This window comes from Cricetulus griseus (genome assembly GCF_003668045.3).
Source record: "Cricetulus griseus strain 17A/GY chromosome 1 unlocalized genomic scaffold, alternate assembly CriGri-PICRH-1.0 chr1_0, whole genome shotgun sequence".
Taxonomy (NCBI): domain Eukaryota; kingdom Metazoa; phylum Chordata; class Mammalia; order Rodentia; family Cricetidae; genus Cricetulus; species Cricetulus griseus.
Genome location: NW_023276806.1, coordinates 139,852,721 through 140,141,078, shown reverse-complemented (window position 1 = coordinate 140,141,078; position 288,358 = coordinate 139,852,721). Strand labels below are relative to the sequence as shown.

Sequence of the window (288,358 nt, the reverse complement as noted above, 5' to 3'; positions counted from 1 at the left end):
AAGACTAAGCACTTCCCTTTGTATTAAGGCTGGGCAAGCAATCCAGTATAAAGAAAGGGTTCCAAAAGTCAGCAAAAGATTCAGAGACAGCCTCTGCTCCTACTGTTAGGGGTCCCACAAGAAGACCAAGTTACACAACTATAACCTATATTCAGAGAGCCTAGGTCAGTTCCATGCACACTTCCTGGTTGTTGGTTCAGTCTCTGTGAGCCCCTATGAGACCAGGTTAGTTGATTCTGTGGATTTTCTTCTTTGTCCTTGACCCCTCTGGCTCCTATAATCCTTCCTTCCTCTCTTCAGCAGGATTTCCAGAGCTTTGCCCAATGTGTGACTGTGGGTCTCTGCATCTGTTTCCATCAGTTGCTGGATGAAGCCTCCTGGATGACTATTGGGCTAGGTACCAATCTATGAATATAGCAGAATATCATTAGACATCATTACATCGACTTCTTTTTCCCTCCGGTCATGTTTGGCACCATCCCAGGTCTCTGGACCATTCAGCCTCTGGGTCCTAGTGCTCTAGGCAGTGCCAGTGATAGTCTCACTCTTGTGGCATGGATCTCAGACTAGACCAGTTGTTGGTTGGCCATTCCCACAATCTGTGCCACCTTTACCCAAGCACATTCCATAGGCAGGTAAGACCGAAAGTCAAAGGTTATGTGGCTGTGTTGGTGTCCCAATCCCTCCACTGGTAATCTTGCCTAGTCACAGGAGATGGCCACTTTTCTAGCTTATGAGAAAGCCATTTGCTTTTGCAGCATGCCCTTTTTATACGAGTCTAGAGTGCACATTGCTACACTGAAGGGACCAGAGTTTCTGAACCTTGTTCTAAGAGAACAAACGTGACTTTGTCTCCTTTTTACTATGAATATAAAGAGTGAATTAGGTCTGGAGAATTATCTAAGCACCCCAAATTTGTTCAAGGGCCAGGAAGACTCTAGTTTCTAGTAATATAAAGATGACATGGAGGATGACACCAATGGACATGCTAAAGTAGACAGGGAAAAGCCCACAAGGCCTCAACTCTACACAGATTACGATAGGCAACTGAAGAAATCTAGAAGCCAGAGACGTGGTCCTCCCCAGGAAAGAGTACATCAACTGATTGCACTTTGACAAATGGTCATCCCTGAAAACATGCATACAAGTGGCGTTATATAGAGTCAGCATGTTGTATTTAGTAATGTGTATGTATATACTTATACACACACAATGACAAAAGAAGCCATGAATTTGAAGGGCAGTGGGGATGAGTATATGGGAGGGTTTTGAGGGAGCAAAGAATAGGGATGTTATAATTATAATCTCAACAATAAAAATAAGACATGGACTCTTCAAAGGCGGGACTGGGAGCAGCGACAGCAGTTGGTTGCACAGAAACTCATAAAAATAAACTTCAGTTTTCACATTGAGGGTGAGTTTGCTGCTGTTGGGTTTCTTACCATTCATCCAAGGAGTTATATACTCACTTTTGGAGCTGAAGTTGGGTGTGGATGATCATGGGGGTCTGTTTACACTCAAAGCACAGCCTTGAAGCATACTGCAGGCCTTACCACTAGCAGTTCACTGAGGTCTTGTCTGGATCCTGAAATCATTAACGGTCATGTCAGTTTGAGATTCCAGATTTGACTTAACATCTGTATCCCGAATCTTGGTTGCATTTTTGACTCATTCCAAGATACATTTATGTCCACTGTTGTTTTGGTGTTTGTTTGTTGTTTTAATGATGAATTATCTGAATCCATGCCGCTTTAGAGTTTCTTGCCACCATGAATAGCCCTGTAAAAATGTTAACTGCTGGTCTTTGCACAACAGCCCCTCACCGTCCCCCAGGGCTACCGTATGCTACAGGCACACAGTTGAAAACCTTCTTTAACAAACATTCTCAACAGTGGACATGTGGGTTGTCAGGATGCCTTCAAGATACCAGGGATTTCTAGCAACTGCTCCTCTGTCTGACATTCAGGCAACAGAAGGCTGTACTATAAGCCTAGCATTGCAACAGCAGCAGCAGCTGCTGCACAGCTCTCTTGCTGTCTTTGAGGAAATAGAGCGTGGGGTTGAGGCTTGAAGATTTTTTTTCGCTTGTTCCCATTGGGCTGCTAATTTGTAAATCTTTGTAGGGAATGATCTTGTGATAACTATGGATCTATAAAGTAAAGGGGAACAATAGAGGAATAAGAAAAACAATTTTATTTATTGAGTCCCTGCTGTGTATCAGTCACTAATATGAAAGTTTTAATCCCTTATCTTCAAGTTCTACCTGATACTATTACACTCTTCCCTTCTTTTCTGCTAAGGATACATTTCAAGAACTGTAATAGACACCCCAAAACTCAGGTGATACTGGCTCTTAAGTACACTTATATACATCTACCTATGAAAAACTAAATTAAGAACAGTGAGGGATTGGTAATAAAGCAAAAGAATTGAAACAATGTACTTTATTAAAATTATGTTGTGTTCTCTCTCTCTCAGACACACACAATTTTATTGTATTGTGATAATACAATGCCTACACAAAAGATGTGATGATACAATGCCTACACAATAAGATGAAATAAGCATCACGACACAGCACCAGAGTACCTAATATGAATTACTTAAACACAGGCACTATGATTCTGTGGTAGTCAGTGTAATGACACTGAAAAGCAGCTGATAGGGAAATAGCATGCAGAACACAGACATGGTTGAAAATGGATGAGTCAGGTCTCAGAATGGGAAAGGATGGCACGGCATTTTGTCATACTGCTAAGAACAGCGCACCGTTTAAAATCTTTGAATTGTTTATTTCTGAAATTTTCCATTTAACATTTTAAATAATTTTTATTATTTCCTGGAGAATGTCATGCAATGAATTTTGAACATATCTAGGCTGCCTACATAGTCTTGGGCTTAGAGCTTGCTCTGGTACATGGTCAGCCTACCAGGGGTCACCTATTAAAAGAGAAAAACCTGAATCTCCATCTCCCAGCAGCCATCAAATGCTAATATTACCTCAGTTGGTGGTGGGATTAAATACACACCCTCCCACCCTGTATGCTAGGGTTTTTGTCTGGCTGGAGTCCTTGCAGATTTTGTGCATTGTTGCAATTGCTTTGAGTTCATCTGCTCTATTGTGTCTGGGAAACACAGTTTCCTTGAAGTCATCCACCACCTGTGGCTTTTACCAGCTTTATGCTCCATCTTCCACAAACATCCCTGAGACTTGGGATGAGATTAGCCACAGGAAAGAGAAGTTGGAAAGCAAAACCACATATAAAAGCACAACTCTGTAGCTGGTGATACCAAACCTCGGGTAACTTGTCATGAGGAAGCATTTTCACTTTATTTTGAAGTTGCTGTCCTTTTCACAATTTCGCGCAGCATCTCGTATCCTATAGAGGTATAAGAATATATCTGATCAAGGATAGAGGTGATTGGGAGCTACTTTCCTGAGCTTCTAGTGGGAGATTTTTTTTTTCCCTTGGAGAAGGTCAAAGACCTTCTAATGCATGGTAGTTTCCCTTGGTGACAAGGAGTTCTCTAACGCATGACCTGAGCCTGACGGTAAAGTCCCTTCACTGACTCCTCTGCAGCCTTCTCCCTGGATCAAATGAGGATGCCTAAGTCTTACCATATTGGCTTTCTATTGATGGTTGTAAGATAAGCAAAAACCAGAGATTTATTAGCTTAAAAATACATAATTTTATCCTTTTGGAGGGCAGTTGTACAGAAGTCACAGACCAAAGTTAGGATTTCTATGGAGCTTTATCTTTCTGGATGTTGTAGGGAGGAAACTGTTTCCTTTCCCAACTTGTAAAAGCCATGTTTGTACCTTCACTAATAGTCATCTTCTAGAAATGAGATCCTCCCAGCCTCTCCATTGGCTACCAAATCTTCTGCGTCTAATGTTGACCCACCTGTTCTGTGATTTCACTGAACCCACACAGGATAACGCCCCCTTTCAAGATACTTCACTTATTTTCATCGACTAAGTATATTTGCCATATGTAGTGAAATTTAAAGGTTCCAAGATTGAAGACGCAGACATCTTTGGTTGAGTTTCTTTCTCAATCTACACAACTGCTAACACTGACTATTGATAATGATTCACTTCTTTGGACAGCTTACTACTGCCTCTTCAATCCTCAGATCAAAGGAACTGGAGTTCTCATGTGAGTCACTTCCAAGCCAGGGTGTGCTAAAACCATGCTATACTTTTCACCATCAAAGACAGTTTGCAACCTGGTGAATTTCAACCTGAATAGATGCAGCCCAGGGATATTTTGAGGAAACTTATGTTTACATGTGTTGAAATTTTCTTTTTCATTTTTTTTCATTTCAAGTATATGATTTTGATTGTGAGAGCTGCCATCCTTGTGCCCAGTACTCATGGGGCTGCACAACTGCATCTCCTGAACATGTGCGTTCTCCCATTCACTCACATTAGTTGTTGCTGCTCTCAGCAAATGAGAGGATGCCTGACCTCGTCTACTTTGTTGTTCTTTAAATGGTTGAGATTACAATAAGGACCCAAAGATACATCATTAACATGTATAGCATATAATTTCATCAGGAAGAATAATTTTTGGATGTCAGAAAACTTTGTGTTAGTCCTCAGATATCCTTCCGAACCTGAAGATGCAGTATGTCACTGAGCAGCATTCTGATGCTTATAGATTAGCTCCCTTATGGGTATTTTCCTTCCAACCCAACTCCCAGCCTTTGATCCACCAATATGTAGGTCAGGCACCCTTAATCATCATTTTTCTTCCTTCTATTTTCCTTCAGGCAATACTTTCACCCTTTTCAGAACTGTCTGACATCAGTCACTTGACGTTCAGGATTGTTTTATTCCAGATAAAGACCTTTCTTAGCCCTTATGACTGCAGCCAGACAGCAGCTGTCACAGCTGGAGATTGATAAATATTCCATGGATGAATAAATCATGGCAACGATGGTTGAATTTATAATGACATTCAACCTTTATGAGAACTTAGCTGTAAATGAACCTTGCATCTTTGATATACTTAGTAAGAGTAATCTTAATAAAAACAATTTCAGCATGGATGTACATCTTCCCCTATACTCAAGAGAAACAACCATGTTGACTATATGGTTGGTTGTGATTGTGATCCTCTGCTCTTGGCCATAACCGGTGGGTCCAGAAAAAATAATCCTGAGCCAGACACCTTAGTCTTTGCTGAATAGGACTGTATAGTATGGCCTGTGGCAAAGAGAATTCCCAGGGAACAAGCTTAGTCCCCTTGGGGCTCTTCCCTTTGACCTAAACCAAGAGACATGGTATATATCAAGATGGCAGTGGATGCTTGGACTGATTGGTTATGCCAGGCATTCTGGTCGCATACTAGAAGAAAAGTGAGGAATAATATAGCCCAGAGTTGGTGGAGAATTTCCATCTCCAAGATGCAACTTACATAAGGCATGGCCATTTTGATGCCAATGAAATGGCCTTTTCTGTATGCATGCAAAAATCTTTTCTCCTCTACCTTTGACTAGCTATTTGTTGGTGTGTGTGTGTGTGTGTGTGTGTGTGTGTGTGTGTGTGTGTGTGTGTGTGTGATATTTGCCTGGAACATGGCTTTAACTCAAGATTTAGTATGGCGGTAAAATTAAATGGAGGGAGGGTTGTGGGGCAGCAGTGCTGTGAGAGATCTTCAAAAGGGAACCAACCACGGGCTGAGCATTGGCATTGCACATTCCCAGCAAGTTATTCTGAACAGAACTTGACTCAAAAGTTTTCGCCATTGGACAATTTTCAAGATGTAAAGGTCCCTGAGCCTTAACTTCTGAACAGAAAAAAAATACTAATGAAAATATTTTAGCCAGTTATGAATTAAGGCAACATGATAGCTCTTGGTTCACTGAAATCCCTGGACTGCGATGGATGCCATTTAAACAAAAATAAAGTTTAATTGAGTATTTTAGGAATCAGCTTCCTAAATTTGAAGGAAGGAATGCTTAGTTTCAGAATGTGCTTCCCAGAATAGCTGCCCTCAAAGTGGTTATAATCTTTATAAAATAACCTCAGCATTAATTTTTCACAAATTAAAAAGCGTGCTAGAGAATTAAAGCGAAATAATAGATGGAACATTACATAAAAGTAGGACAGTCATGAATGATTTATGACTTCCTTGTTCATCAGGACTTGGCTTTTTGAATCTTAATTGAAAATTGGTATGGTTAGATTGTTGAAAAAAGTAAATTGATTATTCTGACAGCAGACAACTTTCATTAGGGAGCTAATTAATTTTAGGAGGCTGAGAGCCTCATACTAAACATACTCAGTCGTGGTTAGTCCTGGGACCTTATTTAATTATAGTCTTCTGGTCATACATACTGCTTATTTTTCATTTTTATCAACCTTATTTAGACACAGTATAGATGTTGTTGACTACTATAAAAAACAAGGGTTAAACCTCTAGTAGGGAAAAGGACAGTGGAAGTAACAAGGCATACTCTACCCCATATTCAACATCAGCTCAATTCCCTTTCTATCTGCCTTAAGCTTTGTTGTATATTTATTGATGCATCGGTGCTCTGAGAAGTTTGGACGTTTTATACATCAAACATGAGAGGTTTGTACAAAATACAAATTAATTATCTTTACCTTGTATTGATAAATCAAGCAATAGATAGAATGGCCAATACATTTTTGTTATTCCTTATTCCTTAAAATTTTACCCTTTGAGCTTACCAAATATCTTGGTTCTTTAACTTCAATAAAAATGAGCAAGCCTACAATCCTGCCTTTAATGTACAACCCTGTAAGAGAAGCAGCATCACTGTCAGTTTGCACAGTTAGAAGTTATATTGATTTAGGAAAGTGGTAGGATCTATGATCTCTTCAGCCATGGGTGATTGACTAGACTTATAGTACCAAGCATGAATTCTCTTCCATTGAGTGGACCTAAAATCCAATTAGACAGATGTTATTGTTACTCCAATAAAAGTGCCACTATTGCATTATTGGGGTAATTTTGCTGGTCTGCTCATTGTTGTAGTTCATAGGCTTTACAGATGGGTAGGACTATCAATTGTCCCTCTCCCTTGGTAGCTTGCATGGCACCTTTCTTGTGTGTATGTATGTATGTATGTATGTATGTATGTATGTATGTATGTATATAATCACAGAATGCGTACACATACATAAAAACAATAAAGAGACCATGAATTTGGGACAGAGGAACATGGGAGGAGTTTGTAATTTCTTTTTAGATGCTATGAGAGATTTAGAGAGATGACTGTCAGTAAAGTACTTGCCTCACAATCACAAAAGTCAAGTTCAGATCCCAAGCACCTATGTGAAAAGCCAGGCATAGAAACAAATGCCTATAATCTTAGCACTGGGGAGGTGGGTTCCTAGGCTTGATGACCAGGTAGCCTTGCTGGTCAGAGTTAGTAAGCTCCAAGTTCAGTGGAGACCTTACAAAAAGTAAGGTAGAAAGTCATTAAGAAAGGCTAATGTCAACCCTTAGCCTTTGTGTGCGTGCGCGTGTGCATGCACACGCGCGCACACACACACTCACACACACTAGTACATACATATGCATAAACTACACATGCACACACAAAGGCACATGAACACACACACTAGTTCACTAACATACACACACACATACACATACTCATACACACATGAGCACATACACATGTACAAGTACACACACACACACACACACACACACACACAGAAATTCTGGGAGAAATTGCCTAAACCTGTGCCTGTTTTGCATGTTGATTCACTTTTCTCTGGACCATGAACAGTTGTTTTACTTTCTCTGTCACTAATCATAGATTTTTGTCAAGCTGCATGTGGTTTTGTGTGGGAAAGAAAGGTCTGGTTATGAGCAACTCTGACATATTTGCCTTATTCCCCTCCCCTCTAGCCAGATGCCCTTCTGTTTAAAATTCCTTCCTAAGTGAGCATGACCATCTGAGGTTCACTCCACCCTGGAGTGGTCCGATTTTTGAAATCCAAATTTTGTTCCCTAAGAACTAGATTAGAGGAGCAATAGCCAATTATGGACACCTGTTTGGGTCCATGGTGCTATTGCTGGAAATTGCATAGAACAACAGCAAAAAGATTGATGGCCCTTTAACAAACTCATGACTCCTAGAGGCAGGTAGCTATAATTTGTATAGGAAGAAAAGATGCATTGCTTACCTAAGCACAGTACTATTCAAAGGTCTTTGTGTGTTCCTGTTGCCCTCGTGGCAACCAAGAATACAGCCATGACTGAGATCAACCCCAATCATTCCCAAGGCTTTAGGAAATTTGCACGGATGCCACTGGAATTAAATATCCATAAGGGTACTCGGAAACAAAAAGCTCAACCTTTTTAGGGATTTATAGATTTCACAACATGACTAGGGACCTCTGGACAGGCTTATCCTGTTTTTCTCATGTCAGGCAGTTTCTCAAGCACAGTTTCATGCCCACCATATCAAGAACACTTGGGAATGTGACCATTAAATACGTATCAATTCTAGGGATGGAAAGAGCCACATGTGAAATGAATTTTAAAAAAATAACCATAGCAAAGAAAAGGTTCATGCATAATATTAACAAATGCCTCCAGAGACTGTGAGTGAGAGCTCTCACTCTCTCCCTCACCAGCACTCGCTTGCCCTGTAGGTGACTCATGTCTCATCCTGTCAGACCAAAGGAAGTGACTTCTATACAAGTTCTTCACTACCACTGGTTTACACTAGCCTTGCCTTAATGGAAGTCTGATACACAAGTACCCTTCACTTATGCAGCAAGTATTTATTCAGCCTTTTGCTTGCCAATCACTGCCTTGATTCTAGAGACTCCAAACAAAGCATCCTTGGTCTCTCTTTTTCTAGTGGAGGAAGCTGGCCTGTAAACAAATACATAAAAGCTACTCTAAGTACATATTACTAGAAAACAATTAAAAAGACAAGAATAAAAATGTAACAAAGGAATCAAGGAATACGTATAGATTTGTCATACACAAACTGACAGGGGAGAGGCTTCTGTTGATCATGGTCACACAGCACACAGTAGGGATGCAACATCCACTCCACTAAGCAAGAATGATTAGCTGTTTTGTCCTATCTGTTCTATCTTTGTCGACTGGCCTACATTATATATTCCTTATCAAAAAACTGAATCTTACATTTATTTATGCATTTCTTTGAAACATTCCATTGAGCTTGTCTTACAGCATCTGGTCAATAGATTCAAACATGGCTTGCAAGTTCTTCCTATGTAATTGTGAGCATACATAGCTAAGGAAGCTACATACAGAGGGTAATACAGGTCATGGAGCATCAAATAAAAGTTTAGTTCATACTATCACTGTACCAGCCACATGGAAGTAAAGATCTATTCATTAAAATTGCCCTTTTGTGACATACTCACCTTTTGAAGTTCTTATCAGCCTTTCAGCTTATCCTCTCTTGACAGGGTCTCTGAAATCATAACTTGCTCTGTAACAAGTAATCAAGTTCTGCAGAATTTCACTTTAGAAGTATCTCTGAGTCAATGTATTCATGCAGGGTTGTCATTGTCATAAAATCATTAAAATATGCTCAGGGAGCATATTCACTACTTAGGAATTCATTTCCTAAATCTGATTGATATTTTTCTCTCAGTAATAAAACTTTGCTCCCATTACAACGTCAATAGTAAAACCTCTCCTTCAGGCTTATGTCAGTGATCATCAACCCTGAGTGTGTACTAACATCTCCCTAGGGTCTCTCTGAAAAGAATATCAATACTCAGGCAAAACTCAGGTGGAAAGAGGTGCTGGTGTTTTCTTAAAACCCCTCTGTTGATTACAACCTACAACTAGAGTTTGTGCAATCCTCTATCTCATTCTTACTATTTCCCATGCAGCCAGTTCCTTCTGTTAAATCTCAGAGACTTTGTAAATATCCAGTAAAGAGGTGAGACTTTTAGATGATAAAATGCCCCCCCCCGTAAAGATCAAATGCTAGCACACAGACTGGTGCCGCCACCAGACTATAGCATCTATTGACATAATGAGTACCACAAGGTGATACTAAATGCTACAAGGAAAAGATCCAAAGTGAAGTTTAGGTAGGCTCGTTTATATATAAAGTATATATCTAGAAAGATAGGTGGTTGGCAATACTCAGCTAGATGATGTCTCTCAGACATGACTAAATGTATTGGAGGAAACTTCAACTAAAGAAAAGGAAGAGAAGGGGCTGGAGTTTGTGGGAATAACCATTGGACCTTGGTGCTTATTGGACACTTATGATAGGGAAGAGGAAAAGAAGGAAAAGTCATAAGGCAGAGCCCACCCTGAAGAGCAGCCAGGTGGGTGGGGAAGCAAAGAGCAAAGACTGTCCATGTGTGGAGCCTACATTGGGCAGGATTCTCAGTGCTGTGCCCCCATGATGCTATTTATTGGCTACTTGACTTAGAGCACTAACCTGAAACCTGACATCCCTCTCAGCGTGATTTCTGGTCATTCATTCATTCATTGCTGTGCTATTCATTGGCTGGAACAGCAAGGAGCCACCACACATCTTGAGAAATGCCCCCACATCTTGAAAAATGGCCCCCACATCTTGAGAAATGCCCCCAGATTCGAGTTTTTACTTGCTTCTCTTCTTGCTTCCTTTCCATTTTGAAATCTATTGTCAAGAAACAGTATAACTGGGTTATGCCCTAGCCTTCTAAGTTACCTATACTTTCTTCTCCTCTTCTTGGAGTAAACCTTGCCATTTTAACTGAGCATATCACACTTTCCCAGACAATTTCACAAGTATCCTGTTGTATTCATCGAATAAAGCTTCAAAAGTTTCATTGACTTACCTATTTTACTATTAACCAACACTGACTATATCTGGCCATCAAATAGGCTAAGATTGCGCTGTTTATGATTCCTGGCTCATTTACAAGACTTTTTATAAATTCTGTCATAGACCTTCAAAGTCGGGTGTCTTGTTGAAATGGAAGTCTATGCTCTTATTACACTGTTATACCTTCTCAGTTACTGTTAACCCACTGCGAATGGATCCACTTCTTTCTTCCCAAATAAGAATTATGAAGGCCACAAAAACCTAAATGAAAATCCTGTAATTGCTCACCGTTTATGTGATCTTATGTGACTCTACTCCCTTCCCACCCACACACCCTTCTGTCTTTCTTCTTTCCTTTCCTTTGCCCTCCTTCCCTCTCTCTTCTTATTTTCCGAGTTAGATCAAGCACCACCTTAATCCTAATCAGTGTCCCCTTAGCCACACCAACTGCAAGTGCACCCATTAGGGACAATGATTTCCTGTTTTGCTTGAAGCAATAACCTTCAAAGTGACCTCTATATCTCTGTGTGATCTAGTTGCTGACCATGTGTGTGTGTGTGGGGGGGTTGACTCCAGAGTCTTATACATGTTAGGCAATCACTCTACTACTGAGCCATATCTCCAGCCATATTATTTTGTTACTGAAGTATTATTCTTGCAGGCAAACTATTCACATCATTGGCAACTCTTCCATAGTTCATCATCACATGCAGCTTACCATGCTACCCAGAAAATGTCTCACCTCTGAAAACATGTTCAACCTTACTCTAACCCAGTCTTGTTTTTGGTCCCTGTATTCTTTTTTATCTGAATTATTTCCTTGAGAAAAATATATTGTGCAAATATTCTCTTGCTCTCTACTGCTGCATTGATGACATGCCTGTTCATTCCTCATATTCCAGGTAGACCAGGTATCTCCCCACTCAGTTCTTGCAATGTTTCCATATGCTTTCATCACTCTCATTAGCCATTAGTGTTGTCCAGCAATTGTTGGCATCCTGGCTATTACCACCAATGGCACTAATTAGATGAGGGTAGATGATGTATCTTTTAATTAGTTTGTTTCCAGAGCCTGGTACAATAACCAACACTTAAAGGCTTGATAAATTTGAATACAAATAAACATGAGTGACTTCAAAGATCTGAGTGCTGAAGACTGAAAAAGAAGTGTATGCCATTCGATATTGCCATTATTTTGGTCTTGTTTATGTGGCCATTTCTAGCAAAGACTGCTTCATGGCAGATACCCTAGTATTCTGACTCTTACTTTCATCCCTTCCTTAGCAAAGTTCCCTGAGCCACAGGAGCTGTAGTGGAGATATAGCCATCGGGGCTGGCTCTATAATCTCCTGATCTCTGCACTGTGTTCAGTTGTGGTTTTCTGTGATGGTTTCCATTTCCTATAAGGAGAACTGGACCTGATGAGGGATGGTAGCTTATCTGTGAATAGAAGTATAGATTCAGAATGTAGTAAAGACTTATGCTAGTCTAACAAAGTGGTAGTAGTAAACTTTTTTTCTTAGGTCCATGACCTCAGTAGCCCCAAGAAAGCTGACTAAGTAACATGGAAGGGGAAATTTTTCATGGGGCCCTACCCCTAGACAAAGAACTGCAGGCAACTCATGACTGCTGGGAGAGGAGAGTTAGCCTCTCCCTGGGCGTGCCCCTATTGGTTGCCCAGTGCAGAGTGGTCAGCCCTGATTCCACATACCCACAAACAACAAAAGTGGACTGGGTGGGTTGTATTTGCATATTTTTGTGCATACACATGCATACACACACATGCATGTGCACACATACACACAGTAATAATAAAGAAAAAGAGGCTATCAACCTATAGGAGGGGTTTAAGGAAGACTAGTGGGAGGTGCCGAAGGGTAGAAAGGGAAGGGAAAGTGATAGAATTCTATTTCAATAAAACACATTTAAACATTTTTTTTATTTAAAAAAAAATATGTGTACTCTCTTAGAAAGTGTTGCTTGAAAAGAGAATAAAAGATCAGTCAGTAAAATACGCTGACGACTATGAGTGAAGTCTTTCCTGTTTACTAAACTACACAAATTTCACTCTATTACAAGCAGCTGCAGGAGTTTATCTACAACTACCTGTATTGATTTCAGCTGCATGAGAGAAAGGAAGCCAGCAGCTCCGACATAAGCAGAGTTTGGAAGAAGCACACATATGTTGTGCTGAGACGAAAACCATCGTGTGGGAGTGTTTGTCCCAAATTTTCAATAAGTTTTGTTTCTCCTTAAGTCAGATTTGGTCTGAAAACACTAAAATTAATACCTTTTTCCATATGGGACTTCAAAGTTTCTAAGTGTTTTCACATTGTTCTTTACTCAGGATTCAAATCATCAGAATGTGTTAGCCCAGACAAAAATGGATCTGTGTATACATAGAGCTTATTCTCTGAGGCTTGCCGGAGCCTGGCAGTTTCCACGTGGTAGAGAGAAAGCTGGGATGTAGGAAGATGTCTGCCAATTCACATTTGCTATCTCCTTGCTCTCTCCCCATTTTTACACACACGTGAGAGCTATGGGAGGCTTGTCGATCCCAAAGGCCAGTTTGCATGGTCACTTCTTGGGATTCCAAACTCTCCAGGGACTATGAAGCCCGTGGATGCTGAGGAGTCCCCCAATTTCCCAAGTGCTTATCTGCAGTAGCTCTCCTGAATCAGTTGGGGGCAACTGAGGTTAGAGCTGTTGGTTCTAGACCCTGGCACCAGAAAACCCTTTGAATTAAGTAATGATTATTATTGTTAGTATATGAGCTTCCATCCTGGAAGTTTAGTGATCTTATGGTAACTTTAGTAACCTTTCAATAGTTAAAAAAATCCCTAAACTTATTTTTTTTAATTTTTCAAAGGGAGCTAGAATATTTATTGTACAATTCTTAGAAGAATCCTCTTAGGCCTTAGGGTCAATTTGGGAGCAGCTGTGTGTTGCTTGTATTTCACAAAGCTCTTAAAAGGCAGTGGAAATTCAAGCTTTTCAGGCAGAAAATGTACTGTTCAGTTTGAGCAGAACCTCAACATGTCTTTTGTTTTCTGTTTCTAGTTTGGGGACGAATTCTAGTTTGCAATCACTGGGAACTCAAAGGAAGCACTGCCTATATAACAAACACTATGTTTAAAATGTTACAAATACAGACTCATCCAATCCTCATAAACAACTCTTATAGGCACCATCTCATCACCCTGATTTTATAATGAGGAAACTGAGGGGATAAATGTTAAGCAATGTGACCGGTTGGACAAGATTACTAAAGGAATAAACCAGGAACTCCAGGGTGCAGACACAATGGATCCAGAACCAAGCTCTATTCTTTGGTACCTAAATACAATGACAGCTTTTATGTGGCCCATACAAGGAAACAGAAAATAAATCATTGGTAAACAGGTTCCAGGGTAAGTCAAAGAATAAATCTAAATAAAAAGAGAGCTAGAGAGCCTTTGGATAGAATGCAATGTCTGCTTCTATGGCATGAACCTGCATGTCTATGACACTGACAATGGTGAGAATCTAATGTACATGTGTCTGATTCCAGATACAAAGGCAAAAAGGGACCATTGCATAGGGTGACTACCATATACATACTGAATGAGTAATATCTCTGTGATATTTTAACTTTGTCAAAACATGGACTAGTGATGTTGACATGTGATGTTGACACGTGATGTTGCTCTGCAACAGTCTTACTAGCAACACAGCTCCTTTGTGCTGTCCTTAACATCACTCAGTGTCACAAAGGAACTGAATGTAAACTCCTCCAAAGAACATTAAATGTCAGCCTGCATACAACCATGTGATCATGGGCTGGAAGGGAAGGAATGATTCTGTTCCTGGTGGCTTTGCAATTAAGTTCCTTTTAACATGTGCAACTGTAGAAAGAGAAAAGATTCAGATGGCCAAGCCAAAGCTTCACAGAGCACTGTTCTAACTCTGATAGTAACAATTGTCAAGTTTTAACTACTGAATTCCTAGAGGTTTACTGAGGTATGTTAATGCAGACCTTACCTGTAGTCATATAGATTACATATAATCATCCGTTTATACTCATGATTTCTGTATTCATGCTTTCAAACAACCATTCAATAAAAAAGACTCACAAAATTGAATTTATGTCTATATTGTACATGTACAGACTCTTTTTCTTATCATTATTCCCAAAGTAATACAACCTAGCAACTGTTAACAAGATGTTTCTATGTTATCAATTATTGTAAAATATCCATCATTTAAAGTAGATGGCAGGAGCTGTAATTGTCACATAACAGCATGACCCACTTTCGGTTTAACAGTTGGAGCACTTCAGATACTGATGCTCATAGGAGATTCTGGAACCAATCCCTATGGGTACCAAAGAACTAAATATCTAAAATTTGTAACTTTATAACATTGAGAGAGTAAAGGACAGAAATGTCCCCATCACTTGAAATTATGTCTTTTATTTTTCTCATATGCTAATATATAGAAAAAATTTTCATAAATTCATTTGAATAATTTTTCCATTTCTTATTGGTGTGTGGCTGACTAACATGGGTCTGCTAGCTAGCCTGGGTCTAAGGTGTCCATGAAAGTTTAGAAAGAGCAGGTTAGATATAAAGCTGTCAGGTAGTGGGGTGAGCAAAAGAACTTCAAAGTTCAGTGCAGTATCTCATGCCCATTATCCTGCACATGGGAAACAGAGGCAAGAGCACTGTCTTGAGTTTGAGGGCTACATAGTAGTTTTCAGAGCAGCCCAGGTTACAGTGTGAGACCTTGTCTCTAAAAGACAAAGTGAATCGGATTTAAATCCAGGATACTATTTTGTATCAAGCTGAGTAAAAGCAGTAAGACAGAGCTGCAGGCCATCCAGGGCATGTGGACAGGCAAGCAGCCAAGGCACTTCTGACCCATGCCTGAAAGTCAGTGCTTTGGAGTCAAGTGTAGATTCCTATTTTCAGTTTGTTTAGATGCATGGCCTTGTCTGTATGCTTAACCAGAATGTCCAGTGGCTAAGAGTTAGATTCTGTGGTTGCCTTGCTTATGTTTGAGCTTTGATTTTCCATTCTCACCATGTGACAACAGGAGCATTTAATCATCGAATGTCTCAGCTGTGAGTCTAGCAATTATAGCAGAACCTTTCACAGGGTGAGTGTGAGGGTCGAGGGAGTTAATGTATGAAAAACATTAGCATAGTAATTGTGGCAAGTGGCAGACACTTATTACTCTCATTGTTAATCATCTCTGCCGTGTTCCTTCTCTATAAAATGAAAGTCATAACAGTCACCTCAGAGGGTTGCAGAAAGGAATAACTAGAAAAAGCCCTTAGCACCTGAGTGGTCGCCATGGTATTATCAGGTACATACAGAGAAGAAAACTAAGATAATTTATCATGATGACAGACTTCTTTGGGATGCACCAAGATGCCGTCCATTTATCATAGAATATATATACAAAGGCCAGCATCCTATGGTAGCACTACCCTGAATCACTTATTTTGCACAAAATGCCAGGAAAAAAAAAAAAGGGCAGGCAGTAGGAAGAAGTGTAGAGTTCTAAATTCCATCTGGGCTTTGTGTGAAAACAGTCCAGTGGTCCAGACAGCCCAGGTGATTTGCATGTTGTTACAGACCCTGAATTCCATCCCTTGACTTCCCAGGCCTCTGTGTATTCCACAGTACTGTGCTAAAACTGCTGCTTCTGTATCCTCGCACACTCCTGCCTCCTCTGGGACTGATTTACACTTCAGAGAGGACCGTAAACCTTAACTTCAGCCTCTCTTGAGAGGTGGCCCTGCTGCCACTTGCTGAGTACCCAGTACATATAATGAAACCAGGCTAACAATGAAGACATTTGGTCATGGACACAAATAATGATGCCACTTTTGAACATACTTTTAATAGCACCAGGGATAGAGTCCAAGGCCTCGTGTATGCTAGGCAAGTGCTCTATCAGCAGAGCTACTCCTCCAGCCTTAATATAATACTTTTAATGTCCATATCTCCCATGTAGTTTTACTTTTGTAACCTTTCTTCATGATTTTCTCCTTATTTTTCTCGTTCTTCACTTATCATTTATAGAACATTGAATTCATATTGCTTCTTAGTTTAACTTGTGCTGAATGAGTCTGGATGATTGATTTTTGTCCTAAGCCTGGCAACTCATTTTGATGCCTGATTCATTTTCAAGCCCTTTCTTTACTGGGTCCTTCTCTTCCCATTTTCCAGTGACTTTGGACTTGGGCTTGAAGAATTTTAAGGCATCTAGTCAAATTAGGTGAATTCCACTCCCAGCCCACCCTTCGTCTCTCTTCCCCTCACCAGACCCCACACATACACTGCTTGTCCACCCTTGAATACACAACTTAGTTACAGGAAAGAGTTTTTAAGCCTTCTCAGTACAATAACACTGAAAGCTGACCATCACAAGCAAAATAATCGAAAAATGTTGCAGAGAAAGTGAAGAGTAAAATTGAAAAGTCAAAGCATTAATGCATTGATTCAATTAACTTTCTTGTCCTCTATTCTGCACATAATTATTAAATTGATTTTTATTAATCCCTTGATGTGCTTTCTAAAATGTTTTTTATTTATTCTTTGAGAAATTCAGACAAGTCTACAATATATACAAAATACATACGATCATTTCCATCCTCATTTCCCCCTCCAATGCCTCTCAGACATTCCTAACATTTTCCATGTTCTCCTGCCAACTCCATGTCTCTCTCTGTACACACTCTCTCTCTCTCTCTCTCTCTCTCTCTCTCTCTCTCTCTCTCTCTCTCTCTCTCCTCTGTATCTGATTGGCACTGTTATCCACATACACATTGGGCCATCTACCAGAACATGGTCATCTACCAATAGCCACAATTTCAACCCCAAATGAGTATCCCTCTCCCTGCCACCATCAAATGCCAATGGCTTCTTGCCTAGGGGGAAGGCTTCCTGAGCTCCCCCTGATTCATGCAAAAATTTTGACAGATTTAATTTCGTGCAGGTCATATGGGAATAACCACAGCTTCTGTGAGTTCATGAATGCACAGCCATTCAATGCCTAGAAGGCAGCATTCCAGGACACTCTTCCTGATCCTCCCGCTCTTACATTCTTTCTTCCCCATCTGCAGCTTCTTCCACAGGGCAGAATTCATGCCTGGCACTGTTAATTTCATTAAAAGCCCTTGGCTTAGGAGGCCATAGGTCATCTTGAGGAACCATTAAAATAGCTATTTTGCTCAACTGCCATGTTTTAAACCATAGATTATTTTTCCCCTCAAAATCACACCTCATGGGAAGATCATGATAATAATCCAAATGACTTATTTATAAATTATCTAGAATAATACTTTAATATAGGATCCCCCACCTGTGTTACTCAGGCTTCTCTAGAGGAATAGAGCCAATAGAATGAATATCTAATAAAAGGGGACTTATCAGATTGGTTTACATCACACGGTCTTCGGAGTCCTGCAATGGCTGCCTTCACAAGGGAGAGTCTGAGAAGGAGGTAGTTGCTCAGTCCATAAGGTTGGATGCCCCAGCAGTCCCAATCTGTCACTGGAGGCCTGGAGGGTTTCTGGAGATTCACTGGTCTTTCTGGAAGGTGAAGAAATCTGAGATCTGATGTCAACAAAGGATAACAGCAGCTGAGCAAAAGTAGTGGATACACTCACAAACAAGGAACAAAGGCAACAGCTTTTTCCATGGCTCTCCTCACATATGGGAAACCACTGGAAGGTACCATCCATCTGGGAGAGCCCTCCCCTCTCAGTTAATCTTCCCAAAGAACATGCTTACAGACCCATCCAGAGGTGATTTTAGAACCAGTCAAGGTAGTAAACAGGATTTATTATCCCACCAAGTGTCTATTATTTATGAAATTGTGAATTTCATAAATAATATGAAAATATAAAATGAGTTTTAAGAAAATATAAATTATATGAAGTCATGAACTTTATAAATCATATGAAATTTATGCTATACATTTCATAAATACATTATAAATTATAAATAAGATTCAAGTAAAAGGGATTGAAACAAAGTAAAACTATAAAAGAAAGTAATCAGAAAAGCTTATCAATTTTTAGCTTATTCATGCATCAATATGATTTCTGTTAAGGTCGTACTTTGTGAATAGGGCTATAGGAACAGCATCTGAATTGTTAATGTCTGGTGCAGAGAAGGAGAAGGTTGAGCTGTGTATGGCAGGGGCCTGGCACTGGGTCATCTCATGAGAGAGGGAGATAAATTAGCTTTAGAAGAGTGGAGGAGCACAGACACAAGTCTCAGTTAACAAAGGAGAGGGAGATTACTCCCAGCTAAGATGGGTTTGACGGGCTTCGTTTGCCAAGTCTTTAAATGCCCACAATATGCCATGTGGAGGAGACAAAGAATGAAATACTGGCTATGCTCTCAAGCTGCTGCTTCTAGCAGTTATCTGTGGTTTAGATATGGGTATTGATTCTGTGAAAGCATCGATCAATCACTTTTGAATTAGGTCATTATCTTAGTAAAGTTGAATTCAACTTATTTCAGGCACGTTGGATCTAAAATGGTTGCTACATTGTTCATTCTAGAATATGAAGTGACTTCTTTTACATGTTACTACTTTTAAATATGTGAGTGTGAATTAGATTCAAATGAGAACCAAAAAAATGCGTATTTTGGTAAAGACCCAAATAAAACCATTGTAGTTCAGGTGACTGATTGCTGTGCCCTCTGAAGCATGGTTTAACTAAAGAGAACACATACTAACTGGTAACAGAGAAAGACATATGCCTATGCTCTCCAAGAAAAAGCAGATTTATCTTCAGAGATTAAAGCACTCATTAATTATGTGAGAAGGAGCCAGATGGAACAATTATCCTATCAGATCCCATGATCATGAATAATATCTTCTCATTTTCAGCTACACAGCTTCATATATGGGTAGACCCCCCCCCCCAGAAAAACCATTGGGAATGTTACAATGTATTTAAAATTAGAATATGCAGTCAAAGCCCCATTTCCTTTTTCTTCTTTTGTCCACCAGATGTCCCTCTTCTCAAACTTGGTGATGTGTTAAATACACAAACAAGTGCCATGCTGTGTTACTGGGGGGGGGGGGAAACCTGGTAGATGAGCTGAAAAAATTCCAGACAATCCCAACTTTCATTTTGGCAATGGAAAGTGACAATGCCTCAACAGCTACATCTAAGTGCCCTCCAGATTTGGGTCTGGCTACCTTATTCACTGTGTGGCTGATTGGCTTGTAATAACTCTGGTCACTGGGTAAGAGTCTCCTCCAAGGCAATGAGTCTATTTCTGGTCAGCTTGAATACTGGAAAAGTGTCACTTTGTAGAAATGTGTTCCTTATCCTAGCCTCAGAACCGGGATCAGTGTCAGAGGGAGGCCCCAGGATAGAGGAGTGATCACCTCATAGAATTTCATACAATGTATTTTGATCATATTCATCCTGCCCCCTTTGCTCCCTAACTCTTCCCAGACCCTGATAGGCCAATTATTCTCCTTTTACATTTTTCTACTCATAAAATGTAGCCTATATATCTGATAATTTGCATTTCCCTGGTATTTCCATACCACATCTAGTTCGGTGCTAGCCCTTCACTACATTTGCCTACTGATAGCTCTTTCCTCAGCAATCAGTTAAAATATATTGCAATGTTTTTAAGTGAAGAAACAGAAAATCAACCAAAACTATCATAGAAATAAAATGCAAATAACAGTGTAAACTTCATGAGGATGTAATGAAAACTGATCATCAGTTGGACAGTGCAATTAAATTATCGTAAGGTAAGATAGAAAAGACACACTTCTGAGTTTTGCTTTAGTGTCAAACACATAACTGTAACTACTTTGTGCGTATAGATGCAACTGGCTAGAGTTCAATGGGGTTTTGGAGTGTGAGTGTATGTGTGTGTGTGTGTGTGTGTGTGTGTGTAAACCACAATCAAAATTCATCACTTTTAATCTCCACTTTTCATTGCTTTTAAGTGGAGTGAGAACAAAAACATCCAATGTGAGTGTAGAATACTTCTACAATTTTATATGTTTTCTAGTCTATTACAATAATTTGGCAAGATTTGGGAGGCAGAATTTAAGTCTCAAACACTTTAAAGTATGTAATTGGCTTAACATAGAAATAGAAATGATCTAGTTTTGAATGTTCCCATTAGTCATCCCACATAAACGTTCTTAAATTACATCAATTATAGTAATAAAGATATTTAGCATAAACAGGTTTGGAAATATATCCCACTGACTTTTAGTAAAGAGACAAGGCATCATTGCAGGATCACACAAAGTGAGATCTTCCTCCACTGAACAAGCTCTGAGTTTTCCTGCATATGTTCTACAGAACAACCATGGCGTTCAATAAAGAGAAGGTAATTATAGAGCTGTGTTCCTACTGTGTCCTTATTATCATAGTAGGTCTTCACATTCATCATGAGTAGATTTTAGTTTTCAAAATCAATTGAGCCATAACCACAGATCCCAGGATCCATATACTTAATTCAAATGTGACTGCCTGTGATAGGATGATGCACTCCAGAGATATTTATGTTTAATTCTTTGGAACCTGGGAAAGTGTCACCTGTAATTGAAAGGGAGGAATAAGGCTACAGATGAAGCACACATTCCTCATCAGCTGGCCCTAAGCTGCAGAGAGCTTTCTGGGTTTCTGGACTCAGTGTGTTTTTAGCAGACCTTAAAAGTGGGGAAAGGGAGAGTGGAGAGGAAGTCAAAATGATACAAGGGAAGAATGAGACCACAAAACAAGGAACACAGAAGCTTCTAGAAGCTCGAATATCTCAAGAAGCAGATTCTCCCTCAAAATCTATAGAAAGGAATGTAAAGTGGATGATACCATGATTTTAGATCAGTGAAACCCAAAATTCTGACACACAGAACTATGAGGCAATTTGTGTTTATTAAGCAGCTAAGCCATATAGTTTGTTAAAGCAATAATAGAAATAAAATACAGAAGTATTCGGGAAAGAGTATTATGGATTCATCATTCAGTGAACTTAGTGTTTAAGATGTCTGTACCATAGTCACATGTATGAGAAATAGTCAAGTAAACTAAATTATACTAATACTTTGACAAAGTATAGGCCATGGGTGTGGGAAAACATGCTGGCTATGGTTTAGGTTTAAATGGGTCCTCAAGGGGTCATGTGTTAGTATTTAATCTTTGTTGCTAAGTAGTATGGGGGTAGAAATTTAATCTGACAGTGATGTCTAGAAGTGTGGCTTAGGAGGCTCAGATTAGCACTCCCTAAAATCATCTGGGGTAGATTGATGATTGGCATGTACATATTTACAAAAAGAAACAGAAAGATTAGAGCAAACAGATGAACACATGGGCTCCTTGTCTTTGGCTGTGGTAACTCCTATAGTGTCTTGGGATAGATAAGGAGATGGATCCAGATGGGGATGTTTAGCCTTAGAACTCCAGAACTGTGATCCAGAGCAAATACTTTTCTTCATAAAATTAGCCAGATCTAGGCTTTTTATTATAGTAACACAAAACAGACTGATAAAACCTGCTTCTGGGAAAGGAATGTTAACCATACTGAAAGCATCACCCATTGTTCCGGTTAGGTTAGAAGCCATGCTCCGTATTTGTCTGTCATATATGATCAAAAGATGAGCACAGAACTGCAGTAGAGCCTGGGTCCATTGTGTTTGTCAGAAGATAATTACCTCACTGGGTGGCTACTTCTTTGTTTAGCTTCATTTTTAAAAAGCCAGGATAACTGAAACTGGCCACAAAATCATGATCCTCCTGCCTAAGCTTCCCAAGTGCTGAGCTCACAGGCATGCACTACTCTGTGCAGCTACTAACATTTCTTCCCTTGTGGAGCTAGTCTATACTGTTACTCTGATGCTGTTAAAAGGAAGAGTGACTTGAAACCTAGTGCTGATGTCTTGTGGGACGTTTTATCCTTCTACCTCATTTCCCCAAACCAAATCTGACACAACTATATGCAATAGTTTTTATATACTATAACTTTGCAAATAAAGCATGTGCTGCCATTATAGAAGAGCATGCAAGTGCCTGTTTCTTGGATTTTCCTTTGTATTTTTAGCAGTTTAACTCAACTGACTGCAGCAATACAGTCAGGAAATACAAACCTTTCCACACCTCAACATGACACTGCCAACTAAATATATGCGTGTGTTGGGTTGTGTAACTACCCTGGGACACATGCAGTCCAGCACACTTGGCTTAAATTATTGATGGTGTGTTGGAAACCTTTATGGCTTGTATGAATAAAGACATAGGGAATAAAGAGGACAAATGGTGACTAGGTTGGGATATTAGCTCATGGATTTACTTCCTTTTCCTACAAAAAGATGGCCTGATAGGCATACCATATGAGCAGGGTATTCACAAAAAATTAGAATTATTGTGGAAACGTTGTCTATTTGAGATTATTAGCTTTAGGGAAAGTGGTGAGGCTGGATGTAGGGAATAATTAGTGTCATATACATAAAGAACTAGAACAATTCCGCTAGCCAAGTAAGTTTATCCCAGGCCTTTGTATTTGTGTTATTTCTCAGTATTGCTATAATCTACCTGATTCTGTTCCATTTCTAGCTATTTCTTGCCTTTGTGTTCTCATGTGTATATCTATGCTGTGTCCCTGTAATGCCGTGCTTACTCCAGTTAGTTCCCAGCTGTCTGCCCCTGCTATATCCCACCTTTAAGTGACCATATTCCTACCCAGCACTGTGATCTGGACTTTAACATACTCTCCCAGGTTTTCATCTTCTACTCTCAAGTAGTATCAACCAATGATTTGTGACATGAATTATCTTCATGCTTACAGATGCCAGGAGCTTTTATTTCTTGAGAAAACACAGTATGGAAGACTGATGTCCATATGTTTTATATTTCTGGGTTACTCCATTGTAGAGTAGATAAAGCTTATGGTAAGTAGCTAGTGGCTGGACTTAAACAAATTAGATTATTCTGGGAGCAAATCCATGTTAGTTGATAGGCACCCTTGTGAAAACATCAATCTAATGTAGTGATGTGGGTTGGTCTTTCAGGATGCCAGCTTCATGAATTGCCATCCTTGATGATGTTAAAAAGGCGTTATCTTGGAAATTTTTATTTTTTTTATAACTGAGTACTGAAAACACAAGGTCCAGTCCTCAGGATCGAGACAAGAAGCAGTACAAGGTCGATAGCTTTCTCTGAAATGACCAAAAAAAAAAAAAAAAAAAGTTGATTTGTGACTGGAAAATCGTCATGCTATTCTGCCAACAAGAGGAGTGTTTATTTCCTGTCAAGCTAGCTGTTTAGTGCTTATGAAGGCAGCTAAGTGGATTTAGCAGCACAAACTATAAGAAATGGAGAAATGTTTAGAGATTATACAGCCTAGCATCTTCACTTTACATCCAGGAGAGTGGGAAACCAAATCTGGAACCAAACCTGAGTGTCCAATATGGGACTCTATCTATAGACATTTTCCCTTCATTCCCCACCTCCTTTTTGGGGGGCGGGGTTTGAGACAGGGTTTCTCTGTGTAACTTTGGAGCCTATCCTGGCACTTGCTCTGGAGACCAGGCTGGCCTCGAACTCACAGAGATCTGCCTGCCTCTGCCTCCCGAGTGCTGGGATTAAAGCATGTGCCTGCCCCCAATGCCCAGCCCCCCACCTCCTTTTTAAGTCTCTTCCTTATATTGTGTTCTAGCACCACCATCCCCATTGAACCTAGTGTTTAGAAACCTACGTTTTATTTGCTTTAGGGGTTTCAAATTAAATATTTTTAAAGTAGGTCTTTATTTCTTTAGAGAAGAGTCTATTGAGAATATATAACATGTATCATATATATATATATATATATATTCAGCTGGATGAATTTTTAAGTAAACATTCATTATTCATTCATTTTAAAACTTTTATATATATGCCATGGTTGAGATCAGAATTGTACATAAGCAGGCTCATTGAAATGCGTGTGTCCAGACTTTGATGATCCCCCATGGAAGGCCTTACCATCCTTGGGAAGTGGGTAGGGCTAGGTTGGTGGGTGGTAGGTGGCATGGAAGGATGGGAGGGAGAGGGAACTGGGAGATTGATATGTAAAATGATTGTTTCTAAATTTAAAAAGGGAAAAAATTCATGTGTCCTAAATGTACAACTGAGAAACAAACTGGCCTAAGAGATCAAGATAAATCCACCTGATGAAGTAATTGATGATTTAGAATCTGAAAAATGAATAGGAGTTAGCCAGGCAGATAGTGGAAATGGGCGAGGTTTCAAGTTGGGAAGACAGCATTATAACGACTGATCTTGGCTATCTAGGAAAACTGTGTTGTGATGGCTAATCTTGGCTATCAATCAACTTGACACATCCTGGAAGAGGAGTTCTCAGCTGAGGGATTGCCTCCACTATATTAGCATGTGGGCATGTCTATGGGGCATTGCTACAGGAGAGCCCAGCCTACAGTGATCAGTATATCATGAGCAGCTGGACCTGGGCTGTACTAACAAAGCAGGCTGAACAAGTCAGAGGAAGCAATCCGGCAAGCAGTATTCCTCCGTGATTTCTGCCTCAAGTCCTACCTTGTCTTCTTTCTGCAATGGACTGTAATATGTAAAATAAAATACACCCCTCCCCCAAGTTGGCTTTGATCATGCTGTGTATCACAGCAACAGAAAACAAATGAGAACAAGCATGTATTAAGGTCCTGTGGCATCAAAAGGCATGTACCTTCAGAGTGTGAGCTACATTCCTAGCTCCCTTTAGACTTTTAAATCTGGCCCCGAGAACCCACTGAGCTGCCAGATTGTCCTTTAATTCCAGAGCCCAGGCATACATTCAACTTGCCACCCTCCAACCTCAGCCTCGAAGATAGTTTTGGCCCCTGATCTATGACATTCCAACTCAACACAGTAACAAAGTTCTAGTCCATTGGTCTGCAGAATCTTTGAGACAGAGCTTTTTGGGGGAGCCTCAACTCGTACAACTCCTGGTCTCAGCAGCTCCAGGTCTGCATTTCCACACAGCGTGCTCAGCTCAGCTTCAGGGCAGCAAACCCCAGTAGACAGGATCCTGTCCCTCCGCTTCACACTAGCCACAAGCCCCTCCTGGTTCACTTGCCTACATCACTTGCATGTTACTGTTGCAGCTCCTGGAGTACAGAAGTGCAGCATAAGAAAAGCCCCATCAATGAATCAGAAAATTCCCAGCATGTATGAGAGAGCCTCAATTGGTGATACTGCAGTGAACACGAAATTCTGTCCCTTTCTTTCTGAACTATTCCAGGTATTAGGAGGAACAGATTCGGTAGGGTGCAATCATATTTATGTAGATCTTAGAGGATAAGTCGAAATTTCAGTAAGAGATTTTGTTCCAGAATGTGAACATTGAAACTGAACACAGTTTTAAGTGTAGTCAGCCCTGGGCTTTAACATAATTAGGGTGTTCCAAGAAGAAGCCTCCATTTAAGTGGCAAGCTCCTCACTGGCAGATTTCCTGACCTTAAGAAAGACTAAGACTTAAGCTACCCAGGAGCAATGAGGGTGAGTCAGTGGCTATAAATACGGCTGGAGATGAGGAAGGCATTCTTAGGAAATAAGAAAGTGTCGTGTGACAACATGCAGGTAAGCCAAAAGGCAGACCTAAAATGACAGCTTGCGTTCTGTCCTCCTGGGCTGGCTCTTCTAGAATACCAGCCAAAGGAAAAATGGTAACCCGTGTGTGCAGGCTGGTCTGCTTTGTAGCTTCTTTTGTAATAACAGAACACTTGACGCTGAATGAAGCCAGGCATTTCACAGCTGGTGAGAGACATTGGAGCCCTGATTGCCTCTGATTATGTCTTTTGCACCTGCAGGCTCAGCGAATCCCCTCACACTTTCCTTGGCTGCCCCGTCCTTGTTTATTGAAAGTGACAAAAATGGGTATCTAAAGAGCTTAATTAGGTCCCTGATGACTATGGCTATCAGTAAATTAAGAGTATTGAGTTCAAAAGAGCAAGACAATGTCTTCTGATGAATTGGCAATAAAGTGGTTTTGACCTTGCTCCTACCACCACGTTCACAAATGAAAATGAGCACTAGCAGTTACTAGTCATTGCTTAGATGAGGTTAAAAGTGTGGGTTTCTTGGTACAGGTCTCTACTCACTGAAGTCATCTGTGAACTCCACCAAGTTATGTAACCTCTCTAGTTCAGCTTTTTAATTAACAGTAACTTCTTTTTCCTTTTGGATTGCTATGATGATTTAAAGAGCTAATATATAATAAGACTTTAGAAGTGACTAGCAGTAGATCATTTACTCTCATTAGATAGGTCACTATGCCAAGCCTTGCTAGACATTCACCATCCAGCAGTGAACAACATGAATAAAGTCTCTACCTTCATGGATCCTGGACTGGTATATGGCTATAGGCAGTTCATAACTAATTTTGTTTTCACTGTTCCAGATATGTCATTTAAATGCACAAAGCAAACTAACATCACCTATGGGCAACCTCCATCCTATCCCCAGCAATGACTATATTCCTGCCTGAGGACATCCTCTAGCCGAATCATGAGTGCTGATAGCTTCATCAATTAAGGCACCAATGGTGGTCCTGAGGTTCGGGGGTATCCACAGCTTTATATCTTAGGAGATAATGAAAAGCTCTGGGATTCCTGGCACTGGTCACAAATATTCTTTATCCTCTGTAGTATACTGAGGACAAAACCTGAGGTTTTCTTTAGTCTCTAAAATATGGCTTTGGGGTGACATTGGTCATTCCTAGGCGGAAGCTTTGGGAGCCAGTATGAGCTAATTGTGCTATTTTCCCTGTCCTAAAATGGAAACCATCTCAGAAAGTCTTCCTCAGACTAGGTCTCTGATACTGCAGTGAGCAAAATCCCTTCAGACATGGAGTTCCTGAGTGAAAAAGTATTATTTATTTTTAAGCTATTCTAAGTTTAGAATCACTTGTTATGCAATATAAGTATGCTAACTGTACATCACACACAGGTACAACTGTACCTCCCACATCAACTTTTTTCGGATGAGATGCTGCCCCTTCCTTCCTTCCTTCCTTCCTGCCTGCCTGACTGCCTTCCTGCTTTTCTTTCCTCCTTTCTTTTTTTCTTGTTATAGTGTCCTCTGTGACCCTAGTGGTAAATCCAGAATGCTGTTCCCTAGGAAGAGAATCAGAATAAGAAAATAAACAATGAGCATAAGGCCAAACTCTGGGGTTAAGGTCCAGCTCACCAACTCCTTAGTTTTGTGACCTTAAATAAATCAATTAACATCTGAGCTTCAATTTACTTAAAGAAGAGAGATAATATTCAAGTGTGTACTAACATACCCCCAAACAGAAAACCACTGGAGTTCTTAAAACCTCATGGATAGGCTCAACTACCTGATCCCATGACATGTTGAGCCTGGACCCCCGCTGATTAACAGATAAACTTGAAAAGTATGGGCTCGTTGGATGCTTGACCTGTGAGTACAATGCCTGGTCTTCTGCTATGACTCAAAGTACATTATTCAGTCCAAAGGAGACGTGACAACTCTATTTCAAGGGAACCATTTGCTTCTGCCCAACTGTATAGAACAATGATCCTTGAAAAGAATGATCTTTGAAATGCCTGAGGGAAACAAGCTTAGATCTAAAACATACAGAATGCTGATTGCTAAAATCTATAAACAGATCTATTTAGCCCCAAGTTACACTCATGGATATTTCCATGTCATACATACACATGACTTGCAATAGCCTGAAGATTCCTCCAACTTTGAGAAACTCAGGGGTTAGGGTTAGGGGAAGGTAGTGTCAGGTCATTTGTCCTTCACTACCAAGTAGAATTCTTCACAATTTTTACTTCCAGGAAATCTTAACAGTGTGATCTAGTTTAGATTCATTCATTCAAACGTTTATTGATTGCCTAATGTGTGTGTGTGTGTGTGTGTGTGTGTGTGTGAGAGAGAGAGAGAGAGAGAGAGAGAGAGAGAGAGAGAGAGTCACTTTCTAGACATGCCTGAGGAAGCTGTGTTTGCACACCTATAGCTCCTTATATGTGTCTGTGTCTCTGTTAACAGTTTTGGATGACATACTTATTTGGTTCACACTACAAAGACCTTTAGTATATGAAAAGACAGTTTGTTAGATTTGTGTCTGTGGCATCATTCTTGGTATAGAGAACACAGGGGATTTTGATAAATTTCAAAGTGGAAAAAATATCAGGAAATAGAAAACTAGCTTCCATGTCCATTCAATTCCTTTCTCCCCCAAAAAATATTTAGTAACATCATGTTATCAAGAACCACTAATTGGTTCGTTTTGTTAAAAAAAAAAAAAAGACAAGTTTCCTTAGATGTACTTATGCATTGCATGAAGTGCTTTGCTCATAGGAGGTGTGAAAAATGATACACACTGAGAAACAAGCCTGGCTTGGGCAAAAGTCAGCCTTGGAAGGTGGCTGTAGACATGCTTCCTGCCATCACTTAGCCTAAATGCTGTGGAAACATATATCCATCCAGGGGTCAGTGTGTAATTCTTTCCATTTGAGAATATTGTCTTTGTGTGCTTATCCCATTCCAAGTAAGTGAAAAATAAATAAATGGAAAGAAAAGAGAAATGGCTACTTATATATTACCTTTGAATTATATGAGTTCATATAAAAACCATGTAAGAATAGAGAAGTGTTTTTCTGATAAAGTAATATCAAATCAGTTTGAAGATTGAAGGGCTAAAATTATAAATACAAAATGGAGGCTCTCAAAGGAGAAAGGGGCCAGTCATAGGGAGAAAAGAAAGTAAAAGAGGGCTTAGTGGTGGCATTCTCATGCTGAGCTGCAGTTGCCTCTTGACTGCACAGGCTTATTGTGTATCTATGCTGTGTGTGATTACCTCAGGAGATAAGGCTCACCTTTATTTAGTTAGCGTCATACCCACACCCATTCATAAGTTCAAACCCAATCCTCATTGTGATGGTATGTAGATGGGGGATTTCCATAGCTGATTAGGCCAAGAGAGCAGAGTCACTGTGCCTGGGATAAGTGGCCTTGTAAGAAAGGGTCTGCAGAGTTCCCTTGCACTTTCTGCTATGTCAGGGTTACAATTGGGAGCTAACTCTCTGTGACCCAGGAAGTCAGATGGTAATTTGCTGTATTCACCCCAGCAGCAAAGACAGATGCCTTCTCTTATTAGGGCCTTATGTGCCTTGCATCAAAGTATATTTTGGGAGCTGGATAGACATGGACCTTGCCCTTCTTTCTGTACCTTGCATTCTGGTGCAGAATATATACAACCTACAACTAAACACTTGAGTAAGATAATGACAGATTAAGTGTCTCAAAGATGGTAGTAGAGGGACTATATCTGGGATAATGCTAGTTTAGGAAGAAGAAAAGGACAAAGAAAGGTATCCTAAGGCGTTTGAATGGAAGAATTTGAATAGAAGTCAGAGTCATGAGAAGATTATCATGGAAAGCTGCATGCAGAGCATTTTATAGTCAGGGCTCAGGGAGTGGCAAAGGCCCTAAGGCAGGAATAAGTCTGGAAGATCCAGAAGAGAAGGGACGGTAATATCATTGGGAGGCAGGATTCCAGTGAAGAGGATGTAGGTTTCAGAGCCCACAGAGCCTTGCAGAAGATGGCAAGGTCTCGCGGTTTCCTCCTGGACCAGATGAGTCAGTGAAGTGCATTAGACAAGAGATTGATGTGATCTGTTACAAAGGGCCAATGGATTCAGTATTTTGCAGTCACTCCTATTCCTATTTCTGGCATCAATTTGCATTTTCCAACTGAAATCATGTGGCTGACAGGTCCAAGTGCACTTAGAAGGATGAGTGGAATAGATATTGAAAAGCAGAACTATTTCAAGGGAAACCTGGGGTGAATGTTCGCTCTGCTTCTCACTGCACCCAGCTTAGCTGGATATGGTTTGCAGAAAGCATCTCCTAAGAGTTATTAGACATCTAAAGGAGCTTCGAGCAGAGGAGTTGGAAGCAGCAGGGCTCATTAGCACAGGTCGGACTACACCAGCTCCTGTACTGGAGTGTGAGCTGAGTGTGAATGCCCTGCCTTCCCACCTCCTTCTCACCTTCCCCATTATCGCCATCCATTTGCACCTCACTCCTTCTCTCTCACCTCATTAGCACAGTTCCATTTCCAGATCAATTGAAGGAGACGTGTTACCAACAATCTCTTACTCTACTACAACTCCTTCTCTTTCCCCTCTCCCCTCCCCCAACCTCACTCCTTCTGACCTCAATTTCTAGCAAAGCTTCGCTCAGGATTTCATAAAGTTGCTGATAAAAATTTTTTAAATCCCTAATGATAGTTTCTATAAAAGAAGGATACTAATGTATTTAGATAAGGTAATATAGTCTTTTTCTTTCTTACTTACATTTTACAATTTTTTTCCAAAATGTCTTCCTATATAAATCAAACTATCCTTGAACTCAGAGAACTGCCTGCCTCTGCCTCCCTAGTGCTAGGATCAGAGGTATGCACCACCATACATCCAGGAGGTCCATGCCAGGCCAAGGGATACAGTCTTAAGAGAACTTTAAAACATTAAAATAAGAAATATCCAAATATTTCCCAATCCAAAAACAATGAGAATAATAAAACTCCATTGTGATGCCAGCAGCCAATGTCTTGCATGGTTATTTTATGTTCAGTTTCCTCCACTATTTGCTGAAGAACTTTTTCTGTGCTAGGCACGGTGCTAGATGTCAAGGGATGTGAAAACTGGTAAGGACACGGTCTGCCCTCTAGAAGAAAGCATCCTATGGGAGCACAGCACCAGAGATGCTGTGCATCAGGAGCCTTTTCATGGGGATGCTTTTCTTCAAGAGGACACATAAATGAATGGAAGGGTAGTATCAACACAGCTTTGGGAAGGCATAACAGGACTTAAGGACAGACTAGATAGCACGATCTCTAAAAGCTCTAAGGCCAACTTCTGCCTCTTTTCTCCCTTAGCACTAACCCCACATAGTAGTTTGTACTGTGTCGTTTCCTAGTGGGCACTTGGAATGGTGCGATTTGCATGTGTAGCAAGGCAGCTGTAGATCAAGGCCCTCAGGCTCCCACCTCCATCACTGTCTAGGAGAATTTGGACAATTACTTCACCTTTTTACCAAGTTTATTTACTTCACTATAAACTAGAATAAAAATACTGCCCAACTAGTGGAGCTATTAAGAGGGATAAATACAGAAAAGTGTGTTGAATAGTCCAGGAGAACCTCCCAACACCAAATGATGGCAGTGATCACTAATTCTACAAAGTCATGGTCAGAAGAGCAAATGACAATCATCTTTGGTCCTAATAAAATGTTTTTAATCTTTGGTGTTATACATATGCCTCTTGATCAAGTCACTGCCAAATATTTGTAAACAAGCCCATGCTCTCCAGCACTGGGTTAGGAAATCACCCCAGATTTCCAGATCACTGACACTTTGCTGTTCTGTCCTGCCTTGGGCAAAATGTACTCCATGTGCCCTACATCATTTCTTTCATTGTTACAGTTGCATATATAAAAATAAAATCATATGTAATAATAGATAATAACACTTTTCTGTCCCATTCTGTCTCAAGCATAACTAAAAGATGGTCTAAAATGTCTGAAGAGTCAGACATGATGGTTCACACCTGTAATCCCAGCACCCAGGAGACAGAAGCAGAGTCATCAGGAGTCTGAGGCCATCCTTTGCTATGTAGTGAGTTTGAGGCCACTGTGAGCTACATGAGACCTTGTTCTAAAATTAAAGTGGACATGAGGGACCTCTAAAGAATTACATAGTATTTTGTATGTTTTCACAAAGGAAAAAACATCTATCGGTGTGCACTCAGGTGTGCTTGTGCATCCTTATGCACGCTTTTTGTTGCTAGAGGAAGTACAAAGGGAAAGTTTTAAGAGAAAGAAATGTTAAAGTCCACAAATGGTTTTTGAATTGAGTTTTGGGGAAATATCCAAATGATTACACACACACACACACACACACACACACACACTTAATGCTGAAGTATCAAATTTACAGTCCTTATCAGCTTTCCCAGTGCTTAGATTCCAGACATATGCCACCATGCCAGGCAGGCTTCAGGGCATTAAGTGTATTGGCACAAAACTCCACAGGACTGATGTGTTATAAGATGACAGGTCACGTCAACCATAGGCATATAAAGCCTGTGACTTTTGAAAATGGTCAAAAGAGCATTTGAAAATGATTTCTTTGGGGGAACATTTATTGAAATTCCTTCCTTCCCAGCCACAGATGGATCCAATTAGTTTCCTTCCTCTATATTCATTCAGTTCCTGTCTGGAAGGTGGGAGGGGTTATTTATATATGTGTGAACTGGGAGAAAGGAGGCCTCCACAGCTTGCCATCTAACTGCACGCAGAATTCTGGCACCTTCTGCTTGGCCCTTGGCTGCTTCCCCACATGGTGTCTGGTACAAGAGACATAAAATTATGAATAAACCAATAATTGTCCCAGCTTCTACAGTGCAGGACACATGTTTTTCATGAACATTACAATTCCTTTTTTTTTTTTTTTTTTTTGAATTTGAGAGAGAATTAAGCCTGGGTTCTGACATTAATTTCCACTTGTCTTCCTCTTGGCAGAGTGGGTTGTTTATTCCTGTCACAGAGAAGCATTAACTCTTTTTGCATGTTTTACAAACCTAACTCCCTTTTTAGAAATAGAAACCCTTGCTGTCTTTACCATGCATTTGTATGGATTCCAACTGATAATTCCAGGCAGCTTATGTTTTCAATCATTTTCTGTGGTCTCTATTTTGGGGTTACACTAAAAAAAAATCAGCTGTTAAATGCAGCATTTCTTGTTTTCCTTGTAATTCTTGGACACCATGGCCTTGTATACATTGGTGCTCAATAATACTTATATTTAAAGTAACTTCCCTAAAACTCTAGGGTTGATTCCTTCTATTACAATTTGTTATCCAGTATCTGCTTGCCTCACCTCTTACTCCTTTCCCTCTTGCAATAGGCTCCACACATATTACCTTGTTGCTAGCTCTCAGTATGTCAAACTTAGTTTCATATCAAGTTATTACAAGTAATGACCATTTTCAAACGTATTTGGCAATTATCTGAGCAATATTGACAAATATCTCTCTTAAACATACTCCTTTCTTGAAGGACCCCATCCTGCATGGACAACTGCCTGGTAGTTTTCCCCATCCATTGACATTTACTTTGGAAAGTTAAGTAGAGAAAATTGTGACAATTGTAGGAACTGTGAGGACTTTATTTACAACAACCACATAGGTGTCAGGACTGCTGATAGATGAAGCTCATACCTAAGGACAAAAAAAAATGTATAGACAATAAGCAGAGTGGTTGGAAGAAAGTGACAAAAACAAGACATCAAGATTGATTGTCTTTAGTAGTATTGCTACATTGACTTGCCAGGATTCTTGTTGAAGGCTGACTGTGGTGGTTTGAATGACAATGGCAACCATTGGCTCATAAGGAGTGGCACTACTAGGAGGTGTGGCCTAGATAGAAGAAGTAGGTCCCTGGGGATGAGCTTTAGGTTTCAGGAGCTCAAGGCAGGCCCAGTAGTTCACTGGCTCTTGCTGCCTCCCAATCTAGAGAAGAAGAGAAGTCATCAGTCCTCCCTGTCTACTCTGTCCCTTCCTCCAAATAGAGCATGTAATCACATTTTCTCCACCTTACTACTTTCTCTCCTATCTGTTCTCAGTCTTCCAAAGCCTACATAGTTAATTTTGGTTGGCTGGTGGCTAACTCCTCCCTCTGACTCCAATCAAGCTTTAGAACACTATCAAGATATCATACAACATTTTCCCCTTTAGGTCTAAAAACAAAAAGAAAAAGAAGATCACTTGTTGGGCATGGCAAGATATGTCCAGGGGTAGAATAATGCCACAAATGTTATAGGGGTAACCAACAACTTTCTGATGGGATTTAAGACCTTTTCCACAAGGAAAACACCTAATACTGTGAATCTGGCCAAGATCCATGATTGCAGAGTTCACAGGCCCCAAAGTAAACCTATTACTACTACTACTATTTTGCTAAAGGGACACAGTACCAAACTACCCTCTAAATCATTATTTCTATTCCCATAAATTAGCACAGCTCTCAAACCTCATCAGAGAAGTTTCTCACAACTAGCCAATTCAGAGAATAAGTGTCTGTGGATTCCTCACCAAAAATCTTATCTATTGGCATCTATTACAACCTTTCTCCAAAAGGCTCAAGGACCATCACAAAAGAGGGTTGGAAAGAGTGTAAGAACCAGACATTGTGGGGATCAAAGTGAAACAAAGCATTCTGGGTATGACAGGACCACTGGCTCTCATGAATTCAGATGGTGTTGCCTGCATAAGACTTGTACAAGATCAGGCCATCAGCTTATAAGTGGGGGCTTATGAGCCCCTAACACTAGCTGAGGAGTCACTGACAATTGTTGCATTCTGGAGGAAGGAATGTCAGTGTTGTTTAAGGGTGTGGTTCCTGGCAGGTCACCTATGCTCCTGTAGAAGGCTCCACACCCATGAGTATGTGGACGTCACAAACTGGATTCGGTACTGCTGACAAATTTACTTCCTGAAATATACCCATTCCATTTCTTATAGGATATAGTACTGTATGAAACACTGCTGTTTATTGAAATAAGCATTTTGAACCAGCATTTTCTTTAGAGTCACTCTGTTTTCTCAGACCACTGAGCTTCACTATGTACAAAAACAATACAATAGTCTAGAGATTCTTTATTTCCATCCAAAAGAATTTATTTATTATTTTTGTTAAAGAATACAGACTAAGCTTTAAAATAACACTGCCAAGCAGCCCAGGATTGGTAGGGAAGTCTTCATAGGCATTACAGGCATCTGCCTTTTCCTAATCTTTTCTAGTAAAATTAGATAAAGAAATTTAAAATAAGGATAACACCTATGCCACAACTGGCAACATTAGTACAAAATCAGTTGCACAAAAAAAGAAAAGAAAAAAAACCTGAGCAGGAAAGTAGTCTTTACCTCAATAGAATCTACTGATTCTTTGTTTTGAGACAGGTCTATGTAAACCAGTAAGCTGCTAGGTAGCCCAGGCTGGCCTTGAATTTATCATTCTGCCTCAACTTCTCAAGTGCTGAGATTACAGGTGTGGGCCACCACACCTAGAAAATTTTTTCTATGCTGTAGCAAATACTTAAACAGTTTAAATATATGTGAACTAGCTGTAGGGCCATATAAGCTATACTGTCTCCCTTTGTTAAACACAGCTAAATGATCTGATAGAACATAAGAAGCAATACATGAGTTCTCAAATTAATGGAGAGAAGAAGCCAAGTCCCATAATCAGTTGGAACCCTTTGAGTTATCACGTTTTTATACTGCCCTTCTCTACATGACTGTGTGCTTAAAACACTACAATTAGCAAAATGTTCAAAGAAAAGAAATTAATGCAAGATCAGGTAACTAGGGAAAACACACAGTTTTACCAAGTCTTCAGTCTGGATGATGGAGTCAGGGTCTTCTTACTTCTTCAAAAAATATTGCAGTTGTTCCTGTAAGAAAATGATCTGCTCATACTTCTGCTTCTCCTGCAACTTGAGCTGTTCTAGCACAGCCTGGAAATGACTCTTGAGGGTCGCATTTTCCAATTTACTGAGGAGATCTTTCTGTCGTTGTGCTTTGGCCTGAATCTCTTGGAGCTTTTTCTCCTTGTGATTTATCAGCTTCTGAATTCCCAAGATAACTGAACTACAACCTTCCTTAGCTTCGCACAAGTTAAACTCAATAAATTTGGCTTGCAGCTCCCTTTCCAAATCTTCTTCAGAATCACCTTCCGTCTCCTCCTCGTCTTCATCATCCTCCTCATCCTCCTCATCCTCGTCTTCATCATCATCCTCCTCATCTTCATCCGCCACATCTTCATCCGCCACATCTTCATCCTCCACATCTTCATCCTCCACATCTTCATCCTCCACATCTTCATCCTCCACATCTTCATCCTCCACATCTTCATCCTCATCCTCATCCTCATCTTGATCGTCATCGGGATGGCTAGAATCACCGAACGTGCTCTGAGGCACAGCACATTCCAATGAGCTAGGACCACTCATTTCGGTGGGTACCGGAAGCCCTGGAGTATGGGTTTGACTCTGGACTGCCTTGGTCTCCTCATCTACAACGATTTCCCATCGGGTGCTGATGGCTTCGGCGTCTGACCTTAGCAGTCTCTTCACTTCCTTTTCCACCTCCTTAGAATCAATGTAGCCACTGCAGCTGTCTTCGCTCTGCTTCGCGTCGGGCAGCTTTCTTGCAGGCTTCCGAAACCGCTTCTTTCGGACATTCTTCAGTGGTGGTGTAATGCCATGCTTCCAGATATAGTTTTTCTCCATTTCCCCTTGCCTGCCTGTGGCGGTGGCACCGGCGGAAGTAGCCGGCTCTTCTGGGGAAGCGCAGCCACCGCCCTCGGCACTGCACACCAGCATCTGGGAAACATCGGCCGTTTTATAGAAGGTCTTCCGATCGTGAGTCTTCAGGCTCCCGATGACACAGGGCAAGTCAACGACCCTGGCCGACAGCGAAACGTTGTCGACCTGCACAACAGCATGCCGCGCATCGGGAGACAGGTCGATTTTCAGTTTATCCTTCATGGTGGGATCTCCAGAACGGATGATTTCCCGGACAGTCGAGGCGTGTTCCGGGGGCAGGCGCAGAATGAACTGGCTCTCGAGCTCGTGAGGGCGGTTGTCTCGCTTTTTGCTCATCTCGGCTCTCGGGCCTACTCGCGCCAGTGCTGATGAGGCTGTGGGGTCTGAGTTCGACCCTCAGCCCTGGGGACCCTGGAAAGGACAAGGGAGGGTTTGTGCTTGCTTGCTTGCTCAGGGCTGTTGGCTGCAGTGGGACACCAAGGGTCAGGAGGCCTGGGGTTCTGTCCTGACAGGGAGGGTCAGTCGGGGGTCTGTCCTGACGGGCAGGGTCCCCGGGGGTGGGGGGTCTGTCCTGACGGGCAGGGTCCCTCAGGGGGTCTGACCTGATGGGCAGGGTCAAGAGGCCTGGGGGATCTGTCCTGATGGCAGGGTCCGTCGGGGGGTCTGTCCTGATGGGCAGGGTCAGGAGGCCTGGGGGGTCTGTCCTGACAGGCAGGGTCAGGAGGCCTGGGGGGGGTCTGTCCTGACAGGCAGGGTCAGGAGGCCTGGGGGTCGGTCCTGATGGGCAGGGTCCCTCAGGGGGTCTGACCTGATGGGCAGGGTCAAGAGGCCTGGGGGTCTGTCCTGACGGGCAGGGTCCATGGGGGGAGTCTGTCCTGATGGGCAGGGTCCATGGGGGGGTCTGTCCTGACGGGCAGGGTCCCTGGGGGTCTGTCCTGACGGCAGGGTCAAGAGGCCTGGGGGTCTGTCCTGACGGGCAGGGTCCGTCGGGGGTCTGTCCTGACGGGCAGGGTCAGGAGGCCTGGGGGTCTGTCCTGACGGGCAGGGTCTGTAGGGGGTCTGTCCTGACGGCAGGGTCCGTCGGCACCGGCACCGGGCCCTGGCACCTCCGTGTGCCCACACCCACACTGCCTCCTCACAGGCCGTAGGCCCCCAACCGCTGCCTCACGCCTCCCTCCCTCCGCAGGCCCGGACGCCTCTGGGTGCCTGCATGCCTCGCGTCGCTTCTGCACGCCACCGCGGGCCTCGCGGCCTCCACGTACCACTCTGTGCCTCCGCAGTCCTCCACAGAGTCCTCCACGAGCCTCCCTGTCCTCCTCAGTCCTCCACACAGTCCTCCTCAATCGTCCCAAGCGGTCCCCACGCCTCCATCCACCTCCGACTGCTGCTCAACGGACGGACGGCAGCCAGCCTCGAGGCAGCACGCGCGTCCGCACGTGACCGGAACTTACTTCGAAAAGGGGTTTCCAGGCTGGCAGGTGGGCGCGCGCTAGAGAGGCACTTCCGGTCAGGAGCCCCCTGGAGGAAACCCCCCCAAGCTTCCCACTGGGGAGACATCCGGCCTGCGGGTTGCTTCCAGGGCTTTTCTTGTGTGTGTGTGTGTCTCTTGCTTTCTGTTTTTCCACCATCCACCACGAAAACTGCGGCCTGGTTGGTGGCTCTCTCTGGGCCGTTACCTTGGAGCCAGGACTGCGCATGCGCTACAGGACTCTTGGCCGGGTCAACCGAAATCAGCCCCCTCCTTAGCCGGTCCCAGTCCCAAAGCCACAAACATGGGATGGGGGGGCGGACCTTTCCTAAACAAATGTTTCCTCGTGGTATGAGTTATAGATGCCAACCTAAAAATTGTATTTAAAACTGGGAGCTCTTTGCTTGTAACTGTAGACATGCCACAATGACTTTTTACCCCCAAACAGCCTAGTGTTGGGTCACAAAAATACAGTACTCTCTTTTCATTGACAAAGAACAACCACTAAGATCTGGAACACCGCACTGGGGTAATACAAGTATCCAACCTGAAATCTCTGTATAGTTGTTTCTAGACAGGCCTTTAGAAAAAAAAAAACAAAAAAAAAACGAGAGGGTGAGCGTGAATCTATACAATCCAGCGAGGTTATTGTTGTTATTGAGGACAATCTACAAATACACAACTTTTCACTTTTCATATATCTCGAGCCTTTAAATAAAACTTAAATTTAAAGACAAATGCGTATTATAAATACTGACATGTCGCACAAATGCATTATGTGCTACTACTGAAGGAATTTTAAATAGCCTTAGTTTCCCCTTCTGCTATCTTGAAGTAAAAGAGCAGTACAGCAGGGCATTCATTTTGATCACTCACCTACATAACAGCAGAAATAATTTTGAAGGTCTACTACAGCCCTGTTCTTGGTGAGATAACGTATGAATAGACTTCAGCCATTGTTAGGTACTTATGTATGAGTATCATAAAGCACGAAAATAAATCAAGAAACTGAGGATAATAAAATTATCTGTAAATCCTTAATATAAAAGTCTGGATCAACTTTATTATTGAGTTTGTAAAACTCAAACTACAACTGAGGATATGAAAATTTTTTAAAGGGTGATGGGGAAGAGATGATCTCATGTAGCTCAGGCTAGCCTCAAAATAACCAAGCAGTAGCTAAGGATAACCTCCCAATGCTGAGATTACAAGTGTGCATTTCATTGGTTGCTAAGCATTATTGAAAATAAAAGTAACTCTTACACAAAATTTTTGTGGTAAGTTAGAGTTTTTTTAAATATCTATATGATGAGATACACACACACACACACACACACACACACACACACACACACACACATAATCAACAACAGAAAGATGAGACAAATATAATCAAAGAAAGGAGCCAAGGCCCAGCTCTATAAAGCAACAGAACTTGGCAATGTTAATCACTTTGAGTCAAAGATACAAGAAAGGGGTTGTGGAATCTCCCTCTATGACTAAGGAAAGCCTCTGAGGTCAGGCTTGTCCTGCATAGAGGTCTAGAGAGGTTCTTGAGTGAAGCTATGAAATAAAGCCTGGATTGTATCAGAGACCTCACGATTTTGGAGATGCCAGAGTCTTGTGATACCTAACAAGGAGAGCTGCACTCAGAATGTGGAACCAGCCCAAGAGAAAGAAGTGTGTTTCAGTCAATAGAGCTGGGAGGAGTTGGAGTTCTGAAGAGTGCTTTAACACCAAACATGGTGATGCAGAATTTGGAGTTTGCCCAACTAGTTTTCAACCTGGCTTTGGCAGGTTGGTCCCTTTCCCTCCTTTTTGGAATAGTAATGCATACCATCGTGTGTTGGAAGTATGTGATACGTGTTCTGATTCTGCTCCAATGCCGGCTCTCTTGCCATGATGCTTCCTGCCATGAAGATAATGGACTAAACTTCTGAAACAGTAAGCAAGCCTCCAGTTAAATGCTTTCTTTCATAAGAGTTTCCTTTGGTCATGGTGTCTTTTCACAACAATAGAGCAGTGACCAAGTATACAGTTTTATGTAACAAATAGCTTAATTAGTTTTTAAACAGATATAAAAGTTACCCAAAAAGAAAATTCTAAAAAGCCAAATGAAATAGTCATAAATAACATTTCTACTGATCTCTTTCTTCACTTTAATAGATCCTATTATATTCTCATAATACTGTTCTGCCATCAGGTCAGTACTTGCCTTCAAGACTGAACTGTTTCATGCTTAATCATTTATTCTATCCTACTGGGGTTTTTTGGTGGTGACTACTACTATAGTAACGAACTTATTTAAAGTTTGTTTTTCCCCAGGAATGTGTATTCATTTTCTTATTTGCATACACACCTCAGTAAAGGTCCTTTTCTTGGGTTGCATTATTCATTTCATATTTATTTGTAAATATTTGTCTGCCACTGCACTACGGTGAGTTTTATCATTTGTAATGAAATTCTAGATAAGAAGCTTCAGGAAACATTTGTGCTACAGATAAAGAATGGTGAGTTAAAGAAGTGACTAAGTGGAAAACTATTTTTACCACAGGCAATACCACCCACCCAGTCCTCTTTGAGAGGAGGATTTCACACACTAAAAAGATAGAGATAATTCAGGAAAGAGCATCCTTCTAAATGAGTCGTAATTTCATGTTCAATGCAATGTGATAAAGAAACAGGAAAGAACCAGCTAAAATCTATGTATGCATCTGTCATACAATTATAAAATTACTTCAGCAATAACACATAGAAGATAGCCACATTATTCACTGCTTGAAGGCAGAGCTTATGCACTTTTGCTGATATCTGGAACAAATGTTGGTAGATTAATGAAGAGGTGATATTTTTTTCTTTATGAGTGTGTGTGTGTATGTGTGTGTGTGTCTGTGTGTGTGTGTGTGTGTGTGTGTTGCATGCATGCTCAAGTGTATGCATGCAGATGCTAGAGGAGGAAATTGGGTGTCTTCCTCTGTCACTTCTGCCTTATTTTTCCTATTTTTTACATTTGTTTATCTAATGTGTCTGTGGATGTGCATCTGTCTGAGTGAACTATGCATGCATATAGAAGTCAGAGGACACCTTATGGAAGTTGGTTCTCTCCTTCCACTATGTGGGTCACAGAGATCTTATACTAGATCAGCAGACTTGGTTGTAAGTGCTTTCACCACCTGCCACCTTTTTAAAAAGTATACATACATACATACATACATACATACATACATACATACATACGTTTTTGTGATTACAATTCCATTATTTCCATTTCCCTTTCCTCCATCCAAACCCTTCCCATGTACCACCCTGCTTGATTCCTTTCAAATTCATGTTCTCTCTTTTTTTTAATTGGTGTGTGTGTGTGTGTGTGTTCCTAAACATATAAATACAACCTGTTCATATTGTTTGTATGCATGTTCTCAGGGCTGACCATTTACTATTGGATGACCAATCAATGTACCCTTCCCTGGGGAAGAAGACTGTCCCATGCTCAGCATTGCTTAATTGCTTGTATGTTTTTGTTCAGGCTTGAAGCCCCATGAACTTCCATCCTTCCACAGTAGCATACCAATGGGTGTTATCCTTGTTCAGGTCATGCTTAGGCAACTGTGTTGGTGAGACTTTATGGGTATAGTTTCTGACCTTTCTAGGAGACACAATCTCACACAATAACCCTTCAGGTGCAGAAGGGGCACACTTAACTTGATAGCAACCAAGAACTCACAGAGTGAGCTTCAGGCCTGCTCAACAAGAGGGAAACCATACCTGATACCAGAAACTTATGCAAGTACCCAGAGCTAGTGAAGTCAGAGCTGGAGGATAACCTACCACAGCCACTTTACTAAATCAGCACAATGCCAAACTACATTCTAAATGCTTATTCTTATTCCCACAGATAAGTATGGTTCTCACCCCCTCATCAAGGAAATTTTTTCTTTGCAACAAAAAGAGACCATTACAAAAAAACACAACCAATCAAATGCAGAATTGTGGAGTTCAGCCCCAACTGATACATCTGCAACAAAATCCTACACCTGAGACTCAGGGATCATTGTAGAAGAAGGGACAGGAAGGATACAAAAGCCAAAGGAAGAGATTTCTTTGAGATTGTGTTGCTGTATTTTTCAAACAGACTATTTCATGACTTGGAAGTTCCTGTTGAGATTGGGTGACCAGTAAGTTCCCAGGGTCTGCCTGTCTTTGCCCTCTCACTCAATGCTATGATTTACAGGCAGGTGCAGCCAGTGCCTGGCCTTTTACATAGATGCTGGGGATTTGAACTCAGGTCTTTGTGCTCACACAGCAATAGCTCTTCTCCACTGAGCCACCTCTCCAGTGGATACATTTTTAAGTGTGTTTAATATTTTATTCTTTGATAATGTCATACATGGAAACAATGTATTTTGATCATTTTTACCCCACCCCACCCCTAGTCTGCACCCCTACGATCCCATTCTAACTTCAATATATATTTATATGTGTGTATGTTTGTATATGTATGTGTATCTGTATAATTAACTCTTCCTACCCTAGCAGCCATCAATTGTCAATAGCTCCTCTTTGACAAGAACAGGCTTCTGTGCACCTGCCCCACCCCATCTATGCTCCAATGTTGACTAGCTGAATCTTCTGTAGACAACTACAGCTGCAGGGAGTTCTAAAGAGCCAAATACCCATTTTCTGGCTTCTATTAAGATAGTTTCAATCAGAACTAAACCTGAACATTGAACACATTTAAGCTACTAGAAATTCTAAATTCTCTTTAGAGTCTCAATTTTCATGATGCGTACTCTTCATGGTAATGGAGAAGTGGATTCTAAGTCTTGAGTCCTGGGAGCTAGCTAACTGCTCTCAGATTAGATGTGAGGCCCACTCTGCATGAGGTAACACATGTCTGGTTCTGTAAACCCAGTCAGAAGCCCATGCCTGGGGTGATCATGAGTCTCAGGGGAGAAGATAATGCTGATGTTTAGCTAAATAAACACATTGTCAAAACACCTTCTAAATACGTATGTCTATATAACTACACAACTCTAATCAGAGATGCTCCATTTTTCTATGAGTAGTGGCAAATGCAGAGACTGGTAGCAGCCCAAGATACTGAGAATAAGTGACAACTGAGGGTTTAGCCAGAGAGCATTTCAGAAGAGAGGGGAAAAGAATATGGTCTGGAAGATAGAGAAAACACATGAAATGCCCTCTACACACAATGTATTAGTTGTGATTGTGAAATTGCAGCAGCTTCAGTTACTTACACTGCGCCTCCACAAGGTAGACCTTGTCAACACTTAGTCGTGAATGATAGAGCAATTCAGGGTGCTCCATCCTTATTGCTGAAGTATTGATTACACATAGTCTCTGGGATACAGACAGCTGTAGTCTTCAGGTGTGTACCTATTGTTGATCCCACCCAGTTCCAATCCTGTGGTCACAAAGATGGCCCTGGTCAAAGACAGTGGGTCACAAACAAACAAAAATACAGAATTTGGGAAACATATTAATAGAAAAGAAGGAGTGGACAGGGGAGAGAAGATAATAGGAGGTGGGATGAGAATCATCAGAATCTATTATATACATATATACAATTGTGATTATGAATGTATGGGCTTTGAGAAAAATAAAAGGTTTATTCAATTTAAATTAATTTTATAACTAATTTTAAAAAGTAAATTTATAAATGTTTTAAAAGTTGATGCTGCATCTATTTTAAAAGTTAAAACGTATTATGTGGCAAAAGAGATCTAGGAGCCTGTCATGGGTTCCAACCTTGATTTTGACACATCCAAACTACAGCACATTGTATCAAAGAATGTCCTACCATTCTTTCCCTCAGATTCTAAAACTTACAATGAATTTTATACCTGTGTACTGATTTAGGGATGAAAATAATAGCTAAATTAAGAGGCTGGAGAGGTGGCTTAGCTCTTAAAGTGCTCACTGGCATAATCATAAGATCTTAAAGATACCCAACAGCCATGCAAAAGCCAGGCACTGCAGTGTGTATCTTTAATCTTAGCACTAGGGGGCAGATCCAGCCAGCCTAGCCAGATGGATGAGCCTCAGATTTGGTAAAAGACCTGTCTCAAAAACTAAGGTGGATACCCAAGGTCAACCTCTGCCATTCACATGCATGAGCACCTACATAGACAAATGTACACACCCCACAAACACAGGCAACCAACACACACACACACACACACACACACACACACACACACACACACACACACACAAGCACACTCATGCACACAATTCAAGCTAAATTACAAAGCTGTTAAACTTAGCCGGACGTTGGTGGCGCACGCCTTTAATCCCAGCACTCAGGAAGCAGAGACAGGCAGATCTCTGTGAGTTCGAGGCCAGCCTGGTCTCCAGAGTGAGTGCCAGGATAGGCTCCAAAGCTACCCAGAGAAACCCTGTCTCAAAAAGCCAAAAAAAAAAAAAAAAAAAAAAAAGCTATTAAACTTAAAGTTGATTTAACAGTTCCAGAAAGCATAAGGTCCCCCTTTCCCATTGTTGACTCTACTCCATAAAGATTTTAAGTTGCCTGTGACTGGTAAAACTGACATGAAAATATATCTGCAATCACAATGTAAAAATCGTAAACTAATTTATTCCATGACTAGAACACTTTTCTGAGAAACATGTTTTTCTTAAGCCTAAAATAATAGCCTCTTGACAGCTCCACGTATCGATCTCCTTTCCAAGCTACCAGCTGAGTTCAGTGTGAGAAAAGAAAGTGTGTTTGCTTCTTGTCATTAATAGTTAATTGTTATTGCAGACTCTCAGATGGGAGATGCGGCTAGGGAAGTGATAGCCATCCTTTGTAAAAAAGTACTGCAATATTATTAGAGGTGATCACATGGCAGAAAATAAATGTATTCCTTGGGGGAAGAAAGGGAGTAGGCTTGTAGATTTTTCCTTTTCCCCTCTCTCAAGCACTTTCCTAAGTGGTCCACATGGGATAGTAAATCAGTGTTAATGCTTCACGAAAGCTCCTGTGTGCCAGAACATTGTGCACTTGTATGTCTCAGAAGCAGGTCTTTCGGAGTGTAGCATGGATGCCCGTTACCATTTCACACATTATTGGATTGTGCCTTTCATCCCCTCCACTGCTGGTGTCTCTTGTGCCATTATACAGGGTTTTAGAACATTATTTTACATTACTGTGTACTGACTTCTAATCTAACACCTCTGAGACTTTGTGACTTCCCTAAGTGAGGAGAACAGAAGAAAATTGACCAATAAAGGTTAGCTGGTGGAGAGAAAATAAAAAATGTAACTGTCTTAGAACACAGTAGAGAGACATAGGTCACATTGACAACACCCATTGAACAAACAGTACAACTGCTAAAGGGTTTCTGACTGGAGTGGAGGATGCTGGAAACCTACACAGCATCTTAAGCAAATACAATCTTATAAGTATCAATCAATGTTAAATAAAACCATTGGAGTTTTGCATTATTTGGAGTCATGAGGTGTGTACCTGGCATCAGAGAATGTTCTGGCTGTAAGGATACTTCTGTGTTCACATTTGTGACCTTAAGCATGTCAACAAAGAGAGGACATAATAAGAGAATAATTCAAGTGACTTCGTACATGCAAAGAGCTTTGAAAATTCTAATACTGTTAGTAATAACCATAAATATCCACCCTGACCTAAATTTTCTTTGATTGCCTGGGAAAATGTGATGAGAGTGGTTTAGAAACAGAATTGCCCAAGATACCTGCTGTGTTATATATGGGAGTCAATCTGCACCTAAGATGGTATTCATTAAAATCATTTATTTAATTGCTGTAACGTTGACTTTTTGAGAACTCTGGAAAGCTCAACAAACAAAAATATATTATAAATACATACTTTAACTTATTCAATCAGAATACTATGAATATGACCCATCTTAGTTCTGATTTTTTAACCTGTCTGGGGAATTTCAGATTTGGGAACATGTTTATTGAACATCTCATATAAAATCAACACAAAGTAGAATTGAAAAGTGTCATATTTTGTAGGCATCTGTCAGTTGATGATAATGCCTCATGAAATTATTTTTATTATTTCTCCTTGTCAGTTGGTTGAGAAACTATAGTTGAGTCCATCAAATGTGAGCAGCTAACACTGATGCTGAAGAAGCTCTTTTGTCTTGTATTTTAATTGACAGGAGGTTTTATTATGGTGAATCTGTATCCCGCTGTCTTCCTTATCACTGAGAAACCACAATGACACCTGGATGCACATCGACTTTTTCAGATGCCTCCCTGCAAATCTGTTAATATGTGTTAACCTTTGGAATTATAATCAGTCAAATCAAATCCTGCTAAATGCTGACAAAATGTGCAGTTATGAGATTGCCACAATGCATTCAGTTAGGTTTGATTTTTCTTACCTATGATATCTTAGAAATAACTTGTTGAGATCCTTTGTCTTTCTGTGAAAGACAGACACATAATTATGCTATTTTCTTGAGAGAAAAGAAATATTCATGGCACTAAGATTCCCATTATCCTTTAGATGCTAGGTACACTTCTCATCATGATGTTCTCTTCTTTCAAAGCTATCTGTGTTCCAGTACATTTATCAGAGAAATGTTTTATCAGTGGGTGTTTCTAGGCAACCTAAGTTTTTGGTATAAATTTACTATTTATTATACATAAAACAGCATTGCTCATCAATTCAATGTTTGAGAAAATGGTGTTTTAGAATTGATTCTAAAGTTATTGTTTAAAAGTTAAATGGTCATTCTATAAAAACTTAATATCTGTTAATCTTTTACCATTCATTTTGGCATATACGTAAAAATTAAGGAAAAAGATTTCTCTAAAAGTAATAAAGTTTATTTTTTTAATTTTTAAAGAATTATTTATTTGTGTGTGTTTGTTGCCTGAATGTGTGTATGAGCACCATGTGGGCATGCCTAGTGCCCACTGAAGTCAGGAAGAGGCATCAGATCCCTGGATTTGTAGTGACAGATGATTATGAGCCACCATGTGGATGCTGGGAACACAACCTGGGTCTCTGCAGAACAAGTGCTGTTAACCTCTGAACCATCTCTCCATTCCCTAGTGTTTGCATTCTGAATGACTAAATGTTATTGATATTAGACTTAATGTTAGAAATTTATCAAGCAGTTCCACCAGAGTAGACATGGACTAAATGTCTCCTGCAGATCAAATTCTAAGGACTGAATGTAGTTTGAGTCATCTCACCCAATCACCAATTGCTAACTAATTTTCAAGGAGATTTTTATCGGGACACAGCTCCTCAAAAGTAACTTCAGTGTGGAGCTTCATGGTAGACAAGCATTACCTATATAAATTTATAGGGGAAAGTCAAGTTTACAAATGTAAGTAGTGAAATGCAATGACATCACTGGAAAAGTACAGCTGTGTTAATCAGACTGCCCATGGTTGTTTATCTTTTTTTATGTACTATCTTACAGAAACAGATCACAAATGTGTCTTTCATTCCCAAAATTCATCTGCATAAGGTGAAAATTAACCCAGTAACATTCAGAGTTCAGCGTGGTCCAAGATCAGGAAAATATCAACAACAAAAATATCTGTATTTGTGCTTCCCCTATACCGTTACAAAGTAACAACCACAGCTCTGACTATGTATCAGTGGTCAGGGAGAAAGGAAGAGACAATCTCCTTTGGTGCCTGTCCCTTTTATAAAAGGATATTAACTGTCCTGGCAAGTGTCAGGAGTGTGCCATGTGATCATACACAGCTACGCAGGCAGGTTGTAAAAGCAAGTTTTTAGTTTTCAATAAAACTTCTAATTCCATTAAGTTTGATTTTCTTAACAATAACATATTAAAACAAACTAAGAGAACTTTGTTTTTTTTCTTGAAAGACAGAGCCATAAGTAATTTGTTGTATTTCAGGGAAAATATGTTGACATACACTAAGTAGAAACAGGAAAAAGAGAAATTTTCTGATTTGTGGTAAGAATTTCAATGGAAGTAGCAATTAAGTTGGGGCTTTTAGGATAAATGAGATTTTTGTCAAGAAGTTGTAAGCTACCATTCATTCAAATAAGCAAATGGTATATCCATGAATATAAATAGACAGATGAAATTATGATATGTGTTGACAGCAAAGTTACATACTGAGAATTTACAAGAACATTTCTGGATTCATTTATGAAGGATTTTCATTGCTATGCCCAATAATTTAACTCTTATTGTTTCCCAGAACTTAAAAAAAGTAAAATGAAAGTTCATGACCTACTACTAATGAGATTTGATGACTTAGACCCAATCTTCACTGCCTGTTCCTTCTTTCCTATCACTGCATCCCACATCCATACTCATACAATTTCTTACCTCCATCACCATCCCCCAAACAGCACCTTCATTCTACATTCACACAGGGCTTCTTGCTATGAATTCTACTGATAGATCCCCTTTCTCTGTCTAAACTGAAGGACTGCCCTTATTCAAGGCCCATCCGAGATACTATGGAAGCCCATGTGATCACTGGGCACATCTAGTCACTCTGTATTGTACTGTTAATAGAGTTTAATGGACTTGCTATAGTTGTTTGTTGGAATGAGTGAGGTAGGACAGATCCAAACTCCTATGCTGGCTTCATATGTCAGCAATAATGACTCAGCCCCAGTTCAAAGGTCATTTCAGATGATCCCATCTAGGTGGATGGTCTGACCTACATTCAGAAGCAAATGACAGCATGCAGCTCCCCAGCTTCTTCCTGTGTCCCCTAAAATACTTCTGTAGTTGGTTATTTACCTCAAGTCGATGGGAATATGGCATCTACCAAGTCTAAGAAGGCCATAACTATAGCTCCAATGCCTGTTTCACCTCTTAACCATGGAAGGGACCACATTAGCACTTCATAATCTCTCCGTTACAATATAAGAACTTTTGCTTTGACACAGTTACATTCCACATATACCGACTTAATATTAATACTATCTGTGTATATTTTTAAATAGTAGCCTGGTGGTTAAGAGCATAGGCCCTAGAATCAACCTGTCACAGTTCAAATCTTAAACTACAAGGTATATAATTTCAAACAATGTTCCTCAATATCCTCATCTATGCAATGAAAAGCTTAACAGTAGTGGTGCGGAATTGTGAGACTTGAATGAGATAGTCCACGGATATGCCTTAAGCCAGTGCCTCATTAGTTGACCTTACTTCTCAAACTTGGACAGTTATCTTAGGGAAGAAAGTGTTACGATAAATCTTTCTGCCAAAGCCGCCGAGCCCCACTGCCACGTGTGCGCTTTACGCCAGCCGCCTGCCCGAGTTAGGCCCAAATGAATACACAGAAACTTGTGTTAGTCAAAGCTGCTTGGCTAATGACTAGGATTCCTCATCTGTTATCTCAGTCTTAATTGTCATAAATCTATATATTTTATAAGACTTATCTTATCGGACGTCTTATTGGCATCCCTCCTTGCCGGTGGATCACATTGTGCTGCTCGAGCAGGAGTGGAGGGGAAAAGAGGCACGCTTCCTGTTTCTCCTTTCAATATGAGTCTCCTTGCCATGTCACTTCCTGCCTGGATCACCACTTCTCTACTACATTTCCCAGAATCCTCTTTGACTCCTAGTCCCGTCTAACTTGCTGTCTCATTGGCCAAACATTATTTTATTCAATAATCAACAAGATAAACACATTAACACTTCATAATCTCTCCGTTACCATATAAGAACTTTTGCTTTGGCACAGTTACATTCCACGTATACCGACTTAATATTAATACTACTTGTGTATATTTTTAAATGTTAGCCTGGTGTTTAAGAGCATAGGCCCTAGAATCAACCTGTCACAGTTCAAATCCTAAACTACAAGGTATATAATTTCAAACAATGTTCCTCAATATCCTCATCTATGCAATGAAAAGCTTAACAGTAGTGATGTGGAATTGTGAGACTTGAATGTGATAGTCCATGGATATTCTTAAGCCAGTGCCTCATTAGTTGACCTTACTTCTCAAATTTGGACAGTTATCTTAGGGAAGAAAGCCTTCACTCACACTTATAATTTCCAACATTATCTGTTTGCTATTTGGAAATGAATGTATGTCAAAATTAATTGATTTTAGTAGTTCAGAAAGAAAAGCAACCACTGACCAAGGATGATAGTAGAACCAGGCTTATCTCAAGCACAGAAAGTCATTCACCTCCTTGAAATGCAGCCAGGGTCCATGAGTAGCACAGTGACAAAGTATGAACCAGGCCCCATGTTGACTCTGAAGAACCAAACAAGGATAGATACAGAAAAAAAGAAAGCAGGGTAGGAAGCACCGTACCAACAAACTGCTAGAGTGAATGCAAAATTAACAAAAGTTCTTCATAGAAGAAATTGTGATTTTTATAACTTAAGAAAATGAAGAGATGAACAAAGAATGCTGCATGATAAAATGGAAACAAGGTGCCTGTCAACAAGGATTAATTAAAAAAATTGGACTATTTACAGAATAAGATAAGCCCACAGTTTTAAATTTAGAAAATGTCAGTATCAATTAAGTGAAAGCAAAGAGATGATGTTATAAGGGCATACGGATATTTCTGTTAAAAAAAAATACTCTTATTTATATATGGTGGAATGAGCCCAGGGAGAGATACATAAAATATTAATTACCAACTTGCAGTGTAAATAAGTATAATTTTTACATATTTTTTTACAGTGAACAATCTGAAAAAATAGTGGTGTGTGTGTGTGTGTGTGTGTGTGTGTGTGTGTGTGTGTGTGTATGTGATGTTGACTATGAAACTTGGGTTCTTACAAATACTACTGCTACAACTCATGGACTGCAATCTATTTGCACATTGTCTCAGGCTTCTGGCAGACTGTCTTTGGATATGAAGACATTGGGTGGTGTGATGGATGCCAGAAAGCAGAAAGCAGTCTGATTCTAACCTCATTTATATCATTAACTTTTGTCAGGCCTTAAACTAAACTTTTTAAAATTTCACTGAGCCATATGAGTTCTTGTACAGTGTTGCTCTGGAGGGTTAGGTGAGTTTATTTCTTAATTACCTAGCATTGGGGATCTTCAGCCACCGAAACAACATAGCCAACTGAGCAGATTTATGTGAAGAGAGTGCACAACTTAACTAGATTTGTATTTCTCTGTCTCTGTCTCTCTGTCTCTCTGTCTCTCCCTCTCTCTGTCTCTCTCTGTCTCTCTCTCTCATACACACACACACACACACACCTTAGTAACTGTCAGGAAGATAGATGGCATGTGGTTCCTTAGAATGAAAGTTAATTCTGTTTCCTCATCAAATATGCAGAAGTGACCTAATCATACTCAGAATAAAGGAACTGCACTGACTTCTAATGGATGATAAAGTACAGTGTAGAGTTTCTTTCCTGAGTTTTACTTATCTTATTTCTGCATGACCTCAGTCTGTTTCATTGAACATTATTACTGTCTTTTGCTTCATGTCATCCTGTAATGGAGACAAAGATAGTGTATAGAAGCCTATACACACACCTATCCAGTGATAAATCTTTCACTCATTTTACTATAAGTCTGGAGGCTCCATGCTTCATATGGTTTATGTTAATTGCTCTTTGTTTAATTATTATCTAACATATAATTTAAAAAATATAGCAGGGATGGGGCAATGCCTCAGTGAGTTAAGATGTTGGCCAATTGTTTTAACACATTTTTTAAAATAGAACTGCATTTAGGATTACATGAGAAACTCATTGCCTTCTTATTGCCAGTAATATTCAAAACCACTTTAACTGCCTTATATATATAGCTAGTTTCCATATTTTGTGCAAAAATTTTACTTCTACACAATTCTTCTCGTTATACTCTTCACTGTATAGCAGAGTGAATTGGGTAGTGTTTTTGTGAATCATGAAAGGACACCTGTGAAAATAAAGCTGTTTTAACTTAAAATTTTATGTTTGCACAGCTACTTTAAGTTGGTGCTGCTGAGTTTTGTGTAATTAGATAATTCTTTTAGCACTATCATTTGTTTTATTTCAGTGTGAACTCTGTGCAATATAATCTTTCTTTGCTAGTAGGAGCTAAAGTCATGGGTGATGATACTTTAGGTTGCACAAACATTCTCTTCTTCAGCAATGTGGACTAAAGACAAACTTACACAGGTTCCCATTAAATACTCGCCTCAGTAGCCACAACCTCCTCTGCTAAACCTCTATACCATCTGCTTTCTCCTTTGAGCTTAAGGAATGGAAGCCAACATTTTCTACAAGTTGTTGGTATTATCAAATGGATAGGTTCACCTGGGCTCTTTAGAGAAACAGAACCAACAGTGGATGGGGATGGCCATTAATAATGAGATTGATTCTAAGAATTTTACTCATGGGTACAGGGTGAGAATCCTAAGGTCTTTGATCTTCAAGTTGGAGATGCAGGAGACTCAATGGAATGTTTCCAATATGAGTTCAAAGGTCTGAGAACCAAAAGAGGTTATGGCGTAAACTGTAGTAGCTTGAGTCCAATTCTGAAAGATTGACTCAAAGACTTTTCACTCTCCTGACCCTCTTCCTTTCATAGTTTGGAGAAGGCCCTCCTCCACTGAGAACAATAATTAATTGAAGCTCCTGCTCCAGTTCTCAATCTCATCCAGAAATACCACCCCCATAGATGTACTCTTAAGAACAACAACAATGCTTAATGAAATAAGAAAATGCTTAATGAAATATCTGAGTACCCTATGGTCCAGCCAGGTTGACATGTAACAGTGAGTTTCAGTATTGTAGAATCCATCTTCATACACTCAGACCTAAGAAAATTGATCCCAGAGATATGAAGTTACTACCCAACACTTGCCATTTATAGAAGATTTAGTATAAAAATATATTGACCTTATTATGTGCTTCTATTATTATATTTCCATATAACTCTAATTCTAATACTTCACAGATCTTTTAAAAATTATTATTATTATGAATTTAAGTATATCTTCAATGTATTAATAAATCTCATTTTGTGTGCCAAGGGAGAGAAAAATGTACCTGGGTTAGTAGACACGTGGCCATAGGGAACTTGTTAATACTCTTGAGACTGATAGCTCATTAGTAAATGATAACTATACCAACTTCACAGGTTTGTTTTTTTTGTTTGTTTTGTTTTGAAACAGGATCTCCCTAGGTAGCTTAGAAAAACCTCAAATGAAGCCAGGCAGTGGTGGCACATGCCTTTAATCCCAGCACTCGGAAGGCAGAGGCAGGTGGATCTCTGTGAGTTCAAGGCAAGCCTGGTCTACAAAGCTACACAGAGAAAGGGTTTCTTGAAAAACCAAAAAAAAAAAAAAAAGAAAAGAAAAGAAAAACCTCAAATGAGATCCTCCTGCCTCTGCCCCAAGTGCCATAGTTATATGTGTATACCATCACACCCAGCATGATGATTTTAAAGATTAGGCAACATTTTTAGGATTTTTTCTTTAAATTATGATGTATACAGTGTTCTACCATCATATATGCCTGCACACCAGAAAAGGGCAACAGATCTCATTACAGATGGTTGTGAGCTGTCATGTGGTTGTTGGGAATTGAACTCAGGACCTCAGCCAGTCCCTTAACCTCTGAGCCATCTCTCCAACCGCCAATAGCCAAGGTTTTAAGTGTAAGCACTTAGAGTGACCAGAACATAACAGATGCAATAAAAGTATATGCTCATCATTATTCATCATGTAAAGCCTTATGTGTCCACATTTCTCCTTAGTCCTTTTTTCTCCTGTTCTAATCTCTGATCCAATGTGGCTGCTGGCTCTGATCTCTCTCTGATACTGTTTTATTACTTTGTAAGCACTTGGGAAATTCCATATCAGGCCCTTAAACCTCAGCATAGAAAAGAGAACCATGTGTCTCTCCTCCAGAGGGGAAAGAGAAGATGGTTCAGACATGGGATACATATGATTGGCTCATAGCCCTTGTGTGTTTTATTGTTGCTCTTCCTTCTATTGGTATTGAAAATAATGTAAATGTTCATGTTTACTGTAGTCCTACAGCACACTCCACATGGGCATCCTGTTTCCAGACACTTGCTGCACCTCCAAGTAGATTGACAGCCTAGACATCAGAGAGAACAGAATACTGTAAGCCATTGTACATTTTAATTACATTTCTGTGACTGTCTATTGCTTTTGCATTACCTGTCATGATGTGTCTGCTGAGCTGCGATTAAAAGAGCTGGCTGAGCAATGAAATCACAGCACTGTTCCTTAAGGTTTTGCCCCAAGACCATCCCTGCTGTGTGACAAATCACTGTGACTTGGATTATTTAGGGTTCCACCCATTTACAAAGCAGAGTTGAGACTGGGCTTAAACAAAATCTACCTTCACTTTGAGATAAATGATACATTAAACACTTGGGATGTTCATTTTCTCATCATCAAGAATATTTTCTGATATTATTTCCCAGAAGAAGTGGAATAGGTTACTTAATGAAATTCTTATAATATAGCATTTACATGTCATCTGAACACATACAACTATGGGGTAAAAAAAAATCAGTGCTATTAACCCTTGAATGTAATAGGGAATGTTTGTAGGGGCACATATTAGCATCTCTTATAGTTACCAACTGCTTTGAGATAGTATCCTGATGAAGCGCAATCTCTGAAGACAAAACTGTATTTCAGAGGAAATAAATGTGTGATCCTTAGACCACATGCGAAATCTCCACTCTTGGGGAATTGATAACAATATGTGCACATAACCATAAAATAACACGTGGTTTACCATAAGGTAAGAATTAGGTGTGTCTAATTTAAAATAAGTATGTATAACATTCATATGACACATATATGCATGCTTGGAACATAGAGCTACATTTCCCATGTGGCTAAATGGTTTGTTTGATCTATTGAGTACATTGGACTTTACTTTGAAGATAAAGATTGATGTATATGGGTACAGGCAGGAAGGCAAGTGGACCTTAGACTTCCATCTCCTCTTATCAAGGGATTGATTGCTCATGGAACCCCTGTATTGCTCAGCTGGAACCCCGGGACTGCCCTTTCTTAACTTTCATTTTGCTTTTTTCCATTTATTTCCATTCTTTGATATTTTCTGTTTCCTTCTACCCATTTGTACACCAAAAGCATTTTGAACAGAGAGGGAGAGAGAGAGAGAGAGAGAGAGAGAGAGAGAGAGAGAGAGAGAGATTAAGAGATGGCTGAAGATACAGCACAGTGATATAGTTCTTGCTTATCAGTAAGAACTGTGTGTGAGAGGCCTGCCTTCTCAGAATAAAACCTTTTTAAAATTACAGTGACCATAAAAGCAAGTTTTAGTGCTGACAAAAATCAGGAATAAAGATTCTGTAATGGCTTTATCTGTGATGATTGAACTTCTCATGGGGATTGACAAATGACAACTTCTAAAACTTCTTGAGTGCCTTCAACAAGAGTTACAATAGGTACAGGAACAAGCAAGGGAAAGTGACTCCGATGTCATTCACCCATACACAAAGGGATTATTAGATGTTGAGGTAAAGTGTATAGCAGATGGGTATCAAATCCTAAGAAAGTGGGGTTAGAAAGGATCTGCTTTCGATTACATGATTAGAGTAACTTAACACGGGGATGTTGATGAAGAGCAGGATCATACAATGCCATGACAGCTCAGAGAACAAAGTTTCCAGGAGGAAAGAGAAATCCACTGTGTCAAACTGCTGCTCAGAAAGACAGGGATGGCTAGATGTCCAGTGCATGTGGCTCTGTGAAAGCCACTAGTAACAGGACTGGTTCCTTTTCATTCTTGGGACACTGTCAGATGGATGATGAATGGAATGCAGATAATGTTAAGGTTCAGGTTATGGCCAATCTGCTTGAGAATATCTGTGTGAATAGTTATCAGGAATAAATACTTATTTCTCAAGGAAAGGAGCAACAGCTAAAAGAAAGAAGCAGACTGTATGGTTTTATTTTCTAGAAAGCTTACGAATATTTATATACTGGCAGCAATAATTCATTAGTAATGGAGGAAACGATGCAGAAAACAAGCAAAAGAGGTTCTTGAGAATAAAGCATTAGATGGGAGCATAAGTAAGAGGATTTGTTTGTGATAAGAAAAATATGTCTCGCATGGGACCGAGAGGCCATCACAACTTCGTATCCCCAGATAATACAGTGCTTGGCATACATCAGAAACTCGTAAAATATTTGCTGAGTGAATCAAATAGGCATACATCCCAAACCAAGGAAACAGTATGAACCAAAGAAAGGAAAGCATGGATGGGAGCAGAGTGGGCAAGAAAAATTGGAGAGTGGTGTGGCTTACTCATGACCCTTGATTAGTTGTTGCTTGTTCTGTAATGTGTTCTTTATGGTCCTAATCATACATCTTGTTTGGTTTTTGTTTTTACTCCAACTGTAACTATTAATATGACAGCATAGCCTACATGGCATCTAGTTGTTTTGGTTTTAGGTTTATTTTATATCTATTGTGTTCCCTTAATAATGTAAGGCTCAAATGGAAAAAAAATGTTTCCAACATTACTAATTCATTTTCAGTTGTATGGAAGGCATCTAATTCATTTATCTATGCCTGTAATTTTCCTTAGTTTACGGAATTATTTTTAGCACTGATAAAATTACTGATGATAGTAAATCAAATGACATATTTACTGATCACATATATATTTCAACTTAAAGGCAAAGGTGCTAATTGGCACATAGTAAGATCTAATTCATGCTTATATAGCCAATGTTTGCTTACAAGGTTGCAAAATTATAACCCCAAAATATTGTCTACTCTGATGAGGTTTGTATACATGTACTTCTTCTATTATACTTGGTGGGGGGGGCAGGAGAATAGAAGACAGATTATCTGTTATTAAAAATCTACAAAATAGATTTGAACATATATAAATCACAAGAGTGATTTATGAAAATGTATTACTTAGTAGTTAACTGCATCAGAATCTCAGACACCAAGAAGTATAAAAAAATAAAATTCTGTACGGAATATACATCAAATAAGAGGTTTTTGAAAACCAAGCGTGTTTTAGAATGACGGTTTTCCTGGTAGTGATAAATTCCGTGACTTTGCCACTGCCTTTGAAATAAACAGAATAATAAATTTTCAAGTTCTCATTTATATCTCTAGTTCAAATGCAATGCAAACAGAAATGATGTTTATACACATTCTAATGGAGTGCATGAATAATGAATGATGAGGCTATATTTTATCAGACGGTAATAAAAGCTGAAAATAATGCACCCGGAGGAATTTTGATGAGTTAATAACAAACATATAAATTTACCCTCACACATTCACAGGATAAGAAATGATCTCATTTATTCTAGTGTTATTGTGAAGTTTTCATTCATGTCTTGTTAGAAAGTCATCTTTAGTTGATCTCATTTCTTCTTATGATCTGAAGCTATTCCAATATCCTAACGATTCACTTGAACTTTCTTTAGACTTCAAAAAATATTTGATCATAGTTCTAGTTTAAAAGATTTGTCTGTACTGGGGAGATGGCTCCATGAATAAAGCATTTATCATGCAAGCATGAGAACCAGAATTCAGATCTTTAGGAGGCAGAGCAGAGGACCACTGGGGCAAGGGGCTAGGTGAGCTAGCTGGAATAAGGTAGAGGGAGATTAAAAAGGATGTCCAGGTCAACTTTAGGACCTCTACTTACATAGGCACAAGCATGTACGTGCACCTGCAAAGACATGTACACACTCTACCTGCAGAAAGAAAGAGAAAGAGGAGGGAAGGAATGAGGAGGGATGGAGGCAGAGAGGGAGGGAGGGAGAGAGAGAGACTGGAGGGCAGGAAGGGAGGGAGGTAAGGAGGGAGTGATGGAGGGAGGAAGGAAGGAAAGAATGAAGGAAGGGAGGGTCTTTGGTTAGGGAACAGGAGATTTAAGAGCATAGCAAAGGGGGCTCTGAGTGAAAATAACTTAAACTGAAATCCTAATGAAGAGAAACAGCAAACCGGTTGAATAGTGACTAAGAGAATAGCATTCTAGAGTATCGTATCTCCAAAGTCAAAAGAAACTCTCATTGTCCTACCCATTACAGCATGGCCATAAGACTTGCCTCTCTGCTACCTGCCTCCACAGTGTACCTGGATGCCCACTCTTGCCAGACCCCTGGTCATCTTCAGTGTTCCACTCTCATATTTCTTGGGAATCCCTCAACAACACCACAGTTCCTTTAGTTTCATATGGCCTGTGCAGAGAAGAGATTTTCTGCTCCTTTTCCTCAGGACCACCCACTTAAGAGCCTCTGGTGCCCAGGAAATCACCAGAGTTGTTAAGAGTGGTGATGGCATCCTGTGGCTGTATAGCTTCCAGGGCTGGTTGTGGTGCTCCCGACATCTGCACCAATGATGCTGCTGAGGCCCCAGACCTATGGCACATCAGTGGCTAAAGCTACATCCTTGGGCACCAATGGGAGGTGATTATTCTTCTCCTGCTTCCCCTGTGACATCAGCGTGTATTGCTTTGTATATGCACAAAATAGCAAAATAGCATGGCAGTTTAAACTGTATAGGGCATGTGTGCACACACACACTTTAGTTTCATTTCATAGAGTTCTGCCACAAGTTTTGACCTGCTTCCTCATCTTTTCCTATTTCCTTCTAGGCGCTTATCCTTCATGTAAACACACACACACACACACACACACGCACACGCACACGCACACGCACACGCACACGCACACGCACACGCACACGCACACACGCACACACACACACACGTACACACACACGTACACACATGAATGCTCTCATACTACACAATATACGTACTGGAAATTCAGGGGAAATAGCAAAGATGGAGGCAAGGAGCTACTAAGACAGGGCCCAAATAAGGCCATGTTAGATTCTAATTTTGCTCTGAATAAGTTGGGATGCCCCCAGAGAGTTTTAAGATAGCGCTGACATGATCTAATTTGTGATTTAAAAAAAAAAGTCACTCTGGCTTTGTGCAGAGGCAAAAGGATGCTGGAAGCAGAGAGACCAATTAGAGATCCATAATGATGGAATTGGGGTAGTAGTGGTAAGGGTTGTTAGAAGTGATTTTGCTGTGACTGTTGTTCACAGGCAGGACAGACTTCAGCTACCAATAGTAGGACATAAGAAAAAGAAAGAATGATACTGTGTTTTCGTGTTATTTTGGGATTGTTTTTTTTACTTGAGCACTGGAAGACTCAAGGTGCCAGTTAAAATGAAGAAAAGTGGAAGGAGCCAATCTGCGTGAAAGTAGGTAGTGCAGGAGTCGAAGATTAAGCTTGACATCTAAATGGATATGTCGGTCCTCCACTGGGGTGGGTAAGCCTTGAGTTTTTAGGGAAGTTCTAGTTAGTTTGAGACTGTGGTTTGGAGAAAAAGAAAGGCTGAGGACTGAGCACAGGCCTCTTAAACATGTGAGAGCTGGGAAGGTGAAAAGAGGAAATAAAAAAAGACGTAAAAAGTGTCAAAAGAAAAGCAAAGTAGAAAGAGTGTCAGGTCTTGGAGCCTAGTAAGGAAAGATCATCAAGGGAATGAGAGAATCATCTGTGAGGTAGAATGCTGCTGCTGCTGCTGCTGCTGCTGCTGCTGCTGCTGCTGCTGCTGATGCTGATGCTGATGCTGATGCTGATGCTGGGTCAATAGGATGAGGATTGAGGACCAAACACTGGAGGTAGCAACTCACATTTGATTTCCTGGCAGTCAGAGTCATAACCAGTTCTCAGAAACTGCTCCAAGACAGAGTCCTCATTTGGGCCTCACCTTCAGGGACATGGTAAAAAGTTTAAAAACACATGATAAAAGTCTACCTCTCTCCCCTTAGTTTGTGCCTGTCACCTTTCCTGTGCAGTAGTAGCCTGCTCAGTTCTGGACATGGCATGCTAATCATTCAGAGAGAGAGAGCCATCCAGCAGATTATCTCATTTCACTTAATCCTAAAGGCACAAAGAGGTCTTAATCTCAGCTTTTAAGAGGTCATGTTCCTGACCTGGATAAGGGTGTCTGGAAGTCTGTAGTCATTGGCCTGAGCCTGCACTTTGGACTCCAGCAGAGCCTGACAGACAGGTCACCCCATGAAACTATCTCCCAGGCAGATGCAATCATATCAGTAAAACTGCACTGGCCCCCAAGGCTAGCTTGCAAAGCTGAAACGGAGAATAAGAACAACCAGGCCACAGCCTAACCAAGGCTGCTTATTATTATGAGATCCTTCCACCCCACTGCCCCAAGCTCCCTTCTGTTCAAACCTAAATCTTATGTCAGTACCTCACAGATAGACCAGGATACTTAATTTGTATTTTCACAAAGTGGCCATTTTGATTAAAATCCCTCCCTGCCATTTTCATATTACTTTTTCTGGCTTTCCTTGGGGTAAATGGCTGAACCTGACTTGTTGGAAACTCCAGAATCATGTCCCCAGCTTAGGAATCTGGCAGACAGGAAAAGAAATGAAAAACAATTAATGATGCAACGATTTATCTTATAAAGGGATAACATAAGGAAGGGTAGCTGGATGAGAAAACCTTTTGGTTTGTGTAGCTTTAGATGGGGTTTTTGTTTATGTTTTGCAATCAGTCTCCACACTGTAGCCCAGGCTGGCCTACAGCTCACTATGTGTTTTTGTCTTTCATTTCAATCACAGATCCTCCTGCCTCTGCATCCTGCGCACAGAGGTTATGGGTGTATGCCACTGAGACCAAAGGCTTTGTTTTAGTATGAAGACTATCAGGACATTTGATCCACTCCAGAAAGATCTAGTTTCTAGTGGCAGATTAATGATAGAAGAGAGAAAATTACCCAATAATTACCTTCCATTGGCATATCCAAATTTATTTATGCTTTGGCTATTGATGCTCCTTAAGATTTCCTCTGATTTTTTTAAATAAAATTTAGACAATAAAATCTTAGTACTTATTCACTGAACTCATTTCAATAAGATACATTTTCAGGTGGAGAATTATTGGGTCAAAGGTCATGAATATCTTAATACTATTGGGAGTGCTTTGGTGCTCTTAAAAAATTAATTTATCTTACTACCAGCAATGTGTAAACAAGTTTAATCAAAGTCTTACTAGAGTTATGGCATAGATAGTGGGATTCTCAAAGTGTTTAAATATTCTTTACCCTATGAGAATGACATTAGCACATATAGACAAAGAAAATGTTTTCCTTGCCTTTATAGTATCTTATTTTCAAACTAAATACTTTGTTAATAGTAATAATTATAACAATTATTTATTTTGAATCATGTATTAAACCTAAGTGGTATGGTAGGAAACAAATTAGTTTTTGAGTCAGACCAGAATATAGTTGAATATCCAACTCATTAATTGGGTTTGTTATCAGTCATTTTAATTTCCTCTTCAATACATAAGTGAATATCAATGTTTCCTAAGTCATAGAGAGTTAAAATTAGATGTCTGTGAGACCCCTGTTATCCAGTGGGAAAATTATTCATGAACATGGCATCACTTTTAAGAGAACTTATTTTTTTTCTGAAAAGATCTTGTAAACATACTATTTTCTTTTAAAGGAAAAAAAGGAAACGTTTTTCTCTTGCAACACAGTGTCCACAGTTCATAAAATTCTCATTTTACAGTTTCACTAACTACCATGGGGAAAGAAAAAAAAACATGAATTTCAATGCTAGTAAACTTAAACAGTGAGCACCTGGAGGGTCTCCAGGGAAAGCACAGGCTGATGCTGTAGACCAGGGATCGGCGGTGTCTCTAGAAATAGTAGCAGCGGGTTAGCTCCAGGTGACTAAACGAGGCTTCAGCTCAGCTCACAGCCTTTATTAGTGCAACTTGCGATGGTGAGGGAATAACAAGAAGAATACAAATGGAAGTCGGATGCCTCACAACATTCAGCCAGTTGCCATTCCGGTAAGAGAATCAAATCCATCGGGATCGGTGAGGGTGGTCGGGGTGATGCCGTGAGGTCGGGAGCATAACGTTGGGATTTCTGTTGGTGGCTGCTTAAGTGAGTCAGCAGAGAACCTTTTTCTTCTCAGAGAAACAGAGTTAGCCTCTAAGTCTGAAATGAAGAAACCCTATGCGGTTATCCAGTGTGTCTCAACAGTAATGACTCAGTATCCTCCGGAGTCTGGAGCAAATCTAACAACCACCTCCAAAGAATGGAATGGCAAATGCATCCACTTGAACAGAACCCGAAAGTTTCATACACGATAGAAAGCAGGGCAGATGTTTTAGTTTGTTTGTTTGTTTGTTGTTTTTCTATTTTGTTTAGTGTATTCCCCACACTAACACTGGGGAAAAGATGACCGCATTTATGAAAATCAGAAAATGAAAGAAGGTGTTACAGTGAGCTGAGCCAGGAAATCTAGACATTTGTACAATGGAGGCATCTGGGGCCCCTACCTTTACATACAGACTTCACTAAAATGACAGTCAGTATCTTCTGCTGTGATCTAGTAAAGAGACTGATGAATGAAAGTTTTGATATGAGATGTCCCTGGCCTAGTTCCCAGCTGGGAATGGCTGCTTCCCTGTTTTCCTTCCCTGAACCAAGAATCTTGCTTTTAATTTTCATAGCTCTCTCAATCACTCAAAAATTCAAAAATTATTTATGAATTCATTCCTTAATCTGCATAGAAAACAATATTCTCAGATAGAGAGAACCTCACACAATGTTTACACAGAGGTTTATTTCACAAAGTATTTATTGAATTCCCACTGGGTTCTTGGCACTGTGTGCAAGGTCTGGACATACATCAATGAAAAATTAGAATTTTTGTTTGAATGTTTAAAATGGTATTAGTGTTTCTGGTATTTGAACAAAGTTATGGACCGTTTTGATTTTATCTGTGGTCTTAAAGAATCCATAACAATGTCAAAAATAATGTAGTTGGTATTTCCATCCATTGTTTTAATAAAATTGGATTAACTTCCTGCCTAATCCAATATTGCAGAGAACAATCACCCAGTTTGAGAAATCAAATTCCATTTCCTATAAAATACAGTGATGCCAGATTTTTTTTCTCCTTTTAAGTGATCCCTAGTATGAAACATGAGCAGATAATAATGTCAAATGAGGGCCAAAATTTCAAGGTAGAAGTTGAGGTTTAGCAACCATATTTTAGACTAAGGAGAAAGAAGGGAGTTTTCAATGATTTTTCTTTTAGTGTCTAGAACACACACCCACATTATTTATATATATGCATACATATAATTATATTAGGAAGAGGGTTTCCTACATATTTAAAACTTTTACATACTAGATAGTAAAGCTTCAAAGAAGATGTGGCTTTTTCTTTCTGATACCAAAATACCTTCCCCTACAGCTTCCACAATCTTCAGTTTAACTTTTTAAATGATCACCATGAATCACTGAGTTAATAATTGATGCTGAATTGCATGTTATAAAATTAACCATTTCTATATTTAGCTGTAATAAGGAAGAATATGCCATATATAGCCTCTTGTTCTTCTGATCAATTCATTTACTTCTATGGGACAATTTAATAATTAAATCACAGATAGAGCAATCATAATAAACATCACAGCCCAATCTTACTAAAAGGGAGGAAAAGTCTCATTGTAAGAATCAAGACGTACTAAGATGAAACTGGCAGTCGTGCTGTGCATAAAAGCTTTGTTGCAGACAACAACACTCAGGATCTTGCTTTGCTAGAAATATGATGTCTCTGAAAGTGCTAATCAATAACACATTGTGGAAAATTATATGGTTATTATTCTGTTGCCATCTCCTTCTGCAGATAAAAGAACCAAGGGCACACTAAAACTTATTCTACACTCATCTTTGTTCTCTTTAAGTTATGCAGAAAATTGTTAATGCCCACTGTGACAAAAATAATCAAGATTACCAAGGGCATCCAACCATAGCATTTTTACTTGTATCTTAAAAACACATGCCAGTAAACCACATTTCATTTTTATCATGTTTCCTGAAGAATTGTGTAGCTCCCCAGAGGAGAGGAAGCAGAGTCCTATTACACTCACTGAAGTGAAATATAAACTCCTCCTTGGTGGAAATCAAAAGAAAGAAATGTGTGACATCCATCCATGCAGGGTTAGACTCCAAACCACTCAGAAAGTGTTTTAGAGCTTGTGTGGTCTCATGCCCTTTCATAGCTCAAGCTTTTATATGTGATCACTTGCAAGTCTGGAAGTAATATACCCCTGTTGTCTGAATACTGGAACGAACATTAAAGAGAAAAAAGGAGAGTAGCCATCTGACTCTTTTCCTCATATCGAATAAAACACCAATGGCCAGTATGGATTAATAATTTCTTCATTTTAATATGTTATCTATATATTTGGTGGCTTAAAACAACCTCAGTTTATGACTAGAAAGCAAGTTCTCTGGGGGATTTAAGACTTCTAATTTATCTCTTGGATGTCTATTTGTAAGAAGTTCTAGACACCATTTAGAGATGAGTCTTGCCTTTGCTCACATTGGGAAGTCTCATCTGTCCTTTCAGATGTTCTCTGTGAGTGAAACAGCCATAGCAGCAATAGTTAGGTATTTGTCATCTTTTGTTTGTTCAGCTGTTTGTTGTTTGTCCTTTTGTTATATCTGGGGCTTTGGTGCCTGGATGGCTGGCTGGCTTTTTGGTTGGTTGGTTGGTTGGTTGGTTGGTTGGTTGGTTGGTTGGTTGGCTGGTTGGTTGGTTGATATGTGGCCCTAGCTGGCCTGGAACTTGCTAGGTAGATCAGGTTAGCCTTGAACTCATGGAGGTCCTTCTTTGCTGGGATTAAAGCCATGCACCACCACACCTGTCAAGTTTTAGTGTCTTGATGGGGCTCATTGTAGAAACCTGAATGTATCTGACATTGTTTGTCCAACAATGTTTGTCAGCACACTTTTTCTGTCTGGACACAGTTGGGGCCACTTTCTGCTCACATTTTGGCTGGCATCTTCTTCCCCCAGAGTGAGAAATACTGAAGGAAGGAGAGGAGTAGGAATAACCCAAGGGAGACTGAAGAAGAACACAAAGAATAACAATAGGTGAAAATAAAAATACAGAAGAGGAAGCATAATTTGTGAAATGAAAGTAGAAACTTCTGTTGACTGGAACCTGTAAGAATGAGACTTAAAAGTCTGTTGAAGCGAGGAACTTACTAATCCATTCACTTACTGTACTCAGGATAAATTTAATCATGGTTAAGTCACAGCTTTTCTCCTATCTTAAGTTTCATATTAAGCTTCTATTTTCTTCAATTTTATTTATCTCTCTATATATGTATATATGTATTTATATATATATATATAAATATATATATATATATATAGTAACTTTAATATCCTACAAGTTTAAATAAATACAAAAGCACATGAATGGATATATCATAAGAGTATGTAGTATAAATTTTGTAGTTTATGTATGCTTTTTCTCCTCCCATGAATATGTACTCAGGTCAAGGTTGTCATCACTTCACTTCTTGATTTTTTAAAAATAATTTATTATTATGATGAAGCCTACTACAATTATATAAAATTTAAAGATTTCAAGAAAATGTATATGAAAGGTCTAACTAATAAGTTGAAGAAATCTTTGGAGTCCAAAGAGGGCTTATCAGAGGAAGAGATGAGTAAAAGAGGGCACTAATTAAGAGGTAAAATTGAAACAGAGGAGAGAGATTAATGAAATAAAGAGGAAACTAGGTTATAAAGGGCTTTCCAAGTGAATCAACTAAGGGATTCTAACCTAAGTTGCTAAATTTGGCTGCTTTATATTGGCATTTAATTTGCAGAAGTAGAAAAAAAAGCAAGATGAGTATAAATTTAAGTCAATGACTATAAACAATCTTCCATACCCTGGGGTTGATTAGGTGGAAAATAAAGGGAGGTGGTGAGTCAGAAGTCAGAAGTCACAGGACCTTCTTAAAGCCTGGTATTGTGACTCAAACATAAAATATGTCATTTTGTAAAAATGAAATAATTTGAGTATTGTGTTTTCTTCCTTTTGGATTGCCTGATTGACTTTTGGCTGAAATTCCATGATAGATGTAAAAATCAATCAACATAAATACTGACAACACAATCAGGCCACTTCTTGCCCTGATATTATCAATTGTTCTGATAAATAAACTTTGGGCTTCCATTTGATCAGCTTAGTCACTACTCCATTTCTCTTTGTTCTGAATAGCCAGAGAAGTAGCTCATTAAATGGTTTTCAATGTTAACATTCAATAAATTCATATTGGAAAAAGTTTACTGAGGACCTGCCATCTGCCAGTGCTAGCTGTTTTTCTACCTAGATTTTAGCATGTTTCTCATAGTTTCACAAGTTTTTCTCATGACAGAGAATGCACATATCACCCCCATTTGATAGATAAAGAAACTGAGGTTCCTGGAGCATTAGGATTCAGCAGAGATTACCCAATCCAGTTTGAACCCAAATCTTTCTCATCATCCTGTGTTCGTAACTATAATTTGTTGATGCAGATAACTTCTTATAAGGTGGTATTTGCTCACCTTCCTGTGGCTTCTAAACATGCAAACATAATTATTTGTTAAATTATGCTGTCGTTATAGCAATTTTAAAATCAGACTGGACAAAAGCTTCTGAATGTGTTAACATAAAAGTCAAGAGACTCCTGAATATTGTCCCTGACCCAAGTCTCACTTTTAATAAACAAGAAATTTACATACATCTTCTCACTACTAACCAATACCTCCATCACAAATTCTGTTAACTAAATAGCAAAGAATTACTCTGTTTTGCCTTTTTTAAATGTATGTATGTGGGGGGGGCTCTGGGGAGTAATGCACATGTGAATACAGATATTCACAGAGGCCAGAAGAGGATGCTGGATTTTCTGGAGCTGGCATCACAAGCAGTTGTGAGCTACCAGATGTGGATGCTGGTAACTAAGCTCCAGTCTTCAGCAAGAGCAGTATAAACTCATCAACACTGATCCACCTCCGGAGTCTCCAAATAAGTTAACTTTTGTGACCCATAACTACAATAAAAATTCTTATGGCCATAACAAAAACAACAGGAATACAGAAATCCTATTAAGTTTTCATGGAAATTGTTTTCAAACAATTGTGGATTGGGTTGAGAAGGAAGGTGGGGAAGATCTTAGAGGAGTTGAGAGAAGGAAAAATATAAACGGAATATGTTGTTTGGGAAAAAATCTATTTTCAGTTGAAAAATAGAAAAAAAAGATTACCTTTGGGTCATGTTCTGCTTCTCGTAAATATATAGTAGTCAGAGTATCAAAACTATGTTGTAAATATAATGTGAATTATTCTAAATCAATTCTATATATTTAAGTGCATATTTCTCAACTGAGCAGAACCCACCTAGAGCAGAGCCCTGTTTTCCATCACCCTTCCTAAGCCTACCATGTAATTACACTCTTCTACTTAGTAACTACACAGTGTTGATTATGATGGTTCCTATTCTTTGGTTGCACAAAGATTCATTCAATACCTACTATGTGCCTTGTCATGGGGGAGAGAGAAGATAATTAGACAGGCAGTTCCAAGAAAATAGGCCTCTATTGATAGAATAAAAATGAATAAATATGGCATGCCAGTTAATGATAAATGCCATCAGGAAATATAGTAATGTATCAGAGACTAGTTGTGCTGGAAAGGCTTCTCTGAAGATGTAAAATTCAAATAGAGAGCTGAAAGACCAAAAAGAGTCACCACACACTAATGTTAGAAAATTGTATAAGCAGCAGGAAAGTTAAGGTCAAGGCCATATGGTCAAAATGATCATGGCTTGTTGAGGACCTGTGAGGACAGAGGGACTTGAACAGGGAATATTAGAAAAGGATCAGAGTCAACAGGAGACAGATAAAGTAAGGACCTGAAGACCCACATAATGAATATAATTCTAAGTATGATAGAAAGTCACTGGAGGATTTAGAGAGAGACAGAGAGAGAAGACAGAGGCAGACTAAATTCTTTGGAGAAATAAAATATTTTAAGACATATGCAAAAGACAAAGAAATTTTAAAGATAAGTTTTACATGCATCATTCCCTGTTTAGACAATTGAGAGGATCCAGATCTCATGTAGAAGCTAAGGCCCTACTCTTGAAGTGGAGTTCATTGAGCAGTTAACCTACCTAACAAAATCCTAAAGACCAAGATGGTGATGAGTAGGAAATGACCTTCTTCATCTCTTTTGACTGATTTTAGTTTAAAGTCCAATTTGTTAGATATTAGGATTGCTACCCCTGCTTGTTTCTTGGGTCCATTTGATTGGAAGATCTTTCTCCAACCTTTAATTCTTAGGTACCGTCTGTCTTTGAGGTTGAGGTGAGTTTCTTGTAAGCAGCAGAAGGAAGGGTTCTGTCTTCTTATCCATTCTGCTAATCTGTGTCTTTTTATAGGGGAGTTAACACATTTAATGTTGATGGATATTAATGACCATTGATTATTGTTTATTCTTGTTTGTTTTTGATTTGGTGATGGTGGCAAGATTGTGTGTGGGATTCTATCCCTTTTTTTCTTTTGACTGTTGGAAAATTGGGATTATCTATTGCCTATGTTTCTCTGGATTTAGTTAACTTCCCTGGGTTGCAGTTTACCTTCCAGTAATTTCTGTAGGGCTGGATTGGTGGATATGTATTGTTTGAATCTGGTTTTATCATGGAATATCTTGTTTTCTCCATCTATAATGATTGAAAGCTTTGCTGGGTATAGTAGTCTGGGCTGGCATCCATGGTCTCTTAGTGTAGGTAGAATATCGATCCAGGACCTTCTGGCTTTCAGAGTTTCCAAGGAAAAGTCAGGGATGATTCTGATAGGTTTGCCTTTATAGCTTACTTGACCTTTTTCCTTTGCTGCTCTTAATATTTTCTCTTTGTTGTGTATGCTTGGTGTTTTGATTATTATGTGGCGAGGTGACCTTTTTTTGGTTCAGTCTATTTGGTGTTCTGTAGGCTTCTTGTATTTTCATTGGTATGTCTTTCTTTAAGTTGGGAAAGTTTTCTTCTATGATTTTGATGAATATGTTTTCTGCACCTTTGAGTTGGATTTCTTCACCTTCTTCTATACCTATTATTCTTAGGTTTGGTCTTTTCACAGTATCCCATATTTCCTGGATATTATGTGTTAGGGATTTGTTGGACTTAAGATTTTCTTTTGTTGATGAATCTATTTCCACTAGTGTGTCTTCAACTCCTGAGATTCTCTCTTCCATCTCTTGTATTCTGTTAGTTATGCTTACATCTGTAGTTCCTGATGGTTTACCCAGCTTTTCTATTTCCAGCATTGCCTCAGATTGTGCTTTCTTTATTGTCTCTATTTCGGTTTTTAGATCTTGAACTGTTTCTTGTATTTTTTGGTTTGTTTTATCTTCAATTTCTTTAAGGGATTTTCTCATGTCCTCTTTGAGGTCCTCTATCATTTTCCTGAAGATATTTTTAAGGTCATTCTCTTCTGGTTCATCTGCATCCTGATGTTGAGGTCTTACTGGTGTATGGTTCCTAGTCTCCGGTGGTGTCATATTGGGTTTTCTGTTGTTGGATGTGTTTTTACCTTGTCCTCTTCTCATCCTTTCTTCTGTTGGGTGTAGCAAGTGTTTCTTGTTCTCCTGGTGGGTGTGGGACCACGGTTCCCTTCTGGTAGATGCAAACAGATCCAATACTCTGATGTCGGTTCTCTTCTCGTGGATGGAGGTATCACTGTTACCCGGGTGTCGGCAATGTCTGGGCGTGCCAGATCCTGCTGGGCGGGCAGTTGGAGGCAGAGCTGTCACCGGGCCTCGGAGTGTCAGATCCCGCTGCCGAACTCCGTATGGTCACTTGTCTCAGATGACTCTGAGCAGCAACGATGAACCGGAACTGGAAACAGTTCCTGGCCTACCTGGGCCGGCAGATGGAGGCCGGGATGCCTCTGGGGGCTGCCTCTGGGTGTTCGGTGTTAGGAACCCGCCACCGAACTGGGCCAGCTTGTTTCTAATTTAAAGAAAAAAAGAATCTAATATTCAGCCGAGATGTCATTTGTTACTAAAAGCATCATTAACATAATTTCAAATATATAATGCCTCCAAAAGTATAGCACTCCTGAGCATCACTTGAAAGTAACAGATACTAAAATCCAGCTAAATAAGAGATATATCTAAATGAATAGTGCAGGAATGGTAGCATCCTTCTAAGAAGGAGAGGGACCATCCCCTTACTAGCTAGGGATATGTGAATTGACACCACAGGGTGGGGGTGGGGGCATTGAAAGTGGCAAGTTTACAAGCTTCAGGTGTGACTACAGTGCACAGAGTGTAATATATGTAGTAGGTAGGTGTATGAGGTTAAGACAAAAAGAGCACTTGAGTTTGGTTAACCAAAAAGCCCATTTAAAAACTGAGAGCTCTTTTAAGTATTTTGGCTATAATTAAAGTTGACTTGACCAGCATTTTGGTTATATCATTATGGTGTGTTTATAATGAAAAATTAATTAGATGGGTGGAATAAGAAGGTTCACTGGGTAAAGGCCCTTGCTACCAAGCCTGATGACTTGAGTTGAATTCCCTGGAACACACAAATGGTAGGAATAAAGATCCAACTGCTGCTAAGTTTTCTTCTGACCAATACACTCTTCCATAGCACAAGTGGGTGCACAGGCAGACAGAGATGATGATAATGATAGATGCTAAAAGGAAAAGAAAAGAAAAAGTTAATTAAAGCTCATGGAAGACCTGACAACCCACTGGTTCTCTACTCAAATAGTCTGGATACCCATAATGGGGATCTGAATTGAGATGATTAAAATATAGACCAAGGTAAAATGGGTCGGTCATTCAGGAGAGATTGAGAAAGAAGAACAGAAAGATCAGATATTATCTGCCAATAGATAGTAGAATAGACACTACCAATCTGCTGTCATAATGGTGAAGAATAAGAAAGAAGTCAAAATGACTACCAAATATGGGACTTCACCATATAGGCATGGAAAAAGAAGAAAGTTTAGTTGTGGGTAGAGAGAGGGAAAAGTGATTGAGCTTTGTAAATATGGGTTAGAAGCACAGGTAGGACATCCATGTAGAAAGACATACAACAGAGAAGAGTAGAAACATGGAATACAGAAATGAGTGTGTAACACTAGCAAATAACAAACCCAGAGTAATAATACAGGATTTCGTGTCACTACAAAATGCTTCGAATGAATTGAAGCTCTCTGCTCAGATCAAAGACATGACAGAAAAGCTGTTCTGGAAATCACTTGCCAATACAAATCCTAACCAAATATCAGGGTTCGGTGGGTGAGAATAGAGTCAGGAATAGAGACATCTTAACACTAAGAGGAGGGTGCTTAGCAAAGTCGAATTCTTTGTGGCAATGGGGAGAGAGCATTTCTCTCAGGGATTTTAGGGATTTGGTATCCAATTTTTCCTCACGTAGTATGTCAGTTTCTGTTACTATAACATATACTAAAGATAATCAGCTTCTGCAAGTTTCAGTCCATGGTTGCTTTAGGGTCTTTAGCAAGGCGGTATAGTATGGAAGGGGCATGTAACAGCAGAAATTACTTAAATCATGGAGACAGTAAGCAAAGAAGGAGAAGGGGCTAGAACTTGAGCACTTCCTCTAATGGCCCCCCAGCTGTGATCTAACTTCCTCCCACTAAGCTCCATTGTTAAGGCTCAGGACCAAGTCATTAAGTCATTAGCATGAGGCCTTTGGGGGACATTCTAGATCCAAACGCATGCACATAGTGACTGAGTGACTGCTTTAAAATGTCTTAACATTCCCATTTAGATTTTCTATTTCTCCTTGAAATGAAAATCTTTAATCATAGAAACGATCAAGTGGGCTTAGAATTCAGACTAAAATATATTGTAAGCTATTTTATGATAACTAATACTAAGTTATAATCTTATTGTTCCCTGGAAATTTCTGTTTTATCTCAATTGAGCCTGAGTGCAACAGTATGGAAGGAGCTATATGTTTACAACACCTATTCACAAAGACAAAGACGTAGATGGCATATATCCACTAACTGCAGGAAGTCTCACTCCTCTTCTGTTTGAAATAAAATTGTCACTTGGTTAAGAATCCTTTCTTGTTTTCCAAATTTGTTCTCACATTCTATTTGGCATATAGTGGGACCCCCAAATAGAGATCTATCTATTTAATCTATATTTTAGCATCACTAATTTTATGGAGTCATAGTCAAAGGTTCGTGTGTGCTCTGTGGAATCAATCCCAATCTTCCAAACAAGCAGAGATCAGAGGCAAATTATTCAAATGTTTGCTGCAGTAAACCCGAGTATTCCAATTTCATCTGATTACCTCTGTGCTTTTAGTTGGGTCATTCAAATTTCTGGTTCAAAGGCATAGCTCTTACCATCTTGCAAAGTTGTTTTGTTGAGTGATTTTAATCTTGAGTTCCTATTTCACTTCCCATTTGAGACTTTAATACTGTTTCCACAGTGACAAGCCTCTGTTAATCATGGCCCTGGGAATTGAGCTCTCAAGAGTTTACACAACCCCCTTGTCTCTCAGTTCCCAGGCTTGATTGCAGCTCCAAATCCTGCCCTTGGGGACCAGAGACAGTGCCTGCCTACTCAGCCTGCCTGACAAACACTGTGGGCAAGCCAGAACTCAGGAACTCCTCACCAGTGTTTCAGAAACGCTAACTGAGGTTTCTACCTTTAGTTATGCAGAGGACAGAAGTAAATAGCTGTGATATAGTCTCTGAGATCTAGCAACAGCTTCCATATGCTGGCAGTGTAGATGGAAGCTTCAGTGTAAAGGAAGTCTCTGTTATAGAGAGCTATCAGGTAGACTAGGTTTCAGTGGGTAGATAAAGGAATTGTGCTTAAAACTATAAACTAACTATAAACTGAAAACCATCCTGGTATCTAAATCTCACAGGTCCTTGAAGGCTTAGCTCAAGTTTTGCTTTCTATATTAAATTGTTACTGACATATGGGAAGCAACTTTAAGCTATTAAAACCACAGCAAATGATATACAAACACTTATAGATCATTAGATGAGCTTTGCATATTTAATTTTTTAAATTATGTATATATGTGTGGATTCGCGTCAGAGTATACAAACATGAGTGTGGTGCACAACGAGGCTAGAAGAGGGCATCCAGTTCCCTGAAGTCACAGGTGATTTGACTTGGATGCTAGGAACCAAACTTGGGTCTTTCACAAAAGCAGTACATGACTTTAACTGTTGTGCCATCTCTTCAGCTGCCATTAGATGATTTTTGTGCCATATAGGGTTACTTTCTGAAAGAAGAGGGTCACAGCTTATTAAAACAGAGGACATGAACCCGGAGTCCTGTAGAAACTGTAGTGACAAGGTGGGGAGAGAAGGCTCAAGGGAAAAATCCTTTTCAACTGTGTCTGTGCTCTTCAACCTCTCACTAAAGTTTACCAGGGCACTGACATTACCTTAACCTAGAATGAACCCAAGATTGCACACCACCTTGAAATAAAAGTATTTCATCAGTGTCCCTGTCTGACCGTCCAAACAGCTCTCCAAGAGCAGCTCTTCTCAGGGGTGAATATCCAGTACTCAACTGACGCTACGGTTTTCATAGACTTAAAGCCAGAGAAACATGTAAAAGCATTGAGATTCTTAGCTAATTCTCTGGCTAAAAGCTAGCAATTTCTTTTCTAAGAATTCTGACTTGGTCCCTATTTGTAGTTTAATTTTGTCTCCTCGAGATTCTTACGTTGGAATTCTAACTCCCTGATACCAAGGATATGACTTTATTTAGAAGCAGAGTCATGGCTGGTATAATTCACTGAAGTCATACAAGAGTAGGGAAGGTTCCTGATTCAATATGATCAGCCTTTATAGAAGGGGAAATTGGGACACAGAAGACAACCATGTGATGCTACAAGCAAAGACTTAAGCTGCAGGGCAAGCAATACCAAAAATTGCCCCAAACAATGGAAGCTAAAAGACATTTGTAAGATTCTCCCCTGGAGATAAGTGAGGGAATATGGCTCCACTGATACTTTGACACAAAATTTTATCTCTACAACCCTAAGACAATACATTTCTGTTGTTTTATAATAGGCAACAATAATGAATGAATATTTTGAAAGTGTTGCTGATGGTGTTTGATACAGCTTTTCAGCCAATTTCTGATGAAATTCCCCCTTTTGCCTTCCCCAGAAGCAAGTGAGTGCCTGTTGCCAGGCAGAATCTTTCGATGCCTCTACCTTGCTTTGAACTTGTGTTTGCTCACCTCCATAACAAGACAGAGCTTCCCCAACCCTGTGTAGGCATTAAAATACCCTTAGGTGGGGATGCAGTCTAGCCTACCATTTTGACCAGAAACCATTAAACCCGTTTTGTATTCCCAAATTGCTAATGTCCCCATTCCTGTCACACTGAGCATTTTGCCATTTCTAATAATTTACCTTCCGCAAAGTTTGTATATAAGTAATATATTATTTCCTAGCAGGTCTACAAATTCTCAAAGCAATATCATTCCATGGTTCACATTTTAAAGTAAGCTGAGAGTCCCAGTTTAGAGAGTCCTTATACTAGAGTAGATTATAGATGAAGAGCAATCTCTTCAAGAGGTGAATGAGAAGAACCATCCAACAGTTAGTTATCCATAACCTACTCTACTCAAAGCAGTGAACTCAACAATAATATAATACATGAAATACATACGATTCAGTTTCCCTTTCATAGAAGTATCTTCCTTGAATCACTGTGAGGCAGGTTATTTAAAGGTCTCTCTCTCTCTCTCTCTCTCTCTCTCTCTCATGTGGAGCTGGAGTTATAGGTAGTTGTGAGCTGCTGATACAGATGCTAGAAACCAAGTCAGGACCTCTGCAAATGCCCAAAGTGCTTTTACCGACTGAGCCAACTCTCCAACCTCATGATACAGTTTGGAAAATAGTAAATTCCTCCCTGCTTTAAGTACAGTGATAGCGCTGCTGGCTTAGGCTATATTACTACTATCACAATGTAATTTGTAATTGTGGAGCATTTTACTGTTTAGATTTGTCACAAGTGTTTTCCTAAACAATGAATGAGCACTGTCTACCTTATGGCTTCTCCACCAGAGTAAATAATACTACACCTCAATTTGTTTGCCTGGCACTGGCATCAGATCACTATATAGGGACTCTGCCTGCTCAAGCCTTATGGAATTCACATAGCATCCTTCTCCATGACTGTGTGTGAACATGAATTAAATATGACTTTTGACTTGGATAATTTAAAAAGGCTTAGCCACAGACATCATTCTGCCGTCTAAAAGGAGAACAAAATAGATTAAGCCATATTGCAATGGAATTCTTTTTTAAATGGCCATTTCACTTGTGTTTTTAAATACTAGATGAATTGCTTTATTACATAATTTGCCATATTTTAACTAATACCACTTAAAAATTTTCACATGGTCTATGTCTATGATTTTATTTGTATCAAAATTAGCACCCAGAATGTGAACTTACAAGAACCCCCAAACTGCTGTAGCCAGTTATTGGTGACGAACTGGCTGTTCAAAGTGCAATATTCACTTGAGTTTGTATTTCTTTTCTGTCTTTGCTTTCCAGACACTGCAAATGGATATAAACAAGCTGAACATAACCTTGCTTCGGATCTTCCGCCAAGGAGTGGCTGCAGCCTTGGGACTCTTACCCCAACAAGTGCACATCAACCATCTCATTGTAAGATGCTATCTTTCACATTCTCAGAATCCCACCTGACTTTCCATCATTAAAGGCTCCATGACTGACAAGCCAAATCTACCACATCACCTATTTTTGTAGATAAAGTTTTATTGAGGCATGCCATGTCCACTGGTCCACACGTCACGTGTGACTGTTTTCATGCTTACAATGGTGAGCTAAGTGATTATAGCAAACAGACTGACCCATAAAGCCTAAACAGTTGATTGTCTAGCCCTTTACAGAAAATAGTTATCAGCCTTGTTACAATTGAATCATAGCTCCCCTGACAGGTGTGAATAAAGGACCAGATTACCTGCTCCAGCAACCTAACCCAACTCCCAATGTATTGTCCAGGAGAGTGGAATCTTGTGTATCAGGATCCAGACCCTGTTTGCTAAAGCCCCTTCAATATTATCAATAGGATGGATGATGAATGCACAAAACAAAAAATTAGGTATGAATAAAAAAGAGGTGCTCCTCACAGCAGTAGCTCACATGGAATGCCAAGAAAAAGCTTAGATTGGCATCTGAGGTAGGGGTGAGGAAAACCTAAGGGACCAAGAGATCCACTGTGTAGGAATGACTCTAGACCTAGCAGTCACCCACATTCATTCTTAACCCCATTTTCTCTGTGTGTGAAAACATGGATGTCATGTGCTACTCGTTCTCACTTACATTTGAAGATTGGTTAAGCCATGTGGATCAAATGAGCAATTTAAAATCAGATGGTTTTTACTTTTCTTTGTAAAAAGCTAGCTAAGGCTCACATGACAGAGTCTTTGGTGGGTCCCTATAGAGATAGCTCCCCAGTTAAGAGCACTTACTGCTCTTGTATAAGATCTGGGCTTGGTTCCTAGCCCTCACATGGCAGCTCACAACTACTTAGAACTCCAGTTCTAGGATATTCAGTGTGGTCTTCTGACCTCCACAGGCTCCTACACACACATACACAAGACAGATATACACACATGCACATATATGCATACACATGTACACATATATGTACACACACACACACACACACACACACACACACACACACACACACATATATATATATATATATATATATAGAGAGAGAGAGAGAGAGAGAGAGAGAGAGAAGGATTTTTCATATTGCTTTAAAATCTTTCTTTATTCCTAGTTTATTGGGAACCCAAACAAGGACTAAACAAATGCTTTCATTGCGTTAAATTTTATGCCTTGTTCAAAGTCAGCTTTCTGCTCTATTTGGGTATCTACATCTGTATTCTCAGATTTGCACAGAATTTATGTTTATTTTTATTTTTCGTGGGTAAATGTTGAGTTGTTTCAGTTCCCACCAAAAAATTATTCTGAATTAACAATTTCCTGAGTTTTAATAAGTGTTTTAAAAGCTGTAGCACAGAAGAGAAAATACAACATTCTTAAATGTCCTTTAAGAATAAATATTGCCAATTGTGAGAGAGTGAGAGACATTGAAGGCCTCTGTGACACCCCTCAATCCATAAGAAATAGTCTAAACAGGAAGCCACTGAAAGGGGTCCTTAAAAATTGGGGTGCTGAAGTGTAGCTCCTGGATGTTGACACCTCTGGTGGTGAGGGTCAGGGAGACCTCAGTTATCTTTAAGAGGCTGGACACTGGGAGTTTGACCATGTTCAAATGAGTATATGAACAATGCAAATTGGACTTGGTTTCTTTTGTCGTTTTCTAGTTTTGGAGGGAGGGCACAATGGTGGGAGGGTGGACTTGGTAGGAATGGGAAGTGGGTGTGGTTGGAGTACATTGTGTGAAATTCCCAAATATTCAATAGAAATACTATGTTGGGAAAAAAAGAGTAAGCATTGTGCTGGGCATAATGGTGACCACCTATAAGTCTGGTAGTTAAAAGGTAGAGGCAGGAGGACTTTGAGTTTGATAACAGACTGGGATACACAAAGGAGTTCCAAACTAGGCTGAGATACCTAGAGAGACCTAGTCTCAAAAAAATTGAAAACTGAAGTCAGTTATTATGTTCAGGACATCTAGTTCATGTGCATGGGTGTTATAGACATCTTGGTTCTAGATCTAGATTTAATAAGTGTATCATAACCAAGAGTAGAATTTAAAAGTTTGTCAATTTTAAGGTCAAAAGAATGAGGAAAAAAATGTCGAGGCTCATCTGGTCCTCCTCCTTGACCAGTCCAGCCTACATTCATGCAGTCAGTTGATGAGGAAAGATGAAGCAAGGTTGCGCCTGATGGTTGATACTTACATCGGGTTTTATCTAATTCATTTGGCTTCAAAATGTGCCTTTAAGTGTAAGTATTTAGGAAGCATCTGAGAATTATATGCTAAGTCAACACACACCTATAATTCTAGTACTTAGGAGACTGAGACAGGAGGATGCAGAGATCAGGGTCAGCCTCTATTGCATTTGGGTAGACTCTGAAGTTAACAAAGGCAAACAATTAATTAAAATATGAAACCAAAAATGAAATATCATCAAGTGAAATATAAAATTTCACATTCTGGAGTGCTAACCATCTAAAGTAAGGCAATTTGACAATATTGTACTTCAGACTGGTGACAGTAATTCTGGGAGTGATTAATCGAGTCACAGCATTAACTAGCATGACTTCAAAGATTCTAGGAACCTGACTTTAATGTCTGTATTGTAATAACAGGTGAACATTTCGTTCATCTTTCCCAATTGTCTTTAACATACCCCAATGGCATGCTTCCACTAGGAGAAGAAGCACCATGTGGAGTTGTTTGTGTCCCCTGTAAACCGGAAACCAGGAGAGCCACAGGCCCTGCAGGCTGAGGAAGTGCTACGTTCGCTTAATGTCGATGTCTTGCATCAGAGTTTACCACAGTTTGGAATTACAGACATCTCCCCTGAGGTATGGCATTGCATGGATCAGTTCATTAAAATAATAATAATAATAATAATAATAATAATAATAATAATAATAATAATCTGCAGTTATCTTGATTTGCTAATCCAACCCACAAAGCTTTGAGATGAAAGCCCTTAGTTGTGTGTAGATTTTAAACCAGCAGTATCCCTAAAGGTCAAAATCTGGTGTGCTTCAGAGTTTGTGTGTTTTTGCTTAAGTAAATTCACCTTTCATGGTGAAGTTTCATTATTTGACACTTGATTCTTGAAATCTCTGTGACCTTGTAATTATTTATTTTATTTTTCATTTAACTGTCTACAAAAAAAGACCAGCTACATAGTTTTGTAAGTTGGTCATGTGAAACTGATTTGTGAAAAAACAAATAAGCAAACAAACAAAACAACCCCTCCCCCAAACTCCACTCTGGACTTTGTTCCTCAATAAATCAAACCTTCATCATCACTTTCATTGTCAAAATAGTCACAAATATTCATTTCCCCCATGGTTTGGAATTATGTGAAGTATGCTTTTTTCCTATATGTAAGAACTCTGCATATTTTCTTCATGGTATTTTCTAAATTTGACACTAAAAATGGTTCTCTACCATCCTTTCCATTTTCCCTACAGAGTGACTAATCCCTCCATCTCTCCTGTCAAAATCAAATTCATCAGAAAGACTAGCACTCTAAATAAATGCAAATCCAATTTACAAATCCATAGAATTTGGCTTTGAGGGAAAGCATATATACACAGAAGGTCTGGGTACAGAGAAATTAAGCAACTGCCTCAGAGTGATTCAAGAGTGAAGTGTAAACCAACACTCACATGTGCTAGGTCCTGGGTTCAAACTCCAGTACAGGAAGAAAAAGAAGAGGGAAGGAGGAGAAAAGAAGTGAGACAGGGAGGGAGAGACATGGAGACAGAGTCTAGACAAGACATGTTAATATACCCCCAAGGTACCAGATACCAGCATTCAGGGAGGCAGAAGTCAGAGAATTCTGAGTTCAAAGTCAGATCAGCCTACATAGAGTTCCTGGCCAACCTGAGCTACAGATTTTCAAACAAAAAATAAATCTGTATTCTATGCTTATTTTATTCCTCTTTCTGGTAAACCCCATCCATTGCCTTTCATTTCAGCTAATACCATAGGGAATATATATATATATATAATATATATATATATATATATATATATATATACTTTAGTTCACAACCGTTTGAATCTTGCTAGGACAATTTTGCTCTATGAGGATAGTGTCAAGCCTTTGCATAGTGTCAACCACCCGGAGCCTCAGTTTCTTCACATTCAAGTGAACATACAGTCCTTATCTAATGGACTTGACATAGGGATAAAAATTTTTAAATATGTGTGAAAATCCTCAGTTTTTGTGTGTACCAAACAAATGTGATTTGAATATAGATGACATAAAATTTAGACTATGCAGTCCTTTGGTGTACTCAGTAGATTGGGTCCTGGGCACCAATGTATACCAAAATCTTCAGACATTCAAATTTCCTATGTAAAGTTATAGCTGCATGTACCCTATGAACATGTTCCTATATGCATCAAACCTTCACTAACTACTTATAATACATAATGTAACTGAAACTCATAGGGTTGCTTTAGTGATTGGGTAATAGCAGCCAGAAACTGTACCGATGGACTGAAGATGAATTTTCATCACTAATATTTTCTATCAATAGTTGGCTGAATTTGTGGGTGCAAAAGCCATAGACAGGAGGACAAAACTATATATAACTACTGAACCAAAACAGTCACCCTTTTACTTACAGTCCTTCCCACTGACTTTGGTTTTGTTGCGTACCCTGCCCCTCTCCCTCCTGCCCAAACTTTGGTTTCAAAATACAACAGAATGAGGTCCACATTTCTTAGTATGGTATATGGTCCTCCACATGCTGGGCTTTGTAGCTGCTGGGTGGCTCCTCAGGTTATGTTAGAGCAATTCTAAATTTCTTAGCTACCATGACCCCCAATCCCATTCCTCCATGCTTGCACTCTGGTCTTTCTACACACCTTTCTGCTTCATCAGCCTGTTTGATGGCACAGCCTTCCATTGCTGCTTCAAGAACTCAGGAGCTTGTTGCATCCCCACGGAGTGTAGAGCAGAAACCCATTCTGCTCTGTGTGTCTTCAAGGCTGTCTCTGCACTGTAGGCTCCTCGATGGAACATGCCATTCATGTTGTCGCTGTCTTCATTTCATTCAGCAGTGAAATGGACAGAATATGAAAAGCTGAGTCAATGAGTAGCCAAATGCTGTGCTGAGCCCTGCCCAAATTTAGGAAAACAAATAAACAGACCAAGAAATATGGAACTGGAGTCTCACATTAATTGAACTATGCCCACAGATAGCAAATCGATACAAGCTGACCACTTTAGATTGTAAAGATCACAACAAGAATGCAAAGGCCGCTCTTCTAACACAACTAATAAAATTTGTATTTTAGTTCAGAAAATATAAAGTTCACAACATCTGTTTTCATATGGCAACAAGATAAACATTAAAATAAGCACAAGATAAGAGTGTGTTTTTTAAAATTCAAGTACTTGGGTGGGCAGGAGAATCTTCACTATAGTGAAGGAGTAGCCTACATCGACCACACATCAGAAAGCTATTGGGCCACAGTAGATGACAAAGCCTGTCCTGAACTTAACAAGTGTATTTAGTAACCAAAATATGATATGTTCTCATAAATTAGTTGGAATCTAAAAAAAAAATCTAAGAACTGTATAATCTGTGATATATTCAGTATAAGAGCTTATCAAGTGTTTGAATTGACTGTAAGGGGTCTATTTGAACCTTTTGTTCAGAGGCTCTAGAAGGCTCAGTCCTGAAACTCTAAATGTAATGAGGAGAAAGCCAAGGAAGACAGTGTCTACAGTGTGCAGGTACCCAGGGCTGTTTTACATTCAGCAGGAGGGACTCTGCAGACATGATGGAGAACAGTCGTGTAAAGCTACCCAGCTCTTCTCTAAGTTCTCCCATGTCTTTATTCTTCTCCCCGCAGTTAAGGTTTTATAACAGTTTGTGTCTCAACACTGTCTTACCTTGTAATCCTCAAAATATATCTTACTATGGTAGAGTAGCCATTAATGGATGGGGGAGGGGAGAAATACTACAACACATCTATTTGCAGGAGCATTTCACAATGATGCTTCAAAGCATCTATTCCTAAATCGATGTTAATTATTTTCATGGAACAATGAGTTTTTGCTGCTCTTTATGTTCCTGGATTGTTTGTTTGTTTGTTTGTTTGTTTTGATGAATGACTCAGAAACTAAAGAACAATTCCAGAGAATTAATTCTGTAAATCATGTGTTTCCAATCTGGGTTTCCTGAAGGAAAGAAATCTTTTCTTTCTTTTCTGGAGTGAAGGTCTTTAACACGGGGCATCACTCTGTAGCTAGCTGCCCTAGAATTTACAATAGCCTAGGGCTCTCGATAATCCTCCTGCCTCAGGCTTCCCTGCACTTCGACTACAGATGTGCACCATCACATTATTCCTGTTATGTATGTGGTATGTGGTACCTGGACAGTTATAAGCACATATTGTTTTATTATAAGATGCCCATAAAGAAGAAAAAAAAAAAAAACCTTCCTTTTGCCCCATAAGTTCCAGAGAAACAAAATTAAATTCACTCTTCTAGTTTTACTGGTAATTTCCACCACCCCCCAGAATTGTTACCTAATTATTGAAACATTATGTTCCACATTAATACTGAACAAGTTATTTAGGTTTTTATTTTCATTCATTTGCACGTTACTCCAGTTTCCTAACTACTGGATCTTCTTTAAGTAACAGGCTGATGAATTGGCTGGTACTTGATGGGATATTCACAAAGAGAAAATTCATACTGTATAAAATATGAAGCATAATTTGTGAGTTGGGTGACTGTTCCTTCAAACTCAGAATATTAGCCAGCCAGCAAGTGTAAAGAGTTCCACACTAGGCACACAGGCTGAGGGCATATAGCATCGGTGTTAAAACGCTACATCATGAGGATCAAGTGCTTGCATTGTGTATAATGCAATTGAAATCTGGTGCTTACACAACCAAGCCATACGGTTGTGAGGTGCATCTTATTAATCTGCCCTCAACAAATGAACCAGGCTATTTATAACATTTCCATTTCATTCTTTGGTTTTCATTGCCCCCAATAAGGTGTGCCTCCTGAAGTCTCTGCATCAGTACCATCTTCCATGATATTAGGAATTGGAAAGAAAATGGAAAAGAAGAAAGAATTAAAGAGTGAAAAGGGGGAGATGGTGGAGTGGAAGGCAGAAACTACTACAAGATATAAAGTTACAGAATGCCTAGGGAGGCCATCATCATACATAATGGAAACATCTCCGTTTTTCAATAACAAAAATACCAGCTTCTTTCACTGCACCTAAGTTAAAGGGTAGGGCAACACAGCTATGACATATGCCATAAAGATGTTATAGTAGCATTAACTTGACCTGACCTGGGAGTCTGTGAATTATTGAACCCTCAGTCCTTGACACAATCTAAAGGCCACTGGGTTCACCCTATGCAAAGGCTAAGATGGGAGATTATTGTGGATTGCAATCTTTGATGTGTGGGCTCTTGACTGCAAACTTTTCCTTTATTACCCGGCCCTTATTGAGCTGTTTAGATCTCAGAACAGATATAGCATTGCTCAGCAGGGGCAGTGTGACTCAGAAGGAAATCTATTTACCAAGAATGTGAAGTGACTAAGTTCCAGTTCAAAACAAGAGCCTTTAAAAAAAAAATCTGGGGGTGGGGTATGGGAGGGTGCAGGATAATTCTTCCATCGTCATTGTTCACTTAAAAAAAATCAAAACAGGTCTGTCTTCCAAAGAAAGGAGCATGTTTATACTCTTGAGAACTGTGGAGCTACAGAAGGAAAATGGACCCAACCAGATGGGAAACACAACACTTTCCACTTTCCTAACCACTCCTTTTTTTCAAGTTTTACATGACTTTAAGCTCAAATCCTTTTACTTAAATTTGACAAATTCATGCTGCCTGTGTGAAGCCTTAACTAGTTTGCTTTTATAGAAAACAATGGATGCCATTTAGTTGCCTGAAAAAAACTAATTCAATTCTGTTCGCGATTCCTACAATAGTTTTCTTTTCTATTAGCTTCTAGCTGTGTTTATAGAGAAACTAGAGCAAAAAAAGAAAGAAAGAAAGAAATGGCCTAGCTGTTTTCAAAGAAGTGAAAGAAAATTGTCACTGGAACCCAGAATTCCCAGCAGGGTCCTGACTCACTAATCACCTCACCGAATCAAGTACTAACAGATTCTCTATTAATCAAAATACATACCTAAATAATTTCCTTTATCCACCCACCTGTCTAGAAAAGTAAAAAGGTTGTATTGTGGTGATAAAGCTTGTCTGAAGATCAGAAAAGCAAAGCCAGCCACAAGCTATAGAGATCAGATGGTGGTGATGCACACCTTTAATCCCACTATATCAGTCTCTGGATTTTTTATTTATCGTGTTGCATTGTATCATGAGTACATAAATAAGTCTCTCCCCAAATGGTTTGTGTCATCATAAATGAACTCAAAAGTTTTCTTGCTCATCATTCTATTAAAACTTGATTGAGTGCAGAGATTAAAATTTCCATAAAGTCATTTTCAAGGTTAATATTTTTAGTTTAATTTGCAAAAGTTAGATATGCTTTCTTAACCTTAGAAATAACTAGAAATGATCTCAAAATTTAGGCACCTAGAATATAGGTTTAATTTGAGAATATAGGTTTAATTTGAGAATATAGGTTTAATTTGAGGCTTCCTTTGTCTTTGTAGTTAATAGTAAAAGATTGTAAGTCTTAAAAGTGAGTGGGAACATTTTGCTTGATACAGACTTAACATTTTTCCTACTCAGATACCACCTAGTTTTTTTTTTCAGGGTAAAATAAAATCTACAATATCATTAGCATATAAAATATTCTCATATTTAGGCATGGTAGTCCATGACTGTGACCTAGCACCTAGGGAATTGCCATGAGTTCAAGGACAGCCTTAGCTACAGAAGGAGAGAATCTGTCTAAGATAGAAAACAAAAGTTTAGAGCATCCATTGATGTACTGTCCTGTTTTGAAGAGTGAGTAACATAGAACCAAGAGCTACTTCTTCTCTACCTCCACTCCCAAAGCAAGGAGCAAAAGCAATAAAAATTAAAATAATCCTATTTATTTACCATTTATTACTAAGTAATTCTGACCTGGTGGGTGTTCCCTGTTCCTTTAAATAAAACATAATATCCTGGCAATTTCTATGTGGGATGGTTGCGTGAGTCAGGTTTTGACAAAGTAAGTTCCATTTAAAGGGGAAAATGATATGATAAAAGGAAGAAGAAAACAAAACAGAATGGTCCCAACGTCGTGGCTCGTTTGCTATCAGGAGCTTTCTGTTTGCACCTGTTTCACTTTTGTTTGAAAGTAAAGAGCGGTGTGGACGTGGGAGGGGACTCGGAGTACAGAGAGCTTCAGAAACAATTCCTCCTCGGCACAGAAAAGCACAGAGCTTGCCTACCTGTGAACCAGGTAGTTTCCAAGAGAGGCAGTGCAGGACGTGGAGGAAGGCAAGAACCCAGGAATCTGTCCCACATGTCTACCCCCTCCCTCACAGGATCTTCCGACATAGAGGATGGCTGTCCTGTGCCTGAACAGATAGAGAAACGGCTGTGGCAGTGGGGGGTAGAGGTGTGTTTTACTACACTGAATGAAATCAAGCTAAAATATGTTGATGGTCTGACAAGAACGCTGGTTTCCTCAAGCTCTCCTTTAACACCGGGCTTTCTGTTTTGCTTTTTAAAGAAAAATGTTTTACAAGGGCAGCACGAAGCGGACAAAATCTGGAGCAAAGAAGGATTTTACGCTGTTGTCATTTTTCTCAGCATCTTTGTTATTATAGTAACCTGTTTGATGGTAAGTTTGCTTCTTTGTGTGTCTAATCCTTTGGGGATCCCACTGCTTAATAATATTAGATATCTTGACACTTGAATGAATGTTGAAAAGACCGGGGACAGAAGCCAGCCTATAATCTTGTTAGCATGGGACTGTTCTGTGGCAGCAGATGACTGACGGATGGCTGAGACTGTGTGTGATGTGTGGATGCTGACCTCTATAGTGAGACTAGACTGCACTGAAGTGTTCAGGATCTAGACCAGCCCTATGTGAAGATTTAGAAGGTGATTTACTGAGGTCACTGTAGCCCTTAATGTAACTGAAGTCTCATGTGCACACTTAGGGCTGGCTCTAGTTCTTCTCTTATGTCCCCTTTAGGAAGCATAGAAAAAAAAATTTAAAGAAGTATGTCTTTGGCACAAAGCTTTCTCCCAAGGGAAGGGTTTATTTCCTTTTTCAAATGTCCTTGAAGGCATTCTAAGAAACATCAGGCATTAATGGAAGTGATTATAGCCTTGAAGGTAACCCACTCACTGCTACCTCATTTCCAGTTGAATGCATAATATATAAGAATGAAAGTATGCACTGCAATTGTTCTACAGGTCACAATATATAACCAATAAGGCATAGTCCTAATTCTTAAAAGCCAAACCCAAAATAAACCCAACCCACTAAATTAGACCAGGCTCTGGTATTGAATTTGGTATGGAATGTATTAATAGTTATCTTTCAAATAGAATGAGGTGGGGTTGTAGGTTTTTTTGTATTATTCTTTTGAAATTTTGTGATGGAGCATGGTATTCGGAGTTTACAAATGGGTTTAATATCTTTTCTTGTATGTTATATTCTTTTTATTTTGCATATTTCAGGAAATATTTCCTCTTTTGTTTTACACATCCCCCCAAAAAGATATAATGCTAATGATTTTATCTACAATCAAGTGTGTTGCCAAGCCTTCTGTTGTATTTTATTTATTTGTGTCCCTGCTTCCGGAAATGGATTTATCTCAGAAAGATTGAGAATCAGTCTAGAAATAAAGAGAGGCTCGGTGGACCTGAACTGGAGGGATATGAATAAGGTCATAAATGGAATAAAAAAAGGCACACTTCTGAGATCTCAAAATACAGGACATAGCAAGAACAACCTAAAACCCCTGTTATAATGGATTCAAAGATATGACCTTTTGGATCAGAAATTGAGCTTCAAGATAATTGTGACCCAGTAATCAAAACAATAATTAAGAACTAAGTTTAAAATGGATTTTATATCTTAAGTGATAAATATTAAGGAAAAGAATTTTGGTGGAAAAGATGGAAAGTTTTATAGAGACTTCCAACTACTGGCATGAAGGGTGTAGTTCCTTCTCATGGATAACTGCACTTTAACATATGTGATTCTTTTTTCCTTATCCCAGCAAATCTCAAGTTCTGTTCTCTGTCTTGTCAGTCATAATTGGAATTATTTCCATTTCACAGATTCAAGGGAATGGAGGAGCTGGAACTGTGGCTCAGTAGAACATTTGCTTAGAGCTGGAACTGTGGCTCAGCAGAACACTTGCTTAGAGCTTTCGAGTCCATGTGTTCAATCCCCATCACTGTAGTGAGAAAACAGAAGAATTAAAGGAGAGTGAGGAAAAGAGCAGAAATGATAAAAGCTGAGGATTTTCAGATTATTGATGAGTAAGATTCAGAAAAACAAAGAGTGAGAAGAGGATTCTGGGAAGTCAGAACACAGACAGACTTTGAGGAAAGAGAAGAAAAGGGGTGGAGTTTATGTTGACATGTAAAGCGTGTTTCAGGTTCAGTGACTGTAACTCGGTAATGTCCAGATATCCCACATGACTGGGTACAACCATGCACTGGTCTCATACTAAAGGGCCTGTGGTGGCCACACCCTCAACCTCCTGGGTGCAAAGCCAACTCTTCTTTCCCAATATTGACAAAACGTCAGTGTAAATGTCTTAAACCTGAATAAACCTGTTACAGTGTTACTAGGAGAAATCAAGAAAGGAATGCTTCAAACGTAAGTATGACTGCTGTGGGATTTGTTGCAGATTCATTCACTCATTCAAGCAATGTGTCCGTAGGCAACATATTCATTCATGCTGAGGGTCTACTGCAGGAAAGGGGAGGATAGGGCACATAAAGTCACTGTTCTCTGGAGCTTTAACGATGGGAAGAAACACAGACAAAGATCAACATCTTTTAAAATATCAAATAGTGAAATGCTATATGGCTTCATCTGTACAACATCCTGAGAAAAACAAAATTATAAAGATACTGAAAGGATCCCTGGATGTCAAGTCATGGTGGATGGGGGAGGTTGTTGCAGGGAGGCTATAGGTTTTATGACAATGAACTTGTGTATTCTGATGACCTAATGGCATTATGAGTTCATCAAAAGTGTAAAATATAGATCACTAACAGTGACTTCATTTACACTGTGGGGACGAGTCAATAGTAATAATATATCAATACTAGTTCATCCATTATAACAAATGTAAAAAAATTAAGTAAATAAATAAATAAAAATTAAAAAATGCTTTAGCCAGGCATGGTGGCACGCACCTTTAATCCCAGCACTCTGGGAGGCAGAGGCAGCTGGATCTCTATGAGTTCGAGGCTAGCCTGGTCTACCAAGGGAGTTCTAGAACATCCAGAGCTACACAGAGAAATCCTGTCTCAAAAAATTAAAAAATTAAAAATATATAACAAATGTACTATACCAACTAAAGATATTTATGAAACAGACATATATAAGAACTCGGTATTTTCTACTCAATTTTTCCATAAACATAAAAAGTCTTATCAATTCTTCGTTAAGTATTAAATTGTAATAAGGACCACAAAGAAGATAGCACGATAGTTAGTAATGAGGCAGAACAGTCAGACATTTGGAAGATACAAACATGGGTGTGACCATGTCCGGGAGAGAGCACAGCCGCAGAATGGTGACAGGGTGAAACAACTTTAGAATGTCAGGTTCAAGGGAAAAAATGGAAAAGCATCCATGCAAGTTATGTGAGTGTATTGAAAAGACTGGTTCCTGCTTAGTAAAGTGATTGGGGTAGAAGGGCGTGTGAAGGATGAGGACAGGTAGATGCTTCCACGGTTCTTACGACAAAGATGACGATGGTGAACTGGAATGGGGGAAGATGGAGATGAGGAGGTGTAAAAGATGGAGAGCTATGTGATGGTAGAAGGAGAAGGACTTACAGGGTCCTGGTGATCAGGAGGAGGGAAAATACTGAGAATGTCCCTGTGTCATCTGGCTGGTTTACTAGGTAGTGGTGTTCCCTCTCTAGGGAAGAAACATGTTAAAGGTTGGGGAACAAAGATGAAAAAACAGAACACTTGACTTGTATGCAGGTGATTATTATATAAATGGCAGAAATGATTGCTTGATTGACTTCAAACACTATCTTAAATTTTACTGTGAAAGGGTCAGTTAAAAAGGAATAAAGGAACCAGCAATGCTTACGAAAGGATTGATATTCATTGAAAAATAATACTCTCTAAAAGGATTAAGGCAAAGCAAATTTATCTGATACGATTTGCCACAGTTCACATTTAGAGACATGTCCAATATTCTCTAAAATCAACTCGTCTTCATGAGTCCAAAAGCTTCTGATTGTTTATCTTAAATTAATTTTTTTGCCAGGTTCTCTTAGTAATAGTTACACAGTATACATTTTGTGCTGAAGTTTACTGAGATGTACTTTCTGGTTCTCAAATGCACAGTTCAACCATTCCCAACACTTCAGATGACTCCATGCCAAAGAAAAAGCTATCATCAATATTATGTTTATGAAGCTTCAAGTGTCATTATTTGTGTTCAGCCTCCTTTCATAGCATTGAAATGAAAATCAGATAATTTTTATTATGACATTATATAGGTAAAATGTTGTAATAGAAGGTTATATTGCTATATACAACAATAACATAAAACTCCCCTAGTTTTTGAAATGTGGCATATTGTTTACTTCCCTTAAAATACAAAAAAGAAGTATATATTGCCAAACATAAATTATACAAGCATGACATTTTCAAATGTGTGACTTATTTAGCACATCTCAAATGTGAATTTGAGTGGGTGGCATGGTGGCAAATAGGCAAATAGAATTTTCCAAGAAAAAAAGAAATGCGTGGGCAACTTTGACTCCATTCAGTCTGTTTTTGATGGGGGAAATTTATTACTGAGAAAAATTGGTTCTTAAACTTAAGTACATGATAGAAAGAACACCATTTATCCTTTTAACTAGACCTTTAAATATACTTACAGGCTCATTCAAAAGAATAAATGTATTCATGAAATATACATAGAGATGTCTAGAGGCCAGATATTGGAATTCATGAGCAGCTGCATCAGTAAAAGCCTGGCAGGGTGGTCCCACAGAAGGGTCATCCAGATATGAAGTCAAAGGGTTTTCTAGTCAGGGTCTGGTAACTGAGGCAGGAAATAGTGTACTGAACCATCAAGCTCTGAACATCATTCCCTAATTTCATGTCAAAAGTGGACATAAACAGCTATGTTCTTCTAACCTGTTAAGTATAATCTTGAGGGCTGAGGGAGATACAGCCAGATACATAGCTGATACAACTGATGACGACCCCATCTCCAAAGTAGGCCCATAACTCTAACTGTTCTTATTATAAATTAAGCAGTGTACAATCTCCCCCTACTCACAGTAGTAAAAACCATAGTTATAATCACCAATAGTAATTCATTTCTTCCGTATATCGCATACCTCCTGGCACCAAATCTACTGCAGGACACAAAGTAGTATTTTAAGTCCCCAAGGTCACTGATGAGCAAGGCAGGATTCATAAAAGATAAAGTGACTTGATTCACAGCAAACAATGGATGGGTGTATGTGGGAGTAGTAGAAGGGTAGGAAGGATTGGAATTAAGAGTCAGGTCCATCTGGGTTCAATCTCTAAGTTCACTGTCACGACTCTGCTTGATTCTATAGAGGAGTCAACCATGGTTTCCTTTGTTCCTGTCGCTCGTGCTGTGAATTTCTATGTCTAGCCACATGTAGGTACTGGAGCACAGGAGTATGCCTGTGTTTATCAGATGGACTCCACCCAGGCAAGACTAAATAAGCGTTTGCTACTCCATACCTGTGTGCTAAGGGCACACCCATTTGCACTTAGTACCTTGGACTGGACTTGATTTTACACAAGTTCTCCTGGGAACCTCTGCATTCCTAGGAACATAGTCAGTCATGTGCCACGTCTGCATCTACACAGACTCATTCCAGGGTGGATTAGGAATGTTAATGCCATTGAAAGAATAAACACTTTCATAACTTACTATAAAATGCCATATAGAGCACTGTCTATTGGGGCCAACATTTTAAAATTAGAACACATCTTAATCCAAACACAATGTTTTTCTGTTACTTGTGAGATTTTAAAAATGAAAATTATAACTGCCAAATGTCTCAAAAGACTTTGTTTAGCTTCCTCTCTCTTCTGCATTCCTCGGGTCTCACGGCTGCTGTTTTATATTCCCCATACTATAATTCAGCTTTTATAGCTCCTCTTATTCAATACTCCTTTCTCTTTTCCTTCCTCCGATGATCAAATTAGCTTAATGCATCCCAAAGGCCCAACACAAGCTCTTAAAAAAAAAATGAAGGAAAAGTTTTAACTTGTCGTTGCTCTGCTAGGCTTTAAGAATGAGGTTTTTTAAAGCAAAGTGAATTCTTATAGAGAAAAATATGCAAATATTGTATTTGAGGATTCAGTCTGTACAGAGAAGTTTCTAAGACACTTCCAGAAGCTTTGGGAAAGGGGTCGGGAAGGAGAATGTGTGGATTTGAAAGAAACCATCGTTGAAGGCCATCATGCCTGGAATACAGGAGACCTGGATTCTAGACTTTATAGTCAGTGTTCTGTAAGTAATTTGGCTGCTTTCAGCTTCACTGTTAAACAAAGAGGTTACACCAGATGAGTCTTAAATTCCTTACTTCAGGGCACTCAACAGTATGACTACTAGGATCAAGGGATGACTGTTCTGTTGGGGGTGGTGAGGGTGGCCTTTGCTGTGTACTGCAGAGTATTTTGCCCGCAACTCAGCCTATGGCCACTTTATACTCTTGGCACTGCCCCTGTTATCCCCTCACCAAAATTTCTCTAACATTGCCAAATATCCTCTTTGGGTCAGAATCCCTACTAGGCAGTTGAAAACCAGTGCTTTAAAGCTAAAATCCACGATAATGGCCTTATTTCCAGGTAGCAGCCTCATCTTTTTTCCACACTCTTGTTTTTTTATCAATTAGTCCAGTATTTTGAATATTTTAAGTGCCATACTTACATTATTCACTTTACAGATTCTGATTTTTCCAAATTAGCATTTTTGAAATCTGTTTACACGAAAACCTCACAGAGAGAGGTTAAAAGCCAGAGGTGAAGCAGATCACTGATTATAAATATGTGGCAAAAGCTCCTCAATGAACTGTATGCAACAGAGAAGGGCTTTAGACCAGATCTTGTTTGCAATAATGTAATCGTAAAGTGACCTGTCAAGAACAATTGAGGGTAATTGCACCCCGGCTCTTGGTTTTACAGTAGAATGTTTCCAAAAGGAAAATATAAGCAAGTAACAGAAATGTGTATTGCATTCATATGTGAAAAGCTTAAACTCTAAATTATGTGCATCACTCCTTCTATTAAATGGAGCCCAACAATATAGGTGTATTTATTTCTTCAGTCAGAAAAATGCCTGTTTGCAACTTTAAAAATGTTATCCCTCTTTAAATTATAGTAACTCATATTTTAGTAGATTTAGCTTAACCTATGAGCTTCCCATATGTGTGCCATCTAGTTGGTGTTGCCTTACTGTGTGTTTGTTTCTGTAGAATCATGGTAAAAATCTATGGAACCTCAAATAAGCAGGAAGTTAACTATATTAGGGCACTACACACAAGATAAAGACACTCCCCTTCAGCGCCCTCTCTCCTGTAGCTCCAGGAAAGCACAGTACAGTTATCTGAAAGTAAACACTATACATGGAGGAAGCTCAAATCTAATAATTGACATGTGTTTTCCCATGTTCAGTAATATTTGTCATGGGAATATTCTAAACCCACTGGAGTGAGTGTGCTTGTTTGGTTGTTTGTTTGGATTTTGAGACAGGTTCCTGATGTGTAACCCACATTGGCCTTGAATGCTGCTACCTCAGCCTTCCAAGTGCTCAGATCACAAGCACACATCATTGTTTTGAAAAAAATCTAAGATTTCATTTTTTCTTTGAGGGAAATGATGGATTCCTCCACATTATAGATTTCAGGTTATAAAAAAAATGAGTATTAAAAAAATCAGAGAAGATTTGCTTTAAAATTTCCCAGTAGTAAAATGTATGATGTGCACATCTAGCTATGCCTGACAGGTATATTATTTTTTCTTAAGGAGATCATCTTTTAATCCATGAATGCATATCCTTCACAGTGATGGCTTTCAAACCTTCCACTTCTTTTCATTGTTGTCTAACTCTTCATTTAAATATCTATCTATCATTTTTATGTATATGTGTGCCTGCATTGAATTTGCATGCACCACATGCATGCAGGAGCCTGCTGGGGCCAGAAGGGGTTGACAGACGCCATGGAACTAGAGTTGTCAGCAGTTGCTAGCCACCATATTGGTGCTGGGAATCAAACCCAGGTCCTCTGCAGGAGCAGCACATACTCTTAACCACTGAGCCATCTCTCCTACCAGTTTTGTCTAACTCTTTTGTTCAACATGCCAAGGAGCATCTAATTTTGTCACATGTGCCCCCGGTGATGCTCTCTGAACTGTCGATTCTATTCTTAATTGCTTACAAAGAAGATCTACAGCTTACCAATAAGCACTCAGTTCCTTCAATGGGGAAGGCATTCTATCTCTCTTCTTAAATTTATTTTTTAATTTCATACGGGCAATGAATTATGACCATATTTGAAGAGATTGGTCTCACTCTGATAATTCATCTTAGATTGGTGTGTTTTATTTAATTCTGATCCATCTTAATAAACAGATTTTGTTAAACAGACTCATCCTTAATATCATTCTGGGAATATCTGGAAAATATTTTAAATGTTCTCAAGTAAATTTTCAAAAGGTATTTATTTTATAATTTTAGATGAATTCACATATAGGTGCACATACATGCACATGCAGAGAGAGAGTTTAAATTATCCAGAAGATGTAAAGTATAGAAATGACTAGAATTTGAAAGAGCTTTTAAAAGGCAGGGAAGACATTTCATGAGTAGCTAGAGGAAATCTGATTAGGAAGGGCTGAGAAATCAGCCTTCCTCCTGAACTCATGTCTACTCAGCTAATGGATCCTAGAAATTAAACCAGGGAGTTTGAAGTCCTGAGGCATTCTGCATGCAGACATCCTGGTGCTGTATACCTTCATAATTACAGATAACGACTTGTCACCTCTCCCTCCACACAAATTAGTTCACCAAGTCACACCCTGAGAACACACCTGACAAAACACTAGCCTTCTAGTTTTTGTAGGAATTGAGGAGCCAGCATCAAGTAAATGTGAGTAACAATAAGGAAACAAGAGAAGAGATACTCGAGATTCTGGAAGAGGGTGGCTTTAGAAATGAGGCGGGAAACGCAATGGAACAAAGTTGGAGGGAGAATCCTGGGGGTCCAAGGGTGCAGCAGGGAGAGATGGGAGAGACCGGCCGATAGGAAGATGCCGATATTCTGTAAGCTAATTGGGGGGTCCCACCATTCCATCTCATTCTTTTAAAAGCTTGAAAGTGAATGTCTTGTTAGAGAGATGACTCAGTAGTTGAAGGCTCTGGCTGCTCTTCCGGAAGACCTGGGTTTAATTCTCAGTCCCCATGTGTTGATTCACAACCATCTGTAACTACAGTTCCAAGGGATCTATCATATTTTCTGGCCTCTTCCAGCACCAGCCATTCATGTGCTGCGTGCCCACACGAGCATGCACGCACACACACACACACACACACACACACACACACACACACACACACACACACCAGGCAAAATACCCTACACATAAAACACAAATACTTTTATCTTTTTCTCCCTCTCTGTCTCTATCTCTGTCTCTGTCTCTGTCTCTGTCTCTCTCTCTCTCTCTCTCTCTCTCTCTCTCTCTCTCTCTCTGTCTCTCTCTCTCTGTGTCTGTCTACACACACACACAATATCAGGCAAACACCTTACACATAAAACACAAATACTTTTATCTTTTTCTCTCTGTCTCTGTCTCTGTCTCTGTCTCTGTCTCTGTCTGTCTCTCTCTCTCTCTGTCTACACACACACACACACACACACACACACACACACACACACCAGGCAAAACACCCTACACATAAAACACAAATACTTTTATCTTTCTCTCTCCCTCCCTGCTCACTCCCTCCCCCCCTCTCTCTCCACACACACACACACACACACAACAAACACACACACACACACACACACACACACACACACACACACACACACACACACTTGGAAAACAAGAAAATTCTAGCTATCCAAATTACACCTTGCTGGATGCCCTGCATGTAGTTTGGGCAAGTATTTGACAGATCTTCAAACTGTTGTGTGACTAATGACATCCTTACCAAGTTAAGAATGGATTGCTTATAGAATAACTACTCTTTTATTAATATTTTATGAGCATTGCTTCCCTGCTATAAACGGATACAGTTCTCTGTCTCTATAAAGATCGTTGGCCCATGTCTCCCATTTCATGAAACTGCTATGATCAAACTGTCATCCTGCATCTTTATAGACTTATTGTCAGGTTTACTTTTGAATATATCCTTGAGGAACATATTCGAGTACACAAACACTCAAGGTGCATGTACAGCCTAACTGGAAATTCCAGTCAGAGGCAGTAAGTCTCTGCACCTCCACCTCTCCACCCTATCCACACCCCACATCCCACATCCCTGCCCAGTTCCTGCACTGTATCCAGTTAGTGTTTCCTGCCATGATCAATCTTGTTGGCTTGACCATATACAGATATTATTTATATAACAAGCATATGCTTTAAAGGAAAAAAATCTCAATACCACAAAAAAAAACAAGAAATTGTATCAGAGGCAAGACATTTTATGGTTAATGTTTATTTTGATGTCTTCTAAGATTGCGTAGTCCTTCTAAGATTCATAGTCCTAAACACAAAAATCTCACAGAAGCCCTTATATCTTTTTTTGTAGATTATTTATAGGTTAAAAGAACGATTTCAGCTTTCCTTAAGACAAGATAAAGAGAAAAACCAGGAGATCCACCTATCACCCATTGCGTTACAGCCAGCACAGTCGGAGGCCAAGACAGCCCACAGCATGGTCCAGCCTGAGCAGGCGCCAAAGGTGCTGAACGTTGTCGTGGACCCTCAAGGCCAATGTGCTCCTGAGATTAGAACCACCACCTCCTCCTCTGTCTGCCCTTCTCCCTTCAAAATGAAACCCATAGGACTTCAGGAGAGGTAAGAGCTTCGAGAGTCCACCTACAGGCTGTCTTTGTTTTACTTTGTTCTGGAAAGTCTACTTCAGCTACAAAGGGTGAAACTGGAAATGACTGACCATGGGGTAGAATCATTCCCTACCAAATAGGCACCAGAAAGTAGGTTTCTCGTCATCCAGTGGAGTCTCTGTGCTTGGGAAAACCTTCTTCAGGCACATCTGAAGCTTGTGTAGCCCATCTTCAACAATGGGGTGGTTCCTACCACCATTTATTAAGTACTTATCAAGGGCCACTAACCAAAGAGAGTTATCTTATTTTATTATCAAACATGGTATAAAGGAGTTGGTAATAAACGTAAGAGTGTTTTCCTACAGACGACCATGTTTTTGAAGTCATGTAGAAGGAGGCTGTGCTGCAAATTAATTTGGCTATAGTTAACTTTCTGCTTCCTTTAACCACAAGAGTTATCTATTGAGATATATATCTTTGTTTCCTTTATCTGTCTTTGGGGTTTATTTATTCATACAAGTGCTTCCATTTCAAGCAAGTCCCGTGGAAGAAAACTAGAATATACAATGTACGTAATGAAGGGCTAAATTTTCTTTTCTCCCAAATATTAATTAAACTCTTTTCACAGTGTTCTTAAATAATTCTATTATTTTTCCAGTGATGTGTGTTAATGGACATAGAGGCTGAGGCAGGAGGATTACCATAAGTTTGAGGACACCCTGAGATATAGAGTGAGTTCCAGATCAGCTTGACCTATAGTATGAGAGTCTGCCTCAAGAGGAAGAGATCTGAGATTCTTTTAATGTATTGCCAGTAGATGATATGACAAGAGAGAAATTTGTTATGATTAGCTCTAAAGGCCCTGAACAAACAAACAGTTGATACCACTCTAGAGGGAAAGAGAGCAGTCAAATCATTCCTCCTATCTCCTTCCCCCAAAGGCTGCTGCCTTCCTGACCGTTCCACCTCAGGCCCCAAGTGACATTCTTGCACTTGGGTATAGCTAAGTGGCATTCTCAGATTTGGTCTGGAAATGAACATGAGACAACCCTTTCCCCTGGAGGGGAACTTGGAGTCTGGAGAACTGGGTGCAGACCCACAGATCCATCATTCTTTTGCCCTTCACTTCTACACTAGGAAAGGGTAGGCTAGGATTCTCAGCTTCTTCCCAGTCTCAGGCAGCTTCAAAGGGAAGCCTGGAGGCAGAGATCTGAACGCCAAGGGCAGAGTAGCAGGAAGGGTCTGCCTGGTCATAGACAATAAGGGGAAGGTACACTCAAAAAGATTTACAGACAGTAAAAACAGTTTTTTTTTAAAAATCAGGCTAATTTTAATTATGGCCATGCACTACTAATTCAAAGCAAGGTCAGTGTAACACTGTCAATGAGAAGAGTTATTGTGGTATCCTGTCCTTGTAGACCACCTCCTTAGCAGGTTTGAATTTCAAGGAGCATAAGGTTAAAGATTGGAGAATTCATTTAATTGAAGAAGGGCAGAAATTCAAGTGATATCTTATTCATCTTTGTGATCCACATGGAAATGCTATTTAAAAAAAAAAAAGCAAAACCTAGGGCCTAATCAGAATTAAATGCCTTCCATGTCCCCTGATGTGTAATTACAGCTTCCCCTGCATCCCTTACTCCTAATGCCTTCTCTTCTCCAAGCAAGGGAAATCTGTTTTCCCCAAGAGTCTCCAAGTCCTTCCTGACTTAGTAACTTCATCAATTTTTCTCCTCTCTTTTCAGCTAAACTTTCTTTCCTAATATTGACTATCCATTTACCTTTAAAGTTTCTTTTATATCAAAGATCTTCCCTTCCCTTAGGTCATTGCTTATCTGGCTCTTGTCTTTCCTTCCTTATCCTAAAGGAACAACGTATGTTCCCTGCCTCATCAGTTTTCAACCTTCCTCCTCTTTGTCTTTCATGGTCTTCTAATAAGTTGATGCTCAATGATCTAGCTACTCAATATAAAACACAAGCTTCATTTTTCTTCCTATATAGCACCGAGGACTGCCCATTTCTCAGCATCTCTCCTCTGGTCTACTAGACATCATTTGAACTGACTCTTAGTGACTACTTTTGCCTTGCATTCATGCCTTTATCCAAGCCCACATCAGAGTTTCATTATGAGTCTACATAACTACAACCATTTCTCATGCTGTCTTGACACATGTGCTTCTCCTGGTATGCTACTTAAACACAAAAGAAGATGCTCAGAGTTGGGCAGTGGTAGGACACTCCTTTAATCCCACTGCTTGGGAGCCAGAGGCAGACAGATCTATGTAAGTTGGAGGCCAGCCTGGTCTACAGATCGAATGCCAGGACAGTCTCAAAATCTACACAGGGAAACCTGTCCAGAAAGAAACAAACAAAAAAAAGATGCTCAGAAACAGAAGTCAAAATTTTCATCGAGTCATTTCTCTTTGTGTATTCTGAATCCTAGGAACCTATAATATCCCCAACCATCTCACTTCTTCCCCTCTCATTATGTACCCATGCATTGTGAAGATCTGTCACCTTCCTCCTAGGAGCTTCTTTCCAACCCCATTACCCCTGAGGACTCAGGATTTCCCATTTCTCTTAATCTGTGTCACGCTGACCCTCCCACCTCAGGTTCTCTTCTCCTCCAATCCATCCCCAGACATCTCAAGCAATAGTGTTTTAAAATACATGGGAATGTCTTTTATTTTAAAGTCTATACTTCTTTTTGGAAGAATAGGTCATTCCTCTGTATGGAATATGACACCCTCTCCAGCCTAACTTTTGCCAGCCTCTGTCAAACTTTATTTCCTGCTAAGCACACACGCACATCATCCATCCTGCTACTGTGATATTTCTCCAGGCACCATCCCAAAATATTTAAAGTCCATGAAATAGTACCTGCCTCTGCTCTGTCCTTCCTTTCTCTATTTGCTATTAGAAAGTACTACCACTGCAGTAAGAGTGAATCTGTGTCTACAAGTCAAGGGAATGAGAAACAGAGTTCTATTTCCTTATAACCCATACTAAACTTTTGTTGTAACTCTCATCCTTCCTAAATGGCAGAAACTTGATCTCAGCCCCTTTCTGGTTGACTCAACATCAAGCCCCCCTTGCTTAGAAATTTCATCTAGATGTTGAAGGGCCCTTCTCAATATAAAATGTGAAAGTCCCATCTGCCTTGATGCCTTCCATCCAAACTGCCTTTTGCTAAAATGGCCATTACATCCTGAATCCTCAGAAGTTTACTCATGATTGTTGCTACCAACTCGTTCCTTCTTTCTGTTCATACAAACCCCTCTATTTCTAATGGTGACTTCTTCTCATTCCCTCCCTCCCCCTTTCTAAACTTTATCCAATATACTCTGAGATACCACAATATATTCTCACTGCTAGCTTCTATATATCAAGTGGAAATGCAGGCAACTCTGTGCCAAGACGCCATCCCTACAGCACCGGCCACTTTTTCTCATGGTTCTACCTAGGGTCATGGTCCCCCTGCTGAAGATGTCAGGGCTTAGCCGTGAAAGACAGTGTCTTGCCAGTGCTTGTGCTTGCAAGTCATCACAACTAATGCTTCTCCCTCCCCTCAGTCCATGGGCCCTTTTTCTAGCTCTGTAAATAAAACTGTCTACTCATGTATCTTTCATATTTCACTCAACCTGGCATCCACACATTCAGATGTGTTCTACTAAGAACCTGACCTTTAGAACTCAAAAGATAGAATCCGTATTTATTTGCCTCCTGTTTTCATATTTCTTCCTCTAAGCAATAAAACACCAAACAGCTTGACAGCATAAAGACAGGGAAGGTCCAAAGGTGAGGGAAGGACTGGGAAAGGGGGAAGAGCTTCACCCATCACTTCCTCTTGAGTGACTCGGGTCATTCCTCACAATGACTGTATGCCTCACCCATGGAGCCCAACACTAACCCAGGAACTTCTCTTCTGCTACCTTCTGCATTAATCCTAAAACTTATGTGCCCAGATTGCTTATAGAACTCTTGTATGTATTGTCAAGTTTAGAGACCTGTCATAGCCATAGCCAATAGAGTCTGAATTTCTGGAGGACATATATATATATATATATATATATATATATATATATATCTAACGGGCTTCTAGAAACGAATGAGTTTCATGAGCAATTCTCAGGTCAACGCCCAGTTAACACTTTGTTTAACCTGTCAGGCCTTCCTTCCCTCCTTCTTCTATTTTCACTCCCATCTTCCTGCCATAAATCTCTTGCCAGCATAACATATAACTTTAAGAGTGATAAAATGCAAAGCCTATATATTGTGCATTATGCAGCAAAAAAAGTTTTCTGGAATTTCATCTTTAATCCTTAAAGTTTTATGCTCATGTGTTCTAATGGTGCCATTTAAAAATCCTCATGTTTTTATTTCCAGACCTTGATCCTGATGTAAAGTAATTATATTTTGTTTATTACATAAAAGCCTGGTTATAAAGCCATGAGATCATAAGGGCTGCCTTATTAATCAACTGTCATGCTATACAAATCTCTCATTCTTTGTATCAATAATATGAGTTAAAATGTAAGTAAAATAAGATAGAGACTAAATGTACATGCTTATATAAATATGAAAATGTATATTGAAAATTATAAAGATTAAAAATCCATACAATGTGGAGGTTATAGTAGTAGTTACTGTTTTCTTTATTCCAATTACCTACCCACAAATTCTATTGATCCTTGGTTCTCCAGCTTTCTCATTATTGAAACACTCCTCACCCTGGGCCTGGCTTGCATTACTTCATCTTTGAACTGAATCTTCTGATTATAAAAATGTCATTAAAATTAATACACTTTATGTATCATATATACACTATTTTATTTCACCCCTTCTGTCTATATCTCATACTTTCCCTTTTTAAATTCATATTGTATTCTCTTTATACCTACCATCCTAAAACAATATTTATTACTACTTACTATCTATCTTACTGTGACAAAATCCTCCAGTCACCGACAGGATCTAATTCAAATTTTTCTCTCCAAATCTATTCACTGCTGGCCCCAAATCACGCTATCCTATCCAGTCTCCTCCCATTCCCACCTTCTTCCATACCCTGTGTTTTTTGTTTGGTTTTTTTTTCTCTCCATCATCTCCAGTTTCCACAGAACAACATAAAACTTGCCTCCTACCATAGGCCATGTAGCCTATCCATACCATGGGGATTTGTAACCACGGACCACTACCTAGGAGTGATTTTTACTTAAGAAATCATTCAGAAAAAAGACTGGCCTTTGTTCTGGAGTGATAGACCTTGCCCCTTAACCAGACTGTAAGGATCTTAACCACTTGCTGTGGCTCTGAGTACTCTGTGCCCCCCATGCAGTCCCAGTACATAGTAGACACTCAGAGAAATCATAGAGTTAATAAGTCCCCCTTTGCATCTGGACAGCTCACATTTCTAAGGAAATTGCCCTAAGAACAGGTAGACTAATGATACAGCACATAGCCAAGCCTCTATCATTTGTGACATAACTAACTTAACAGATTAAGTCCTCTGTGGTATAGATTTCCCCATTTGCAAAACAATACCTGTCCCACCTTACTTCAAAGAGCATTGCAAAATTAACTTCATATATATACAAAGTGGCGTGGTGACTTTGAGAAGGAAAAGAAAACCTGAAATTGCTTTGGTTTTAGCCTATGAGGAAAGCGGAGAAGCAGAGTGGGAACCAAGACAAGCAAAGGAGGATTGGCTCATACCCTCACCCTGACCACACATGGAACCCTGGGTCACACATGGTCACTTCTCTCACCTTTAAGGAAATGAATGAGGCATCCATTCCCTCATACCAGCCCACCATCCACTTCAGGATGCCGGGAGACTTAATTTCCTAGTCACCCTCATAGGGTGATTCTCCAGAAAGTGGCAGCCAGTGTTGCTGCAGCATCAGAGAAGATGAGAATAGTAGTCCAGCAGACATGGTCTTCAGGGGACACCAGCAGCATCACCGTGTCTGCCAATGGTTGCCCCACTCTTTAGAGCACGGTTAAGTTCATACTCCACATTTCTTTGATCTTTCCAGGTCATTACATATGTTCTGCATGGTCTCCTTCGAATAAACACCATTTGTTCTATCGGGGCATATGGGCCACTGAACACAATCTGTCAACCTGACTCATTTGCCTCCACCTGACAGTATAAAGGATCCTAGCACAACACAGAGCTAGCACAACGCAGACCAAAACACACGGAGAACAAAAGACCACAGGCTCTTTATATATGGTATCTCATTCCATCCTCACAGAAGAAGAAACTAGTGCTTCGTGTGTTTAAGTTATTGGTGAAGTAATTTATAGTAAGTTTCTGGGCTGTGAGGGGGGCAGGGGTAATGTAATTGAAGAGCAAGAATCATGTCCCCAGATAAGCACTGGATTGGCATCCTTTGGGGAAAGGCAAACTTAACCTTATATTCGTGGAAAGTCAATTAGAAACACCACAGTGGGTAAACAGGTGTATTTTGTATTGCCACACTGTCGTTTCCCTCATCAAATTTTCCACTAAGTTTTCAGAGTCCTTTTTCAGATGTTTAAATCAGGAAAATGCAAGTTTGTGAAGCAGACTCAAACTGTTCTAGGTAGCTAGCCATTGTGTGCCTGGAAGCTTGCCAACTGTCCCAGCTTCCTGTCTTATCTGGTATTTCTCATTCTAGAGAACAAATGCTCATCTGATGGAAAGGACAGGTGGGGAGGACTATTAGTACAGTAGAGAATCTGCAGCAAGAGGAAACTCAAGTCTAAACTATGCTTAAAGCACATTGGGCGAGCAGGACAGGGCAGGGCTCTACTTTGTCCAGACTGTCTAGATTTGTGTGCTCTGAACAGAGGGGTTGAAAGGACACCAGGGAATGTATGTTTGTGCCCCTCCATGCAACAGCTGTCCTTGCTGTTGGAATAGGCAAATACTGGCAACTGACCTATGTGCAGGACATTGGCCTGCCCCAGGTCAACCACTCTTACTGTAGTTTCTCATAAGAGCTTCCCATCATCCCTTGAGGCATAGAATACGGCATCCCTTGTCCTTTCTTGCAAGTGAACTGAGACCTAGAGAGACTGGGTTGCATGCCTAGCATCACAAAGAAATAAAAATAGTCTATAAATTCGCATCTAGAGACTCTGACTACAGAGTTGGCACTTTCTGAACTTTTGGTAGCTTTACATATCATAATGTTATAAAAGTTATTATAAGATGATACCCAGAAATGTGGAAAGCATTGGGAACACATACAAACTCTCATTAATAAGCTGTTTTCCTCTTTATTTGTACGATAGACATAATGCATATTTTGTGAGGTAAGTGTGGACTCTGAAAGTTTAGGAAACAATTTTTAAAAGTGTTCCTGTGTCCCCTAGTAACATGTTTTAAAAACTATGGGGACTAACTAAGAAAATAGCGATAAAGATGCTGAGATTTTGTGTCAAGGAAAATCATGAACAAACTGTAATTGTGTTCAACACAAGAAACGGCCATGGCGGCAGATGCAAAGGCAGGAGAATGGACAAGGAGACAAGGTTATAGGTGCAGGTGGTTAGAGAAGTAAAGGTATATTTAGGGGAACAAACCCAGGGCCTCACACATGTCTTAGCTACATATCCAACCCAAACACATGTTTTACAAAAATTAACAAACAAGAAGTTTTTCTATAGTCATGTCCATCATGTGTTGACAAGCATGGTCTTCTCTTAAAGCAATGCCTGAAGTGCCTGAGCCTTTGTGGCTGCATGACCCACCAGTTTGGGACTTGACTCCATCAGACATCACTATGACTACTCCCTTTCTCATGTCCCTTCTCTTTCCTCACTGGTGACATCCTGAAGCCATGCCAGAGTAGGTCCTGGTGAGCAGTATTCCTGCTTGTGTTTGCTACCAGTCCACCCAGCACACAGGTTGCCTTGTGAGATTGATTAGAAAGGACTCCCCCCACCACCATCCCCACAACTGAACTCTGCAGCCTGATCCTGAATGCTGAATCCTGGGATGAGTCACATCATGGGATCCATTTCATGGGATGCATTCCCACACCCACAATGAAGGAGCCAAATCCCATCACCCCGGGAACCCTCTGGCCATTCAGAGTATTGACCATTTTTTATAGAGAGAGAATTACTGTACTTCCTACATGCTGCATAAGGCTGACATTTCTTCAAGAGTTTTAACTACGTATGCATACAGAAGGTGGCACATTTGGATGTATGTGTACATGTCCTAGGAGGCCAGAGGTACTGGGTCCCCTACAGCTGGAATTACAGGCAACAGAAGCCATCCAAGGTTGGGAACTGAACTCTGGTCCCCTGGAACAGTGCATGCTCTGAGCCACTGAACCACCACTCCAGCTCAAGGTGGGCATTCTAGAATGTTCTTGTCATCGTGACCGTGAAGAATAAACACCGAAAAGGTATCACTTTTGAGGCCCCTGCTGACTGGTCACTTTACTCATGATCCACTAAGAGCTTTGCTTTGGGGAGTGTTCTGGAAAAGGAGCCGCCTGTCTTCGCTAGGGACTGTACTCCAGATCTCCATGTCCAGGTTGACAGAACTAGGAGAAGCAGCCTGTTTTGTAAGGCTCGTTGTAATCAGGCCAGGCACAGGCAATTCCCAGGGAAAGCCTGCCTTCCTATTTTGAGAGACCAGCTCTGGGTCTTAGATACTGTGTCAGGTTTTGCCTTGCAGAATTGCTCTTGTCCAAGGTGGTGTTGGAAATATGTCACACAATTGTGTGCATCTCACAGCATGAATATTGTTCTTCTTTGGAAGGAGATACCGGCATGCTCTCATTAGATTTCCCAGGGTTTGGGTACGTGACCTTTGGTTTAACAGACCCTGAAAAATCGCAAATCACCCAAGGCAGGTGGCTTGATCAAAATTAAGTTAGTTTTAAAAGGATTTTTTTCCTGTGAGTCTATTACAAGTTAAAGTGCTGCTCCCATTTAGCAAGGCTTCATAATCCTGGGTAGAGGGGGGTGGGGTGTCCTAACTCTGTGTAGGGAGTGCTGGCTGTGTTCTAAGATCAGTTTCTGTTGTTGGCTAATGCCAAACTCATCTGACTGCAGAATAGGGAAACAGTGCCCTCTAGTGGAAAACAGCAAATGTGAAACCTGCTCATGAGTAAGAGAAAACTGAATTGTACTTTTTATTTATTTTTTTCTATTATTGAAAATAGATTTTTTCCCCACACAAGATATCATGATTACGGTTTCCATTCCCTCTGCTCCTCCTACCTTCTTCTGCCTCCCCTCCTATCCGGGTCCACTCCCTTTCTGCCTCTTCCAAAGAACCTGTAGGATAGTTAATTAATTAATTAATTAACTAAAAAAGAAAAAAGAAAGAAAGAACATGAACGATCCCTGACATGACATTATGAGAGAGGGAACCATCAAAGATGCCCTCGAGTTCATTTTGTGTTGACCATCTTTTGTTGGGCATGAGGCTTACCCTTAAGAGTGACTTGTTTCCCCAGTGAGACTTCCCGTGGAGAAAATTAATTTTTTTCATTTGAAGTGGTTATCAACTGGAAATAACTTCTGGGTTAGGGATGATGTGGGAGACATGTGTCCACTTCTCCTTTCAGCCCTAGGACTCCAATATGGTAAGCCCTGTAAGCCCTGTAAGCCCTGTGCACGCTGCCACAGCCTCTCTGAGTTTATATGTGTTTTGGTCCTGCTGTCTTTAGCAGACCTTGCTTCCTTGGTGTCCTCCATCCCCTCTGGCTCTTACATTCTTTCTGCCTCCTCTTCCACAGGGTTCCCTGAACCCACAGGGGAGGGACTGGATGGAGACATTCCACGTAGGTCTGAGTGCTCCAAGGTCTCTCACTCTCTGCATAGGGTCTGACTGTGTTCACCTAATTCTTAAGCAAGAGATCTTTATTGTCTTGGTCTGGTGATGGTGGCTTTTTCTACTACCAGGGTTCTGTGGAAGAGTCTAAATCACCTCCTTAAAACTGGCTTTTAGAGTACATCACTTCACCTCTAGATATATGCTGTTATCTGCTCCATCCTCAGCAAGGTACTGGAGGCATAGTGAGAGACCGAGTTGCTAGTCCAGCCAAATTGTAGAAAGGAGTTTTCTGTGCTATGCCATTTCTGGTAAAGTGAATTTGCTTTCTGGTAAATTAGTAAGAATTAAAAAGTGTGTGGACACTTTAAGGCACTGAGCATATACAAGGGGAGGGAGGCAGATCTGAGGGCTTTAGTTTGGGTTTTCTTGGGGGCAGGGTGTTAGGGTTTTGTTGTTTATTGGTTGTCTTGCTTGTTTTTTTTTTTGTTGTTGTTGTTAGTTGGTTTTTGTTTGTTTTCTGGTTTGGTCAAACTCAGCATAGGAGATTGGTTAATAGATATTTGGAAGCATGTACACAAAGATATGTTCAGAATCATGACTTCCCCTGTCAGGGATGTAAAACCTTTGAGAGCAGTGAAGGAGTGAAAGATGTCTTTGCTAAATATTATTTAAAAATTGGTGACCTCAAGTTTTCTAGTTTAAATGTGTTCTTCTGTGTGTGACCTGTAGGTGGCACACTGAAACAACTGTACTCCTAGAACTGAAAATAAAGGCCTTTTGCGACCAAGTTCCCAAGATTGGTTTCACATAGCATCTAGAACACTGGTTCCCCACCTTCCTAATGCTGTGACACTTTAATACAGTTCCTCGTGTTGTGGTGACTCCCAACCAAAAAATGATTTTTGTTGTCACTTCATAACTCTAATTTTGCTATTGTTATGAATCCTAAGGTAAATATGCTTTGGAGATAGAGGTTTGCCACAGAGGTCAGGACCCACAGGTTGAGAATCACTGATTCTAGAGTAATATCGGCAAAGTGTGGGGAGTGCTGCCCCAAGAAACCGTTCACACACCGTGCCAACACCACCCTCTCTGGAATGACTGTGTTTTATTTGTGGTGCCACCCGGTACTTTTATAGCCTCCAGGTGGCTGTTTGCACATAAAGTCAAATTGTATTGCCATGTAAAGAACTTCAAAATACCAATAATGAATCCAATAATGAAGACATGGCTTCAATGTGATTTTATTTTTCATACATTTTTCAAAATCATTACTCCTCATAAAACATTGACCTTTATAATGTATTAAACTAAATGGCAAGCTTCCTAGGGGAAGAGGCCCTTCTGTCCACTGTTTGGTCATGGCCATGCACTTTCCTAATCTGTACTGGACTTCCCTGAATGCATCACCTTTCCCCGTTCTCCCTCGACGCTGCTGTTGCTCGGTGTGTCAGGTGTAGAGGCAGTATGGAAGCAGGTGGCTTTATTGTAGCACTCAGAGCTTTGCCAGGCATCTCTCACATTTCTATAACCTCAGTAGGTAGAAGGTGGAGGCAGGAGGATCTGGCCAATCTTAGCCTCCACAGTGAGTTGCAGACCAGCTAGGCTATAGCAGACCTTGCCTCAAACAAAACAAAACAAAACAACAAAGGCCTGGTTGTTTCTTGAAAATGCAGCATTGGAGAGGAGAGATGGCCTGTAGAGAAGCCATTCCCAAGCCTATTCTAACAGAGCGGCTTGGGGAAACTTTGTAAACTTTCTGCATAGTCTAGACAGACTGTTAAAGCCCAAATGGAACTTATAAAAAATATTATAGGATCTGACCCAGACATTTAGCCTCAGTGGGTCTGGAGGGATATCTGGGAAGAGGGGGAATCTAACCCACGTAGACCTCTCTATGCAGTCCGCCCTCCGGGCTCAGGGCTTCCACATGTGTGGATTTAACCAGATGCAGATAGACATGTATGGAGGAAGAAATAATTGCATCTATGCCAAACATGCACGTTCATTTTTCCTGCCCCCTACCATGAAACACTGCAACAAGTTCCATGGCATTCACATCATACTAGGTGTCATAAATAAATGAACCATGACTTGAACCATACAGAAGGATGTGTGTGGCTGCGTGCCTTTTCACTAAAGGCACTTGGTCTTCTGACAGTTTGGGCATCTACTTGGATCCTGGAACCAATTTCTTGTGGAGACTAAGGGATGATGATACATACACACAGAGTGTTTAAGCATACATCAAAGCCTATATTTAAATGCACACTTGTTTAAATGCCTGTACGCATACATTTGGATCACTATACATTTATAGTTCTCTGTTTTTCTGTATTTAAACAATTCTCTTTGGGAACTGTGGTCTCAGTGATCCTGGTTCAAGTTGTTGAAAGTGACCTATATCTGTGCAGTGTTGACAAAGCCCTGGTGTGAAGGCAGCAGTGGAGACACAACCATAAGCACAGCTCTGAACTCAGACAACTCAGACATTGCCAATCTCATTGCAGATCCGACTGATCTATGTCCCACAATCCCTCAGGAGTCCTTATCTACACTGCTGCTCTAGGTTCCCATAACTGGCCTTATCATTAAAATTGTTAGGAGTTCAGGATGCTGACTGTTTACAGACAAGGAGCTAAGACAAAGATGTTAACCGGCTTGTTTACAAAGACAGGCTGTTGGCATGTGTTGTTCAATAGCAGATGAGACATTCACTGTGGAATACACCATGTTCTAATCCAATGGCCTGCAACTCTGCTTCCAGGGGCCATAGAGGAAAGTGGGCTGCTGAGTTCTAGGGTCCCACACCATTGCTGTGAGCTCACATGGGTTCTCCTGGTTAGCATATCAGATTTTCTTTCCTTTTTTAACTGAGAAGTCCCAGCTTTAAAAAGAGATCAGAAGCCAATGCATCCTCAGCTGGGTTAATCCACATGGAATCCAGAGAGAATGAACACTGTTTATGGTACAGTAGGGGCAGTTGATGGTACATACAAAGTCATTTGCCTTCACGGTATTCAGCCTCAGCCAGTAACTCAGCAATCTGACTTTTTCCAGTCTGAGATCTTAGTGCATTGGGAAAAGGTTAGATTTCCTGACTGAAATATCACCCCGTTGCTAGATTAGAAGGATAATTTTATTCCATTGTGTGTATTTATTCTTAGTACAACTTGTAGGGATTGTTTTCGGGATAATGTCAGGGTAATTGTTCAGAATTGAGCTACGGACCAACCCAAGAATGTTCTCCCGGGAATAGTTTGGCTCAAACATACAAAAAGAGCTCTTGTCTTATCAAAAGTATTTCTTCTTAAACATAAAGATAAATGGGCAGAGGTTTTACACAATATAAGAAATAACAATAAATAAGTCAGTGGCAACCTTGTGTGCTTTCAATGTCTAGTTAGATGGCAAATCGATCATGTCCTTTGACCCTGTCTCTCTGTGTTTAAATGGAATGACACAGAGTAGAAGATGTCCTACATAGCCAGGCGTTGGTGGCACATGCCTTTAATCTCAGCACCCTGGAGGCAGAGGCAGGTGGATCTCTGTGAGTTCGAGGCCAGCCTGGTCTCCAGGGAGAGTGCCAGGATAGGCTCCAAAGCTATACAGAGAAACCCTGTCTTTAAAGACCAAAGAAGAAAAAAAAAAAGATGTCCTACTTATACTGGGGCGGGGGTGGGGGGTACCTTCTATGCCCCTTCTTATCTTGGTCATGAGACAATATAAAATAATGGTAAGCAGGGCCATCAATGTTTTCACCAGCCTTTATTCACCTAAAAAATAATCAACTATCTAAGTAATATATTTTCACTGCAGGAAGTTTAAAAGCATATTTAAGCAAAACTCAAAAAAAAGCCAGGCCCAGACCCTCATGTGTGTAGTCTCAACTACTCTGGAGGCTGAGGAGCTTGTGACCCCAGAAGTTCACAGCCAGCCTGAACAAGATGGTGAGACCTGCTCTCCAATTTTGGAAAACAAACTATTTCATAGCTAGCCTCACCATGGGACTCACGCCCCTCCTGCCCCTGTTACCAGTTACAAGCACTCTCCAGACTTCTGCATAGATATCCACACATCATGTCCATAGTCATGGCTGACAGCTTTGGTGGTTGCCTTGGCAGCAGTAGGAGAAGAGTTAGGTACCAGTGGTAAATCAGAAGTACTGAGAAGAGAAACATTAACCACCACAGACAGAGTGCAAGGGCTGCACAGCCCTGGTGTCACACTGAAGGTGCCTGGGTAATAGAACAAGAAGGGATGTGAATGAGAAACCAGCCAAGAGTTGCCAAGCATCTGTTCTTTGCACTAGGGGCCCTTCTCAGTGCGCTGCATTAGTTCCGTCAATCAACCCTAGAACAATCTAAAGAACCACAGCTAACACTCCATGATATCTTCCATCTTCATCTTCCACTTCCATCTGCTTTCTCAGGTTCCAGCAACTGCAGATGAAAACTGTTCTAACAGCATCTTTACGGAGCACTTGCGGGTTGTTTTTGTTGTTCTTTAGTAGTACCACATAACAACTGTGTACAGAAAGCTTACACCATATTAGGTGTGATAAGCGTATGTAGAAAATGTCATGATGAAATGCTTGTCTCCTTCATTAACTAAAAGAAATAATTTTTAAAAAATCTTGTAATGCAAATGGTTATAGAAGATAAAGAGGTAAGAAAAATTACAAACAAAAAAGCAAATATTGATACTTTGGTTCTTTTATCTCATATAATCACATATATTCCAAAGTTTATTCTACTACTCATAGTAGCAATATTTACTGTGTATTTAATTTGTAGAGAAAATTCATTTTTTAGAGCACAGAACAAAAGCAAAAACTAAGGAATCACTGTAGGACGTCAGTAAAGTTTGTTTTGATTTTTTTTAACACAAGGAAATCATGACTTTTTCAAAATGAATGACCCTATCATAAATTAAATAAGTTTGTATCCTTTTATATGGACTTCAAACTGCCGCAAATAGGAAAAAGTAGAAGAAAACACATCTACATTACATGTAAAAGAGGTTTTGAAATATTGGTCTCAAAAATTATCTCCTGAGTTTTCTGCTCTGGCCTTCGAGCTGAAGTCTTGATGATGTGACTTGATTTCATTTCCATGTCTCTTATCTATAGTTTATTCTTGTTACCACAGTTGCTACTGGTTTTTAGCTTGTACACAGGAAGCCAGTGCCAATCAATTTTGTTCCCAAGGTGACAGGAAGCCTTAGTTGGTCAGATGTTGATCTGGTTTGCTGTTCCTGCCCCCACCCGTCATACCTTCTTCCCTTTTGGCTGAACTTAAGACAAATTAATCAGTGGTTGACATCTGGCAGACAGCTTTAGTGTCGTCTCGGTGGGTTGTTGACCTGCAGAGTTAAGGAGTGAAAAAAAAAAAAAAGGTGCATAAAATTTTCAGACACTGCTGCTAGGGACCCCTTCCCAGGTCCTGCACAAGAGGCTCCTCTTGTGGCTTTTTGATTGAAAGTACGGGTCTTCCTGAGCATTCCACCTTCTTTATGACAGTGAGTAGCTTACCTCACCCTACTGTAAATCCCAGATATGAAACATGAACCAGGGGTCAGGAAAGAACGCAAAGAATGCTAAGCTTTTAAACAGGTCTCTGGTGTTTCTGAACTTAGCCACCTACGGATGCTTTTCCTGTGAATTCCACTCCAGGGAATTCCACTGCTCACCACCAAACACTGGAGCAGAATATGTTTATATCCAGAACATTACAAATAAAACAACTCATAATTTTAAGTGTATGTAAAATCAAGTGAGCTGACCATCCCAACCCTAAAAGCTAAAGGTTCCTGGAGTTTCCTTTTTCACACTTGGAAGTTATGATCTACCAAATCTAAAACTGCAAACTTTCAACAGCCTTGCAACATGCATTCAGAAATTATTGGTTTTAAAGATAATGATGCTAAAAGACAGGGCTAATTTTACGATTGAGTTTATGAGAAATGTCTGTCTAAGATGAAGGAAGGTGAGATTAAGATAAACCTAAAAAGGGCAGGTATGTTGGACCGGATGAGCCTTTTCCTGTCCCTAAAATGCCTCGTGCTCTTACAAAGGAAACGTATTCTTATTCACCCGAGGCCAGTGTCAGGCCTCGGCACAAGACTGCAAAGTATCCTGGGTAGTGGCAGTGAGAAGACAGGAAAGTAGGCAGGGAGGGAAATGTCCTTGGTGGGTCCTACCAGGGCAAATTTTCCAAAGGCAAGGGAACAGACCCAGTTTGATCCCATTTCTCAGTACTCTCCACACAAGAATTTAGAGGCATTTAAATAAAGGTGGGGTTGTTTCAGACAATGGAGTCACTGGAGAATCGGTATTCTGGCTCTTCACCTAAGTGTGCTGTCTTGAGGACTCCCAGGTGCAGCAGTCATGTGACAATCCCCCACCGTCTCTTCCCAGATGGTTAATCCGGAGGACTCTGAGTTGTCCTATCCATTATCTCACTGTATGGGAGTACACTCCCCAGACAAGTGAAATGAACGTTAAAGTGCCTAGGAAAACTTTGCACTGTGTCGCGCTTTGAAGAGCCATAACCCCAGTTTTACCAACAGCCAAACAGAAGGTAGCCCGAGGCATGAAATAAGTACTTATAAACAATCAGACTACGTGCCATTTGATGGAAACCTGAAATGTTCTCCCATCACACTCAGGTTTGCATGAGAATCTATTTGAACAGGAGCAAGCTGCCTTGTACCTGACCTTCTTGCACCGGCTTTTCCACCCGCCATGGTGGGGAGCATGCCCAAGAGAGTGGTTTACCAGCTAGCAATTCACACCTGCAGTGCACCAAGAGAGATGCCATGCCCCACGGGCGTTATGTACTCTTGGCCAGCAATTTCATACCATACACTGTTGACCAATTGGCAGACCAAAGCTGTCCTATTGGTCCCCTTTGTGTCCTTTCTAACACCTAAAGGCAAGACTCTTAGGGGGCTTGACAGTGGTTACCAAACATAAGTAAAAGATAGTGTATGATAGCCAAGCTGTGGAGACAATAGATTGTGCAATAGATTTCTTTCAGGAAATGTGTATGGCTGGTGATTTTTTTTAAAAAAGAATGGTATAATTTATGTAAAATATGCTCTTTTAAAAAATTAAATTTTTCTGATGTGCTTAGGATAGAAAGTATTACTGTTAGGCAGCATCTCTATAGATGCTAATGCTGACCAGTGACTTCCCAAATCTGACCTTTGACCTTAAAGAGGTCAAGATGTGGGGGGGGGTCAAGAGAACAAGGAAGAACAATCGTTTATTGAGCATATTCAAATGTAGAAGAGCATCTCAAGGTCTAGCCTTAGCAAATGCAGAGACTGCCCCCAGAACTACAAAAGAATGGTAGCCACTGCTCTAGGTACAGAGGAAAAAACTAGAAAAGCCTTGCGTGCCCAGGTCTGTGTGCATTATGCGTATCTTTCCCTCCGTATATCCATCTCCAGCAGACAGATTTTATCTTCTCATCTTCACATCTTCACAGCGAAGAAACTGAGACACAAGTGTTTGAGTCCATGTCCACTGCTGTGGAGGTATCGGCTGCAAAGAACTCACACGTTTTTCCTGTTTTCCTCCTCCCCTGATGCCCAAAGTACCAAATAATCCAGATCTCCCCTTCTCCATATTCTTTCAGTGGCAAAACAGAAGCAATCTGAAATAAAATAATACTGCTTTTAGCCAAACACACTGGTGGAGCTTGACAGGAGAGGACGGCCTGTGCTGCCTTCTACCTACAGGTGGCGCAGGCGAGCCACATAGACAACTGGAGACCTGGGGTAACCGCTCCTCCCCCCCCCCCGCCCCCTGCCAGCCCCATCTCCTTTTGTTTTAAAGAACATTAACGCAGCTGTTTTTCTGACCTGAAAAATTCTACCTAAGACATTTGTAGCCCATCTAAGATTTAAAGCCAAATCAAATAAACAAGGATCAAGGGCCCGGTGAGGATCCCAAGGCTGGAAAAGAGCCACAGAAAGGCTCTCCTCCCAGATGTCCCTAATTGTCATCCAGAAGGACCTCTGCCCTGGTTTAGACCCAAATGCACAGAGCAGGATTACCTACTAAAGCCTGCAGCCCCGAAGACTCGCATTCCGCATCCTTGGTGAGAATTCTACTTTTCCTTAGCACTGGCCACAATGTGTGTTCAGTGGGTGTTTGCAAGCCTTTGGGCTTTTTGATCCAATAAAAGGGACCTCTGTCCTCTGCCCTTTGCCCTTTGCCCTCTGCCTTCTGCCCTCTGACCTCTATTCTCTTCCTCTCACGACAAAACTATGTGAAATTTAGTCGGGGGTGGCAGTTGTGGGTTCTATTAGAACTCAAACTGAAAAGAACTCTCTCCATGAAGCACAATTGCACTGGAGAAAAGAGCTCCAGAAAAAGATGCAGCCCTGCAGCCCAGGACTTCACATAGGGGAACCCTGGATTCCAGTAATGCAGGTCGCCTTATCGAGGACAGCCTGAGGCAAATTGGCAGTACATTAGAAAGCCTGATTAGGAGGGGGAAGGCTACGTGGGTTTCACATCAGCTGTTTGCCTGCACAGGATACTGGGTGATTCCTGTCCTAGCCAGATACTGAATACTAAAAGCTCAACCCAAGAGTTCTTGTCAAAAATGATTTCCGTAGCGTATTTTGACTTGCTTAGGTCTGAAGAACTTTTGGAATTTGTTAGGTGTGGGCCTGAACTCCAGGAACTGGCCTGTGGCATTCACTTAATGAGTTCTGTCCCTTTGAACAGATTGTCCTAAGCACCTTTTTTTTTTTTTTTTTTTTTTTTTAATCGAGTTCACACTTCTCTGGATGTCCTCATCTGACACAGGGAATTAGTGGTAGAAAATGTGTGTGTTGATAATTCAGACACATGGAGGCAAAAAAAAAAAAGTTCAGAAGTCACATCTTCCGCCATATTTCAAATATATATAAACTGATATGAATATGTCCTATCTGCAAATATATCCCTCATGTCATTATTACAAAACTCTTGGCATTTGTCAGCATTTCACCCCATTTACAATATAGAAAAACCCTAAGTATTTAAACCACCAAAGACTGTTGTTAAAGTATATACATAATTTTCTTCACATAAAACAATGGATTAATAACATCCAAATTCTACAAATATTCAACATATTAGTCAACACACAGTAATAAGGCTCCAAAGGTGCCTTTGTATATAAAGCAATGGAAAATAAAGAATTTTTTGTTTGATTTTTACTAGTGAGAGAGACAGAGAGATACAGAGACAGAAAATGCAGTTGTTAGATCCCCCTGGAACTAGACCTTCAACAGTTGTGAGTTCAGGCCCTGATGCCCATGCTGGGAACTGAACCAGGGTCCTTTGCAAGAACAGTATGTGCTTTTAACAACTGAGCCCTTTCTCCAGCCCCAGGGAGGCTTTAAAATCTTTCTTCAATGTGCCAACTTCATCACTAAGATTTTAAACTACTTTGTGTTTTGGGATGTCCAACGATTAAGAAGTAATTCTGCTCTTATTCACTGTGGGTGGGAGTGTAACCTAGTACAGCCATAGGGAAAGAATGTGGAGGCGTCTCGAAAAATTAAAAATAGAAGTTACCGTATGACCATTATACTATTCCTGGGCATATTGCCAATGTTCTCCATATCTTGACTACACAGGCTACCATGTAGATATTTACATATCATATTTATTGATGTGTTAAACATAATGACAAGGAAATGGACGAAGCCTAGAAGTCCATCAGCAGAGGACTGGATAATGAAAATATGACACACATACACACAATGGAGTTTTACTCAGCTGTAAAGAAAATGAAGTTCTCAGGCAAGTGGAAGGGTCTGGAAGGTGTTACCTTAGTGACTGAGAAAGTCAGAAGGAAGTTGGTGTGGTGACACACACCTCTAATCCCAGCACTCAAGAGGCAGAGGCGAGTGGATCTCTGTAGGTTTGAATCCAGCCTGTTCTACATGGTAAGAGTTCCAGGACAGCCAGAGCTACATAGTGAGAGCCTTTAAAAAGAAAAAAAAAAATGCTCAGAAAGACAAAAGTTAATGGTTGCCAGTTGCATAGCCAGAGGGCAGAATGAAATGTCTTTTGTATTAGACATAAATGTTATTTTAAATGATCTCTGTGGACTTGGGCTGTGGTCAGACTCTGTCTCGGCATTTCAGGGTCTTACTGTCATAAATATTCAAGGTAATTATAAGAAGTCTCCATTTTCTTACATGTCTAGATAATTGAGGCCATCTCCAAGTGGGACACTTGGATCCCTGGGGATATGCAGAGCAAATAGTTGGTAAAAAAAAATTATTTCTTTTTCTTGTCTTTTCTTATTTCAAATTTTGTAAAAGCTGTCTTGATTTTCATAATATTTAAGTACAATAATCCATGTTGTAATTTATAAAATGAAGTTTGGTGGAAACATACTTGATTTTTTCTCAACTTTGCTTGCAAGGTAGACAATGTAAAAGATGAAAATTATTAATAATTTTACCTGAAACTTGAAGATACACTTAGAATATAGATATGACAGTGTTTACACAGTCTTTTCTGCCATGTCTCTAATGCCAGTATTTTAAAAGCTGCTTTCTGTCAAAATGATTAAACATTGATAAAAAGGGAATAAGGGGGATGAATGTTACTTTTTAATATATCTTAAATAATAAAGAAAATTAATTTTGCCATAATGGATAAATAGAAAAAACTTATATTCTTAGGCATGTATCTATGTGACAGAGAAAACATATAAGAAAGCCAACTATAGCATTGCAATAGTGAAAGGAACTGGAAGTAAATGACTAAAAATAGACATTTATCACTAGATAAATAATTATCTATAAAAATCTATATTCTCCTTTAATAAGAAGTTTTTCAATATATAATGCAAGGTAGGGAAAAGATGCAAATATGGTCTGAAATACATTATCTTTGTGTAGATGTGCATAACTGAAAGCACCTCAGACCCCAGGACAATGTGCCCCAAGAACAGGGTTAAAGAGAGGACACTTACAAAAGAGCCAAGGCTTAGCAAGTGTGGAACCCTGGGTTTGACCCCAGCCCTGAAAAACAAATGTTTTCGGATTTTATAGTAAGAATGTGTTGATTTTGTACTGAATTTAAATTTAAATTTTCTAGATGAAAACCAATACAGCCTTGTTTCTCTTGAATTAAAGACATTCTATCACAGATGTCTATGTAAGGGACAGTGAAGTGTTGGAGCATCAGCTATGTTATATGGATGATGACATAAGAAGGCACAGTCTTTGGGTACCTACTTCACACTGACTAAACTGCAATACTCCCTCCTACCTGTAGTGCCTCCTTCCAGATCTCAGGTACTTGTGATTGACTATGGTCCAAAATTATTAAACTGAAAATCCAAAAATCAGTCAGGCATGGTGACCCATTCCTGTAACCCTGAATTTGGGAGGTGGTAGCAAGAGTTTTGGTATAAATGCAAAACCAGCCTGGGCTACAGAGTGAGATCTTATCTCAAAGCAAAAAGAAATCTAGGCCAGCTGGATGGCTCTTCAGGAAAAGGTGCTTGCGACCAAGCCTGCCAACCTGAGTTCAATTCCCAGAACCTACATAGAAGGAAAGAACCAATTCTATACAGTTAGCTTCTATCCTCCACACATGCCATGGCACCCATGTGCCCTTACACACAATCATACATATGCTCATGCACAAAAATATTTAAATTAATGTTTTCCAACTATAGAGATCAATAGTTCATAAGTATTAAATTTCATCCATTATAAATAATATGATGAAATCTCTTATTATCCCACACTGCCCTGCCCAGGACATAGGCCATCTTTTGGTTCAATGTATCCATGTTGTATATTTCCCTGTCATATTAGTCACTTGACCACTGTTTCAGTAATTAGTTGCAATACCCCTGTGCTGATGTTGAACCAAACCTTATATTGTAGCCCCAGATGACATTCTAATGCCCACATCATCCAGCTCACTTTGTCTCAGTACAATAAACATTGCATTAGTGTATGTTACTAAATGTGAGGGGCAAGCATGGTGCAATAAGGGGTCTTGAGAGAGATACTACAGTCATATAACTATGGTTACAGTTCACCAATACTTGCTATTATTAATCTCTTATTATGCCTAGTCTGTGAACTAAACTTTATCACAGATACATATATTTAAGGAGGATAGGTGTATATAGTAGTTAGTAGTTAATGTGGACCATTTCAGGCATCCACAGCAGATCTTTGAACTAACCAACTATAATTTATGCTATAGAGACAGAGTTATATATTAACACCCCACATGTTAACCTTGGTATTGTGCTAGTGCCTTTTATCATGTTTCCCTTCACACACATGGAGAATTTTATATTGAACAGCCTGCCTACCTACATGCTTCTACCAACCAGCATCATTAAAACTAAAGGACAAAATATGGTTCCTTCATGCTCACCCTTTTGACATAACAATATGATGTTGTCATCTACAAAGTTCATACGTGAGAACCACACAATTGAGTTACAAAAACAAACCACAAAACAAAGCCTTATGATGTCTTTGTGTGATTTGACGTTGGGTTGCATTCAGAGATAGCCTTCATCACATACAGCCAAGAGACCATCACTTGGACAGCCTGGAGGCTTTGTGACTCTAAATTACCCAATGATTTCTCAGGAGAGACACCAAATGCACAACAACCAACCACAGATCTTATACTAGAGGTCTCCAAAGAAACAAAACAGTGTTGGGGTAATGTGCATAAAGACACATTAAAAGAAATTGGCTCACATCACAGTGGAGGCTGGAAGTCCTTGTCTCTTCAGGATGATTCAGTAACCTGGCTACCAAAGGAAGTCAATGGTGTGGTTTTAGTCTGAGGACCAGCAGGCTTGGAATACAGGAAAAGCTGAAAAAGACAGTGTCTCATTCAAGGACTAGCAAACTTGAATTATCCACTTTGACTTGGGGAGCCCTTCTCTTTTGTTAGTCTGACAAATGAGGCCTACTACATTATAAAGGATAATTTGCTTTGTTAAACACACTAATTTAATATTGATTTCATCCAAACACTCATCAAAATACTTCCAAAGATGACATAAAATTATTAGCCATCACAGGAAGCTAAAATGACAGTTGAGATAGAGGAAAATAATTATAAATCATATGTGTGATAAAGATCTATCATCCATTGTATGTAAAGAACTTTACAAATAAAAGAGAAGGCAGGGCAAGTTAAAATTAAGCAAAAACTGAATCAGGAATTTCTTCACAGAAGATAAACCAAGGGCTAGTAAATGCAAAAAAAAATCAGTATTATTAACTGCAGGATAATACAATTAAAGCCCAATGAAATTCCACTTCTTCACCGGGATTTCTGTAACAACAACAACAACAACAACAACAAACATAGTATATATTACAAAATGGCAAAAATGTGGAGAAATTAACAACTTAATATGTTGCCACTGGAAATGGGAAATGGTCTACCCACTTGGGAAAAACATTTGCTAGTGCTTCAAAAAGTGAAATATTGGAGCTGGTGGTATAGCTCAGCCATAGAAGACTCACTTTGCTTGCCCAAAGCCCAGGGTTCTGTCTCCAGAGCAAAAAAAAAAAAAAATAAAATAAAAAAAAGAGCCATTGAGGCCATTGAGTTACTGGATGCTGCAGCAATTCTATTGCTGACATGTATCCAGGAGACATAAAATGCATGCCACGAAAACATATATCCAAATATAGTAGAACATTTTTTAAAGTAAAAAAAAAAAAAGGAAACAACCCGTGTCCATCAACTAAAACCCATATGAGCAAATTTTATATATTCATTTAATGCAATCAGTTCATGGGAAGCAACAGAGAACTTCCAAGTGCCACTACATGGGGGAACCTTAATGACATTATGCAGAGCAAAAGAAGTCAGACTGTATGAGTCCATGTGTTATAGTAGCATCTTGCCTTGCCAGTAAATTTGTGGTGGTGGCCACACCCTTTGGGCATGGTTTCTGCCCTTCCAATGCTCTCCAAAACCCAAGAACCCAAAAGCCAGCCTCTCCTCCACCTTATAATGTGTGATGTCTGCACCTGAAACCGTGCCCAAAGGGTGTGTCCACCACCACAAGTTCACTGGCAAAGCAAGACACCACTACAATACATGATTTTAAATTTTATACAAAAAATGTTAGCTGCTTCTAAAACATTAATCAGAAGTGTTTTCAGGTACTTTTTCAATCTATTTGATTTGGTTGAAGTATGCATTTTTATTTCTAGAAAAGACAGGGCTGTGTCTCCTATCTCACAGATGTCAAGTGTACTTTATACAACCTATAACAGTTCAGTCCTTAAAATTTATATGATATTTTGAAATCTGAAGTATTCATTTGTTTTTCCAGTCCCTCTGCTCCTCGGATACACTATAGTCAATGAAGCATGGTAAAAGCTTAGAGTCTATACCTTGCCCACCCTGTGTGATGCCTGCACTGAGGTGAAAGGCCCTTGAACCTCAGGGTTATCTTGCAATCATCCCACTTGTCAATGGACAAGAAAAGACCCAGAAATAACAATGGGTTATTACAAATGGCATCTAGGTGACAAGTCTCATTCCCTTGAGGGGGGAGAAGCCTATTTTAACTATTGGCAGCTCCAGTCAATAATTTATATTTAAACTTCTATCCTTATCTCAGACGGCACTGATAACATGATTATGTATTTACACTGGCAGGAAGGCAATCATGGTGGCCAGACCATGAATTTTATCAGGGGTACAACTCTTCCAGGTAATTGGCCCCTTCCTTCCTTCCACCTGAGGAATGATGGTGCATTAAATAAGGTTGCTGACTCTTCACTGGCCAAAAGGAAGTGACTCCCCACTCTGCAATTCCCCGGGTGAAAGGCCAGCAACTCCTAGAGGGCAATGGCCACCCTGGTTTATTTGCAACGTGCCTTGCTGACCAAAGCCCGCAATTGCATTTGTGGGTGGTATGCTTTTAAAGGAACGCAGAACAAATGCAGGAATGGGTATTTAAGTAAATTATTGTTCTTGGCCGAACATTTAGGGGGTAGCTTTAGAAACGATAGGTTTTCATAATTCTTACTGAGAGTTCATTTTAGGTAAAGGTGGATTTTGAGGTGTCTTGGCTAGTGACAGAAGCAGCTATATCCTTTTTTAAATTTAATTTGATTCTGTGTGTTTGGATAGTTTGGCTGCTTGTATGTCTGTGTACCACATGTGCTTGGTGCCACCAGAGGCAGGAAAGGGGTGTAGGATTCCCTGGAGTGGGAGTTACAGATGGTTGTTAGCTGTCATGTGGGTACTAGCAATCAAACTTAGGTTCAATGCACTTAACTAATGAGCCATCCCTCCAGCTCAGATACCTGTTTCTCATATAGAATACCTGAGATCTTGTAGACAGTTGTGATTAACATTAGACAAGAGAAACATTAGAAGCAATTGCCTTTTTTTCTTTTTTTTTTTAATCATTATCCAATGAAACCCAGTCTGGTCTCAAACTCCCAGAGTTAGCAAGGCTGACCTTGAATTAATGGTCCTCCTGCCTTTACCTTCTGAATGCTGGGATTACAGGCCTGTGTCAACATGCCAGGTAAGATGTAAGTCAGGGTGAGGGTGAGCCTGCAGCTCAGTTGGTAGTGTGCTTGCCTGGTCCTCACAGTGCCCTAGGCTCTGTCTGCAACACTGAATTAATCAAGTGTGGTGGCACATACCTAGAGGCCCAGCCCTCCAGAAGTAGGGGACAGATCACAAGTTCAAGGTTTCTTCAGCTACATAGGAAATTTAAAGTCACCCCAGGGTTCAAAATTAAATCAGTCAATAGATAAGTATCTAGTAGCTGTGTACCCAATCCTGACCTTGAACTCAAGATAGTCCTGCCTGTCACTATCTCCCAAGTACTGGCGTTACAGACATGGACCACTACACAAGGTTTGAATATACCACTTTTTAAACACAAATAATTCTATCACAAGGCAATTTTTTTCCTTTGTGAAAAGTAACCTTATAAATGTTTCTCTCCAACGACTAAAAACAAGTTTAGGTCTAAAGATTTGAAAGAATGTGTGCTGCAGCCTGTCTGGTGGTACAGGCTTATAATCTCAACTTAGTGAGAACCTGTCTCACAATAAAAAAAATAAAATGGGACTTCGGGGTACAGTTCAGTGGCAGAACATTTGCCACAGCATATATACAGAGGACCTAGTATGGACCCACAGCTTAGCTTTTTGAAGCACTGTTGCTCTCTCTCCCATGGCTAAACCATTCCATACTTAGTAGCCACAGGCAAGAACTCCTCCAGCCTCCACAAGGCTCACCGGCTCTCTCTTTCATCTTCATTACAGCTTCCCATAGTATTTGAAGCAACTTCTCCCTGCAGTTTTGCTTGCAGTATCTCTTCTTGTTGGCATATGGAATTCTTAATTCTCTCCCATGGTTTTACCTGTCTTTATGACAATGCCTCTTTTTGTTGTTGTTGTAGCTGCTGTTGTTAGTATAACTTGGTAGAAATTTTGAATTCAGAAAATGTGAGTCCTCCACCTTTGTTCTTTATCAAGATTATTTTGCCTAGAAAGTTCTGAATCTTTCATTGTTAAGCAAATGCTAGCTGCAGAGCTTTTTGTGGGTGCCTTTCAGCAGGTTGAGACATTTCTCTGCCATTCCCCATTCATTCAGAGCTGTTATGAAACATGTAAACTCTCTGATGATTCAGTGGTTAGCCGATGTCAGTGGTGGTTAAAACTGTGTGTATCACTGCTCTTGAAAGTAACTGCATTTACTTCATTGAGATGGTCAGTGCTGAGAGGGTTCTTCAGTAGGTGTATAAACGAATGGCAAATTAATCATATGTGCTACTTTAAAAAACATTGGGCATATATGAATGTACATCCATATCCATGCTTATATACAAATCAACTGAAATTCATATTGCTCATTTCAGAAAGATGGCTTTCTTCATTGAGGTCGAGTATCTCTTCATTATCACTGTAGGAATGAGGAAAAATTAAAGCCAGGAACTGAAATTAGAGCTACCAACATTATGTTCTTTTTTTAAAAGGGAAACAGCCTCCTCATCATGAGTGACAGTCAAAACAATACCAAGTGCCAGAAAAAGATAAAAATTAATCATTCTTGGTTTGGAAACAGTACACTTTTTTATTACTCTTTTGTATGCATAAAATCTTCACAGGTCTTCAGGCTATTAAGGCTGAAACTTCATGGATATTTTTACATGTTTTAAACCAGATCTTTAAAATAGCATTTTGTGTCCCTGCACAATCTAATTTTCATTAGTTTTGCTTATTCTATTTTATCTTATGTGTTCATTCTTTTTCACAGGTTCTTAATATGCTGTACTGGGCGGCCTAATGTTTACAATATAGCCTAAATTAGGCTCCTGCCTCAGTTTCCCAAGTGCTAGAATTATGGGTGTGTACCACCACATCTGGTTTTCACTCTAAATTTTAAAACTCTCATTTAAAGTGATCCTTTGGTTCACATACTTCTGGAAGAATTGTACAAGTCATCAGATTGCATTACCCTCTCCAATTTATTTGTAACCATTTATCCACATAGACAATGAAAGTGTAGCTAGCTTTTCAATTACTAGTGGATACAGGAGGAGAATTGAGGCTCATATCTTTTTTGACACCACAGAGAACATCATTTCTGCTGAATATATGTTTATTATGTATATATTAGAAAAATTGCCCTGGGAAAGAGCTCCTGCATTTGGGGGTATGGGTGTAAAAGAGACAGACCTGAATGGAGTTATAGTTCACTGCCTGCCCAGGTACAGACAGGGAGAGGCTAAGCATGGTGACTGAATTTGGAAGTCTTATGTCAGAGAGAGCTAATGGCAGGCTTTATCATTGTATTTCCGGTGCCATTTTCTAGTGAAAATTATTATAGTGCTATATGGAAGAAAACACTCTGAACTGAGAAAGTTAAGAGGTCAGAAGGCTCACTGGAGATCTGTTGGAAGGGTTGGGAACTTACCAGGGAGCTGCTATTAGAATTTGTATGAAGCACAAAGAAGGTTTGAGCTCTGTCCACCAACCCTAGGAGTCTGTCTTCAGGTTTCTGCCATATCCTGTGTTTCTGATGATCTATTTAGATTTTAAAACAACTCACTGACAAGGAAGACACACTCATGCTAGCATGGGAGGAGGAAATTTAACAGGGCCTCAACCCTAGACAAAGAACTATGGGCAACTAAGGAACGCTGAAAGCAAGAGAAACAGGGTCCCCCAGGGGAGTGACCAGCTCTGAAATCACACACACAAGTAATTGCCACAAAGATTTTAAGAACAGTCACAACAATGTCAGAGACTACTCCACCTATTATTGGAGATATTTTCTTCATTTTAAATGAATTTTCATTTTAGTCTTTGTCCAGCTAACATGTCTTATTTTCAAGATAGGTTTAAAGAAAAAAAAAAAAGACTGTCCATCATAAGAGTATCAGGTATAAATTTTAAATATATGAAGTACAAAACACAGTCCCAACTTAGGTGACCATTGACCTTGCTTACAAGCTTAACTGCTACAAATTGAGTCAATAATCAAGTCTCCCAACTTCTGCTTTCAAATATTGTGCCATGGCTCTCACATAGCTACATCAACACAGAGTGAGGAAGAAATTACCATATATTATTTTTTCAGTTACTCCAAGGTGTCATGAACATGATACCAAGCTGGGGAAAAAAAATAGCATGTTTATAGTTCCTTACCTTTATATTGTGTGAATTAATCCTATGGTTGTCATTATCTTTAGTTGCAGTCTAGTAAGTCTGGGGCCAAATATGTTTAAGTTTAACTCATGTGGTAAAGCATTGATTCAATCAATTTCCAAGCCAGAAAACAATGTTAACAAGTTTACTTTATATATTTCACACATATATGAATACATGTATAGGTTTTCATTGTGTGTGGGGGTGTGCTGTGAGGGCTGTTTGTTGATTTTCATCGTTTGTTCTAGAGTCTTACTATACAGTCCTCGCTGAACTAAAACTTCCTGTGCAGACAAGACTGGTCTTGAACACACAGAAATCCACCAGTTTCTGCTTCATGGGTGTTCTAATGGCGGTTTTAATTTTCATTTTTAGATTATAAATTTACCTGGTCTTATATAAAATGTAAGATTGGCTAAATGTGATAGGCATGCCTTTAGTCTCAGTACTCAGGAGGCAGAGGTAGGAGGATTGGGAATCATTGTAGGAACTTGAAAACACTTTATATAGGTCAACAGGGAAGCCAGAATTCTTCCCAGGGCCATGGGAGGTAGAAAAAAATGCATCATTTCCTACACCAAAGACATTCTCCACACTGTAAGATTTTCTTCCTAGTGTAAAGTGCATTTCTCATCTTCCGGGGCCCATGCCTGGTATCCTTTATGTTTACTTTCATTTGTATCTTCCCTGAGGACTTTCCTTTGGGAAATTTTAGTATGATTAGTCCTATTGCCCACTCATACCAACTTCTATACACTTCAGTGACGTACAATTTAACTTTCTTAGAATTCTATCTCCTTTTCTGTTTCAAAAATTTGCACCCTCTCTCATCCATCATTGATTCAGATAGAAAGTACTATCAGAATTTGGTAAAGAACTGTGGGGGAGAGGGGAATTGTTAATTAAATATTCTTAAAACTTAACACCTAAAGGAACAAAACAGCTGCAGAAGCAGAGTTGTAAAGAGATGCAGAGACCCGTCAGTCCCACAGGGTCCCAAGTCTGCCTTTGCTATTCAAATAGACAAGGGTTTGGTTTTTCGAGACAGGGTTTCTCTGTGGCTTTGGAGGCTGTCCTGGAACTCTCTTGTAGACCAGGCTGGTCTCGAACTCACAGAAATCCACCTGCCTCTGCCTCCTGAGTGCTGGGATTAAAGGCATGCGCCACCAACGCCCCGCAAGATTTCTCTTTCTATTTTTCTTTGTAATTAAGTTTCTCATAGAAAACTAAATGTGAGCAATTTGAATCAGAAGAGTTAAAATACCAAGTTGGGTATAGAAGGCTTGAGCTGGTCTTTAGCAATTGAATCCAGATTGAATGTGGTCATACGGGGTGAAAGTCTGAGGGCCTCAGATTCCTGCTTCCTGATGGGGAGGAAGGACAAGTTAGGTTCTTATTTCCCATCTTGTGAGATCAGATGCGGGTTCCATGGAGACGATTCTACACGGACCACTGTGTCTGTCTTACCTTTGAGCTGGGTACTTTTCCATTCTTACTCCAAGGCTTGGATATAACCAGCTGCCAGCGCTTCTCACTAAACCTCGCCTGCAGTCTGTAGGTAGAAGGCAGCACAGTTTGTCCTCTCCTTTCAAGCTCCACCAGTGTTTTGTGAAAACAGTGGATTTTTTTGGATTGCTTCTTTGGCCAGAAAAATATGGAGAAGGCAGCCTGTCTTATTGGTACTTTGGGCATCAATCCAGGAGGAAAAAGGAAAAACGTGTGAGTTCTTTCCAAGATCCTGATGTGTGGCATGGACTCAAACACTTGTGTTCAGTTTCTTGTTTTTTAGTGTGTGAGAAGAAAAATCTGTCTGCGGAATGGATTACGAGGGAAAGATTTTCATAGTGTTGTTTATTGGGCACGCAAGGCTTTTTGTTTTTTCCTCTTACCTATGTGTGGCCCCATTCTTAATAGTTTGGGGGCTGTCTCTGTTTTGCTTGGCTACCCTTAGAATTTTCTTTTTTGAATATGCTTTTAAACGATTCTTTTCCTTTTCTCTTGCCCCCCCCCTTTTTACCCTAAAGGTCAAACTCAGATTTGGGAAGTCCTTTTTTTGTTAGCATCAAGAGGTAACAGTAAATTTTATCCTAAAACATCAAAACTTAATTTTTTAAAAGAGCAATTTTACTTTTCCTTCTTTTTTAAAAAGTCACCAGCCTGAAATTTTGAAAGAAATTATTTTGAATCTATTTCTCCTAGCTTCTATCATAACTATCTTTTCTTTTTTTTAAACAGAAGCCCCCTTCTTCCTTTGGTGTTAAAGACACAAGTTCATAGTCCTTTTTCTAAAATTATCATAGTGTATGGTATGCTGGTAAGAGTAATAAACCATATTTATATCTCTCTTTTGCAATGCTGTGAATTGTGTTAAAATCTCTTGGTGCTCAACATGGGGGTGGAAGGACAAGAAGGTCATACCACTTGTCCTTTCAAATAGATTGAATGAGTGTATTTAAGAACTTTCAGGTTTCCACAATGGGTACTGATTTTTTTCTTATTTAGCAAGGAAACCTTCTGTAGGCTGTTCTAAACTGGGTTTCTCTTCAAACACACAAATGAAATTACTCACTTTAATTCATCATTCTGAGAATACATGAAAAATATTTTAAACTGAGTCCATTAAATTGACAAGGATGGCTTGTCCATGAGGTCTCCTCAAGACAGCACATTAGTGACAGGAAAATTCTCCAAAGACTCAAAAAAAAAGTGCTTTATTAAATGTCTAAACTTTTTGATCAAAACAAACTGGTTTTCCCTTGTTAAAATCCCCCTGGAGGAACAAGTCATTTTTTATTTCCTTTCTAGAAGTAGAATTTGATCTTGTCCGAGGCTGTCATTCAATGAAATTTTGCTTAATAAAGGGGATTTTAAACCGGATCAAGCTCATCCTGTGGCAAATGCATTTTTTAGATTTTTTAATCTCAATATTTACATCTTATGTGAAGATCTCTTAGAAAATCAAAATAAAATTTGCTTTTAAGATCATCACTTCTTTAAGCCACTGAATTTCTTTGTATGTTACTGGTAACTCTCTAAATACACTTACTTGATTATTTATTCACTTTTAAAGGGCAGGAAAAAACTTGAGGAGTCCAGCTTTGACTTTAATCCAGCACTCGGAAGGGAGAGGCATATCTCTGTGAGTTCGAGAGCCTGGTCTACCGAGTGAGTTCCAGGACAGCCTAAAACAATGACCCTGTAGGAGAGAGAGAGAACGCAGAGAAGGCAACCAAGAAGGGCACGTAGGATGGCAAGGCAGAAGCCCAGATCCTGGAAGAAAAACTCTTTATTTGCTGTTCTTTCCTCCCCAGGTTCTGTCCAACATATCTGCCCACACTCTCACTCTGGGAGGCAAGCAAAAAGTGCTTGTGTTTTATAAAGAAGAGTGGACATGTTTCAAATAAGTATTTTTTTCACCTGTAAAATAAGGAAAAGCAGCACTTCTGGCAGGCCTGTAACGGTACCCAAACAACAGAAACTTAATATATTGTGTTCCTTTTTTTTTTAAACAAAGCTCCTTACTGAGTGGGTTCCATAGCTCTGAGCTGACCACAGTCTCCAGAGAACCACTCATCAAAGCAAGTGGACAGACGGGAAGAGAGGCTCTGAGGTGTGGGGGGTGTGTGAAGAAGCAAACCAAGCTCATGCATCTGTCAATGTGGCTTTCTGAACTTCAGCAGATAGAGATTGCTCTTGCTCCTGACAAGCAAAACCGAGGACTGGGAGAAGGGCAGTGTAGACAAAGACATGGCAAAATGAAAAAAGTCGGGTTTCTCCCATACCTCTCTGAGGCTGTCTCTGAAAACCACAAAATTTTCGACACCAATAAGAAGAACTCTCACATTATGCAGAGGTGTTCCTTTGTGTTTCACTTGGTCTGTTTGTTGAGTGTAATTGTGTTTAAACTTAGATTTCCTGATAGGTTTCCTTTCTGAAAAAAAGCAAATTTCCATACACTAAAACTAAAACAAAACAGACAGTCCAGGATTCTTAGGTGCAAGTTCACTGCTTAAAAAAGCTTTCTCACAAATTAAAATCTTGGTCTAAAAGCAAAACCATTATCTGCTGCTCCATCACATGTGTATTTCCTGCCCAGAAACACAAAAAATCATGTGTGTCAGACAAAATAAGCTCCCTCAAAAAAAAAAAAAAAAAAAACCAAAAAAGAAATTTACCTGGTATATAAAATAGGCAGGGAGGCAGAGGTAGGAGGATTGGGAATCATTGTAGGAACTTGAAAACACTTTATATAGGTCAACTAGGGCCATGGGAGGTAGAAAAACCTACAAAAGACATTCTTAGTGATCTTCCGGGGCTGGTAACTTCCCTGAGGACAGTCTATTTTCTACATCAGCTATACAAAGAGCTAATCATAAATGATAGAATTACAAAATTATTTCAGGGGCACTCCAGAAAGAATAAGAAAGTCAATAGTAATTGTGTGTATATCCATATTATGCACGAGGACCAGGAGGATAATGCCGGTGGCTTCTTCACTTACTGCTCCCCACAATTCTTTGAGTCAGGGTTTCTCACTGAGCCTTTGGTAACAGGTTTGGGGTTTCTGGCTAGCCAATGAACTCCAGGAATCTCCCTGACTCTATCTCCCAGGCTGGTCAGAACTCACAGACAGATGCCTGCCTCTGCCTCCTGGAGTGCTTTTTATTATGGCATCTGAGAATCTGAATTCAAGTCCTCCTGCAGGCACACACTGAGCCATCTCCTCAACCCTTTGATATTTAAGAGTCAGAGGGAAAACTAAATATGCAAGTACAGGAGAGAAAGAAACATTGGTAAGCTTGAAAGTGAAGATATGTAATTATGAATCCTTCAAGCACTAAAATATTTAATGGAAAGAATTTGAAATGAAAGAAAAGTGTATGCTTGACAAGGCCAGTAGGAAACAGTTAGGAAACAGTGTTCTAGAATACCATGATTACAGTATATGAATCTGTAATAAATAAGATGATCTACATGTTACTGATCATATTACTGACCAGCAAATTCATCTGTAAAATATTCAGAAAGTTAGCCCAGTGTTTCTTTGAAAGAATCAAGAAACTCATAAACTTTAAAAAACAAAAAGTCCAGCCATTTCCCTTCTCATGAACTACAATAGACATTTTTTTCCTTTTTCCTTTTTTATTTAAATTAGAAACAAGCTTCATTTATGTCAATCACAGTTCCCTAACCCTCCCCTGTCCCCCATCAACCCCCATACTTTTCTCTTTCTGCTCACCAGGGAGGGCATGGCCTTCCATGGGGAATCTTCAAAGTCTGTCATATCATTTGGAGCAGGACCTAGCCCCTCCCAAGTGTGTCTAGGCTAAGAGATTATCCCTCTGTGTGGAATGGGCTTCCAAAGTCCATTCATGTACTAAGGATAAATACTGACCCACTATCAGAGGCCCCATTAACCAGAACTCCAAACTGACCTCCTCGTTCAGGGGGTCTGGATCAGTCCTATGCTGGTTTCCCAGCTCTCAGTCTGGGGTCCTTGAGCTCCCCCTTGTTCAGGTTAGCTGTTTCTATGGGTTTCTCTAGCCTGGTCTTGACCCCTTAGATAATTACTCCTCCCTCTCTGCAACTGGGTTCAGGGTTCAGCTTAATGTTTAGCTGTGGGTGTCTGCTTCTGCTTCCGTCAGCTGCTGGATGAGGGCTCTAGAGTGGCATATAAGGTAGTCATCAGTCTCATTATCAGAGAAGGGTTTTTAAGGTAGCCTCTCTACTATTGCTTAGACTGTTAGTTGGGGTCAACCTTGTAGATCTCTGGACATTTCCCTAGTGCCAGATTTCTCTTTAAACCTATAAGGTTCCCTCTATTATGGTATCTCTTTTCTTGCTCTCCTCTATTCTTCCCCTGACTCAATCTTCCTGCTCTCTCATTTCCTCCTCTCCCTTCCTCTTCTCCCCTTCTCTTTCTTCTAATTCCCTCTCCCCTCCCCCATGCTCCCCATTAGCTTAGGAGATCTTGTCCCTTTCCCCCTTCTTCAGGGGACCATGTATGTCTCTCTCAGGGTACTTCTTCAGTTGCCTAGCTTCTCTGGTAGTGTGGATTGTAGGCTACTACCTCTTTGCTCTAGGTCTTAAATCCATTTATGAGTGTGAGTACATACCATTTTTGTCTTTTGGTGACTGGGTTGCCTCACTCAGGATGGTTCCTTCTAGTTTCATCCATTTGCCTGCGAATTTCAAGATTCCATTGTTTTTTGTTTTTTTTCCTACTTAGTAGTACTTCGTCATTGTATAAATGTACCACATTTTCTCCATCCATTCTTCAGTTGAGGAACATCTAAGTTGCTTCCAGGTTCTGGCTATTACAAATAATGCTGCTATGAACATTGTTGAACAGATGTTTTTGTTGTATGAATGTGAATCTTTTGGGTATATGCCTAAGAGTTGAATTGCTGGATCTTGTGGTAGACTGATTCCCATTTTCCTGAGGAGCCACCATACTGATTTCCAAAGTGCACTCCCATCAGCAATGGAGAAGTGTTCCCCTTTCTCCACATCTTCTCCAGAATAAACTGTCGTTGGTAGTTTTGATTTTAGCCATTCTGACAGGAGTAAGATGGTATCTCAGAGTTGTTTTGATTTGCATTTCCCTGATGGCTAAGGATGTAGAACACTTTCTTATGTGTCTTTCAGCCATTTCAGATTCATCTTACAATAGACATTAATAAAGGAAAGAAATGCTTAAGCACTTATATGCCCATCAAATGCTCTTGAGAGAGGTGGGAAATAGAGTGATGGAATACTTAAAACAGTAATGCAGAATTCAGGATGAACTGGGGGGGAGGGAACTAGCCTGAGGCACACTGGGAGAGTGCTATGGTGAGGGGAACAAATGAAACAAATGTTACAATAAATCTTTCCACCAAAAGCTGCTGAACCCCACTGCCACGTGTGCGCTTTACACCAGCCGCCCACCCGAGTTAGGCCCAAATTAATACACAGAAACTTGTATTAGGTTCAAATATTGCTTGGCCAATGACTAGGATTTCTCATCTGTTAGCTCAGTCTTATTTATCATAAATCTATATATTTTATAAGACTTATCCTATCAAACGTCTTCCATTGGTGTCCTCCCTTGCCGGTGGATCACATCCCGCTGGTGGAGGAGGCAAAGGGGAAAGGGGACACTTCCTGTTTCTCCTTGCTTACATATGAGTCTCCTTGCTATGTCACTTCCTACCTGGATCACCACGTCTCTACCACATTTCCCAGAATCCCCTTTGACTCCTAGTCCTGTCTATCTTGCTGACTCATTGGTCAAACAGAAGCACTTCCCCCATCAAGCAAAGTTGTATGTATGTATGTATGTATGTATGTATGTATGTATGCATGCATGCATGTATGTATGTATGAGGATGCAGTGCTGAAGCCCCTGGCTTTGTGTGCCAGTCTACCAAATTAATTCTTAAAGTTGTATAGCTTGTGCAGTTCTGCTGAAGATCTGGTTCAGCTCCAGAAAAGTTGCTTCTAAATTGGCTTAGGACTCCAGCTAGCTAGGCAATTAATAAAACAAACCAAAAAGTGATTTTTTTAAAGTATATCATTTAGTGACAAAAAAATAAAAATAAATATCCATGAAGTAAAAACATGAATCAGCACTACAGCTGCCATTCATTTGGAGAGTAGAGAAGCCACATTGCCTATCAAACGGTAGACAAGCCCCACTGCTGTATACACAGCAGATACAGGAGAGTCAGGAACTGATGGAAGATGATTGTTTAGTAGGTTTCTCTGGTTGTGTATTTTCCACTGTTTAAGATGGAGGCTCGGCAATTAACTCCTTTCTGGTGTCTTCTCTGCCATTCAGAGGAGCTGACCCAGGGTCAGAATTTCCTCTTACTGTCTTTCTTCTCATGTTTTGACCCACTGCTCCCTGCTCTCCACTTCTGTGGGACACCAGACGCAGGCACTCTATTAATATCCCAACACATGCCTTTGTACTCTAACTCGAAATCTCTATGAGCAGTCTCTGGCTTCAAATCTCCTTTTCTCAAATGCTGTCTCGTAGGAACAGCCATGCAGACAGACATTGGTTGCCAACGCTCTTTTATAGCTACTTTTCATTCAGCTACTATAACTGCTAAGAGGGACTTACATCTTCTACACAGTACATCAGGGTCCATGTAAGAAGAAGGACTTCAGTCACTACTTACCAAAAGAAGAAAAGAAAATTATAAAGAAAAGATAAACTGAAATTTAGCCTATAGGTCTGTGATCTCTATGGCCTCTTAACAGTTTCACAAATAAAATGAATAACATACATACATAATGTACATATATATATGCATATATATGTATCACAAAGATTTTTTTCTCTTTGTTTGATTCGGCTCTTTTTTATTTGTTTTTGAGATAGTCTTGTGTAGGCGAGGTTTGCCTCAAACTCCTCGGTAACTGAGAATGAACTTGAACTCCTGATTCCTTTCCTCTAATCTCCCAACCTCTAGAATTTCAGGTACGAACCACCACACTTGCTACAAAGGGTTTATCCAGATGTTACACTCATACATTTACATACACACATACATTTTAAAACATTTACATTCTATATTAATGCAATAATTTGAACTATCATAGAGATTGCTGTTTTAATTAACCAATCAAAGGTATGTTTGTTTATGGTATAGTATGTGCTATTTTGAAAAGCACCTACATCGTGAAATGGCTAAAGCATTCAATGACAATAATATACATCTCAAACTCCCAGACATACACAAAAAATACATGTTCTTTTGTATTACCTATGATTTCGCAATTCAAATGTGTCTACCTTTACTGATTCTTTTTTATTTAAAATTATTAACCGTCTTTTATTTCTGCAACAAGTATGCTTACTAATAACTTACAGCACATGTTCTCAATTCAGAATTGTTTGCAACATAAAATTGCCAATTTCCTGTAAAGGAACTATGGAGACTTGCTGTAGTCAGTCATGCCAAATATATACATATATGATCTTTATTTCTGGAAAGATCTCATTGAACTGTGTTATTGTGCAAAAAAAAAAAAGACAATCTGTGTGATCAAGACAATACATGTAATATTTAAATGTAATAACATTCTCTCCCATGTAGACGAGGGTCCAATGTATCTCTTACCCTGGACATGAGCAGCTTGGGCAATGTGGAACCCTTTGTGGCTGTCCAGACCCCCCGGGAGAAGATAGCCATGGAATACCTGCAGTCAGCCAGCCGTGTTCTCACAAGGCCACAGCTGAGAGATGTGGTAGCAACTTCCCACTTACTTCAAAGTGAATTCATGGTGAGCCTGCTCTTTCTCCCTCAGTTTTAGTATTCTCAGCACTAGAGCTGGAAATGGCGCTGTCCTCCCTCGAGCAGCTCACTGTGGGCAAATGGTTGCAAGGCATTAGGTAGAGAGTCCTGACTTTAGAGCCACCCTGTTTCATCACCTGCTGATTGTTCAGACTACAACACAATTCTTAACGGACTAGGAGCCTGTGAGAGTCAGCAGTGGCACTGGGGAGTTGAGCAGAGAAAGGCATTTCATGATTAGGAAGCAGCCTTTCTGTGATTGTGGGGAATTGACTTGTTCGGGTTTACTGGAGCACTGAAGTCAAAATGGGAAGTGGCAAAAGTTGAGCCTTAGAAAGGTAAAGAAGGGGAAACAAAACAACACAAATTGTAATATGTGTTTAGGAACAGGATTTAACCTGCTTTAGAAAAGCCACTGCATCTGCAGGCACTAGAAGGAAGCAGAGTAGAGGTAATTCCATGGAAACCAGAACTCAGAAGGTGTCAACACTAAAAATACGCTCAGAAATTTAAGAGAATTCAAGAAATGTTGGTTTCATTACATGAGGTAGCCAAAAGAAATGGAAGTTAGGGGCAGTGCTCAGGGTTGTTTTGTTTTGTTTATTGTTCTTTAACTTGGGTGAGAGAATTCAGGAGAGACCAAGCATGGCCTTAAAACAATGGTGAGTGCTGTATGACATTCAGCTTTTTAAAAATAAGTATTGCATCAGGTAACTTAATGCACAGTAAGACATTACACAGAGAGAGAATGGGGTGGAAGTTAACTTTGTGGGTATTGCCTGAGGGAATGCCCACTGCTTATATAGCTTTACATCATACAGCAGTAACACAGCTTAATCTACAGTGATCAAGTATAATAAGTAGATGGTTTTATGGTCAATTCAGATATTTGGAATTGGACTAGTAGAGAAATATCAGTAATCTGCTAGACTCCCTATTAGTGACACCAACTATCATCAAGCTTCCAAAATAAATACCAATGTGGAGTTTTAAAAATGAGATGCCACAGTGAGTCATGTTTTTATATGTGAAGCAAATGAAACCCAGAGATGAAATTGTCACACTGCATAGCAAAATCATCTAGTACCTGTTCTGGGGCTGTCACTATGTCTTTGTTTATGAAAGAGCCTTTAACATAGCCTACTTCCCACAGAAGGAAAGATGGGGCCAACAAGGAGAGCAACAATGTGAGATCCTGATTGTCAATGTGTGTCAGAAAACAGGTTGAAGTGAAAGAAAAGAGGCTATAAAAATGTCATCTTCCCTGTGGCATTGTCAAAGCAGACTGACTTGTTTAAATTATTAAAAATGAACATGTTCTTTGGGGAGCTGGGTTAGTTGCCAGAGTGCTTACCTAGCATATGTGAAGCTCTGAGTTTGATTCCCAGCACCATATATACCTGAAATTGTGGCTCATGCCACTCAAAGTAGAGGAAGGTGGATTAGAAATTGAGGGTCACCCTTAGCTCCACAGTCAGTCTGAGGGAAGCCAAAGCTACATGAGATCTTGCCCACAAACAAACAAACAAACAAATAAATAAATGCTTTCCTTTGAGTATTTGACAACCTTATTTTGATGACTTGGAACTAAGAAACTTAAATGTTTCAGTGAGTAGAGACTGTCTTAAGAGACTAAAATAACAAAATTTAATCAAGTGACTCTTTTAAAATAAAATTGTTCTCTGTAACCAAGGTTTCAGTTCATGTTATACCCTGGCTTTTCTCGAGTTTTCAGATGAACAGACTATGGGAACTCAAACAGAGCAGGAACCTGGAGGCAGGAGCTGACACAGAGGCCATGGAGGAGTGCTGCTTACTGGCTTGCTCCTCATGGCTTGCTCAGCCTGCTTTCTTCTCAGTTGAGGTTCCATCCTCTGAGATGGCTCCAGCTTGTGTCAAGCTGACATAAAATCAGCACACCCACCAAGCAGATGGGTACACGGCAGTCAGTGATTCCAATCAGCTGTGACATGGCCAGTTCATGAAGTTCTGCATGAGCTTCCTTGTTTCCTTGTTGTTATTTTTTCCAACAAAAACTGGGATAAAGAGAACTAGTAAAGCCAGTAGGATTTTCTGAAGGAGGCAGAGGCAGGAGGATCACGAGTTCGAGGCCAGCCTGGTCTCCAGAGCGAGTGACAGGATAGGCTCCAAAGCTACACAGAGAAACCCTGTCTTGGAAACCCCCCCAAAAAAGAGAACTGGTAAAAATGGAAGATAGTGTAGTCAAAGTATATTATATGTATGAAAACAACATGGCAATTTGTTTTCATGCATATAATTTAACAAGGTAAATTTGTTATTTTATAAGAGGAAGATTTTCTGACTTTATATTTGAGGCTTCTCTTCTAAGTGACTTGGGAAAGACTTATTTTAAGTATTTCATTTCTTTCCAACAAAGGAGGAAATATTTACATCTGATCATTGGAAGTTAATATTTCAAGTAAAGAACACAACACAATTTATCTAATGTGCAGCAACAGGGAAGGCTATCCATCTGCAAACTAAACTACAAAGCAAAAGTCTTAGCCCACCAAACATATACTAGCATTAACTCACACCTCTCAATCCTATGCCAGCTAATAAAGCAATGTGGATCCACCCAGCAGTATATGCACAGTAAAATGCCAAATTCCTCCAGCCAGTAATTAAAATTTATTGCCTTCACATAAAAACTGGATTCTAGGAAATATAGTTGCTAAATAGAAAGCAATAGAGAACCCCACTTATTACTTGCAGTGAAAGGTATTTCAAATATTTACAAAAATAGCAGAGCCCTTGGATGCAGATCACCCAAACTGCTTAGAAACTAGGCTTGATGAGATGGGTGCTCAGTCTCCCTAATCTAAGGAGACATTCTCAGAAAAGTTCTCCAAAACCTCTTTGGCTTAATTTCTCCTTAGGGCCACTTACTTTTATGCATTAAAGTTAATTCACTGATTCCTTTCTTAATGAAGCAAATCTGGAGTTTATTAAGAAAAGGTTTTAACATATATTTTAGCATAGGCACTGAAAGAGACCTGACATTTAGGAAAAGGACAACACACATCTGATTTGTCACTGTGTGACTTGTCAGGCAATCGACTTCAGAAGAGGAATATATTTTATAAGATGGAAGAACCTAATGCTCATTTAATCACCAAACAACACAGTCATTTTATTTCATATCACCCTAATTTATTCAATCCATTTAAGAATTTTATGTTAAGAAATACTGTATTTTATAAGCAATTATTAAAATACTTGCCTATGTCCTTTTGAAAATTCTTTCTCATTACTTGAGCTCAGTCATACAAGGATGGAGGATGCTCTCAGTTTTAGGTCTCAAGGAAAGACCTAGAGCCACTTCCATCCTAACTCTTTCTCTTTGTTTGCTTGAACCATGCAATATATATTCTTCCCATATAAAAATATTGTCTTCTTAAATAGGAGAAAAGTGGATCCCTTTTCCCAAAAGTATCCCGTTTATAACCACAAATGAAACAGTGCAATTATAAAGAGCACTTAATTAAAAAGCATTTCAGCACATGGATCAACAGCAACAATCCTTCCATAGTTATCACTTTTAGAGGGAATTTTTAAATGATTATAAAATCAAATTGATATTAAAAGAATGAAATTTTGCTGATCTTATAAAAACTTTCTGAAGAAAGTTGAATATATTGTGTGTGTGTGTGTGTGTGTGTGTGTGTGTGTGTGTGTGTTTAAATGTATTTTCCTAAGTGATGTCACAGCAGTGCTTACTATTGAAGCAGGGTGTTTTCTGCCTCTCTAGTGACTACATACAAAATAATACTTCCAAACACACAGTGATGCTTCTTAGTAGTCAGCTTACAGGCTGCGTCTTACCTGTTTATGAAAGGAAAGATGTTGGTCAGCCAGCAGGATAGTCTGTCGTTTTGTAAAATGCCTTTGAAATCCAGTAGATCACAGAGCCCATGACACCTGGGGAGATTTTCTTTGTGTCAGCCTTAGATACACAATTCAGTATCATTTATGTTTGCAGGAAATACCAATGAACTTTGTGGATCCCAAAGAAATTGATATTCCACGCCATGGAACGAAAAATCGTTATAAGACCATTTTGCCAAGTAAGTTTCTTGAGCTAATAGCTTGCCTTGTAAAACCACATCACCCATTCACTTCCACCTCACCCTTTCCAACCCTGATAACACTCTAATAGACACCACACTTAAGAGTTAAAATATGTAGGTCAAGACTAGTCAGCACTAAAGTTATCTGAAGCAGAATAACTTTATCTCACATTGCTTTCATCCCAATGATCAACTCACAGTTCCAGAAGATCCATGATTTTAAAGCACAATTGCATCACACACTGTGGCTAAACTGAGTTTTCCATGCATGATGGAAAAAGAAGTTGAACCCTGCCTTGGACTAAATCTAAAAATTAATCCAAAATGGATCAGGTACTTGCATGTAGATAGGAGCAAAAAACAAAGAGAGAAAAGGCATAAATTTTCCTAAGCTTAAAGTAGCCAGTGGTTTCTTCCATGACACAAAAGTACCAGCCACCAAAAGACAAATGGAATGAGCTTCATTGAAATACTAAAGATTTTTGTTGTTGTTTCAAATGTCATCATAAGAAAGTGACACATTATGGAAGAGAGGGAGCATTTCCTATCAATAAACAAATAAATATAGTTCAGGTTTTGGCAAAATTCATACACATCTTGTAGCAATAACTCTAGAAAGATGACCCACAAACACATTCCTTCAATGTGTTGGTGTAAATGAGCAATGAATTTGACAGTTCCCAAAAGTACAAATGGCCAATAATACATGAAAATGTTCACTATCCTTAACCATAGGGGAAATGCAAGTCAGAATGACATTGAGCCAGGGTGGCAACACATGCTGGTAATTCCAGCACTGAGGAAACTGAGTGGAGAGGAGTGCCACAGTTTGGGACTAGCCTGGGCTACATGGTCACACACACACACACACACACACACACACACACACACACACACACACACACACACAATGCAAAACAAACAATCAAAGCCTACCTTGAGATTCTGGTTCACCCAAGTTAGAATGGAAAACTGAGTAATAATACATGCTGGCTGGTGAGTGGCAGAGTAAGAGTTCCCTTCAACATGACTGGTGAAAAAAATGAATTAATTCCTTCCACTATGGAAATCAATATCGGGGATACTTTAAAAATTAACAATAGAGTTAGCATATGGTCCACCTATCTATTTCTGGTTATATCCTCTAGAGAATCTAAGTAGGCATACAACAGATATATTATTTAGAAAACACTAGCCATTTTTATTGTGGAACTATTAGCAATAGACAAGTTACAGTATCAGCATAGGAGCCCATCAACACATGGATACCCAAAGAAAGTGTGGTATGCACACGCTACGGAGTACTAGTTGGGCATCAAGAGGAATTAAAGTGGGTCAATTATAGGAGAATGGATGGAATTAAGCCAAACTAGAGGATAAATATCACATATTTTTCATATGCAGAATCAAGATATATTCTAAAGGACATGAAAATAGAAGAGAAACTTTTGAGAAGAGAAGGAAGCACACAGACGAGGAGGGACAAGAGAGGTTAATGGGGGGGATCACTGTGATCAAAAAACATTATGTAAACATATGGAAATGTCATGCTAAAACAATTCTTATAATTAATACATGTTCATTTTTAAAAAGGAAAAGGCACTGACACTTAAATAGTATTTTATTTATTTACTCATAAGATATAAAATACAAAAAGATACAATACATTTTCATATTTGCAGTGATAAAAACATACTAAAGTCAAATAATTAAAGAATTACTATCAATGTTGTAGATGGGCTTCCTCCACTGGTACAAAATTGTTCTGCTGGTGTGTATTTTTAATGAGTCAAAATAGTTAAGTCTTTTTCTTAAGGTATAGTTCATTATTAAAGGTATTTTATTTATGACTATACCAGAAGAGGATGAAAAGGATCTCTCCTCTCCCTCCCTCCCTCCTTCTCTCCCCCCCCCCCCGTCAATTATACCAAGCATTCAGTAATCAGGACCAGTGTCCCCACTGCAATGACTATAAGTCCTCTGGTTTCAAAAGAGTTTTCAGTTTGTTCGGGTTACTTCAAAGTTCAGCCTTCTCTGTTTCCTGTCCTGGGTGATGGCAGACAAGACTACACAGATTGTGTCAGCTCTTCCACTTCTAGAACGAGGTGGACCACTTGATCCAGGACACCTCTGCTGACAACTGATTTTGCAGATGATGGATCCTCAGTGGAAAGTATCTGTATCCTGAAAATGTCTCCCACTCTCATTTCACAAACTATGACTCAGAATAGATGGTTTAGACACACCACACCATTAGCTCCAACTATCAGAAGAGACTGTAATGACAGACACAGCTATTCTATGTGACTTGTTTTAGACTTTAATATGACACAAAATTGAAATGTCACATGAATTGAAACTTAGAAGATGATCAGGACTTTAAAGATTGCCTTTATTGCTACAGCCCATAATAAGCCCATGGGTTTGAAGATTATCTATGTGCATACATACTGGTAAGACTACCTGGTTTGTGGGTATATGGATAACCAGCAGTCAATGGCTTGTTGCTGCTTCTTTGAGGACAATGTCTAGCTAGAACAGGCTAAGTAATAGATTAAGGTCCAGAGGCCAAGTTTGGATCAAATTGTCTTGCAGTATAAACAAACATTAGAGGTATAAAGCTTATATCCCAGACCACAGAAACAGCAAAGCAACAACAAACATGCATCAGTATGGAGTCATGACACACAATCAACATACATAATAGCACTTCATATATGTTTACTTATTTATGTAACTATAAAGCAATATACACACAAAACTGCAAAGCCATGTTTACTTTGGCCATTATTTGCTATATAAATGGTAACATTTAATAAGAATTCTCAATAGTGTTTGCTATATGTATTAGATTTATATGACATGCTCACTAAAGCAACAACTAAAGCAAGACACTAGAGTAAGGTTTTCTTTCCCATTCATATAAAAATCTTACAGTGTTTATGGGCTACTTAATCTTTTTTCCCCATCCTTTCTTTATCCCCTCCCAAAAAAACAGGGGCAATAGTACTACCCTCTATATCTATTGAAGACATTCAATGTGCAGACTCACTAGCAGAGTCCTAACTAATGGATTAATAGATTAACAACCAATATTAGATTCTATTTTCCTTCCATATCTAAATGATGGTGATGTCTTTCCTTCATTTACCTAGAATAGATTCCAGGAAATAAGTAAACACTATATGTATAAGAGAATCTTGTTTCGAAAGTAGACTATTGAGAGCCCCATTTTCTCTTCTTATTTTCTCATCATCCTTACACATACGCTTCTATGTCATCACCATCCTGCCTTGTAGGGGTCAGCTCTCCATGACATGTGGCTGTTCTGTATTTCTCATAAAACACAATATGTGGTAATTGAACACTGGCAGTACCACTAATGCACCTTAGGACTGCACTCAACATGTTATCTAATTAAGTTAATTAAATTTAAGTCTCCTCACGGCTGGTGGCTGCTATATTGGACAGCATAGTCCTGGAGTCCTCTGTCTTTTGCAGTGAGGTCAAAGATGGGTCATGGACACATTAACTATGCAACCAAATCCTGTTCTTTCCCCCAACTCCCACCTCTTTTGAATTCATCTATGAAAACTATATTATTCCTGCCCCCTGGCTTTGCCCAGGACTCATAGGAATAAACTTCTGTCTTACCACTTCTCTTTCCCCCAAACCTCAAGTGTATTTCTGCCAGGAAGGAAAATCTTAAGCACACAGTCACCGTTCATGATGTCTGTTCTTATGTCGGTTAAAATACCGATCAGATTTCATTTTGTCTGGTAAACAGAAAGCTCAAGATTATAATGGATATGTTAGTGAGACCAGGGAAGGAGATCCTCAGAGACTTGTTGCAACAAGTCTATAATTATGTCCAATAATGTTGAGGAGAAAAAGAAAAGGGAAGGAAAGTGATAAAGAAGGAGGAATTGAGAGAAATGAGGAAGTAGGTTGGGAAGGAACAAGAAAGAAAAAGGATTTGGCTGGAAAACTGCCCTTCCCTGCATCATATTATACCCCATTTTAAAAATAACAAGTACTGGGCTGGGCGTTGGTGGCGCACGCCTTTAATCCCAGCACTCGGGAGGCAGAAGCAGGCAGATCTCTGTGAGTTCGAGGCCAGCCTGGTCTCCAGAGCGAGTGCCAGGAGAGGCTCCAAAGCTACACAAAGAAACCCTATCTCGAAAAACCAAAAAAACCAAAACCAAACCAAAACAAACAAACAAAAACACCAAGTACTGGAATGGAGAGATTGCTCAACAGTTAAGAGCACTGACTGCTCTTGTAGAGTACCTGGGTTCAATTCCCAGCACCCACATGGCAGCTCACAACTTGTCTGTAACTCCAGTTCAGGGGACCCAACACCTATGGCAAAACACCAGTGTGCATAAAATAAAAATAACAAGTACTTCAACTCTTAAATACATTATTTATTTTTTCATAAACTTAATTTAGCTTGAGAGAATCTGAGTGGTTTACCAAGCAGGTGCTTTGTAACTCATATGTTCCATAGGCATAAATCCTGAGGAAACTGGGGTCCCTTCTCAAGCTGCAATGGCTCAAGGCACCAGTGCAAAACACCTAGCAATCAGCAGACCCTAAGTCAAGCACACTCTAGAAAAATCAAAAGCACTGTTTGAACCAGTCAGTGGAAATTCATTCTAGAATTAAATTCTTTAGGAATCACATGTCAAATGGAAATTATGAAAGACATAGATGTGAGTCAAACATGGTTTCTTTCTTCAAGAATCTTGCTACAACCCATTGAGGGCAGGCAGAAATGTAAGCACTTAGAACATAAAATGGTGAATGCTGAAATAAAAGTCAAGGAAACCAGGCCAGGGAATTTGTCCACAATGACCCTTCAGAGAAACTCCCACAAGTGCTGAAAGTCCACCTCCCAAAAGAGGTCCATGTTGAGCCCCTGTCACTTATCCTCTCTCAGGTCACACCTGACTCCTTAATGGGTCCCTGAGTATCTTCGAAGTCACTCTGCTTCTTTTGGGTCATCCAAAAATACATCGGAGGAAGCTTTGTAGCATTTTGGTTGAAACTGAGAGAAGACCCACCCCTCTATGAACAAGATTCTGTTTGTTTGGAAAATGCTGAAAGAGTGGTAGCCACTATCTAGGGAACTTTTCTTAGACTTACAAGTTAGATCAAGTAAGACCTCTAAAGCCCTGAGAGCAGAGTGACATCTAATAGTGATCAATAATATTTGTGATTTTATAAACAGACTGAGAACTTGATACATTGAGCTGCAGTGTTTTGTGTTTTTGGTTTTTTTTTTTTTTTTTTAACCTCCTTTTCCCCTTGCTTGCCCTATCCTCATACCCATCCTGATACCAATATGTTTCAATCTTACTGATTCAAGACTAGGCAGGGTTAGGTCCTGAAGGGCTGGATTGGATGATGTAGTGAAATACAGCCAGGTAGTGGTGGCACACACCTTTAATACCAGCACTTGGAAGGCAAAGGCAGGCGGATCTCTGTGAGTTGGATGGAGACCAGTCTGGTCTACAAGAGCGAGTTCCAGCTCCAAAGCTAAAAAGAAAGAAAGAGAGAGAGAGAGAGAGAGAGAGAGAGAGAGAGAGAGAGAGGGAGGGAGAGAGAGAGAGGAAAGGAAGGAAGGAAGGAAGGAAGGAAGGAAGGAAGGAAGGAAAATTTAAAAAAAAAGAATAAGAAACACAAAGAATTGGACAGCCGAATTCATTCTGAAGGAATGGAAGAAAAGTAGGATGTACATTCAGACCCTAAAGAAAAAGAAAAGGGTCCAAATGAGAGAGGAGTCAAAAACCAGAACTCCATGTCAGAATCAGGGGTCAAACTGGGGAAGCCAAATGCCACAGATAGATGAAAAGATGGACACACACGTGCACCCAAGACAAACACTGACACTGAGTTAACAGCCTTGAACTTACACACTTCTCTTTGCTGCTTAGGGTTACTCTAGAGAATTTCTTGGAAAGTGAATCTACTCAGTGTGTTCTCTCTGGTTTCCTCCTTAGATCCACTCAGCAGAGTGTGTTTAAGACCAAAAAATATCACCGATGCGTTGAGTACTTACATTAACGCTAATTATATTCGGGTAAGTAACTATGCATTTCTCTCTGGTTGACATGTTGACTTACTATTTTATCTCCTCCTCCCCCCCCCCAAAAAAAATAAAAAAAAACCCTCCCCCAGCTTTGTTTCTTTCTTCTTTCCCCAGAATCGAGTTCTCTTTAATTTGGTCACTAGTGTTTTCGTGCATGTATGTTGTAGTCACATCAACTCCAGTGACAAGTGTTTTACAGTGAGTCCTCCTTGTCTATGAGTCCCTGAGTATGAGTACAGACTCCATGTGGACACTATAAAATGGAACTTTACAAACCTCACTGCCAAATGGCAAGCTGGATTTTCTAGGAAGTACCACATATGTGCCTGGTGGTGCTAGTGCCAAGGCAGCTCTGATATTCTGAAGATCACCCCCCACAAATGTCCTTGGCAATCCATGAACATAAGCTAATATGTTTGTCTCTTTACTCCAAATAGGGCTACAATGGGAAGGAGAAGGCTTTCATTGCCACACAGGGCCCCATGATCAACACTGTGAACGACTTCTGGCAGATGGTTTGGCAGGAAGACAGCCCCGTGATTGTTATGATCACAAAGCTCAAGGAGAAAAATGAGGTAGGATGTTTGGCCCAGTTCTGAATGTTACACATGTTACTCCTGCTATTGGAGATATCTGGAGTAAATGAGATCACTGTGTACTTCCAAAATATTCCTGTAAAATGGAACATAAATGTGAAACGATAAGGTCACTTTATACCTCCAGAAAATGATAATGGGTATTGTTCTATAAGTGACAATCTTCCTTCAAGCAATTTAGCATATGTGGCATACATGTATCTCATTTGCACACATGTATCTTAATAAAGACATAAAGGGCAAGGAAATTAAAAATTACCCCAAAAGCAAGTAATTGTTTTACTTATTAAAAGATGCCATTCTGTTTGCTGGCAGTTGTATGTATTAAAATACACATATAAAGAAATAAATATATAATAAATACAAACAAATAAAATACAGCAAGATCCCTTCACTGATAATTTTAACTTCCTAGTAGGAGACACAATAAATCTGTTAATTACAGAGTAGAAGAATGGATAGATTCTGTTGGATACAAACCAGAGCAAGACGAGGGAGTGACTGGGCAGTACAATGGGGAGGAGTGGGTGACAACATGAAATAGGGGACAAGGAGGGACTCGTTAGGAAAATGAGACTGAAAGAAACATTGGAGAGAAGTGATTAAAAAAAACCAAACAACTTTTCCAATGGCCTTATAGTAAGAAATCCCCACATAACAGGCAAATGTAGATTTATTTCCACACTGGCAATCTTCCTAAGGATTTGACTTGCAAGAATGACTTACTCTATATCTTACATGGTAACAAGAAGATCGAGCAGTTCCTGGAGGCTGCCTTCTCAGGCATTGCTTGTGTGTTAGGCCTCTTACTGAAATAATTAACGGTCGACTTTAGTTGATATTTGTTTTCATTGTTTTCTTATCAAAATTATTACACCATTTAGGGCAACCCCTGGGGGTCTGCAGGCGTTTTCCACCATGTACTCACAAGGGAGAACTCCTTTTCACTAATTTTTTGCTTCCATTCTGTTTTCAATGCATCCTCAGGAGAGCCGTGTGGATCTGATGAAAGCTAGAGTATCTTTTTTAACAATAATTCTCACATTAAAATGTTGAGGATTTTGTTTTCTCTTTGGCTGCATAACTCAGAACTTAGAGGCATACTTTATTCATTTGTTTTTCATTTTTAGCATTTGGCCTTTTATCTTTTCTAATGTTTGAGATATACTCCCAGGGATATGAAAGTCAAACATGTTGTATATTTGCTGTGTGATCTGCTGCTTGTTTATTTCCTGTAGCAGTCACAATCCAAAACAGTGCAAGACAATGTTTTTAGCCATTCCTTCACCTTTAAATTAAAATAAAAATCCTTCATGCCCAGGCATATTACAGATGTAATATCATCTTAGAAACTCTGATGTTCTACAGATCAACACGATACTGACAAGTTTGCTTTAAAGGGATACACTGTAGGTTCACACCACCAGGAAAATGCTGGCTACTGAACACCAGCCAGCATTCAATTGTTCTCAGTGTCATTGTTTAAAATAGACAAAAATCATTTCCTCCAAAGAGTACGGAGGTGGAGATATCTTTAGAAGTTCCCACGCTTTATATGTTTATGAACTGTTCACTTTCTAATAAATAAAGAAATGAATAGTCACCACCTTTCTTTTAATAATCCCAATAATCTCAGGTATGTTTTACAAAATGAGAGTAAACAAAAAATTAAAAAAACTAGAACTGAAAAATGATTTTCTGAGGCAATTTTGAGTTCTTTCATTTTTTCAAATGAGACTCAACATGAAAGGAATTTCTTATGAAGTAAAGTAATATAGAAAACAGTGTTCACATTCTTTTAGCATCAATTATTGTATTACTAAAGAAGGTAATTATAATAGTAGGATCAAAACTGGCAAGTAGTGAAAACTGTAGATATGGCTCAGTGTTGGAGTACTTGCTTAGACTATGTAGGTCCTAGGGATCCCGAACCAAGAAATTTGGAAGAAAGGAAGGAACAAAGGAAAGAGGAAGGAAGGAGAAAGAGAGAAAAAAGAAACAAAGAAAGAAAGAGGAAAGAGAGGAGAAGAGAGAGAAGAAAAAAGAAAAAAAAGACAGAATGGCAGACTAACAGTCCCCTTTGAGCTCAATGTGATGACTCATGCCTGTAGTCTCAGCACCTGGAAAGGATCACAAGACCAAGGCCTGCCTGATCTGCATAGTGCAAACTTCTCCCTCTCTCTCCCTCTCTCTCTCTCTCTCTCTCTCTCTCTCTCTCTCTCTCTCTCACTCTCTCTCTCCCCCCTCTCTCTCTCTTTCTCTCTCTCTTTCATACACACACACACACACACACACACACACACACACACACACACACACAATGTTTACAATCTTACAATGAGTCAAAATCCTCAGGCACCTCTGACTGTCACTCACTGTAGCTCCTGCTTCATCTTGGAAAGAAAGGAAAGAAATGTTGAGCACAGCATATATGCCATGGGAAATGTTGATGTCCCTATAGTGCACTGAATTCATGTGCTAAGCGCTAGCTATCCAATGCCAACACCTCATTTATTGAGTGTGTTAATGTAGGATTAGTAACACCAATACTGTGGAGAGAGAGTGAGAAAGACCTGGATTTCCCTGGGATTGTGTTTAGCACATGCTACATGAAAAAACTTCTCAGAGGCAAGGTGGAATTTTAAGAGAGCCTGAAAGTTAGCATGTGATGGGTCCCAGGTTTTAATTCAGGCTTGGTTAATGCTGAAGCCCAGACACCTGATCATTGCCCTAATGCAGTAGCAACCCACAGAAGTGGGGATTATGAGAAGATAAACAGCCCACTATTGATGTCAGGAAAAAAAAAATAAGATTCTGGATTTATCTTTCTTGAAGTGGAGAGATTACCTGATGGCTGAGTCTAGCATACTTCTGTCAAGTACTTGACACAGGCGCGCCTTTCTCACTTCCAGAAACTTCTGTCTGACTTAACAGAGTGACTTAAGTTTTACATATGCACACTATTTTTTTTTTTTTTGCTAACAAGTTCACTTATTTAGCCACTGCAAACAGTTTAGCTTCAATGCCCCCCTACAGCGCAATCACATTTTGACTTTCCCTGTCTTTCATTCCTTTCCCTCTCTGTCTGAAAAACTTATACAAAGCATTCATTTCAATTACATATTTTGACCAAAAAAGTTAACACAATGCCTAGGGAGCTGAAGTGTGAGTATCTGCCACCCCCAAAAAAACAGCACATGGAGGCATTCAAGAAACCACTTATCTTGCCAGATGTGAGCAATCTAGTGTGCCTGGAGCACAGGTGGCATAGTGGGGAGCCAGGAAAATGAGACTAAAAAGGGTGTTTGCAACAAGGATCCAAAGCTAAACTAAAATCATTGGTGTTTCCTCCTACAGATTGTGGAGAATCTTTTTAATGAGGAGTGACGGTGTCACTTGTACATTAGGAGCACAGTTGGTAGAAGATCTGGGGTTCCGATTTGGGAAACTCAAAGAGAAATACATTAAAAAGTTGTAGCAATGGTCCAGACAAGAAATAATGAGGTACTGAATTAAGGCAGCAGTGGGCTCCTGAGAAACGGGAATTGAGTTGAGAGGTGTTCTGTCATGTTTGAAAGTGAGGCAGATAGAGGAGCCTTGGACTGTGGTTTAGAGCTGAGTGTATGGGGGTGCCATGAACCCAAATTGGGAGAACAAGGGGGGATTTTGAGGGAAGAGAATGAGCTTTTCATTTAAAGTATGAAGTTTTGGAAGTCCTAGAGACTTTGGGGAGTCAAGAGGTCTGTGTGGGCAAGAGATGAAAATGGGATTTGTGCTAATAGAAGACATAGGAAGGCGTAGAACTGATAGAAAGAGAACAATGGGGTACTCATATCCCATTGTATATTATGCTTTCAACATTGCATTGTGAATATCCTCTTTGCCATAGTTCATTAAAATATTACTGGATCCCATTGTGTGCATATATCAAAACTCAAAGCAGTCATTCGATTATCAATAGATGTTTAAATTGCTTTGATTTTTGGTCCACACCTCTCACTAGCTAATGTTTGTTGAGATATTATATTCATAGATGTGAAATTACCTGTCCAAATGACAAAATCTTTTTGAAAAATCCTATTACAGCTAAGGATAGTACAGAACACACCATAAGTATAAAGGAACTTCCTCTCTGCTCTCTGAAGTTTCAGAAACTGAGTCTGCTGGAGTAAGCTAACATAGAGCCACAGGAGAGGAAAATAAACATTGTGGATATACTGTAACATCGCAAGAATGAAAAGTGAACATTCAATAAACCGATAAGATTAAAACACTTATAAACGGTTTTCCTGTGGGAGAATGACGTGGGTGGTGTAAGCTGTTTAGAAATGCTTTGGGGGGAAAGGGTTCTTGTTTAGGTTTAAGTCTTCTGTGTGTTTTGTTTTGTTTTGTTTACTCATGTTTATTAGTTTTTTGTTTTGTTGTTGTTGTTGTTGTTGTTTGAGTCAGGATACTCCTAGGTAGCCCAGACTAACCTCAAACTCACTATCTCTTCCCCATGACCTTTGAGTACTGAGATTATCAGAGCAAGCCACTATAATAACCATCCTGAGAAATTGCCTTTAGGGGAAATAAATGGGCCAGAAGAACAGATAAGAGTCTTGAACAAAGTTCATTTGGGCTCTGGGCGTGGTGTCAGTTCTTATCTCTTTCCACTGGTGAATCCCCCAATGGAGCTTCTAGGGAGAGTCTGGAAGATCTTCCCTCATTCAGATAAGGGCACTTCAGAGGGTGCCACTAGCTCAGGGCTTCCTGGGGCTCTGAAGGTTGAGGGGCATGGGCAGGAAGTAAGTCTTGATTCTGAAGCTGCCGCTTTAGCTCAAGGTACTTGACACATCTCAGCACCAAACTTGGATCATTCTCTGGAACCCCAGCACAGTCACACAGAATCACTAACCTCTCTCTTAAAGTACAACACACCAGACTGTCCTATGGTTTGCACTCACATGTGTGCACACATCCATGCTTGGTCGCATACACACATGTAAAATTCACCTTTTAATAAGGTGGCTGAAGTTTGCTCAGTTTGTTTTGTTTTGTTTTGTTTTTTCGGGGGGGGGGATTCTTCAACTAATGCTCCAGGTTATAAAATGTATATTTACATTATCAAAATTCCCTGTTTTATTTTTTAAGTGGGAGAGCATACAGAAAAATCCCATAAAACAGTATTGGTGGTTAATCATATTTAGGTTTTTAAGCTTTGCAAAAACCTTGTATTTGTCTCATTGGCCTGATTTGACTATAGTTTTCTTTGTTGGTTCTTGTTTTTCACCAAAAGTCAAGCTGAGTGCATAGCACACCCTTTTCAAAGGCTGAAGGATCCTGAATTTAAAGGTAGGCTAGGATACATATCCAGACCCTGTCTTAAGCCCTTACCCCTCAAAAAGTTTGTGTGGCACAGAAATAGAAATATAGGCCCCAAAATCCAAGAAAAAAATTTCCACTTAGATTCTGTGAAAAATGAGCACCCATGTTGGATTCATACTGATACCCTGTCATGATGGTGGTTATGTTCATTGTTGAAGCTCACTGCAGACATGATTGGACAAGAGCGTTAATCCAGTGGTAACAGATGGATGCCAGAGGTGCCTCATGTCCTCTGCTGTACTATTCTTCTGCCCAGAAATGGAGAAAAACTCTATGGAACAAGGATCTTGTCTTAAGATCTATTTTTTGATAAATCAATATTTTTAATAACTCTAGAGTGAGAAAAGGTCAAGGAGATACAAAGTCCTGCAAATCACCAGGCTCTCCATGTCCTCACCTATAAAAATGATTTAAAAACAAGTGATACCTGCTGCTTATCTACTGTCTTTCTTAGTGTTTTGTTGCTGTGAAGAGACACCGTGGCCAAGGCAATTCTCACAAAAGAAAGCGTTAACTTGAGGGCTTGCTTAAGGTTTTAGAGGGTTAGTCCATGATCACCGTGGCAGGAAGCAGACAAGCATGGTTCTGAAGTAGAGCTTTACATCCTGATCTGCAGGCAGCAGGCAGGGGGGAAGGGGGCGAGACTCAGCCTGGTGTGGGCTTTTGAAACCTCCTCCAGCAAGGCCACACCTCCTACTTCTTCCCAAACAGTTCCACTGACTGGGAACCAAGCATTAAACATGTGAGCCTATGGGGGTCATTGCCATTCAAACCTATCAACCTCAGAAGATTATGCAAGGGATCAAATGATACATTGATGGTGATCATATGTTAATGATATTTAGCATAATGATATAATGCATTAGGAATTATAAAACCTATTATAGTAATTGTAGACAATCAGCTCCCGTTCTATCCCTCTCACGTATTACACATATTAACAGAGCCTAAAACTGAATATTTAGTTCAGAGCCATTTTTCATGTGATGGTGCACAGCTTTAACTCAGCCAGCAAACCTCTTGTTGATTTTAAATGAATATATAACCTTGAAATAGGCATGTTATTTGGCAATCAGATTCCTAACTATGCCTACCACTGTGTTTCACTATTGCTATGAACTACCAACTTCAAAGAATTAATTAATGTTCATAATGCTTACACAATATCTATATGGTCCTCTTAAAATCCCTTTTTCTCCCCCAAATTATGGATTCTTGAGATTAACATATAATTTTGCTGAAAGGGTGAGCCCAGTTATCAGAACAACAGTGGTGATTCACCTAGATAGGGTGAATAGAGCCCCTATTCCTTGAATTATTTACACTTGGTGAGGGTTCCCAAATTTATCTGCAAGACAGCATTTTCTGCCTCTTTCGGGTCATTGTTCTCACCATGATAAGTAAGCCCTATGATGCAGTTCAGGGCAATAATTTAAACGTGAACTCGGGCTCCTTGAACAACTACTTCTCCAGCCCTACCCTACCCCTGGGCAGATACCCACCAGCATCCACGCATATCTCCTTTTCTATTTTCCTCCAATGCAAGAGGGTGGGGGTTCAGTGTGTAAAAATAAGCTATTGTAACTTGGAAAGGAGACGGGATGCTAATTAAAGGTTGTTGGATGAGCAAGGCATATTGCATTGTCTGCTGGGAGCTGGCTGCCAGCTGCTTTTCTGGTAAAGAATCAAGGAAAACACAAGAAGGCTAAGCCAGTTTAGGAGAGCTGAGGACTGTGCTTCCACGTTTCAAATTGTACACCACTTGAATCAGGGTGCAAGCTCCAGGCTCCTGCCTGGCCAATTTCCTCATTGGTTTTGAGAGGCCTCCTGCTCAGGCCTGCACACGGACAATAGGACACTCGTGAGATAGCTGAGCCACAATATACCTCTTTCTTTGGTCAATTTTAACCAAGATTCTGTCAGTCTCCCTGGGCTCATCTGGGAGACATGAGTACTAGGATACACAATAGCTTGGGAAATAAATGAGGCTCCACTGAAAGGAACTCATCAAATGGGTTAGTATAAGTGGATAGGATCCAGGGCTGTACAAGAGATCTTGCTGGTCAGACACTAGGACTTGAGTTTTAATACCAAGAGACCACACAGGAAGTTTGGCACTGCTGTGTGATCCGGTAACCCCAGGGCCATAAACAGGAGGACTAGTAGGGCTCTCTGAAGGCCAGCCTACCTGCAGATCCAGTAACTCAAGAAGATAAGACAGAGAATAATAGTACAGGACATCTGACATCCTCTTCTGGTCTCTACATGTAGATACATAGGCTTGTACACACACACACACACACACACAGAGAGAGAGAGAGAGAGAGAGAGAGAGAGAGAGAGAGAGAGAGAGAGAGAGAGCCAGATAAACACACGAAGACTGAGACTGAACCAATCTACTCTATCTTTAAAAAGAAGGGGTCTTTCAAACTTTTTTAAAAATTTTATTCATTATTTTCCAGGATGGGGAGAACAGGGGTAGGGATGGGGACATGCCAAGGTCAGATGATAACTTTGTGGAATTGGCTTGCTGCTGCCACCTGTGGGATCAAGGGACCAAACTCAGGTCATCAGTTGAGCAAGCTGAGCCCTCTTGCCAGCACTGGCATATTGTCATCAGCCAGGGTCTTATATACCTAGGATACTTGATTCTTCAAGTGTATGATAAATGTAGTGAACATTTGAAAAAAGTTAAATTCATATAAATTCAAAAGCCAGTGTAAGGCAAGAGAGCTCAGCTTTCTCAACTGATGTGAGAGAATTTCTATATAAATGTGTATATGTTTTGGGAATTATCACCCAGGAGCCTTAAAATAAAGCAACAAGGTGAGAAGGGGCACTAGAGAGATGGTTCAATGGTTAAGGTGCTTGCTGCTCTGCCAGAGGATCAGAGCTCAGTTCCCAGCACCCACATGAGATGACATGCAACGGCCTTATAACTCTAGCTCCAGACATTCAGATGCCCTCATCTCGTCTCCACTGGTACCCACATATCTGAGAATGGAACTACATGCATGTTTGTGCACATGCTCTCAAGTACACACATAAATAAAAAAAAATCTGTTTTACAAACTTTGGCAACAAGAGCTGGTAAAAAGACTGAATCGCTAAAGCGCTTGCCACCCAGCCTGATGACCCAAGTCAAATCCCTGAGACCCACACAGTGGTAGGAGAGAAGGGATCCCAGAAATCTGTTCTCTGACATCCACACATGACCTGTGATGTGTGCATGCCCACGCATACATACACATATACACACAAAATAAATAACTAGCATGCAATAAGGAATAGAAGCATAGTTAACAATGGCATGTTTTAAGTACTTACTGTATGTCTGGCTTTGTCCCAAGCACTTGGCATGTAAGAAGTAATAAGAAGACTGAGTCCAGAGAGGTCAAGTGTGCTGCTCCAGAACTAAAATCTGGACCCAAGTCCTCTGAGTCCAAAGCCTGCACTTTAACCACCATGTTATATCCCCTTGTCTGCAATATCGTTATTATTGCTCCTATTGAGTCTGCCACAGAGGATCCATTACAAAAACATGTCAAGCATAATTTTGTTCCACATTTACGCCAGTAGGTCTCATAAGTGAAAAAGTTCACATCATTGGATGTAGAAAACATAATGCTTTGCATGCCAGGAGATGTTGAATTCTATGGCATTTAACACATTACAGGTATTCCTGTTACACACATTGGTTGGATGAAGCAGGGACAAATACCTGGCCTCAGCCACCATAGGAGAGAGAATTCCTTATACTTGTTGTTTGTTATGGAATTCTTAAATCCTCATTAGAGGTTAAGGAAATTTTACCTTGTTGTTATGATTGGTATGGGATTAAGAGTAAAGCATGACAAACACTTTTAAAACACAAACTTTATTGGGGTTTATTCTACACATCACACATTTGATCTCTCTATACAGCATACAATTCATGTCTCTACATACCATACAATTCATCTCTCTATATATCATACAATCATCTCAACACATCATACAGTTCATCTCTCTATACACGATACAGTTCATCTCATCTTAGTATATTCACAGAATAATAAAATCTAGCTTTTGAATAGTTTTATTCTTCTCTCACATATTACATCCTGACCACAATTTCTCTTCCCCCTGCCCCCCCAACCCTCCCCCAATACACCCTGCTCTGCCTCCCCTCAGAAAAGAACAGGCCTCCCAGGAACTTTTGGATGTTTTAATTAAGTGAGAAAAACAGACTTTTGGAGGAGGAGCACTACAAAGCTTTGCTGTGTTTTTTCTCCTCCCCCCAGAAATGTGTGCTCTACTGGCCAGAAAAGAGAGGGATTTATGGCAAGGTTGAGGTTCTGGTCATTGGTGTGAATGAATGTGACAACTACACCATTCGAAACCTCATCTTGAAGGTAAGATTATACAGCTGTTGCTGTCTTCAAAGTAGGCAAGGATAAGGGGTACATTTTTACTTTGAAATGACTTATCCTAAGTACTAGGAGATTCAACTTACACAAGCTGGATAATACTGAGACCAAAGCCAAGACATCATCATTCCCTCTGTGTTGTCTGATCCTGTTAAAACATGGAATAATTAAATTAATATAAGTAGGTGGTAAGGCGGTTCACTTTGCAGGACATTAGCATCATCTATATTTCATTTATACGACATTTCTGACTTAACCTTCGAAAGTCCTTATCTAAGGCTTGTACAGGCGACCTTACCAGGACTTTGATGCTTATATCATTGTGGTGGAAGTAGCATTGGGTGAGGCCTGAGAACTATGGAAGAGAAAATCCACACTGATGCATGGCTGTGGGAGGCAAGAAGAGCCTGCAGAGCTGATGAGAACATCAAAAGCTTGTAGTTAACAGTCACTCATAAGGACATCCCTAGACCAGTTTCCACTGCAGAAATGTGGTCTTACTTAATTCATGGAGCAGCAGGTGCTAACTGGCATTGCCACGGTATTATTCTCACTTTTAAGCAACACTCAACCTAAGACCTCAATCCTATCTATCAACAGCCAACTGCTGGGTTAGAACCATCATGGAGAAAAGGACAGTGAGGGCGGAGCTACAGGCATGTTTGCCATTCAAAAGTGTAGCAGAGGGAGGCTTTGTGGAGACCTATCTATAAACACGTGCCTGATCAGAAGCAGGCTTTCCCACCTGAGCTCTGGGTTTTGCGATGGTGTGTATGAGCCTTTCCTCAGATTGTTTCCACTTTGGGGATTCCACATAGCTCCTTCCCTGCTAAGATTCCCCACTGTTGTTACATACCAACATTTGAGATTGGTATACAATGATTCTTACCGAACAAATATTCTTATATTGGCTCATATTTTTATATATGATTTGTCAAGATTTAGAGAATAGGAAACACAATACATCCCTTTCTTTCTGTTATATTTTCACCTCTTCAGCAGGCCATGGTAGCACAGGCTTTTAATCCCACCACAGAGGCAGGTGGACCTCTGTGAGTTCAAGCCCAGCCTGGTTGACACAGCAAGTTCCAGGACAGCCAGGGCTATATGGTGAGACCCTGTCCTCAACAGTAGCCACGTTTTTCAGTTACTACAGCATATTATAAACATATACTTAGTATATATAGTGCATCTGTGATCTATATGATGAATACAGATTCAGACCTCTATTCTTAGAGGGTAGGCACTCCACCTTCCTGCTCAAGCCAGGATACCCACAGTAAAACTTTCTCAAGGTGAAAGGGGAATTTTGAAAAGCTTCTAGATTTTTCTTTCCTACCTAGAAGTGATCTGGCACCAAGAAGGGAGCCAGGGAAATCACTTGGTGTTGTAGTGTGGGTGCCTTTTAGTTCCACAAGTGAGTGAGTAATTGGTGGCTACTGCTATTTTCAGCAAGGAAGTCACACCCAGCATGTGAAGCATTACTGGTACACTTCATGGCCTGATCACAAGACTCCAGACAGTGCCCAGCCCCTTCTGCAGCTCATGCTGGATGTAGAAGAGGACAGACTTGCCTCTGAGGGTCGAGGGCCTGTGGTTGTCCACTGCAGGTAAGGCATGAATCGATCCTCCTGCCAAAACAGCTATCTGCTCTTATCTAATCATAGAATGTGTACAAGTGGGGCTTAGCTTACAGGATATAACTTTGTAGTGAATTAAGTATTTATTAAAAAATGGATTAACATCCTAATACTAGAGCCTTCATCAAAACAATGCTCACAGAAATTAATTAGATCTTTCGGGACATTTTTTAGCAGGCAGCAAAGCATTAAAGTTTCAAGTACTAAATAGATGGCCGAGTGAGCAGGAGACCTTCCTCCATCATTATATGGGAAACTCCTTTTGGTTAATTTTTGTCTCATTAGTCATTTACACACTAAGAGCTGCAGATACCTTTAATTATTGATGGAGCTTTCTTGTTTTAAGATACTATATGGATTGTGTCTTGATAGCACTTACTGTTATGGTGGGTTTGGTGGAATAGTTAACTATTTTCAGAGTTATCTCATGAAAACCAGATGGAAAATAATTTATTTCCAGTGGGAAATATGCAAATGGTTCATTTATTTTAAAGAAAACAAGTGCACACACAGGGCATGGAGGCCAGGCAGACAACAGTGTTCCATAGGATTCTCTTCCTCATGTCTAGCTTGAAGTTCACCTCCCCAAACTGACATTTCACCCTTCTTTTATTTTTCATGCGCCCAAAGCAAGTAATTTATATTCATTTCTATGACTGGTCATGTACTCCATATTTTCTAAAAAAAAAAAAAAAAAAAAAAAAAAAAAGAAAAGATGCTGATTTATTTAACCTTCTAAGAATCCTAAGAAAGTTTATTAAATTATATGATTTTAGATTTTATTTTACTCTCCTGTTTTCAAACTTTGTGGATTAATTAAAAGTTCTTATGCCTATATCTAGTTATCAAAGATGTCATTACCCAGTTTCTAGCATTAGAGGTTATCCTAAACCCTTGGAGCCAAAAGGGAACAAAACTACTAGGGTATGGAGTAGGACTGGATCCCCCACTCAAAATCATAGAAAATTAAGGCCCCTTCTGACTACTGCTTCTAAGAATGAGGACTTCTTTGTTCTCTTCCCTCTGCATCCAATGTTAACAGTTATCTTTGGCCCTTCTTTCAACTCTAGTCTCAGTATCTAATCAGTGACCAGATTGGCTTTCCCTTCAAAGCTTCTCCCACAATCATACTTCCTGTCCATCCACCCTAGTCCGGGCCCTTATGACCTCATCCATGTAGTTTAAAAGTAGTTGACTAATTGCACACACATACTCTCTTCCCTTGGACCACTCTGGCCTAGCCTGTATGCTTCTCAGAGATGATGTTCCTACAAATGTTTGAATGACGTATAGTCCTTGTTCAAAACTGGTGGATGGGTTCACACCACCTGAAGCAAAATTGCTTAGTCTTGACTCCACAGATACACTACAGAGATGAGTGAATTCTTTGACATTATTTGAACAAGTTTGAATGCATATGTGAGCTTCTTTCTGGAGAGTTCCCATCAAAGTCTTTTAAATATTATTAAGTGAAGAGGATGTGGCTCACTTCTTAGCTTCTTGTGGAGGGTCTTAGTTTCCACGTGTGGTTTGTTTCCTGCTTTTTTACTCAAAGAACTTTCTGTTACATTGCAACTAACTCACTGCCTGTCACAAGTCACTGTTCTGTTTTGCATCAAATTATTGTTCACATTATTGTTACACATGGGATATATGTTATCATTCATGATAACCTACCATTCCTAGGATGTGGTTGAAATCCTATTTCTTCAAAGAAACAAAGTCTTTATGGGCATCTCAATTAAAGGAGACCCATTGCTTTTTAGTCACATCCAGCTGAAAAAGAAAACATACTAGATATGTAAAAATATTATGATTCATGAGAATAAAGCATAAAGATGATGATCAAAAATGGAAGAGAGTTAAAGTTGATTCTATAGAGTTACTATGTAAGGCAGGTAAATACATAAATACTCTATAACACATGTTATCATCTCAATGTAAGTGACATGGAAACATGTGCCTCCAGCCCCATCCTCTCTCCTAAATAGAAGTGAATTTTTGGTAAATCACGAGACTTCAGCATCAAACCGCATCTCCTGGTCAGCTCTCATCCCAGAATCCCCCTTGTCCCTGTGGCAATACCATCCTTCTTGTCTTCTAGCTCTCTTTGGCATTTTGTTTTTCCATTGTTTGCATTTAGACACTGGTTCTTTTTGACTGCCTATTCCTTGCCTTAACTATTCTTTCTAGAACAATTACAATATCTTCTCATCGTTCTCCCAACCCCTCACCTCCTTCCACCATCCATACTCATTCTGTGACTTGTGATTAAACGAAAGAATCTATTTTAAACACAGCACAGGTTAGATGTGTAATAGTCAATAATGGTAGTTCTATTATTGTTATTATCAGTTATTATGTTATTATTAGTCCTTATAGTGTCGAGGTTTAAAAGTATACTTCTTAAAGACTGCAGCTTAACTTTGTTGTTCTTCATTATCTTCTCCTTCCTTTTCCTTCCCATTCAGTGCAGGGATTGGGAGGACGGGGTGTTTCATCGCTACATCCATTGGCTGTCAACAGTTGAAAGAGGAGGGAGTCGTGGACACACTAAGTATTGTCTGCCAGCTTCGTGTAGACAGGTACGTGGACCAGGGATGGCATCATAGGGACCTCAATTCTGAGCAGCACTACCCATCACAGCCTCATCTAATCAATCTCACTTCATAAACATGACAGCTCTAAGGACCTAGATCTTCATTCTACAGAATATGCATTGCAGGGAGAGAAGATGGCTTCACACACATAAAGATCAGAGTTTGGACTCCCAGGAAACACAGAAAAGACAGTGAGCATGACAACCTGCTCATAGTCCTAGAAAGCAGGAAGTGGAGGCAGGAGATCCCCTAGAACAAGTTGGCTAGCTAGACTAGTCAGAAAGTGAGATCCAGGTTCAGTGAGAGAATGCCTCATTTGCAAGGGGAAGAGTAATTGAGGAGCACACCTAACATTAACCCTGTACTGCCATGTGTGCACATATACACTCACACATGTGCATCCAGTAATCCAATGTGCCCAGATATGCATGCACATAGACTACAGACCCTGACACACACACAGACACAGGCGTACACACACACAGGCAAAAGAAGAGAGGAAAAATATGCATTACATTGAAAAGATACTTAAGCAAGACAGTCTAGGCTATAGAGAGCTTACCAAGAGAGGAATGGGGGGACTGAAGGAGACAGGAGGGAAAGTTGGGAGGGAAGGGGGAGAGGAAGGAGAAGGGAAGAAGCTGAAGACCCAGGCACATGGGACCACAAGTTGGAGGCCTGTCTGGGCTATGTAACAATAATTTACCACAAAACAACAACAAAAAGACATTGAAGAAACTGATTTGTAACACCAACCATTAGAAGCCCAAATACCAAAACTCATTGTTCATACTTCCTCATCTCTAATAAGTTTATAATGTCTTAAATCCAAACTCCTTCATGTATACTCTGCCATTTCTTTTGACTTAATGGAACCACTTGGTTTAGTATTTTGAATCTTTATCATGCACATATTTGCTATTACCAAGAGTCATTTTGAAATCTACTTTCAAAATATGAAATACACATAGCATCTTATGCATTTTTTAAGTGGAGTGTATGTAATGAGTGTGTTCATACTGTTATACAAACAATGATCAGAATTGCCTTCACTTTGCAAAACTTTGTGTCCACTAAATGGTCCCTCTACCAACCCAGCACTTGGATATCATCATTCTGTCTTTGTATACACTGACTATTCTTGGTCCTCCCCATCCTCTTCTCTCTCTCCTCCTTCTTCAGCACAAACTCTCTATTCTTTTCAGGTTTTTTTTTTTTTGGTTTCATGTAGCACAGACTAGCCTCATTTTCTCTATAATGCACCACCACACTTGAGTCTTACGTAACATTCATTAGCAAAACCATGCTGTAACTATCTTTTTGTGCCTGGCTTCATTTCATGTAGCATGGTATCTTCAAGGTTTATCCATGTTCTGACGTGTCAGAATGCCCTGAATAATATTCCACTATGTCTATAAAACACTATATTTATCTATTCATCAATTGATGAATGTGTGTTTTGGTTCCATATTTGTCTATTATGAATAATGATGTTACAAACATGAGTAGTTAGTTACATGTTAATTTTAGACTCTGTTTTCAACTCTATGGGGTATTAGTGGATTTAATTCCCAAGTAGTCAAAACAACTCTTGTTTTCTACTAGAATTCCTACCACTTTTATTTTCCTTCTTTTTTTATTTTTAATACAGTAGCCATCCAAATGTGTCTAAGTGGGAAGGTTACCCTTACGATGATCAATGCTAAGTTTGAAAACAAAACAGAGGATAAACTTCTTGCCCCATAGCTAAGCCTGAGTGGTGAATGGAGAGTTGGGTTAGTGATAGAGACCAGGAGTAGATGCCTCTTAAGAGTGGTGTGGAACAGGAGGATGAGCTGCAGAAGGGTGAGCAGCAGGTCTCCAATGGACAAGGCAGTGTTCTACAGGGAAGAAAGTGGAAATGCAGACTCTCTCCTTTCAGATAGCCAGAGTTATTCTAGATATTCAACACGCAAATATAGCTTTACACCAGTGAATGAGGCTTCTTGCCCTTTGAGAAGGAAAGAAGCAAAGACCTAAGCTAGACGATCTGAGTCAGAAGCCAGGGCTGTGAAATGATACAACAAAGAAGAAGGCATGGGAGCTGGGTTCCTTGGACTTCAGCCCTGTTACTTAGGGCTCCCTAAAAGTAAAACTGTGTATTTATAGTTATTTAAGGTTTGTCCAGTGGACAGGCACTGGGATGCATGCCTATGATCCCAGCACTTTGGAGGCTGGGGCAATAAGATCGCTGAGAATGTGCTAGTCTGGGCTAAATTAGTTAGTACAAAGGCAGACAGAACTGCATATCCTTATCTGAAGACCTTATCTAAAATTAAAACACACACATGCACACACACACACACACACACAGAGAGAGAGAGAGAGAGAGAGAGAGAGAGAGAGAGAGAGAGAGTTGTCCAATAAATATTTTTGAGCACCTACTATGTGTTGTGTCCTGAGATTTCAATAAAGGAAACAAAGGGTTATTCCAGAAATGCAATAGGGGTGTGTGTGTGTACACAAATGTGTGTATGTGCCATATATACAGCACTTGGAATAGTATGTGGCACATAGAAGCCTCTACTAAATGTTACTTTGTTATTAGTATCTGAATTTCTCTACAGTATCGATCCCTCTTTTTATGTCTTGGCTTAATAGAGACTGTCCATCATCACAGTTCCAACTCTGGGCTCTAACATTGTGTCTCCATCTTCTCTTTCACTGTTTCCAGTTGTGTGGTCTTAATTGGCTTCCTTGACTTCTCTATTCCTTAACTTTCTCATCTGGAAAACAGAATTAATAGCAGTATATACTTCCCATTGTGACAGCAAAAGCTATAAATGTGAAGTTCCTGCCCGTTATAAGCATTTGATCAAATGTAACTACAGTGGCTATCAGCACAGGTAGTAAATACACTAACTATGCACCTCGCAGTGACACAGCGCAGATAACACCTCGCAGGCTTCCAAACTGCATTCAAGTGGGATGGAGATGATAATGTGGTCACTCAGCCTACATTTCTTAGCCCAACATCACCCTCTCTACTTCCTGATTTGCATATTCCAAATGCCACTATTTTTAAAAGCATTTTCATTTTGTGCATACTAAAATCAATCGCAGTATTTCCACTCTTCAATTCTAATTTCCATCTTTGACTTGAGAGACCCTTTGGCCTGCATCCATACAATATATAGTCTCAATGGGTTAAAGCACTTGGGACCAAACTCAAGGACATGAGTTCAATCCCCAGGACCCACATGAAAAAAAATGAGAGAACAGACTCCTACAAATTGTCCTCTGCTCTCTACACATGTGCTATAGTGTGTACTCCCCAACAGATACATATACACAATATTAATACATGTGATTTAAAACCAAACATTTTTAAGAAGATCTGACCAGTTTTCCAGATTTTCACCTCTTGGGTCCTAACACAGGTTAAGGGAGATGACCTGGTGAGTCCAGAACTTCTACTGTGTTGCAAGCCCCAGAATGGGACCCCAAGTCCCTGAGGCTCTCTGACCCGTAGAACCAAGCTGAATGCTGCTTTCCCACTCCACTTCCAGAATTCCATGAACACCAGCTGAAGTGCATGGAAACTGACCCTGAGCCAAGGTGGCGGCCATCAGCACCTGCCCAGATACCGTTTCAAACAGCGCACTGAGTAAGGCGCTCACCCTGCACATGGTGTTGGCTCCCATCGCTGTTGATCTCACCAGCCCCATCTCCCACCTCCCCCACTCACTTCTGTAGCCCGACCTCTGCCTTGGTCTCTACTTCCCAGTCCATTCCCCTGCTGACTCCACTGAACTGTTGTCTGGTTCTGAAAGGAATTACGATACATTTTTTAAAAATCCTATCAAAATGCCTCCTCTATCTACCCCTTCCTTCCTACAGCCAATGGCCAGAAATTTTGACCTTGGCCTTTTATCATCACCAAGGTTTTCCCACGGGGCTAGGCTTTTTTTTTTTTTTTTTATTCTCGATTAGGCTCTTTAAAACTTATCCAAATTCCCTGCTGTTCTGAAGTTTGTCCTTGGATTTGAGTCACTGCCAATATGCGTGTCAAATATATCTAGCTGGTTTCCTAAGACCCCTGTATGTAAGTTCATTCTTGGTGTTGCTCATTTGGAAACAGACACTCTCCCTAATGTTTTCCTTGAGAGGCTTTCCCCTTGCCTTCCTTTGTGTGTCTCTTCCCTCAGCTGTCCAGCCCCCTAGGAGTTCTGAAAAGCATAACAGAAATCTTCCTCTTTTGCCTCATCCTCCTTATTTTTCTTCCCCAACTTTCACCTCTTGCTCTAATAGTTCAGCATTTTCCTGGTAGAGCTTACCCTAAATTTCCACTAGATAACTGCAACTAACGGCCAGGCCTTTGACTCTTGCCACTAAAAGTTAAGCTAAGCCAGGCCTGTTGGCACACACCCAACAGTTAAGAAGCTGAGGTGGGAGGATTTGGAGTTTGAGGTTAGCCCAGATTTTTCAGTGACACCATGTCTCACAAAAGGGGAGGATAGAAAGAGAAAGAAAAAGAGGAAGGAAGGAAGGAAGGAAAGAAGGAAGGAAGGAAGGAAACAAGTCTGAAAAAGAAGTTATGAAGATCTAAAAAGTTCTCCAGCAGACACTGATTGAAATATGTTGACATATTCTTCCACACTGATTTAACCACACAAAAATCCTCTCAAAGAACACCAGAGTAGGAAAGAACGGAGTATAAGAAATAAAAACTATTCTTCTAAAGTTTGGTGGTGGAAAAAGGACTTGAGATGGAATGATAATCTGCACATGATAGGGGCTACAACAAGTAGAAGGCTGTCCTTGGATTATTAAACACTGATTGTAGTAGGAGATAATACTCAAGACCCATAGGCCTTCTTGAACTCTCTTACTCTGTGTGTGTGTGTGTGTGTGGTGAGTGTGTGTTTGTATTACTGGAGATTGAACCCAAGGTTTCTTATTTGCTAGGCAAGCATTCCACCACTGAGCTATATTCCCAATCCATTTCTTGCTTTCTTGTTGAGACAGAGTTTAATTTAGTTGCCCAAACTGACTTTGAACTCACTGTAGCACAGTCAGGCCTTGAAACTCCTAATTAGCTGGAACTACAGGCCTGCACCACCTGGCCTAGATTAAACTTTGTTCTCTTTTTAGCAATGCCCTCTGCCCACTTGTGCTGTTAGACTGTGCACAGTGCATCTTCTAATCTATCCCTCACTCTAAGAATGGTGGCTCACACATATAATCCCAGCACTTAAGATACCACAGCCAAAGGATTACAGTACGTTTGGGGCCATCTTTAACTACGCAGAGAGTTTGAGGCCATCACAAGCTATAGAGTGAAAATCTGTCTTTGAATAAAAAACAAATAACCTACCTATCTATCATAGCCATTTCCTCAGATAAGCCAAAGATGGCTAAGAGCTGAGGAAAAAAAAAATGACAGTGACTTGGATGTGGAACTTATCTCACAATACATGCTTGTTGTTATGAAACCAGACAAGAGAAGGTCATTTGTACTCAAATCGCAAACCTGCATGTTAGCAATAAACTCAAGTGGTCCGGTTTAAGGCAGAGCACGTAGGCTGAATAGATGTTTCCAGTTCAAAACAGTGACACAGCCTTCCAGTGGCCTCCCCACTTTTCTGGCAAAGCATTGTTATTACTGGCTTACAGGCAACTCCCATAAATAGATGCCACAGTTCTTGTGGCAGGTTCAAAGTCTGTGGTTCTACTTTCGATAACACTTTGGAGCATATTGGAAGCTAAAGTGGGGTATTCTTCAGTAGAGAATTAATGGCTCATCCCCGATTCCCGTGGTTTAAGTTTTTGATTAAAAGACAAAGAAGGAGCTGTAGCAACTGGGACCAAGAACCATCTGGAAGGAGAATATGCAGGCAACCGTGCACTGTGTGTAGTCAGGCATCTCTAGACCATATGTCAAGATGCTTGAAGCAGACACTACTCTACCCCAACTTTCTGTGACCACTCGTCCACTCTAGGTCTCTCTGCCTATTAGCATAAAGAAAGGTGGAGCCCAACCACTTCTGGTACCCCATTTGGAGAGTAAACTATTTCATAGGCTTCCACCTTATATTTTGAATCCTCGTGTTTGTAAATTAGTTTTCATTCCATGGCTCACAATGATGCCATGCATTTGAAAGTCAATGACATATGGACGGTGTCTAGTTGGTGTCCTTATACTGTTGAGAACTCCCACAAACTTGAGGACACCTCCAGTAAGATGGCTTTTCAACCCTGAGGTGCAGTGATTGGGGAGTGGTCCCTTGTGTTCTAGCATCTCTCTTAGCTGTCGCTATACTGGGGTCTCAGAATCTTGGTTACATGAAGAACAGTAATAATACCCATAACATTTGCTTGCTACCTACTAGGAAAAGGATGCTGTAAAAATATCTGGCCTCAGGAATAGTAACTACAGGAATCATTCTTAAAGGGGAACCCAAAACACAAAGGATGTCACATTCCCCAGCCGAGCGTTCGAGGCCAGCCTGGTCTCCAGAGCGAGTGCCAGGATAGGCTCCAAAGCTACACAGAGAAACCCTGTCTCGAAAAACCAAATATATATATATATATATATATATATATATATAATATATATATATATATATATATTCGTTGTGTGTGTGTGTGTGTGTGAAAAGAGAGAAAGAGAAAGAGAGAGAGTCTGTATGTGTGAGATGTGTGAGTCACATGTGTGACTATGTGTGTATGTGTGTGGTGTGTGTGTGTGTGTGTGTGTGTGAGAGAGAGAGAGAGAGAGAGAGAGAGAGAGAGAGGAAGAGAGAGAGAGTCTGTATGTGTGAGTCTCTCTCTGTGTGTATATGTGTGAGTCTGTGTATGTATGTGCGTCTGTGTGTATGGTGTGGGGGGGGGTGTGTGTGGGTGGGTGTGTGTGTGTGTGTGTATGTTAGTCCTGGGGACTGAACATAGAGTCCCATAAATTATAGTCAGGCATTGGTGGTGCACACCTTTAATCCCAGCACTCAGGAGACAGAGGCAGGCGGATCTCTGTGAGTTCGAGGCCAGCCTGGTCTCCAGAGTGAGTGCTAGGTTAGGCTTCAAAGCTACACAGAGAAACCTGTCTCAAAAAAACAAACAAAAAAATTATATCCCCATCTCTCCTTTTGCTTTTTATTTTGAAGCACACCCTTGCTAAGTTGTCCAGAATGGCTTTGAACTCACTCTGTGGCTGAGATAGATCCTCAGTTTGTGATCTTCCAGCATCAGCTACTCAAGTAGCTGGCAATACAGGCTTATACTCACAGACGTGCTTGATTTCTTTCTAACACTCTAAACTGAATTTCTAAGTGTATTCAAATTTTTAAATGGCTAGATTTGGGATATTTGTTTGTTTAGCAAAGGCTGTTTGTTGTTCTCTGGAGTGGGAGACTTCAATAGGTTAAACACAAAGTTTTAAGCTCATGTACTAACTTTTTCACAATGATCCCGAACTTCTTGATATATAAAACAGGGGAAACTGCCTATTTCTGATCATTTCAGGTTAGATTATTTATTACACACACCAGATCTGATAAGTATGGGGAACTCTGTGTTGGCTGGTATGGAAAGAGATGTTTGAGTCAGTCATACTTTCCTGTTGAGATGGTTACTTACATGCATAAATTGGCAATTTAAAAATAAAACTAGATGAAAGAGAGGACCCATAACATTAGTATCAAAGTGAACACAGTGTAGTCAGTTGTCTTGCTTAGAAAGCCCTTTTTATACTTTGCTTAATCTTCTAACCACAAATACTGCTAATTGAGGATTCAGTTGCTATGGAGCTGAATCAACCAGTAGCCCTTCATCATGAAATTCCCTCTACAATCGACTCACAGAAGTGCCAAAGCTGCATAATGGGAGATGGTGACACAAGGTCATTATGCATTGAATATAACATGTGCACTTGTCTCTTTTGTAGAAAGTAATGACGAGGGCTGGGAAGATGGCTCCATGGGTAAAGTGTTTGCCATAGAAGTGGGACCTGAGTTCAAATCCCCAGAAGACACTGAAATTCCAGTAGAAGGCATCTGTAGTCTGAATTCTCCTGCAGTGAGATGGCAGGTGCAGATGAGAGAATCAGAAGAAGCTAATGGGGCCGGGCGTTGGTGGCGCACGCCTTTAATCCCAGCACTCGGAAGGCAGAGGCAGGCAGGTCTCTGTGAGTTCGAGACCAGCCTGGTCTACAAGAGCTAGTTCCAGGACAGCCTCCAAAGCCTCAGAAAAACCCTGTCTCAAAGAAACAAAAACAAAAGAAGCTAATGGGCCAGTTAGACTTGCATATACTAAGGCAAACAATGAAGATGTCCTGACTCTTTAAATGAGATGGAAAGGCAAGAACTAAAACACATGCATCACACATCATACACACAATGATAATCATAACTCATAATAATGATCCATAGCAAGAAAATGGCCCAAGAACATTGAGAACATGCCTCAGAGATATGACAAAAGAATGACCAAAAAGCAGCAAGTGTCAGAAGATATCTAGCAGGGAGGAGAGGAATGTGTGCTAGTGCACACTGATTGTAGACATGCCCCCCCCATTATAGCTTCCCAAACTCCCTGAAACCTCTGAATACTGGCAGAATTTGAAAACAGAATCTGGGAAGCAAAATCTACATCGGAATCTCTAGATTGAAGGCTTTCATCACATTTCTTGACACCCTCCCCAGAGCAGGAAGCAATCTGTCTAGTCCTGTTGTTTGTTTTGAGTTAGTGAAGTCTGTAGCTGTCTCATGGGCCTTTACCTTGGGGGCCTTCGAAGGGGAATGACAGCCAATGGCTTCACTTGCTGCCTCCCAGCGTGGATGGAAAGCGCTTCCAGTGTGCGTCACACCATTGTTTAAATGTTTTCGTTACTCCAGTTTGGCAGATTGCTTTTTTTTTTTTTCTTAACAGATGGGTACATCTGAGAGAAGGAGTATACATGCCACCAATATCCTATTCTAATGTCAGTCCTCAAATAATCCTTGTCTCCGAAACCTAGCTAAATTAATTTCAGATCTGAGGTTTCTGCTCCTTATTGTAACTTTATCAAGCACAGCCTGACATTTTTTTTTTTTCTCAAGACAGGGTTTCTCTGTGGCTTTGGAGGCTGTCCTGGAACTAGCTCTTATAGACCAGGCTGGTCTCGCACTCACAGAGATCTGCCTGCCTCTGCCTCCTGAGTGCTGGGATTAAAGGCGTGTGCCACCACCGCCAGGCCAGCCTGACATTTATTGCATTTCTGTATTTCAAACTAACCATGAGGCTACACCTAGTGAGTTCCAAAGGCCTCATTGGAAGATCAGGAATTGTGGATTTTGACTTACTTGTTCTCAGGACGTTTAGAGATGAGTGCTGGAAGTTAGTGTGCATTTTCCTGCCACTCTGATTTTTGAGATCCTAATGAGAGACCCTTTCTCTAAACAGGTTTCACAATGGAACCTTCCAAGGATTTCCAGGACAATGCCTGTCTTCATTCCAGCTAGGACTTAACAGAATGCCAGCCTGCTTCTTCAGTGTGTGTGTGTGTGTGTTAGGAGGAAAGGAGAATAATTTTCAGGGGAAAATTAATCTTGAAAGAAATCCTGGAGCTAGTTCTGGGGATGTAGCTTAAGTAGTAGAGAGCTTGCCCAGAATGCCAAAGCCCTGGGTTCAAATACCAACACTACATAAACCAGGAATAGTAGACATGTTTAGAACCCCAGCACTAGGGAGATAGTCAGTCAGATCAGAAGTTTGGGGTCATTCTCAGCTACATAGAGAGTTCAAATCCAAATATATGCCCGACAAATATTTTAGGCTTAGAGTATGCTATTTCAGATAAATTGTCACTGGTCTGGGCAGGGGTGCTCAGTTTGTAATGTTATCTTTTGTTTTATTTTGATTTGATTTTGTTGTTGTTTGATAAACATGAGGACCTGAGTTCAATACTCAGAACCTGTGTTTAGAAAAAACTGCATGTTGCCGGGCGTTGGTAGCACACGCCTTTAATCCCAGCACTTGGGAGGCAGAAACAGGCAGATTTCTGTGAGTTCGAGGCCAGCTTGGTCTCCAGAGCGAGTGCCAGGATAGGCGCCAAAGAGAAACAGAGAAACCCTGTCTTGGAAAAAAAAAAAGAAAAGAAAAAAAGAAAATACTGCATGTGATAGTGTGAGCTTTTAATCCGAGGACCAGAGAGTCAAGGACATAGAGATTTCTGAGGCTCACTGACACAGCAGGCCTAGCCTACTTTGAAAGTAGTCTGGAGAAATGGCTCAATGATTTAGAGTATTAGCTGCTCTTCCAGAGGACCCAGGTTCAATTCCCAGCAGCTCACAGCTGTCTATAACTCCAGTTATAGGGCATCAAATTCCCCAATACAGGCATATACAGGCAAAACATCAATGTAAATAAAATACAAATAAATTATTTTTTAAAAAAGTGCAGAGCAATGAGAGGCCCTGTTTTAAAGAGAAAAAAATGTGGCTAGTATCTGAGGAATGACATTTGAAGTTATTCTCTGTCTTCTATATGTATACATGCATGTGTATGTGAACATGTGTGTATACGCACATGCTACAAAACACTACAAAATATCTGTTAAAAATCAGTTGTGGTTATGTTTTAATTCTCCTTGCTTTGTTGGGTTTTTTTTGCTTTGCTTTCCAGACGGGGCCTCTCTGTTATATAGCTCTGTCTTTCCTGGAACTCCCTATGTAGACCAGGCTAGCCTCGAACTCACAGAGATCCACCTGCTTCTGCTTCCTGAGCGCTGAGATTAAAGGCTGGAGCACCATACCTGGCTTTGTTTTGTTTTCTTTAAACAGGGTCTCATGTGGCCCAGTCCTAATCCTCCTGCCTCCACCTAGAATGTAATGAGATCACAGACTGGCACCACCACACCCATCTGAATCCACTTTTCTTGGCATGGCATCTGCTAAAGATCTGGGAAAACTTTTGGTGGAGGGGCTGGCACACCTCACAGCTGGGCCACCACACTGGGACAGCAAACTCAGGCTTGCTTGACTCATGCCAAAGTCATCAGTGCTTTACCCAGGAGGCACATTCATGTCTACAGCTTTTGTTCTAAATTTACTGTACCAAATTTTACCAAAAAGAATTCCAGATTTGAAAAATAATAAAAAGCAAAGGCTCGAGAGTTCCATTGTTAGCCCAGAAGTGAGTCACCACTGCAGAATTCCTTCTGGCTACTGATTAGACCGGATACTGGCTGGGTGGTGCAGCAGGAAAGGCTATGGCTCTGTGTGTGTGTGTGTGTGTGTGTGTGTGTGTGTGTGTAACAGTCACAAAAGGTCACAATTTTAACATGTTAAAAGCCAAAGCTCTCTCCTGGGCATCTGGGAGGCTCTGAGAGTTTTTGTCTTTTTTTTTTTTTTCCCCAAATACTGTCTCACTTGCAAAGCATGGGCATGAGAGTTCTACATTTTTCTGTGTTCTAACTTGAGCCGAGTCTCAGTTGATGCAGTTAAATGCTTCCCTGCACGGGAAGAAGCTGATACTGGGCTCTTGGCAGAGCTAATGAGATGAAGCTTATCTGGTCTGGTTAACTGTCTTCCTATTGCATGGCCACAGGGAAAGCAGAGCCGACAGCACCTTAACAATAAAGGTGGGTGTAGGGGACAGTGTAAGCCATGCCTGATAGAAGCTGGCTACAGGTGTGACTGACCACACCTGTCAGGGCGTGGTCAAAGTGAGGTCAGGATGACACATGATAGGGTTTTAAGGGGCGACAAGGCACATGGGAGCCCCTTCTCTCTGGCCTCCCTGCCTTGCTGCCCCTGGCCCACTCTGGCTTGGGTTTGGCTGGTGTTTTTCTAATAAAGGATATCTTAATCTCACAGGTTACAAAGCTCATTCATTAGGGGGGGCTACTTTGTTTCCAGGGCATAGGATATGACAGGGTAAGCTAATCACCTAGAATACAAACCCAGACCTTCCTAGAGGGAATCACCAGAGCCTCACCATGGCTTGGGAGTGAACCATGGCTGTGCCAAGCAACCAGGTATAGTGATCAACCCAGGTATAGTGGTTCAAAGAACAAAGATAGGCAGCATTTATTTTGTACCTAAGCACCAGCAGCCATTGTACTAAGCATTTGTGAAGTATCTCCTAAGCCCTGCAAAACCTGAAACCTTATTAGGTAACACATTCCCTTGCCAGGCCAGAGCTTTGCAAGCTCTTTTGTGGGTGTAGACAATGGAAAATTTCTTGCAAACAAAATCTTCCACAGAGCATCAATGTGAAGAGCCACTAAAAGCATGGCTAGCTACCCTAGTGACAGTTGGGACTAACATCTCACCTCCTCTTCCTCCTCCTCCTCCTCTTCTTCCTCCTCCTCCTCCTCCTCCTCCTCCTCCTCCTCCTCCTCCTCCTCAGGAACCAGGGACTCCTCTGGTTTCTGTGATTGTCCTGCAACTAGATAACCAAGTGTTCTGACATATTTAATGCTCACAATGAAGAGACAGCTATCATTCATATTATCTTATAAGTGGGAAAAGCCAAGTTGTGGGAGAGGAGATAAGTGACCTGTGTTTAAAAAAAATCAGAGCTCTCTGGAGTGGTGACGTTCTCCTGTAATCTCAGCACTAGGGAGGATGAGGCAGGAGGATTGCAGGAGTTTGAGCCAAGCCTGGGGCTACTTAGCAAGACCTTGTCTCAAAATGACAACAATAAAAATTAATTAATTAAATCATGAAGCTAGTGGGTTTAAAAATAAGGTCTTACACCCAAAATCTGCCAGGAGCCAAGCCACTGCTTCCCATTGTACCAGCTGCCTCATCTATGGCTGTCTCCTTGTATAGAATATATTTGGACCAATTCCATTTCCATCCAGACTTTCCCAACTTGGACCAATTTATCATTGGCCTGGCCTGGCCTGGCCTGTTCTAGGCTCTCCAAAGGTGACAGAGAATTCACCCCTTAGCTTTCCAGACCTTTTCAAACTCATGACCACTGTCATAGCCAAGGCTCTCTTGCCATTTTTCCTTTTACTTTTTTTTTTCATTTTGTCTTTTGAGCTAGTCATAGGTATCATGGCTGAACTTGGATTCCTCATCCTCCCACTCTACCTACCAAATGCTGAGATGATAGGCCTGTGGGCCCAGATAATTTTATTCTTTTTTGGCTAATATCTACTAAATAATAGGCATAAATTATAACTTAATCTACAGTGGTTTGTGAAACCCAAATTAATACCAAAAGAGAATTCTTGAATTCTGTAATGGCTAAGCAACAGTGCTAATTTCTAGCCTTCTTGTTCCACTGATGGTGACAATTTTGGAGCCTGTGCAGCCTAATCTCCTAAGACTTGGAATCCTTGTAGGACTCTTTTAAAACCTCAAGTTTGGTTGAGTTTGAACTATGACCTACCACAGATAATGGAGTTTGTTAATGTCTGTTCTTTGAACATCAGTTGGATGATGCCTTTGGGGTTCTGTTTGTTTCTGTTTCATTATGGCTAATTTTGAAGTAATAGATAAGAGAATCCCCATCTCTTGCCTTCTAGAACCAGTTCACATTAGGAACTGGCTGTTTCTGTAGTGTAGATTTAGATTTTAGCAAATCCATAGACTCCATTTGATTGAATCAATTGCCTAGGATCAATTATTGCTAAACTGGGGTGGGAGTGAATTACTAGGAAACTCTTTCGAAGACCCCATAGTCTATATGACTGTGTTCATTTTTTTCCACAAAAATATTTTGTATGCTGTACTAGCTTCCTGAGTTTATTTTGTGATTTGTTTCATATTGCCATCTTACAAAAGAAAAAAAATCCTCTAGAATAGAATGTAACCTGAAGAGTAATCCTAGGTTTTAAGTTCTGTGAAATATTTATTAAACATTTCCCAAGAAGATTGTGACAAGTTCTTAAATTTTAGCCAGTATCTAATGAATGTAACCTGGGAAACTTTGTGCTGCCCTTTAGCCCACGGTTTATCTACTTTCACATAACGTAAAAATACCATGCCATGTATTATTTATTTGATACATTCCCCTTTTTACTTAGGACTAGTTAAGTGCCTGTTTGTTGTAGGAGCAGCTGTGGCATACCTGACCTTAAAAACGTACAACTTAACTGAGAACAATGTTAAGATGAGATTGAACAATATATATCATATCAAATTACTCATCTTATTTTAGTCCTGTCTTTTTCTGTTGGCTTTGTTGTTTTGTTAGATGCCAGGAAGGTTCATTCCTGGAAGTGAGAAATGGAAGAGTAATATATTGAACATTAGAAATAATAATTCGGTTATACAAGAACATGGTGCTCAGAAGAATTAACAAACTGTAATAAACAGGAACAAATGTAAGTTCCTGTGTTTAATTTTCAACAGCTTCAATACAGGATAAAAAAAAAACTGTAATTTTCACTTTCAAGACAATTCTGCTAACTTTTAATTAACCTGTCTCTTCCTAAGAGGCTTGCTGAGTGTCAAACACCATGCAGGCCCTGGGGCCTCACCCCCTGACGTATCTACAAATGTAGTCTCAATGATCTACAACGTGTAGCTAAGAGAGAAAAGATACTTGCTGACGAGATCCCATCAGGGATAGATACCACACTGTAGGAAGGTCCCGTTTCATAAAATAGCTTGTAGAAGTGAGACTGTCTGTGAGTGACAGGGAAACCAGGCTACACAGAAATGTTGAGTAACCACAGGATGTTTAGTCTAGAGAAGAAAGATTATGGGACTTTGATGGTTGTTTTCATCATTTAGAGAACTATTGTGTGACTACAAGGGGAATCTTGAGACCTATTTGGGTTATTTCAGTTGGCCAATAGGGTGAGAACATGAGAGAGAGAGAAATTCATTTTGATGTCTTCCGAAGCCTGTCTCTAAAGGTTTCTCTGCCCATGAACATTCCAGAAGCTGGCTGACAGCCCGGCCTATAGAGAAACAAGATTTTGCCAGTAATTCTGATGACTGATCTTTGAGGACTCCTCTGATGCTACTTCTTTTGTTCTTATTTTCCTAAAGAAATGGGCAATAACAACACTTTTCCTGTGTCTTCCTGAAGCTTTCAGATCTACAGGAATTTTGCCAGAGCACACTGCATATTCCCATCTTCCCCGTCTCCCCTGGCTGAAGCAACCTTGACCTAGTTAGCACCATCTGTTACACTTGATAGAACCTGATAGAACACAGTGAATCTGTTCTAAGCGTGATCACATACTGCTGAGCCACTTAATGATGAAATGATAACTAAGACCTAAATTGTGACTCCATTGGTCCACCAATCAGACACACAAATGTCATTGCTGAACAGAACAGTCAAGAAAGTGGAGATCTTGCCTCAAGATGAGGTAAACAGGAACAGGAGGTTCGCAGACCAGAGCCCAAGAGAGGTAGTGTGCACAGAGTTTCCACTTACAGCCTGTGCTTGACATAAGTGTATGGATTCTCTGAGAAAATGTCAAAGGAAGGGAGGTGTCTCTTGGTGCCCTGCAGCTGCCCTGATGTTTACTGTGGCTGCATCTCCTGAGCTTTCCAGTTCAGACTAGCATCTCTTGAACACCTGCTATGTTTTTCTAAATGTTCCCAGATGTCATACTATAACTAGGAAATGAAAGTGATTCTTCAGTTGCCATTTCTGTTGTCACTTTCTGACCAGTCCATGTTTGGTAAACAAAATGTACAGTTCTACTGGAAAAGACTATGATAATATTTCTACAAGGAAGTTGCTAACATTAGAAACTAAAGCTACCTCTTCACTTCTTGAAGAATGCATGGTTTTGACACCATGTCAAACCTGCCTGAGGAATCACTGTCTAGCTCAGAAGGTGTGGTCTCACTGCTATAGTAGTTTAACAGGCAAATATACAAGGCTAGTTTCAGTTGTTATTAACCAGAAGTCTCGTGACAGTGGGAACAACACATTATGCTTTTAAGTTGGAATTGCCTACATGATTTGAAAATTATCTGCCAACTACCAATAGAAAAAATAACTAAGTAAAACCAAGACTAAAACTAAAATAAGATTCCTTGTGTGACTGATGATGAGTCACAGAGAGAGTACAAAAATTCAGATATTGCTGTAGTGATAACTCTTATGCAGTGAAATGACAATCTTATCAAGCTGAAGAACCATCACCATAGGAGAAAATGAGATAAAAGTATTGTGTCTATGAAATTCTGATGAGAAGTAGTAATTTTTTCTCATAAAGCAGCTGCCTTCTACCAATCTATGACATTGGGGGGGGGGTGATGCTGAACAGCTGCTGATGACAATGGCCCCAGTGAAGAGGAAAAGCAAGAACCAATTCCCAGTTTCCAGCCATCTGAAGGATCCACCCACTATTGTGTTTAGATGCCTAGCACACCCAAAGACTGATTGGTGCCCTAAGAGCCTTCAACGACCCACTTTATTGTAGATCTTTCACTTGTAGGAAGAGCAATAGATCACACACAGCTCAGCTGTGCTTTGGTAACCCACTTCCATCACTTTTAGCCCAAATGTATCATGCATTTTAACAGAAGATAAACGATGAGGCTCCTGTGAAAGAATAACCCTACTCTGGCTGCTCGGAGCTGAACGCTCATAATAACTGCATAATCTCATCACTGGCTTGCTTTAACAGAAGAGGGGACTGACACCAAATGCTTTTAAGGAAGTTGTGTAAAATGCACAGGTGAAAATGAGCGCAGGAGGTGTTTGAGCTAGATGGACTAACTCATTCCAGAGTCCAAGTATTTAGCTGTGAGGTTCTGTCACTGCTCTGGTAACAGTACATAGGTAAATGCACTCCCAGGAGGCAGGAGGATGAAGGTTCAAGGTCATCTTCTTCCACATAGTGGGTTCAATACCAGCCTCAGCTATAGGAGACCCTGTTTCAAAACATTAAAATAAGTAATCAGGTGCCTAGAGTGCATGGTGCTATATTGAGCCCCGTGTGTGTGTGTGTGTGTGTGTGTGTGTGTGTGTGTGTGTGTGTGTGTGTGTGTACACGCATATATATGTATGTGTATGTATGTATGTATGTATGTATGTATGTATGTATGTATGCATACATATATATGCACACACATATAGAGGAGGCATGGTGAGAAAGAGAAAGTGCATACCCTGTGCTGCTTAATGACGGAGAGACGCTCTGGAAAATTTCTCATTAGACAACTTTGTTGTTGTATGAACACTATGTGGTATATGTGTACAAACCTAGATAGCACAGCCTACCACACACCTACGTGATACAATATATGTACAGCATTTCCTGCTTCTCCCAAAGCCATCAGAGACCAATGAATGCACAAGAAAAAAACAATGCAGTTGAGAAGTCTGGTAGCTATGATATGCGTGCAGTGGCTGCTGGCCTAACAATGGAATACAGTTTTCCAGTTGAATTTTAAAATTGAAGTAGGAGTACAAGCTCAGTAACACTAAGAAGCACAGTGAACACCAATGCTAACAATGAAGTTGTTTGTTAATGTTATGCATTATTAGGGAATGAATGTAATTACAACCATCAGCAGGTGGGCTTGTTGGAACCAGTGTCATCATTACCAATACATCATGATATGACATTATTGCATAGTATAAGACGGTATTGACATATTAAACTTCACCAGCCAGGATATGTAGACACAGGTAAGAAGGGAAGCAGATATATATATGTTTGGCATAACACTTTAGTTCTAGTGTCATGTCTAGGTTACAATGTTATAAGGTGTCAGCAAATCTGAGCTATTTTTTGATCTCTTCCACGCAGGGGTGGCATGGTTCAAACCAGTGAACAGTATGAATTTGTGCACCATGCCCTGTGCCTGTACGAGAGCAGACTTTCACCAGAAACTGTCCAGTGATTCCGTGAAGATTGCAAGAGTGTCAATCTCATGGGTGATTAATGAAATCACCTACTTATGGCTCCTAGAAGGAGCTTCCTGCAGTGGATGAGGAAGCTCTAACGCCAACCTGCGGCATGGACTGTGGAAGATCTGGCAACATAAGAGATTGCCAACCCTTTGTGTATAGGAATGCATCTGTAAGCATCCCCCAAATTATTTTGAAGGTCCTTCCTATGCTGATGGAGGTATGATAATTTCTCACACAGCCTGAGGTGGATTTTGTTTTGTCGGTGTTGGTTATCTGCCACACAGAATCTATGTGTGTAATATTCAGTGACTGTCATTGTGACAGCAGGAGGGGCTGCTGAAGATGTCACTATCTTGTGTTTAGATGCTTTAATGTTTATAAAGTCTGTCTTGTGAATGGACTGTCAGCTGTTCAACTGTTCCAGTTTAAGTGCTATTACCTATCTCAGTTACCAGAATCTTGCTGCTAATGTTGCAAGTGATTAATAACAGATTTTTAACAAATACATTTTTGTTTTTGAAAAAAATCAAATGCAGTAACTATTTTATATGGAAATGTGTCTTGATAATATCTATTAAATGTGTATTTATAGTACCTCCTATGGATCAATTACAGAGCACAATGGCTGTCATTGGATACATATATATATATATACATATATGTGTGTGTATATATATTCTGTTATTAGGCATAGAGGTGGCTTCTGCTCCACAACTCTAACTACTATATTTCTACATTGTGACTTGTTTTGCTTTAAAAAAGGGATAAACAAATTTATAATAACTATAAAGTATCAATAATTTTAAATACTCATCTCTCTTCTACTAAGAAGGGATTTTTGAATATGCTGTTTACCTGGAATCTCTCTCCCAATAAAAGGCAGCTGCCGCCGGAGTTGCTCCAGCCTGTCTCATTCCCAGAAGTCTTTCTAAAGATGATATCATGCACATACTTGCATTTCTAAAAGGTTTGATTTCTCTAGAGACAAACGAAGTAAAATAACTACACCCAGCAAACACGAGATGTTCTGCTCATATATGAATTTTCGATGCAGCAAAGCTGACTTTGTTTCATACTACCAATAAATGGCTCTTAACACTAAATATTGAGTGAAGTATATTCTTTTCTTACGCTCATTTGGGAAAACACCATCATGTGGGTAAACTGAAGTAGGTAATGCGATGGAGTTAATTCTAGTCTTTTCCTCCTCTGGGGTAGAGATGCCTCTCTCCAAAGGCTATCTTACAACCACTCGAGAGATAATGATCTAGAAGTGCCATCATTATGTGGTTTTCCTCATAGATGCCAGCATCTCATTATGCAAACAGTGCATGTTTATATCTCTCTATCGATTGTCACAGACCCCCATAAATTACATGGCTTGCGTATATTGGACAGAATCATAGCACCTGAAAAGAAGGCATGGCACAGGAAGACTCAATTATTTGTCTTACAATTCTCTTACTCCATCTTGAGGTTAACTTGTCATGTGCCAAAGGGACAGCAGGGGAAGACTTTCTGGGGGTTTATTCTGGCTCCTGGGGGTTGGATCTACATTTGAAAAAGAGATGATCATTATACCTTCTTTCTAAGGAAACAGACAGAAGGACACTGGTGTAAAACTTCCCCCAAACATTTCAATTGGAGGAAGTGTGTCACTGACTTTTCCCCTCTCCGTGAAGCTCACTTCCTTCCTACTCTTTGCCTCTCTTATCTGGGAGGATTTTTTTTTCCCCCAAGCGAAGCATGAACCGTTGTTTAGTGGAAAATGGAGGCTGAAGTTTACATGGCGATCCTAACCTGCCTGATCCTCGGGAACTTAGGTGAGTGGGTCAGCCTCAGTTTCCCAGAGGCATTGTCTCTCTCAGCATTAGCACAGGAGGCTGCCTGCCTCTTGAGAGGCATCTGAAATAAGGCAGAATTAGAGCCAGGTCTCCATTGGCAGTGTAGCCAAAGACGATGGGGAAGGGGGATGGAAGGAGACAGCTCCGGCCACACTGCGGAGATTTCTCTCCAGAAGAAAATAAGTGTTTACCAAGTGCCTGGGACAGCTCAGCCCCTGAAAGGATGGCCCTCAGAGTGAGGACACCTGAGCAAACATCTTTCATTATTTATATGTAACAATCTACAGTATTCTCTATGCTGTTCTTTTTTCCCCAATCAGGTTATACTTTAACTTTCTTCTCTAATATATAATATATATATATATATATATATATATATGGAATATTATTAAAGAGAATAAGAAAATATGTTTTCTTTGGAAGTTGTCATTTGGAAAGATGGAATATTTCCATAGAAAAGCTAGGTAGCTGAGGTTAAAAACTCATTGAAAATCATTTCTGAGCCGGAGTATTTTGCTTTCTTACTGTGAGTGTTTTAAAAACTGGGCAGTTAGTCTTCAATAAATGTTGATATTTTTAACTATGTTGGTATTTGGTGGGAAACTATAGGCACTGTCACAAAATCGATGCTGCTCTACAGTGTTGCAGGAACATAGCCTCTGGTAATCAATACTTCTGTGGTTTGCTACCAGTCACAAGTTGTGCTTCAAAAGCACATTCCATTGTATCTTTATATTTTAATAAATGTGCCCAATTTTTAAAGCATGTATTCATATCATGCAGCTCATAAACAAATATTTATTTACTCTGGGTGTTTAAGGACCAAGAAGGGGGTGTCTCTCTCTTTTAAATAATAGAAGAGGACTATGATATGAAGAAGATCAAATGGTTACAGGGGCCAAGCTCTGTATTTAATTGACTTTGATAACACACACATCATTCTCTGTGTTTGTTGTTCCTCATCCAATGAAAAGCCATATTCCTTGGATGACTTTGTTTCTTCTTCAAGATCCCTATCATTTTTTTCCAGTGGGGATATGTTCTCACTCAATCATACAAGAGTTTCACAGGGGTGTGTTATGTATAATGTTCTGATATTCTTTTGTTGTTTCTGGTTTTTTTTTTTTTTTTTTGCTTTTTTGTGGTGGTTTGATTGGTTGGTTAGGGAGGGTGTTTTTGGTTTCTTAGTTGCTTGGTTGAGTTTGGGGGATGTTTTTGGTTGGTTGGTTGGGTATATGGGGTAAGGATGGTTTGTTGTTTGGTTGCCTTAGGATTTTAAGTCACATGGGCTAACTCTGAGACTATGCAATTGCAATGCTAGGAAGATCAAAATAAAAGTAAATGTGGTATTTTTAACTCAGCTGCCTTGTGGGCAGGTGGTTCTGTTATTCAATGGCCCTTCCATGGTACTTCATAAGTCTCTCATCTTCCAGAGGGGTTCCAGATAGTCCATGTCCGTAAACAGCAGTGTCTTTCTGTAAATCAGAAAGTGATTATGGGCTCATGCGATGGCACCAGCCAGAACCAGCAATGGCTGTCGACGGAAGATGGGAAGCTCTTTCATATTAAATCTGGATCGTGCCTGGGCATCTCCAACTCCTCCAGGGGTCCTTTCCGACCAGCAGTCTCCACTCCCTGTGCCCAGGCACCTCGATGGACCTGCCATGACCAGGAAGGCTTCCTTGAGGTGGAAAATACCTCTCTCTTTCTCAAGAAACAAAACCGTAAGGTGGTGGTCAGGAAGATAAGTAAATACCTCGATAGCTGGATGAAATTAGACACCAACAAGGAGGGGAAGCTGGTCAATGAAAGCCTCTGTGCAAAGCAAGGTGAGTGATGCCTTTCAGAATCAGTTCTGGAAGTCATTCTGCTAACTCTCTGGTCTTTGCAAAGCCCAGGAAGAGCCATGTGCTCCCATCTATCTCCCTTGGAGGATACATACATTTACTAACAGAAGTATGCTAAGTGGTACCCAATAATGGAAAACTTCATTATCCTCATATGCAGTTTCATATTCTCTTGAAGTTAACTGCTTTCATAGGGAATCTGCTCCTCCATCAGAGATTGGCTCAGGAAGTCATGAAAGACAAAACTCACAGAATCATAATGAATTGGGCCTGAAAGAGCCTTAAAGACCACAGGGAGAGTCACTTAGAAAGAAATCCCCATAGTGAACAGACTGAGGTTCATCAGGATGTAACACATTGACCTAAATCCAAGCTAACTTCATGTCTAGTGTACATCCCTTGTAAGAGTGCTGCCCAGTGCTTCCCATTCCTTCCCTGTGCTGACCCAGTCCTTCCCAGTACTCCCCAGTTCTTCCCATTGTTGACCTAGTGCCTCCCAGTTCTGATCTGCCCAGTGCTTCTCAGTACTTCCCTATACTCCCCCAATTCTTCCTAGTGCCTCCCAGAACTGATCCATTGGCTTTCTTCTAGCTGGTTGTATGGCAAGACCATGGGGGAAAGCCAGAGCTTACTAAAAACACAGATTCCCAAGATTCCTTCACACCTTTCTTCCTGCACAACTTCCTCAAGATCCAGAGTCAGGCACTATGCACCTGTACTAATGCTAACATGGGTCCATAGTCCTTCTTGGGGGTCAGCATCCACTGTACCTTAAATCTCTACTTAGTTACCCACCTCTAAGGCTGATTTGAACTTTTCAACCATGCTAATCTTTAAGCAGTGTTCTGTCACTCAGGCATATGTTAAACAATTACTTAATTGGATACTAATGGAAGGCTCTTCTGCAATAAACATGGAGGTTTATAGTCTCAATTCTTCTATCAATTCTACTATGCAAAAAGGGTTAAAATACAGTGGTCATCTATTAGAAAACTCAACCCTATCAAAAAATGTGCAGCACACAGAGACAATTTGCACAGTTTCTTCCCTGTGGTTCATTTGTTAGGTGTGTCCTGAATGACACAGAACCATGGTAAATATAACAAGCTGTACTCTTTTTTATTTTTTATTTTATGAGGCAGGGTTTCTCTATGTAGCTCAGGCTGGTCCTGGAACTTGCTCTGTAGACCAGGCTGGCCAAAAACTCACAGAGATCACCCTGCCTCTGCCTCCCAAGTGTTGGGATTAAAGGTGTATGCCATTACCACCCAGGGACAGGGAGACCCATCTCTAACCTCAAACCATGCAAAGTTTACCTCCATGCTGCCTGCAAGGCCTTGGTTTTTTGAGACCAGCTCTTACTGTGTACCCCAGACTGGCCTAACACTCAGAAACTGTGGCTCTTCCTACAGAGGATCCTGCCTCTCAAGTGCAGAGATTATAGGTGTGTACTACAATACCCAGTTTAAAGCAGCACAAAAATAATTATTTTCAAATAACTATTTTAAAGCATTTTTATCGTATCTTTTTTGTTTAAAATATTAGTTTTTGTTTTACATACCAACCCCAGTTCCTCCTCCCTCCCCTTCTCCCACCCCCTATCTACTCCTCAGAGGGGGAAAGGCCTTCCTTGGGGGGTCCATGAAGTCTGGCATACCAAGTTGAGACAGGACCAAGCCCCTCCCCCCTGTATCAAGACTGAGCAAGGTATCCCTCTATAGGGAGTGGGCTCCAAAAAAGCCAGTTCATGCACCTGGGATAGGTCCTGGTGCCACTATCAGCACCAGGACTTGTTAATATCTGGCTACTGAAAAAGTATTTCTTTGAGTCCACTAATACTCCTTTTTCCATTCCATATCAATTGCTCTGTTCTGCTTTGGTATTTTATTGTGCTGTCTGTTAGTATGAATTTTCATTTGTTAATTTTACTTTATTTCCAGTTGGGTATTTATATAGCAACTTAGGCATGTCTTTTAAGTGTGCCCTTTATTTCACTGACTACATTTCCTGAAATGTTAATCGTCTTGATCATTTCTTACTAATATACTGTAATTCCCATCTTTTCTCCCTTCATCCTTATGGGGTCCAATACTGTCTGGCGTGTGTATTCTTGTGCATCACCATACCCTTATCTTCAGTTTCATCGTTAGCTCTTCCACAGAATTTACTCACTTTTAATAGACTATTATATTTGACATCTCTCTCCAGAGAAGAATACAGAGTAGAAATAGTAATACAGTTAAAGTTTCTTACCACAAAAATGATAATACAGATAAAGTTTCTTACCACAAAAATGATATTTATTGTCCTTATTGTTATACAAAGGTCTTGTATCTCAGTTAATGATTATTTCTGAGTATGATTATTGGTTTGGGAATATATTCAAAAGATGGTCTTGACCTGATGAAGTCAACACATATCATCTTACAGGTGACCTTGACCTAACTAAAGGCTAGTAACGATTTCAATGCAAAAATGTTTTAGAGTGAATACAGGATACCCCACTGGTCTTGAATTATGTCCTAGGAAGAATTTCGCTATAATGTGAAAACAATGTAGTGTCAATGGCACAATAAGAATGTTAAAAATAGCTTTAACATATTGTTCCATTGTGTAAGAACTTTTCCTTGTCACCTTCAAAACATCTTCCTTTTTCATGAATTGTGAAATGTCTGTACACTTCCAAGGAAATTAGAATATATGGACACTAGCAAAAACCTAAAGATCTACTATTTTTAGAATAATTCCATGTCTATTCCAACAAAGTTCAGCATTAGAAAAATGAACTTAACTTTGAGAGTCATATATATATATATATATATATATATATATATATATATGATTTTCTTTCTTCCCATCTGTTTTATAAACTTCCAATATCCACATGAGAAATTATCACAATTGCTGGTTTGTGATGCCTTTATTCTTGGAAAGTGGAGGAAAGGGAATGGACTCCATGGCTAGCCTCAGCTACATGAGATCCTGTCAGAGAAGGGAGATGGGGAGGGAGGGAGGAAAGAAGGGTGTGATATCAGGACTGTATTTGGTTCACAGTGTGTATATGGCTAAAGCTACAGGCCAGAGTCACCAGGGAACCTTAGAAATGCAGATTCTGGAACCCACACCAAACCCACCAACCTCAAGTTTCTAGAGAGAGGCTACAACAAGCAAACATTAGAGGTGGCAAACCACTGCTTCAAAGTTCGCAAAACACAGAAATTGGATGTTCAGGCTAAGATTTCTCTAGCTTTTAAATAGCAAAAGTTAAAAATACAGACATGAATTAAAGAGATACTGGATATAAATATTTCTTTGGCAAAAAAGAAAAAAAAGGGAGGTAGCCTCAAATGGAAAATGTGTATGTTTGATCTGAGTTATTTTAAAATATATGAGGATGATTAAAGACAATTGCAGCAGAAGGTTGAGATTTTTCTCCATATAAAAGCCAAAAGTGTAGTTGGTTGGTTTTTGTTGTTGTTGTTTTGTTTTGTTTTTTCAACTATTTTGGAGGCCGGCCACACAGCTCCCAAATAAATACATGACTTATTCTTATTCATGAATGCCCAGCCTTAGCTTGGCTTGTTTCTAGGCAGCTTTTCTAACTTAAATTATCCTGTTTCTATTTAACTATGTTTTGCTTCTGGGCTTTTACTTTTCTTTATTCTATGTATCTTTCTTTCCTTCTTTTCTTGAGCCTAGATGTCTCCTCCTATTTATGCTCTCTGCCAGCCAGCCCCACCTATCTTTTCTCCTGCCTCACTATTGGCCATTCAGCTCTTTATTAGACCAATCAGGTGTTTTAGACAGGCAAAGAAACACAGCTTTACAGAATTAAACAAATGCAACATAAAAGAGAATGCAACATATCTTTGCATCATTAAACAAATGTTCCACAGCATAAACAAACGTAACACATCTTCAACTAATATTCCACAACACAAACACTGTATGTGACTGTAACATCTGCAGTGCAGTTGCAGAACAAATATCCAGAACATTTAATCATTTATCTAGAGAGTCCAGTGTCAACCACTGATAATACATGTTGACTAATTTTTATTTAAGTTCTTACAATAAAAACTCAACAGCCTTTTTTTAGTGAAGGAAGCACAGCCTGGCACACAAAGAATGCAATTGCATACTAAGCTTGATTTGGATCCTAACTGTTAGTATTCAGGCATCTGTACCTGCCTGTCCTTGGGGTTCTGACAGGATACACCCTCAGCTGCAGCCACTAAGAGCACCTCCTGTGCACATTCACTATGTTCCCTTTTAAAATGGCCCTGCCCACCTCCCATCCCCCCTCTCTCTCTCTCTCTCTCTCTCTCTCTCTCTCTCTCTCTCTCCTCTCTCTGTCTCTCTCTCTGTACCCCTCTCTTCCTTTCTCTCACCCTCTCTTTCCTCTCTCTCCCCGTCTTTACTTTCTCCTCTCTCATGCTGCTCGTGTCTCCAGAGGCTAATCTTCCCCACTTCCCTTTCTCCTTTTTATGATCCTTTCCCTAATAGAAATAACCCTCTGCTTGAACCCTGATGCATGGCATCTTTCTCTCATGCACCACTTTTCTAAAATTACAACACTAACCCCATCATTACTTTTCCAAAAGGGCCTGGGAACTAAAACTGTATTAGGTGGTCCTTCACTTAGAGAATCAGCAATGGGCAAAGCTGAGCGCAACAGAGATGCTGACTTCCATCCACTTTGCATCCCTACACTGATAGATGGTTTCTGAAGCAAATATCTAAGCTCTACACTCGGGACCCAAGACTGAGAAACTAAGGTTGTTTCTTAAGACAGTTGTGAAGGAGCCTCTGGTAGAACCATGGTTGAGTTTGGCGTGAGAAAAAAGCACCTTGAGATAAACTTCTTGTCTTGTGCAAAGTGTATAACCCTGGCACACAGGCAGTGACAGTATTAAATGATGTGAAAGGGGAAAAAATATGAAATATACAGAAAGTAGCATCCAGAGAACTATCAAAGTATAAAGTTATCAAAGTGTAGATTGGGTAGATATATAAGGAAAGTTACAGACAATACACTTCAATGCCCATTTACATTTGAATTTCAGATAAATTTGGAGTATGTTAAGATAAATATTAAGTATATGGTATATAATATGATTCTTGAGTTGTTTACTAGCACTATATAAACATACTCAGTTATATTGAAACATTACTACTTGAACTTAATTTAACTGGTCTCTGATACTTCTGTTTGCCAAATCTGTCCAAACCTATCTATGTACAAAATCCTCTGCACTGCCCTTTGCATCTCAAGGAAAGAATGCTTAGTCACCATGGTTACTTTATTAACTTTTTCAAGATTATCTATTTATCTCTTGTTAAGCCATAAATGGACCTTTTCTGTCGTGAATTTTTTTGTCCCTTAGCCCCTCTTATTTACATACATTGCCGTAAGAAATGTGCTAGTTGGGTAAAATTAGAATGGTAGGGAATGAGACTCAAAAGAGGCATAAGCAAAGTTGACTGGAAAGTGTAATGAACTCCTTCTTTAAGGGGGACTCCTTGGCACATAGTGGTAGTTGCCTAGTAAGCAGTCATTTTACTAAATATAAGTAAATAAGTAATGAGAAGTAAAACATTAGCTCTGGGTCTTAAAGCCTGCACTCTTCAAAGTTAGTTACCTGATTTTGACAGGATTTTGTGGGGTGAAACATCTAGACACACCTATCAGCCAATCATTTGCAGAATTTTCCAGCCCTTTATTTTGTGTGGCTTTATCCTTAGAGTATTGCTACACAAAGGCCAGCAGCAGCATCACCTGGGAGCTTGTCAAAAAAGTTAAGAAGAGCAGGGTTTTTTTTTTTATTATGGCAAGATGAACCAATGTTTGTTTGTTTTTTTCAACATGGAAAATTCATCCCACCTGCTCATATATTCTAAATCACTAGCTGGTCTTTCAAAAGATATATAACTTAAAAAAAAATACAACAGCCTTGCTGGGCAGTGCACGCCTTTAATTCCAGTACTCAGGAGACAGAGGCAGGCAGATCTCTGAGTTTGAGACCAGCCTGGTCTACAGAGTCAGTTCTAGGACAGCCTGCGCTACACAGAAACCCTGTCTTTAAAAAAAGGAGGGGCCAAAGAAAGAAAAGAAAAGAAAATACAACAGTCTCATTATTAGAGACTCACAGAATTAAAAACACCACATCAGTAGACAGTATGTTATGGTTAGACAGGAACAAGACATTCTGATGCCCTGATTGGCAGTCAGTGGTAAATAGGAATGTATTGCATATCTCAAAAAACTAAAAGGAGATTCTAATATTTACACCATAATGATTGAAAGGAGGTTTGAGGAGATAGATCTGTATGATCTGCTTTAAACATTACATAATGTGTGAAGGAATTTAAACATCACTAATACTTCATTAATATATAATCTTATGTTTGTATATATTAATTAAAATAAATTAAGAGCACAAATGTTCCTATCATAAATGTTTACTGAATGGCTAAATAAGTAAATATCACTAACACACACACACACACACACACACCAAGAAGCCTCCACTCTTCATGATGCCATTAGGCAAATCACTAACCATGATTCTCATAGTACTGTTTTGTTTAATACTTCAGCTCCTTTGGGAAGCTGACGACAAGGCTATGACTTCCCCTCCCTCCAGGACTGTTGTAATATGAATTTCATAAATCAGAAGTCTGGGTAGACTTTTGGAGACCCACAGACCACTCCTAAAACCAACTCAGTCACCTAGATATTCATAGAATGAATTGAACTTGGTCTTCTATGCAGAATTGGCCTTTCCATGCAGCAGTTTTATAACTCTGCCTCCACCATGTAAAACTGGCAGATGAATTAAGGATGGGTACTGGACAGGGCAAATGGACATTTTCCCACACTAAGGGGATCTTCACAGTTTTTATACAACTTAATTTATCCTCATGCTTCCTATTGAAGGGATCTTCTTTTACTATATGAAAAATGGACTGAGAATATGGTGTATTAGTGAAGTCCTTGCCAGGCGTAGCCTGCACAGAGCCCTGTGTTTGACCCCTAGCACCACCAGGTATGGTAGTCCACACGTAGTATCAACACTTAGGAAGCAGAGGCACGATGATAGGAGTTTGAGGTCCTCTGGCTATATAGCAAGCTCAAGATCAATCTGAACCATATGATAGCCTATCTCAAAGCAAAACCATTGTATGTGAAGAATTCACATAAAATTCATAAAATGTGAGAATGATTTTTTTCCACTGTCCTTTCTTCCCCTCAGCTGGCCTGGGGACAGAAGTCTCAGTTCGGATTGCTAGAAACTCCGCTGCTCCACAGATCCCCACCACTTTTAACACCGTTCCATATAGCCCAGAACACATTAGGAACAGCACAGAGACATTCCTCCGGAACACTGCAGGGACCTACAGTCAAAGCAGCAGCAAGAGATATCTTCACACGGCTGGAACTACGGACACATCCTGGAGTCCTTCGACTACTCCACCTTTCCTCAGCACCACCACAGAGGTAAAAGGAGAGGGGGTGGTAGGGTCATGAATGGCCACAGGAAGCCCTTCCCTGTTCAAAGTGCCCCTGTGCACTAAGAAATCAGTCAATTTGTTTCTAAACTGCAAACTATGCATAAACAGATTTGGCATGATGAGGAAACCTTTGAAATCTCTGCACCTTAATGAGATGGAGATAACTGGGCTTGCCGTGCTGTACTGGTACTCTTGTAGATTGGCATCTTGTGAACCAGAGTCAGGGTCCATGGTCTTAAACACAGCCTAAAACAAGCAGACATTGAAGCCAGTACTTTGTAGTTCTGAGCCATTTGTGCTCTAGGGGGCAAGAATCACCGAGCAGTGGCAGATCCAGAATCACTGTAACTGATTGGTAGATAAAGATAAAAGGAAGTCATGACACCTTCATCACCATCCCCTGTGTGTCACCTACCTATGATCTTGGCAGTCCCCACAGATGGTAGAGTGAATGAAGGGCAGTACCGGCCAGCTTGTGGGTGTTACCCAAACTCTCTCTCTGTTTTGAGCGTTCATTTCTTTGGCTTTGCTTTCATCTCGGAGGTTTGAACCATAATATAGGCAATGATGGTGTAATTAGAACAGGCAAGAAGAGCTCATTTGAAGAGCACAGACACATCTCGATGGTAGAGCACTAGAGAACATGGATGGGTGAGGCCCTGAGTTAATCCAAAGCACAAACAAACAAAGAAAAAGTCTACACGTTGCTTAGAGAGTGTTGCTCTTTCCTAATAGGCAACCCAAATAATTCAAAGAATGCAAAAGCCCAATATCATCCAAATGACATCCACCCAACTGGATCTCTCATTGCTTTTGCATTGTATTGAACCTAATATTGCATATGGTCTCCAGCTACTAGGCACATATATCATTATTGATCACAAAACAAATACAGTGAGGACATTGAACAACTCCTGGGACTTTATTTTTGGTTCCACTTTTCCATCACCATAAATCTTCCCTCTGACCCAGTTGTTTCCTTGCCTATATAAACAGGAGTTAGGAAGGCCCGGTTGCTTTTTTTGGAAACTCTTTGCATCACTTTCAAGCATGGTCCTTGATCTCTATATATTAATATAAAAATCTATCTCCAGAGCACAAACTCTAAATCTGCCTTTAAAGGTCAGCTGTGCCTCTCACATCCCTCTTCTCAGTTGGGGCTTAAGACAGAGAAAGAGGGGTACATTGAAGGCTGCTCACCCCTACCTTGACTTCTACCTACCTCTCGGTTGGTTCATTGTGGTCTCAGCAGCTAGCTTTGGAAAGCAGGAAAAGAGGACATGAGGGGAGAGAGCCATGATTTCAGGAGCCCCCACACACACACACACAATCGGGGCACTTCCTAATTTCAGGTCCTTAGCTGTTTCACCCACTAATGTGAATGAGATCTTTACCACATACTTTTGAAAATGAACACTTATTTTGGCTGCATATGCCTCAGCAAAAACTCACATCTTATTATTATTAATTTAGCAGAGCATTTCATTTATGTTTGAACTTAATTATCTATAACAGTACAGAAAAAATAAGTGTATTAAATAAGGCACATTGAATAAAGACTACCACAGAAATCTATCTACCTGAATGCTAGAAGGTGGTCTTTTAGCATAAAAAGGATAGTTCATCATTCTTCCCAGGTCTGACATTATGAAGCATGGAAATAGGCTCAAGAGTTGGCTAGGCTCTGCAAAAGTATGTTCAACCAGCAACAGAGCTGTTACAGACATACCACTAGTTGGGTCGATCTAACCCTGTATGACAGAGCTCACAGCCCCACCTCCACCCCCGGCCAGCAGTATTTGTAGCCTTAGATCATAGCAGACACAATGGTAAGGATTTTTGTTGTTGTTGTTGTTTGTTTTATTTTTGTTTTGGGAAGTTTGTTTGTCTGGTTGGTTGTTTGGTTGGTTGGGGTCTCATTTCTGGAATGAAACCAACTGTGGTGTTTGTATGTACTCCCAGATGAGGCACCTAACATGGCCAGTATCTCACCTCTGACTTTCTTGAAGTTCAGGCAAAATATTGACTCTGCCCTGGAAAGTGAGAGTGAAAAAGCCACTCTTTCTCCAAAGGCAGCTTTCAGAATCCTGAACTCTAATCTAGCCACCCTTTTAGCCAAATAACTTAAAGGAACATTATTTTACACACGTTTGTTATAAAACGCTAGAGTTTGAGGCTTCAATAAGTAACACAAGTCACTTAGAATTCAAAATTCATGTCCCTTGAGAGTAATTTTGACAAAGAGCATCAGAAGAATATGAGTAAAATAGTTCAGCTCAATTGTTGAAAATTGTATCTAAATCTCTCTCTCTTAGTTGTTTTCTTTATCTCAGTTTGTGAAGATTTTGGACTGAGATTTTTAACTGAGCTGTATTGGGGTAACTGTTTTTGAGAGGAAAACAAGGTTTTGTGGCTGGATGTACTTGACCAATAGCACCTGAACAAATGTTCACCAGTTTGGGGGAAAGAAGGGGAAGGTCGGGAGTGGGATAGACTGGAACAACATAGAATGGAGGTGAGGGAATGACACAGAATGGAGTGGGAGAGAGTGGACTGGGGTGTCCTGCTCTGGAGTGGACTGCAGTGGGTTGGTCAGGTTGGTGGTTCCTCTGCTGGTTCATCCTGGACTCACTCTTGCAGCTTCATTCAGCATGGGAGGTCAGCAGGACTCAGATCAACACTCAGCTCATTTGCATGACTAGCATTCAGTGCTGGCTATAAGCCGGCCATCTAGGCTCACCTCCTGACCCCTCATCCTCTAGTCAACAATACCAGCTTCCCTTTCATGATGGGAAGTTAGTCCAGCTCGTAAAAGGCCAAAGGTAAAGGCTGCAGGATTCTAGAAGGATAGGCTCTGGAGTCACCCAGAGCTCCTTCAGCAATATTTGGAGGTTAAAACAAGCTATAGACCAGTCCAGATTCAAGGAATAAGGCAATGGACTCTGCTTCTTTATGAGAACATCAGCAACATCATAATGCAATTATATATTATATATATTATAATATTATAATATTATATATTGTTATATTATATATATATTATATATTGTTATATATATTATATATATATATATATTATGTATTGTTATGGGGTGAACCCATAACAATTAAACAACACCATATTTTAACAACATCACCATTGCCATCATCATCATCTCTATTTTGCAGATGTCTAGCCAAAACAACAGAGGTTAAAACCCAAAGACTCACTCAAATGAATATGGAGAAAAATAGCAAGAGTACACATACATATGTAAACACACTCAGTCACCATATTCTCTAGTATACAACACCTGTTCATCAAGGCAAAGGCCAAGGAAGACATATTTGAACTGCAGCTATCACTCTTCATTAAACACACATAATAACCCTAAACTCATTCTTTGAGGATGCAGAGTGTTTCTTTTTTTTAACTTTTCCCCTTTTTCTCACATCCTCCCCTGCCAATGTGATGGATGAATTTGACTGTGGAATGTTGTATACTTGGACCAGGACTTGGTCTCAAACCTCTGTGGCTTTCTCTATCCCCCCACCCCCAACATCTCCAACTCAAGACCTTAAGAGAATTAATAAGTCAGACACAGATGCAGAAATGAAGTAGGGCTTCAGTGTCAAACTCGTCTAGGTCCTGGCAGTTTCAGGTCAAGTAGTACTTCCTTCTTTGGAATGGAGATCATGGGGGGAATTTATTTGCCTCACAAGGTTTTGAGAATAAAGATCTGTTTAAAGGAATCAGGTAAAGATAAATCAGGCACTAGGGAAATGTCTGGAGAGCTACAAAGATGACACCAACTAAAAATCTAAGCAACAGAGGAGAGGTTACCTTAAATTCCCTCTCCTGATAATGAGATTGATGACTAATTCATATGCTATCATACAGCCTTCATTCAGCAGCTGGTGGAAGTAGAAGCAGATACCCATAACTAACCCGTGAACTGAACTGAAATCCCGTTGCAGAGAAGGGGGACTGGTGAGCAAAGGGGTCCATACCAGGCTGGTGAAACCCATAGAAACAGCTGTCCTGAACAAGGGAGAGCTCTTGGTCCCCAGACTGATAGTTTCATCCCCAGATGAAACCAGCATGAAACTGATCCAGACCCCTGAATGTGGGTGTCAGTGAGGAGACCTTGGAAATCTATGGGGCCCCTTGTAGTGGGTCAGTACTTATCCCTAGCGTAGGAATGGACTTTGGAAGCCCATCCCACATAGAGGGATACTCCCTGAGCCTAGACACAAGGGGGTGGGCCTAGGCCCTATCCCAAAGGATATGACAGACTTTGAAGACCGCCCCCTATGGAAGGCCTCACCCTCCCTGGGGAGCAGAAAGGGTATGGGATAGGTAGGGAGTTAGTTGGGGGGCCAGGGGAGGAGAAGAGGGAGAGGGACCTGGGATTAACATGTAAAATAATCTTTCTAATTAAAAAATAATAATAAAGGAATCAGGTTGCCAGATACACTAGCAGTACATACAGAAGTATTTAGTAATGTTGGCTTCTTTTAGTGTTTGTTTTATCATCCCTACCCTGGCTGACTCAAGGCTTGAGGAACCCAGATGAGCTAGCATATTCTGCAAAAATGCTCTAGAAGGGATAAAGTGCTGACTGTGCATAAAAATAAGGTTCCTGGCTGGTTCTGATACCACTATCTACAAATCTTGCCTAGAGGCTCACTGCCTGCTTCCTCTCCCACCCCGCCCTTGTGCTGGCCTGGGGAGGAACAGCATTTCCTCGGTTTGTGAATAGCTATTATGGTTCTGGGCTGAGCTTTCACAGTTCTGCACTTCCTGCCATTTGGCCTTCAAAGAGATCACAGCCCGATGGGAGTCTCCAAATGAGTGAAGAAGATAGTGCTGAAAGTACCCTACAAGCCCAGGCAACCTCCTTCCCTGGGTCACTTAGAGTGTGCAGGGAGATACACTACTGTCACCACTGTTGTCAGTGTCCCTACTGCCTAGAACAGTGGTGCTCAACCTTCCCAACACTGCAGCCCTTTAAATACAGCTCTGCACGTTGTGCTGACCCCCTAACCATAACATTATTTTCATTGCTACTTCATAACTGTAATTTTGCTACTGTTATGAGTTGTAATGTAAACATCTGTGTTTTCTGCTGGTCTCAGGTGACCCCTGTGAAAGGGTCGTTCAATTCCTCAAGGGGTCTCAACTCACAGGTTGAGAACCCCTGCCCAGAAGAAACCATACAAGACTCTCTGAGAGCAACTACACGGACTGTCTATTATGAACAGAATCAAGTATCACAGACTATGAGAGTGATAATTTTTTTTTTTTTTTTGGTTTTTCGAGACAGGGTTTCTCTGTGTAGCTTTGGAGCCTTCCTGGCACTCGCTCTGGAGACCAGGCTGGCCTCGAACTCACAGAGATCCGCCTGCCTCTGCCTCCCGAGTGCTGAGATTAAAGGCATGCGCCACCAATCCCCGGCTGATAAAATTATTTTTAATACTCATTTTTATTAATTTTAATACTTGTTTTTATTAATTTTAATTATGTGTGGAGGTGGAGGTGGGGTGTGTGCAAGTGAGAGCAGGTGCCCTCGGACGCCAGAGGCATCTGATGCCCCTAGAGCTGGAGTTATGGGAAGCTGTGAACCACCCAACTTGGGAACCCAACTCTAGTCCTCTGCAAGACCAGATCACATTCTGAACAGCTGGGTGGTCTTTCAAGCCCCCATGTTTAGGTGTTTAAAAAGCAAGAAGTAGTGCCGGGCAGTGGTGGCACACTTGGGAGGCAGAAGCAGGAAAATCTCTGTGAGTTCGAGTCCAGCCTGGTCTACAAGAGCTAGGACAGCTTCCAAAGCCACAGAGAAACCCAGTCTTGAAAAAAAAAAAAAAAGTCAAGAAGTAATAATATCATTGTGTTATTAACTTGTGTTCCTAAAGCCCTACCTATGGTTAGCATCTGCCTATCCTAATTCCTAGTTTCTTGTTTCTTCAGTTAAAATGCATAATTGTCTGCTAATAACACAACCTCCTTTAAAATTCGCCCAACCCCTCCAGCCTTAAAATCTCAAGGATTCCTTTTTATTTCCATTTTTCTTTTAGTGACACATAATCAGATTGCCTTCCATTTTGTTCATACAGGGACTGGGCTGATAATTTGTCCCAATATCAGCCATGCACACATAAGATGCAGCCATGGAACAGGCCGTAAGTGTTGAGATGGCTGGCTGACATTTCTCTGGCACACTGGTGTCTCTGAGATGAGCTGTACTGGAAGCAAGGGCTGATGCAGTGAGAAGAGAGAATGAGAAAAGGAAAGGAAATGACGATCAACATAGAAGTCAGACTGTGCCAAATGTCACGGAAAGCCTATGCCCTTCAGTTCTGGCCCTGGCCCTGGCTGACCAGGAACTTGCTCCGTAGACCAAGATAGATAGCCTCAAAGTCTCAGAGATCCTGAGTGCTGGGATTAAAGGAGCGCACCACCAGCTAACCCACGGGGCTTTTAAAGCTACAGTTGCAGGGTTCCACTTCAGACCACCCTAAATCAGCAGCCTGAAGTGGAAACTCGGAGCTTACAGCATGGAACTCTCCCGGATTCTGCTAGGAAGTTGCGTTTGTGATCAGTCGGGAGATAACTGGGTAATAAGCTTGTTGGAGAAAAGCATTGGAGGCAAGAAAACAGAGAAATTGCTGATGGGACCATAGGACCTGAAGGTAGTCACAAGGAAACAAGACAAATATTATGGAAGGAAACTGTTACAGAAAAACAGCTGGAACCATTCAAACAACTTAATGCCGTAAAGTCTATGTCACAAAATTCAAGGGTGTCCCAGACTTAAGGCTTGGCAATTCAACGCAATGCAAGATACTCTACTAAAAATAAATAGGGACTCCTAAAAGTGACATGACTCGCATTGTTGGCAAAACTAAAATATAAAGTGTGGGTTTAAGTTTTGTATCTGTTTTGAAGTTCCTTAATTTAGTGACTTTATTAAGATTGCAAACTTAATTCAGGATTCCACTGCCGAGTCTGAGATAGTTCAGGTAAATTTATTATATTTTCAGAGAGAAGAAGAGTAGACAGACAGACAGAGTTGGGAGGTCCGGGGAAGGGTTACAGAAACTGTGTACAAATGTTATAATTGCCCTGTTGATGTGCAATTATTTCAAAATGATTATTTTTAAAATAAAAGGAAATTAAGGAGAAGTTTGCAGCACGGGCTTTCACAGGGTGGCATTCGTGGAAAGCTACTGAATTACAGCTAGGCCAGTGGCTCAAACATACCAAGATACATCTTGGAGAACTGGGTGAAAGCAAGTGGGGTTTGGGGCCACAGGGTGGAAGAAGAGGAGGAGAGATTAGCATCCACAATAGGAAATGAGATGAATTTGAAAAAAAAAAAAAAAAAGTCAGTGAATCCAAAACTCAGAACTGTCACTGGGCCTGGTGATAAGTATGAAGATAAGATAGACACCCTGGGAAGAACTGCTAAGTACTTTAGATCCCTGAAGTTTACCCCAGCTAATCTGCACCCGCAGATTCCACACACAAACAGCGTTGAAACCCAGTCACTGCAGGACACCGTGAAAAGTAACTAGAAAGAGAAACCACTATGAATTCCAGGAGCAATTACTGAAGTAAGCCAGTACTGTTTCCCTACTTCCTGCACTCACAGAGAGCTGGTAGCAAAACACAATCGAATCACTAGGTCCAGATGAGAACTTCCTACTGTGGAAACTTCTGTTTGGGAACCAGGGGTACCCATGTTTCTATAGTGTCTTTTGTTTCAGATCCCTCATAGATTTGGGCCAATGACCAAGCCAGCGATCATGTAGCCTTGCTAGATGCCTGCTGTCTGGGCTGTATGCCTGAGGCTTCCAGTGTGCTCTTCTCCCTGTGAGATTGGGTGTGGGGGAGGAAGAAAGCAGAGGGATGGACAGAATTCAGCAACCACATACGTTGCCACGGGTCTGATCTTGGCACAAGTAGCAATTTCAGGAATGTCTCTTGGTTACTGAGAAGCACATGCCCTCACACTGAGTTGGGTCGGTCTACCCCTCCAGCTGGGGGATCTACCCCTCCAGAACAACGGCTTTATGGATGTCAATTTCTTCTAAGGCTTGGGGGCTGGGTACCGAGTCTGTGGTGCTCAGAGTTCTAATTCTGCACTGGGATAAGTGAGAATGTTATTTTGTGGGAAATTTATGCAAACTTAATAGCCAAGCCCTTGCTTAGTGGAAGAGTGTTAAGGTTTATTCTGTCAATATGTGACAGAGATAATGTCGCCATGACCTGGGGATGTGGAGAAAATAATGAAGAATAGGGCTTCTTCCTCCAAAGGTTCTATAATCTGGCTGATAGTTTTAACATTTCATTTGTGGAAAACATGATAAGGCCCTTTGATCTTCTGCTTTGATCACTGTCAGCCCAACACTTGTGAGTCTCAGAGATTCCCTGAGTCTGCCTCACTCAGTAGAGAAGGGTGGGGTCAGGAAGCTTTGTTGAATTAGAGATAACAGAGAAACAGGCAGAATGTAGTATCATTGCAGTTCCATCTTTTGATTTTTTTTGAGTCAAAAATCAAGATTTTTTTTTAGATCTGATTTTTCTCAGTATTGCCATCTTTTTTTTTTTATTTTTAAAGCAATGTTGTAAATGCCAAAAGGCACCTGGGATGTTAAGATCTTGTAAATGCCAAAAGCCTGTCCTTTAGGAGGAGTGGATGAGGATGGGGGTAGATGGGAGGGGGAGAGAAACCAGAGGAGAAGAGGGAGGGGAAACTGTGGTTTGTATGTAAAATAAAATGAAAAGAAATTAACAACAACAAAAAATACTTAAGCCCCTCTTTTGTGATATCTAAAGAACTCATAGAGAAAAAAAGTGACCCACAGAATATTAAAAATGTGTCTTTGGTTTCCAATCTTAAGTCTCTAAAGAAGCTAAAGGCTTTGTTTGTTTAGCTTTTCTTTTTAATTGTTTTACATTTATTTATTTATTTTATATGTGTGAATGTTTTGCTTGCATGTATATATGTGCACATTTGTGCCTGGTACCTAGAGGCCAGAAGAGGGCATCATACCTGTGGGAACTAGTGTTAACAATGGTTGTGAACCATCATATGGGTGATAGGACCAGAACCACCAAGTCTTCTGCAAGAGCAACAAATACTCTAATTGATGAGCCATCTCTCCAGCCCCATTTTACTTTTTTCTTTTAAAGCCAATCTTATCTGATGCCATGTTTTATTTATCAACTGTCAAGGATTGGGTGAATAGACTTTGTGAAACTCACACTCTAGCTCCTGAAGCCAGTCTACCTAGAAGCCACGCACAAACTGATTGCTCTGTGGGAAGCATCGCTAGCTACACTGACTTGCCTTACCTGCGAGCTTATTCATCTCTTGGGTTGGTGGCAGCTGTGGTGTTGGTGAGGATGTAGGAGAAGCCTGGAGCTTGAGGAAGTGATTCCCTTAGAGTTACTGCTGCCTGCAAATCATATGACTACCAATGGCTACAATGTTATGATGAAAGCGACAAAATATCTATTTGCTCCCAGACTGAGAAAAAAAGCAAAAAAAGGGGGGGGGGAGAAATTAGTGTGGAAAGTAAATATCAAGTGTTCTGGCTGGTTTTGTGTCAACTTGACACAGACTAGAGTCATCAGAGAGGAAGGAGCCTCAGTTGAGGAAATGCCTCCATGAAATGCAGCTGTAAGGCATTTCCTTGATTGGTGATTGACGGGGAAGGACCCAGACCATGGTGGGTGGGGCCATTCATGAGCTGGTGGTCCTGGGTTCTATAAGAAAGCAGGCTGAGCAAACTAGGAGAAGCATGCCAGTAGGCAGCACCCCTCCATGGCCTCCACATCAGCTCCAGCCTTCAGGTTCTTGCCCTGTTTGAGCTCCTACCCTGACTTCCTTCAGTAATGGACAGCAATGTGGAAGTATAAGGCATATAAACCTTTTCCTCCTCAACTTGCTTTTTGGTCATGGTGTTTCTTAGCAGCAATAGAAACCTTAACCAGGACACCAAGTAAAGATGTGTGGAAGAGTGGTGATGTAGCCTACTGATAACAATTCCCTACCCTCCTCCCTTCCAGGATTTAAAAACAGTGGCATGGCCTGCAGTCTGGGTAGCTGTTAAATGCCTCTGGTGCTGATCTACTTAACAGCTCTGTTTGGATAGGAGATAGAATGTAGTGTGAATGTCATTTGGGTGTTCTCAGAAAGATCTTCTCATCCGTGGGCTCTGTTATTCTTTAGTATTACTGAATACTCAATTTCCCTGATTTATCTTAATGTTCCTTGTAGAACATTATTTTACTATTAACAATTACAGGTCCTAACATTTCTGGCCCTGGGCTGGGAATTGCACTGTGTATATTGTACATGCCTTTTCTTTCAATCCTTAAAACTGCCCTCCAAATATTTTTGTTATTTCCTGTAGAGTCGTAATCTAGAAAGCTTATCTAGAAAGTTTTCTTTAACTACTCCAAACTATATCTCTAAATACAAAACAGGATGGTCATGAGGTCTTTAAAAATAACTGCTCATCAAAATTATTTCTTGTATTTTAGTGCTTCTCTATTGAAATGCATGACACTTGCTGCAGGTTAAAATTGTGTTGTTTTTACTGCAATTTTCTACTGAGGCAATACAAAGAAAAACAGAAAAGGACTTGCTGGCATGTGACTGGCTTTAGTTGACACATCTGACTGGTTGTTATGCCTCCTTTTAAAAATTATTGTAGTTTCAGAGGTAGAGCACTCGCTTAGCCTGAGAGGGGTCCTGGATTATGTTTTAAGTACCACATTAACTTGGTGTGATCGTGCATGCCTTTAACACTTGCATTCAGAAGGTATAGGCAGGAGGATCAGGAGTTCAAAACCATCCTTAGCTACATAGACAGATCAAGGCCATCGTAGTTTACATGATACCCTGTCTCTAAATAAATAAAGACTTTGTGTGAGATTTGACTAACAAAAAAAAAAAAAATACTTTTAAGTAGTTGAGGTTACCTGCACAAGACCAGTACAAGATGAAAGCAATCAAAATTCCAGCACAATAAACATTAATGATTGCATAGTTGGTGTTCTTGTGGGACCCCTAGCAGCAGGAATTATGGATGCCTCTGACTCTTTGGCCTGTTCTTGGGACCCTTTTCCTTTTAATGAGTCACCTCATCCAGCCTTGATATGAGGATTTGTACCTAGTATTATTGTAATTTGTTTGTTCCGTGTTCAGTTTATATCCCTGGGAGGCCTGCTTTTTTTTCTTGAAGGCAAACAGAGTAGGAGTGAATCTGGGGAGGTGGGGAGAGGACTAGGAGGAGAGGAGGTAGAGGAAACAGTGGTTGAGAAGTAATGTATGTGAATAATTAATGTTAAAAATAATTCCAACATGAGTCAAGGAGAGGCTCACAAGGCCCACATCTAGTTGAGGAGTTGCTGACAACTGATGGCTGTTGGTGGAAAAGAGTCATTTTTCTCTAGGGGATGGCCATGCTGATAGGTTGCACATGCCCCTCCTATAGGTGGCTCCATGACCATGCACATATGGACAACACTAATTGGATTCTTTTTTTTTTTTTTAAGAGGGCATGAATTTAGGAGGGAATGTGTTAGAGAGGATCCATGGAAGGCAGCATTATTAAAATATATTGTATATATGTGTGAAATTCTTAAAGAACAAATTTAAATACACACACACACACACACACACACACACACACACACACACACGCATGCACGCACTTTTATAGACTTGGTGAGCCAAATCCACTCAGAAGCCAGAATAAAAGGGTGTAAATTCAAAGCCTTCCTGGGCTACAGAGCAAGTTTGATGGCAACTTAGCAAGACTCTGATGAAAAAAAAAAAATGAAGAAAAGTAAATACAGGGTTAGAATAAAAATCCAAAGCAGAGCCCTTGTCAAGCATGTGCAAGCTCCTGGGTTTAATACCCAGTACTAGAAAAAAAATTCTTCCTAGAAGGAACAGCATCAGGCTGTTCTTATGTCTAACATTTGATGTTACATTAAGTGTGTCTCCAAGTCTTTTTCCTGTATCATTCACACTGAATTTTTCATGAAGTGTTATAAATATCAACACGTACATGATATTTATTTTAAGGATAACTAATTTATGAATTCTAAAATTGCTCAAGACCCTCTAAATAGTCTGTATAATATCTTGGAAACAGAGAAATCAGTGGAATTTGAGAGGAATAAAGAAGGACAAGTTAAAATGAACTTGCCTAATAATGAAATTTTGGTTGAAGGTTTATCACAGAACATTCTGAACTGCCATTGGAGTTTGAATAGCTCTTCCTCATCTGAGGATTTGTTAAAAACACAAATTGTTTGCTTCACCCCCTGAGTTACTGATTCCTTAGGTCTCTATAATATAAGTCCCTATAGATAGCGCCCTATAATATGAATTTCTAGGGACTTGTTCAGCTAATTGCTGATGCTACGATGTCCTATAAGAACATGTCTCCTCCTCTTTTTCCCCTCCCTCGTCCTCCATATCTCTCCTATTCCCTTTCCTTTCCCTTCTCCTCATCACATTCCTCCCCTTCCTTCCCTTTCTTTTGTTTTTTGCTCTTATCTCTTCCCACTTTCCCCTCCTTTCCTTCAAAAATCAATGTCTTCCTATTTTATTCTTCCTCCCTCCCATTTTCTTTCTCCCCTGCATTCTCTCCTCTCTCTCTCTCTCTCTCTCTCTCTCTCTCTCTCTCTCTCTCTCTCTCCTCTTTTTTCCATTTAAGGCAGCATTTAAAGCATTCATCAAGACCATACCTGCAAGAGCTTGTTAGAGAATTTATTCACATAACAACATTTACTGAGCAGCTACAAAGATCCAGTCATTCTCTCAGAAAACATTCCGTGAGATTCTATTGTTTTCTGGATCCTGTGCAGAGAGAGAAAGCAAGACTCTACCCTAAAGGAATTTCTCAAAGGAACAAAGATGCAGACAGTACTCAGACACATAAATAATTAGATTATTTCTCTGAATTAAACAAATGGGTTGCAAGGAGGAAGCATGAAAAGATGCTTCTTCCTTATGATGTCTGATATGGAAGAGTCTTCAAAACATGAACCAGAGACTGGCACTGAGCACCTGCTGAAAGAAAGCATGCTCCTGAAAATAGGAAGCGGGCAGGAGATAGACAGAAAAGCAGAGCCGGGTAACCAAGGTCCTGGGTGGGGTCTGTGGCCTTTAGCTACTCTGTGGGAGGTTTGTTTGCAATAATTTTTCCAGTCCACTCCCTCTCTACCACAGAGCTCTCTGTCTCAGACCCTGGTCAATCCCTGGTCTATAGTCACTCTCCTCCTTCCTATTGAGACATCAAATGATGTCATATGCACCATCAGCAGGCACATTCCCATGTGACCGTAAACCCTGGTGGTAGAATGCTTAGGAAAAGTTACCGGTTAAGGGAGACAATACAATGTTAGTGCGCTCAGTGTGCTCTGTGCAGACTCACACCACCCTTGTTTTGTGGATAGAAAACCAGTACACGGAGGAGAGAAAGCAACAAGTTCCAGAGGGAATTGAAGCAGTGGGTATCACTTTCTGGGTCTGAATTTCCCTGGGAAATAGCTTCACCCTGGAATAAGGAAAGATGTGGAAACCAAATTATGTGTATGTGGAGCCACAAAACAGCTGACTCTATCAGGAGGCAACTGAGATTTGGGGAGTGCAAAACATACACCCCAACTCTACTCCAGCCATTATCAACCAGTGGCAAAAACAGGTGTAGAAGAGTGAACCCAGACTGCAGGTGGGCTTATTGGGACTTAAAAGTCCAGGGGAACATGCTGCATATTGGCTTTTTAAATCTACAGCCCCTAGTTCATGGCTCCTATAATCCTTGTAATTTCTTACATCACTGGAATAATAAAAATATATTTTGTTAGAATATTTTACTTAAGTCTCCGAAACAGCTCCAAGTGGATAAAGCAGTGTTTTTCAACCATACCTGAGTGTTTATGAGTGTGATTTTTAGAGGCATCACTGATAAACACTTAATAGCGGGGAGGAGACTGGGGAAATTGATGGATGCTTACAGGGGGTCACATGCAGGAAGAAAGGGCTGAAGGTTCAGTTCATTACCAGTGGCCAATGATTCAATCAGCCCTACTTCATGAAATATCTATAAAAAGCAAGTGCCCAAGGTTGAGAGCTTCCAGGAAGGAAAGAGGGAACACAGCCCTGTGCTCCCGAGGGTGACATACTCCCAACCCCAGGGGGTTAGACAATCCCTTGTTCAGGACATTGTACTCGTGGCCCTGGACACCTCTTATAGAGTTGTTTGCTTACATCTTTAAATCACTCTTTGCAATAAGCAAATAAAATAATGAAAAATATATAAAGAAGTAAGTCACCATTCCCAAACAGTGTTTGTCGCCCTTGGTGACTGGTGAAATCAGTATCTGTGTTCATAATGTAACAAGATCCACGCCTTAGCAGCCAGCTTGTAAGTAACGACTGTGTTAACTCAAACACAATTGTTACCGTGAATTTTATCACCATTTTTAGAAGACAACTGTCTAGTCAGAAGCAGCCACACCCTTCCTGTGGAGTCTGGGAAAGGTTTCCTGATGACAACGAGTAAAGGTTAGCCACTGCAATGGTGCGGGATGACTGATCCCCATTCCTGGAATGCAATGACTTCTAAAAGTAAATGCAGGGTCATATGATGGGACAAATGGGCTCAGAAGCAGTTGAGGAATCCCAAACAATGAAATAAGGAACAAGTCCATGTTTTTATACTATGTGCAGAGTTGCATACACTCCCCCTCCAAAAGATAGCCTCTGGCATGTGTCCTGTGCTCCTAGAACATGAACCCACATTTGCAGATTTGCATATTAATGCTGTAGCTGTGATTCCATTTTTTAAACTTTTATTTGCTTATTTTATATGTGTGTAAGTAGTTATGACAGGCATCCATGCCTGGTGCCCCTGAGGTCAAGAGAGCATCAGACCCCCTAGAACTTCAGTTAAGGATTACCATTCATAATTCAGTTATGAATTACCATGTGGGTTCCAGGACCTGAACCAGGTCCTCTACAAAAGTCACAAGTGCTCTTAACTGCTTAGCTACTTCTGCAGCTCCTGTATTAGTTATTTCAAAAGGAATGTGTGCCCACATGCATGAGAGAGAGAGAGAGAGAGAGAGAGAGAGAGAGAGAGAGAGAGAGAGAGAGAAAGAGAGAGAGAGAGAGAGTGCTTGGGAAAAATGGGATTCCTTAAAGATTTTCAGAGGACAGTGACTATTTAGTATATTTAAGTGGGAAGAAAACTAATCGGGGAGGGGGGAATTTTAAATCCCAGAGAAGATGACAAAGAAAAGCATAAACATCAGGAATTAATAACTTCGGCCTATGCAATAAATTTAAAGGAGAACCAAAAATAAACTAAGATGACTCGATTTGGATGCTGCCCCTGTTGCTGGACAAACTAACGCTGGTTCAAATAAGGTCTGCCAAGTTGCTTTTATATCTTTGATTGTACCATAGCTCTCTCTGGGAAGCCTTTAAAACATTGTTCTTCGACTGAGGTAGCTTTGTTCTCTGAATGCCAAAGGTAAGAAAGGGGTAAGGAGGAATGAACTGAAAAGAGACTTCCATCAAGACTCAAGGCTGGTGCTTGTAATGGAGCTAATGGAGGGAGAAGAGGATTACAGGCGATGACCGAAAGGTGCGCCAGGTTGTGGAGAGCACTGGGTGAAAACACAGAGAATGAAAATGTATGTAGGGAGACAAGCACTCTGGGCGAAGAAACAGGACACACTGCATTCTCCCAAAGCACACAGGTGCTTGATGCTTGGTGAGTGAGTTCTTGATGCTTGTTGAGTGAGGGCTTGCTGCTTGGGGAGTGAGCGATACTTGCAAGGGAGATTTCAGAACTGTATATATCCATTTAAGCCAGAAAGAAGTCTCTTAAGGTTTTCCATTAAGAAATATTGACAAGCATATTTTCTAAAAGAAATGATGTAATTTTCACTTTCTTGAAGTTTTCTACTTTCCTTCAAAGTGAGTATAGTAGACATACTAGCCAAGAACATAAGGTTCTCCACTCTGTATTATATGTGCAGGAGTGGGGTATATCTAATCCCCTCTCCCAGTGATTTGATATGTGGTGTAATGATCCATGTGAGACAGTTATTGACAACCACGCTAATTAAGCCAATTAAGACTTTTGATTCTTTTATTAATGGCCAGACCAAGAGCAGGCTCACCACTCTGGAAGTCTCATGGTGTCCTAGCCCAAGGACATAGCATTTTAAAAGGCAAAACCCACAAAGATACAACAAAGTTAGATGAGGGTCAGAAAACCTTAAAATCTTCATTCCTGCTAGAGCATAGTAGTCATTTTAAACAGAAACTTGCCAATTATCTTGGCTAATACATCTGGAACCATAGTCAAGGCATGGAAATCTCAAATGTGTTGCCAAGACAGACCTGACAGTTGCGGAGAGGGCGTGTAGGGGGCTAAGAACTATCGTAACAAACACAAGATGGAATCAGAACAAGATTTGGCCTTACCTTAGTCATTTCACTGGGGTCGTATCTTTTGTTAAGGATCTCAAAACTGTGAAACTATAAAAGTGGTTGCAAAGCTTCACTATGTAGCAGCAATTCTTTTCGTCTTTTGCACGGGGTTTTTTCTCAGAACTACTTTGAGACATACATGTCTTCAGGTTATAGGGCAGTTGCTCACAGTGCTCACAGTTGGTGTGGGAAACACTGAGCCTACTTACGTCTTTGGAAGATGTGGGAAATTGAGTTGTGGCATTGTTTTCCACTGAACTTAGTTGATATTGCTTCCTTCTGTCTGTGGGGGATGACAGAACCTTCGACTGCATGATCAGTGGTGAAATTGCTTGTTGGGGCTTGAGTACTTGGTGGTGATTGTTTTGTTGTCAGTTCACAGTATTTTCCTAAGATTTAGGGATCCCACAGACCTATGCAAGAGAGTTGGGAAAGGGGAGGAAGGGGAGGAATGAAGGTCGTGTTGATAATGGGCAGGCTCTTTGAGGGTCTTTTCTCTGGCTGATGTCAAAAGGATGTGGACAGTGACAAATGGGTGTTTTGAGGTGAGAAGGGCTAAAGCCCTCTAATAAAAGGGCTTCAGGAAAGAGTGTGGGCGACCCAGGGAAATGTGCTCAGGTCAAGTTTAAGCCTGGGAAAAGAGGCCCTGGAGAAACCAGATGAGAAAGATAGGAAGGAAGATAGGGAGGGGAACGCTGGGTGTGGAGAGGGGAGGGGGGGCTGAAAAGTGAGAGGGCTCAAGCATTGTTTAAGGCTATGACAGCAGAGCTGAGGACCACTGAGCAGGAAAAAGTGAAAGTCCAGGAGTAGGAGAAGGTAGAGCCCTGAGGCCCCGGAAGGGACCCTTGGCTGGGGAGGCGGCAGCCGAGGCAGGGGGCAGCTTGGTTGGCTTCACGCCCCCTTGGCAGCCTCAGGCGTTGGCTCCTCGAGGCTCCCTCCCTCTCCGGAGCATTGTTCCTTTGCCGGGAGACAAGGAAATTGCCTTTTGATTGCGGAAGTCCCGGACGGGGCTTGGGGGCGAGGCAGCGAGGGTCAGAATGGCAGCGTGGGAAGGGCCGCGCGCCGCGGGTCCCCGCCGCCTGTCGCATCCGAAGCCCGCCCTGGGCGGCAGCAGAAGCAGCGGCTGCCGCGGCCCTAGCGCATTGCCAGCTCCGAGGAAAGCGCGCTGCGCCCTTAGGGCGCGCTGAGCGCGCAACAAGTGGTACCCGAGGTGGCCTGGCTGTCCGCCCAGCGAGATGCGGAACCATGGAGCCACACTGGCTTTGTGGATTGCACTGAGCCTCCTGCAGGTGAGCCGGGAGAGCAAGGGTTGACGCTGCTGCTCTCCTCTCTGCTAAGAACCAAGTCCATCCTCTTCTCAGCCTCTGGAGCTGTGCTGCCAGGTGCAAAGGAACAGACATTTCATGCTCCTGGGTGGGAGAATGATCCTTTCCTGAAATCCTGCCATCTACCAAACTGACAGCTCACCCTGCTGCTGTCAAGAAAGCAACCTTCTGTCTCCAGCTGCTCCTGGAGGAGGTGGAGCAACTAGGGTGAAAGTTGCATGCCATCCACTTCTCTTGTGAGCCCTTTCCTAGGTTGGAGGATGAGAGGACAATTGAGACTGGGCTCCAGGGATGAGGACAGGTGACTCCTGGAGGTGGCTATGTCTCTAGGCAGTGCAGGTTGTGGACGTAATGTGTGCTCTCTGATTCTTTTGCAGGCTGGACTGGCAGAGCTAGTGAGATGTAACTTCACACTGTTGGAGTCCAGGGTCTCCAGCGTGTCAGCGTCTATCCAGTGGAGGACTTTGGGGTCACCCTGTAACTTTAGCCTCATCTACAGCAGTGATACCTCGTTGCCCATGTGGTGCCATCCCATTCGGATAGACAATATCACCTATGGATGTAACCCCAAGGATTTACAAGCAGGGACCGTCTATAACTTCAGGATTGTTTCTCTGGACGGAGAAGAGAGAACTTTGGTCTTACAGACAGGTAAAGAGAGAGTGGCAGGTGTAATGTGATGGCCAAGCCACTCCAAGCTGAGCCTTGCCTTTCTATACTGGGGCTTTCATGAGAGAGAGAGAGAGAGAGAGAGAGAGAGAGAGAGAGAGAGAGAGAGAGAGAGAGACCTCTGGTGCTGAAAACAGCAGGTGAGGAAAACAGCCCCTGAGAGGGGAAGAAGGGGGCAGAGAGGGTTGTTTGTTTGTTTGTTTGTTTGTTTTAATCGATGTGGTTTGAGCTTCCATCACATTAAATCATCACACACCAGAATCATTTTAAGTAAATGTTTTGATCATAAATAATGAAGTTGTGATGATTAGTGATAATGCTTGGTTGTGTTTGTAGGACTTGAATCAGAACATAGTATCTTCAGGAAAAAAAAATGGTACTATTTTCATAGGGAAAGTTGGAAAAGTCCCTTGAAAAGAGGGTACAAAATGACTTTGTGTTTCTTGAGTTATGTAACAGTTGAGAACATTCTTTGGCCACTCTGAACTTCGAACCAATGATTTCCCAGCATCTCTTTCCCCATGTGGCTGCTAAGTTTATCTCTCTTGCCTCTGTTCTCTCATCTGTGTAATGGATGATTGTATCAGGCTCAAGTTCTTCCCCTTCAGGGATCACCACAGGTGTTTGCCTCACTGGAGCCTCAGCCCTTGAGGATGACGCAAACACTCCAACTCCTTAGTCTTTGCTGTCTCTGTTCCATACAACAGCAAAGGCTTCCTTCAGCCAGAAGTTTAAATCAAAGAGAAAAATTCTGAAAGATAGAGAAATGGGTTGGTCACCTTATGATTCTTTCCCTTTTCTACCATAACAAAGATGAGTTCTTTGGCCATAGCTCTTTGGAGGCCACCAGTCTGACAGGAAATGCAAGCAGAGTCGGGAAATCTCACTGAGCCCCTAAAATATTAATTTTTCATCTTTTATAAGCCACAGTGCCCACTTACACCATTTGACTTGCTACAGATGAAACATAGAGGTGATTCTTGAGGGTTGAAGGAAACTTAATTTGAAAAGACAAGCTACTTATTAAGAATATGCTTGTATTTATATGGAACCAGAGGCGGGGGGAGAGAGAGAGAGAGAGAGAGAGAGAGAGAGAGAGAGAGAGAGAGAGTAAAATCAACTACAGGAGTGGAAGAAGCTGGATTTTCAGTCATTACTTGTCTATTTCTTGGAAGTTGTAGATGGTTCTGTGACAACTCATATCACTACAACAGTAGAGTGTTGAACATAGAACACCTAGGAGTGCGGGTTGCACATGAAAGGGTCTCACCAATGGTGTGTGTGTTCAGGGTCTCACCAACAGTGTGTGTGTTCAGTGGAGCAGAGAGATTTTTTTTTTAAGTAGCTGCATTTTCAGAAGCTTTTAGGAAAACATACGCCTTAAGGATCTTGGAGATAGTTATTTACCCAAAGAATTTAGTTTTGGGAAATAGAAAAAAAAAGATGATGAGAAAAGGTTGACTGTAAGTGTTGGTAGCATAAAACAGGCTTCGAGTTGTTACACAGGTAGATGCTTCAAGTTCAGAGGTGTTTGGTGAAACATGAGAACTATTCACATTATATGGATGATATTGAATAAAAAGCTTCTATGTGTTGTTTTACCATGCTAGGGACAGAACCCAGAACTTACTGCACACTAGGTAAGCACTGTACCACTGGGCTACACCCCAGACTCATTATTTTTCTTAAGGATGTAGTTTTCACCATACATTTCCTGAGCCTCAGGATAAATACAGATGATGAAAATTGCAGAAGGTGTCTGCGTAACGGTAATCTTCCCATCCTCGTGGGTATGATGATGTAGCCCTTCTCAGAACTCTCTGTGTCTTTAAAATAGAGATTTCATTTCAATGCAAAAAATGAATTAAGATTTTTAAATATTGTTTTAGGAAGTGTTTTTTAAAGTTGTTTATTTATACATTGATTTGTATGAAGTGCTTTCTAAATTTTAAAGGCATATGTAAGTTTTCATTTTGTTAAGAAAAAACAACTATTATTCCTCAATATTGAGTGATGGGATCCATAAATCATATTTTACTACTACTAAAGCAATGCCAACTGACCCAATATCAACTCAGACAAGGCTTTAACCAAACCAAAGATGCCATTCAAAATGTGAGTTCTTTCTTTGCTGCCTTTTCCCAGTCTTATTGGTCTAGGATGAATTAGAACAAGAGCAAGACTCACTCATGAATAGAGACCAGGCTGGTGATGGGTTTTACTGATAGTGCTAAATAGTTAATTATTTTGTTTTATGCAGACCTAGGACTTTTAAAAAATTAAATAAGTAGTATTTTAACAATAGTGAGCATCCATTCCAGATTCCAAATCAGATTTGGAAAAATGCAGATTCAAATTTAGTTTGGCAAGTATTCACTGTGTTGAATAGCAAAAGGAACAATGCCAGAGAGAGAGAGGGATTGAGTTTATAAAATCATAGTACAAAAAAAAGTTGTCCCTGTACCTTGTAGTCTAGAGCAGGCATAAGAGGTTATATTGACAATGGCCACACAGCCATTTTTCCTGAATGAGGACTTCGTCCTGCCTCATGAGTACCAGGCTGTTATAATCACAGAGAAGACACAGGGCTATTTTCAACTTTATCTGGTCATTAACTGGAATGCAACAAGAATGTTGTGAATGTCAAGTTGTGTGGTTGTGAATTTACCAGGAAATAACACAATAGCCATACCAAATATAGAATAAGTGGGCATGCTTCAGAGACTGTAAGGAACCTCAGACTCTAAAACAGAGTTTGCAAAGTGGTAGCCTCTGAGATGCCTAGGTGTTTAAATAATAACTAGACCCTGTTTGGCTTCTGTAGTGTTTGTGAAAATTCTAGTTCATTTCAGCAGCATTAAAAATTCACTGGGTGTATCTTTAATCCCAGTACTCGGGAAGCAGAGACATCTGGATCTCTGGGAGTTTGAGGTTAGCCTGGTCTACGTATTGAGTTCCAGACCAGCCAGAAAAACATAGGAAGACACTGTTTCAAAAAAAAAAAAAAAAAAAAAAAAAAAAAAAAAAAAAAAGTTGTATTTTGGTCAGCTTCAGATTTACAGAAAAGTTATAACCTAGCACACAGATACCTTAGATTTCCCTAATTTACTGTATTTGTTGCAGTAAATGAGTCAGTTTTTTGCATGACTAACCTATAATGTATTTACACTTCCTTGGTTTGGTTTGTTTTTTTTAACCCATCTCCCTTCTCTGTCCCAGGATACTATTTAGCATCCCACATGACATTCTGTGGCTGATAATCCAGACAGCTTTAAGTATTTAATATCACACACTGAAAGAGAAAAAAGAGAGGGGGGAGGAGGGAGGGAGAAAGGGAGGGAAGGAAGTGGAGAGAGAGAGAGAGAGAGAGAGAGAGAGAGAGAGAGAGGCTGAGACTCCTGGGCTTTGCTCTATAGCCAAGGCTGATAGAACTTGCTCTGAGGCCAAGGCTGTTGCTTTCTTAGGGGCTCCAGATTTCGGGTTTCAGGAGAAAGAGCACGTACACACAGAAGTCATGTTCTTATAGAGCCACACTGAGGCTCTTCCTGTGAATATGACCGACCTGTCTGTCACTTTTGGTGCTGAGAAGTTGTCTGAGGTAGTACTCAGTTTCTTACCCATTGTCTCATCTCCTTGAGCCCAGTGAACTCGAGGTGGGAACTTTACCTGGGGAGTGAATATTCACAGGCATTTGGTTTCCTGTTAATCTCAGCTACTTATTAATCTTCATAGGGGAAAAAAGATGTTCAAACAACCTCAAAAGATTTTAACTATCTTAACATGACGAATTTATTTTTATTTATATTTTATTTTTATGTACACTGGTGTTTTGCCTGCATTCATGCCTGTGTGAAGGTGTTGGATCCCCTAGAATGGGAATTGTAGACAGCTGTGAGCTGCCGTGTGGGTGCTGAGAATTGAACCCGGGTTGTCCCGAAGAGCAGCCAGTGCTCTTAACCGCTGAATCATCTCTCCAGCCCTAACTTTGTCAATCTATATGAAAACCTATTTAGGCACTTTAATTATCAAGTTACTGCGTCAGCTATTATTTCCATTCCAAAATGTTGTTTATTGTACTGGAGTGACTAAGGGTGCCATACTAAAACTTGATAGTCTGAAAACGAAATTGATTTTCCCTGAGTCCTTGAGGCTAGGATTCCAAGGTCAAAAATCTGCAGTTTTTCTGTATTCATAGGCTTCTCTCCTTGTCTGTCACAAGGCCACTTTCACTGTGTGACAGATCTGTCCATCCAAGCAAGGCTGTGACCTTCTTCCCTCCTTTTCATGAAAGGACATTAGTCATATTAGATCAGGGCCCAACCTGGACCCCAGTTCAACTTACCCTCCCCTTTAAGACCCTCCTCACTTTTTCAAGTGCAGCCTCATACTGGGCTTATTGGGGCTTGCAGCTTCAACCTACAAGTTAACTGTAACTTTAAATAAAAGCCATGATTTCTGAAAATTATCTGTAACGTTCTTTCATCAACAAATATTTCAGAGATCGACGTGAAAACATCCCTGGTTTCGATGCTGTGTGAAATGAACCTGAACTTAGAATTATCAGAGCTGGGAATCCAAGTGCATCAGAGCACACTGCAGCCTGGGAGCCACTGGCATGTCTATCATTCATTAGCAGTAACATCTGGGGACCATGCCTTCTTATGTGTGGTTAATTCTACAAGGCCTGGAACTATTTAGTGTGATTTCCAGGAAGAAATTTTTTGTGTGTTTTTATGCTACAAAACCTTCCATATTTAGTTCATGAAAGCATAAATATATTCGACATAATAGATATTTCTTCTATACTATTATATATTTATATCAACACAATAGATATTTGTTATATATATTTATTATATATTACTTTTTGGTTTTGATTTGTGTTTTGAGACAAGGTCTTCCTATGTACCTCTCATGCTATACTCAAACTCGTGACAATTCTTCCTCATTCTCTCAGGTTTCTGCTCTTTGACTCTATCTCATGGATGCTCTGTGGAGTGGGAATTTCAAAGGAGAGTTCCCACAATGCTTCAGAAATTAATTCAGAAGGCAGTGCCTCTCCACTCTTCGCTGGCCAGGATATTTAGAGAAAGTTGCCTTTTGCTAGTTATTAATCTATATACTGGGGATGGGAAAATGATAATGCCTACTTCAGATGGTTATTTAGGAGATTTTAATGGTCAAACTGGAATAATTTGTCAACTGAAAAATTAGGATAATTTGTCACATTCTTCCTGCAGTAAATTTACTATGACTTCCAGCTTGGATATGGTGTTTGTCTTCCTAGGAACTAACATAACTTTCACAAATCCACCTAGCTCATTCATGACATAGCTGGAACTTGATCTCTGTCTTTATCTGTCTAGATATTCTTACCATTGTTCTACAGAATGGATATTATTTTTAAGCTGATATTAGTTCTTTCAAATTTCTGCGTGATGTTATAGTACCTCTCAAGTCAACTTTTAAGGAGAAAAAAAAATATATGGAAGAGGACAGAAAGAAATGCTTTGCCTTCCTTTTTCATATGGCAGTTTGCTAGCATTCCTACAGAAAAGAAAAGTTAGAGATGGTATTGGCCACTTTCTTATCCTGTAGGAGAAACCCAGCTCATTTGGGTATATGAATATATAGACATTAAGGTGCGGCTCTGCCCCTGATTATGTAATGTGAAATAGAAATGAGTAAAACTGGTTATCAGGGATTTCTGTTTTGAATTTTGTTGTTTTCCTCCTTCAGTGTGGAGGAAAGCACTGGAACGTCAAACACATAATAAACTATAAAAGAAATAGCACAACAGTTAAGAGCACTTGAGGTTCTTTCGGAAGACCTGGGTTCAATTCCCAGAATCCATGTGGTAACTCACAACTGTCCAGGGCATCCAGCACCCTCTTCTAACCTCTATAGTACCAAGCACCCACACAGTGCATGTGAGTAAAACACTCATACATGTAAAATAAATGCATTTCATTTTTCAAAAAAGAAGAAAGCCAAAAGAATAGTATAATGAAATAGTATGTATCTATTACCCGCCTTTGATAAATTACCAGTTTATGGCCCACCTTGTTTCATATATATCCTGATCCCATGGCTTATCACTTTGAAAAATCCAAATCACTGTGATCTCATTTGATTTATAAATATTCCAATTTGCATCTTTATAAGTATGATTAAAAAGAACCACATAACAATATAGTTACATTTCCTAACACTAACAACAACAACAACAACAAAAATGTCCTTACTGTTTAGCTGTCCAGGTGTAGATAGATACATCACACGACAGCGCAATCGTTTCTACTTAAAAAGCTTTGGGGCAGCAATCCCATCCCAAACTGTGGCTGGAGAACTTCTCTTTATATTGTACTCATGCAACACTTTAGATAATACTGAGGAGACCATGGTGTTGGTAGCAATGAACTGGGGACACTCTGTACTGAAAGACATTATGGGGGATGGAATGCATCCCCTGTAGACTGTAGGAATGCTCTCAGGGCTGATAGGTTTCTGTGGTTCAGTAGACATGAATTAACTCTTCGGTGCTTTTGATTAAACTACTTTCTCGCTCTGCAGTTGCTGTCTAGTTTGCAAGTCCTATGCAACCTTCCAAATTTTCTGGTCTATCTCCTTCATGAAGCACACATTTTTGTTTGTTAAATTGCTTTTCAATTTTAGCATTGAAATTTCTTCTATTACTGCATAGATAAAGCATCTTTACACCACCACCACCCCAAAAATCTGAAATCCTCCAGAATCTGAAACTTTCTGAGTTCTGACATGATGTCTTAAGTGGAAAATTCCACACCATGAAACTGTTTTCTGCATGAATTTTTTAAGTATATAAAATTACCTTCATTCTATGTGCAGAGGAGGTAGTGAAACATGCAAATAGTATGCTTAGACCTGGGTTCAAGCCTCACAATACTTATTATGTGTATGGAAATATTTTGAAATCAGAAACTCCAAATATGAGACACGTTTGTTGCAAGCATTTCAAGTAAGGAAAAAAAATCACCTTGTAGAACATAATATTCGCAACAAGACTCACACCAGCCACATTCTAAAAGTGCCCCTATGTGCCAGAGCTTCCCTTAGCTCCTCATCTGCATTGCCTCTTACTGAAACTCTGAAAAATACATACTACTAGTTCCTGTTAAGATGAGGAACTGAGGAACAAGGGGACAATGTACCTTGCCTATAGCCATCCTTGTGATAAATGCCAGTGTTGGGGTTTACCTCTCTAAGTGTGATATCAAAGTTAGCCACCTTGATAATTCATCTTTATTCTGTTTATGTATGCCTCAGATTCACAGATCTCAGGCCTTGACCAGCACTTAATAAATATGTAGTGTTTATTTGATCTGCAAAATAATACGGCAGTCTGCTGTAATAATACTGTTGTTAATGACATGGCAAGTGATTGTCAAAACTGCTCTAACTTCCTTCAAGGTTTTTAGAGGTGTACAGGTAGCTTGTGGCTACCTTCAGCTTGTGGCTGAAGTTTACATCTAATGTAAATCCAATGTCCAACATCCTCATGGGTTGACTCAATAGTATTATTATTCCACATTAGCATAATATATTGCATCACCCTTAAAGTAAGCAAGGAAACTAACTTTAGCAGTGGTCCTCAACCTTCCTAATGCTGCAGCTTTTAATACAGTTCCTCAAGTTGTGCTGACCCCCAATCACAAAATTACTTTGTTACTACTTTATAAATGCAATTTTGCTACTGCTAGGAATCATAAAGTAAATATCTGTGTTTTCTGATGGTCTTAGGTGACCCCTGTGAAAGGGTTATTCAACATCCCCCCAAAGAGGGTGCAACCCACAGGTGGAGAACTGCTGGACTATAGTCAAACGGCAATAACAACAAAGGAAATTCTTTCCACAAGAAATGTATTGAATGTGCCGGAGACTGGGAAATTCCTTTCCTGTGCCATTTTTCTCCTCATTTTAAAGTGTATGAAGCAGGAATTATTTGAGATTATTATTCCACCCACACATAATTTCCATTAAAAACCCCTCTGATTATTTTATTTGAATCATATTTGAATCACTGATGTCCATATCCCAGTTTATATAAAATGTCAAGTATGCATAGCTTGCAATCAATCAAGCTTGCTACCTGCCTGCTTTTAAATAAGAATGATAACTATCCAGTTTCTGTAAAGCTACCAGAACTTGTTTGTGAGTACACAAAGGTCTACCGGGCTTGAGTAAGACACTAAAGAATGATGCAATTAGAAAGATGATGAGTGCTATCTAGAGCCAGGAAAGTCTTGAGTGCCTGTGAAGAAACTTAAGCTCTTTCTTGAAGTGGATGCTAATGAAGTTCTTGCTGTTTCAGTGGGGTGAAGTGAGGATGGAAGGGCCGAGAGGTACACACGGGATAAACTGGAAAGACATGACATAAGGAAAACACCTGAATGTCTCTTGCAGCAATCTAGCACAAAATGATAGGATCTCAGGTAAATGCACTAAAACGACTAGGGAAATGGGCAGAGAAGGAAAACTCTTTAAAACCCAACGGGTTGAGAAGCCAACATCCACTCCAGGGCATGACTCTGGCTGCTGTTTTGTGTCTCTCCCACACTCTGAAAGCTCATGCTTAACTCTATGCTGCAGCCACTTCTTAATAAACCCCCACTTTGCTTGCTAAAATGATAAATAAATCAAAGGGAGCTTCCATGTGCCTAGAATTGGACATAGGTGTCACCATTGCTATTACCCACGTGGAGTGCGCTATCAGCTTAGGAGTTCTATATACATGCCTGTCATTCCCACAAAGCCTAATGGGCTGTGGTTACACGGAGTATGCACTTCAGGGCAGCATTTCCCATGCTAGGAAGAACACACAGTTTGCACCCGGTGTCAGATATTTAGCTGTGCTTCCTGGTGCCTATTTTGCTGTGTCTATGATTCTGTAGATTTTACCCAGCATGCAATTCTGTAGATTGTAAATCATGACGTCCTATGCAGATATAACCTGGGACCCAGATAGCTGTTGACAACAATGCATAGGTTGGCTGCACTCTTCTGGGTTTAACTTCATTTCCACAATAATCATTTCAAATTCTAAGTCTAGAAATCCTTGTATCGATAAACGCTAATGTTTTCAGTAACCTCACTGATAAGAATTATATGAATTAGATACTACTTGCATTAGAAATACAATTTTCTCCTTTACAAGAAGCTTTTTTTTCTTTTTTTAAAGGAAAACATAATTCATTTTGGCTTAGGATTTTTGCCAAGCTTTGTCTTTTCTTTTGAGAACAGAAAAACCAGGTTGACAGTTATATAACCCAAACAGTGTTAAAATCCTCCCCCCACACAACATACATACATACGTACGTACATACATACATATGAAATTTGGGGCTGGGAGATGGCTCAGTGTGCTAAGTGCTCATGAAAATATGAGGACCCGAGTTGGACTCCCCAGAACACACACAAACACGGGTATGGTAATGCTCATCTATAATCCCAATGTTCCCAGGGCAAGAAGGGAATTAGAGAAAGGGTAATCCCAGGAAGCGCGTGGGCCAGTCAGCCTGATGATGTACAAAGTGCCAACCACAAAGAAACCCTGTCTCCAATAAGGTGGAATGCAAGAACACCCAAGGTTGTGATCTGACCTCCACATACATGCCATGTCATACCTATGTATCAGTACTCACACACACTAATACACACACACATACAAACATATCATACACACTGATGTATACCAAAGAAGTTTGCACCTCAAATAGAAGCATATTATTTATATCTACTATGAAATCAAAATGTTTTAAGTACAGTAAAGTTTTCATTTGGCTTGGATTAAAAAGAAGTCTACAAACTCTAGCTTCTACAACATGCAGAGCAGTCATGGACCACTGCCAGCACTGGGCTTTATCACAGTATAAATGGGGTTTTAAGTGTTTGTTTCCAGGGCAGGTTCTCGAAGCCCAGGCACTTCCCAGTTTCATTGTTTCTTTGTTCTGCCGGATGTACAAAGGATTGACTGTTTTGTTTTCTGGCTCAGAGAGATTAGATGAAGTCTGCATTTCTGAAGTTCAGCCTCTAGGCACGCAACCTTAAAATTCATTTTTTTTTTACAGCTCATACTTTGCAGATTGTGTATATTTAGATTATACCGATCATGGCATTTTGTTTAACCTTTATCTGGCTTGGTAGAAGGCATCGATGGCAAGATTGGTCTCCTTAGAATTGGCACTGAGTGAAATCATCCCTTCCACCCTTGTCCTTCAAATGTCACTTCAGCGAAAATACTTCTGTTTGGTCCCACTGTGTTGTTCTTGAGGCTTGCTGGCTAGTAGAATCTCATGAAGTTGGATACCTTATTCTTGTCAGGCAGCCATAAACCTTGTGTGAGTAGAAATTACCTTCTTTCCTTTTAGTATGGCATCTGCTGTGTAGGGTAGAAAATTTAAATAACATTACCTCCATCAACCCCCCAAAAAAATCCCTAGTTTTCAATGAAAAAACAACTATGAATAAAAATAATCTTCAGAAGTTATTTTAACTTGAGTTAGAAAATTAGTTCCAAGGTCTTACCAAGACATTTTTTTAAATAACAGAAGCAATTGAAGATATTATCAGTTTAGTTCTCAAAACTTTTTGCCTTACTTTTGCCTCCTTGTTATCAGTGATTCAAAAGAAAACATTTATTTCTTTGATAAATGACACAGAAATAAGATTTTGTACTGAGTACCCATTGCATGCTGGGTAAAATCTCCTCTATATCTAATTTGCTCTCAAACCTCCTTGGAATTCTGGTATTCATCATCATCATCATCATCATCATCATCATCATCATCATCATTATTCCAGACAAATAGGGAGATAGGAGTTTTAATGGAGTACCACTCACTCACAGTTTCACATAGATGATCTGCAATGGATCCAGGATTTTAATGCAGCTCTATCTAATTCCAAAGTCCATTTTCTCTACAACTCTGTGTCACTGGTTCTGTGGCATATTATCAACACGTAACAATAACCATAATGACAGTTAACTTTGAGCATCACCAATTGCCCCAGTAGAGAACAACCAAGCCATAGAGCCAGATTCAAAGTCACCAATTGTTAAAACATAGACCCGTCGGCTGAGCACAAAGGTTGAAAACATAGTATGAAGTGTGCTTGTTTTCAAAGCTCATCTTTGCTCTGAGCCCTCTCTCTAAGATACTTCCTTAATTTGCTACTCAGCTATTCTTTGTATTTTTCAACAATTATTGATATATTAGTGGCATATTTAATTTTCACTGGATGACGAGCTCAAATAAATAATAGCATGAAACATGAAAACATGGAATTTCATAAGCTGTATCACACATATGATATCTTGTTCACCTATAGATAGTCCTTATGAACTGTCTGCTCACAAATTCCACTTGAATGTAGAATGAGGTTAGCTTACTTGTTGGAGTTATGTTAATAGCAAGTGAGCATCTTCTTCAAATTGCACTCCTATTATAAGGTCTATAATTCTTGATGACATGAACAAAATGCAGTCTGTCAGGAGGTGGATAAGGCTGAGGTCTGTGTAGCTATGCCACTCAAACAAATCAAACGAATGGCCTGATTTATAAATTGTTCTCCAATATCTCCTTCTGACTTTTGGGGCCAAGAACTATGCAGGATTGCTAATTTTTCTCATTCGAGTGTTTCTCAATAGTTCAGGTCTCTGTATGCAAAGTAGGGACAGCCTATTTTCATGTTTGACTCCTCACTATACCTAGTGAAATGTTGTTGACCTAGGTCCCAACCTGATGATACAATCCTGACTCAAGTTCAGCATTGAAGATTCAGCACAGACAGAGCTGTGCTCCCCAAACTGCCCCTGGCTTTGAGAGCTGAAATGAAGTGAATTGTTTGGTGCAAAACACGGTCATTCCCACTAGCTCTAGAGCTTCTGGCAACTCCAACATGCCCCAGAAATAAGATTTTAAAAATTTAGGGACATTGGTAATCCCAGCTATTGGGAGCATTGATTTTACCAAGCAAGTCTATTTTAGAATCAATATCAATCTGTGCCTTTTGTGATTATCTAATAGGTAAAAGCTTCCCAAACTTGCATATATAAGTGACACCAAGAATCCACAACCTAGGAAGAGGCTGAGTACAAATTCCAAACTCCTATTATCTCCCGATAGTTTTTATTTTCTGGTTAGATCGTCGCTGTTTAATCAAAGACAGACTGGATGCTTGTGGATATCTAAAAATCATGCTAAACTTGCAAATCAAAGTAAAAACTGATTGAGATGTCAAGGTCAGACCTACCTTACCAGAAAGTCTTATCAAATAGAAGTGCACATCACTAATAGGTAAGGGAGCCATGTCTTTGAAAAATGGAACAGTGGGTTTGCAAGTATTGCAACATGCCAGATTCCCCCCCCCCGACCCCCCCCCCAGGCAGCAGATTCCTTAAATTTTTAAGGAAAAAGAACCTGGGCTGCAGCAGCATAAACAGTTATTTTCAAAGCCCTCATGCTGCCTTCTCTTTGATGGTGTTTGCCTTGCAGATCCCTTACCTCCTGCTAGGTTTGAAGTCAACCCCGAGAGGACATCTTCAACCACCCTGCAGGTGCGGTGGACGCCTTCTTCTGGGAAAGTCACCTGGTATGAGGTGCAACTGTTTGATGATAACAATCAAAAGATACAAGAGGTCCAAGCTCAAGAAAGCACCACATGGAGCCAATACACTTTTTTGAATCTCACTGCTGGTAATAATTACAAATTCGCCATCACAGCTGTTTCTGGAGAAAAACGTTCCTTTCCCATGTATACCAATGGTTCAACAGGTAAGATCTGTATTGTCTGTGGTTAATAGTCTGCAATATCTCATTTCTTCTTTTTCTTCTTTTTGATGGTGCTGGAGATAAAACCCCAGAGACCCCGGCATGCTAGGCAAACACTCCCCAGCCCTCTATGGCTCCTTCAGAATGATATGTTATCGAAGGAAACAGGAATATGCCACCCATCATGAGTGAATAAATAATTTTTTAAAAGAAGGTTATGATACAGAGAGGAGACTGGACTGAGCATAGGGGGTGTGAGTGTGCTTCTACTTGGCTAGGTGATTTTGAACAAGTCACAACGTTTCTCTGAAAACAGAGTTTTCTCTTATTTAAAATAGACACTCCCTTCATGTCTATCTAGTTCAAATCCATGAAAATGAGATTTTTCTCCCTCATTTTTTCCAAACTTGTGTTACAACGTATTTTTCCTCTTTTGTATATTCTCATAACATCAAGTCATGATGTCTTCTAAACACTCCTGCATTTAAAATACGTTTTTGTTTCCTGGATATAGTGAAAATGAATTTATCTAGTGTCTCATGTGCCATGATATTACTCCCAGAAAGTGGATAGCTTTCTTGCAACTTGCTCTCCTCTCACTTTTCTGGTTGTTCTATCTCTTTCCATGTTTCATCTCCTACAGTTTGTTCCTTTATCTCCCCTGTTTATTGATATTGGCAACACTACACTGGCCACACTTACCTTAATCTCCATAAAGCAGGAGAGAAAACAGGCAATGTCTGATGTCCCTTTAGCCCTTAAAGTCTGTGAACTTTAGAAAGGCGGTTAGTGAAGGTTCCAGCGACCTCTCAAGAGGAACATTACTAGTTATTGCTATACAAGTTAAAATATAAAGAGAACTATAAATAAATGTGTAAATTAAAGAACTATGTCTATGTCTTCTACAACGGGATTATGAATGACCTTGTGGATATGTGTTTTTATCCCACTAGTGCCATCTCCAGTGAAAGATATTGGCATTTCCCCCAATCCTAATTCTCTCCTAATTTCCTGGTCTCGTGGTTCTGGGAATGTGGAACAATACAGGCTGATGCTCGTGGATAAAGGGATCTTAGTTCAAGACAGGAATGTGGACAAGCATGACACTTCTTATACTTTCTATGGACTGACCCCTGGACACCTCTACAACCTCACTATTGTCACCATGGCCTCGGGACTACAAAACTACAAGTGGAAACTAGTGAGGACGGGTATGTCCCTCTTCTTCAGCTAAACAAGAGAAAGGCTCAAATTGAGTTTAAATCAGGTTTGTTATTTGGATAATGGTCATGTAGGACAAGCTGAAATTCATATGAGTTATAGAAAGACTTTAACATGTATCCATTTTATTGAAGAAAAATGATTCTCTTTTATGCTAAAGTTGAAGCTATCCCTTGGCAGCATTTTGCAGCAGACAAGGTTATTTGCTGATATGGTTCAAATTTCTCTATTTAATACATGCATAAGGCTCCCTACTTCTGGCTCATAAATAGGCATTTATTATCTTTGTGATCACCCACATTGAGTTGGGGGTGCTTTTCCTAGTGTCATGCGTCCTTGTATGTCAGTCATTTTCAAAACCCTCTAACCAAGAAAATATGATGTGGGACCTGATCACACAGCCCAACCTACACTGAAAAAGCTAATTGGTGCTACTTATTAATGAATTGTTCATTCACTGATTCATTTAACCAATATTTACCATGTGTTAGGTATATGCCAAGAATTGCTGGTTACTACCATTCAAGTTAGACAATGTCAGAGTTCTCATGAAACTCACATTCAAATGCCCCTAATTAGTATAATGTGTTGAAAACGTCTCTTTGTGAATTATCTCATTTTAAAATAAACTGTAAAATGGGTAGTATCTTTGAAATTGTTCTAGTGGGGAGAATATATGGAACTATAGGAGACTGAGGTACAAGATACTGAGGACTTCTACATATTCACATATTCACATATTCTTTTATAATACACTCCAAAAAATATGCTGATGTTCCTAAGAAAATAATGCACAAGATGTATTAAGAAATATTTGTGAATACCAAGAGCAAATACGACCAGATGTACACATGCAATCCCAGCACTCAGAAAGCTGACACAGGAGGATCAGAAGTTTGAGGGCTGCCTTGATTATAAAGCAAGTCCTAGGCCATCCTGGACTAGAGATAAGGAGAGACAGACAGACAGACAGAGGGGCAGAGACAAAGACAGTTTGAGAGAGAAAACAAACAAATTATACTTCTGAGCATACTGCAAGAAATCACTGTGCTATAATCACTCTTTTAGTTATTAATTTATATTATGCCATTAGGCATAGTTACAGCATTGTAAAAGGTGGGAAAAATATTCATCAAAGCTTATTTCTTGTCATAGTTTTCCTTTGATGGAAGATTACCACAGCTCTTTATCATGGTTTAATATAAGATTCATTTTAGTGGTTTGAGAGATAGCTTAGCTGTTAAGAGGGCTTGCTACTCTTGCAGAGTTTAGTTTCTAGCACTGCTTTGGGCAACTCACAACTGCCTATAACTCCAGCTACTTAGATTTAATGTCCTCTTCTAGCATCTGTGGGCACGTGGACACGAGACATACATTCACACAAATACACACATGTGCACACATATGCATACACATGAAAACAAAACCTTTTAAAAAGTATTTTAACACACATTTTTACAACTACCAACTAATCAACCTATTTAGTGTGTACTTGATATTATTAAATATATAAACACACAAACACACTCACAAAGAAATTAAGTAGATGGCAGACGTCTTTGTGAATTCTATCTAAAGAATCCCAGAAAATCTTCTAATCAAGAAAGCAACTATATACAGCGAGACTGACAGAGAACTATCCAGTGTTATGTGGGCAGCTTGCCAAGTCCCAGCCAGAATCCAGGCTCCTGATTGCAAGATGGTGCTCTTGCCACAGCATGGTTGTTCTTGGATTTTCAGTATTGTTTTGTCTCTTGATGTCTGCAGACATTAAAGTTTAGGTCAAAATGTGGCCATAGGGAGGGCAAGGGCTGAGGAATAATATCTCTTTTCCGTTTGTTACTAATTAGCTCCCATGGAAGTTTCAAATCTGAAAGTGACAAATGATGCCAGTTCAACCTCTTTAAAAGTCAAGTGGCAAAAACCTCTTGGAGATGTAGATTCCTACAATATTACCCTGTCTCACCAAGGGACCATCAAGGAATCCAAAACATTAGTGCCTCGTGTTACTGAAACTCAATTTAAAGACTTAGTTCCTGGACGGCTTTACCAAGTTACCATCAGCTGCATCTCTGGTGAACTATCTGCGCAGAAGATGGCAATGGGCAGAACAGGTAAGTAAGTCAGCCTCCAAAATAGTCTTTGGTTGCCTCAATTATCCTCAGATATATCTCAGAATAGGACAAAATCATGTAGAAGGAAACTTCTTTTCCCACCTGGATGTAAGGTCCTTATGACCAAGAATGCCTATAAAATAAAAGCCCAGTGCAGAGTAAATTAGAAGGTTATTGCATATATTTATTTCTTCTTTTTTCTTCTTTTTTCTTTTTTTTTTTTTTTTTTTTTTGGTTTTTCAAGACAGGGTTTCTCTGTGTAGCTTTGGAGCCTATCCCGGCATTCGCTCTGGAGAACAGGCTGGCCTCGAACTCACAGAGATCTGCCTCTGCCTCCCGAGTGCTGGGATTAAAGGCATGCACCACCAACGCCCGGCAGATACATTTATTTCATCATTTAAACAAATGTGCTTGGGTTCCCATGTGATCTGCATGTTGTCCCTGAACTCTGCTTTCTCCTACCACATCACCTAAGTAGCACAAATGCAAGAGCATTGATGTCATTAGAGATGTCAATAAAGAACATTTCTGCTTCGTTCTTATAATAAGGCCAAGTTAGCACTTAATTATGGTTCTACCATAAATAATTTTATTAATTTATGTTGCTGAACAGTTATCTTGTTCTTTATTTAAATAAATTACTGGATTACGAACCTTGGACACTCTTAAGGTGGTTATGATGTACTATTGCTTTTAAGACAAGGTTCTGAGAAGTACACCCTGTGGGCAAACCCATTTGGTGGCTTGTTTTGTATTTCCCTAAATGAAAATAGGATAGTTCTAGGGTCATTTATGTAGTTCAATAAAGGTTTTTATTTTAACCAACCTTTGCTTAATAGATATTGCATTTTAACCAAACACGCACGCGCGCGCTCACACACACACACACCAAGAATAGAACCCTTTAGAAATGCTAATGACATTAATAATTTCACATGTCAGACCCCATATAAACACTTCACATCTATTTCATTTACTTATTGCAAGAAAAACGTAAGCTCTGAGCTACACTGTTAGTACAGACATTGTACAGACAAACTGGAATAATTAAATAACTCGTTCATGGTCATCTGCCCAGAAAGTTCTGGAGCTTGGCTTTAAACCAGGTGGTTCAATTTGAGTTCAATCTCAGTGCCATTAGAGGTCTCAAGTATGTACAAAAGTGACCAAGAACAACATTCCCCTTTAGAAGACCAGTAGATGCTTAGCGGAAAGGACCTTGCAGTAGAACCTAGAAAGTGTAAATAAAGGAAGAATGAAGGAGTACCTGTGACAATGAATGACAGGAACAGAGGCTCAGACGTGGGAGGAGCTCAGGAGATACAGTCCTGCAGCACACACCCCTGAGCATGATAAAGGGGAGAGGGTGGCTGCAGGGAGAAGTCAAGGGTTGGTCTAGGAGGAGAACAAGTCTAGACTGAAGAGACATGGATATAAATGAAGGACCCAGGGTTTCATTTGGTTATTTTCTGAAGAGACTCTGAGTGTTAGCTCTAAACATGCCTACAGCCATAGTGCTGGTTGGAATGAAAAACACTAGGAATGTTTCATGACCACAACATCCAGTAGCCTTTTCAAATTGTGACATTGGTCAGTGTCACCAACATGAGATGCAATGTCAGTGTGATCTCCAGGGCTGACAGACAAACAGTGTTGCAAGAGAGTGCATATCTGTCATGTTACTGAAATGATTTTCGCATGCGTTTCTTGAATGTCTTCAAAATGAAAAAAGAGTACTCCCCTGAGGTATACAGATATCTGGAGGGAATACAAATGTGCACAACAGCAGACAATGTGTTCCTTATGCATTGCTTCCCATGAGTGTTCTTATTTTTTGTTGTTGTTGTTGTTGTTTTCAACACTTTCTTTCTTCGTTTAGTTCCAGAAAAGGTGAGGAATCTGGTTTCTTACAATGAGATTTGGATGAAGTCCTTCGCAGTGAACTGGACGCCCCCTGCTGGAGACTGGGAGCATTATCGTGTCCTGCTCTTTAATGAATCCTTGGTGCTGCTCAACACCACCGTGGGAAAGGAGGAAACACACTATGTCATGGATGCTGTGAAGCTCATACCAGGAAGAGAGTACGAGGTAGAAGTCGTTGTTGAGAGTGGAAACCTGAGGAATTCTGAGCGCTGCCAAGGCAGGACAGGTAAACAAACACGAAGGGGTTCATGATTGGCAGAATTTAATCCATTCCCGTCTCACATAACCAGACATTGTATTTCTGTACTCCCTCATGGTGAGGTATTATAAGGTTAACAGAGATTCAAACATTTAATTTTGTCAAATTTGGACATCCAGCCTCCTTTCCACTGGCAACTCCATTATTTCATGAAAGAATTAAAGACGAGTTTTTATGATTTTTGTGATGGTGGAGCAGGGTGGGGATGGTATTACACCTGAGCCCAGTAGAGGGGAGGGAACCCCAAAGAGCCATAGTTAAAGGAACTTGTAAGCTGCCAAACCTGAGTGCTGGGAACTGAACCCAGGTCCTGTACAAGATCTCCAAGCACTCTTAACCACTGAGCCAGCTCTCCAACCCCAAGAAGAGAATTTCAAATACCAAAACAATAGGAGAGACACAACCTGAGAATAAAGACCCATGTTTCAAAATATGTCTTGTCCTAATAGTGACTAATCCGAGGATTTCAGGCACCTGGGTAGGATGACTGACGCAGAGGGGGATACATTAGGATGACAGGAAAGGGGGAGTTAGGACACATGGATCTTGATCATTTCATTGTCACCATTACATTGTGATTTCTTTGGCAGATCATAAACACCCCAAAACCTGTCTTCTCAACTTTCAACATTATGACATTATGCTTCCAAGTTCAACATTCCTATGAAGATCCTTGGGATGCAGAGTAACCCACACTTAGAGTAAAATTCCTCTCTCTTAGTCTTGCCTGCTAAAGAAATAACTACACCAATTCAGTGTTCTTATGAGAAGAATACCAAACAGGGTAATTGTGACAGCCACTTAACTTGACAACTGTATCTTTCAGTGATCCTCTCCTTTTCCAAAGGTTAATATGTCTGATGGATAATAATCAAAGACATAGCCAGCATAAGCAAGACACTCCAACTACTCACAGGACGTGTGTCCTTGTCATCCCCAACATTTTGCCAATCACTTCAAGAAAATCTGGAAATGTAAGATGAATAAACAGTAGAGTCCAGCCTCATTGGCACAATTCTTTGGAGAGCAACCCCTTACTTTGATTTCACTACTTATTTCATGCTAACTTGCTTGCAGATTATAATATACTTTCTTCAGTTTCTTCTGTGCAGCCCTGTCTCCTGGTTTAGAAACAGTTTGCTATTTCCCGATAAAGTTCATGTCCATGTAGCTGGGGCACTCAGAAATCACACTCTGAGCACTGCATATGTGCAGAACATCCTTAGTGCTTGCTGGAATCCACAGCAAAACCCCTAACTGACTCTCACTCTGCATTTCTAAACAGGAGCTTCAAAGCAATTCAACACTCTTCTGGGGCCACTGACCCAATGTCCTGCCCCATTGTTTGGCCTGGACCCCACATACTTGTACAGCTGTAATGGCTCACACTGATTCCTTAAAGTGACATCTTTCAGATACTTGATGATTTTCTTTTTTTCAGGAACACATGCCCTTGATGACCTGAGTTTTGCAGATGTCCTTAGAGTGAATGCAAAAAAAATTAAACCCCTTGATTCATATGATCTTTTTTCCAAGATTTTCTGGTTTGTTAAAGTAGCAAATGGGTGAAAGATTTATCTAATTACTCTTTATCAATAAAAAAAATTGGGAGTCAGCTATCGGGGCAAGAACCTGAATGATCAGAGAAGCTGTGGGAAAACCATCAGTGACCACCTATCTCTCCCGCTCCTCCATCCAACCGGGCTAAGATCTTCTCTCAATTCCCGCTTTACTGCTTCCTGTCCCCAGTCCTCCAAAACCTCTACGGTTAATTTTGGTCAGTTAATGGCTAACTCTGCTGTTTGACTCAAAGCGAACTTTATTGCCAGAATGCAATCAAATATCAGACAACAGCAAACCGTTCTTACAGGCCACCTTGGGACACAGAAAAAGAGGAAGAGCCAAGGGGTCTTTTTTAAAACCACACTTCCAGATGATTAAAATAGCTTGAGGTAGGCTTTGACACAAACCATCAATGGTTTCTTCTCACTAGTGAAGAAAGATTCGGTGATCCATTACCATGGAACGACAGAAAATTTCAAATCCAACTGTATGTAGTTTTATACAATTGACTCTTCTAAAATTTGGTCTCCCTGTTTTTTTGTGGGACCAATATTTTGCTGTTAGCAATGTCTTCTAGAAATTATAGTAATAACATCTTTTAAAGAAGTAGAAGGAGTTAAGAGTCTCTTAAGGTAAAGGCTACCCTTGCTAAGACTATCATTGTTACTTAGCAGTTACTTCCTCTTCATGACACAGCAGGGTCCCCTCAGAAATAAAGGGAGGTGCACTTGGTCTTTCTAAGCTTTGAGAGTAGCAAATACTTCTCACTCCACTTAAATACTCAAGCACAGTCTATCCGTCAGAGTTCTGTGGTCACAGGATTTTGTTTAATGGTTTCCAAAACAAGGAGAAGAGAGGAAGTCTTGGGGCTGGAGAGATGACCGGGCAGTTAAGAGTCCACCCCACACCTGCAGAGCTAAACAGATAGATGGTCTCTAAAAAATAACAGTTGGGACTGGATCAATGACCCCACATCTCAATTGATTTTTCCTCAGTACCCCTGGCTGTCCTGCAGCTTCGTGTCAAACATGCTAATGAAACATCACTGGGTATCACGTGGCAGGCCCCTTTAGGTGAATGGGAGAAATACATCATTTCACTGACTGACAGAGACCTCTTAGTCATCCACAAATCACTCTCCAAAGATGCCAAAGACTTCACCTTTATGGACCTGATCCCCGGACGAAATTACAAGGCTACCATCACCAGTATGAGTGGAGATTTAAAACAGTCGTCCTCAACAAAAGGGAGAACAGGTAATAATATTTGCAGTTTCTACATTTTACGATAGTCTATCCACTGAAAATTGCAAATGTCCAGTAAGGGCCTGCAATGCCTATTATGTACTTGGCAAGACATAAAGATCCTTTTTTATTGTACTTTCTGTTTCACCAAGTTTCTTCTTTTGCTTGGGTGTGTTCTACTAATTGGAATACAGTAGAGAATAACCTTGCCATGAAGTTTTGTTGCAAAAGAGAACAGCAAAATGGGGCACTGCTGAGAATAGGAAGTATGGTAGAAAGTATTCTTTTTAATTCTTAAAGAAGCAGGATACTCGACATTCATTCTGATAGCTAAAGGAAAGGAGGTGTTGACATTGTCAAGAAAGGGGAAAGGGTTGCCACCCAGTGAGGCATATGGGATCTATAGCACGATGAGAAATTTGGCTTTAGAAAGGAGAATGGATAATTCAGTGTCTCTGGGAAAACAAAGGACTTGAGTACTGATGACAGCAGGTGCAGATGCAATGCTGAGCCCTGCTCTGAGAATTACTGACATTTTCTCAGTGATGCAGGAAGCAATATCCTTACCAAGACTGGTATTAGCAGTGTATATGCTCTGGGTTTTCTGTACTGCCCTTCTGTGTCTCCAACTTTCTTTTTTTTTTTTTTTTTAGCATGTATGAGTGTTTGCATGCATGTATGTATGTGTACTACTGCGTGTGTGCCTGGTGCCTCCAGAGGCTAGAAGAGAATGTCCTGTCCCCAGGAACTTAAGGTACAGATAATTGTGAGTCAGCCTGTGAAGGCTAGGAAACAAATCCAGGTCCTTGCCAAGAGCAGGAAGTGTTCTTAACTGCTGAGCCCTCTCTCCAGCCCCTTCATTTCTCCTTGTAAACTGTACCTCCCAAGCATGACTTTGTAAAATCATGCTCTGATTCAATTTTCTTCCTACTTAACCACCTGTTTGTCCTTCTTTCCTGGGTTCGTTCCAAGGGAGAGGTTGTCCTTTATCCTGAGGGATGGCCTTTAAATTCTTCATTGAAAATTCCTAAGGACAAACTCTCTCCACTTTTTTTTCTGGGTGTGTCTTTATGTAGCTCTCAGTCTTGCAAAGCAGTTCCCTATGCTTTTGTCTTGTGCTGGAAGGTATTTTCTATCAGGACACTGAATGTATTTTTCTCATTTCTCTGGTACTTATTGTCTCTGTTAAAAATCAGGCTTTCCACCTAATTCTTACTTTCCCATGAGAAGTGTGTTTAATGTGGCTGCTCTAAACCACCCCCCCTACACACACACACACACACACACACACACACACACACACACACACACACGTTTACCTCTGTGGATCTGCATACAGAAATCCTTTTGCTCATTTACCTGACATTTGTTGGAATTTCTGTTCTTTCGGATTACTGCCTTTTCTCATTCCTGGAAATTGTCAGCTATTAACTCTCCAGTATTGACTCCTGCTTCCTTCCCATTCCCCATTTGTAACACAGAGACACACTAGCTTCACAGTTCCATGTCTGCTTCCTGGCCTGCAGTCTGCATGATTTCTTCAGCTGTTTGTTTCAGCTCATAAAATCTTTTCACTTTTAAAAATTCTCTTTGGTTTTCTCTTATCTATGTTATTTTGCTCTTTAGTTAAATGTATACTACACTCATACACAGTCTCTCTCTCTCTCTCTCTCTCTCTCTCTCTCTCTCTCTCTCTCTCTTGTAAGCTTATATTTCCTGGAAATCATATTTTGTGGCGAATTCTCTAAGGCTTTGTTTGAAGATACATTTCAGGAAGAATTTCCACTTGATTCTTCTATGTACCCAGGACAGCTAGCAACTCAGACCTAGGGGTTTTGAACACCCACATTGGGGAATTCCAGTTGTACACACACGGGAACTATCTGGAGGTTAAGAATTCTCATGAAGGCTTGGGTTTTAGATCTGTGGCAGAGACATTTCCCAGCACAAACTAAGTTGTAAAGTCTACAAAAAAAAAAAAGAAAAAGAAAATTGTTTTCTCCTGTAGATACTAAGAAGGCTGCAGTGGTGTGGGACGTAGAGAAGGAATAGACTCTCAGGATGCCATTCTATGTAGGCTTAGCCACCAGCTTCCTCAGCCTGAGAAAGTCTTACACTTTACCTCACCATCTCTGGGATCTCACAGCACTGTAAATTCAAAACATGAATTCATGTCTGAAACATATGTGGAAGGCAACGGTTTGCTTCAGTATTTCAATGACCTACCAGTTACTTATCAGCCTCTGAGAATGCCTTACGTTCTTGACAATGTATTGTTCCATTTGTTTTTTCCATTCAATATGTGGGACACATTTATTGGTATAAATTTTCATGGTGATAGTCTAGCATATGGCTGGAAATGAAAGCCCAAGGCAATGTTTTATACCCTAATATTCTCATCACCCCTATTGCTCATATTGTCAGGTGATATAGTATTTTTGCAAAGGAATGTTGGTCTCTTCTGGAGCAATTAAAACATTTCTTTTCTTATGTTTTGAGATGGGTTGCTGCCCAGGCAAGCCTCAAATTCCTGGGTTCAAGAGACCCTTCTGTTTCAGCCACCCCATTAAGTAGCTGGGACTACAGGCTCTAACTGGAAGGCAGTAGGCACTCACTACTTACTATAATTTCCATTGCTACCATTTTATATATTATATAGCCTATATTATTATAGCACTTTCATTAACAAAACCATAGCCCTTTGGAGAATATACTTATAAGGAAATGACCAACTTGCTAGGCCATAACCTACCCATCAGCTTAAAGGAATTTCCCATTGCCACCCTGTAACAGTCATTGGTGCTAGTAGATTACATGGTTTTGTGTTCTTGTAGAATAAGGATGGATAAAATCATATGAAATAAAAAGGCTGTCTAAAGTAGCAGTCTTTGTTATGTAAACTTCAAAGCCCAGTAATAAGCATCATCATCTCAGTATTAGACCTTAACTGGTTTTGATTAATTGAAAACTGTTGTATAAACAGCTGGTAAAAGTGATTGAACCCCATAGAGGAATAAGTGTCTGTATGCCATAAGAAACAGACTGAAAAGCCTGTGGCATAAACAAGCAAAACAGGTTTTTTACAGTTAGTTAGCACTGTAGTTTGTCTTCATTTTGACCCCTCATTCTTACACTCCCTTGGGGTGACTAAGAATAACCGGGTCTTTTATCTTCTATCTACTGTCCTGTAGTTCCTGCCCAAGTGACTGACTTGCATGTCACCAACCAAGGGATGACCAGTAGTCTGTTCACCAACTGGACCAAGGCCTTAGGAGATGTAGAGTTCTACCAAGTTTTACTGATCCATGAAAATGTGGTCATCAAAAACGAGAGTGTCTCCAGTGAGACCAGCAGATACAGCTTCCACACTCTGAAATCCGGCAGCCTCTATTCGGTGGTGGTGACAACGGTGAGCGGAGGGATTTCTTCCCGACAGGTGGTGGCCGAAGGAAGAACAGGTAAGTAATGCAGATATGTGTTTGCAATTTCCAGATACATCAGTGCGTGGAGCTGCTTCCAACAGGAAGGTTTTAACACATTCTAAAATCAGGCTTCTCTGTTTCCTTCCTAAAAGCCAGGTTTCCGTACCACCCAGAGGTGCATGGTATGGAAACTGGCTGATGCATGAGGACAAGGGAGAATACTCAACTTTCTTATATTTCCAATAGCCATGTCAAAGCCAGAAAAGTTCATGGTGCCTGAACTTAGCCTATACTTGAGTTGTTTTCCTTTAAACTTGTTTTATTTTTCAGTTAAAGTAAACAAGTAATATCTTCCATGCATATAGTCTTATTTCCAAGACATAGAAGCAAGAAGATATCCACATCATATGGTCAAAATTGAGTTGATTATAATTCTCAAGTGGCATATATAGAGTCTTGCTACATTGCCCAGGCTGGCTCTGAACTCTCTGGCTCAAACCAGTCTTCCTGCTTCAGCTTCTCCAATAGCTGGGACTACAGGAAAACACTGCTGCACTCCTGTGGAAGTCACATATGTATTTTGTAAGCAACATCATTGATGACACCTAAACAGTGCTCCTGACCTTCAGTGTTCTTTGACAAATAAAACCGTGAGCCAAGAAAACAAATATCATTGTGGCTACTGTGTCAGAGAAGCTCAGCACAAAAAAAAAGGAAGTGGAATATTTCTATATAATACATTGAAAGCCCATAAAAGTAGTAACATTATGTTCTAGTTTCTTAGGGGAAAAATATACAAACCCAGTTGAAGCTTAGATAACTTTAGTTAGACTCAGAATCAGGTCAATAACCTTGACCTCTTAATTTTATATAATTATTATAAGTTGGATTCAGATTTCTCTATCTATAAACCCAACACTCGGATACTAAGTATCAGCTATGGTGTCATGTAAAAATCTTTTTCCAAAATCACCAGTCTCACCTACTTAATTAACTTATTGGATAGAGGAGCAGCTGAGAAACTGAACCCATGTCTCTTGGTCTTAGGAGAAATTCACTGAGGTGTACCAGTGCTCTCTTTCTGTGGCACTAGGCATAAGTAAGGTACCTATGTTTTTCTTGATACCCTCTTTCTTCTCTTGCAAGAGTTACTGGCACCACGATTCAGTGTACTACAATTGGGGTGAGGACTGAAGAGCTAAGATGGCCTTTGCATCCATCTTCCCATACGCTGCAGCCTGTATCCGTCTACTTAGACCAACTTGTGTCCTGTCACACAACTGTGCAATGTGGTCACTTCTGACCAGACACTCTATCAATTGATTCTCCTCCAAGCATAAAGCAGGGATACAGGCTCCTACTACCTAACAGTTTCCTTCCTCTGGATTCTCACAGCTCTTTCCACTTCTCCAGAGAATAAAGGTAGAGGTTGGACATGGCCTGGGAGAGTCCTGGAAGCAGAGGTAGCTTCCACACTCCACTGGACAGATCTGTTGCATGGCTGTGGCTAGTTACATTTGACTTTAGGGGAAGCTGAGAAATACAGTCTCAATGGGTTTTAAGAGGAAAGGGAAGCAATTGATGAGCCAGTCATACTCTGTCCTGGGTTAATTTCTATTTTAAACACCACAGAGGCTGGGGATGTACCTCAAGATACATACAGCATTTGTTATACATACACAAAACCTTGGGTTCAATCCCCGTGCCACCAAAAGAAAAAAATTACCACAATATTAATAAATATACCACAAAGACTATGCAACCCGTTATAATGTACTAAAGTAGTATAGTATCTGATATCACTTGAAATTGGTGAATATTTGGGATAAGTGGGACTTTATAAATCATTTTATTCCTGTATTTTAAGCATAATCAGAAATATTAATATTTGGTCCATGTTGTATAAAAGAAGTATTCCTAAGGTGGATGAAAAAGTCTATGAAGGATAATTATAAAATTCTGAGAACAAAAATTCTGAATAATTAGAGGTATTATTGTATACACCTAATGACTAAGGATTTCAGAAACTCTCTAGATTAGTAGCTTTTACACAGCACATTATAATAAAATAATCCAATGGCTAAAGCCATAATGATAATAATTAACATTTCTTCAAATACTTGATATATTTCTCAATGTCCAAATAATTTTGAAAAGTCTTCTTACATCTCACACAAGCCTCCACAGAGTTGAAGCAGGCACACAAAAACCTTCCCAGCCAAGATAAAATGGTAGGAACTAAAATTGACAGTATCAGATATTTGATCAATCTAATCCCAACCTGAGGAAATGTTCATTCTAGAGAAATACCAAATAACTTTTGTATCTATTTCACCTTAATCAAGAGAGTTACACCTTTGGGAAAACTCCTGATAAGTCTATCTTTTCTAAATGTCACCTGCACACCTCCTCAATTGTGTGTAAGATGGACTTTGGTTTCATTCATAAAAATCAGGGCATAATAGATCAAGGACTCTCAGGCTTCACTGAGTCGAATCTTGCCTTTCGTGTGTGATGCAGTAGCCCTGACAATTATGTGAAAATGGCCAAGTTACAAGTTAAACAGCCCATGACAAGAACATCAGTGCAGTCCATGCACACTGTAAGAGTTCAGTCTGCCTTTACCAAAGGCAGTACTGTGTGCTAGATTTGAGTTTCATATCCACTACCCCAATTACTGATTTCTCGTTTTCAACTTGTAACTTAAGGCATCTGTGTCTGTCCCATGTTTACACACCAGGAAATACAAGTTTCTTGGTAAATGTTTGTGGCATTGATCTCTAACTGATACAAGCAAACAATAATTATGGCCGACCTCACAAAGATGCTTTTTCTCAGCCCTAGATTTCTCTGCCCAGCTTCCACGATGTGCTTTTAGGATTCTGGCCACTAGAGGGCAGAAAATGCTTTACAAAGGGATAGTAGTGCCTCCAGATGTGTTTTCTATTACACTCTCCTGGAATAAAAAGCTTGGTGATCTTCTTCATCTCTTCAGAGGAGGTTGGGAGAAAAAGGGAACTGGGATTGATATGTAAAATAATATTGTTTCTAATTTAAATAAAATTTATTAAAAAAAAAACCTTGGTGACATGAAAGTCAAAGGTGACCCAGTGTCTAAGTTCTTCAGAAAATCAGAGGAATTTTTCTCCCTTACCCTCAAGTATCTTTGTTTTTGATTTGTTGTTTGTTTGTTTTTGTTCTTCAGTAAGTTAGGTTCAAAGTGATTCATTCAGACTTTTAAAAATCTGTGTTCTCTTTCCTACCAAGACCCTCTGGGCATATTCCCATAAAATACCCCCTGAAACACTCCCTACACAGAAACCCCATAAAGTCACAGTGGCGGCATGCTTGGGTTATGAGGTGTGTAAAACGCCTCTTTGTGGTGTTTGTTTTGTTTTTCATTAGCCTTTTGGTGAAAGACAGTTTGTCTTCCCAAAGCCACTAGACATCCCGGTACCTCCTTGACTTCCTTCATGATGAGCTCAGATCTCCCAGTCCACAGTTTTTATTGAGCACAAATGTTAACTCAAACTTCTGATTCTGTTTTCTTTAACAATTCTTCCTCCTTGTTTGAACTTACAGTCCCTTCCAGTGTGAGTGGAGTAACAGTCAACAATTCTGGCCGTAACGATTACCTCAGTGTTTCCTGGCTGCCAGCGCCTGGAGACGTGGATAACTATGTGGTGACCCTCTCCCACGATGGCAAGGTGGTTCAGTCCCTCATGATCGCCAAGTCTGTCATCGAGTGTTCCTTCAGCTCTCTCACCCCAGGGCGCCTCTACAACGTGACCATAACCACCAGGAGTGGCAATTATGCAAGCCACTCCTTTGGTGAAGAACGGACAGGTAAGGATTATGAGGGTACCAGGTGTTACAGAGACAGGCCAGCTGTGTGGCTCTTAGCATCATGGACCTGTAGTGATCCTAGACAAAAAGCAGTTTGCATTGCAAAATTAGTCTGGAGTCTTTCCATTTTAACTGAAAAGAATTCAATAGGTGAGCAGATGTTACATTTACAGGAAGACTGCCCTAGCTTTCATAGCTAGAATTAATATATTTAAATAGGACAACAAATATTTCTGTTTAGGGAGTGCTCTTTAGTTACTGGAACATGGGTTCAGATATACTAATTAAATCTTACACAGTCCGTTTTGAAATAGTCATTATTGTTCCTATTTTACAGATTAGGAACCAAGTGTTATGTGCCTGACTGTTACTGTCGTAGAGCAGCCAGGAAGTTTTCTATCTTGGTCTTAAACTTAGGCCTGATTCATTCCAGAGCCTACAAAGCCCTGGGCTCTATAGTTTTATTCCCAAAATATGTGACTGTCAAGACTACTGTGCCTCCCTTGCACACAAGGTAAAAATGGTACCCTTTATAGTTCTTAGACCAGGGAGCAAAATTCTTACCAGATGAAAACTAGGTCTTTCATGTGCCAGAAGGAACTAAATACAGACAGCCACCATTTTTCCCAATGCATTCACACTTTCTGGGGTTTACATCTGAAATGTCAAGCTCAGTCTGCCATTTGGTCAAGTCTTTCCCATGACCCACGTAGCTCTGGGTTTACTCTTGTACCTGAAACTGTTCTTTGTCCATGATCACCTGAGACAATGACACCATCCTGTTGTCGAACCTAGATGCTAGGGCTAAGTAGGAACTTGGTAACTTCCCGGCTGATGAGTACTCAGAATTGAGGGTTTCTACCTGATTGCCCATAGGGAGACTCTAGAAACATGGTAACCCATAAAGTTGTAAGGAGTAAGAAAGGGTTGGCAATTTCTTTTTATATTTCCTTTTAGTATATTTTAATTATGTGTGTCTTTGTGTCGATATATGCACGTGAGTGCAGGTGTTCATGAAATCTAGAAGAAGGTGTCACATCCCCTGGAGCTGGAGTTTCTGGTGGTTCTGAGCCAGCTGGTGTGGGTGCAGGGAACCAAATTCGGGTCCTCTGTAAGCACTAACAACTCTTGTCCTCTTAACCATCACTGCAGCCCCTAAGTCTTTGAGGAGAAAGCGCACGGCTTTCAAGCTCATAGACCTTGTGCCCTCTGTTCTCAATTAAGAGCCACCTGTTTGCATTGTTACAGAATGCTAGCATTGAAACAGTCCTTTGAGCTTCTCATTTGGAGGTCATGAAAATCCCAGAAACAAAATATGGCTTTTCCAAGGTCACATGTCTGAACTGTGGCAAAGTTCAACTGTTATATCAGAACAGACTTAGAAGCACTAATCTGGACCAGAGATTTTCTCTGCCATCAAATAACCTACAGTTTAATTACACTGATAATTACCATTGTGACTTAGACCTGAAAAGCCCACTTTTACTCCCAGAGCAATGTTATGTCAGAGCATCATAGTGATCAACTTGGAGCCTAAAACTGACTAGGAATTAAGGCTATGTTTCCTAACTACCAATCTGTGACTTCCTGTCCACCCACGTCATTAGCCTTCTCTATCCACATGACTCTAGTATTGCAAGATTTTCTCCAATTTGAGAAAAGCTATTTTCTGCTCAACGCAGCATCTTGACTCTTTCAACAGCGTGAACTTGGATTTGGTGCATGACTGACAGAGGCCAAGGACTCTAACAGGAGTCTCGTGTCTTCCTTGTTGTGGGGCTGATTTGGACTGGCTGTCCCAAGGCACTTTAACTTTCCTAATGCTCTTCTCCATTTGGGCCAACAGACCAATGCTTCTTGCTTCTTTAAGAAAAGCAGCTTGAGAGAAAAAGATGTCATGCACCATGAGACAGGGTTCAAGCAGAGGGGGCATTTATTAGGGAAAGGGATCATAAAAAAAGGGAAAGGGGAGACTGGCCTCTGGGGACAGGAGCAGCAGGAGAGAGGAAAGAGGAGCAGAGAAAGAGAGAGAGGAACAGACAGAGGAAGAGAAAGAGAGAGAAAGAGGGGAGGTGGGCAGGGCCCTTTTAAAAGGGAACATAGTGAATGTGCACAGGTGGTGCTCTTTTGGCTACAACTGAGGGAGTATCCTGTCAGAACCCCAAGGACAAGCCAGTACAGATGCCTGAATACTAACACTTCTAACCCTGTGTCATGTCCTTTCGACATGCGTTAAAGTGGTTCTCACAAATGACTTGCAGTTCCACCTGTAGAGCTCTTTATTGCCTTAGCATCATGCTTCAGTAAATTGCCAAGACCACCCACCATTCTTAGTCCATGAATACAGTGCCATTTCAGAATTTCTCATCTCTGTGGTGGCTAAATGCTAACAGAACTGTAATCAGTCTCAGGTAAAGCCCTGTCTTTGTTCCAGACATGTGGTGTACAAGGTTCCAAAATAAAATTGATCAGCAAATACAATTCAGCAGAAGATATTAATACAACTTGTATAAAAGCATCATGAAAAAAATAGAGTTTAAGTGCTAAAATGATGGATTTCTGGCTATTTTATGATTTGGGAGAAAGTAAAAGAAAAGGACATGCACTTGGCATATGCCGGAGCAGACATCCTGTGACGTAAACCAAACTCCTACAGGCCTAGAGGTGTTCAAAAGAGCTAAAAAAGACAGCTAATTGGAAGAGAGGCTTGGTGCTCTGGATCAAGTACAGGCCTCTTGTCAAGGCTTCTTCCTGTGAATATCCATGTCTGGTTCTATTCAAACAGGAACAGACATTGGAGCCGAGGAGATAACTCAGGCAGCAAAATGGCTGCTACGAGACCATGAGGACCTGAGTTTGTACCTCCAGCACCCACAGAAAAACTTGACATGGTACCACACATCTGTGACAGTAGAACTTTGGGCCTGTGCTGGGGAAGGCTGAGACAAGCAGATAAGAGCTAACTGGCCAGCCAGCCCAACCAGCTCTAAGTTCAGTGAGTGACCCCTCTATCAAAAAAAAAAGGTGGAGAACAATCAAGGAAGATGTCAGTCTCTAACATCTATGTTTGCTCAAGCACACACACACACACACACACACACACACACACACACACACACACACACACACACGCATGCATGCACTGCTCACACATGCTCATACACCATGTGACATGTGCATATATATATCCCACACACGAGAGAGAGAACTTGTAATTTATTTTTGAATCAAAATCCAGTCCTAAATTGAAAACCAGACCATCCTTCAATATCAGAATTGCTTCATTTTTCAGTGTTCCTAGTAAAATGCATTTTCCTATTCATGGAGAAGGAAAACATCAGCCCATGGAATCATTTGTTTATATATCTATTGGAAAGAACCTCAGGTTTACAAAATAGCATTAGTCATAATTCCTGCTTCAAAATAGCACACATCAATAGACACTTTTGATTTTTTTCTAGGCATCTAGCTAGTAATTTTTACGAATTTAAAATGGCATGAGAAACTGCTGCCTAAAATAAAAGCAGGCTAGGACTTTGACAGTAATCTTTGTCCAATCATATGGTTCATGCCTGAGTAATCCATCCCACGATAGCCAACATTGACTCACCATGCTCATCTCTTCCTTGCATAGCTTTGCCTGTGTATGGCCCCATCTTAATAAGGCCTTAATTTCTTTGCTGTTTTAACATAAAAAGGCATTTTATGTATATAATAAGTATGTGATCTTCCAGGGATTTGAATCTCCAAAGTTATTATTTTGTTACTTAGATTCACTCACAGTTCATATTTTAATAATAAAAGCAAGAGATCCGAATGTCGGTGTTTCAAATCAGTAAGAAATTAATTGTGAGAACGGTGTGACAGTTCACTGTGTACACACAACAGTCCATTATGTGACCTCTGTGGAAGGACATGAAAAATGTCTTCTCCCATCACTGTCTGGGTCCAGTTTCCTATTTTGCCAAAGAAATACAGAATATCATTGCACTGGAGCCTGGGTTTGAGTTTCTTTCATGGATAGTGACTCAGAACATCTCTTTATATATGTACTCATACATGCTTCCTCCTTTTCCATTTTTCTTTTCTTTTCTTTCCATTTTTTTAGACTATTCTTGGTATCTTGAATCACTGAGGTATCCGTGGTCATTAGTATCTGCTTCATCCTTCATATTAGTTACTAGTTATTATTTTAATGTTCTACCTTATAAGAAACATTCTGTTTGACATTAGATTAAAATTCACTCATCATGTCATTAAAAGATCATTTAAAGTCACATAACTATATCCCCCTTTGTCACTGTATAGGTCTGAGATTTTTTTCTTTTTCTTTTCTTTTTTCTTTTTTTTTTGGGGGGGGCTGTTTTTTGAAACAGGGTTTCCCAGTAGCTATGGAGCCAGTCCTGGAACTTGCTCTTTAGACCAGGCTGGCCTCGAACTCACAGAGATCCACCTGCCTCTGCCTCCCAAGTGCTAGTATTAAAGACTTGTGCCACCACCACTTGGAGATTTTTCTTTTAAATGCAAGTGATAAAAACTAGCCTCTTTGTTTTATTGTCTCAGGTTGTTATCTGTGATTAACTGCTCTCCCAGGACCCCTAAAGCTTTGTTTGTTCTCTCTTCTAGTTCCTGACAAGGTCCGGGGAGTCAGTGTTAGCAACTCTGCCAGGAGTGACTACTTAAAGGTGTCCTGGGTACATGCCACCGGGGACTTTGATCACTATGAAGTCACCATCAAAAACAAAAACAGCTTCATTCAAACCAAAAGCATTCCCAAGTTGGAAAATGAGTGTGTATTTGTTCAGCTAGTCCCTGGACGCCTGTACAGTGTCACCGTCAGTACCAAAAGTGGACAGTATGAAGCTAGTGAACAAGAAAATGGGAGAACAAGTAAGTGGTGGGGGTTATCAGAAGTACAGGTGGCCAGACTAGAAGGTCATTGAGTAAGTTCATGGAAACCCTGGGTTTTCTCTACTTCCTGACTACTCAACTATAGTCCCAATAACTCTCACCTTGGGCTTACATCATTCAGCCAAGCAATAGTCTGTCATTACAGAATATTTATTGGTAGATGAAAGCAAGCACAGTGAGGGGGGAAGAAAAGCATGCATCTCATTTTTCTTCCCTGTCTTCTTGCACCGAGGCATTAAAATTCTAGACACCTTGTTTTATCTTCTGATTGAGATCATAACTCATTTTATGATTATATTCTACCAACATACAGCACACGAGATTTATGTCAGGGGGGAAAATCGCAACTTAAGTAGTTGCTTTCAAATTTTCTTGTTTAATTATGCATGAAGTAACTCAAGGTTTTTTCAGGGGGAGAGAGATGCTTGGCAGTTCCTTGAGTGTGATTCACAGATTGTGTAGGTAAACTTGATCAGACCCGTTCCTGAAATATCTTTTTATTTCACTCCCCAGTCCCAGAGCCTGTGAAGGATCTCACACTTCGAAATAGGAGCACAGAGGACCTCCATGTGACTTGGTCACTAGCCAATGGGGATGTTGACCAGTATGAAGTCCAGCTGCTCTTCAATGATATGAAGGTCTTTCCTCCTATTCACCTTGTGAATACTGCAACTGAGTATCGGTTCACCGCACTCACACCAGGGCGCCATTACAAAATCCTTGTCCTGACCATCAGTGGCGATGTTCAGCAGTCAGCCTTCATTGAGGGCCTCACGGGTAATTTGAAGTACTGTTCTTGAGCCAGAGTGAACACAGAGATGTGTTTAAGATGTTAGATAATGCAAGTGTTTAGATTAAGACTTGGAGAAATGAGGGATTGCAAGAAGCATAAAGTTGTCCTGATAGTGATAATGACATTGCCAAGGCAGGATTAAGAAAAGTATGTTAGGATGTGGAGGTGGCAAGGATCCTTTCAGAGAAGTAACACTGAATGCTTCTGGGACACACAGATTATATTATATATTTAATAAATAACTCTGCTGGGGTGTCTGCTCTTCAGAATTCTTTTAGGAGCTATCATAGTTAGCTAATAATGTAAGTTGGCAGCTTATTGGGGGACAGCCCCTCAGCAAAACATATTCTGTCCAGTCTTTATAAACCTATGACCCATTACTATTATCACCATTGACATTTCTCTTATGAAGAAATTTATAGAGGTTAAATAACTTGCCTATTATCACATAGCTAGTAAATAAAAAAGCAAGTCTTGGATAGGGACAATCTAACCACCCCTCAGTATATGGCTAGTGTTTTCATTTCTCTTCATTGGCCTTGATCTTCACCTGAACTTAACTTCTCCCCTTAACCTCTATTCTAGCAGAAGAGTTGGGGGGGGGGGGAGGGAAGAAAGGCAAATTAGTATTTTTTCCACATTTATTCTTTCAGTAAATGATAAACTATTGAAAATCGGATGTACTAGGGATGGAGCAAAGGCCTTGCATGATAAGCAAGTACGATAGCAGTAAGCCACATTCCCAGCCTAGCTTGAAAACTTTAGTTGAATATTCCCACAGTTCATTTCTTTTTAAGTGACGGTTTTTAAATTTATTTTCTTTTTCAGTTCCCAGTGCTGTCAAAAATATCCACATTTCTGCCAATGGAGCCACAGATAGATTGATGGTAACCTGGACCCCTGGTGGTGGAGATGTTGACTCCTATGTGGTATCAGCATTCAGGCAGGAAGAGAAGGTTCAGTCACAGACAGTCTCTAAGCATATCTCAGAGTACACTTTCCACAGGCTGGAGGCTGGAGCCAAGTACAGGATCGCCATAGCTTCTGTCAGTGGGTCCCTGAGCAACCAGTTAGACGCGCCCGGGCAGACAGGTGAGCCCATAGCTGGTGAAGGCCCAGATAGACAAGTGCTCCATGGTTCTCCACAGTGGACCACTGAATGAATAGACTTTGCAAACTGATTAAATCTAATTAAAAACTACCTAAGTATGGACATTTCATGGCAGTTTCATGAACATTTTTGATCTTTGCTTTGGTTTTTTTTTTTTCTTAATATAGTTTTTTTTAAAAAAAATAAATGTGATCGGGGAAAATATACACTTTTCAAAAGATGTTTCCAATTTTATTTACAGACAGAAGTCTTCAGAACTATGCACTTTTCAAAATTTCATTTTTTTTCAAAATTATTTTTAAGGAAGAAATGCATAGTTGTGCACTTTGGTTCTGGAGAAGTTTTCCTCAATTGAGTATTTTGCCCTAAATGGTCATGTCTGAGTTTTCTTGCCTCTCTTTTTTTCTCTGTAGTTCCCGCGCCTGTCCAGGGAGTTGTTGCAGACAATGCCTACAGCAGTAACTCTTTAACGCTAAGTTGGCAGAAGGCCATTGGTGTGGCAGAGAGATACGATATCCTGCTTCTAAATGAGAATGGGGTTCTTCTCAGCAACACGTCAGAGCTGGCTACCACTAAGCAGCACAAATTTGAAGATCTAACTCCAGGCAAGAAATACAAGATGCACATCCTAACCGTTAGCGGAGGCCTCTTTAGCAAGGAAGCCCAGGCTGAAGGCCGAACAGGTAATTAACACAACGTTGTGTCTTGGACCAGCTATCTCCTTGGTATAGATGTCTGCCACGGTGTAGATGCTGAAGGGAAGAGATCCAGGCTATGCTGGGAGAAGATGCATGGCTCTTGACACGGTAGTCACGTTCATCCTGACTTCACGCTTTCACATCAGCCAGCCAGTCCACATAGGCTTTAGCACACCACACTCCAATTCTGATTTGTCATTAAAACCTGTGCTTTCAGTTTATTATTGCTGAAGCCCATTTTGCTACAGAGGTGGTGGTTTTACAACAGTGCACATGTATTAGCGTTTAGTCTTCAAAGTCAGAACTGGGATTAAAATAAGATGTCAGGAAGTGACAACATACTTTTTAGATTCTTCAGGGAGAGAAATTCTTCCCTTTCAACCTCTGGACCCGTTTCTCTCCTCTTCTGCTCCCTCCAACTTTTGTGGACTCTCGCTCCAGGACTTCAAATGGGCACCATGGAGCAGTAACCATGCTTCCTACCACTGCCTTGTCCCTCAGCCAGTCCATGAGGGCCTGCCTTAACCTAGTGGAGAGCTAGAGCTGAAGTTTTCTGCCTCTGTGGATCTCTGCTGATTCCTCATCTGTGTTCAGTCTCTTGGGAGCCCCTCAAACCAGCCAGGAAGAAGTAAAAATCAGCTCTTCTCAAACTAAAACCAGAAGAGGAGAGAATTCTTCCAAAAGCATTTTGCAAGGGCAGTACTACCCTGATACCAAAGCCAGATAAGGATACAACAAAGGAGGGGAAATTATAGACTACTATCTCTAATGAACATAGACGCAAAACTTCTCAGCAGAACACTAGCAATGCTAACCCAACAAGACCATTCATCATGGCCAGAGGGTTTACCTTGTGGATGCTAGGACAGTTAATAATGCAAATCTGTGTATAAGATCTCCATGATACAGAAAAAGCATCAAGTGCCATTCAACCTCTGCTCATGTTTAAAAAAAAAAAAAGTAGACAAATTGGATATGGAAGCATAATAAAAGCCATATATAAAGAACATTTGGCCAACATAATACTGAAAGAGAAAAAAGCTGAACTTTCCCTTAAGATATAGAGCAGTGGTTCTCAACCTTCCTAATGTTGTAACTCTTTAATACAGTTCCTCATGCTGTGATGACCCCCAACCATAAAATCATTTCCATTGCCACTTTATAACTGTAATTTTGCTACTATAAGAAACTGTAATATAAATATCTATGTTTTCTGATGGTCTTGGGTAACCCCTGTGAAAAGGCCATTCAACTCTCAAAAGGGGTCAAGACCCAGAACTACTAATCTAGACCAAGACAAAGATGTCTAGTCCCACTACCTTCATACAACACAGTATCAGAAGTCTTACTCAGAACTAGTTATCAAAAGGAAGAAATAAAAGGAAAAACCACACAAGTAGTATGAAAGTTAAATTATCACCATTTGTGGATATGACTTTACCTATTTAAAAACCCTACAGAGTCCACAGAAGACAGTTAGAACTGATGAAAAAAACTCAGTAAAATTGCTGGATGCAAAGTCAGCATTAAAAAAAAAATCAAAAGATTTTTGTGTATCATAAGAAAACTTCTAAAAAGAAAATAATGGACAGAATGCCATTCACAACAGTTACAAAGAAAACAAAATGCCTAGAAAGGAATTTGCCTAAGTGAAAAAAAAACCTCTCCAATGGTACTTACAAATCTCTAGTAAAAGAAATCGAAAAAGAAGCATAAACACAAAATTGGAAAGACCTCCCACACTCATGGTTTATAAGGAAGAATATGGCCAAAATTTCCAACCAGCTAACATGGCTTACAGCTTCAGTCCAATGCCCATCAAAATGCCAATGGCATGTTTCACAGAACTAGCAAACATTCTAAAATTAATACAGAAGCACAAAAGATAGAAAACTAGGAAAACAATGTTGAGTAGAAAGAACAAAGCTGGAAGTATAATACTACCTGACTTTAAAATGTACTATAAAGCACCAGGTGGTGGTGCATGCCTTTAATCCCAGCACTCAGGAGGTAGAGGCAGGTAGATCTCTGTGAGTTTGAGACCAGCCTGGTCTACAAGAGTTACTTCAAGGATAGCCTCAGAAGCCACAGAGAAACATTGTCTCGAAAAACAAAGCAAAGCAAAACAAAACAAAACAAAACAAAACAAATAAATAAATAAATGTACTATAAAGCTATAGTGAGGATATGCTGTTGTTGTTCTGTGTCATGGAGTCCCTGCAGCCTTGGATCGTCAGGACTGTGCCCCTCACTCTCTCTAGCAGTTCACAGATGGGGTAGATGTTTGGGTGTTTGGGTGGGCCAACTCAGAGCTTACATGGAGCATAGACCTGTCACAGAGACAGAATGTCAGCTGGAAAGGGCTGTCGCCAAGATCTCTCAGGGAAACCCATACTAGGAAGCTGCTGTTTGCATCTATTGGAAGTCAACACATCATTTGTTTGTTTGTTTTTTGAAACACGTTTTCTCTGAGTAGCCTTGGCTGTCCTGGAACTCATTCTGTAGACCAGGCTGGCCTCAAACTCACAGAGATCTGCCTGCCTCTCCCGAGTGCTGGGATTAAAGTTGTGTGCCACTACCACCCAGTGGAAGTCAATATATCTTAAAGGCAGAGATGATGTGTTTGGGCTTGAATGTGTTCACAAAGGTGTTGATGCTGGACTGTGTCAGGGACATGCCAAAATGCTGATTTATTCTCTTGTTCCTTGACTCTTCCAGTCCCAGCAGCTGTCACCAATCTGAGGATTACAGAGAACTCTACTAGACATCTGTCTTTCAGCTGGACAGCCTCTGAGGGTGAGCTCAGCTGGTATAACATCTTTCTGTACAACCCAGACAAAACACTTCAAGAAAGGGCCCAAGTTGACCCACTAGTCCAGAGCTTCTCTTTCCAGAACTTGCTGCAAGGCCGAATGTACAAGTTGGTGATTGTTACTCACAGTGGGGAGCTGTCTAATGAGTCCTTTATATTCGGCAGAACAGGTAAGACTCAAGCAGTAATGAATTGGGAGGGAGGTATCACAGTATCCGTTGGCTCACCATTTGTTCTGTTCAAAGTGGAACTTCCCCTGTTCTGTCCAGAGTGGAACTTTATGTGGATATGGGAACTTGAAACTTTTTTACCCTAGCTCCGACTAGGCATGAATTGTGTCTACTTATTCTACTGGCTTCTGTTCTTTTGCCTCTTTTTCTTTGTCTGATGGAGTTTGTGAAAAATTAACCCAATTCCTCTATTTGCCAGTAAACTATTCAAAGGAGGGTTGTAACCCCTCATGACCCTAGTCAAGCTATGTCCTGAAACTTCCTACAAGTAATAGATTAAAGACAGAGCAGGTCCACGAGCATGTGCGTACACACACAAATTATGCATACACACACATACACACTGACCACTGTGTGTTGGAAACAGAGCCCTAGCTAAAATGAACAAGAGTTCCAGGAAAATCTCTCTGGGTTACAAATAAGTTAAATCTTATTCAACTTCCTCCTCATTTGATAACTGTTCTTCAGTGCTTTGAGGTGCCAGGCACATGGCCAACTCCAAAAAATAAATGACAATGACCAAGAAAGATAGGCTCCTGGCCTTAGATAGCCCCATGATAGAGCAGAGAAGAGGGCCAAGATAGCAGATTTAAAGGGAGATGACTTTGAAAAATTCCATGAAATAAGCATGTGCAGACCATGGCTTTGTAGGACAGGACACTTCTTTAAACACGGAGATTTCAACTGAAGTCTGCAGGTGAGAGGAGAAGTGTGAAGACAGTACCCTAAGGGCATCCAATGGAAATATTCTGTCTGTCCACCAAAAGGACTAAAAGAGAGCCGAGATCAGCTCAGACTACAAAAAGTATTACCTAGATATTAACACTATTATCAGTATTCTTGGTCAGGGGGACCTGAAACATTAATAAGCAGATAATAAAAGAAGTGCATATGCACAGTGGTGCATGCTTTCAATCCCAACACTCAGGAGGCTGCCGAGGGACATTGTGACTATAAGCATTTGAGCTACATAATAAGATTCCATATGGCAGGGGGAGTCTCCAACAAATCATCATTATCCAAAGAATACCAGCTTTAACAAAAGATTTATGGTGTAGGTATCATTCTGACTTATTTATAATAATAGAAATGACTCCTAAATTGAGGCATATCCATACAGATTTTTTGACAAGAAAGAAAACAATATTACTGAGAAACTAAATGAAGATGGGACAGTAAAGAACTCCGAGGGTGGTTATGGGATGGTAGCTGCCAGAGAGGTGGGTCCGGCTAGGAGAAACTGAAACCATTTCCTGGGTCTTTTGGAAGGTAACTAGCACATTGCTGCCTGATATTAATCAGTCCTGAGTATCTTGTTGCACCTGTTTATCAGGGTGCATACGGGAGGCATGAAGAATTGCCACCTGCTCTGATTCATTTTAATTTGTACCTATTACTACCCCACACGAGCCTCGGTGTGAGCAGTCTGACCCATCAGCAAAAACTGAGCCAACTATGCATGTGACTGAACCGTGTGCATGGCACAGCCCAGATTCTCATCTGAGGATCCACATGGTTTTGCATTGTGGTTTCGTTCTCAGTGTGTGTTTCTCCTCCTTTCAGTCCCAGCTGTCGTCAGTCATCTCAAAGGATCCAATCGGAACATGACAGATAGCCTTTGGTTCAGCTGGAGTCCAGCCTTGGGGGACTTCGACTTTTACGAGCTGATTCTATACAATCCCAATGGCACAAAGAAGGAAAACTGGAGAGACAAGGGCCTGACAGAGTGGCGCTTTCAAGGCCTCATTCCTGGAAGGAAATACACACTGTGTGTGGTGACTCACAGTGGGGACCTCACCAATAAAGTCACAGGGGAGGGCAGGACAGGTAAGAAGCCCAGTCCAGTGCTGGTGAGGAGTGACTTCTAAAGATGTATTTTAATTATGATTTTAATGATAAGATGGCTGGGAGGGGGCGAGAGCTAAGCTTGCTGCTCATGCAAAAGGAGCTAAGTTTGAATACCCAGAACCCAAGCCAAGTGGAGCATGAAAGCATATGTCTGTAACCCTAGGGACCTCCCAAGGCAAGGTGGGAGGTGGAGGACAGGAAGTGTGTGATCCAGACAACCTGGCATACACGGGGCAGACAACAAAGATAACCTTGCCTCAATCGAGGTAAAGATTAACACTCAACATTGTCCTCTGACCTTCACACATACACTGTGGGATGTATGCATGCTCTCTCTCTCTCTCTCTCTCTCTCTCTCTCTCTCTCTCTCTCTCTCTCTCCTTTCCCTCTCTCCCTTCCTCCCTCCCTCCCTTCACACGCATGCACACACACACACACACACACACACACACACACACACACACACACACCACACACACACACACATATGTCTGCACATAAGGGGGGCACACACAATGATAAGATAAAACCCATCTCCACTTTGTCTAAACAAGCACTAGGTTCTTATTGTCGTGCTATTACTCACCTGCATGAAGCAAGGTAAACCACTGAGCATCTCACCATCAGTCTTCATATCTGAAAAATGAGGATAACGATACATATCATCATCGTGTCACTATCATGTCCTATATGCTATTATGCCTTGGGTGCACACAGATGATATCTGTATCCCACCCTGGAGTCTGTCTTAATTGGGGTTTCTATTACTGTGAAGAGACACCATGACCATGTCAACTCTTACAAAAGCAACATTTAATTGGGGTGGCTCGATTATAGTGCAGAGGTTCAATCCTTTATGGTCATGGTAGGACAAGGTGGCATGCAAGCAGATGTGGTGCTGAAAAAATAGCTGAGAGTCCTCCATCTTGCAGGCTTAAGGAAGTGGTCTCAGTGTAACACTGAGGGAAGCTTGAGTGAAAGAGACCTCAAAGCCCACCCCCCACAGTGACACACTTCCTCCAACAAGACCACACCTACTCCATCAATGCCATATCTCCTACAGTGCCACTTCCTTTGGAGTCCATTTTCTTTCAAACCACCACAGAGTCAGTCTACAAGACTATTTAAAACTGGACACAGTTGTCTCTGAATCCCAGCCTTTTGCTTTCAAATCTGATGGAACACTGTCCTACACACATAGCCCACTCAGGGTGCATTCACACCCTGTAGCAACCTGGTAAGAAAACTATGGTTATAAATATTTAAAGAAAAGACATATAAAATGCTAGGTAGTGCCTTATGCATGGTAACTACTATTAAAAAAAGGTTCTGCATCTATTGTTACTGTGTTATCTCTCTATACATGAAAATAGATCTGATGTCACTCAATGCTCTGAATCTGTGTTACGTCACAAATTTGATTATGTGATTTTTTTAATTTTATTTTATGTGTAGCCCCAAGTCCCCCCAGTCTCTTGTCATTTGCTGATGTTGCAAACACTTCCTTGGCCATCACCTGGAAGGGGCCTCCAGACTGGACAGACTACAATGACTTTGAGCTGCAGTGGTTCCCCAGAGATGCACTTACTGTCTTCAACCCCTACAGCAACAGAAAATCAGAAGGACGCATTGTGTATGGGCTGCGCCCAGGGAGATCCTATCAATTCAGTGTCAAGACTGTCAGTGGGGATTCCTGGAAAACATACAGCAAACCAATTTCTGGATCTGTGAGGACAAGTATGGCCTCTTGGCTTTCAGATGGGATGAGGGGATTGTCTTACTCCAATGGGGCTTGGGTCAAATCCATAATTTTATTTGAGATAGCTGTCTTCTGTTTGGGAGAGAATAGGTCAATAAAATCCATCTAGGCTTCTGTAGGTAAGATTGGAGGAGTGCGGTGGAAGTCAGAACATGGAGGATCCTGAGTCACTACAGTTATTTCCCAGCCTCCTCTTTGGCAGCGGTCACAGTTATTGAGTAATGACTCTGCCAGCCAGTGTTTTGGGTGGCTGTATGTTTCCACCATTAAATCATCACAGTAACTATATGAAGTAGAGATTCCTAATTTCCTTGTGGAGAGGTGGATAGAAGTAGTAGAACGCCATCTGTCCAAAAGTGTCAGTAAGTAGACTTTGCATTCAGGTTGGGAGCTTTCCTTTTAATCACCAAGCTATCCTGCCTCACCTTCTGTCCAGCCAGTTTCAGTGGGGTCGACTGCATTTGTCTTCCCAACCATACTAGTGATTTTCTAAAGAGACAGTTTTTTCCCTTTTCATGGGGTGTTTATTTTTGAGTTCATGGAGGGGGAGTTATTGTTTGGGTTTGCAGTGTTGAGGACAAACCCTTGTCCTAACATATGCTAGGCAAGTGCCTAAATCACCAAGCTACATCCCTAGGGACATTTCTATTTCTTTTATATTCATGTTTATTTATCTATTTATTCTTGTGTGTGCACTCATGAGTATGCATGTGTGTACATGTCACAGTACACATGAACATGGAGGTCAGAGGACAACTTGTGGAAGTCTGTTTTCTTCTCATAATCATGTAGGTTCCAGGGATTGAACACAGGCCATCAGTCTTGGCGGCAAGTACCTTTACCTGCTGAGCCACCTAACTGGCCCCATTTTGACTTTAAATGTTTTTTGTTTGTTTGTTCATTTGTTTTGTTTTATTTTGTCGTTGTTTTTTTAAGTTTCTCTGTGTAGCTCTGGCTGCCCTGAAACTCAGGCTGTAGAACAGGCTGACCTCGATTTCCCAGATTTACCTGCCTCTGCCTTCTGAGTGCTGGGATTAAAGGCTAGCACTACCACCCTAAATGTTTTTCTCAAAGTGCAGCCCAGCAGCCAGAAATTTTCCTTGAATATCCTTAAAAATATTTCTCCCCAAAAAGCAATTCAATAAATTATGAGGACTGTTTGTGTACATCTCAGAGATAGTTTTCTCCAAAGATGCTTGAGGAAATGCTCCTCCCATCCTCCTGAATTGTGTCTTCTCCTCTTTGCTCCTACAGAGCCAGACAAGATACAAAACCTGCATTGCCGCCCCCAGAACTCAACGGCCATTGCCTGTTCTTGGGTACCACCTGACTCTGACTTTGATGGCTATAGCGTTGAATGCCGAAAGATGGATACCCAAGAAATTGAGTTTTCCAGAAATCTGGAGAAAGAAAAATCTCTACTCAACATCATGATGCTAGTGCCTCATAAAAGGTACTTGGTGTCCATCAAGGTGCAGTCAGCTGGTGTGACCAGTGAGGTGGTTGAAGACAGCACCATCACTATGATAGACCGTAAGTGTCCCTAGATGTCGCCTGTCACACAGTGGACAGGGCTTGGCATCTCTCTCAGTCATTTCCGTCACTCCCATTCTCTTGCACACAGTCCACATGTACATAGCCCTGTGTCTTTATTACTTGGAGAGGAGAATAAAATGGAGACATCTGTCTGGGTAAAGTTCTCCAATAGAAAGCAAGTCAATATTAAAGTGCCAGAATGAGTTGGGATTTGAGTGCATCACCTTGCCTGGTCTAGTTAGTCTATAACTAGTGGGGCTTTTAAGCAATTTGGTGCTACAACCTGGAGGAATCCTGCAGAGGAGCCACCTCTTTCATTGTGCTTAACGTGCCACGGCTAATTGTTTTCTCTGCCTACTTCTGTTCAGGAGAGGAGGAGAATTTCCTCCTGGCATCTGTAATCACACACTCAAGTGCACAGAGGCCGACATGACTATAGGCCTCCACCTCCCTGACCTGTTCAGGAGGTGAAAGCGGCCCCATGACCCTTCTTGGCTCCTTCCCTACCTCTTTTTTTTCCAGGCCCCCCTCCGCCACCTCCGCATATTCGTGTGAATGAGAAGGAGGTACTGATCAGCAAATCTTCCATCAACTTTACTGTCAACTGCAGCTGGTTCAGTGACACCAATGGAGCTGTAAAATACTTTGCAGTGGTGGTGAGAGAGGCTGACGGTAAGTTTTGATGAATTAATGAACCAAAGACACAGAAGTGCCTTCTTAGGTGTCATGTGAGGGCTCCTTCAATGACAAAGTTGGAAGAGGGTAGAAAATTAAAGTTTTAATACTCATTTCTGTCTCTGCTGGATACATAGAGATACAAGTAAAGCTACTCAGAGGCTCCTTTGCCAATGAACCCTGCTGTCTTTAGGTATAATGATTAAATGAGAGGAGAACAATAACAATAACAATAACCATTGAGCTGAACAGAGTTGCCCACACTTACAAGCTCAGAGAAACAGAAAAGATCATTTTCAGAGCCGTTGCTATTTCCCAAGCACTGTTGGAAATGCATGACTATTCCCTTGTTGATCCTATTTTTTTTAATTCTGCCATTATGTAGCAGCACATCTCATCTCGTCCTCCCTCTCTGTCTCAAACGCCTCTGACAGCCATGAACTCCCAAACTGTGCATCAGTTCACAAAAATTCCCAGAAGCTTGCAAGAGAGACAAGGTGTTCACTTGAAGTATCACCTCCTTTACTAAATTTTGTTTGCTTGATCTTACTATTGCTTCTTTTTGGTGACAGGTTTTGGGTTTTGTTTTGTTTTGTTTTGTTTTTTATGTAGCCCAGTCTGATTTTTCCCTCACTCTGTAGTCGAAGCTGACCTCAGACTCATGAGTCTCCTACCTCTCTTTCCCCACTGCTTAGATTACAGACATTTATTACCATGCCCAGCTTTTAATTTTTAACAGTATTTCATTATTTAGTTTTGTAGAATATGCAGGGACTACCCAGTTTTCACAGGCTGGACAAGTGCTATGCAATACTTGTCACACCGTGATACACAACAGAACTGTAATCTTTAGAGTTTATTATAACACATTCTGTCAAATTACCTGTCGGGGTGCTGTATTGAGGTACAAGCATTCATTTACTGTTCAGAGCATAAGTGTTAGTGTTCCCAAATAGATACCAATGTACAATGTGTATTAGTCTATTTTATCTTCTTTCTTTTTCTCATAATGATTTAAGGTATTATATATGAATTTTTTAAGCACCTCTGACAATCTTTGAGCCATTTATGGATAAAGGGGGAATTTTAAAACAGGACAGATGCTGGAACAATAGCTAGACTAAACGGTATTTTAGTTTCACTGGGAATTTAACAGTCTGTATGGTTTTGCATTCTATTTAGTTATATAAAATTGGTTATGCATAATTAATTAAATAATTTCAAGGGTCACTGGTAAATCCCCAAATTCCTCATACCCTATAATTGGAGATAAATTTGTGAGCTGTGAATAGACTTTAATTAGGCAGCAATGAAGATAATGTTTTTCCACAACACATGCATCTAGGGTAGTGGCCAAAAGCTTACCAGCAGCAGGGCAGCCATCCTTCTGCTCCACAGACAGGTAGATTTACATTACTGGTGTCCACAGAGTTGAGCGATGGCCTCTTGGTAACCAAAGAGAATAATCCATCCATGTGCACTAATCCTAAAGGCAATATTCTTTTTCACTTAGACTACTGTCAACAAAATAATATCTCCATTTCAGAACAGATAAATTAATGGCAAAGCAATCAGTCAAATGCAAGAAGTCATCTGTCATCTGGAACTTAAGTACACTGGTCCAAGGTGGCTCTCCGTGGCTAAGGGGGCATGGTATATGGGATGTATAAAAGGAGGGACCCAGAGAGCCTTTTGAAAGCTAGCTTGAGGGTCTCAGCTGGGTCCCTGGGACGAGGAAGAGAGAAATAAAGGACTACCAAGTCTCTGTCTGGGGTCTGTCTAAAATGATAGCTGAGAATATAATATAGGGAGGACCTCAGTTCTTGAAATTAATCTCTCCTGGTCAATTCCTCTCTACCCACAATTCTGCTTCCCCAGAAATGGAATAAATAAAATACCAATAAATCAGGAAAATATTTCTGAGATATACTCCCAGTGAGCAGATCTTATTAAATAAAGTCTTAGGTGCTGTGATAAATCCACTTGTGGAAGGGCGTCGGAGAGAGAATCCCATCTCTGTAGTATTTTCCTTATTAGGTATGCTTTTTCTTTTTCCTCAAGCAATGTCAAAACTAGCTCACAGTGTCCAAACAGGCTGGGTGGACAGGGAGAGTATTCTGAGAAGTGCTCAGAGTAAGCAGACAAATTTGGGCCAGGACCAAATTGTACCCAAGGCAACAGAAGAGTAAGAGGTCCCTGGACATGCATGTTGTCCTGGGTGGGGGAAACAACTGCTCTGCCTTGGGACATGATGTTTCTTATCTCTTCCTTGTCTCCCAGGTCATTTGAGTTTCTGCAACTACAGTGATTTTGGCAAAGTAGAGAGATCATTTGGTGGCTCCTCTCTCTTGATGGGGCTTTACCAAGCACCTGGAGCTGAGGAACATGTTATTATTTGATGCAATTGATTGATTTGATATTCTAGAAAAACAATTGGGTATTGCATAACTCTAAAAATGATTTATACTTCTTTTAGAAACAGTCTTTTAATAGAATCCTTTGAGATTCCTGTATCTGTGTTATGGGATAACCAAAGACAGTGGATAAACATGTAGCCTTAGAAACATAGTACTCAACTCACACACACACACACACACACACACACACACACATACACACACACATACAAGTCTTTAACTGTGGGTTTTCTCCTGCAGGCATGGATGAACTGAAACCAGAACAGCAACACCCTCTACCTTCCTACCTGGAATACAGGCACAATGCCTCCATTAGAGTCTACCAGACCAATTATTTTGCCAGCAAGTGTGCCGAAAGTCCTGACAGCAGTTCTAAGAGTTTTAACATTAAGCTTGGAGCAGAGATGGACAGCCTTGGTGGCAAATGTGATCCCAGTCAACAAAAGTTCTGTGATGGACCACTGAAGCCACACACTGCCTACAGGTTAGATGCATTGCCATCATTTGCTAGAGATGCGTGCTACATTTATGAGGTGCTTAGACAGCTGAACAACTACAGCACATATGAACTCCCATAGATTAATAGCCTACACTCCGAGAGTACTCTATATTATATTATAGAGAGTAATTTGTAAGAGCTGAGCTCCTGCCTCCATTCACAGGTAATGTGCAAAGAGCACCTTCAGCATCATGCAAAAGCTCCAAGGCATTGTGTGAAGCACTGAGGGATTTTAATAGATCATGCTCTCTCCTGAAACTGCTTTAACATTTGTCAAAGCATTTACGATGCTAGCTGTTGTGGAAATCTTCAGAGAGGCTGAGTTTAGGGAGACCCAAACAATAGTAAGCTCTAAATACACTTTTTAATGAGACTGAAATTATACTTACTCTGCAAGGTGTGTAAACATGAAAGTGCTCTACCGTCCAGGCAGAACTCTTGAAGGGGACCCTGAATGAGTGGAAACACCTGTTTCTGGCTCCTAGGTGGCAGATGAATGGAGCAGCTGTTTGCTCTTGGTCCCCAGAAAGCACAGCTGCAGCCATCAGAGCCTTCCCACCCTAGGAATTTGTGGCATTCTTATTCTTCATTGTGTTTCCAAAAGCAAATAGAGTCACCCAAACAGCATTCTCAAGAGAAAGGAAACCTAAGCTCCTGTCTTGAATGATAAGGATACAGACATCCAAATTTATTATTTCCTCAGGGGAATGGACCTCCTCTGTTGGGTGTTGTGGCAAGTCTGATAACCCAGGCAACCAGTCAGGTTCCCCGTGAGCCAGTGTGCATTCTGGTTGATCAGTGTCAAGCAAGGTCTCACTGACTCTTCCATATTTTGAGTTCCACTTCTGAGACCAAGTAGAATTTTTTTCTGCCAGTTCCCAAAGGAGGCTGTGGTGTATCATCACACCTAAGAGAGTTTCTCTCCCCCACCCCCCCACCCCCGGCCCCAGCTCATCAACAAAGGCAAGCAGATGGTTTGCTTTGGGCAAGAACTCCCCGTAGCCACCAGGACTATCACCTATTGGGCAAGACTATGACCTCCAGAGAAAACATGAACAAACCCAGGGATTTCTACTTCAAATAGCTCATGGGTCTTCATGTAGTCAAAACTCTGCCTGTCTTAATGACAATCACCATAGTGACAGTTGAAGTTGTCAATCTCCTTTTTCTTCTTCCTTTTCCTCTTCCTGCTTCTTCTTCCTCTTCCTCATCCTCTTCTCCTCCTGCTTCTGTTTCTGCTTTCTTTCTTTCTTTTTTTTTTTTTAAGAATTCTATGTTCTTTGCCTATCACTGGTACTCATTATCATCAGTCAAATTGTATCCTTAGACTTACTGACTTCCTCCATGGGATTTCATTTCTTGGGATCGTAGGTGTTTTGCTTTATTCCTCTTATTATCTCTGGCTCCTACAAAAGTGACCTGCACACTGCAGGACCTCAATAAGTATTTGGTGAGCAAATCAGTGAATGATTGTCTGAATCCATGTCTGTGATTCCATAATACATCTCGCCCTGCATACGTAACAACTAGCTATGGACCCTGTCTCCCCCTGAACTCAATTTCTAGCCCATCCTACTCACATCAGTCACTAATTTGCATTTAAATAAATTGTTTTCTTGCAGAATCAGCATCCGGGCCTTTACACAGCTTTTTGACGAGGACTTGAAAGAGTTCACAAAGCCCCTCTATTCCGATACATTTTTCTCTTTGCCTATCACCACTGAGTCAGGTAAGGCTCCGTTTCATCCATGCATGCCTTCTCCAGTCACCATGTCATCTACAGGAACCGTTAGTGGGGAGGGATGGTGACTTGCCTGAAGGTGGCTGGACATTCATTGGCCCTTGGATTTTAATAACCACGTGGCCATGGATTGACGTGGATTAGAGGGATTACACCAGTTCTACAGAACAGATTGGAGGGAGATTATTTTTAAAATAAGATGGAAGTGCATGATGTTTTCCCACTAAAAATGAATTTGTAAGTCAATGAAAAACACCACTATTAAGAGTTTACAAGGGTCAAAATGTGAGATGGCACAAAGGTTGTTGTAGGTGGGACAGAAAAATAGGAGGGCCAGGGAACCAGACCAGAGCCACGACAAGTCACGAATAGCCCCTTCCAGGGACCAGGCCTTAGTTTCCATTTACTGGAGGTGGTTGGAGCTGAGCAAGCAATTCTCAGGAACGTCACAACCCAGCAGCAACCAATCAGCAGGCACCCCACAGCCTCTAGTTTCCCAAAGATAGTTTTCCCTACCCTGCCTCTGGAAAGTCCCTAACCGCTACATCCACCTACCAACCCTATGAACTTTTTGTTTGGACCCCAGACTAATCTCTCCTCCCTGGAATTCCTCTAATCCTACTTAAAAGGAGCCTGTGTGCTTCGCTGGGTGTCGCCATGTGCTACTTTTGTCAGATGGTTAGACCCCCAACATGTTGGTAATATTATAAACACTCTTGCTGATTGCATACATGACTGGTGGCCTTTCAAGGGACTTCTCCTGGACTCTAACACCAACCATGTGTAAGGAGCTGGTTCTATGTATCCATGGGTTCAATACTGCGTTCAATAAAAAAAATCAAAAACAAATATGTGTTTGCGCTAATTATAAACAAACTTTCTTTTCATGCCATTGTTCTCTAAACAATATAGTCAACCAACTGCTGCACTGCATTTACATTGTGTAGGCATTGTCAGTTAATCCGGAGGTGTCCTAGGTCAAACAGAGGGTGTTCCGTTTTATATGCAAATTATACACCACCATTTAGGCATTGGGGTCATAGGAGCAATCACCTTTAAACACTAGGGACAAGTGTACATGTCAAAGAAGAGGGGAAAAAATACTAACTATTAATTATGATACCCAAAAATAGGTTAAAGGTGACTTATGCCTTCCTTTTGTTTGTTATGTTTTCTTTTACATTAGTTAAAATCTTGGGCTGGTGAGATGACTCAGTGGTTAAAGGCACTTGCCTCCAAGCCTGACTGGCAGAGTTTGATCTCCCAGAATCCACATAGGAAAGGAGAGAACCAACTCCTGCAAATTGTCCTCTGACCTCTACATTCATACCATGGCACACCCATGCACACACATAATAAATAAATGTAATTAAAAATAAGTAAAAATATTGATGTAGAGGGCAGTGTGCTATCACTCACCTGTTGCCCAGTGGTAGAGTTCTTGCCTGGTATAGGAGGACCCCACGCCCATCCCCAAGTCCATTCCCCAGCACTGCAAAACAACAATAATAGTATTAAAAATTAAAATGTAAATGTGAAAGGCTTTTCCTAATTGTTTGGAGGAGACCTGTGTAGCAAGTCTGAGGGACAGCATGGGTGGTCATGGTGAGTGACACTTGCTGGTCACCACTTTGGAGCTAGTTTTGCATTCTATAGAGAATAACTTCTGCAGCTACTATCACCTCCATTTTAAATGTGAGAACCTGTGGTACCAAAAGGCTAAGTAACTTGCCCAGTCTGTTTCAGCTGGTATTCAAGCATATTCTGTCTAAACCTGATGTCTCAGCACTGGCCCCACTCTGATTTTCTCTACTGTGATGATTATTGCACAACTCCCATCACCTTGTCCTTTGACACCACCACTTCCCAGCTTTCCTTGTCTGGTGTGCAGCTGTGCTCAGCCTTTTAGTCTGGGGACATTGTGTTGGTCTTTCCTGATGCATGATAAAGGATGGTCCAACCTCACAGACCTTCCTCTCTGTTTCTGGCAAATACACTGATAACCTCCTTTATCTCAGGACAGAGAAGGATCAGAAGCCCCAGCTAAGAGGATTTGGATGTGCCCAACTGTCATTTACTCTTGAGTAGAGACTTTGCAAACATGATTCTTTCTGATTTGAACTATTATGATGCAACAGAAAATTTACGTAGTTCAATAAAAGAAGATGCTAAGCAAATATTCAAAGCAGAATCATAAACACATTAAAAGGCAAATGACGTGTTGATTTGATGATTAATGTAAGTTAATATAGAATAAACAGATCTAATGTCTAAGAGTGGAACTCCCAAAATGGGCTACTCCACAAAACTAAACCAGAAAGGCAAAATAGCAAAGCCTTTCAAATAAATAAACAGACCAGTGACTCAGCAATGAACACTTACAAGTAAATATGTATGGACTAAAAAGGGTAAACCGTGTGACTCACCGGGCCACAATGAGATCTTCTTCTTCTTCTTCTTCTTCTTCTTCTTCTTCTTCTTCTTCTTGGTTTTTCTTTTAAGTTTCATCCTGAGAGGGGAGGTTGCAAGAGCAGAGAGGGTGTGAGGGGACCACAAGATAAGAAGAATTGGGATGCAAGATGTGAAAACCACAAAGAATCCATTTAAAAAGCTTTTTTAAAAAAAAGACATATATCATCAATTTCCAAAAGTCTTAAACTATTACTCTGAAACCAACCTGTTTATAATAGGATGTAGGCATCTCTTTCACCTCAGCTGCTACTCATGACCTTAGGATAGTCAATGCCTCACTGTTGGCATCTTGAACAGCATGAATAACATTACTTAAGAAGACAGCTTTCATAGCTGTCAAATTGGTTTCTTATCACTAATTTCCTCTCTTTTTGTTTGTTGTTTCCATCTGGGTTATCACAGAGCCCTTGTTTGGAGTTATTGAAGGAGTGAGTGCTGGCCTGTTTCTAATCGGCATGCTGGTGGCCCTTGTCGCCTTCTTCATCTGCAGACAGAAAGTTAAGTAAGTACGAAGATCAGGTTCACAAACATAGAGATGTTACTAAAAATGCCCATTAGCCCAAAAGGGGAAAATAATTTCATTTCTCCAGGTCAAATCCCCAGAGTTTCATTAGTGAAAACAAGAGTCAAACTCTGAATCGGTGACTCATAGCTCTCCAGGTTTCCTCCAAATCACGGATGCACTGGGCTCTCACCAACAAATGAGAGGCCATCAGTAAGTCTGTTTAAATATGAAACAAATCCTTTTGCACCAGCAAAATGGTTGGTACATATTCTTATGTACCACTTTTCCAACCTGTGTGCCTGCATGCTTTGCTGACATGCCCTAGAAAGTTCAACTGGCAGGGCCATCTAGGGGTTTACCAGCCACCCTAATTTCAGAAAGAACTAAAACAGATGAGAAAGCCAGTGTGAACTTTCCAGGACAGAGCTCTCTTCTGTCATTGATTTTGCTCACTTTATGTTCTCCCTGGCATTGCAGTTTTCTGGTTTAGGGGACTTTCTTAAGGAAAGTTTTATTGAGTGTGAGAAAGCGATAATAACCTGTAGCCAAACATCAGGAAACAAATCTTCCAGAGATGGGCAAATCTTGAGTGGGCAATATGACTTTATGTTGGTCCATCTCCTCTTCTTCCCCCAAAGAGATGTCAGCTGAGGGCAGACCTCCATGGAATCTGAAAGTTTCACATTTGCACAAGTGTTCACAGTCTTACCATAAACAGGGAATGTTGTAACATAACCAGAATAGAGAAATCTGTGTCCTATGTTTCAGCCATGGCCGGGAAAGGCCATCTGCCCACCTGAGCATCCACAGAGATCGGCCTTTGTCTGTCCATTTGAATCTGGGCCAGAAAGGGTAAGTACCAAAGTTTCCTTTGCATTGCTTACTGAAGGATGATATTCTGTGAGATTTACTAACAGGGCCCCTCTTTCTTTTTTGTCTGTCTCACAGTAACCGGAAAACCTCTTGGTAAGAGAAAACATATTAATTAATCTGTTTTTGAAATACAACTCAGACTGGTAATAGCACTTTCCCTGTTTCTTCAGTAACATTCTTTTCCTTTTGTTTTGTTTTTAATTACAGCCCCATAAAGATAAATCAGTTTGAAGGGCATTTCATGAAGCTGCAGGCTGACTCCAACTACCTTCTCTCCAAGGAATATGAGGTACCACGCAGACCCAGGGAAGCTTGTGCACCCCACCTGTAGAATTCCCTCTTGAATGTTATTGTGACGTCATGGTTGGGATACCTACAGTCTCAGCAGAGCACTGTTTGTGTCTGAGACAGCTTCCTCAACATTTTCCACCTGTTCTCAGAAGCCAGTTTGAGCTGGACGTGCACAGCCAACAAAGTACTTTCTGATCAGTGGGGGAGAGAAAACAAATTTCAATGCAATGCTGTCAATTACTCAACTTGGACATTTGCTTGTCTTGGAAACAGTGTAGATTGCAAAGAGTACACAGGCTTTGAACACGATTCTCAGATCTGCCACATGCATGTCCTGGAGCATAGTGGTTCTCATCTTTAAGCCCTTCTGTAGGATGGTATTAGGAGCATCTCCCATGTGGGGCTGTGGAAAGGGTCAGAGCCCATGCATATGGACTACCAGGTGTTCTGTAAACTGTAATTCATGTACACCTGTATGTTTATGTTGTTACGTATCTCAGGGGTTATATGAGTTCCCTTATTTTATAATCTCCACTTGCAAACTTTTTCTTTTTTAACCTAACAGGACTTAAAAGATGTGGGTCGAAACCAGCCATGTGACATTGCTCTCTTGCCTGAGAATAGAGGGAAAAATCGATATAACAACATACTGCCCTGTAAGTTTTGTGTCAGAACTTGTGGTGCTATCACATAAAAACCACAAGCATGAGTATGCAAGAGTGTGAGTGTGTGCGTGCGTGCGTGTGTTTGTGTGCATGTGTGCGTGTGTAAAATAGCTGGATATGTACCCTCTTGGGCTCTAAATGACTTTAGTAAGGAACGTTTCAAATGCTCATGCACTTCTCTCACAAGGATAATGGCCATTTTACATTCTGGTTCTGAGAGGAACAGTTGGCCTCTCCCTTTACTGTTCTTACTTTTCCTCCTTGGAGGCCCAGAACATGACCAAAGTTAAGAGTAGGGCTCTGATTGACTCACTTGGGTTCACTTCACTGTCTCTGGTCAGCAATTTTTAAGAAAAGCAGCCCACCCTGTCAGGTAAAGCAATAGAAGGTGGTTTTTCTGGCTAGTATTCATTCCAGAAGTGAAAGATCTGGCAGCTGCATTAAGCAAGGGTTGTAATGCTGCAAAGGAAACAGTAGATGGGGCTTCCCATTGTCTCCTCCATCCACTGTTTATGTGTCACCTATGTCACATGCCCTGAGTTACCCTGTTGGAACCCCAATTATTAGACAGATATAGGAATACTTCTCTTGAGGCTGCTATGGGGCCAGAGGTAAGGCAATCTAATACCGAATTGCCTATATGGAATATCATTCCATACAGACACTGCAGCAAACCTTTCAATAAATCTTCTTCCAGATGATACGTCAAGAGTGAAGTTGTCCAACGTAGACGACGACCCATGCTCTGACTACATCAATGCCAGTTACATCCCTGTAAGTGAACTCCCAGGTTACTGTATCTAGGAGGAAGCTTGAATGACAGTTACACAGGACATGTCATTCCTTCTGAGCTGCCCTACTGTTCTGTCAAGACACAGTTGCAATATTTAAAAGACTGTGTCTGGTTGCCACAAAACACGGCTGTGCCTCAAATCATTGCTAAGCCCTGTTTTTCACAATGGCCACAGTCAGATGCAATTCTCATGAACCCAGGATGCATGTTCAAAGGTTGTTTTCTTTCTGTGGTCCTGAGATAAGTAAGATTAGAACTGCTCAAAGGAGATGGCCCCCATGGCTAAGGCTGCCATGCCAAAAGAGTCAACCTTTTGTTACTTGGACTTTTGGAACACACACACACACACACACACACACACACTCATGCACACACACACTTCAAAGTTGTGTTAACTTCTGGGATCTGATACTGGCTTACATCTTGCCAACCTCTCACATATACCACAAGGAAAGAGGCTTTAAAGTTCAAAACAAAAACGAAAACAAAAACAAAAAACCCAGATCTGAATTTCACTTCTGTCCCTGACTGGCTCCATGACACAACAAGTTCTGTCACCTCATTGAGCCCCTAATTCCTTTTCCAAAAAATTAGGTTAATACCTCAAATTATCGCCTATACATTCAATAGATGTTAGCCAATTAAGTGATAGCTATAATCTAAACACTGAGATATAGAAAGGGATTATGTCTCTAAGAGAACTGTTGAACAGTCAAGACCTTGAAGAGTCACAGGGCAGTGTCATGCTTACCATGCCTGAGCAGTGTCTCCTATATGAACCAACAACACCATTCACTCTTCAGTACCATCCGTTCTATCTAGCAAAGGTAGGTAGAGTCTGGTGTTTTGCATTTCTAATGAGCCCCTGTGTAATCCAATCCCTACCAGCCCAAGGACCACACTGAGTAGTAGCAAGAGACTAGAGGTTACCACAGAACATGGAGGAAGAGGAGGAAAATGGAAGATGACAAGGTGCTCAGGATAAATAAAGAGTAGCAAGCTGAGAAGCAGTATGTGTGGGTGGCTGGGTTGTGGATGGCAGAGCTGATGTAATACAGAGATCTTGAGCAAAGGCAATGAGAAATGAGCTTCCACTAAGACCTGAAACTAATTCTGTAATGCTAAAGTGAAGAATGAATTAGTGGAAGTATCTAGGTCACCATGGTTAGAATTCAGTCAGATCTACGAATGTCCAGACCCACTGCACACTATCTGATGAAAGCTCAGGGCATCAATGGTTCATTTTTCATTAAGCTTCCTTTGCATGATATCTCTTTCCAAATTATTGTGATGTCAATTATCCAAAAAGACTAAAATCAGTCCTTTGAACAATTTAAACACACACACACACACACACACACACACACACACACACACACACACACTAAACAGATACACACAGACACACACAGATACACACACATAGGTACACATAGACAAACACTGAGCACACACACAGACACATATAAAGGCACACACACAGACACATACACATACAGGCACACACAGGCACACACACACACACACAGAGGCATACACAGACACACACATGGGTACACATAGACACACACACAAACACACACAGAGGCACACAGGCTCACACAAACAAGAGTAAAATGGTTTTCTATGTTATGGCTGGAATCCTCCATTTGTCTTTACAACAGACCCGGCTGATAAAGAGGAATGTGCCTTTGAACAATGGTCCAATGCTCTTGCCTTTATCCTTCCTACTCCTAAGCCTCAACACTGTGTTCATATCTTATTCTCCGCTCCAGGGCCTGGCAGAGATCTCCATACCTTCTAATCTGCAGACTATCCCTTTGTTTACAGTTCTGAAGAGCCCATTGTTTTTGACTCTCCGTATTGTAAATTCATCACAGGGTAATAACTTCAGAAGAGAATATATCGCCACTCAGGGACCGCTTCCTGGCACTAAGGATGACTTCTGGAAAATGGCGTGGGAACAAAATGTTCACAACATCGTCATGGTGACCCAGTGTGTTGAGAAAGGCCGAGTGAGTAAACAGTCTTCCTGCCTCCCTGGCTTTGCTTTCTGCTGTTGTTCTGATGGGATTTTGTCCTCCTTCTCCATCCAGAGCCACACCCACAAACGCAAGAAGAGACCCTGGGAGAAAGCTGTTAGGGAATTAAGCCATTTGATTTTAAAACAACCTGGATCCTGTTTTAAATTCTCAGTCAGACATTTTGTCCAAAGCTGTTTGCATGTGAAGCCTGAGATAGTGGGAAGTGTGGGAAGAATGCCTGACCCCATGTATGCTCTGTCCTACAGTGTATGGGTAATGAGAGACCCCACCAGAGATGAGGGGCCTCACAGAAGTATGTTAGGCTGGCCAAGCGTTGGTGGCGCACGCCTTTAATCCCAGCATTTCGGAGGCACAGGCAGGTGGATCTCTGTGAGTTGGAGACCAGCCTGGTCTACAAGAGCTAGTTCCAGGACAGCCTCCAAAGCCACAGAGAAATCCTGTCTCGAAAAAAACAAAACAAAACAAAAAAAAAACAAGAAACAAAAAAAAAAAAGTATGTTAGGCTGTACTGGATAACACAAAGTAAAATATCTGTCTGAACTATTACTAAAATCTTTCATATTTATAATCCCTATTTATAATCTTCTACATTATATAGCTACTTTTAGGATTAAAAGACTAAATGTAAAGAGCTTCATATGTATATATTGGATTTCCAGACCATCTTCCATCATCCTGGCTAGAATGGGACCCAGGTCTTTCTCCTCAAGACTAGTCTTATTAGATGATATTTATATGATATATGCAACTATAAATACTGATGAAATGGCTAGAAAGCATATCCATGTAAACATATTACATTTCCATGTGAACAGAAATTCAATATACGTATGCTTGCCTCACCATACACAGTAAAATAAAAGCCCTGTTCATCGTATTTGATACCCTAATCTTCATGCAGACATACAAATATACATTGATAGTCAATGAATATGCATCTAATGAAATATATCAATTTTAATTAATATGTTCCACAACACATATCAAAACAAATACTCAAATTTCCATCTTCATCTCTTTGTGCATGTAAATACAAGTTTAGTTGAAAGTTCTAACTTCTCAAAGATCTCTTTGGCATGTGGCCAGATAAGGAAAGTGATAAAAATCTGAATAAAATAGGGCCAGAAAGACAATGCCTTCCTCTGCTTGATTAGGTTTTTCTTCAGAAAGAACATTTTTCCCCTTTTCTCTGAAGTTTCTGGGAAGGAATCCTAGAACTTCTCAATGCTATGCAAGGCTTCTCTGCCACTGAGCAGAGAACAAGAGATTTTAAGTTATTGTTTATATTGGCCAGTGGGTGGGACCAGGACACTGAAGAAATCATTAAGGAAAAAACAAAAAACCTTAAGTTATCCCAAAAGTAGATGAATCAAAACGTTGATATTGGGAGCTGCTTTGGGTGGGGGCGGCATTATCTTGCTATCCCTTGGAATAGCAGCCCAACTGTGTCACTGGCCATGAGCAGGTTAATAGAAAGTAAATGGTTAAGTTTATTTAGCAGATGATCCTGGACCCCTAACTTAAGAAGGGATTTTAAGGAGGGAGCGATTCACCTCACTGTCAAGTTTACAGACTTATTTTTCCTGTCTGTTCTCTTCCAGGTAAAGTGTGACCATTACTGGCCAGCAGACCAGGACTCACTCTATTATGGGGACCTCATCCTGCAGATGGTGTCAGAGTCCGTACTACCTGAGTGGACCATCAGAGAATTTAAGATATGCAGTGTATGTTGGTTTGCTTGACTTCATTTTAAAACCCAACTTAGAAGCCAGGTACTGTGGTTATATATTCCGAACCCCAGCATTTGGGGAGGTGAAGGCAAGAAGAAGTTCAAGGTCATCCTCAAATACATAGAGAACTTGGGGCAAGCCTCTTGTAAGAGACCCTATCTCAGAAAAAGAATAGGAAGCAAGGAAGGAGGGAGAGGGGAATAAAAAACAAAAAACAAAAAAACCCAGAGGAGACTCTGTGAATCCCGCCTTTCCCGGTTCGTAGCCCATAGTTTCAAACCACGAAAACTCTTGTGTGACACAGTTGTCAGAGTCCTTGAGTTTTTCCCTCAGTCGTTCCTCTTATCATCTGTTCTCCATTCCTGCAGGAAGAACAGTTGGATGCACATAGACTCATCCGTCACTTTCACTACACAGTATGGCCAGACCATGGAGTCCCAGAGACCACCCAGTCCCTGATCCAGTTTGTGAGGACTGTCAGGGACTACATCAACAGAAGCCCGGGAGCCGGGCCCACCGTAGTGCACTGCAGGTATGAGCAACCTGAGAGGTTGTCAAGGTGGAGGTGACATCAGTAAGAGTCTGCAACAATGCAAAGGCGAATGGTGCATGGGGTTTCTCCAAGCCAACCAGGCTGCTTCATCTCAAGGGAGTGCATCGTGCTCTCCTCCCTCCTCTAACCTCATTCTTCTTCACAGTGTCTCCCTTTCCATTTTCTTCACCTCCCACTTTGTTCTCCCCCTCGCTCCCTTCTTGTTCTCTTCCCTACTGCATGAAATACAGAATCCTTAAGTGACTTCCACGCCCTCCACCATGGTCCCATCTCACCTTCAGTCCACTGTCTGTCTCCTCATTTCCGCTTACATTATAGCCAAGGAGTTGACTCTTTTTGACAAGTTTATTTTTTTGTTTTGCTTCTTCAGTTCCTTAATTAATTTTTTAGATTATCATACAGACCACTAGGTCTCACTATCACATTTTCATACATATATGTCCTTACACTTTATTTTTGTGTGTTTTCCTCCCCCACATCCCATCCCCCATATAGCCTGCCTTCTTCCGATGGGTTCCTTCCTTACCCTCTGCTTTCATATCACATGTAATCCATTGCCTTCTTCCTTCTTGAGATCACTTTCTGTTCTTTCATGGCCCCCTTTCTAGTTTTATTACACACACACACACACACACACACACACACACACACACACACACTATTAGTTGCTTTCCTATTGCTGTGATAAACATGAACAAGACACCTTATGGGAGAAAAAGTTTCTTTGGGCTCATAGTTGCAGAGGTTTCGAGTCCATTATGGCAGAAACAACATGGCAACTGGCAGGAGCATGGCAGGCAGTAGGAGCAGCACCTGAGAGCTTCATGTTCAACTGTAAGCAAGTAGAGAGTTGACAGGAAGAGGGGCGTGGCTACAAACACTCAAAGCCTGCCCATAGTGACATACTTCCTCCCGTAAGGTCACACACTGTAAACCTACCCAAAGGGCACCACTAACTGAGGACCAAGTGTTCAACTGTCCCAAACTGTGGGAGATATCACCCGGTTCAAACTACCTCATGTAACTTTTCATCTAGGTCCTGAATAAAAGAGAAAACATGTCATTTTTCTTTCTGAGTCTTGTGCACAGACTTATTCTTACTTCCTGCTAATTTTTTTTCGAGACAGGGTTCCTCTGTGGTTTCCTGCTACTTTCATCTCCTTGAGATAGCTTTCTCACTTCTCTTGCTGAAGAGGCCTTATCTACCTAATGAGCTCACTCCCCTCCAGGTCTAGTAGCATGCTCTTATCCACTGGTGATGCTATAAGAAAATACTGCAGGCTGGGTGAAGAGATGAAGTACTAGGGGTGATCCCCTCTGGAGGCCGGGTTAGGCACAGACCACACTCAAACACCAATTTCCCACACCAAAAGATCCTTTATTAAGCAAGGCAGAGAGACAAGATGGCTGAATCTGAACCGCACAGAAAGGGCAGCAAATCACTTTGCAAGTGTTGATTTTAAGAGAGAAAAGGGCTAGGGAGTTTTGGTAAGTATTGACTGGGTATTTTAATTATGGTACTCAAAATAATAAATTTTGATTCCTGGACTTTGGGGTTTTGATAATTGGACCTTGGTGATCAGCCTCAGGAATGAGTCCCTGGCCAAACAAGAGAATAGACCCTGGTAACTAGCTTTGGGAATGTAAATCTAAAGGTTTAGCTAGGAGGAAGAAGATGAAAGGCAAAACCTGTCAACGCCATGCTTCCCAAGCTGGTACCTGTGTTTGTCATGCTATAGCCTAAGTTTGCCATGTTGGGGCCCTTCACTCAGCAATTTATAAACAAGAAAATTATCTTTCACAATTCTGGACGCTTCAAGATCAAGCCACAGACAGATTGGTGTCTTTTAGAGACCTTATCTCTGAAACCATGTGTGCCCTCCAGAGAAAAGAAATCTATGTCCTTACATGGAGGAAGGAAGGCAAGGGGCAGGCAAAGGGACTTAGCTAACTGATTTCAGCTGTCTGTAGCCAAGTTTTGCTCTTAAATTTCTTTTTCTCTCTTGACTTTTCCTTGCTTCAGTTCATCTGTCCATAAAATCAGCTTAACAAGCCATCTTTCTCTCTCAGGGCAGCCTAGTGTTTAGCTAATTAATGTTTGCAACACACTTTGATAGCCCTAACTGAATGGCACTAATAAATAAAGAGCAGAGAATTGCTACAGTAAAAGAAATGTCAAGTGTGTTAATTTCTCCCCAGCAGCCACACACCCTAGCTTTTATGTCTTTGGACCCCAGTGCTTTAATGGGAATATGAAATGCTCAGGGGTCTCCTGTTTCCTGAAGAATGGCAGGCATTTTCTTCCAGAAACATTGGAGAATTGTTCTGAATCATATAAATGTGTTCATTGCCAACCAAAATAACCAGAGGGAGTGTCTACAAAGAATATTGACCTGGGTGGTGGTGGTGCATGCCTTTAGTCCCAGTACTCAGGAAGCAGAGGCAGGCAGATCTCTGTGATTTTTGAGGCCAGCCTGTTCTACAGAGAGTTCTAGGACAGTCAAGGCTATATGGTGAAACCCTGTCTCAAAAAACAAACAAATAAATAAATAATATTGACACTTATTTCAGAATAGTAGAACAGTGCAGTGGGAAAGGGTGCCATAGTCAATGATGGATGTATTCAAAGTTGAGTTTTTAAGACAAAAGTGAGGACATTTACGTATGCTACTCTGTCACAAGTTTCACTGGTCTTAATAACCTAAGGGAGGAGTTGTTGTTCGCTTACTGGTGGAGGTAGCATTGCTTGCCTTTGCTTGGCAAGTGTTATATGGAGCGCATTTTACATGGATTGCCATGGGTAAATGCTAAAGACAACATTGGTGCAGAAACCTTGGCATGTGTATAGCACATGCAAAGCATAGTGTGAATGGAGAATGAGAAGGAATTCCCTGTAGGCTCTAGAAAATCCTTATGAAAGTATTTATTGAAGTGGGCAGGCAGGCATGACTCTCTCTTTTCTGTATTCATGGCTCTAATTTTGTCTGGGTTGAATAAGAGCAAAATCATCTTGGTATCATCAATTTGCACAGCATCCAGAGTCCCTTGTTAAGAAGTAATTTAACAACATCTAGCAAAATTGTTTATACCCTATAGCCAACCCAGCCATGCTCCTTCTAGCTACCAACTGCTGAGCAATTGCCACATAGATACACAATGATTTTCACTGCTGTATGGTTTTTAATAGAAAATGAAAAATGATCTCATGCTCTACAATATGGAGTGGACTGGCAATGGTTTATGGCTTCTTCAGAATAATTAAAAGAAGATGGAATTATGCCAAGCATAGTTGCATGTGCCTGTGTGCCCAACACTACTTGGAAGACTAAGGCAGGAAGGCCATGAGTATATAGCAAGACTCTTCCTCAAAAAAATAAAAACAAAAGCAAGCAAACAATGAGGGAACAAAAAAAGAGCAAATGAGAGAGAGAGAGGAAAAAGATGAAATTAGTTCTGTATTACAAATGGATAAATCTCAAAACTATACTTAACAGTATTGAGTAGAGAATTTGGCAAAAGAATATGTAGTATCTTAAGCGTTCTAGTAAATGTTCACAATGTATAAAATATTCTTTTCAGATTTGCAGGTATGGAGGAAAATTATAAAGATAGGCATGGGCTTGATATATACCAAGGTCATAGTGGTGCTTACATCAATGGGATGAGGGTTAGGAAGAAGTGGGAAGAGGTATACCATGGGAGCTGTAGGTATACCATGGGGGCTCTAGGTAGACTATGGAGGTTCTAGGCAAACCATAGGGGCTCTAGGTAGACCATGGGGACTCTAGGTAGACCATGGAGGCTCTAGGTATACCATGGAGGTTCTAGGTAGACCATGGGGGTTCTGGGTTATCTTTCTTTGAGTGAGAGCATGCCTGTGGAAGGAAAGATTCCTATGTTCTTCCACAATTTGAGAAACAGAAGAAAGATGGCCAGAATCCCCTGATGTAGTCAAGGAAGGGAAATTACATCAGAGGCCCCTCTTCTGTTTGCTTCTCTACAGTGCTGGTGTGGGCAGAACTGGAACATTCGTTGCCTTGGACCGGATCCTCCAGCAGTTGGACTCCAAGGACTCTGTGGACATTTATGGAGCAGTGCATGACCTAAGACTTCACAGGGTTCACATGGTCCAGACTGAGGTGAGATTTCTAAGCTGAAGGACACCAGTGCCCTTCCCCACACCATTACCTCTACCCCAAAACTGTTCAGGACACCTTAGCAAGAGAGAAAAGTGAACATGTGTATTTTCTAGGAGCTCTTATTTTGAAGCAAATCTCGGTGACCTTCTGTACATAGTATGTTCTTTACTGAGCATCATCTCAGGGAAGAATTCATTTAGGTAGGCAGGAAGAAAGACGGCATACTTTGGGAAAGCATTATAAGTGGGAGGCTGACTAGACCAGCCCAGTTAGGAACTGGTAGATAAGCACAGATACTTCCATAAGGAAACTTCTAATCTCTTCTCTCCCCGTGCTCCACTCCTCATGTACATCCTCATCTCTGGATACACCAAGAGCTGTATATCCATTGAGAAGGTTACAGGTTTCCCTTTGAGCAAATTTGCAGATTGCTTGAAGATATTGTTTTCATTTCCAAGCTAGGAAACGAAGGCTAAAAAGGTTGGCACAAAATCCATAGCCATGAATTGGCTAAGTTTGTACCCTGTTCTGGAAAATCCTAGCCTTTGACTACCAAGCCACTGCCCTATAGCCCCACAGTCAGGTCTATACATACGCCTCATGTATACCAAATGTGTCTTTCTTTTACATTAACGCCTTCCAAAGCTCAGGCCTTCCCAACCTTTTCTTCAAGTAATTCAGGGAGGAAAGGCAAGATCTAAAAGGCTTTCTGGGGATGAAAAGTTCCATGTACAACCACAGTAGCCATGGAAACCACACAAGCAGCTGTGTTCCACAACCAGTATCCTACAGTTTCCCTTTGAGCTCTGTTCAACCCGCAATTCTAAAATTACCCTGCCCCCTATTATTCCTGGTGCAGCATATATTAATATCCTGTGGAACTCACCTTCTGTGCCAGATTTGGCAAAAGCCTGGTGTCCTTGCCTCTCCTTCAGGCAGCATCTACTCGCCAAATTCAGGCAGCACCATTCTATCATCTCCTAGGAAGTGTATTTTCTTTCTTTCTTTCTTTCCTTCCTTCCTTCCTTCCTTCCTTCCTTCCTTCCTGCCTGCCTGCCTGCCTGTCTCTGGGGGGAGAGAGAAACAGATAGGGGGAAGGAAAAGGAGAGGAGAGGAGAGGAGAAAGAGAGAGAGAGAGAGAGAGAGAGAGAGAGAGAGAGAGAGAGAGAGAGAGAGTGACTCCCCTGAAACTGAGTCTCTGGTCTTCCTCGTGAGCAGTGTTTCATTTCAGACTATAATTGACTTGTAAGTTGGGGAAGAAATACCTAACACATTGTAAGTAATCTTGAGTGTGTGTGTGCTCGTGTGTGTGTGTGTGTGTGTGTGTGTGTGTGTGTGTGTGTGTGTGTGTGTTCAGGCTCCTGGTTAGTTTCAGAGACAACTTGAGTCATACACCACTTCCAGGAACCGGTCCAAACTCTTGGGCTGCACATTGGCTCCAAGCAGGGTCTCTGTTAGACCATCACTGTCTGGCTTCCAGAGCAGAGGCAGCTGCCATGAACCAAAGTTCCTTGAAGGCTCAGTGGCCTTGTTTCTCTACTCTTTTATTTTCAGTGTCTGAGTTCCAGATAAAGTTCTTTATTTCTTTCAATCTTCTTTCTTGGCCACATAGGCCCTCCACTCCCAGGAGCACACCCGTTCCCCAAACCCGATTCTCCTTCCCTAACTTTTATCTAAGTGCCTGCTTTGCTGTGCTTTTCCACCTACACATGACACTCACCTCCAACTCAAAATGCTTAACACCAAACTCATTATCTTCTGGGAGATATCCATGTATAGTGTGTGTGCACGTGCGTGTGTGAGTTCCTTCCTGTGTGCATATGCATTTGTGTTGGGGTATGTACCTAAGGAAGCCAGAAGTGAACATTGCATGTCTTTCTCAATTGCTGTTCCCCTTACCTTTTGAGACAAGGTCTCTCACTGACCACTTACTAGATGACTCGCCAGCAAACCCCAGGGATGCAATGGTCTCTACCTCCCCATGGCTGGCATTACAGTCCTGCACTGCCACACTTGGCTTTCTTCTATTCGAGTGCTGGAGTTCCAAGTTCATGTCTTCCTGCCTATACAGGTGCCCTGAGCTGTCTCCTCAGAGTCCACACATTGGCTCAGACCAGGGAACTGTTTCTTGGCTTAAGGTCTGACTCAGATAAAAACCAAAGGCCTAGCTGATTTGCTTGGCTGTGTGAGTGGGCATGGGTGAAGAGGGATATACTCACCACTCAGTGCTGTGGGTGATGGCTTCAGAAAAGGAGCAAGGAATTCCTGAGACCTTACTCAATTTGTCTGAGTCCGTAGGGACAGGTGCTCCTAAATTTCTTGCACCTTGAGATCTTGGGATACAAAGGAACACAGGTAATGATAATTTTTGATGAATGTATCAAACTGTGAGGCTTTCTAAATGAAGAGGTAATAGAGGGACTTGCAAATGTCTTCCTCTGTTTATCCTTCTGCCTTGGGGCAGATTTGCAGTCTAACTCAGAGAGACATTTTGATGCAGCAAAACCTTTTTGAGGGAGAATAGTCGGGCATCCTGACTGCTCTCATGAGAAGAAACACTGGGGCATTCATTGTAGGATCAAGTGTCTCCTGTCCCATTTAAGAGACTATCCAGAGGGTCTCCTATGCCCCAGGCAACCTGTATTTTAGCCACACTGAACACCCCTCTGGCTTTCATGTTTCTTTATCATGTGGAATGTCATACTTTATTCGGATTCTTTCAAGGTCATTTTTTTCTTTCTCATTTGATATTTTCTCCTCTAAATGTTCTCAAGAGCTTCCTGTCCTGCACAAACCTTTTATAAAACAACTCTAGTTTATTGTCTTCTAGGGATGTATGTCTGCCCTTTTGCTAAACATTGCCCTCAGGAATCATGAACCAAATGGCTATACATGTAATTTCATAAATCCTACACAATACTACAAAGATTAGTTGAATTCAATTAAATGGAATATACCAGTGCTTAGTCAAGGCTTCCCCGATTAGAAAAAAAAAAAATCATGTGTGACTTGAGGCTTATATTAGTCTTTTTTTTTTCTATTTTTCATTAAGAACTAAGTGGGGTACAGTAACAACTTGATGATTCTAGAAGTAATCAATTTTTGAAGGGACATCCTATTGGGAAAAGAATAGTTGATATTTAAGACAAGGCAAATTAATAGAGAGTAATTAGTTTCAAACCCGTGGTGGATCACTGTCAAAAAATGTATTACTAAGTCATGGCCCAGTATAACAGAGTTCATTCACAGCTTACCTCTTCCATCCACAAGCAATTTAATTACAAAAAGAAGTTATGTCGAACTGGAGAGAGAGAGATGGCCCAGCTGTTAGGTGTGCCTGCTGCTCTTTTATAAGATCTGGGTTTGGTTCACAGCACCCATATGGGTGGTAACACCCGTAACTCTAGTCCCAGGGAACCAATCCCATCTTCTGGCCTCCAAGGCCTTCTGCACATACATGGTGCACATAAACCCAGGCAGGCATGCACACATGTAAAAAATAATCAGTCAATTTTCAGAAGGTCAAAGTGGCATAAGACCAAATAGGATCTGTGGGCATTTCATGATGGTCCCTTACCTTTTTTCTACTGGAGGCCACCTTCCTATGACGTGTTCTCTGACTTTCCACAGTGTCAGTACATATATCTGCATCAGTGTGTGAGAGATGTCCTCAGAGCCAGAAAATTGCGCAACGAACAAGAAAACCCCCTGTTTCCAATCTATGAAAATGTGAATCCAGAGTATCACAGAGGTAAGAGTGGATCTCGCTGGCTTTCAGTCCGCCCGTCCTAAAGTTCAGTTTTCAAAATCGAACTCAGTCTGGAAACCAGTACTATCTCATTGTTCCTCCAGCATGGTCCTCCCATATCTTTTTCTACCCAAAGAATCCCCCAAAAGTAGCAACAGAGGGGAGAGGCAGAATGGGGAAGGGTCCCAGAGTTAAGCAGAAACTCCATATCCTAACATTTTTTTCAGTGCCGGCATGATACCCAAGGCTCACACGTGGCACGAAAATGCTCTGACAATGAGCTACAACCCCAGACTCTCATTCCTCTGCCTGCCAAAGCATTCTGTCTACAAAAGATTTCCCTTAACATTCCCTCTCTAAGAATTAAGGCTCACCATGGGGGAAGAACATGCTGAAACTGTAACTGAGATTGATAACAAAATGGATGCGATGAAGAATTTGTTAGTCAGGTTTTCAGTGTCTTTCACTCATTCCTATCTGTGACTGGGTATTTTTCCTGTTTTCTTAAGTATACAGAATATAGTTTGTGCATAGAGCCTTTTCAGTTACTGGTCCAAGTGAAAAACACTGATGCAGCCAAGGACTACACTAGGGGCTTGGCATTATCACAGCAAAATATACGAGGTGGCTGACATTTGCACAGCAGAAAGTTCATTTAGCTAACACCTTTGGAGGTTCAAGGGCATGACACTTGTGTCAGCTCAGTTCTGGTGAGTACCTCGTGGTGAATAGTGGATAGCAATGTCAGGAGTGCCAGAGATAGCTGGGAGAAGCAACACTACGCAATCCCTGGAGAGCTTCCTTCTGAGGACTCACTATCTTCCAAAGGTTTTGATGCATCATTTTCTAACACTGTCACCCTGCAGACCAAGCATTTGACTGTAACGGACCCTTGAAACAGATGTCATATTCAAGTCACAGCAGGGACTGGTTACACCAGAGCACATTCACTGATAATAGTACAGGGCTGTCGCTAAGAACGGGTTCTTTTGTTTTGTTGTGTGAGAGGAAGGCTGTGTTGCCTAGCTGGCCTTGGAGTCCTATGCCGAAGCATTCCTTCTACTCTGACTAGAGGCACATGCCACCACACCTGGCATCAATATTGTCATAGGGTGGATACCCTTATGAAGAAGTTTGTCTTGGTTGCTATAAAAAATAAAATACTTGAAACTAGATACTTTATCAAGATAAGAGGTTTGGGGTAGGGCTGTAGCTCCGTGATAGAGCTCACATTTAGTAGGCATAATCACAAAGATTTAAAAAAAATCAAAGAAAGAAATGGAGTCTGTGAGTAGGCTAACTTTGTGCATTTGGCCTCTGATGGGGCCCATCAGCTAGCTATATTACATCAGATGATACACACACACACACACACACACACACACACACACACACACATATATATATATATATATATATATATATATATATATATATAAAACACATATATGGTCAGATGAGATTATATGGTGAGAGAAAAAGCAGGAAGGAACCATGCTTGTTCTTTGATAAAAACTAGGAAACCTAACCCACTCTGAGACCAACTATATCTCTGGTCTCCTCTCCCCTGGTCCACTACATACAGGTATCCCCACACTTTCCAGGATCATCACACCAGGGATGAAACTGAGTGACAAAACATAGCTTAACCATGGCACAAATTAAGAAATGCAGAAAGTAAAATGAACAGGAACAATGCATACAGGGGGGGAAAACGAATGGGAAGAAATCTGACAGTAAAATTAATATCTCTAAACAACAACCAGTCGATGTTTTTCTATTACTTTATAAATCACTTTATAGAACAAGAATGTAACATCTTTCAAATAAAAAATTCAATAATAAAGTAACTTACAAACTTCATTGGGCACACTTTCATCAAGGGATAATTAATGGGCAGGAAGAGACTTCCTGCCCTTGCCCACCGTTAACAGCCAAAGGTACCACAGCATGGTTCTAGATTGAAAGGATACTACAGGCCTTGGTTCTTTGCCATGGGTCTGAGATCTACTCACACGGTCTTGGGCCCTGCCTTCTCTGTTTCTAAGTGCAGCTCAGCAGACATCTCCTAATGTTTACTTGTCCCCTAGCATTCTCAATTCCTGCCCACCCAGCCAGCATGTTATTTAGTGAGCTGTAAAGAACCAAACAGAGAGCTATTTAGAGGACTGCTTTGTAAATCAGATAATCTTTTGTGTTGTAAATAATAACCCCCTAATTTATCAGTGGAGTAAATTAAGGCTTTTGCATGTCAGTTTCTTTAAGAAACTCCTGGATGGTGGAGGTTGGTGGGGTAAGATCGTGGGGGTTCCTTTGTCTTGTGTTAACTTGTCTGAGAATCTTTTTAAAACAAATCTTGGGTGTGCCTGAAAGAAGCTGACTGTGGGTTCCAAACAGATAACAACCATCCCAAAAATTAGGATTCAGAACTGTTTAGTATGGACAAGCTATATAACCTGGGCAAGTTACTCTGCCTCTGGGCTTGTGGCTCCCTCTGTACCTCAGAGGCAGGATGGAGGCATCAGGAGTCCCTTCCAAGCCCAGGAATCTGTGCTTCTAAACGCAGTGGCTCTATCTTAAATCACATGAAGTTTAGTGATGTCCACCCGTGCATTCCATGTATAAATTTCATAAGCAGAACAGCAGAGACAGTCCTGCTTCGTCCCTCTAGAACACCGGCTCCCAACTTGCTAACTGCGACCCTTTCATACACCTCATGTTGTGGTGACCCCCCCCCAACCATAAGATGATTTTTGTTGCCACTGCATAGCTGTAGTTTTGCAACTGTTAACAAATTGGAATGTAAACATTTTTGGAGGCAGAGATTTGCCAGAGGTGTCGCGACCCACAGGTTGAGAACCACTGCTCTATAATTTCTAATTATGCCATTTTTTGCTTCCAGATACAATCTACTCGAGACATTAAAGATGCCCCTGAAAATGCCCTGGATGAAAGTTTTTCACTGTGTGACTTTTAAAAAACAGATCTTGCTTCACACCCTGTGGAGGTGCCAGCTATTTCTGTTGATACTATGTATAATTTATTAATCTGGAGAATGTTAAAGAATTTATGTAATTTAAAGGTAACAGATATTATTGTATATACTTGTATTTTGTAGTTTCTCCTGTAAATATGTATTTTTCATAATGTTTAATATTAAGCTTTATATAATACTATTTTTCCACACTAAAGTGTTCATGGCTTGTTCTACATGAACTGATTCAACCTGTGTGACAGGACCATTGGTGAAATGTGTGTGGAGAAAGTTGCAAGGACAATCTCTGGGGCTGTTTCTTGCCTGGCTTGCTATCCACTGGGTGAGCAGAGGACAGAGTTGAAGAGAGCATACCATAAGGCTAGTTTTGCAGAGCTGCTGCTGCCTTATTAGCAAAACCTGGGGTCTAAAGACAATAATGGTCAAAGAAAGATTAGGGCTGTGGCTATACCTTGGTGGTTAGAGCATATGCTAAGAAATTAAAAATAAATTTAAACACTGAAGGGTAGACAGCACCAAGGCTGAGCTAGGTGTTTTGTCTAAACTAGAAGCTTTTTATCTGGGTCCTCCCAGGGTTACAAGCCATGGTCAGCTTAAGAACTTGACTTGCAGTGACTGCAGGGTTGAGGGTTCTGGTAGAGAATGATGCTAACAGATGTGACAAATCCCAAGTGGCAATAATGCCAGCTGTACCTCTGACTAGAACATCCTGCACAAAGTAGGGTGCATCTCTTCAACATTCAGACTTGGTTTTCCTTTGGAAAGAGCTATGGTGGTAGATCATGTTCCTGATCAAAGAAAACAAGATATATAAACAAGTTTATAGAAATATCATATATAAGGAATTAAAAAGTAAACAATGGCTAAAAATAAAACCAGATGTGCTTAGTCTTAAAATCTTTCAAAAGATCTTTTTTAAGTAAGTTGATGCAGTTACAATGTTGACTACCTACCTGCAGCTTCATTTAATATAATTGGCACCACACACCTACCAATTTTATCTTTAAAATCTGTGCTTCATGTTGCCTATAAAAATTCCAGTGCATTAGATAGTGGACATTGACGAAATCAAGGTCCAATGCCTAGATCTTCTCTGAGAAAAGTTTGGAAAGAAAAGTTGCATTTGTTGATTTCAGGGCTTCTTTTGCAGAAACATCACATTTCTCTTGAACATATGTGTTTTTGCTACATATCATAAATTCCCATAACAAAAATGGATATAATTGGCATAACAATTGAAGATAGTTAGCTATACCTAAAAATCACTGCAACTTTGGTTTATAAATATATTGTGATATTCATGACTGTGTAACTCCACACCCAACCTGGAAATGTCTTATGGGGTATTTGAAGTTTATAAAACAGAGGAACAGTTCCTAAGGGTGCCTGTGAACAGAAGTGAGGATTCAGAGTCCTCACGGTGTCACTGTGCTCCTTGACCTTGTGAAAACAGCACTGTTAGGCTCTGATCCTGTGTCCAGAAATTCATCTGACCTTTTGGACAGGAAAAAGAGGGGCAGAGGCATAATCTTGGAGATGTATCACTAAGGAGAAAATGGAGATCAGACATGCTTTTGGTATGGTGTCTGTTAGGAATCATTTTTCTTAGAGGAATAAGGAAAGCTAGGCTGAAGGAGCTGCAGTGAGGTAGCATGCTTGTGTGGCTGCCTCCAGAGGTCCCACCCTCCCCTGCTCAAGCAGGAGAACAAAACAGGGTGTAAACTATTGTTGCTTAGTGCATTAGAGTATTGGTAACCTGGAAAGAGAAGCTCATTGAGAAAAGTCCCAGCAAGTGCCTGGAACCTGTTAGGCGCTGTTCCTAAATCTGCTTCTTTGTTCACAAAGAGCATGCATGATGATAGTGAAATTAGCATTGTAACTGTTTTGAATAGAACGTGGGAGAAGGCCCAGGCAGGGGATGAGGGCAAAGTGGTTACCTTCTTTAAGGTAGCTGCTAGCAAGCCTCTAGATACAGAAGAGAAAGTAATTAAAATTGCACGAACCAGAAATATTATAACCACAAAATATTGCAGTGTGCAATCATAAATGACACTTGAACACCCTCGAAATATCTGGGGGGGAGGGGTGTAGAATCAGAATCACAGAAATGAACACAGCCACACAACTGGGGAAAACACCATACATTCTTGTCGTCTATTCCAGAAAGCACTGATTCCTCCTTCTCTATGCTAGTTTTAAACCCCCTTAGCAATAAATATTTTGCTATGCAGTCTCTCTCTCAAGAAGGTGAAATCTAGCAGATCCATTCGTCAAATTTAGCAGACAGCCAGACTGGAAATGTGTAGAGTGTTTGCCTGTCATGTGGGAGGCCCAGGGTTTCATCTCAGGTACCACAAAATAAGCAAGGAGAGAAAAGCAAAGGTTTCTTTGCCATTCGCCCCATCGGATGCATCTCCCCTTAATTGCATCTCGTGGCTGTGCCTGGTAAACACTCCATCCACTTCCTGCCTTGGCGGGCATCCTGTCTGCACCTGAGTGCTGCTCTTTAATCAGGGAGGCTTCAAAGTACTTCAAGGCTATCCTGTCTTGAGAGAGTCTGTTTTGCATCTTAGTAATTATTTACCCAGGTTCCTTATAATTAACTTCTTTAATCTCTTCACATTAAATCAACTTCACATTATCATTCTGCTTTTCCCTGGAAAGCTGCCAACTTTTCCACTCTTGAGTCAGATTTTTCAAAAATGTGTCTCCCCCTCCGGGTTTGCAAATGTTCATCCGGAGGAATTTCCCACCCTTCATTCCCCAAGTCCCACTTTCCCACCATTTGCTGCTTTTTCCTATGGGGTCGCTCCTGTGCCAGTTGGATATGATTTTATATATTCTGTTCATCTCGTCTCCTTTCCTTCATTGCTAACATGCCATACGCGCAGGATTATAGAAGAGCAATCAAGACTTAATTTTTCAACATTAAAACGGCAACAATACAGCAATTTGGGGTCAGTTATATTTATGAGGCTCTGTAATTAATTTTGTTACTACCTTTTGGAAGAAAGCCTAAAAATTATATGAGAAAAATAATATGAAATTGTTTAACAGATGTCCAGCAACACAAAAATAGGGCTCTCATGCTACACTTCATGCTGCTTCTCTTATTGTGGTGTTAAAGTGTTAAAGATCTAACTTTTTGTATTAAACACATTTTGATGCCTTGGCCAAAAAAAAATTTTTTTTTTCAAGACAGGGTTTCTCCGTGGCTTTGGAGGCTGTCCTGGAATTAGCTCTTGTAGACCAGGCTAGTCTCGGCTAGTCTCGAACTCACAGAGATCCGCCTGCCTCTGCCTCCCAAGTGCTGGGATTAAAGGCGTGCGCCGACACCACCCGCCCTAAATTCTTGCTCAGTTAGTTTATGGGCATTTTGGAAGGTTGACTCTGTGAAGCTACTAGACTGTATATTTGCCTCAGTGTCCCAGCCATAGAACACTCTAGAATTTTTGTTCACACAAGCTGCCCAGACCAAATCTGACCATGAAACAATGAATAAGCAATAAGCTGCTTGTTTATAGAAACAGTTCAGAGATTTTCTAAGTTCTGTTGTAAAAAAAATGAATATAATTGACCAGACAAGAGTGGTTAAGAAGGCTTGAGCATCACCAGTGAGCAAGCTCTAATCTCTGAGGTGTCAACAGAGAAATGTTGCGCCTTCTTGAATGCCCCGTTACCATTCCAAAGATTTTTAATCCGAGCCTCAGAAATGCATCCAGTGTTGAAAGAATGTTTCACACCAAAGGAAACTTTAGACCAGGACTGTTAGACCATGATTGCAGGGAGGAAGTAAAATGATGCAAGGAAGGAAAATATTGGAGAAGAGGTGAGCAAAGCAAACATCAGGAAGATAGAGTGGCATGTCTTCCTTCTTCGGGAGGTTCTTTAAAAATCTCATCATGTAAATATTTATTTATTTCTACTAAGACAGTTGTACTGACCACTCCTAATCCCCAAAGCTGAAATCAAAATGCTCCAAAGTCCAAGGCTTTCTTGAGAACTGAACTGACACAGTGGGACGTTCTACAGCTGGCCTTGTGTGATGTCAGTTAGAACACAGGTCCATTAAAACTACCATGTAAACTTTCTATGTGTACAGGGAATGTGAGAGACAGAAATGAATTTCAAGCTTAGACATGGGATCCATCCTCAATATTCATATTATAGTTGTTCAAATACTCCAAACTTATTTTTAAAACCAAACAGATTCTGATCACAAACATTTCAGGTAAGAGATCTTGGACCCATGCTACTATGGCTGGGATTCACTGTGACTATGTCTGTTGGATGATTTAGCTTATTGGACAAATGAATTGACTCATTTGGTTTTTGAATTAACCAGATGTGTGACTCAGTTTATAGCATCTATCACTACAGACACGGCACCTTAGTTTTTACAGTGTAGGGTAACTTTGGGAGTGTTTTGGCCATTTCAGTTGAGATTCAGGGTGACATTCGATGCCGCCATGATAACAGAAAAAAAAAAAATCTGTTCTCTTCTAAAAATGTGTCTAGCAGTGAAAATATTTCTGGCTGAAAGAACACTTGACTTGTATGGAGGCTTCCTTGAAATAAATGTATGCATTTTACTTTTTAAAGGATTATCTATATAGATAACATTCATTAAATAAGGAAATTATTGGTGAAGGCTCCCAAAGTAGAAGCTTATGTCATGGAAATAAAAGATATACTAAAAGATTTACCAAAGACTGATTTTTAACCTATAAGCCAATGCACTTGATCTTACATAAGACACCAAAGTTAAGTGTTTCAAAACTGTGAATCTTGTCAGACAAATGTAATGTGTCCCTTCTTAGAATAGTCACAAGCAAGATTAGTTTGGGCTGTTTTCTGCCTCAAGTAATTTCTTTTAGGAAATACCATCCTTGCCCCAACAGCAAGCTTTTCTGTTACATCTGAGATGTATTTTAATAGCTATGTATGTGAATATGCCTTACACAGAGAAAGGAGCACCTGTGACTGTGGCTTTAGAAATCCAGCAGAGATTACCTGCCTCCATCTGCCAGTTAGTGGGAAGGTCTAGACCAGAGTTCAGAGTCTTTCTGATCTCAACCATACTCCAAGAACAGGCACCAGTGGCCCCATTTAAAAAAGCACTTCATCTTGGCCAGTATTTGTGAGGCTTACAAATTCTTGGTCTTATAAATTCTACAAGAACAAAGGGGCAGGTTTGTCTTCTCAACTTCCACTGTCTAGAGAATAGTTCACAGTTCATATGTACCTTGCACGCATGATTTAGAGTGGAAGCTGCTCCTGGCTGTATGCTTAGGATGTTAGATCGTGTCTAGTAATCCTAAAGTCCACAGATGTGAAGCTAACTGCTCCTTCATCTGTGTGAAGCATAATATATAATGTAAATAAATCCAGCAGCTGAACTTATTATGTTCTATAATAGAGCACTTTCATGGTTTTAAAATCATTTATATGTTCTCTGCAAATCTAGTTAAAATGGCAATAAATCTATTTTTTCAATGCCACAGCATTTACTCATACTATTGCATTCGTAACCAACATTGTTTGAACAAAGAACCTCACTGGTCTTTCTATTTAAATAATGTATGTGCTTAATATACTTTCAGTTTTGTAATTGTGGTTAAAAGAACCTATAGGGAATCTTGCACACACCCTCACCAATGTAAGAATAAAACTGCTGCTTGTTGAAAGTTGAGTGTCCTGTCTTCTATTTGATTGTTTCTTGCTTCTCACTTTGTATCATCCCCTGCTCAAGAAAAAGCCCAGAAGTGGCTGTTTCTAAGTTGGAAAATCCTTCCAGGCCATTATTCTGATGACTGCAGTTTCTTGGCCTGTGTTCCTATAGCTGTAGTGGGGACTCTTTCCCTAGGGCACTGTGAACACATACATGGATTTGGCGGTTGGCTGTCTCTGCCTGAATGCTTGTTTTCACTTCTGTAGTTTATTAGGTACCACAAACGCCATCCATGACAAACAGCGCTGGGGCATTCTCAGAGGTGCTGGCCTGGGGGTGGGGGTGGCTGGGAGCCCTTCAGAAAGTCCGCACATCAGTGGACAGTGTGACATTTACTAATGAGTTGCTGTGCTGACCTCTAGAGTTACGAGTTGGCCCTTTCTGTCTTCCACATTTCAGTTGAAAGATCAGTACCCTTCACAACTCCTGAATTTAGTTGTTTTTTTTTGTTTGTTTGTTTTCTGTTTTGTTTTGTAATTTCTTTTGTAACAATGTACTCTATAAACCTTTAGTTTTTGAAAAGTATAACAACAGATTCACATTTAAGACTATTGAAGCAATCCTTCTAAGAAGTTTCTAGGTTCAAATGATTACTGTAGGAAACACTTTGTTTTATGAGGCAGGACTATTTGTTTTTTCTCTAAAGGGTCTGTTTGGTGGAATTTGTTCTTAAAAACGAATGACATGACAAAAGAGTCACCTGGACAAGTAAAGGGGCTTGCTGATAACCTGCATTTGATCCCCAGAACCCATGTGATAGGCAGAGAGAAAAATTCCTAAAAGTTGTTCTCTGGCCTCCAAGTGTGAAACATGACATTCCTATGTACCCCCAAAACAAATACATACACATACCCACATACACACACAACGCACATACATGCACACACATACTTGTACACACATACACCACATACACACATACATACATACATACACAAAACACATATACACGTACACTCACACATACACACATATACACACACATAATATTTTGTAAGCTTTATCAACGTTAAGTACATCAAGCCATCCCAAATACAGAAGAAAATTTTCACATTGCCTATAAAAGACAGCATTTGTATTTGTAACATATGGGTGAAAATTAACTGGCAGGATTTTTGCCAGAGCAAGGGAGCCATGCAGGGGCTCTGCACTAGAGAAATTAGGAAGTACTTACTTCCTCAGAAAAGAAGCTAGTAAAGTCAGGCTCGATATAACTTCAATATATTTCTTCCCGAGGGAACCATCACAGAGTATTGTTGAGACAGCCTATGCTCACATCATGTTTGCCTCTTGCTCTTTCAATGACTGGTCATCACCACCATGCAGAATACTCCAAGCCCCTCTCCTTCAAGCATCTGTTCCCCTCTATACCTCTGGGTGTTATTTAGTCTTCACCTGTCTGGCTCTTTCCTGGTGTCTCACATGTTGCATAGGACTCCATGTTTATGCAAGTTAACACATGTGCATTGCCTTCTCTCTGGTGTCTTCATGGAGCAAGAGTCTTTCTTTTACCCTATAATATCCCTCCCAGAGTAAGTGATAGTAAGCACCATCGCTTACTCTAAACTAAATTCCCTGTTTCCTCTACAGTCCAAGAATGTGGCTAGACAATTCTTAGGGATAACAAATGCTATAGGCAAAGGGGTAGTGATTGTCTTTGTGGCGTGGCATGTTCACTTAGAGTAGAAGATGTGAAGAGAAAAAAAAGGCCATCAAGACAAACCCATAAATCAGATGAAACAAGCCTTACTCCCAACTCAACAGATCTTAGAGACCAGAAGTCGAAGGAGTCAGGAGGCACAAAACAAGGAAAGCCAGTGTTCCCCTAACCCAGTGGTTCTCAACCTTCTTAACACTGTGACATTTAATACAGTTCTTCATGCTGTGGTGACCCCAACCATAACATTATTTTCACTGCTAGTTCATAATCGCAATTTTGCTACTGTTTTGAATTGTAATGTATATACCTACATTTTCTCATCCCCAAAGGGGTCCTGACCCACAGGCTGAGAACCACTCTCCTTGTTAGTGGGAATTTCGGGAAGCCCCACTTTGGGTGCATATGTTACTGAGGGAACCCTTTCAGGGTCCTTAGTCTCATTAATAATGTCATTTAAGAACAGCGTCAAAGGAAGTTTGAGGACGATTTTATCACAGTTTAAAAGAAAAACCAGAAGGCAGGCTAGCTGTAAATCTTGGCAGCTGCCCAGAAAAAGAAGATGGAGAAGAGAAAAAAACATTATGCCATTTAAGCTAGGCATGGAGACTTGGGAAGGAGCCACATGGCAAAAGGGAGGTAACTTCAGAGAAACAGTGAAAAAGCTCAAAGAAAAATTATGCTTTTCTGAGTGAGGACTATAGGCTCCATAGCAACTGCATGGAGAGCAGGGGTTCTAGGAAGGAACAAGTGTTATCTCATTTAGGAATAATTATTCCTCCCATGGATATACAGGAGCAAATTTAGCCAGTGATAGATCTGGTAACAGAATGGATCCTGGTAAGGAGTGCCAGACAGAGAGATGGACACACATGGGTGACTTCTGGATTTGGTAAGATAATGTCCAAATCCAGAAAAGACCTTGAAATGGAGGCAATCCATTTGCATGGCTTTTGGTAAATCCACCTCCCAGATGTGAAGGGAGAATCCCCACCTACCTGTAGCGCTGACCACGCCTAGGTGGGCGTGGTCACAGGTGGGATAAAAGAACTGAGAAGGAGGCTCTCGTCCTCTTTCCGGTTTCTGGCCAGGTCTCTGGGTGTGTCTGAGACTGAGCTTCTTGGAGTGCCAATCTGGTTATCGGCTTCTCGTGTGAGTATTCCTTTTTAATAAATATGCCATTTAATAACCATATCCCGTGTTTGATTCTGTTCCCTTTCACAGATGGGTTATCCTTAACCAGTTGGTTGACCTGCCCGACTGGATTGGCCCTTAGATTTTGGCGAGCTTGGCATGCTAGGTCTCTACCCAGACCTTAGGTAGATTCCATTCTCTTGGCCAGGAAGAAACAGCTTTCCCTAAATGGGCCTCCCTTGGTACTGCAAAATTCCTGACTTTGAAGATGTAACCCTAAAATTCAGCTAGGAGACAAGATAAAATTGAAAAATACATATAACCCATCTCTACTATAAAAAGCCAGGATGAGCTACATAACCCTTGGAGGGTTAATTGTTAAGTGCCTCAGAGAAGCATCCAGAAGTTGTTGCAGCATAGGCTGAAAGTCAAAGGGCAGAAAGGGCTTCATAGTTTAATTAGAGCTAGTGGCACCTACAAGGAGCCAGAGGCAGTAGCAGCCTCAAGGTCCTGTCTCTCCCCCAACAAAGCTGCCAAATCCAATTCATTGCAACTAACTGGGTAGTCTGGGTGAGTCAATCCATATAGGGGACAATATATAGCTAGAGAGAATTAGCAGAAGAAGGGGTAACAGAGTGGGAGGCCAAGGTCAACTAGCCAGAAACCAATAAGGGGGATAAAACTCTGCCAACAACCTTTCACCTCTGGAAGGACTTGTGGCTTTATAGCCTTTCAGATAGTTTAGGGAAGCTACCTTGGGTTTCATTTTACATTATACATAAAATAGTGTGAACTTCTTGTATGCATTCAAACTGTTTGGCCAGAAGAATCACCTAGGAGGTATGTCTGTAGTCTACCTACCTAGGTTCTAGATAAGGCCTCAGTAAATATCTGCTGGATGGCGCCCAAACTGAGAAAAGCACAGACAAGAATGAGGAACATTTCTACCTCTGAGAAATGGTGTAGCTCCCTGGCATTGACTATATTTTAAAACCTTGTCTTTTATGTTGTATAATATTAATTTTTAATTGAAACACATTGGATGTCTTTATAGAGTATGCTATGATAATTTGACACATGCACACAATAAGTGATTAAATCATGGTAATAAGCTCGTCTACTTCTTCAAATATTAGTCATTTTATGTGTTGGAGACTTTTAGCTATTTTGAAATATATCATTCACTGTTGTACTCGGTGAGTACCATAGAGTACCAGAATTCATTCTCCCCGCTTAAACGCATTTTTGACTTCCTCCATCCAGCTTCTTTCCTTCCCCCACCTCCTCTCAAATGTCCTTTCCATCCCGAATGACCACCGTTCTACTAGATTGTTCTACAAGATCAACTTTACAGTTTCTAAAAATGAAATTGAGCATAGGCATTGTCTTTGTTCCTGACTTATTAAACTTAATATAATGACCCCCAGGTTCATGTGTTGTAAATGACAGCATTTTGTTCATTCATTTTTTTTGTTGGAACTGTTCTATATATGCACCGATGGACTTGACTCAAAATCTTAGCTACTGTAAATAGTGCTTCAATAAACATGGGAATGTCAGTTTCTCTTTGGCATAATGATTTCACCTCCTTTGGATGCATATACAGTAGTGAGACTGCTGGATGGCATGATAGTTCTGGTTTCAGTTTATTTAGAAATTTAAGGCAGCATTTTAAAGATTATGTGTTACCCAATTTTTAACTTGTTTATTTTTTTGTGGTGAATACTTGAAGAAAAGCATTTTATAGGGCTAAAGATTTATTTTGCATCCCAGTTTAGGGATCCCAGTCTTTTGTTGGCTGGTACTGTTGCCTTTAGTCCTATGGTAAGGCAGAAACATCATGGAGGAAGAAACGGTAGGACAAAACTGCCTATCTCAGATCATGATGGAAACAGAGAGAGAGAGAGAGAGAGAGAGAGAGAGAGAGAGAGAGAGAGAGAGAGACCCATAGCAGGATGCCCTTCAAGGATCTATTCCCAGGGACCTGCTTCCTTCAGCTCAGCACCGTTTTCCAAAGTTTCTACCACCTCCACAAGTAGTAGTACTTCCCCTGGAGGCCAAGCTTCACAGGTGGGTCTGTGGCTGACATTTCCTATTCTGCATTGTCCCCAAGGGCACAAGAACAACTCATAGTGCAAAAGTGCATTCAGTCCATGTCACAGAGCCTCCCAGGTCTCAACATCTCCAGCATCCTTCAGAAGCCCAATTTGAAAGCCTCCGAGGCTCAAGGCAAATGCAACCATGAGTCCTTAAAATATTGAAAGCAGATTGTAAATTCACAACATATAACGAGGCATAGGAAATATCCCTGTTCCAAAAGGGAGGGATGGGAGCATAGACAGGACTGGTGAGACCAAAGCAAAACCAAAAACTCAGCAGGCCAAACACCAAATCCTGTAGCTCTGTCTGGCATACAGACACATGGCAAGATGTGAGCCTGAGAGGTCTTGGCAGCTCTGCACCTGTGGCTTTGCCCCTGGCAGCCACGTGGTCCCTCTCATAGACTGGCTCTACTCATTGCCCATAGCTTTCTTTGGTGAATGCCCCATATTCTCAGCACCTTTAACTTCCTAAAGAGCTCATTATGATTTCAACTCTACTCTCATGGCCCTCACAGAGGTTCTCACAGAAACTGACCCTGCTGCACACTGGTTGACATCCCATGCTTTCCTCTGAAATCTAAGTGGAAGTTGCCATGGTCCCAAGAGTCTTACCTTCTGCATATCTGAAAATTCACCATTGCATGACAACATCAAGCTCTACCGGAACCTTAAACAGTATTGGGACCCCCTTTGGTCATGACTACAGTGACCCCTAAGTGCATGGAAAATCCTCTCCTAGGAAATACTGCACAAGCAAGAAATCCTGGAGTAGCTCTTCTCAAGGGCTGTGTCTCTCAAATTTACTCTTTCACACTGTACTGGCTGGTTTCGTGGCCAACTTGACACAAGCTAGAGTCATCAGAGGAAGGAGCCTCAGCTGAGGAAATGCCTCCAAGAGATCCAGCTGTAAGGCATTTTGGTGATCGACGGGGGAAGGCCCAGCCCATGGTG

General features: G+C 40.5%; 3 protein-coding genes across 3 annotated transcripts; 2 read left to right on the top strand and 1 right to left on the bottom strand.

Annotated features, from left to right (window-relative positions):
* Positions 1-35,608: 35,608 nt before the first annotated feature.
* On the bottom strand, positions 35,609-37,592 carry LOC100761147 (transcription initiation factor TFIID subunit 7-like). Its single transcript, XM_035451573.1, has one exon. The coding sequence runs from the start codon at positions 37,527-37,529 to the stop codon at positions 36,291-36,293; it is 1,239 nt and encodes a 412-aa protein (XP_035307464.1). The 5' UTR covers positions 37,530-37,592; the 3' UTR covers positions 35,609-36,290.
* A 24,583-nt stretch (positions 37,593-62,175) lies between these two features.
* On the top strand, positions 62,176-177,932 carry Ptprr (protein tyrosine phosphatase receptor type R). Its single transcript, XM_027392375.2, has 13 exons — positions 62,176-62,480; positions 76,082-76,195; positions 78,908-79,063; positions 85,894-86,004; positions 96,190-96,458; positions 134,033-134,219; positions 138,234-138,318; positions 144,327-144,406; positions 144,853-144,990; positions 154,662-154,772; positions 156,240-156,397; positions 158,899-159,012; positions 176,726-177,932. The coding sequence occupies exons 1-13, from the start codon at positions 62,448-62,450 to the stop codon at positions 176,817-176,819; spliced, it is 1,650 nt and encodes a 549-aa protein (XP_027248176.1). The 5' UTR covers positions 62,176-62,447; the 3' UTR covers positions 176,820-177,932.
* Positions 177,933-178,597: 665 nt separating this feature from the next.
* Positions 178,598-274,684, top strand: Ptprb (protein tyrosine phosphatase receptor type B). The gene is made up of 34 exons (XM_035451360.1): positions 178,598-178,652; positions 180,107-180,502; positions 187,777-188,021; positions 206,252-206,525; positions 219,077-219,355; positions 220,306-220,563; positions 222,424-222,687; positions 224,567-224,836; positions 227,428-227,688; positions 230,868-231,134; positions 234,681-234,944; positions 239,571-239,834; positions 240,369-240,632; positions 241,477-241,740; positions 242,173-242,442; positions 245,176-245,439; positions 247,063-247,326; positions 248,803-249,084; positions 250,361-250,639; positions 251,165-251,314; positions 253,975-254,218; positions 255,856-255,962; positions 258,849-258,948; positions 259,720-259,803; positions 259,900-259,917; positions 260,032-260,113; positions 260,681-260,771; positions 261,478-261,554; positions 263,454-263,588; positions 265,220-265,342; positions 265,717-265,880; positions 269,905-270,040; positions 273,671-273,791; positions 274,521-274,684. Exons 1-34 carry the CDS (start codon positions 178,598-178,600, stop codon positions 274,682-274,684), a joined length of 6,780 nt encoding a protein of 2,259 aa, XP_035307251.1.
* The last annotated feature ends 13,674 nt before the right edge of the window (positions 274,685-288,358 follow it).

Bases quoted from the DNA above. Each gene is read 5' to 3' on its own strand.
- LOC100761147 (XM_035451573.1), bottom strand. From the start codon at position 37,529: ATGAGCAAAAAGCGAGACAACCGCCCTCACGAGCTCGAGAGCCAGTTC.
- Ptprr (XM_027392375.2), top strand. From the start codon at position 62,448: ATGCCTCACAACATTCAGCCAGTTGCCATTCCG. The intron at 76,196-78,907 runs GTAAGATGCTAT...TGCTTCCACTAG, and splicing joins TGCACATCAACCATCTCATT to GAGAAGAAGCACCATGTGGA. The intron at 159,013-176,725 runs GTACGTGGACCA...TCTTCCACGCAG, and splicing joins TGCCAGCTTCGTGTAGACAG to GGGTGGCATGGTTCAAACCA.
- Ptprb (XM_035451360.1), top strand. From the start codon at position 178,598: ATGGAGGCTGAAGTTTACATGGCGATCCTAACCTGCCTGATCCTCGGG. The intron at 178,653-180,106 runs GTGAGTGGGTCA...CTCATCTTCCAG, and splicing joins CCTGATCCTCGGGAACTTAG to AGGGGTTCCAGATAGTCCAT. The intron at 250,640-251,164 runs GTAAGTGTCCCT...TTTTTTTTCCAG, and splicing joins CACCATCACTATGATAGACC to GCCCCCCTCCGCCACCTCCG.